We start from the raw sequence: 288,358 nt of genomic DNA on the forward strand, positions 1-288,358 counted from the left end.
AATTTTCTTAGTACTAAAATATTTTATGTTCTGCCACAACACCTTGGGATCTGAGGATCTAAACAGAACCTGTTTCCACATAATCAAGATCATTGATCATGACTAGCACCACTCAGAAATAACTACCTTAAATAAAGTTTTTTGAATGAATTGTTCATGTCTCCTTGTATGTTATATGACTTTATTACAAATCAGAATTTTATAAGCCATCAGGATTTAATATGAACTGCAGTTTCCTTTATAGCTATCTGCTTAAGAGACAATCATTTTGATTGTAGAAGGAAATGTTTTTAATACTAGGTGTAGAAATAATGGGACTTCGGGCAGTTACACTGTAAGGTTCAGTAGTCTCATGTAATCGAAAATCTTTATGATTACTTACATGGCTGTGTGTGAGGGTGCAGCACAGAATTATCTATACAGAAGTTGACACATTATGACCTTTCTCAGTTGGAAGGAGGTCACATTAAAATAACAACCAGGTGGAAGCTACTATTATGGCCCATACTCATTTGTCACACTAAGAAAAAAAATAGTGCTTTCTTTCAAAGTTATTTCCTACTTGTCAGTGAATTCAAGAACTATGTAAAATTTTGAATTTTGGAAGGGAGAGGATGGAGTTTTAATTTTGGGTGCTAAATGGTAGGAAGGGATCTTGAAAAGCTACAAGGATACTGCCATCGCTTTGAGTGCTGATGCCCCTTTTAGACTAGCAGTAACTCAGTTTGTACCTGTTTGATCCCCACCTGCTTATCTTAAATATTTCTAAATTAAAAAAACACACACACACACACACAAAGAAACTGACACTATAATGCCGAACTGTTAGTTGGGTGAAACAGCAAGTGCTTTTTGAATTAAAACATTTATACCTCATGCTTGTTCGCATAGCTTCTTAGGTTGTTTCCAAAAACATTAAAGCCTTACAACAACCAGAATCACAATACATGAGAATAGCAATAAACCACAAACTAGAATTTAAAAAGTAGCACAAGGGGAAGGGAATTGTTGTGGAACATCTTGCCAGCAATATCACATCTCAGCTGTGTTTCTGTCTCCCTTAGGGTTGTGCATATTGATATCTCCAAACCGAAAATAAACCCGAATCCAACCTGGCCATCATCATGCACTGGGTCATAGTTTTTCAAGGCAGTGGCTGCCAGTGGGATGGAAGGAAGGAAACCTGAAGACAGGGGAGCAGATAAAAGCAAGTTGGCCAGTGGGTGGGAAGGAGAGAAGGAAGCAGAAAAAGGGGAGAGGCTGTGGGGTTCATTCAGGAACTGGAAAGAAGAAATAGTGGCAGAGGGGGAAATGAGATCCCCCCACCAAGGCCTTGCGGGTCCTCTGTTCCTGTCTTTAGAATATTCAGTAGAGACAAAAATTCCAAACCGTGATTGCCTCTGCATTTCTGTAGACCATTTCATGTGTTCTATTTCAGTTAGTACCCTGCTCTTGTCAGAAGACACTGCTTCAGTTCATACATTCAGCCAAGGCAGTGCTGAAATAGTTTGTGTAGTTGACGTGTGACAGCTTGTAGTCGCTTCTGCACCTGCAAAGTCAGCAGGCAGAACTTTCCCTATCAGCGATGAAGGTAAATATTCTACAAGGTCATGGCTGGGTGATCAGTTTTCTCACCCAGTTGTGAATCCCCCTTGGGAGAAAGGCAGGACAATTTTTTTAAACATATAAAAAAAAACAGGATGCCCTATTTAAATGATCTACAGTGTATGTGTTGCTTTTAGTACCAGTACAATTGCCTGCCTTTCCCAATAACAAACAGCAAGTCATGCAGGCGTGAGGAGCCAAAAATATAGACCAAATCCAAGCAACTCTGTCCCAAGATGCTTCTTTTGTTATCCATGCAAGTGTGAAACAACAACAACAACAACAATAGTTATGGTGGCATCCTCACAGTCACAATTCTTTAGGTTAGAACAATCAACAGGCGAACAATGTTAAACATCATTCAGGGAACATTTTTTATTACCTCTTCACACTTTTATAATGCATGTTTCTTCTGATTATCATACTTGTTATAGATTAAGGTAGCAGGCTCAAGGTTGACTCAGCTTTCCAACCTTCCGAGGTTGGTAAAATGAGTACCCAGTTTGCTGGGGGCAAAGTGTAGACAACTGGGGAAGGCAATGGCAAACCATCCTGTAAACATAGTCTGCCTAGCAAATGTTGTGATGTCATGTCAACCCCAGGGAACAGTAATGACCCGGTGCTTGCACAGGCGACCACTTTTACCTTTTAAAACCAATGACAATTATATTTTTAAGGTAAGAGGGAAAAAGTACCTCACCTGACTTACAATTTCTAGTCAGAAAATGTCCTCTGCCAGCTCTTTACATCCCACCAGGTCAGCACACCCCTCTGCCTCCCAAAAATATAGTTCAAACCAAAGTCAAGTACTGTAGTAGTCAACACACCAGCAGTACTTCCCTCATACAGCCTGCAATGCTTATGATGATTCAAAACAGATAAAAGGAAGTATTTTTTCACACAACGCATAGTGAAATCGTGGAACTCCCTACCCCAAAATGTGGTGATGACTGCCAACTTGGAAGGCTTGAAGAGGGGAGTGGACATGTTCATGGAGGAGAGGGGTATTCAAGGCTACTAGTTAAAATGGATACTAGTCATGATGCATACCTATTCTCTCCAGGATCAGAGGAGCATGCCTATTATCTTAGGTGCTGTGGAACACAGGCAGGATGGTGCTGCTGCAGTCATCTTGTTTGGGGGCTTCCTAGAGGCACCTGGTTGGCCACTGTGTGAACAGACTGCTGGACTTGATGGGCCTTGGTCTGATCCAGCAGGGCTTTTCTTATGTTCTTATGGTTCATATGACCAGTTCCATCTGGATGGAATCATTCCTTCAGTCAGGTAAGTCTGTCTCTGCAAAGACTCCTTTAAATCATGCAAGTTCAACATCTTTTTTGTCCCCCCCCTCAAAAAAAAAAAACATTTAAGATGCTACAAGTTTCAAGATTAGTCTTTCTGAAATACAGATGCTGCACGCAGTGATGACACAACCCTCTTGAGAACCACCAACTCCTACATTTCCTCACTAATGGACACTCACAAAATCTGAAAGAGGCTCTGGAGTTAATATTTCCTCTTCTATGGCCAATTACTTTCTAATGTATTTCTTTCCTCTGCTTGGTCAAATCAGAAGGAACTTATATCAAAATAAATTAACAGAAAGAGACAAAATATTCTGGGGAGAAGGCTTAAAAAACCTGCTTGATCCTAAAACAACCAGATATTCTAAAGCACACCTTTCTGCAGTTACATGTAAAAACAGCCTATGATAATATCTATACAAGCATCTAACCCCTAACATCATGATCCATAGAAATCCTAGGGGATGCAAATAGCAACTGTGAATATGAGAAGTGGAAACCATCCACAAAGCCTGTTGAAGCATCAGTACAGGAAGCAGGGAAAACGGGATGTCCTTTTTGCTTAGGGTTATAATTTTATACTTCATTTTTAAGAAGAAGGGTTGAAGCCAAACTCCTCATCCTGTGAGGTTTGATAGATCCTAGTTTACAGCCAGTGCTCCGAGACAACAGGAAGAGCCTGCTGGAGAACCAGGTTTGAGTCCCCACTCCTCCACATGAAGCCAACTGGGTGATCTTGGGCTAGTCACAATTCCCTAGCTTTTAAGGAGAGTCAAACCAGTTTACAATCTCCTTCCTTTCCTCTCCCCACAATAGACACCTTGTGAGATAGGTGGGCTGAGTGAGTGCAGAGAACTGTGACTAGCCCAAGGTCACCCAGCTGGCTTCAACCTGGTTCACCGGATTAGAATCTGCTGCTCATGTGGAGGAGTGGGGAATCAAAGCAGGTTCTCCAAATTAGTGTCCACCACTCTTAACTACTACACCAGAATGGCCTATGCACCCAGAGGGTGGGGACCACTGCACTGGCATAGGGCTTAGCTGCCATCCTAAGCTATTCAGAGGCAGTCTTACAATGGTCCCTTTATGCATTAATGTACATTGAGTTAGACTGTAGAAGACAAGTGTCCAGTGCTCATCCAGGCACTATGTTCTAGACTGCTGGCTGACATTCCATTCACAATCGAGAAGCTACATTTGTCTAATGTTTCCCTGACTAAACAATATTTGCACTTTGAAAACAGAAAACCACAACCTCATTAGTGGCAGTAATAATGTTTCATCCATTGACTCGGTAGGTAACTGAATAGCTTCTTAAATAGTTGAAAGAATTGCAATAATGTTGAAGTGCATATGCGTGACCCTCTGTTCCTTCACAAATGGAACATCTAAGAAGAACTTAGGTTTTCAATTGTGGGGGGAGAAAGGGGATGGAATGACTAAAGATCAATTTGAAGCTTACAAGACAATATCATGCAGATATATTTTATTTAATCAATAGTCAAGAGTTCTGTGTGCTATTTTGCAGAGGAAGGCAATGGCAAACCACCTCTGCTTACCAGAAGTATAGTGTCCCGATCACGTGAAGTATAGTGTCCCGATCACGTGAAGTGATGGTATTGCTTTACTCTGCTCTGGTTAGACCTCACCTAGACCTCACCACAATTTAAGAAAGATGTAGATAAGCTGGAACGTGTCCAGAGGAGGGCAACAAAGATGGTGAGAGGTCTGGAGACCAAGTGTTATGAGGAAAGCTTGAAGGAACTGGGTATGTTTAGCCTGAAAAGGAGAAGACTGAGAGGGGATATGATAACCATCTTCAAGTACTTGAAGGGCTGTCATATAGAGGATGGTGCCGAGTTGTTTTCTGTTGCCCCAGAAGGTTGGACCAGAACCAACGGGTTAAAATTAAATCAGAAGAGTTTCCATCTAGACATTAGGAAGTATTTTCTAACAGTTAGAGCAGTTCCTCAGTGGAATAGGCTTCCTCAGGAGGTGGTAAGCTTGAACCCGGCTTTTCCCATTCCTCTTCTGGCCCGAATTAAACTATTGATCCTGGCTCATTCCGGAGTCGCAGAGCATCCATAATCCGTTAAGGGGAAAGACAGAAGAATGGCTTCTCTCACAGCCAATCACAAAGCAGTGTGTAAAGAGGTGGGGATTCAAGTGCTTCCTGCTACCCCGGAGCTCTTTCTGAGCAAAAGAAAGGCTTTTTAAAAACGAGGCTTGGATTTCTCCCCCCCCTTTCAGATTGCTCTGTTTTTTGTTCTTAAAATGCTTTGTTATGCAGCAGTTGGGTTGGGGGGGGGAGTAAATCTTCTCTCATGAGAATTACAGGGCAGCATTTAAAAGGATGGGACTTGATTTGAGCTTGGGAGACTACTTTTCTCTATTCATGGCTCGATTAGCACACAGTTTCGTCCCTGATCATTCAAGCCAATGCATACAGTTTTCCCCAACCTGGGTTACTTTAATGTGCAATGAACCCAGGTCCAAGCAGGGAGATCCAGCCCATGCATAAAAGACCATTGTCCCTGTGTGCCACCTTGTAACTACAGGATTGAATTCAACCATGACTATAGAAATCAAATGATAGAATTCACATAGACTAGGAGTGCCAGCATTGTGTAGTGGTTAAGGTGTCAGGCTAGGACCTGGGAAACCCAGGTTCAAATCCCCACTCGCACCATGGAAGCTTGCTGGATAACCTTGGGCCATTCACGCACTCTCAGCCCTGACCCTGGCTAATATTTGGATGGGAGACCTCCAAGGAATACCAGGGTCATAATGCAGAGGCAGGCAATGGCAAGCCACCTCTGAATATCTCTTGCCTTGAAAATCCTGTGGGGCCACCATAAATCAGCTGTGACTTGATGGCCAAATACAAAATAAAAATAAATAAAAGGGAGCCTTACTGTATAAAAATAAACAGGTCTGCAGAACAGCCATTCTGTGGTATTTACTTCTCATGGACGGGGCAACATAAAGTAGTGTTGGCTTATACGAGCGTTCTGCAAAGAAGCAGAAGAACAAACCACCCTTTAAAGTAAAGCACCAGGATCTGTTTTGTCTCTTTACTACAATGTAATCACATCAACCTCTTGAACTGTTGCAACCTTTTAAACACATGGGTTCCCAGATGAAATTCACCTGTAAAACAGACAATGACCCAAGGCTAAACACAGCTGCGATTTTTCTTTCTTTCCCTCTAAGCTGGTGTAGTAGACATCTTACAGATGAAATGAGAGAAAATAAATCTTATCAGCGTACACCAACCAATCACATTTTTAAACTGCGCTTCCTCTTAGGAGTTCACCTCAATGTACAGAATTTTCCTCTCTTCCAAGTTATCCTAACAGCACTCACGTGAAATAGATTAGGTTAAAGAAGAATGAGTTACTCCAGGTCACTCAGCAGGTGTCATGATTGAGCAGGGATTTGAGCCTGGGTCTTCTAGACCCTACTACAACACTTGGACCAGGACACCATACTTAACAACACGTTGGAGCCCATCAATATTAACTACTGGATTGGGAATTGCTTGCAATAATTTCCCTTTTCACTGAGATACAGGGATTTTATTTTTCCAGACAGAGGAAGATTCAATCTTGTGATTCCCATCTGCCAGTACACTCCACCAACAGCTTTACTTTCCTATGCTAAGAATACTGCTTAGAATCCTAGCTTCCAAATGCTCAGCTCCTTTATTGACAAGTACAATTGCTTTCTTGCTTTCTTGCTTTCTTGCTTTCTTTCTTGTGAGAAAAGACAGGGACATGTGCCTACCAGAAGATTCAATACATAAACATTAGATTTACATACTGCCCTAGCATAACCTCTAGAAAATGTTCATGCATTTGCCAAACCAGACCATGTATAGCTGATATAATGTTGTTAACAGATACTCTTTGTGAAAGTAGTTGCTGCCCTCTGGTGGAAAATCACTTGTAAGGAATGTTTCGTGCCTTTCTCTTTTCTTGCCATATTAAATCTTGAGGCAGGATGTGCACACCAGTGTCATATTAAAAAACACTCTCCTCAAAAACACCCATCATTCAAAATGCCTTCATTTATACATATATAAATGTATACTTTGGCCTTCAGCCAAAGGACAGCATAAAAGCTCTTTCAACATATTTCCGGCCTTTGCAGCATATTCTTCACGGCCTGCTTTATTAAACTCGCCAACTTGGGAAGCGAAATGGAAGACAGCATATTCATCTATCCCTGCCTTTCTCAGATAGGATTACCAAGCTACTGGAAAACTATCAAAGTCAACAGTTTGGGAACATCTGCCATAGAAAACAGAAGGGCACGTCATTCATCCACATGAATCTGGCTTTCCTGTCCTTAAAAAATTAATTTATTGATATTTTAAAATAATTTTCATGACATTTTTGTCAAGGAAAATCCCTGGCCAAATGTTGACAGTATGTGCACTAGTGTTGTGCATATCGATAAACCCAAACTGAAAATAAACCCAAAATCAGCTGTTTCGGCAATATTCAGGTTTCAGTATTACTTAATACCAAAACCTGGGAATAAAGCCCAAGCCAGATAGCCAATCACCAAATCAGCCAAATAGGTATTCAACTTTTTTTGGCTTTGGCTTTCCCCAGGTTTGTCCCTATGGGAATTATTTTATGAGCTCTGGGGGAGGCATTTTTGGAGGTATAGTTCCCAAATTTTCAGGGTAGCTTCAAGGGACTCTCCTTGCATGAACCCCAAAGTTCGGTGAAGATTGGGTCAAGGGGTCAGATTTTATGGGGTCTTGAAGGAGTCACCTCCCCCCTCCTCCCCCCTCCTCCATAGAGAAGTATGGTACTTTAAACAGTCACACGGAGATTAAAACTGCTTTAACTGAATTAAAGCAATTCATTAATCACTAAATCACAGTGCTGCTTGGTAACTGATAGCCCATTTAAAACATTCAATCTTTGCAGGGCACAGCTCTGAATCTTTAAGGCAGGCATTCAGATTTGTTTCAGGTTCAAAGTGAAACCTGAATTTCCCACCCAATAATCAATTTATTAATTTTTTTGGGGGGGAAATAAGCTGACCATTCTACCTCTGATTAAACAAAACATCAGAAAGATCCTGATATTATAGGATGTCCCCATTTTATACAGAATCTGTTACATAGGTAACGCATGACTTTACTAAACCTTTTGATTGGTTTTCTCTAAAGGCATGAGGTAAGACACCTCTGAGCATCCTAAAGAATAATTGCTGCAAACTCTGTTCCACTTGTTCTGGGATTTATTCTGGGCATGAGGCCATTTATTCATAAGTTATCCTGTAAGGCTATAAGTTAGCTAGGACAGTGGGTGGGGGGTAACCTATTTGCAGATTTACACAAGAACCTAAAAGCAAACTCTCATGGTTTCCCCACCACCACCACCCATCAAGTCACATCTGACTTATGGCGATCCCCATGTGGGGGGTAACCTATTTGCAGATTTACACAAGAACCTAAAAGCAAACTCTCATGGTTTCTGCCCCACTACCACCCATCAAGTCACATCTGACTTATGGCGACCCCATAGGGTTTTCAAAGCAAAAGCTTGGTGGCGGTGGTTTGCCATCACCTGTCTCCTATCCCCCTGGTGTACCTTGGAGGTCTCCCATCCAAATACTAGCCAGGGTCTAAATTCCAGCCAGGCTAGCGTGTGACTGTCCCAAGGTCACCCACAGTGTACCCACTGGGGGTAAAGTGTAGATGACTGGGGAAGGCAATGGCAAACCACCCCATAAACAGGTCTGCCTAGTAAACGTCAGGATGTGACGTCACCCCATGGGTCAGTATTGACCCGGTGCTTGCATAAGGGACTACTTTTACCTTCTTTTTTTACAAAGCATAAACTGTAGGAGCAGGGAAAGGGGAGAAAGAAAGACTCATGAATAGCCATCAATAGGGTTGCCAGGTGCCCGGTGATGGCGGGCAAACCCCTGGCAATTTGCCCCTTTGCCCGCTGATCAGCTGACAGTCAGCGGGCAAACATGCATGCGCGTACATGCCTCTGCAGATCATTTGCGGTTTACAACCGGAAGTCCCACCTCGCGAGGGGCCTTATGCCAAGAGTTTGAGTGGCATAAGGCCTCTCGCGAGGCGGGACTTCTGGTTGTAAACCGGAAGTGACGTGCACATGTTGCTGTGCAATCCCGAGCTGTGCCTTAAAAGTCTCCCACCGGATGAGAGATAGGACCTGGCAACCCTAGCCATCAAATAAGCAACAGGCTAAGTAGTAAATAGCAACCAGTTAAAACACACACAGCATCTAACTTGCTAAAGTAACCTTAATGTTTCAGAACTCACTCCTAGGTTGTCCAAAGAAAGAAGGACTTCACCATCCCTTCCATACATTTCTGTGCTCAAAATCAAATGTTAGTTATTGGGAAGGGGAGGAAAGGTACATGCTATACAAGAACAGGAAGGAAAGTGGGACCATCTAAACCAGTTGAGTAGGACCTGGGATGAACGTTTGCTCCCCCTTCTACACATGATTTAAAGCCTAGGCATTACTACTTCACTCTCCTGAAGAAAGGTACCCTGCCACATTTACACAAACTAAAAATCTTCAAACTGGCTGAAGATCAAATGCCAATGCTTCACCAGGTACTTTTCAATAGTTTGTAATCTCTGAATGTTCTTCTTTAATTTTTAAAATTCTGGATTTATGCAATGGCACATACATATTATTCATTTTGGATACTTTCTTCTGCTGGTTTATTTTACAGCAGAGCTATATCTGGTGACTTCACAATGCCATCTCAAGATTTTGAAGGAACCGGGGAGGCACAGGTTTCAACCCAGTGAGACTTTTTATTTTAATTATTTATATCCTGCAACTCTGTTCCAAAGGTGGCTCTCAGTGCAGTTTACAGCAGAACATATAAATGCACCACAAAAACGAACCCTTTTAAAACAGACACAGAATCCTAAAAAAAGACCTGCTGAAATTTTAAAACGATTTTAAGAACAGGAACAGAAAAACAGTAAAGACTTAGAGGGCATCATATCCTAAAATAACTTAGAAAAATCTTCAGAACAAATGGCTCGAGTAGCAAAACTGTGATAAAAGCATGTGCCAAAACTCAGCAGAAAAGTAAAAATGCACAACAGAAAATCAACAGTATGCCAGGTCAACAATTGTGTCTTGATCTGGAGCCAAAGTCTTAAGAGACTTTATACTAGGCAAATAAATGTGATGTAGCTGAGATGGCCCTATCCTTACATACCTAGGGTTGCCATCTCTGTGTTGGAAAATACCTAGGGATTTTGGGGGTGGAGCTTGAGGAGGACAGAGTTTGGAGAGGGGCATCCATACCATCTATACCGAAGCGGCTATTTTCCCCAGGGGAGCTGATCTCTGTCACCCGGAGATCAATTGTAATAGCGGGAGATCTCCAGCCACCACCTGGAGGTTGGCAACCCTATACAAACCTCATTTTGGATAAGTAGGGTGGGTGGAGCAAAATATATCCTAGCTGATCCTCAGGCTCCCACAGAAAGTTAAGTAGAAGGACAACATGGAACAGAAGCAAAATTAATGAAATGAGAGATTTCGTATAGACCCAGTTTGAGTGTGTGGGAGCAGTCCTCAACAAGCCTACTTAGAACTAAATTCCATGTTATTCAATGGGGCTTACTCCCACAAATGTGTCTTTGGGGTTGCAGCTACAGTCACATTCCCTCCAGGAGGATTTTGCCCTGGCTTTCCATTGAATTCCAAAAACATGTTCCTCTCTTTGCCATTAGATGTCTCTGTTATACTTTTGAAAGAAGAACGTTCCCTCTCCACCCCCCCCCCCCGCACAATCCTCTTAAATTATTCCAGCTTGGAGCTATTTTCTTCTGCCTTTTGTTTTATCATATTACTCTCCATAGATCTGGTGAATGAAAACTCACAATCTTAGACAGAGCTTTTGGTTAAATAGAATCTTGGAACACATTGACAAAATAGCTGGAGGGAACACATAATAACTGGTAAAGAAAGGGACACAAAGGCAAGTTTAATCTTTCTTTGGGTTTCAGCTCTCAAAGCTTAGTCTCAGTGGTAGTTTTAAAATACAAACTACTTGACAATGTATGGCTGTCTTATATCTGGCAACTCTGCCAGGCTTCTTGAACTATCTTGGCATCCAGACGCCCACCAATAATATGGTGCATCAGGCAACCAAACTAAACTAATAATCTCCAAGGCATGGCATAGATCCTTTTGGTCATGATGTTGCACACCACAACTTGTTCATAGCACAGCAGTGCCCTCGAATTGTTTTTATTTTCCAATTACATCTTTCTCCATCTTCTAAAAGACAAAAAAATGCAATGTAGCAATCACCAACAGTGTTACCCAACAGTATTCCACGCATAGACAATATGGACAGTCAAAATTCACCAGCATTTTCACCCTCGGTATGAACTATAAGAGCCCCGTGGCACAGAGTTGTAAGCCAGCGGTTGCCAACTCCAGGACTGTATTACATGGCAACCACATAGATGTGAGTTCCTGCCACTCTAGATGGGAGTCAAGCCCAGATGTTATGGACAGAGGCCCCCACACTAGCAAGAAGGAAGAACCAGAGGGAATCCATTTTCTCTCTCTGTGCCCAGATCATGTCTCCAGCAGCTGGCATTTCGCAAGAGACGAGCTGACACGTATGCAGTCATTCCCCACCCCCTCCATCTGCATGATTAACGAACCATCGGAAGCCTCCCTGATATCAGCAGCGAAAGATCGCACCTCAGGCAACCAGGAAGTGATTCACCCCGGACACAGCTGTTCGCGCCTTTGTGTCAAACTCAATAAACCCATCAACGATCGTCTCCCGGGTCTCCTGGAATTGCTCAAAGTCCATAAGTTCAAGTTAGCCCATCTAAATCACCCATCACCCCACCATAGTAGCCGATCATTAACGCTATTATCTGCCTTTGTTTACCATGGGAACCACGAGGGGGTAAGCCCATCATCCCCCACCCCAAAAAGAGTATAACTGGGGTCGCTTTCAGCCATAAGCTCTCTCTCTCTCCCTCCCACACTTGCTGTTACTCTGTTGGTCTGGGTAGCAATGTCAGACCCCACAGCTCTCCAGCCTCGCTGGTTGAGCCACTGGAATCCCTACCCCTTCCCCCGCCTTTAGCCGCATGGAACTTCGGATGTCCCCCCGTACAGGATCAGGTGGTATGGGATGTTATACTTCACATCAGTGACAGCAGTTTACAGAAGAAGAAGAGTTGGTTTGTATACCCCAATTTTCTCTACCTTTAAGAAAACTCAAATCCGCTTACAATCGCCTTCCCTTCCTCTCCCCACAACAGACACCTTGTGAATTAGTTCGGGCTAAGAGAATTCTGAGAGAACTATGACTGGCCCAAGGTCACCCAGAAGGCTTCATGTGGAGGAGTGAGGAAACCAACCTGGTTCTCCAGATTAGAGTCCACCACTCTTATCCACTACACCACGCTGCATTTAAGGTATTGGGTCAATGTTGCTGTGGATCTATGGCTCAGTGCGGTTGTTGCTGTGCCTTATAATGCCTGTTCTATCTGTACATTTGTAGGTGAACTGCTACAGAGGTATAGCTTAAGCCTCTAGTTAGGGTTGCTAATCTCCAGGTACTGGCTGGAGATCTCCTGCTATTACAACTGATCTTCAGCCGGTAGAGATCAGTTCACCTGGAGAAAATGGCCACTTTAAGTAACTCTATGGCATTGAAGTCCCTCCCCTCCCCAAACCCTGCCCTCCTCAGGCTCCACCCCCAAAACCTCCTGCCAGTGGCAAAGAGGGACCTACCTCTAGTGTTCACTCCTCCCCACAAAAAAAAAAAAAAAAAAAGGCCAGAAAAGCTACCTAGAGAATCTGACCAACCTAGAAGCAGGTACTTAGAATGATACATTTTCTTCTGTTTGAATTGTATGTCCTGGTACAGTCTTGACAAATGCAGAGTGAACTGAATTCTCAATAGGCTTTATATCATATCCTATAACCTATTACATAAATCTGGCTGGTCAATCCTATTAAACAACGTGGATATAAAATGTATCTGTAAGCCAACCAAATGGGCTGCAAAAGCTCCACTCCGCCAGGCCCGAACTCCTTGCATGCCTGCCTCCATCGCCTCATCATCATGCCTCTTTAACTTCTACACCAGAAGTGACCCAGGCAGCCAATTGCTTCTGCCCCTTTAGTGGCAATGGGCAGAGTGCAGGGCTGGAGAAGGCACATGGAAGTTCAGTCTCATCGAACACCAGCTGAACTGCAAAGATCGATAGATCGAGCCTCTGCGGGAATGATAAACCCCCTGGCGTGAATTTCACTGCCTGATCCCAGCCTCCCCTCGTTCATTCCATAATTTGTTCAAAGGCTTGCTCTGCAATGGAAATCATTGAAGGACAATTGATCGAGATGAATGAAGCCGTTTTAAAGGCATCACCTTTTGCATCCGAGCTGCACTTGAGTGTGGATGGCTCAGGCTGAAGGGGGTGGGGAAACAGCTGAAGATGCCATCTGCTCCTTTTAATAGCAAAGGAGGTGCGTGAACTGTAATTAATGTTGCTGGTGTAAAAAGGAAGAGGAATGTTATAAAAATGCTTGTTGACAGACATAAACATGCATTAAAAACATGAACGAGCCCAATCAAAACAATATGTATCTTTTACTCACCATCTGTTCTGGGAAGATAAGGCCACAACATGTTAATAAACTACATTCTAGCAAAAGGTTGGCTCAGTGCACAGATCTGATAATATAACGAACTGGTATTAGGTTGGACTAGCATAATTGTTTATTATATTTTTATTCTGCTTTTCAGACAAAATTCGATACAAAGCCATTCACGGGAATCAAGATATAATACAATTAAAGCTGAATATGCAGTAGGGTTGTGCATATCGATAAACCTGACCCAAAATTTGCTGTTTCGGTAATTTTTGGGCTTCAGGTTTACCGAATGCCAAAACCTGGGGGCCTTCCTGAAGTCGAATGTGTGATTCTTGAAAAAGCCAAATAATTATTCAGGCTTGGCTATTTGCCTTTGCTCAGAGGCACAGCTCTGTGCTTTCTCCCCTTTCTTTCTCTTTTTTTTTTTGACTGGTTCCATTAGGTAGGGGTCAGGTAATTGGAGCCAGCTTTGTCTGACCAACTTTCCAAGTATATCACCCAACAGAAGACTAGTTTGCATAGCGGAATAGTCATTTAAAAGATGTGGCTCACCCAGTCCCATCCGGAGAGATATACCCTCCAACTAAAAGCACCAGCTTCAACGGCTGCTGACCACCAGGCTTCCGAAGGAGACTCCCTCACCCATGCGGATGAGCATTCTCCTTTAGACAGCCCCTGTGGTAGAGGCTTTGGCTGGTTCTGATCTCACCATCCCCCCATGAAAACCCTCTCTGAAACTGAAGGTTGCTCCAAGTAGAGGCTTCGTTTCCCCACACCATGACCATCTCTTGGAGTCAGATTTTTGATGACCACAATAAAGGACTATTCACAGGATGTCATTTGCCACCAAAATAAATGTTTTCTATGCCTTATTTCTCTTGCATTTAACTCTTTTTCCTCAGTTTGGAAGATAATTTGCATGGACATCATGCTAGGCACCTCAGATACGAAGGGAGCCCAAGATGCAAGCCTTTTCTTTTACGGGGATATACAGGCCTATCCCAAACAAGCTGACTACACATTCTCTGGTTAGTAGTATTATAAACTAACAACACCTTAATCTAGTCGGGATTAAGCCTCAATTTATTGATTCTCATTGCATCCATTACCAACTACTTCATACTATGTTTCAATAATGAAGAAAGTACAAAGTGGCTGGATTTAATACGGTAGCTTGGAAGTGGGTAATTAGGTTAGACACCAGACGACACCTGTTTGTGATTATAAGTGAAAGTGTAGAATGTAACTCAGAATCACACTGAATTGTATCCCTTGAGGAACCATGAACTTAACTTGAAGTAGTATTGGATTGAAGATAAATGACAAATTACCAGACCTTGGACTTTGCAATGGTATTTGTGAGTATGAAATTTTAAGAATATAGGAATTTTGGTGGTAGGATTTATTGGTAAAATTTATACTGTATGTTTGAATGTAGAATTGAACATGGGGCAGAAGAAAACATCTTGAAACGGACGTCCCCCAGCTCATTCATTTTGGATTATACCATTCATTGGATATCCTACTTGAATTGGACTTTTCAACCTCACTATAAAGAAAAATTTGCATCTATAGCATCGAAAATATATGTACACCTGTGTGGTTGACATAGAGAGAATTTTGTATATATGTATCATAGTAGGATAGCATTTGTGGTTGTTGTATAACCCTTGTTGTAGTCCTAATCACTAATAATACTTTTGTAATTTTGTACTTTGACTGTGCTGATTTCCGAACCTACTAGGTACAGGCATAGTGATGCTCTTATTTGTTTAATCTATTAGTACCTGGAGGTTGGCAACCCTACAGACAAGGAAATCCCCCACACACTCCTGATCTGGGCTGGGGAGCCCAATGCAGGCTCATTAGTCAAGGCAGCCACTCCCCCACTCTTGATCTGGGCTGGCAAGCATGCTGTGGGATCACCAGCTGAGGCAGTTACCCACCCCCCGGTCCCAATCTCAGCAGGGTAGTCTGCTTCCATCTCGACAGCCGAGACAGCCACCCCCCACCCTGGATCTAGGCTGGCAAGCCCACTGGTGGCTAGCCCGCTACTTGTGAGCCCCCACTCCCCCCACTCCCAATCTGGGGTGGCAAGGCATGGTCCAGCTCGACCAAATGACATTTATGTCATATCCGGCCCTCGTAATAAATGAGTTCATCACCCCTGAGTTAAGGAGTCCAGATCAGTTAAGGTGCCAAGTTATGAGATCTCATTGAGGAGATTTTTCTTCTTCCAGTTCTTTCCTCTACCCCATTAAATGTCCCCCCCCCCCCCGCAATCAACTCCTTTTCTTTTTTCTTGGCAATACATGTGGGAGGAATCAGAGGTAGTAACAGAGAACACAAACGGCATCCGAAATTGATGGCACTGACATTTCAATAAGAGATCTGTCAGGGTAAAGCAGGCATTCAGTTGACATCAGAGTTCATTCATTCTATTTAGTGCTTCTTGCATGCTCTGCCTTATGACATTAATCCTGTATTAATTGGATGCTTCAGATGTCTTGACTTATTGACAGGGGTACAGAAGGAGAATAAATTTCAAATATATCTAGTTGTAGATGACTGAGCTGAGTTTTCAGATACAAGTGCCCCAATATAGATTTCTGTGAGTGCTTTGATCCATGTACAGCATTCCTACACAACAGAGGGCAGTGAAGACAGCAGATGTAGTGGCGAAACCGTTCACAACAAGGACACACAATGTGCTCACTGGAGGTCTCTGGAACAGATGCTTTGCATCTCTGGGATGAAACACACCTGTTGCTATATAAAGAGAATCGCTGCATTTATGCCAAATTTTCCCACTAAGATTTCAGTTTTCCTTAGCAATTTTGTGATCAGTCCCATGCATCCCTAAGAAATTTATTTGAAGAAGAAGAAGAGTTGGTTTTTATATGCTGACTTTTCCTATCACTTAAGGAAGAATCAAACTGGCTTATAATCACCTTCCCTTCCCCTCCCCACAACATGCACCCTGTGAGGTAGGTGGGGCTGAGAGACCTCTAAGGGAGCTGTGACTAGCCCAAGGTCACCCAGCTGGCTTCATGTGGAGGAGTGGGGAATCAAACCCAGTTCTCCAGATTAGAGTCCACTGCTCCAAACCACCACTCTTAACCACTACATCACGCTGGCTGAAGAAGGTGCTTTATACTGCATAGGAAAATGATTGTCACACTTCCTTGCCAACTATCACTGGCAACAAATGGAGGCTGTGTTGATGTCTTCTGCACCACCATTGGCAGGGTCCAAGCCAAGTTGCCCTGACTGTGTTGTGAGAAGAGGAGACAAGCAAGCCTATGTCTGTTGACAACACCACCAGCCATCTCCAACAGCACCAATACCGCTTCCAGTAAATGAAAGGGCTAATCTGCCCTTGACACAAGGGAATGGTACAGGTAGAAAGGGAAGATTGGTCATTATGACCACTGGGAAAAGTCCTTTTGGGACAATAGCCTGAGAGGCACCCCTGCTTGGGCCACTTAGGTGTGAATGAGGGGGTGGTCTTTGTGCCTTGTGGAAGAGGTGGCAGCTGCTGCCACCATAAGCCAGTGACCCTTGCTTCAGGCAGGGCAGGGAAGGAGGGGTGCCACCCCGCCAAGCCCCATGTTGGGTGGAGAAGAAAGTGCACGGTCCCACTAAGGACATTACTGTGCATGGAATGGGGCAGGTTTTTTCTCCCTTTGTTTCTCCTTTGGAAGGCAGGGCTGAGGCCAGGGGGCAGGATCCTTTTCCCTGATCATTTTTTCCCTCCCAGTCTGCCCCTGGTTTGTGTGGGGAATCAATTCAATATAGACTTTCTATTTAAGTGAAAGATCTTAATAGGTTGGATCCAATGAAGTGGAAGTGGAAGGCACTCACTGAAACAGATCTTTCACACCTTGCCTCTCTCCCAGAGAGCCAGTGTGGTGTAGTGGTTAAGAGTGGTGGATTCTGATCTGAAGAACCAGGTTTGATTCACTACTCCTCCACATGAGCGGCAGACTCTAATCTGGCAAACTGGGTTGGTTTCCTCACTCCTACACATGAAGCCAGCAGGGTGATCTTGGGCTAGTCTCAGTTCTCTTCGAGCTCCCTCATCCTCACCTACATCACAAGGTGTCTGTTGTGTAGGGTTGCCAACCTCCAGGTACTAGCTGGAAGTCTCTTGCTATTACAACTGATCTCCAGATCATAGAGATCAGTTCACTTGGAGAAAATGGCCACTTTGGCGATTGGACTCTGTGGCATTGAAGTCCCTCCCCTCCCCAAACCCCACCATCCTCAGGCTTTGCCCCAAAAACCTCCCACTGGTTGCGAAGAGGGACCTGGCACCCCTACTATTGTGGGGAGAGGAAGGGAAGGTGATTGTAAGCCAGTTTGTTTCTCCTTAAAAGGTAGAAAAAGTTGGCATATAAAAACCAACTCTTCTTAGTCTTCCTCCCATCAGCCCCCTTTGACCTTGGAGGAGCTGAAAGGGAAAAAAACCCTTGTCCTTGAGGGATGGAGAGGGCTGCATTGAGGAGGCCAATTGTGTGAAATCAACCTACCATTAACAGAGAGGCAAGGAGGGTGATTTTTTCCCCAATTCATGCTCCTTACCACAGCTCTTTTGCCCCATGGGATTTTCTCCACAAGAGCTACTGAAGTCCTTCATCAACTTTTGAGTGGGTCAATATCAGTTGCTTGGAGAAGAGCAGCGTTGAAAAGATCTGCAAGTGTGCACGCTCGTGCTTCATAGGCTCCAACCTAATGCTTTCACTTTTAGCTTTAAAGGACTTCATTGGTTTCAAAGCAGAAAATAGGACAGCTGGACTTTTCAGCCATCATTTTTGTTTGCATTTCTCTTTCTCCTTCCATAAAAACATAAGAAAAGCCACGCTGGATCAGACAGAGACCATCAAGTCCAGCAGACTGTTCACACAGTGGCCAATCAGGTGCCTCTAGGAAGCCCACAAACAAGACGGCTGCAGAAGCAATATCCTGACTGTGTTCCAAAGCATCTAATAAAATAGGCATGCTCCTATGATCTTGGAGAGAATAGGTATGCATCATGAATAGTATTCATTTTGACTAGTGACCATGGATACCCCTCTCCTCCATGAACATGTCCACTCCCCTCTTAAAGCTTTCCAAGTTGGCAGCCATCACCACATCCTGAGGCAAGGAGTTCCACAATTTAACTATGCATTCTGTGAAGAAATACTTCCTTTTATCTGTTTTGAATCTCTCACCCTCCAGCTTCAGCAGTTCTGGTATTTTGAGAGAGGGAGAAAAGCTTCTCCTTGTCCACTCTCTCCATACCATGCATAATTTTATAGACCGCTATAATATCTCCCCTTAACCACCTTCTTTCTAAGCTGAACAGCCCTAAACGTTTCAACTGCTCTTCACAGGGCAGTTGTACTAATCCCCTGATCATTATGGTCACTCTTTTCTGCACCTTCTCAAGCTCTGCGATATCCTTTTTTAGGGGTGGTGACCAGAACTGTACACATTATTCCAAGTGTGGCCGCACCATAGATTTATACAAAGGCATCTCAAGACTGATATCTGTTCCTCTCTGCTACTCACAGAAGGCTCAAAAATGTGCTTCAGACCAACTCCATTGAATCTCACATCTAATCCCAATTCAAGAGAGGTTTGGGAGACAAGCGCATCCACCTACACTGCGTCTCAGACTTCCTCTTTCCTTCCTTATTTGGAAATGTTCCTCCAACTTCTTCTTTTCACCCACAGACAATCAATCTGGATCTCTCCCAGCATGGAATGAAAGGAGGGAGCCAAGTTGTTTGGTTGCAGGTGAAAATGTGTCCTGATACAGCTATGCGACAAAGTAGATGGATCTTCAAGGTCAATGGACCTCCCTGGAATTTTCAGATAACAGCAGGTATAGACACAATATCCCATGTTAAACAGCAGGAGGCATAATTATCAATTGTCTTATTTTGAATTTCATGTTGTCGGATCAACAGAAAAGCAACACTGTTGACAATAGCACCCACAGACAAGAAAATCAGGATGGATCTTTGTCTGAGTTCTGATTGCAGCTAGCTTTCTTTTTGCTATGTGATATGAAATCAAAGAACTTCTTTTTGTGTGAGGCACATGTAAGAGCCATTTAAATGGAAATGAGGCCAGAGGTATTTGTCACTATTGAAAAATGGTCTTGCAGTTACTCCCTTGCTAATTAGAAATCATCTGGTTTCAGAAAAGAAAGAACAAGGAAATTCCAAGGAATCTGCAGGCAAAAAAGGATGCATATTATCTGTTAATACAAACACCTAACAATGTGTTAGTAAAGTAACAATAGGGGACCCGCAAAGACTTGTCAAGGTCATCTCATTTTCCTTTCCCCTACTCTTTCCTCTTTCTCTTCTGATAACCATCTGATTTATCTTCTGATATCCTCATTTTCCTTTGTTTCCTTCTCTCCTAAGGACTTGCAGGGAGCACCTCATTCCCCCCTTATTCCCTTCCCCACACTGTTTTTTTCCCTCCTCTTGTCAGCCTTTCCATGCTTCTACTCTCCTTCCATGGCCCAATGAGTCCTCCCTCGAAGGCCAAAACAGCCCTGCAAAGGTCTCTGACTCCTCCTACTACCTCTTACTGGCAGAAACAAGGGTATCAACAGGGAATACTGTAGTAGTTTACTAGTAACACCCACAGAGGGCATTTGTTTCTTAAAGCTACAGCTGCTGGTTTTATTCTTTTGAGGGTGGGGTTAGCCTAAGGTTGTCAACCTCCAGGTAATTGCTGGAGATCTCCTGCTGTTACAACTGATCTCCAGCCAATAGAGATCAGTTCACCTGGAGAAAATGGCCACTTTGGTAATTTAACTATGTCTTTGAAGTCCCTCCTCTTCCCAACCCCTGCCCTCCTCAGGTTCCACCCCAAAATCTCCAGGTATTTTCCAACCCAGAGCTAGCAACCCCAGCAACAGCACATGGCAAAGGCCTGGGTGGAGAAGGTGGAGACCCACTTTTATGCTCTCTCTAGCCATCTTCCTATAGGCTGAGCAATTAATATTTCCCAACCCGGAGCTGGCAACCCTAATGTTGTACGATCTTAGCTAACCATTGAGACACCACCTGCATTTTTGAGTGGGGATGGGACTAATTCACTTAATTCCTTCAGGCTGTTTCCCTTTTATTATGCTGAAAAATGCCTTTAGGTGGAATGGGATTTGGATTTATTCAGGCTGTTTCCCTATTGTTCTGCTGGGAAATGCCTTCACGTCAACTGGAATGTTGGACTTATTCCAACCACTTTTTTAATGAGTTTCAGTAACATTCTCAATTAATTCTTCATAAAATCTCAGCAGATGTTTAATATCTTGTCAGTTGGCCAAACTTTGATTTCAGAATAGATGTCTTTCTTTGATTCATATCTAATTTTCATTGGAAGACACATCTCTTTCCTCAGTGTTATAGATTATACTATACACTTTAACTGGACTACCTCCTGCTCCGAGGCGTCCCGGTTGCCGTGGAGGTAAAAAAGGTATTAAAAAAAAAAAAAAATAGGAAAAAGGAAAAGACACCCCATTGAATAGCAAGGCTACGACTCCAAAATAGATGTTGTGGCTACGCCGCTGTGTGAGGGGGTGTTCCCGGAGTGAAAGGGGTTAGGAGGCTGACTAACCTCAGCTCTGCGCCTAGGAATGCCTCGAGAATGCCTCCCCCACAATGCCTTGGGTGTTCTCTTCTGGGATTTAGCTCCCAGAGTGGTCACGCAGTTTTGCTGCACCCAGGTGCCTCTGTAAATGCCCTCTGTGATGGTGTAAGGGCCTGTTATCACAGGATAACTGGGCACTTACACTGCCGTGGGGTCACGCCAGCTCCTAAGGAGCTTTGCCCCCCTTCAAGAATGTGCTGTTAGAGGTGATGGATGACTTCAGAGACATGCTCTCAGTGACCTTTTCTCCACCTATGGCTGACTTGTTCAGTTGTGCAGTGCATAGAATTTCCTTCCTTTCTTCTTATGAGGATTTCCCCTCTCTTCTTGGAGTAGTATGCAGTACCCAAGTAAAGTTGGTAAAACTGCTGAGCAGGCTAGACATACATTAAAATAGAAGGCAAACAAATACTTTTTTTGCAAGTTGCATCTTTTTTAAAAAAAAAGTCACAACATTTGCTTATACATGCAGGGGTCCTGAGTCTTGGGAAATGCCCGTGCCTGTTGAAATGAGGCTGGCATTAGGCTCTGCTTGGCTGCTTGTCTATAATTTGTAGACTCAGATAAAAGAGGAATTCCGAGCAAAGGAAAATTAATGTTGATGTTTTCTTTTGATCTTGCATTTGTACAACAGATGCTTTCTGAACAGTACGTCATGGAAACGGGATCTCTTTTCTCTCTGGATAAAATGGGGATGATTGCTTTAGCAAATGGACGGGTGAATCATTTCAAGTCTTGCTCCTTCAAGCAGCCAAATTTTGCCTCCGGGCTAGTGGTAATCGTAAACGGCTAACTGAAAACCTTTCCCCATAGAAGATCTTTCCTCCTCCTCTTCAAATCATCCCTCCCAGAATCATCAACTTTTAAATTTAATGTAATTATTTTAACCTAACTGTGATTTTTATTCAGAGCTGATATTGTATCGAAATAAAGCTTGATTGATTGAAGCCCTGCTCCCTTGTCATGGCACAGGGAATGCAGTTTGTTACACACAGCATGAAATACCTGGGAAGAGATCCGAGCAGCCTCTGTTCCATCTGCTATGGGAAGTAGAATCCTAGTTACCAGGAGCCCTAGCATGGGGACATAGGTGGATGCCAGGGATAAGAATCCTTTATGCTAGGAAAGAAATGCCAATTCAAAAATCACCCAGGTGTTTGCAGTAATGCCGAGATTCCCAAATCTGGGCTTCTAGAACGCAACTCTTGATGGTCCATCAGATTATTTTACTGCATGCATTACAAACATGGCATATAAAAAGATTATGTTAAGCTGCAGGTTTTGGCCAGATGCCATACGGACCGAGGCTGTAAAAAAGAGTTCTAACACATCACTTTGTGACAACAGATCATCCTGCAATCATGGAACAGCATGAGCAGCTATTTTGTTTTTGCCCGACAGTCCCACATTGATCTGGCACTTGACAATAAATCAACTTTTGAACATGTTACCTCAAATCAGGGGTGCCTTCTCACTTTTAATGTATTGGGAGGGTTTCTAGCAGATGCAGGCTTACTGCCTCTTACTGAAAAAGTGTTCGCTGGATGCTACCCTACAGAGCCACACAGCACAGCCAGCAGCGACTGGTGTAGACTCGACCATCATTTAATGACCCAATTTGCCCTGGCATTAATATGGAACTGGATTAATATATAACCTGGTCAAGGTTTGAACTGTCCAACATCCTCATGCCTACACCCTTGCTGGAACCACAATCTCAAGTCAGTTGTAAAAAGTTGGCAATCCCGTTGAAGATTTAGCTTTCAGAACAGAAGGGAAGCCTAACAGCTACACGTCTCACTGCTGTGAGAGTTGTTCTTCACTGTTGGATGCCGCAACAGACACTGTTGTTCATTTCCCTGGAATCCATTATGCCTGCCAATGCCTTTCCAATCGTGCTTTGATGTCTAAATATCAGAGGAATTTACAACACGGTGTGACATATCTTCTGGAACAGAGAGCTGGCTTCCTTGGGTATTACAACTGTTGGATTATGGAGTGAAAAAACTGGGATTACATTGTTGCAATCTGGAATTTTAAATTAGCAGTCATAATTAGGATGTTTCCAAAATTCTTCTCCACTGCATTTCCCCCCTGGGTTTTGAAAATTCCTTTTCTTCTTTGTGCTGTCGAACCGAAGCAGTGGGAATTCTAAATTGTCCTATTCTTAATTTCTGAGTTGCATCAAGAGCCTTTTTGTGCACTGTTTTACCAAACACATACAAAAAGCATGTGTGCACATCTGTCAAACACCACAAAAAGATGTTTGTTTGTTTTTGCACAGTTTTGCGCATGCACATCGTTCACATAGGGGGACGCGCCAATGAACTGCAGGAACTGGAAATGGAGCAAACGGCCCATCTTCTATCTCCTATTAATTTTTGTTTAAGAGAGAATTCTATTGTACCTCCAAAATAAGAGCAAATATAGTTTGCCGCATCTCTTACCTCCTTCTTACTTGTGTTTGATTCTCTGAACTGCAGATGTGCACTTGCATGTTGTCAAAACCCTGCGAAAAGCAATCTTGATTTGACAGTTTATATCAGGGGTGTCAAACTGATTTGTTTGGAGGGCTGGATATGACATGAATGTCACTTGGTCAGGCCATGTGCACATAAATAAATAAATACGAGAGAAAGGAAGGGAGGGAGGGGGAGAGAGAGAGAGTGAGAGGAAGGAAGGAAGGAAGGAAGAGGGGGCAGAAAAAAAGGAAGAAAGAGAGGGAAGGAAAGAAAAAGAGAGAGAGTGACAGAAAAAGAGGAAGAAAAGAGAAAAGCCTCCCACACACACACCTGGCAATGCCAGCAGCTGCACGGCCCAGCGCAGCCACGGCAAAGCAGCCCCCCACCCCCCAGCGGCTCCGCGGCCCAGCACAGTTGCAGCAAAGTGGCCTCCCCACCCACGGCCGCCCTAGCAGCTCCGCGGCCCAGCGTAGCCGTGGCATAGTCCCCACCCCCAGCTGCCCCAGCAGCAACGCTGCACAGCACTGCCGCGGCAAAGTCACCACCCCACCCTCGGCCTCCCCAGCGGCAAAGTGGCCCAGAGCGGCCACGGCAAAATGGGGCCCCCACCCCCAGGCACCCCAGTGGCTCTGTGGCCCAGCACTGTGGCAGCAAATCAGCCCTCCACCCCTGGCCGCCCCAGCGGCTCCGTGGCCCAGCGCGGCAGCAGCAAAGTGGGCCCCCCCCACTCCAGTGGCTCCGCGGGCTGGATAAAAGCCCTCCGGGGCCATATCTGGCCCGTGTGCCGCATATTTGACATCCCTGGTTTATATGGTTGCAGGCTAGCCTGATCTTGTCAGATCTTAGATGCTAAGCAGAGTCAGCCCTGGTTAGTATTTGGATAGGAGACCACCAAGGAAGTCCAGGGTTGCTGTGCAGAGAAAGGCACTGGCAAACCACCTCTGTTAGTCTCTTGCCATGAAAATCCCAAAAGGGGTCGCCATAAGTCGGCTGTGACTTGACGGCACTTTACACACACACACACACACACACACACACACACACACACACACACACACATGGTTGCATCAACATTTTTTGTGTGTGCAGTGATTTATTATGTACACACGTGATTGGACCAATTGACTAAATAGCACACCAAAAGAATCGTGATACAGCTGGCATAGGATTACATCAAGATTTATTTATTTTTTCCGATATTTGATAAATGCATATTGGTAGCAAAGAGAGAGGGAAAAGTCGTAAATTGAGTTTGTACCCAACAAATTTTACAAAATTTGTAAACAAAAAAGAACAATGGATTTGCTGTTGTTGTTTGAAATAAGACCATGTCATTCAGGACTTCAAAATGTAGAGAGAAATTTGGGTAAGGAGAACTTAGGAAGCATACTTAAATCCGATTGGTTGCCAGCCTATAGGGCTGGGCTTCTGCTTTGTGCCAGTCCCAATTTCAAATAAGTACTATTGGCTTTGGGTGAGTTTGCCTTGTGTGGAACAGCCAATTGGAAAGGGGGCTGGATGGGGCTATTTCAGCTCTGTCTCACTCTGAAGCAGGCTGCCCCATCCACCTTCCCTGCTGATAATGTAAGTTTATCTGGTCATCATTCAGTAGGGTTGCCAGATCCAGGCTGGGAAACTCCTCAAGATTTGGGGCCAGTGCCTGGGGAAGACAGGGACCTCTGTGGGGTACAATGCCATAGAGTCAATTCACCAAAGCATCATTTTTCTCCAAGGAAACTGATCTCGGTTGTCTGGAGATGTACTGTAATTCTGGGGGAAACCCAGGTCCCACCCTACCATTCAGGGGCCGAGCAGCATTTTTTATTTTTTTGGCTGTCCTTCAGATTGGACTGGAAAGGGATTTTTTTTCACTTGACAAGCCCTTTGAGGCATCTAAGAATTCTCAGCATCCATCATGATTCACATGATTCTGAGCATGCACCATCAGCCGCTATTAACCATCTGCCTCATCTAAGAATGAATGCTGCTGAATGTATAGACAAGTTGAGAGTATCCCTTATCCAGACATCCAATATCCGGACTGACCCGAAAACCAGACTTTTTGAACCGGCATGCAGGAATTACTCACAGGCCCTCAGCAGCACATCAATTGGCTTTCTGATGGTTCAATGCACATAAAATTATTATTTAAAAAAAAATTGTTTAAGATTACATTCAGGCTATGTGTATAAAGCGTATATAAAACATAAATGAATTTTGTGTTTAGACTTGGATACCATCCCCAAAATATCTCATTATGTTATTTGCAAATATTCCCAAATATGGAAAGATCCGAAATATGAACCACTTCTGGTCCCAAGAAGTCTGGAAAAGGGATACTCAACCTGTATATTGAAGCCACAGCCACAGACTAGTTTACAGTCTAAACCTATCGCTGATTCTCAATTGCCTTGAGAGTGATTTGGCATCATAAACTAGGTTTCCTTTTGACCCTGTTATTTGTGTGGATCAAAGCAAAAGCAGTATCAACATTTGAACTAACAGTAAACCTTAAATTTTATAACCACAAAATCTGAAATCATAGCAAAATTATTACATACATACATACATTTGTTTATTACGGTCAAAGACCAGCTTGCACAAAAAGAAATATCATAAGTAATTAAAAACAAAATGTCTAAAATTTGCTCAATAAAACGTAAATTTAGTTACATCAACTCTTGGTAAAATAGTATGTTTAACATGAAAAGTCATTATAACAGCTTCTTCTGCCTTATAGCGCATGCCCTGGCACAAAATCTTGCAACCTGATAGGTAATATCTTTAACAGAATAATCTAATAATAAAGTAGTATAGCTAACTCTGTCTCTATCTGGGAAGCTAGACAAAATTGGATCAATGAGCGTTTTACGTATGTCTTGATAAAATGGGCAGTGTAACAGAACATGTTCAACTGTTTCCACCATTCCAGATTGACATGGACAGAGGCGGAATTCGTAAGGGAGACGGGCATATCTCCCATCAAGAAGAGCAGATGGAAAACAAAATTATTATTTTTTCCAATTACACTTGTCACTTAACGAAAGAAAAGATTAATGCTTGTTAACACTTTATCCACTGACGTTACAGACAAAGGTCTTTTATGCATGGCTGTCTCCCTCGCTGTCACCCCTCCAACGACTTTGGGTCTTTGTATGTGATTGTGCATGCTATTTCCCACTGTCAGAGGTTGCCTTGCTCTCCCCCTGCATTTCCCCACATTTTGCCCACATTTTCAAATTTGAGATAAAACAGGTGCCTGAAAATGCAGGGGGAGAACGAAGTGAGGATGGTCAGTAACAGCATGCATAATCAAAACAAAGTCCCAAAGTCTTCGGAGGGGTGACGGCGAGGGAAACAGCCATGCATAAAAGACCAAAGTAAAAATGACAACAGGAGCTCCATAAATGAACCCCGGTGGTATTTTTTAGATATCCTTCATCCTTTAGCAGCTCCTTGATCCATTGATCTTGAGCAGCGTAATTTTCAATCTAATGTTTGAGGGATATAAGGACTGAAATAAATCTTGCCACTGACAATGTAGCCTTGGGATCCCTGTCACTTAATAAAAAAGGGCATTATATATATATTAGGTATATCTACAGGGACTCTACCGGGATCCCTCTGTGGTATTTTTAGATATACCAGCAGGCCCCTTAGGAATGTGACCACAGTGCAGGGGGTGAGGATTAGACATGTTCACAATCACAATTTTTGTAATGTCAAACACCGTGACTATTACTATTCACAATGAATGCTGATGCACACATTGTGAAGTCCTTGTGTCCCACATGTCCTTGTGTCCATACAAGCCTGAGATTGGGACCATGGCAGGCAGGCAGAGGGGTTTTCCCAACTTGAACAGAGCTGCTGTTTGCTATGTTGGGGAAATTTATATGTAGCCCATCAGTATACACAATATACAAAATGTCTCCTGAGGCCAGGTAAATAGCACAGGTGGGAGGTTTAAATCCACTTTCGCCACATGCTGCAGTTCCGATCTAAATCAGTCTTGTGCATGCTTCTGTGCATGGAACTTCCAGAGAAAATCTGGTTGACAGGACAAAGCTGGACATGTGACGAAAGAACTTTGTAACATGTGAATTTTCCCTGACAATACAGTAACTGAGTACCTGTGTGTTTACCTCATGGAACAAACAACAGTTTGTGTGGGTGTTAATATTACAAATGATCCTCTTGTATCATGGCCTCTATCCAAGTCATCTTATCCTCTTCATGGCTGCTCTTCATAGTAATAAAAGAAAATCAAAATCTGTTCATGGATTTCCTGCTCCTAAACTATTTTAATGGTATTTTATAGTGTAGACCAAAGGCTTGGCTTCCAATTTAAGGGAGGAGAGATGTGAAGTTGCTAGTTATACTTTTAGATCTAGCATATTGCTTAACAATCTGGACCCATGGTAGAGACAAATTGAAATTTGCCCTCTGCTGTCTTTGACTCCAAGGTAAATGGCTGGCATTTGTATACTTGACACAATTTAAGAGCAAAGACCTCCAACATAGTTTAGTTGAAAATTTTGTACCCTGATAAATGAATAGGTATTATGTATTTAAATTTCAATGAAAAACACTTTGAGAGCACAAAATTCTGAAACATTAAATAAAATATGCACCAGCACAAATGAAACTACTTACCACAATCCATCTTTTTTTTTTCAGGAGATGTCTTCTTTCCTTCATGATCAGTAGGGTATCATCCAGCCAGAGAAAAGCAGAAATGCCTCATCTGATTTTAGTTAAAATGGACAATCCAGCTTTTCTTTTTTTAAAAGCTGTTCATACTATCAAATAGTTCTTCAAGAGTCTTGAATGCTTCCCAAGTGTCTTTGGCCTGTCCAACATTGTTCTCTTGAAAGCGAGGTGTTTGTTCTTGTTTACAGAAATAGCCTGAGCTCATCAAATCAAATATAAGATCCTTTATGCCTTACAGCAATCTCTCATGCAATGTCATGGAATCAAAAAAGTTGGGAACAATGGCAAGTGAAAACATGAAGTTTAAATGTTAAAGGTGTTCAATGTTCATATCATGAAGTTGAGGTAATGAGTTGGATCCTGTTGATGTTGAACTAATGGTGGATCCTACTTTTGAATGCTTCGTCTGGTGCAAGGAGCCTTGCTCTAGTAGAAAAGTTGTGTTCAACCAGAGCAAGGCTCATTATGTTGGAGGAAACTTCCACCATTAGCAGAGCAAACTTTTATACATGGCTGTTTCACTCACCGTCACTTTGACGACTCTGAAAACGCAGACAAAATGCAGGGAAATGCAGGGGGGAGAGCGAGGCGACCTCTAATGGTCAGAAATGGCATGCATAATCAACACAAAGACCCAGAGTCATCAGAGGGGTGACAGTGAGTGAAACAGCCAAGCATAAAAGACCATAGAGTCTAACCCAATATGTGGCATGATCTCTTGCATTATGTGAGGACTTCCTTTTCATTCTTTGAAGACCACACTACCCATTTAGATGTTTCCTCAAATGTGACTGCAATGGTGATTTCAACAGATTTTTGAAATAGCAATTTCAAATCTTTGTATGTGCAACATCTGAACACTGTTTCAGCCAAACCAAATAAAATGTGTAAAGGTAGCCCATTCTTTCAGTTTTATGTTGAGCATCTCGTTAGATTTGTGTAGTGAAAAGAGTAGACAGGAAAGAGAGAAGGGATAGAAATGACAGTGTTCTTGCACAGTTCCCATTTTTTTAAATGAGACTTTGCACAAGAATTTCTGGATCGAGCTGATGGGGAAAGGGAAGGCTGGAGGAAGCAAGTGAGAGATGGAACTTTCTGAACACATAAGTCAGATGGCTTCAAAAGCCTACAAGTTGTTCCTTTCAAATCATTGTGCGGTACAGTATTTCTGAAGTCTTGTTGATGATCTGTTTCGTGTGGGGGAGAGAACAGGGGAGAATACAGAAATGGCTGCCTTAAATATTCTTCCCAACAGCAGATTGGTGGAAGACAGGTTGTTCATGCCACCAAATCCTAAAAAAGTAATCAATCATCTGAAATGGTATAGGTGAAACAACCTCCCTCCCACCATCTCAGGAACTACTTAAAGACCACTCTACCCTGAGGCGAAGGCAAGGGAGGGCAGCCTATTATATTAGGTGCTGTGGAACACAGGCAGGATGCTGCTGCAGTCATCTTGTTTGTGGCTTCCTAGGGGCACCTGGTTGGCCACTGTGTGAACACACTGCTGGACTTGATGGGCCTTGGTCTGATCCACCATGGTTTTTCTTATGTTCTTATGACTTGAGCCTGGGAGCTGTTGTTACCTTAAATTGTAATTTGCCTTGTGCACCTTGGAAGAAAGGCAATATACAAACATAGCAGTTAAGTACAAATTTTAAGAACAGAATGGGATTTAATAATAGTAGTAAGAATCAGTGTGTTTTGTCAAGTCACAACCAACTCATGGCAACCACTGGACCATAGGATTTTCACAGCAAGAGATGATATGCTATTGCCTTCCTCTCTATTGTAACCGCAGACTTTTTTGGTGGTCTCCCATCCAAGTAATAACCATAGATGGCCCTGTTTAGCTTTCAAGTGCTGATGAGATCAGGCTATTCAAGGATTTAATCTCCAGAATTACAGTATAAAGAAGAATTATATCAGAAGGATGACTGTGAAGATGGGCATTATGGAAGGTCCTCTCATAGCTGCATTTCCCAGACTGCATTAGCTGTGGAGAACTTAGAACAATGCAGGCTACAGAAAGCTCAATACCAGAAACCCTCATCATATGTCTGGAGGAGGACAACTCATAGTCTTTATAGTTTAATGTTTAGTACTAGAGTATTTTTGCTGTACTTTTAATAGCAGCCCTGAGCCCAACAGAGACATTTTCCCATCACTTATCTCCTTGCTGCCAGGAAAAATTTCATTTAAGAAGAAGAGTTGGTTTTTATATGCCGACTTTCTCTACCACTTAAGGCAGAATCAAACTGGTTTACAATCACCTTTCCCTTCCCCTCCCCACAACAAACACCCTGTGAAGTAGGTGAGGATGAGAGAGAATGACTTGCCCAAGGTCACCCATCTGGCTTCGTGTGTAGGAGTGGGGAAACAAATCCAGTTTACCAGATTAGCCTCCACCGCTTATGTGGAGGAGTGGGGAATCAAACCTGGTTCTCCAGATCAGACTCCACGGCTCCAAACCGCTGTTCTTAACCACTACACCATACTACAATGTTGTGTGTCAGAGGCAAATGAGCAGGACCAATAAGAATCGGAAAAGAGGAATGATAGAAAGAATAACATTGACACTGTGGTGGCAGCTGTTACCAAAGCAATGTTATTTTAATCTTTGCAGCCAATAAGATCTCCAATGGCCAATCAGAAGCTGTGTCAGGCAAGATTTCCACCTGGCCCCACCCACTCTCTGAAAACAGTTGAAGGGCACCAGGTAAAGTGTTGGCAGGCACCATGACACCAATGAGCGCCACGCTGGGGACCTTTGGTTTAGAAATTAAAAGCCATCCTCTCCTAAAGACAAATGCAACTTATGAAAGGTCCCATTTTACGTGCAAACTCTGGAAAAAAAACTGGAAAAGAAATGGATCTGTCCAGCTAAGAACCATTAAGGGATGTAAGTAGTACTATGGGCTTTAAGAGCTTAGATTAGTGTGTGCAAGCTGTGAATTTTATGCCTTTAAACATCCCCAAAGGGAAATAATCAAAAGGAGCAGTTTTCCTCAATAAACAAAAATAAGTCTAGATTAATTTGTAACAATCCAATCCAGTGAACCAGCTGTAAAAGTATATAATTTCTTAAGATTGCAAATTGAAGGACCTTGTATCCAACCAATTGTTTCCCCCCTAATATTTATATGAAGGACACAAAGTGAGTGAAATGATATCTTTTATTGGATAAACTTAGGAAAGTACAGGGATATATAAGCTTTTGAGTTTCACAGAACTCTTCATAAGGCAGATTTTTTTTCCTGACAAAGGTTTCTGTGAAATACACATGCTTCTACTGTTCCAATAAGAGTTATCATTCTTCTTCTCTGTGTCTTCAGTTATTTAAGGCCAACATGGTAGTCAATTTAACTCAATTTAACTCATTTAACTCAATTGCTTTATTTATTAAGGCATGTTCTCAGAGTGGATAATAAAGAATTCCATTAGAGCTGAAGCAAAGTTGTCCCCAAAGATTCTACTCCAGATTCTCTTCTGAAATGTTGATGTAAGTTCTTCTTTGAATATTCACATATTTGCTGAATATTTCATGAATAGTTGACTTATTGCATCCATTGATATTTGGTTTTAATATCTGATATTTCACATGTTATGGTATTTAGCACAGGATTATATTCAACAATTTGCTAGTAAAGTTATTTAACATTGGACAGCATTGCTAGATAATACACATTTCTATTTAGTACCTGAGAGCTGATAGCTCATAAGGCTTCCTGTGTGAATCCTGGGGTGGAGGGATCAAAACCATCAACAGATGCCAATAAGGTTAAACCACTCAAATTTCAAGTTTTGACATTTTTAAAAAATAACATTCAAAGTTTGAATTGGAATTTTTCAGCACATTTTAGTTTAGCTCTATATGCAGCTGCCGTGATCGAGTTGGGAACCAAACACACATGGAAGATGACTGGCTGGCTGGGGAATCGTATTTGATACCTACCTCTATCCAAAAGTCAGGGCTGCATGTATAAAGTCTTTTGGTTAAAAAAAAAATCTCACTGATCAGCTGTTGGGGAGAGGAGGAGAAGAAGGAGAAGAAGAAGAGGAGGAGTTGGTTTTTATATGCTGACTTTCTCCACCACTTAAGAAAGAATCACCTACCCTTCTCCTCCCCACAACAGACACCCTGTGAGGTAGGTGGGGCTGAGAGTTTGCGACTAGCCCAAGGTCACCCAGCTGGCTTCATGTGTAGGAGCGGGGAAACCAACCCAATTAACCAGATTAGCCTCCACTGCTCATGTGGAGGAGTGGGGAATCAAACCCAGTTCTCCAGATCAGAGTCCACCGCTCCAAACCACTGCTTTTAACCACTTCACCATGCTGGCTCTCTCTAGAGAGAGAGCAGAAGGCTAAATTTTCCCACTCCCTCTGTACTTTCTCTTGCCTTGCTGAACAGCTGATCTGTAGAATCTCACCTTTTTAAGAAAAGCCATTCCATGCACGGTTTGTTGGTGAGAACCAGAATATGTATTCCCATTTTGAATCCTTTGGTGAAGGTATTTGCGGTTGTCAAATAAGAGGACTGCAAAACTCAGTGTAAGAAATTATTATACATTGTTTTATGTTTCTTTATATAAAAAAGTTACAGTTAGCAAGCATATGACACAAAGAAATGAAGAGGAACAGCAGAAGTTATGAATGCATGCTTTTTACAATGTATCTCATCAAAGGGTGTTTTTTTTTTTTTGCCAACTCAAATATTCAGCAACACACATGCAGACCTGTTTCTGAGTGTCAAATTCAATGCTATGATTTGATTTATATCCAACAAAAAATCTCTACCCAAATTATGAATGGTTAAATACCTGATTTAATCATTTAATTCCTGAAACTGGGTAATCTTTCCATTGTAACAAAACAAGACAAATAATAAATATAAAGAAAGAAAGAAAAATACTGATGATAATAATAAATGATAGCAATGATAGTAGTGAGAGTCTTATTGCCATCCACCGATTTTACTCATTACTGATTGATGCCTTTTTTCATGAAATTGGAAAAGTTGGTCAGAGTCCAGAACACCTTTAGCTTGCAGTTCCAAGGCCGACATTTTCACAATTCACTGTAGAATATTCACAATCACCCAGGAGCGCACTATTCTCAAGCAGTCTACATAATGAAAACAAGTTCAATGTAAATAATCTTCTTGCATGGCACATACGATAAAACAGATTACAAGGACATTATTGTGTATGACTTGAATTCAGACATCAAACTCTGTGCCCCCACACAAATTGATCTAAGTATGTCCCACAGAAATCTGCAGTACTTAAGTTGGTTCACAATGGTGCTGGCATGCATTGTAGCTCAGATGCTCCCCTTTTACCAGGCACAAATTGTTTTGCATGACACAATGCCTATGTATCTACATACCATCTAATCAAGCTACCTACTGCAAAAAGAGTGTAGTGACTGTGTGGGAAGATGCATTTGCATGGGAATCATGGTGCCCATATATACCATTGTAGATGCTGGTGGGGAGGGATAGGGTCTGAGGCTTACTGAGGGTTGCCAGCCTCCAGGAGGTGGCTGGAGATCTCCCACTATTACACCTGATCTCCAGGTGACAGAGATCAGTTCACCTGGAGAAAATGGCTGCTTTGGAAGGTGGACTCTACGACATTATACCCCATTGAAATCCCTCCCCAAACCACACCCTCCTCAGGATCCACCCCAAAAATCTCCAGGTATTTCCCAAACCAGAGCTGGATGTAGTAACCGTAGGCTTACTGGACATATATAGGGTTAGATCCAATCAGAAGAAGAGGAAGAAGTATTGGTTTTTATATGCTGACTTTCTGTACCACTTAAGGAAGGATCAAACCGGCTAACAAACAGACACCCTGTAAGGTAGGTGAGGCAGAGAGTGTGACTAGCCCAAGGTCATCCAGCTGGCTTCATGTGTAGGAGGGGGAAAACAAATCCAGTTCATCAGATTAGCCTCCGCCGCTCATGTGGAGGAGTGGGGAATCAAAGTTCTCCAGATCAGAGTCCACCGCTCCATCGCTCTTAACCACTACACCATGCTTGCTCTCTCAGTTGTTCTGTTGGTGAAAAGGGGAAGTTTGGTTTCCCTTTTACCACCCAAAAAGTTGTGCTGGGGATCATGGGATCATAATGAACAACGGCCATGTGAAACAGGCTGTAATAATGAGGGGAGTTAGAAAAGGGTGAGTAAAAAAAAATCTTGCTTGATCCAACCCACAATTTTTCCAAGTAAATATGTTTGGGACTGTGCTGCCCCAAACCTGCTATATAAACCCCTATATATATACCCCATTTATTCCAAAGGAAATTAGAAACATCTAATTGTCCAAGGATTGCAGTGCAAGTGATCTTGTGGTCTCCTTTGCAAGTCAAACAGTCTGGCATCAGGGCAACTAGTGACCTCAATGGTGGAACTACTAGAGAAGGACATCAAGAATACTGCATTGGGTTGACTTTGAGGGAGCTGAAGGCAGTACCTTACATGGTAAAGGTGGATGGAAAAGGAGAACAAAATTGGGGAAGTGGCAACACTTCCTAGCATCCTATTCATATAAAAGGACCGGTGTCCAGTGCAGTGTCACAACCACACAGAGCGAATGATAAAAGTTAAATTGTGGAACTCCCTGCCCCAGGATGTGGTGATGGCTGCCAACTTGGAAGGCTTTAAGAGGAGAGTGGACTTGTTCATGGAGGAGAGGGTATCCATGGCTACTAGTAAAAATAGACACTAGTCATGATGTATACCTATTTTCTCCAGGGTCAGAGGAGCATGCCTATTATATTAGGTGCTTTGGAAGACCGGTGTCACAGTGCAGCTGCAGTTGTCTTGTTTGTGGGCTGCCTAGAGGCACCTGGTTGGCCACTGTGTGAACACACTGCTGGACTTGATGGACCTTGGTCTGATCCAGCATGGCCTTTCTTAAGTCCCAAGTATCAAATCTATAGTCCAAACAGACTATAGGGACAAACTAGGCTCCCTGCTACAAGATGATGAACAAGATACGCCTCTGATATTCTTAAACATATTTAATTCTTCAAGGTTCCAGTCAAAGTATCTTTCAAGTGAAGGAACACTTAATTCCAGTTGAGTCAACGTATTTTAAAAACACATCTGTGGATTTGGAAATATAATGTGAAGAAAGAAATATTTGTAACTGTTACGTGCGAGAAGAAGTGACATGCATTGCAAATTCACTCCTCACCCACCCAGAAAGAAACACCTGAAAATTCTATCAAAAGCTGAAGAATTTGGTTTCACCATGCCAATAGTTGTGAACCTATGCTCTGATTTTACTCACACTGTACCATTTTCCATGGTGTCGGTGGTTTTCCATGCAGAATGTGTTCCTCCTGTGTCAGGAGCTTCCATCTGTGCTAGACAAGTATTTTGCAAGGAGCCAAAAAGCACCTTGCACCAGAGGAAAGCATTGTGCACAGAAGGACCAGTTAGCATCCAAGCCAAATGCGTGCAAATGCTTCTTCTCTGAAGTTACTAGCCAGCTGAATTTACCCCCTCCCCACAAAAGAAAATAAAAAGGCTGATACATATACCTCACTCGATAATAGCAATCGTGTTCAAGCATTTATTTCCTTGAAACTTTATTAGCAATATAGGCATAGTTTTGAAAATACACACCAACCCTAACCCAGTGACTTGGGCACTTTCACACATGCCAAATAATGCACTTTCAATCCACTTTGAAGCTGGAATTTACTGTGTGAAATGGCAAAATCCACTTGCAAATGATCGCTAAAGTGCATTGAAAGTGGATTGAAAGTGCATTATTCGGCATGTGTGAAAGTGCCCTTACAGGGCAATTCTAAGCAGAGTTATACCCTTATAAGTCCATTGACTTTAGTGAACTTAGAAGGATGTGACTCTGCTTAGGTCGGCACTCTTAAAGTGAGGCACTAATACATGCATGAAGCTTCTCCATTCCTTTCTGTATGCTTAGTGTGCTCGATAGGAATGAATGTCTGAACCTTTGCCCAACCCTTAACAGATATTTTAGCAAAGGTCCATGTGTGCCTCAGATGAATGTGGAGCTTTGGATTACAGTAAAAATATTTTTTGCCTTGAAAATTTTACCAGTGCAGAAACAGACTGCAGAGCCATTAGAGCCAAATAAGATTATAGCTGCTCAAACCTTTCAGAACAAAACAGTAATTACAGTGACCAAAATGAAAACACAGAGATTAAATTCTTACAGTCTAAATGGTTAGCCAGCCCTGTTCTTGACACCATCAAAGCTCAATTGCGATAGAGTCAAAGAACAGATGTTCTTACATCTTTATTTGACTAAGCATTTAGGTGGCATAAAACAAACAGCCTGATCCACAGCTGTTGGTAGCAAAGAAAGACCTGGTACCAGTGCGGCTCACACAGCAGGGAGAAGGCATTATGTGTGACCCCCAGCTGAGAATAAAAATTTATCTCCTGGCATTTACTGTACATTTAGTTAGAAACTCTTGGTTAAGTAGAGATTGAGTGCATTGTTTTCTGCATGCTCCATATATCCAGGTTCTGGGAGCCATATTTCTAGCTCTGCCTAATGCAAGGAGGGGAATATCAGATATTAGCAGTACCACAGCAACACCACCACATTAGGGTTGCCAACCTCCAGGTGGCGGCTGGAGATTAATCTAGATATGTATTATGTTTATCTCTGACCTTGTGACCATCAATATTATGCCAATAAAGGTTATCTGATTCTGATTCACTGAAGTCCCTCCCCTCCTCAAACCCTGCCCTCCTCTGGCTCCACCCCCAAAAACTCCTGCCGGTGGCAAAGAGGGACCTGGCAACCCTACACCTCATGGAAATCTGTCACAGTACTGGAAATACTGTAGAGTGCCGAAAATGCTGGGCTGGGACTGTTAACATTGGCCTGTAAGTGTCTCCAAGTTTACTGTTAACGTAGAACAAGTTATTTTCCACCCAGCTCATTCACAGTGAAGCTAAGCTAAGGTAACCCCTCTTGCATCACCTCAGGCTCTCTGAAGGAAGGCCGAGTTGGAAAAGATACAAGTCGGTTGGCAGAGGTTCTCTGTACTTGTGCAATGGATCAGGCTGAGAGTTATCATCTACTAAAGCAACTTTATATATTATGTCCATACATAGAGGTGAATGGGTCATGCCAAGCATCTCTTTCAAACTCAAGCTTAAAAGGTAGATCAACTTTAGTGAGATGTTACAGAGCAACTGAGGATAGTGATTTAAGAGGTTGATGCGTTGCTTTGGTTATTTGCGCCCCTGCCTATAATTTGAATGCCTTTGTTGGCTCAGAGCTCACTCATCCTGCAAAGCGCCAGCTACCTAGCACCATTTAGCTTCACGATAAAGCAAAACACACAGACAGACAAACACACCACAGGTACGCACAAAGCAAATGACGGACAGCTAGACAGTTCCAAAGAAAATGAATGGAATGCAAGAGATGGTGAATCGGGAGCTAGATATTTGTCCACTTACCTTCCGTGTGTCTGTTACACCCTAGTTGTGTTGTACTCTGTTTCGTGTTTGCTTAGAGACCCAATGAGGCAGAACCTGGAATGTTATGGCTATTTCATTCAACATAATAATGTTTGCATAGAAAAAAAAGAAATATACGCATACACATTCTGACTTGTAAGATACCTTAAGAACCTGATCAACTTGTTCCAGACCACTTAAAATCGGCATGCAAGAAGACAGCAGCAAAGTTCTCGTTAAAAGTGATCAACCCTCAAAGTGTCTCACCAACGGATCCCATTCCAAGTGAGCAGCCTGAGGTGTACACACTGCTTTGATGGTCTGGGCTATCAGGTGGCTTATATGTACAAAATGAAACATGTGGGGCACGTGAACAGAACAGTAAAGACATAGAGAAAGAAAGCATGCATATGAAACACAGATCCAGTAAAAAGGTTCTGTCTGCTTCCAAATAAGTTGTACATGATTTGGTTTTCATTTTTGTTTCTATCTGCTTTTTTGCCTTTACTTGAAACTGTTTAATCGTTCTTACTTACAAGCATTCAAGGTGCAATGTACAGTAAAAGAGTCTCAGTGTTTTTCTTTAAAATTGAAATCATGCCAGACTTTGAATGGTCATTGGATTAGAAAGGTTGCTCTCCGCTATATATTTTTTCTTTCATAAGCAAATCTAAAACAATAGCTATCTAAAGCAAACTTTTTTTAAAAAAATTAGGCTCTAAATAGTCAATAAATAAGATAGGCAGTGATGCTATGGTGAGCTGCAAAACCAATATTGCAATAGTTTGAAAATATTGTCATTTGCTAAATAGAAAACAGCATTTTACAAGAAAGGAAAGGATCTTCTTTCATTGAACAGCTCATCTCCAGGCTAGACAGTATGTCTTTGGTTTGGGCTTAGGGCAAAATGCGGGATTACTTTTTGTTATATTGAAATCACATGCATCCTGGTACGTGTTTCAAAGAAAATGCCATTAACCTTTAGCAAAAACATGTCTGGTATGGTTGAATGTAACTGCCCTTTCTTGTATTTTTCTATCTTGATGAGATTAAAACAGTTAAAAAAGATAACAGTGATTTTTATGAGTAATTAAAGGGGAGGGACAGGAATAGAAAGGAAAAAAATAAGTGAAAAGAGAGAGATTAAACTGTCCGTTCACACAACTTGTTTTGACCTTACTTGCAACTCTTCTTGGGAAGGAATTCACTTGTAAAACTGCTGTGGAACTGAGTGAGACCTGGTAGTCAGTGATCCAGGAATATAAATAAGTTTTCCAAAATATGTAGCTGTGAATTCTGAACAAAAATGTTTCAATTCCTTTGCTGTTTCCACATTGTGCTTGCACATGAACCCACTTGCTATGTGTAAGTTTATCATAAGCTGTGTGAAGGGACCCTAAGAAGAGGAGAAAAATATAGTGGCCTGAATGCCAAATGGAGAGAGCAATTAGGTAAAAAAAAGGCATGAGGGAATACTTGGGATGGAACCAAGTCCTCATACAACAGTCTTCATCAAAAATCTATTGATACTGACCGCTGGACAGCTTTATCATGTCTGGAAAGCCTGTGACTCGTGGTTGGTACCTCTTCTATTTCATCTATCTCGCACGCATCTGCAGCATCTTGTGAGTAGCTATGCTTCATGACAAGAATATTTCTCCTGTTCATGGGCTGGATGAGGGGCTTTACAGGCTGGGGTTGAATGTCTGTCAAGATAGGCGTATCTCTTGTGCTGAGGTTACTACGGCTGCCCTTAGTGCTAGATAACTGTGATCCACAGTGGTGGTCATGAATGCATTTGGAAGATGATCTCCGCAGTTTATGATAGTTTTCAAAGTCATCCGCAACGTCGGCAAGGTCCGCTGTAGCCCCCGACCCTCTCAGAGTGCATAACTCGTAGTGGGGAGGCTCAAACACCTCCTGAAAGACTGTTTGATCAAAGTCTGCTTTCCGCTGGACAAATTTTTTACGAGGCTGTTTGATCTGGACTATGACTGAGATAATGATAAGGAGGACCACAATACAAGAAGTGACCCCAATTACAGTTCCACTGGTGTTGGTAAGCTGGTCCAAGATGTTGGCTTTTCTCTTTTCTGTGTGGTGGACAAAAAAAGAAGAACCAAATGAATATCCTTAAAAAAAACCACAAGTAACTGTAATACTGTTATGCTGATCGAACCAGGTATAAGAGAGAGTGAGAAAGGCTACATGAAATACAATGTTTTAATTGCAGTATAATAATTTCTCTAGCCTGTGATTCTGAAGAGATAATGCTGGCTCAGTGTCAGTCTCCTACATAGAGTTACAAAATGGAAATTGCTGCAGGTCTGCTCCTCTATAGTCTGGTTCATATAAATCATTTATACATGAGAGTTTTATCTGAGGTTTGTTGCTTGCTGGACCCACACATTCCTGTTGGGAATCTATGCACCAGCAGTCTCCAAGCTCGAATCAAGTCCCCACTCCTTTAAATGTTGCTTTGTAATTGGCTTACTTTGTGCAGCTTACTGTGAGAGAAAATCCCCCCCAAACCCAAATGCTGCATAAAAAAGCATTTTAAGAACAAAAAAACAAAAAACGGAGCAATTTGAAAGGGGGAGGAAAAATCCAAGCCTCTGTTTTAAAAAGCCTTTCTTCTGCTCAGAAAGAGCTCCCAGGAAGCAGGAAGCATTTGAATCCTCGCCTCTTTACACACTGCTTTGTAATTGGCTGTGAGAGAAAAGTGTCCTCACTTTGCCTTATGCTTGGGGATTTCACCCAGGCTGAGTTCAGGGGAGATGGAAAAATTGGGTTAACAGAGGAAAGGGAAGTCCTGGGATTTGTGAGGGCTGGAATCAAGGTCATCTCTAATGGACGGAAATCTCATGCATAACTCCAAGGAACAACCGAGACAGACCGGAGGCAAATGTGAGTGATAGTACCCATGCATTAACAACCATAATAATATCTACAACCTTGTATTTGAAGGAGCTGATGAAGTGCGGTAAGGAAGAGAATGAGGTGTCATCCTGGCGATTTCTACTTTAAATCTTGCAACATTCTTTACAAGACTTTTTCAGCCTCAACCACCACCATAGAGTATAGAGACAATACTGACATAATTTACAGGGCTATCGTTAGGCTTACAAACAAGATAATGTAAATAAAGCCCTTTGTGCTCTGAAAGTGCTATAGAAAGGATTAAAATTATGATGTTTGGCAGCATCTTCTGGCTTTTACCTACCCTAAAATGATCCACCGTGGGATTTTATCTAGAGACAAAGGCCATTTATGCATGACTGTTTCCTCAAGGTCATCCTGCTGACTACTTTGCTTTGATTATGCTTGCATTTTCTGACCCTTGGAGGTCTCCACCCTCTCCCCATGTGTTTCTGCACACTTTGCTCACCGTTTTCTGGATTTGCATTTAGCCAGCATCCAGAAAATGTGGGGAAAATGCATAGAAAGGTGTGAGGAAAGCTAGGTGACTTCTGATGGTTGGAAAATGCATGCATAATCAAAACAAAACCCCAAAGTAGTCAGTGGGGTAACCACAAGGAAACAGCCATGCATCAATGGCCATAATGACAATAATCCAGGACTGTCCTGATATCCCACCCAGAGATAGCATAGCTACATTGTCATCATGAATCATCTATAGCAATAACCTGGACTCTAAAGGTGGATCCAGCATTTTATCTGTGGAAGACACTGGCAAATTCAGATTTTTGCCATGTTCCCATCCCCCAAGCAGTTCCTTCTGACCCCTGAAACAATAACTTCTGAGATTCTGTCTCCTCCTCACTGCACCCTCTGAATCATACAGTTATGCAGTTATTGCAACCCCAGGAATCAACCCTCTGGAGTCTGGGAAGACTAACAGGAGAAGGGGGATTCAGTAAAATCCAAACGCCTCCTACTGCTGGATGACTGGATCCAACCCATACTTTTAAAGGCCATTTGTTATGAACACAGGTGTGGCTGAACTACAAAAGTCCAAGCACAATTGATATCTGTAACTATCCCAGATTGTTCTGACCTTTCACAAGCCACTTTAGAGACCTACTCATTCCTGCATTGTGTCATCGGATTATAATATGTTGTGCCCAGAAGATACTAACCTTTAGATCATGAGGACAGGGAGGACTGTAAAACATCCACCCAACATCATATGGAAAAGTCCATCTCAAAAGCCTTGGATTGACCTCCAACAGTGTACCCAATGGAATGACTGATAATATTTGACCCTATGGGTTGGATCCAACAGACTTCAAGAGGACCTCTGCTTTCATACCCAGCCTTTCCCAACTCCCCCTTCTAGCTGCATCCCACTACCACTCAAAATGCTTCTCCTGGCAGAAAAACATTGCTTATGGCATGGGGGTGACAAAGAGAAAATGACAAAAATCACCCCCTCCTTCTGTCAAAGTAAGTCCCATGCCATGATTGGAAGACAACTCTGGATCCAGCCCTATATTTCCCTGGCTTCAGTTATTATGACTGACAATTTGAAATAACTGCATCTGGTGGATAATTAACTAGAAATACCTCCTTACCCTTGAAACATTTCACATCCGGGCATTAATGATTTATTTGAAATTGTCGGGGTTAGTTAACATTCAGCTGACTCAGGAGGAAAAGCAAGAATTATTACAAATATGGTTTCCAGGAATAAAAAAAATCCTTCGCTGTGAGCCATTACTTACCTTTTTGAAATGATGTATTCCAAGGTTCATGAACATAAATCTTTAGAGCATCGGTGCCCTGCACCCAAAGGATAATCTTCACAGGCTCCTTGTCACTGCCTGTTCATTGTGGTAGCATAAATTTTAGTTGCTGTGCTCCACTGGCCATGTGATTATCACTATATGCTGAACTGACTCCCAAATACTGCCAAGTTTTATTTTAAAATAGACTTTAGTCATTTATTCATGGCTGTTTGCTGCGGTTTCCATGCTTTGTTGCTCCGGACCTTATTTTTGATTTTTCACAGCTGTTGCAAATTGGCCCATAAAATTTGCAGCATCCCAGCAGCAACTCAAACCTGTGTTACTACGATCTTTCCCTTTGCCCCGCCCTTTCTGCCAGAGGGTCCCATGAAAAACTCCCTGGAGTCGGATTTCTTCTCTCCGCCCATCCCGGCAAATGTCTCCTCCCTCTCCTACGTCTCCCCACCCACAGGGGCGGCTATTAGCCAAGGGTTCTTTTTTTGTTCTGACCAGAAGCCAGCCCCTTTTCATGTGCTTTGCGTGGCCACTAGATCCGCGCTTGAGTGCCGTACCAAATCCAAATCTCTACGGCAAGATTATAAGAGATGTGTGGCCTCCCATGCATAAATGACCCTGGGCACTTTGGCTGCTGCACTAATGAAGAAAGAAAAAATATGGGGGAAACAAAGAGGGGGGGTGAAGAAAAAAAGGTGCTCGAGCGTAAATCACGAGGGGAGAAGTGAAAAGAACTATTCCAAAGGGGGAGGAAGCAACAAGTCAGGACACACCATCAAAAAGGGGGGGGGACTAAAAGAGAAACAAGGAAAGTGGACAGAAGCAGAAAACAGAAGTCAACGGGAAAACAAATCCAAAGCTGAAAGGGAAGGGGGGAAACCGTGCCGAGTCAAAGCAGAAAGGGAGACAAGGGCCGTTTACGCAGGGGAGGTTTTGCCTTGAATTTGCCGCTCTCTCTAGATGCACATTTTCCCCATCCAAATTCTCAAAACTCTGCATTGGGGGCTTATTGTTGAGTTTTGAGAATTCGGATGGGGAAAATGTGCATCCAGAGAGCGGCAAATCCAAGGCAGAACTCCACATGCATTCAGTTGCATGAAAGTGGAGTCGAGCGGTTTGGAGCCCGATAGGACTTCTCCCTCCCCTTCTCCTTCGAATGCCTCCCCTCTATGGAGCTGCGATGGGTGGAGTTGTGATGGAGGTGGGGGTGGGCCTCAACAGTGAGCTTGTCGGCAGGAGGAGGGCTGAAAGGTCAGGGGCAGACACAACCGCTGTCAAATGCTGCAGCCTTTTTCTCATGAGTAATCCAAGCTACATCGAGCTTTATGAATTAGATTTGATTCCATGAATAACCTTTTAAGCTCGGAGTTTTTTTGCTCCGCCTCAAGAGAGCAGCAATTTTTTGAGTGAATAATTGACCTTTGCCCACAAAACTGGGAAGTCGGTGAGGCTGAAGAGCTGCTGCTGTTGCCTAGGCCTCCAGTATGTCCTCTCATTGTCAGAGACATTGAGAAGGAGGCACCAGCTATGATGATGGAAGAGGAGGGAAGCCCCAGCTCTGCATTGGTCTCCCCCCTAGAACTCCTTTTTAAAAAATCCATATATACTATAGTGCAGGGCTTCTTATACTTTTTCAACTCACAACCCCTTTTCGCCTGAGAAAGTTTTACGCGACCCCGGGTATATAGGTATATAAAACAGGAATACAAATCAAACATTTACTGATAATAAATCATAAATAAATCTTTTACTGTTGCCAATTTTTTCATGACCCACACATTCAGTTGTGCAACCCCATATTGGGTTACGATCCACAGTTTAAAAAGCTTTGCTATAGTAGACCCGATTTTTTTCGGAAAGCCCAGAAATAAAGCTGAAATAGCCATTTACCAGTATGGGTATTTGGCTTATTTCAGGTTCTCCCCCACCCCCCCAAAAAATTGGGTCCAATAGACGTGAACCCAAAATTTACCTGGGGGAAATGTTTTTGCACAGCCCTAGTAGTGCATCTTCAGGCTTCCCTCCCAATGAGAGAGGTCACTGAAGCTTCAGAAGTATCCTCTCATTTAGCACAGGTTCTCTAGACTGGGAAGAGTGCTGGACACTCTCAGGCCACTGTGAACTTTATGCCTTGGAGGGTTCCAGCTGCTGATCAGCTTTGCTGCTGAGGATTCTGTTCCCAGTCTGAAGAACGTGGTTATCCATCTGTGGATTAATAGTCTTACTAGAAGAGGTACATGTGACAGGTCCTTTCTGGAAACTGCCTCTCTGATGAATCTGGAGGACCTGCTTGGTTCTGAGATATAAGCCTTCCCCTCAGTTATGAGATGTTCTTAGAATATCAAGTGTAAAGGCTTTGGGTTGCTGCTGTGAAGAAAGGTGTTGTTGTTTTTTTATTGCCTGGAGATTACAGAGATTGTGGAAGAAGTAGGTTTAATAAAACAACAAAGAAGATTTGTTTATATACAGGTTATGTGGTAAATGCTCTTTAAAGCTTGTCAATACCAGGTCTGCTCATAAGCGGAGGCAGGTCTCACAACTCTGTCCTCACCTAGAGGTAGAGTTCATCCACTCTGCCATGCTACCAGGGAGAACCAAACACAAAACTGTCTTCTCTCTTCCGGAGATAATTCCCCTCTTCTGTCTGCACTCTCCCCCAGCACCTAATATAATAGGAGGCCCTGGTGGCATTTTAAAACTGTCCTTTAAATGGTGGCGGCATCCTCATGGTGGCCACGAGGATGCCATGATGCCAAGTTTGGCCCTTATATGCCTCCCTGAAAATTACAACCGTTGCTGCAGAGGGTGGGTAGGTTTTGCCTGATTTCTCTTCATCACTGCAACCCCAAGTGCTATGTGGCACTTGACATTCTCTGATCCACCAAAAGAGAGTTTTCAGGGTAGACAAGGATCTTCTGGTGGAAGTAGAAGGTTAGAGAGGCAAATTTGTACAACCTTCTGCTTGCACAAGCATAGTTTTTTTTGGGGGGGGTTGGACTTTTAATGCTTTGGTGGACTACTAATTTAGAGGATTGATCTATCCAGAGTTTCTTTGTGAACACAAATGATGTTTTAAAGGTGCATTTATTTATTTTTTGTACAAGATACAACTTGATTTATTTCAGATGTTTTTGTAATGTTTAAAAAAGAATCATCATTATAGACATTGTCTATGATGATTCAAGACAAGGAAGAGCCAGGTGATCAATTGACTGCAATTATCAGATGAACAATATAAACAGCAAACCAGTGTGAACCAAGACTTGAATGTATTAATACATGGAGACGTATAATTGGATTAATGTTAAATGTTAGATTTGTACATGGGACTTTTAAAATCATTTCATTATTAATTCCAAAAGGGACTGTTTTGTTATTGGTTGTTTTGTATGGTTCTGTTTCATTATTGTTACATGACTGTTTCATTTTCATAATTCTATTCTGTTATTATTTCCATTTGGTCTCAATGGAAGACCCCCCCAGGTCAGTACCTTCATGGTTTTCTGTACAAATTGGACAACACTCAGAGGTATTGAAGTACTCCCCTAGGGCGTCTATACTACCATGTTTCATATAGATACCAAAAAAATTGTCCCCTTTTCTAAAGAAATGAATGGTGCCCATGTTGGACATTAAAGTCTCTGAGAGAAGTGACAGGAAAGACTCCAAACAGTAACATAGACAGCCTGGCAGCCACTGAACTTGAAGAACAGTAGCATAAGGAAGAGGCACAGTGACAAGGCAAGAGCATTTGCTGGCACAAGGAGGGCAAATAGGATTGTCAGGTCCCTCTTCACTACCGGCGGGAGGATTTTGGGGTGGGACCTGAGGTGGGCAGGGTTTGGGGAGGGGAGGGACCTCAGTGCCATACAGTCCAATTGCCAAAGCAGCCATTTTCTCCAGGTGAACTGATCTCTATCAGCTGGAGATCAGGTGTAATAGCAAGAGATCTCCAGCCAGTACCTGGAGATTGGCAACCCTAAGGGCAAAGCAACAGGGCAGGCAGCACAGGAGGAATGTGCATAATGTTTATTACTGGACAGTATGTTATTTATTTATTTTTAATTTATTTTAAGTGCTGTACTTAGGTTACATTGGAACATTCTTAAAACACAGTGAATCACAGAAGACAAACAACAACAAGTTTTTAAGCAGGTAATAACAATTCAAATAAATCTCAAATTAACTGTAATTCTCAACAGCTCAACCTCAACAATTCTCAACGGCTCAAACTCAACAGCTACTCAGGGTGAGGACAGTTGAAAAGCAAAAGGGTTTTGTGTAAGTACAAGACAAAGACAATTGAAGCAACACCCCATCACAACAAGTCACACTTCAACACTTAATAAAGAAGACTAACCAATAAAGCAAATCAGACTCAGATGGAGTAAAAAATGGGGTTCCAAAGGGTCAGAAGTGGCAGGAGGAAGCAAGAAATGGAAAGAAGCAAGCCACAAATCAAATAATAATTTAAAGCACTGAAGAATTAGCTGGAGGAAAGCAAGCCTCCCCACCCCCCAGAAAACAAAACTGTAAATAGCTTTAGAAAGATTCAGAGAACACAACACAGGGAGAACAGAAACTATATTCAAGAAGAAAGCTAATGGCACTTCAGTATGTGACATCAGCTTATGTTTGATTCAAAGTCTCATATCCATCAGAATTGGAACACCTCACACATGTATGCAATCCTAGAAGCTACCCCTTACAATCCATCAAAACAATCTCAGGGGCTCTCTTCCCATGAGGAGCACAGCTTTTGATGCACTCATCATGAAAATAGAGAGTGCAATAACGAAAGCTACTGAACAAAACTAAATAACACCATTTTTTTTTTCTTTATAGGCCATTTAGACAGGGAATTTGTTTTGTTTTTATATTAATTATGATAATTACTAATAGGGTTGCCAGATACCAGGTAAAGGTGGGCAATTGCCTGCCAATTAAGGGGGTTGCCTGCTGCCCCTCAGCTGGCCGGCGAGTGGAAGCCGGCCAGCTGAAGGGTGTGTGTGATTAATGTCACTTCCAGGGAAAGCTCTAGCACATTCCTCAAAAAAACTCTATGGTTTCCATAGAGTTTTGGGAGGAATGTGCTAGAACATGCCGTCGCTTCCAGGGTTAACCCAGAAGTGATGTTATTGCGCCAATCACCAACTCCCCCCAGCCCCACCACAACAAAGTTCCCACTGGTAGTGAGGGGGGTCCTGGCAACCCTAATTACTAAACACCCTATTTTCATAATTATTGCACTTAATAACTAAAGAAATGTACAGGTTCAGTATTCACTTGGGAAAGTACTACAGGCTGTATATTTTAAAGGATTTCCCTGCAATGGAATATTTTTTTCACCTAAAAGGTGATGGCTTTCAGCACTGCTTAAGATCAAGCCTTTGTGCTGTAAATTGAAACGGAGAGGACTTTTTATTCATTCAGGTTGCCATTGTGCTATAGTATTGTATACCATAAAGATGTTTTCAATTTAAGAAAAGTATCAAGGCTTAAAATTGCTTGCATGCTTTTATGCTTTCTTTTCCCCGTGAGGATACAATCAGCATTTGTTGAACAATGCTATTTGTTTATTGCTAAATATCTAAGAGAGGACTGGTAAGGCAACCTTAAATACTTCGGTCAGAGATAAATCATGTCTCTTGATTTGTTTAGCATATTAGAAAGCAAACTACATAGAAATGTGTGGAATGGGATGGGGAAATTACATTACTCCCTTGGGAATGGTTAGGACACTGAGGGTGAAAACACATGGTCGCTTTAGCTTCCTTTATTCCCTGTTTCAGCCCATATTCAGCCAGGATCGAACGCACGTTCGGCGAAACGCATGTGTTCGATCTAGGGCTGTCGATTTGGTTCATCCCGAACCAAAAAACAGCCAAATTTTCCGCGATTCGGCGGTTTCTAGTTCGGATGGAACCGAATTCAAAAAAGGCGGGAAAACAATGAGCCGAATTCAGTGAGTTTGGGGTGATCACCGAATAAATTCAGCAAATTCGGGGTCTCCGAATCAGCTGCATAACCATAAAGGCATTAAAAACACATTTGTGCCTTTCCGTGGCTCTGGGGGGGCATTTTTGGACGTAGAGGTCCCAAACATTCAGCGTAGCTTCAGGTGACCCTTCTTGCAAGAACCCCCAAGTTTTGTAAATATTGGGTCAGGGAGTCCCGAGATATGGGGCCATTACAGCCTTTAAAAATACATTCAAGTTGGGCCATACCATTACCCCGGCCTGGGGGTCTGGTTGCCTCGGCAGTTGGGCCGTACCATTACCCTGGCCTGGGGGTCTGACTAAAAGGCAATTAATCCCGAGTTTTGGGGTCCCCCCATTCCACCCATTGGAATGAATGGGAGCAGGCAATCCTTAATGTGCTTCTAGAGAGCGGCAAATCCAAGGCAAAACCTCCCGTGCCAGAGAGTATGTGTGTGTGAGTCTGCTAGAATCGTATTGGATAGGATTACTCCTGAGTCCTCCCAGTCCTTGCTCCTGATAGAAGAGAAGAAGACATCCACAGTAAGACCCATTTGGGGGCTTTTCGTTATAATTCTCTATACTTTTTTCCTGTGTGTGTGTATGTGGGGGGGGGAGATTCTGTGTGTGTGTGAGGGGGGAAGCCAAAGGGGGGTGGGTTTACCTGTTCTGCTGGGGGGTGGGCTTGATTGCCTTTGTGTGGGACTGTGCTTTCTACTGTTTTCACTGGTTGCCAACTTCGTGTGGAGTTAACTGTGGGTCAGTGAGTCTCTCTCTGGCTGGTTCCTATTGTTTCCAATGGGCTGTGCAGCCGCTCCTGTTTTTTCGAATGGGCTAGCCTGTCATTCGTTTTAGTACATCCCCTGTAATGTATTTCAGTGGACTCAATGCAAGTCAACCGACATTCCCCACTCCCATTATCTTCAATGGGCTGGGCAACCTCACCCATGGCTTCCAATGGGCTGACTTTTCATTATTATAATACATCCCATTTAATGGCTTTATTCCAATGGGCAGATGGGGGACCCCTTCCGGGCCCCATAACTCAGGGGGCCCTGACCCAATCTTCACAAAACGTGGGGGTTCTTGCAAGAAGGGTCTCCTCAAAGTACACTGAGATTTTGGGAACTCTACCTCCAAACACGCCCCCCCAGAGCCACGGAAAGGCGCAAATGTGTTTTTAATGCCTTTATTCCTGTGGGCGATTTTTGGGGGGACCCCTTCCGTGCCCCATATCTCGGGACTCCCTGACCCAACCTTTACAAAACTTGGGGGTTCTTGCAAGAAGGGTCTCCTCAAGGTATGCTGATATTTTGGGACCTCTACCTCCAAACATGCCCCCCCAGAGCCGTGGAAAGGCACGAATGTGTTTTTAATGCCTTTATTCCTGTGGGCGATTTGGGGGGACCCCTTCTGGGCCACATAACCCGGGACCCTCTGACCCAATCTTTACAAAACTTGGGGGTTCTTGCAAGAAGGGCCCCATCAAGCTACGTTGAAATTTTGGGACCTCTACCTCCAAAAATGTCGCCCCCCGTAACCTCAAAAAGGTGCAAATATGTTTTTAATGGCTTTATTCGGCCGAATTTTTCCCCGAACTCAGAACTTGGTGCCGAATTCCACGGATCCGAATCGGGGGAGTTCGGACTTCAGCATTTCCTGAATCAAAACAGGCCAAATTTTGCCGAATCTGAATTTTACCGATTTTTTTTTTGACAGCCCTAGTTCGATCCTGGCTGAATCGTGGCTGAAACAGTGAATAAAGGAGGCTAAAGTGACCGTGCGTTTTCGCCCTTAGAGTACCTAGACCTTACCTAGAGTACTGTGTTCAGTTTTGGGCACCGCAATTTAAGAAAGATGTAGACAAGCTGGACGGTGTCCAGAGGAGGGCAACAAAGATGGTGAGGGATCTGGAGACCAAGGCCTCTGAGGGAAGCTTGAAGATGCTGGGTATGTTTAGCCTGAAGAGAAGAAGACTGAGAGGGGATATGATAACCATCTTCAAATACTTGAAGGGCTGTCATATAAAGGAGGGTGCTGAGTTGTTTTCTGTTGCCCCAGAAGGTCAGACCAGAACCAGCGGGCTGAAATTAAATCAAAAGTGTTTCCATCTAGACATTAGGACATAAGACATACATAGTTAGGACTATGTATGGAAATGGCAGGGATTTGCCTCGAAGCAGAATTTAAATTCGTTATAAAACAGCATCCTACAACTGCAGGGAAAGAAGGAGTGACTTCTAAAGGTTGGTAAAATCATGAATAATGCAAAGGAAGCCTCGAAGTAGTCCAGCAGGGATTGCAAGCTAAATACCCCTGCATAAATGACCTGTGTTTCATCTTTTTAATTCAGCTTGATATCTCTGAGAAACACAGCTTTAAAAAGACATTTATTTTTCCTTTTAAAATATACTCTGATATATACACTTTAAAATATACTCCCTTTAAAATATACTCTTTAAAATATACACTGCCTTGCTGGCTAGTGCCTTGTGATCAGCACAATATTTGAAAATGCTGTGGGCCATTTCTGATGAGGTTGCAGATTAGCTTCAGTGTTTTCCAACTGATGATTCATGAAGAAATACTATTTGCTTCATGATTCTGTCAGGTGACTGTCAAAGGAATAAGCCTTCGTTCGTTCTTTTTAACATGAAAGAAAGGCTGCTATCCTGAAGGGGGGCACGTAAGTGCCCATTTATCCTGGGATAACGGGCACTTATGCCATTCTGAGGCAAACACACTGGTGCCAGGGAACTGACAAGCCATGCTGGCAGGGAATTCCCAGAATGGAAAGCCCACACCAGCATGGGGGGCATTCCTGGGGGTGGAGCTGCCAATTCACATTGAAAATCCCCCCCCAGTTCTCTATTCAACGTTGTGGTTTTTGAGTTGTGCTGCTCTAGATAGCTTGTGCCATATAAAGTTCAGACGTCAACTCTTTGGTCTTCATCAGTGACTCATTGTATTCCTCAAGTTGACTGAGTTCCCTTTGAAATGTATTCTCTGTGCCTCATGTTCTAAAGGCAGGGAAAGGTAGACAAGCATGCCTTGAGACCATCTGCAGCTACGACTCATAAAAGTTCAAGCAGAGGGATATGTTGCAGAAACATAATCATGCTTTTGTGCCTTCAGTTACCAGCGCTTTTGCATGGAAGGGGTAGTTTTGACATTGATTTTGGATTTGTAATTAACAATTTTTTTTTAATGTGACTCACTCTAAATCTTGAGGACACAGTGAGGTATGCATTGAAATATTGTATCGAAACAGTCAGTGTCAAATCAGATGAAGCTACGACTTCCAATTTGTAAATATTAAGAGCAGATGAGATGAGGCAGGCATGGGATTGCCAGATCCCTCTTCGCCACCGGCGGGAGGTTTTGGGGGCGGAGTCTGAGGAGGGCGGGATTTGGGAGGGGAGGGATTTCAATGCCATAGAGTCCAATGGCCAAAGTGGCAATTTTCTCCAGGTGAACTGATTTCTGTCGGCTGGAGATCAGTTGTAATAGCAGGAGATCTCCTGCCACCACCTGGAGGTTACAACAACCAAAGCTAAATAGTAGTGCTGTAAACGGGGATTGTAGAAACATGACAGCACTACGACTACTTAGAAAGTATTTACAGTGAGCCACTCATAAACAGGCACAGTTTGCAACAGTATATATAATTTTAATTCTATTATGAAACTAAAGCCTGTACTGAACCTAACTAGCTAGCTAATGAAAGTTGCAAATATAAACAATCACAATTGTATACACAGTCTTTAAGGGTCACCTTATAACAAATAGCTGTACAATGTTCGCTTTTGTTAGCTAGCTAGTTAGGTTCAGTACAGGCTTTAGTTTCATTACTGAATTAAAATTATATATGCTGTTGCAAACTGTGCCTGCTTATAAGTGGCTCACTATAAATACTTTCTAAGTGGTCGCAGTGCTGTCATGTTTCTACACCTGGAGGTTGGCAACCCTAGGCAGGCAAGTCCAGCTCTTGGCCTTCCCCCTTTCTCACCCTTTTAGGCCTCTCTTGAAATAATAATATAGCACTGAAATATTGATATAACATTGAAGGGAAATCAAAGGTAAAGAGAACATTTCCAACCAGTTAGAAAATATATAAAAATGAAAATGCATTCTGGTTCTACCTAATTAGTGCTCACTTTATTCTGAAGAAAATAAGGTTTGTATGTTCATGAAGCAGTTGCATGCAATTTCTGTTCTGTATATGCCTTACCTTTGCAGTGGTTTTCATCCCATGGATACACACAGTTCTGGAGTCCATTGCAGACCAATGTATTATTAATACACATATTACTATGGCAAAAGAATGTGTTGGCTTCACAGGGGGCTAAAACAAAGCAAACAAGAACATCCATCAGCAATATTAAGAAGTGATTTTTTTACATTACCGATAGCTAATAACAATAACAACAATAATAATTCAATTCACAGTCATGCAAAGTCAGTTGAATTTTGCAACTTTCATTTCTTCGGTGTTGGTAGACTGTATGAAAACAAGTGTTAAAGTATTTAGATAATACTAGTGAAATCGCAGAAAATAGAAAGGGACTGAAAAGGATTTGTGGCTGAACTCCATGGGGAATACTGTAGTTCTTGCTTCTCCTCATTCCACGAATTAGCGTGAATATATGCAAATATATGCAAGTTTGCTTAATGGACATCAGTGATATACAGGGTTGCCAGGTCCCTCTTTGCCACCAGCGGGAGGTTTTTGGGGCGGAGCCTAAGGAGGGTGGGGTTTAGGGGTTCAATGCCATAGAGTCCAATTGCCAAAGCAGCCATTTTCTCCAGGTGAACTGATCTCTATCAGCTGGTGATCAGTTGTAATAGCAGGAGATCTCCAGCTAGTACCTGGAGGTTGGCAACCCTAGTGATATAAGCTGCAGAATGCAACTTTTCTTTGATTCCATGTTTGGAATCCCTTCATGTAGAACTTTAATTTCTGGGTTTTTTTGGGGGTGGGGGGTTGCATATTATACCAATCATGTCTAAGAGAAGGATACGTTGCTCAAACAAAGCAGGGTCATTATACCAGTACTAAACCATGAACGCTCACAAGCACAGTAACAGAAGCAATTCATCTAATGTCTAGTAGCCAGGCTGTCATAATGGAACTCTAGACCATTGGACTTCAATTGGACTTCAATGCCATAGAGTCCAATTGCCAAAGTGGCCATTTTATCAAGGTGAACTGATCTCTATCGGCTAGAGACCAGTTGTAATAGCAGGAGATCTCCAGTTACTACCTGGAGATTGGCAACCCTATCGCCCCAGCCCAACCTCAAAAACCTCCCGCTGGAGGGGGGAGGACCTGGCAACCGTAGCTCTGTACTCTGTGTAAATAAACCCTGCCTGAGAATGGCAGGTAGGCTCAGAAGCAAGATGGGAGGAGCTTATTGCAGTGTTATATCCAATAGATGGATGACAAGTGAGCTCAGAGATGGACGTGTGAACCCAGTCTTATCTAGCACTGCATCTGTGGAGAGAGGGGCATGAAATCTCATGCCCTACCACAGGTTTTCACCGTGAGAGGCTTGCACAAATTTGTTTTTAGGTGTCAGTGTCATAGATTTTCAATGCAATCCTAAGAATACTTTCCTAGGAGTAAACCCCATTGAATAGGCCTCAGTAGGATTCTGAGCAGATCTGTTTAGGATTTCTCTGTTCTTTAAATTTTTATTCTCTCTAAAGACTAAGGCTGCATAGAGAAAACACTGCACCAAGGGGAAATGACTACCTGAATAGGACTGAATAGGGCTGCCAGGTCCCCTCTCTCCTCCGTCGGGAGGCTCTGGGGCTGCGGTCTGGATTGTGCGCGTGCCTTCCGGAAGTGCCGCCTCGCAAGGAGCCTTTTCCTCTTAGTTTGATTGGTAATGCGGCCCTTTACCACGCAAACTAAGAGGAAAAAGCCCCTTGCGAGGCAGCACTTCCAGTTGTAAACCGGAAGTGATGCGAATGTGCATCGGCACCCATGTGCACTTTTGCCCACCGACCTTCAAGTGGCGAATTGCTGGGGGTTTTCCCGCCACCACCAGGCACCTGGCAACCCTATCCCTGAAACATATTCAGAAAGTGTAAGAGCGTGTGTATGTGGCATACACACAAAGGGGGGGGGAGTATAGCTAATCTTCTCATATTACAACCAACTCTTGTTTTGCCCTCTACTTCAGTAGGATCTGTTGCTTGTAGATAAAAATGGAGACTAATGAGATTAATGTATGAAGCCATTCAGAGGTTAGTTGAAGTGTATATACCACTTTAAAATAAGAATAAAGAACTACAGCTGCAATAAATGTTTGCCCTTTTGATACTGCATTAACAAAGATTTTTCACATTCCCTGCTCAAGAGGCAAGGTATAGCTGCCTAAGGCTCACAAACGGGTAGAATCAAGTGGACTCATATTACTAAAGGCCTGTGATGAAAGTGTTTCTGGAGGCCATGTACTACATTTCAGTCTTCACAGGCCAATTCACAGTCCTCAGTGAGAATTTTATAACCTTATGGAGGTTGTTCATCTACTGAGAGCTCCCAGATCCTAAATTAAGATTACCCTACGACAATGAAGATAATTTCCCCCCTAAATTCGCACCGTTTTACATTGCCATTCATTTAATTAAATTAGCTTTCTTTTCAGAATTTTTACTTGAAAACATGCAAATAACTGGTTTTTAACCACGAGCTTTTTGAACGCATAAACGTAAATTATATATTCATGAATCAATGTATTCAAGACACATAACACTATACTGAATGATGGCCAGAGTGCATAGGGTTGTTCAATTCACCTGGAGAAAATGGCCGCTTTGCCAATTGGACTCTATGGCATTGAAGTCCCTCCCTTCCCCAAACCCCGCCCCCCTCAGGCTCTGCCTCGAAAACCTCCCACCGGTGGCAAAGAGGGACCTGGCAACTCTACTATGGGTAGCCATGTTAGTCTGTCTGTAGCAGTAGAAAAGAGCAAAAGTCCAGTAATAATCTGTTTACAACTAATAAAATTTCTGGCAGGATTTGAGTTTTCGTGAGCCACAGGTCTGAAGAAGTGAGCTGTGGCTCATGAAAGCTCATACCCTGCCAGAAATTTTGTTAGTCTTGAAGGTGCTACTGGCCTCTTGCTCTTTTTTCATTCAAAAGCATATTATAGAGTTTTAAATAAGGGGCTTTGCTGTGAGGAAAGGCTAAAACAAGGGTAAAGGATGTAGCATTTAAGCTCAGGACAGGTTCAGCATTCTTCTCACTGCCAGATGCTTGGGCCAAATCATAGGGGATGAGAGTATCTGGCATGAGCTTCCCATGCCCGTCTTGCTGAACAGCCTTGGATTCATGGATCTGATGAACTCATATAGTGTGATCTAGTAAACAATTCTTAGGTAGTCATGTTTGTTGCAAACATTGGACACAAGGTGGCAAACTAACCCTAAAAGATCTGGAAAATGTAACTTAACCCTCCGGGTAGGAATTAATCTGATCATGCTGCTGAAAGTAAAGCAGCAGTGTTTTCTGTGTGGGCAATGTTACAATTAGGAATATACACACAAAATATAGAAGAATGTATTTGTCCATGAATGAAGGAGGGAGACAGAGGTGGGATGTTACAGGTATTTCCCGCATGATAAGCATTAGAATACTGTTCCTTTATGATACGAATTCAGAAATGTAGGGCTTTAAATTAAGGTAATCTCATGAACACTATGGACATTCCCTGTTCTGAGTTGCAAAAGGCTTCAAAATAATTTATAATTTCAAGTTTTTTTTTAAAAAATGATTGATTTAATTATTACCATTACAGTCATGTTAAAGCTGGCATTGTGAAAGAGTGGTTACATTTTCATTTTCTTTATATGTCAAATGGAACATAATGGGCCACTAATGTTACTTTGGCTACAGCGCACCAGAGATTCATCTATATCCTGCTTCTACATCTTACTTAGCCTTTCAACAACAGACCAGAAGCAGAGAGGAACCGCTTATGGATGCCACGTTGGCCTCTTGAGAACTATAACCCTGCATTTTCTTTTGCTTCTCTGCTGTAGAATTTGCAATAGGGAGATGGAGAATAGGTGGCACAAGTGGGAACCTGCAAGGACTTGCGGGAGGCATCTGCTTTCTTTCTCCTCCATAGGGTCGCCCACCTCCAGGTGGTAGATGGAGATCTCCTGCTATTACAACTGATCTCTAGGCGACAGAGATCAGTTTCCCTGGAGAAAATGGCTGCTTTGGCAATTCAACTCTAGGGCATTGAAGTCCCTCCCCTCTCCAAACCCTGCCCTCCTCAGGCTCCATCCCCTAATCTCCTGTTATTTCCCAACCCAGAGCTGGCAACCCTACTCCCCCACTATTTCCTCTTTCCCTTCACTGAAAGCCCATTTTACTGCTTCCTTCTCTCCTCCCCACCCAGGAGCCAACCACGAGCATGGCAGGGAACCTTCACGGACTAGCAAGGTGGCACCTCACTTTTCCCTTATCCCCCTTTCCACACTATTGCTCCTTTCTCCTGGCAACCCCAATATCCTCTATAGGGTTTCCAGGTCCCTCTTTGCCACCGATGGGAGGTTTGGGGAGGAGAAGGGCTTCAATGCCATAGCGTCCAATTGCCAGAGCTGATCTCTATCAGCTGGAGATCAGTTGTAATAGCAGAAGATCACCAGCTAGTACCTGGAGATTGGCAACCCTAATCCTCTGCCTTTTCCCTGCCTCATTCTCTCCTTCTCAACCATTCACCAATCTAGTTTTTATCTGCCTCCCATCTTCAGCTATATTTATTATTTATTTTCTGTATTTATGATACAACTTTTTCCACAGTGGGGACCAAAGCAGCTTACTTTATGCTCCTCCTTTTAACTTGCACAACAAGTTAAGTTAAGGTAGGTTAGGCCCAAAATTACCCAGTCAGCTGCCACAGCAAGATGAGAATTCAAACCTGGACCTCCCAGACCATACTGTTAAGCTCTAACTGCTACACCATGCTGGCTTTCATAGGGTGGCTGCTGTTGAACAGGAGAAAGCAGCTAGACCTAGTTGAGTTATGCAAATCAGGTGATATCAAGTCACCCAGTGATTACTGTCAGGCCTAGGGTGCCAACCTCCAGATAGAGCCTGGAGATCTCCCAGAATTACAACTGATCTCCAGACGAGATATCTGTGCCCCTGGAAAAAAATGACTGCTTTGAATGGTGGACTTTATGGCATTGCATCCTGCTGAGCTCCCTCTTCTCCCCATATCTTCCCCTCCCCAGACTCCACCAAAAAAACTCCATGAATTTCCCAACCTGGAGCTGGCAACCCTAGTCAGGCCTGCCCCAATGAGTCTTCCCGCAAAGACCAAAACAGCCCTGGAAAGGACTCTTCCTGCCTTTTCACTCATCAAACCCAGCCTGGAAAGCTGGGGTTCCCTAGCAACAGCCACTGAGGGCTTCTGTTTCTTAAAGCTAAAGGAACTCCTTTTATCATTTTTTGGGTTTTTTTAAAGCCCACAATGTATTTTTTTGGTTTTTTAGATTTCATCATTTTCTGTAAACCTGGGGCATTGTTCAGGTTTGTAGAAAGATCTGCCTTGCCTGTTCACAGCTCCAGTCTTTGGATTTAAGTATCCTCAAATTTGGCCTACTTCACTATTTAGAATATTAGATATTTTGATGGACAAAGAACATAAAAGTCAAATATGGAATAAGGGGACAGGTGTCCAATGATTACCACTTATTCATGAACACCATTTAATTTGTTTTTACAGGCTTGGCTATCACATTATCATACCATAGGCTTCCTTTCTGTAAAGTGTATAAACCTGGAGCGTTCTTTCTACCCTTGTTCACCACCCGTACCAATTTCAGCCATTGTACTCTTATCCTTTCCAATTTGCTCTTTCAACTTGATAGCCAATCTGGACACATTACCAGCATCCTAAACAGTACTGGGGAGAGTAGAACAGTTCTTGTTTAAGTCGTACTTTCAGTGATGCTGGAGATTATACATTTATGCATTTTCTTCCTAGTGTGTAGTCATTTATACTTGTCGTCTTTGAATTTTTTTTTCATTTTCAGTCCAGTGCTCTAGTTTATCTAGGTCCCTTTGAATTTTAATCTTGTTCTCTGTGCAGGAGAAACCCTTTCATAGACCTGAGTTATATTATAGGACACAAATTAATACTGTGAAATTCCAAGTTAATAAAAGCATGTTTCCTACCTATGTCGGAACGTATTCAACCCACACAGTGCAATACTACCATTTCTGAACTGAAAGGGCACACATATTTCTGTTTTCAGTATATCAAAGCCTAATCCAAGTCAGTCTCAAAGACTGGATCCTGATGATAATGTCTGCAAATGGAATGCAGTTCCTTATCAGAGGTCTGCAGTGTGATGGGGAAAATTGGAGAAAATTGCCCTCCCCTTCCATTAGAGGAAATCATTATCAGGATCCAAGGCATGTTCCTAAAGCCACTGTTATGCTGAACCAAATAACAAAAAAAAATGTTTTTGTCAACACAGCTTTCAACTCAAGAGCACAATAATTATTAAATATAATTACCAATTCAAGCTTTCTACCAATTGTTTGCAAAAGTATAAGAAATGTAACAAAACCAAAATGATATTTGTAAGATTAATCTACTAATTCACTGAATGCATTCACAAGCAAATACTCCTAAATAGTTGGATGGTTTAAGAGTCACCTGGGTTCCCTTGGTGGGGGGAGGGAGGGGGATTTCAATTCTACCCTGCCACAAGACCTTTCAAGATGCGAATTTTGTAACTTTATCTTACATCTCTGCATAAGGATACAGTAAGGATATAATAGCAAGAGCTGCTTTCTACACAACCCTCCAGCATGATGTAGTGGTTAGGAGCAGTGGACTCTAATCTGGAGAGTCAGGTTTGATTCCCCACTCCTCCACATGAGCAGCAGACTCTAATTGAGTGAACCTGGTTGGTTTCCCCAATCCTACACATGAAGCCTGCTGGGTGACCTTGAGCTAGTCACAGTTCTCTTTCTAAGCATCACAAAGCATCTGTTGTGGGGAGAGGAAGGGAAGGAGATTGTAAGCCAGTTTGATTCTCCTTGAAAGGTAGAGAAAATTGGCATATAAAAACCAACCCTTCTTCTTGTTCCAAGGCATCCTCCTCAGTTTATCTTTGATATTTTATTTAGTACAGGAGCTTATTCCAAAGGGGTGGAGCTAGAACTGAGAAGCCTTGGGAACAAATTCCAGTTCCAGTGCAAAATGAGTACCTGTATGCAAATGAGCATTTAGGCGAAATCGGTGGTTTTAATTCTCCTCTTTTCCACAATGGTAGTTTCATTTTATTGCAAATGCATGTTGTAAATATTTTGTAAGCAATTTGCATGGTATTCATATATAAAATATGCATCATTTATACATATAGGGTTGTACCCTATGATTCCTTTCCACTAAGTTTGTGTTATAGTGGTTACAGTATCAATCTAGGCTTCGGGATGGCCTGGTTGGAATCCCCACTCTGCCACGGAATGTTGCTGGGTTACCTTGGGCCACTCACATATCCTTAGCCTAACCTACCTCACAGGACTGTTGTGAAAATAAAATGGAGGAGAGGAAAACCATGTAAGCCACTCTGGATTCCCTTTCAAGAGAAAGATGGGAGATAGATAGATAGATAGATAGATAGATAGATAGATAGATAGATAGATAGACAGACAGACAGACAGACAGACAGACAGACAGACAGACAGACAGACAGACAGACAATAGTATCCTATGACTCTCACAGTCACTGGTTGTGATTTTTTTTCCCCAACAGAGAAACACTTCCTTCAACAAAAAAACACTTTTCTTCATCAGAGGAAGCTTTTCTCCGTCAGAAAAAGCAATTATCTATTGGAGGAAATCCTTCTCTGTTGAAGGAAGATGGCCACCCATTCCTGAAGGGGGGTAGATCAGGGCCATCTTCATGCATGGGCCCGATGGGCACTTGCCCGGGGGCCCCATGGGCATAGGGGCCCTATGCTAATCTGTGTATGTTAAGTGACTTGCCATAAATAAATACTACTGCACAGTAGTCTATACTAAACTATAAAATAATATTTGCTGCAATGTTATTGTGTTACAAATGGACATTGTGATTTGTCTCTGATTATCGACCATTTACTTTTTATTCCTGTGAGTGGTTGTCGTAGGGGCCCCAGCACACTGGTTTGCCCAGGGGCCCATAATGCTGTTAAGACTGCCCTGGGGTAGATCCACAGTGGCTGGGAGCAGCACAGCTGCACCACCTCCTCAGAGGCTTCCCAGCCACTGAAAATAAATATAAAACAGTCAATGGAACTGCGCCACCAAAAAAGGTGGTGCAGCAATGCCACAGTGCAAGGGGGTGTTTCCAGGGCAAATGGGGTTAGGCAGCTGCCTAAGGCAGCTTCACCCTAGGAACATCCCAGGAACACACACACACACACACACACACCAGTATGGGCTTTTCCTTCCAGGAATTCTCTGCTGGTATGGCTGCATTGGCAGCAGGGGCCAGTGAAGCTCCGCGGCTCCGGCATGTCCCCCCCCCCGGGACTGCGTAAGTGCCCATTATCCCAAGTTAAATGGGCACTTAAGCTGGGGTGAGGTCACGCTGGCTCCTAAGGAGCTTCACCCCCCCTTCAAGATTACAGCCTTAGTGGGAGACAGTAATAGGTTCCAATTCAGCAGAAGGGCATCATAGGATCTAACCCATAATATTCCTATCATGACAACTTTTGACTTTTTGACACAGGAAAGTGAAAAATGGGTACATTTTACAGGACAAATTCATTGCAAGAAAATTTAAAATTGATGCAAAAATAAAGAATTATGGGTTTAATTCACATGAAGGAAGCACAAAATCAAAATAGAGATGAGAAATTCAAAATCATCCCCTTCATTTGAGCTAACCCTTTCTTAGCAATAGCAAACCAGTGAGACCTAAAGAGAATTTCCACTACAAACTTTTCAGAAGTTATTGGGAGATCATCCTGTGAGCTGAAGAAATTATGCTTCCAGATAAAAGAATGTGCTTAAGGCAATTCTCTGACTGGCAAGAAGGTCAAACGCTGCAAGAATTATAGGTATCAAGAGAATGAATACTGTGAACCAGCTGTCAAAGGTGATAGAACGAGTGTCTGTTCTGATGTGCTAATAAAGGGATTTCCTCTGATCCTGAATGCCCTGAATCTAAGACAGTTCTTTTAGGTTAAAAGTGTAGGTGTTTCTGCTCAGAAGCTAAGCTTTTTGGCAGAACAGCGGGTGTAGCACGTCTGTCATTAATCAGGCTGGAGATTACTGTTAGAAACATAGGAAGGTAAGTATAACATTTATGGGAACAGCTTTTTCCCAAGTATTAGTTAAAAGCAGTTTTCCCCCCCTTAGGCCATTTATGCAGGGCTTTCCCCCGCGGTCACCTCAGCCGACTGCCCCACGCTTTGTTTCGATTATACATGCCTTTCCCAGCCGTCAGAGGTCGCCCAGCCCTTCCCTGCGCGTTTTGCCCACATTTTCCGGATTCTAGCTAAAACAGCATCTGGAAAACACAGGCAGGATGTGCAGAAATGTGCGTGGAGAGTGAGGCAACCTCTGGCAGTTGGGAAAGACATGCCTAATCAAAACGAAGCACCGGAGCAGTCAGAGGGGTGACCGCGAGGGAAACAGCCCTGCATAAATGGCCCCAGTCTTTAGCTTCTAATATTCATGTGACCATTCTATATCTGCTAACTCCTGAGGGGGGACCGGTTTGCCTCCACCTTTTAGGAGGAACTCCTTTTTGGGCTAGCCACTGGGAAAGAGAGGTGGATTGGCTATGTGAACAAGGCATACCTTCACCTGTGATTGGCAGCGGCAACCTCCCTTCCACCCAAAGTTAGCAGTGGAGGATTAGCTGGTTGCCTAAGGGAACCAAGTAGGATTTGGGGTGGGGGGGCTCTCAGCCTGGACCGGCAGTTGCCTGGGAGCTTTTCCCACTTATTCTGCAACGCAGCTTTTTGGGCAGTTGAACTGAATGGCAGATAAGGAGAGCAGAACCTTGAGGTTTCAGACTAAGGGCTCTCCTGCGAGAGGCTCTTTGGTGGCAAAGTTTACTGACGTGAGATGTTGCACTTTAGACTTGTAACGAATAAGGTATGGCCCTAACGAAGTTGACCCATTTCCATTGCCACACGTTTTCATTCTGGGGGGTATGGTGGCAATGCGTTTGGAGAGAGGGGGACAGATGACAACCCCTTCAAAATGCATGATAAAGAGGAAGGCGAAGATCTGACACAATCCATGTCAGGCATATGTGAGTGTGTGTTAAGTGCCGTCAAGTCGCTTCCGGCTCATGGCAACCCTATGAATGAAAGTCCTCCAAAATGTTTTATCTTTGACAGCCTTCCTCAGATTTTGCAAATTGAGGGCTGTGGCTTCCTTTATAGAGTCAGTCCATCTCTTGTTGGGTCTTCCTCTTTTCCTGCTGCCTTCAACTTTTCCTATCATGATTGTCTTTTCCAGTGACTCTTGTCTTCTAATAATGTGACCAAAGTACGATAGCCTCAGATTAGACATTTTATCTTCTAGGCTCAGTTCAGACTTGATTTGATCTATAACCCACTGGTTTGTTTTTTTGGCCATCCACGGTATCCGTAATATTCTCCTCCAATACCACATTTCAAAGGAATCTACTTTCTTCCTGTCAGATTTCTTCATTGTCCAGCTTTCCCACCCATAGTAATAGAGAATATGATGGCATGAATTAAATTGATCTTGGTTGCCAGTTACACATCCGTACACTTCAGAATCTTTTCTAGCTCCTTCATGGCTGCCCTTCCCAGTCTCAATCTCCTTCTGATTTTTTGGCTGCCGTCTCCCTTTTGGTTGATGATGGAGCCAAGGAACAGAAAGTCTTGAACCGTTTCAATTTCTTCATTGTCAACCTTAAAGTTGGGTAATTCTCCTCTAGTCATTACTTTTGACTCCTTGATGTTCAGCTGTAGTCCTGCTTTGGCGCTTTCTTCTTTAATTTTCAGTAGTCGTTTCAAGTCTTCGCTATTTTCTGCCAGTAATGTAGTATCATCGGCATATCTCAATTTGTTAACGTTCCATCCCCCAAATTTTCACTCCACCTTCATCTAAATCTAATCCAGAATACAGCTTGATACATTAAAACTGGGAAACTTTCTCCGTTATGCAGGGCTCAAGTCCACAAATCCATGGGGAGCTCATACATTCTACCACAACAAAAGTCCACTGTTTTTTTCTTGCAATTTGGATGTTACACAGGAAATAAAACAGAGTGTGGGGAGGGGGGAATGCTAATAATACACGGGGTGAAAATGCATGGTCACTTTAGCCTCCTTTATTCCCTGTTTCAACCAGGATTCAGCCAGGATTGAACGCACATTCGGCGAAACGCATGCCTTCGATCCTGGCTGAATCCTGGCTGAAACGGAATAAAGGAGGCTAAAGCAACCATGTGTTTTCGCCCATGGACTCTCTGGTGGTGCTTATGTGTGATAATGGAAGGTGCTCTCAATTGCCATTGTGTTTGATAGAGCTGATTATATTTTTCAGAGCTGGACTGAATGAGGTGGAGGCTCAGTGATAACTCAAAGGTAAGGAGACCCACCTATTAACCTACTTTTCTCTTCAACATTTATTTGTAGACACATAGCAAAGCAGCCATTTCTCCATACAAAGACTACTTACTAATCCAAACAGTAGTTCACACGCAGACACATCTATACACACAAGCAGGTACTCTTTAAACACTGGTAATTCCATTACTACACAATAACATTATTACAAGCTGTTGCCAAGATGTAGTCTGAATTTCCAGTTTTTCAGCTCAGTATGTCTCTAGTCCTTTTCGCTATGGAAATGTAAGGGGATGTTCCCCAACTGCCTCTCCCTTTATATCCCCGCAATGAAGAGCTAGATGTACTTTTTTTGAAACAAAAGCTTTGAATTCAGAGGAACTAGCAACTGTGGCGATATATCCTTATGATCTTATTGCACTATAATACAGTGCAATAAAGCCTGTTGATGACATGAGCAGGGAATAGTTGCAGTGAGGGTGGAGGCAAGGAAAGTAGTGCTGATGTGGGCAGGACTTCTAAAATGCACACCTTTTTGTCCAGATGGGTTGCTAACATGCTTTTTTTGGGATAAACGGTGGTACCAAACCAGATTTGAGAAAGAATGTGCAGGACAGGGAAAGCCTGGCAAATGAACATCAATATCGCAGAGAACAACACTATGTGGAGGCTCCAAAAAAGCATTGCAGTGTGGAAACCATGGCCTTATATGCAGGGAAGTTTCCCCGCAGTCACCCCCGCCAACTTCTTTGGAGCTTCCTTTTGATTATGCGTGCCTTTTCCTCCTGTCAGAGGTTGCCTCATTCTCCTCGGGGGTTTCTGTGCGTTTTGCCCGCATGTTCCAGATTCTGGCTAAAACAGCATCCTGAAAACATGACCAAAAAGTGCAGAAATGCACAGGGAGAGCAAGGCAACCTCTGACAGTCGGGAAAGGCATGCATAATCAAAAGGAAGCTCCGAAGAAGTTGGCAGGGGGGAGCGCAAGGGAAACAGCTCTGCATAAAAGGCCCAAAGTGCAGAAATACCTCTGTGTGGAAGTAGGCTATCACTAGGGTTGCCAGGTCTCTCTTCACCACCGGCGGGAGGTTTTTGGGGCAGAGCCTGAGGAGGGCAGGGTTTGGGGAGGGACTTCAATGCCATAGAGTCTAGGTGTGTGCATATCGATAAACCCGAACCGAAAATAAACCCAAAATTAGCCATTTTGGTAAATTTCCAGTTCAGGTTTACCGAATGCACAAACCTGGGGAGAAAGCTGAAGCCGAATAGGCAACTCCGGAAAAAGCCAAAGAATTATTCGTTTTGCAATGGTTTTCTATGGAGGAGGGGGCAGCCCCTTCTGGACCCCATAAAATTGGACCCCTAACCCAATCTTCACCAAAATTCGGAGGTCATGCAAGGAGAGTCCCTTCAAGCTATGCTGTGAATTTGGGGGCTCTACCTCCAAAAATGCCCCCCAGGATAATTTTAAATATACTGACCTTTTTAGAGTCAATTACAATAATGGCTGTCGGTCTGGTTCCTTCCTCCTTCATGGTTGAAGGGATTCTCCTTGCGTGACCCCCAAGGTTTGGTGAAGATTGGGTCAGGGGGTCCATTTTATGGGGTCAGGAAGGGGCTGCCCCCTCCTCCATAGACAAGAGGAGAAGGCGACACTTTTCAAACCCCATTAAATCGGACCTCCTGACCCAATATTCACCAAACTTTGGGATTTGTGCAAGAACAGTCCTTTCAAGCTATGCTGTGAACTTGGGGGCTCTACCTCCAAAAATGACCCCCGAGGCCCGAATTATTTCAGGAAACCTGGAAATAAACTGAATGCCCATATTTACCGGTATGGGTATTTGGCTTATTTCAGGCTCCCCCACAAAAATAAAAAATCGGGCCCAATAAACCCAAACCCGAAATTTAACTTTTTTTTTTTGCACATCCCTAATAGAGTCCAATTGCCAAGGCAGCCATTTTTCTCCAGGTGAACTGATCTCTATCAGCTGGAGATTAGTTGTAATAGCAGAAGATCTCCAGCTATTACCTGGAGGTTGGCAACCCTACCTATCACTTATATTCTACATTCCTCTGTCCTCCTTCCTTCCATATTGCTCTGTGTTTTGTTCTGAATTGTTCTGTGCTTATAAGGGGCTAATGAGGCTCAGAGAGCCTCCTGTAAAAAGCCGGAAAGTTATGTGCTCTTCCACTAGAATATGAAGAATTCTTGCTTCTCTTGGCACTCAGCAGAGAGGCTGAGAGACAGAAAAAGAGTGTGGAGGCTATGTGGTAAAGAAAAGAATGGACTGAAACATGAATTATCACCTTTTACACTTGGTTAGCAGCCCATTTTGAACAATCACTCACTGGATGGTGTTCCACCCACAATCCTTGCGTGACCCTTTTGTCAGTTCCCAGGTGAACAGTCAGGAGTCAGTTCCTCAGGCCATTTGAATACTGATGTTGCACTGAATATTAAAGAGTATTTCAAGCTCATTTCTCAAGATGTGGCATCAGTGCGTTTGCTTCCCTGTGCCTGTATTCTAGCACCATACCTCTGAATGCATGTAACTATATCTGATGATAGAAAAGCTCTAAACTGCAATGATTAATGAAGACAATTTGTAGCGTAGTGAAATACCATCTGTCTTTGCTGTTGAATTCCCATTTTATTTTATGCTTTGCTCTGAATGAACTAAACATCTCCCTTTCTCTCTCTCCCTCCCCCATAGAATACTGACACATATCCTCTGCTCATTGCCCTGTTAAAAGGTGCATACTGAAGGAGGATGAGTAGGTCATATTCTCTGGGTAGCAGAACTCATCACTACCACAAGCTTACAATGCAATCCTAAGCAGAGCTGTACCCTTTGAAGTCAAATCAATGGATTTAGAAAGACCCTACTCTATTTAGAATAGTGCTGTTAGCTCTGTACTTCTCACATTAAATTGTGGAACTCCCTGCCCCAGGATGTGGTGATGGCTGCCAACTTGGAAGGCTTTAAGAGGGTAGCGGACATGTTCATGGAGGAGAGGATATCCATGGCTACTAGTAAAAATGGATCCTAGTCACGATGCATACCTATTCTCTTCAGGATCAGAGAGCATACCTATTAAGTTAGGTGCTTTGGAACACATGCAGGATAATGATGCTGCAATTGTTTTGTTTGTGGGCTTCCTAGAGGCACCTGGTTGGCCACTGTGTGAACAGACTGCTGGACTTGATGGGCCTTGGTCTGATCCAGCATGGCCTTTCTTGTGTTCTTAAGTTTTGCATCTCACAGCTGGCACATCAGATAGTCACTTTGTTTGCACTCGTAAGTTATTTTTTTATTAATGTTCAGTCTACTGTCTCCTATCCAACTGATGTAATATCTCCGGCAAAATCTGCTGGCGCCATTGAATCCTTCTGATCCAAACTGCCCAAATGTACATACAACTTGCGCTGCGATCCAAGGAAACTGAATTCATAATTAGCAGGCAAAAATGAGCTGTAAACAGTATAGCTTTGAAAAGTAGGCTGCTTACCTGTACCTTTTTTTCCTTCAAGTGGTCACCTGTGCCTCAGAATGATGCACAGAGACTACGAAGCAGTAATATAATTGACTGGTAAATGTCTACTGAAGAGGCAATGCACTCTAGGAAGAGCTGCAGCCTGCCTACTTAAGTAACCATCAGGATAATATGTAACATCTAACAACAAATGCTTATGTACAGTCACTGGACCTTAGCTGTTTCACAATGCAGAACTGTAAAAGCAAGCGCTTGGAGAATATCTGTGGTTAAAGTTTTTGTTTTTTGTTTTTACAAAAAAAGATTTCCATGCTTGTGCTTCAATTTGATATCCCTGTAAACAGATCCTGACTTGCATCCCAAGCACAAGTTGGTGACCATATGCCTACTCTTCAGTTCTTGATAAGCCGTGAATCCCCAAATGCCTGCATGGTTGTTTCTAAGGTAACAGAATATGATGCCTTCAATTTAAATGAACCAGACTCTGAATATTCAAGATCGCTTCAGCCGCAGAACAAATCAGAAGTAATAGCATTGGACTAATATGAAGTATTATCTCTGAGACCAGCTTGATTCATGTACAAGAGAAACGTAAATTACCTTTTAAACCACATCACAGATCAATTGGTAGATATGGTTTATTATCAGTAAGATGCAACAGAATATTTTGCAATCAAGCCCACATTTAGGAAGAAGACCGTTATAAATGTCTTCAATTACTTTGTCATCTACAGAGGAGTCCGTGTGTCAGAAGATCATGTACATGTGTCAGGAGACATGGATGGCCTCGTAGGAGGGGCTGTGGCTTAGTGGTAGAGCATATGCTTGGCATGCGGAAGGTCCCAGATTCAATCCCCAGCATCTCCAGTTAAAGGGACTAGGCAAGTAGGTGATGCGAAAGATCTCTGCCTGCGACCCTGGAGAGCCATTGCAGGTCTGAGCAGACAATACTGACTTTGATGGACCAAGGGTCTGATTCAGTATAAGGCAGCTTCATGTGCCTTCTAGCCTGTCACTTAACTGGTTGTTTCAGTCACAATATAACCCCACCTTTCTCCTTCCACCTTCACCCACACCACCTAGTCTCTGCTTTAGTGGATTTTAATTCAGGATGCTCTGTTTAAGATATACTGCTTCAAAGCACTTAGCATGAACGATAATGTGGCAGTAATAGAGATACATGCAGTTTTTCTTTTTTTTAAAAAAAGACACCTCCTCTAAACACTAAACATATGCTTTGTTCACAGCTGTCTTCAATTCATTAATAATCTTTGCTAAATGATTGTTCCCTTTCAGTTTGTATCACCTTGAGTGATTTGTTTCCTTCCAGCCAAGGAAGGGAACTCTTTCCTGGTGCTATTCCACTTTTAAGAATTATGGTTGTTGTTATTTTTACTGCATCGATATACATTTAACGAGCAAACATCATGATGTCAATTTAAGTTATCCTATTTTTCTTATTTTCTGTATGAAGTCTCCTGCCAGAAAAACCAGGTGCCTCCTGCCAGGGCTGTGCATATTGGTAAACCCGAACTGAAAATAAACTCGAAAATAGACATTTTGGCTTTTGGGGGGTTTAATTTTGGCCAAATACTAAAAACCAGAAAGGTAAACAAAGCCGGGTAGGCGATTCCCAAATAGCCGAATAGATATTCAGCTTTTCCGGGTTTGGGCTATTCGCCTTTGCCCAGATGCACGGCTCTGTGCCTTCTCCCATTTTTCTATCTTTGACTAGTTTTGTTAGGACCCCATAGGGACCTTTTGAGGTAAAGGTCATGTAATTGGAGCCAGCTTGGGCTGACCAACTTTCCAGGTACATCACCCAACAGAAGACTAATCTGCATAGTAGAAGGCTCATTTAAAAGATGGTGCTCACCCAGTCCTGTCTGGAGGAATGTACCCTCCAACTAAAAGCACCAGCTTCAACAGCTCCTGATCGGGTTTCTGAAGAAGACTCCCTCACCCGCGCAGATAAGCAAACTACTTCAGAAAAGCTGCCTTGGTCGAGACGTTGGCTGGTTCCATTATTAAACCCTCCCCTTATTAAAACTTGCTCTCAAACAGAAGGTTCCCCTGAGTAGTAGCTTCATTTACCCGCACTGTGACCATCTCTTGAAATCAGATTTTGGATGACTATATTAAAGGACTGTTCACGGGATGACATTTGTCGCCAAAAAAAAAATGTATCCTGTGCCTTGTTTTTCTTGCATTTAAGCCATTTTCCTCAGTTTGGAAGCTAATTTGCATGGACATCATGCAAAGCGACCCAGATACGAATGGAGCCCCCAGACTCAGAGGTGCCAGCCTGCTAGTTGGCTTTTTCCACCACTCCTCGGCAACACTGACATTCTGAACCTGAAAACTGATGGACAGCTTGGATTTCACAAATGCTTGGAGGATGGGGGTAACCCCTGTACCAAACTTCACCGAACTTTGGTGTCCATCTAAGGAAAGTCCCTTGCAGCTATGCTGCAAATTTGGTGACTCTACCTCGGAAAACACATTCCCCCAGAGCAACAAAAATAAATTCCATAGACTATATTGGACCCGATTTTTTGGGGAAACCCAGAAAAAAGCTTATCTTGGTTTACCTGAGGGAAAAAAACAGGGCCAATAAACCTCAAAAGTAATTTTTGCACACCCCTAGCTGCAAAACTTAATTATGTGCTGGGCTGTGGCTAATATGTTCCTTATATAAAGCATTATGTCAATGTAATCCTGTATTTTGCATGTCATAAATGTAGGGAAACATCCTTTTTGAAACTTCAGTTTCTGTTTTATCAAAGTTTTCTGCATAAACTCCTCTCGCTTCACCCTGGCTCCTGCAAAAGTCTCTTTTTCAGTGACTTGTAATGATCAGTGGTGTCGCTGGAAAATTTTAGATTCTGGCCTCAATGGTCTTATGGATATCACAAGATCTATGAGTTACTAACAATTTCATGATTTTTTGCTCTGAATACCTCTCCCTATGGTGCACGCATAGGGTTGCCAGGTCCCTCCTCACCACCGGGGGGGGGGGTTTGGGTGGAGCTTGAGAAGGGCGGGGTTGGAGAAGGGAGGGACTTCAATGTTATAGAGTCCAGTTGCCAAAGTGGCCATTTTCTCCAGCTGAACTAATCTCTATCTGCTGGAGATCAGTTGTAATAGCAGATCTTCAGCCACCACCTGGAGGTTGGCAACCCTATGCATGCAGGAAGACACCATTCATGCCATTATAGGACATGGAAGGGTTGCATTTTCCATATTCTTATTAGGGAATGGCTGCTTAGACCTCTTCTATGGCTTGGGAGTAGCAGGAGTCGGAAGTATATTAATTTTTGAGAGAAAACCCCAGTGTCACCCTTCTCATGATGGTAGCATGTATTGATTTTGGGATTAATTGAGGAGTAGATGCCCATACCACTCTTCCTCCTCACAACACAAAGCACACCTGTAAAAGAGGCCAAAGCAATGTTTTTTTATTGCCATGCAAGTGCTTGGCAGTATTTACTGCTAGCCACCCTAGATGTAAACTGTGATGTTGCTCCTGAGGTATCCTCTCCCCTGCCTTGGCTAAGCCCTATTATAAAAACTTTTCACAGTTAATACCAAGGAGGAGAACATAGATGAAACTCAGCAAGATAAAGGTTTATTTATGGTGTGTGTGTGTGGGGAAGTAAACTGGAGCTGCTCAGGGCCAGAAAGACTATATTTGTGATCCAGATATCAGTGCATGCCACACCAGGCCACCACAATAAACAGTCCATTTTCATCTTAAGGGACTAGATTGAGACTGAAATCCAACTTAGTTTAAAGAACCTCTAAAACTTCCATTAAATTGCTCTTTCCCCCCTCTGTTCCTCCCCTCCCTGCAAGTAGGGTTGCCAGGTCCCTCTTTTTGGGCGGAGCCTGAGGAGGGCGGGATTTGGGGAGGGGAAGGACTTCAATGCCATAGAGTCCAATTGCCAAAACGGCCATTTTCCCCAGGTGAACTGATCTCTATCGGCTGGTGATCAGTTGTAACAGCAGGAGGTCTCCAGCTGGTACCTATAGTGTTATAGTGCTGTTTTGGGTTGCTCCAATTATCCTTACAGCACTGAGCCTTCTTTTCTTGTGGTACCTGGAGGTTGGCAACCCTATCTCCAAGTATTCAGAGATCATTTCTGGCTTTCTCTCCAGACCACCTGGGACCAAAGGGGATTGGCAGCTACTGGAAAAGGGGAAGGACAATTTGTTAAATGTTGAAGTCCTGGATTATATGTTTTTTGAAAAACTAATAAAAATTGTTTTAAAAAAATGGAAAAGGGAAAGGACTTGGCTCTGTTCACCATAGCTTCCCATTGCCTACAATAGCCTGACACATTGAGGATCAACGATGTGAATTGGGGGTGGGGTGGAGGGACCAGGCTGTTATAAGGAAGTTCATGTGGTGAACTGATGGAAGTCTGGACTGATCCCTGTCAGAATTAGGGGGGGACGACCCCAAACCTTGCTATTTCATATATCAGTGCTTACTCTGGATGAAGGAAACACCATTAATGTTTTATGAGACTTGAATCATTTGACATCCTGATAGAGTCTTACGTTCTTGGAAAGATGTGAAGAGCATCTGGAATCGGCTGCTTCGACTGCCTTCATCTGCCCACATGCGGATGACTCCAAGACCTGTGCGCAGCATCACATCGTTAGCAACTGTGCTGCAAAACTTAGCTTTCAAATCCTCCACTGAGCTACTTCCATCATAGACAGCCACAAAATTCCTTTTGCATTCATTAGAATTCTGCATTTCATAGTCCAAGAACCGTAAATATATCTACAAAACAAAAAAACAGTGAATACGACAGCATAAACCAACATTGGAACAAGAGGCAATCAACAGCATTCTTTTCCTTTTTGAAAGGCTACAGATGGAATGGTAAGAAAATAATCCAATTTGCTACTGAACAATGGAATATTGCTCTTGTTGAATGTTCTTGCTTAGTAGCAAGTAGCAAAAGTACTGGAGGCTGAATTGTATTTTTAGCTATTACGGGATAACAATTCCCTACCTCAGTGAGTCTCTTTTTCAGAAAGTCTTTCCCTGAGAAACACAATTTACACATGTATGAAGTTACTTGTATGTTTGAATCAGAGACCAACCACAACGCATCGGTGTTTAATATCCAGTTGGGGGCAGTCAACTAAAAAGCTCTTTCTTATACTTTCGGCGACTGTTATGTTATTTGCATATTCAGAAAAAAAATAAAGCTAAGAATTGTTCTTGGTCCTGTTGGCCAATTTGTGTCATCCTTCTAACAAGTAGAAAATATGCTGCTTGAAAATTTGGGAGTCTCTTGAAATTGAGGCATTAATCTTCTCAAGCAGTTTGAATGCTATATTTTTTAAATAAACCAACTCTTTTTGTTAACATCTTTGTACCGGTAACTGAATACAGAAAAATCAATGCAATCTATAGATGTTCGACATAATGATACATTTTAATCACATTTCTCTTTTCAATAATCCTTAAAGCCAGTCTTTGGAATTTGTTTTAACCATCTTTGTGAAGAAGAACAATTGTACAACTTCAAAATCAAACTTTCTGTTAAGAGGCTATAATGTTGTTATAATCTACAGGAAATGATATTATGAAAACAGATTTAGAAAGTTGAGTGAAAACATACAGTCATACTGTTAGAAGCTTAAGACTCTACTGGACATTTGGGAAAGGCTCCATCCTACCGTCTTGGGTGTGGCTTGGTTCAATCGACCCAACAAAAGGAATACTGGTGCTCAGAATTGTTTCATAGCATATCTGATGCTAGTCATTAGATTAGAAACTTTATCATTCATCTCACTAGCAGATGATTTGTTATAGGCACACTCTGAGCCAGCTTTGGCCGGGGAGGGCGGGTTATAAATCACAAAATAAATAAATACCCAGGTTGCATCCAGAATCACTGGATATTGTTCAACCATGGCATTAAAGCAACCATTCATGTATGCATTGTCTTATCTACAAATAGATTGCTAGGAGTGAAAGACTGCTAGGGGTTCCACAATAGAACAATATGCAGTGAGGTGTGTATGGAGCGGCCATTTATTGGTCCATTGGTTGCAATTAAGTCAAGCACAATGGCTCTGTAAATGGGTCCTTTATCAAAGAAGCAGAAAACAATTTACAATTTTTGAGTTTGTTCTAATTTGGTTGATTTTTGTAATCCGACTTCTACTTAATTAAAAAAAAATTGTTTTCACTAACAATTTAGTTCCTAAGTTGATAACCATTTCTCTATCCCAGATTGGTTTTCCCTGATCAATTCATCTAAAAGCTTTCCCTGTGATGGGCCAGGCTGTCCTGACAATCTGCAAAGAACATTTTTATTTCATCTCACTCTGGAGCCAAACAACCAAACAAAAGATTTTAAATCTCCAAGCTGTATATCAGTGGTTCCCAAAGTGGGCAGTACCACACGCTGGGGGCAGTGGGATTACCTAGGGGGGCACTAAGAGACAAGGGGGCAGCAGGGGGCGCTAGAGGTGGGCCCCTTCAACTGTGTTGTTGGATAGGGTAGGGGGTGCTGGGGTTGAGTTTGTGGAACTAAGGGGGCGGTGGCCCGAAAATTTTGGAAACCACTGCTTTAGATGAAACAAGAGAGGCGCAGGATGTTTTCTAACCTAGAACTACTGACTTGCAACCTTTTGTCTCAATCACTAGACTTATCTTTTACCCCATAGCTTCTGGAGATACACTAGTAAGCATGACAGTGGATTAGGTTGCAAACAAACTGGTGTTAAGGGAATCCTACTCCCATATTATCTAGCAACATAAGCTGATCAAACTCTCACTTGTGATACTATAATGGAACTCTTTTGCTTTCCTCCACAAGTTCCTTAGCCTGAAAAAGGATGGCAATAGATACAGGAGTCTTTATTCTGCATTTCACACACTTCAAGTGTAACTGATTCAAGAATTCTATTACAATTATTTCAGCTTCTGTGGAGTATTTTTCATTCTTCTGGACCCCTTTCTAATGGAGATTTTGCTTTGGAGGCTAAATCTTGACCACCTGTATCATTCATCCCTTTCACATATCAGTAATAAACCCTTGGTATCTACTGCAATTGCTTACTCGTCATGGCAGAACACGCCATTAGGAATAATCAGAAAATTATAAGGCAGAAATAGGGGTTAGACATTATCTAGAGAAAACTCTTTTACGGAGGCAATAATGTACATTTTCAACTCAATTCCATGCAGTAATCACTGATTTTACAATTTCAACCTCACTTTACTTTTGCATTCTATTTAAGAAGAAGATGGCTATGATAACATAACCCCTGTTAATGTTGTAGAACAATAACGGGGGGTCCTTGGAGCATATCCGGAGGACTTAGCATAGCCATTTCTGTAGATAAGAAATTTGTCCTTTGGGAGTGATTGAGCAAGATGTCTAATGACTAAACCTGATTATTTTTGAAACTAAGGAGGAAGGGCAGTCATCATCTTTGCAGAACAAATTTTGAAATGGGAAGGGACTCGGAAACATGATGTCCTCTGCTATCAATCTCCACCCTGGTTCATATTTTTCATCATGGCCTCGATACAACTGTTGGATTTGCTAATAGGTACTTTCATAGTGCCTTGACCTGAATGGCCCAGACCAGCCTGATCTCATCAGATCTCAGAAGCTTAAGCAGGGTTGGATCTGGTTAGTACTTGAATGGGAGACAACTACTGAGGAAGTACATGATTACTACCTCTGTTCATCTCTTGCCTTGAAAATCCTACAGGTCACTGTAAGTCAGCTGTGACTAGACAGCACTGTCTACCATCACTCTCACAGCATGGGCTTTCCAGGATTCACTCTGGATTCAGTACTTAGCCCCAGAATATGTAAAGGATAATACGTAAAATAAAATACTCATACATTTGATTTTTAAAAAATTATTATTACACTCTCTCAGACTCTCCCCCCCCCCGAAAAAAACACAACTACTACTCCTGTTCTGAGAAGTATACTATAGAACATGGTGGAAGCCCATGAAGAATTAGAGGAGGTGGGAATAGGGTTGCCAACTGCCAGGTACTAGCTGGAGATCTCCTGCTATTACAACAGATCTCCAGCTGATAGAGATCAGTTCACCTGGAGAAAATGGCCACTTTGGCCATTGGACTCCATGGCATTGAAGTCCCTCCCCTCCCCAAACCACACCCTCCTCAGGCTCCGCCCCAAAAATCTCCAGGTATTTCCCAACCCAGAGCTGGCAACCCTAGGTGGGAACAATCTGAACATACCACACCTCACAAATTTTCCTGCAGGATTTGCTAAGTTGTCAGGGACTTGAGCAGGCTGATTTCCCTCTTCCACACATACACTTTTTTTGGGGGGGGGGCTGCTCTCAACATAGGTAGGGTCATGCAAGAGAGGATAAGAGCAGAAAAATGCAGATTTTGAAGCGTATGTAGTTCTCACTAGGCCATTCCTAAAGGATCCCCGTTTTGTTTGCTTAATTTGCCAGGCTAATAGCGAGAGACCTGGGGAGAGACCTGGGGGCGGGCATTGGCAATGGTCTAACATCACTTCCACGAAAACCCAGAAGGGACATCATGCCTCTCTAGGAATTGCTGTCAATTGTCTGATTTTCCCTGGAAGTGATGTCAAACGGCCACTAAAAGACTGGCAAGCCTAATTTACAGCCACATCTTTTGGCATACCTGGGAAGTTGCCCAAGTAGGTAGAGACCCCCTATCTTCTTGAGAGTAACCTGTTTCTTCAGCTTTTTGTTATCCACACAAGAGCCCCCAAAGAAAGATCTCATACAGCCAACATTTGTTTTCCCAAACAAAATAAATAGCAGCTCGGTGGGACTATATGAATACAGGAAACTTGTGCAGAAGACACATATCCCATGCCACAGTCCTGATTTAAATCAAGGCCTCATACAGCTGTTATTTACCAAAAAAAAAAATAATAATAATACTAGAGGTACAGTCATGATTCTTTAGTTTGGGACAATCTTTAGTTTGTTTTAACAAAAATAGCAGAATTGTGTGGTATCTGAAAGAAAAAAGATCTAGTGCAGCGTTTGCTTCTTTATTGATTGGTTATTTCAGCTTAGTTCACGAAATATGTCTCTCTCCTCCTGATAACAATACCCATGTCTATTCCTGGACAGAGGTCTGAGCCTTTCTACCAGATGGGAACAAAATGCCTAAAAGTTGGTAACACTGGCTTAAAAATGCTTTGGAGGAGGAAAGGCCAGTGTGATATAATGGTTAATGTGGCAATTTAGAGAGCATCTTCAAATTCCCGCTCAGCCATGAAGATCATTGTGTCATCTTTGGCCTCTTACAATCTTTCAGTCTCACAGCTGTGAAGATAAAATAGAGAAGGGAAAATATGGAAGGGGGGAAAGCACTTATGCTGCCCTGAACTCCTTGTAGGAAGGGTGGGCTAAAAAAAATGTAATACTTAATATGTCTGTCAGGTTCTTTTGATTTTTCCCTCAGCTTTCCTACAATGGGGAAATAAGCCCACACACTACCCTATGTCCTGGCCACATTCATTCTCCCTGGGTCCTTTGCTTGTTTCTCATGAGTATTTTATTGTTTAACATCCACAGTGATAAAGTGAGAACACTGGGCAGAACTAGAGTGAGATTTATACTATTTTGCGGTTGCCTTTTTTGACTACAGTGGGAAATCTGCCTCAGGAGTAAGCAGGGCCATGGAAGAGGGCGCAGGAGCAGAAAAATTAATATCCAGTTTTACTCAGCTTGGAATCTGGTTTTAGTCATTAATCACCAGCCACCTTGCTGTAACTTGCCTGTGTGAAGGAATGGATGCCTCTGAGCAAGCACAGAATGCATTTTACAACCAGTAAATAACCACTGCCAAGTGTCTATCTTGACACACACCCCAAAAAAAAATCTGGGCAAGAGATATAATACTCCAGCAGATTTAAACTCCAGAATCTTTCCCAACACATGAAGGATTATACTGTAGCAACCAGACGACTGAGGAAGCATACTATCCAGACATTTTTAAACCTCACCAAATCTCACTACAACAAAATAAGAAGGATGAGTTATGCGTGGGAGGTTTTGCCTTGGATTTGCCGCTCTCTAGATGCACATTTCCCCCCTACAAATTCTCAAAACTCAACAATAAGCCCCCATGCAGAGTTTTGAGAATTCGGGTGGGGAAAATGTGCATTTGTGTGTGTGTTAAGTGGCGTCAAGTCATTTCTGACCCATGGCAACCCTATGAATTAATGTCCGCCAAAACGTCCTATCCTTAACAGCCTTGCTCAGATCTTGCAAACTGAGGGCCGTGGCTTCCTTTATTGAGTCAATCCATCTCTTGTTGGGTCTTCCTCTTTTCCTGCTGCCTTCAACTCTTCCTAGCATGATTGTCTTTTCCAGTGACTCTTGTCTTCTCATAATATGTCCAAAGTACGACAACCTCAGTTTAGTCATTTTAGCTTCTAGGGTCAGTTCAAGCTTGATTTGATCTAAAACCCACTGTTTTTTTTTTGGTTTTTTTTGGCGGTCCAGGGTATCCATAACACTTTCCTCCAACACCACATTTCAAAAGAATCTACTCTAGAGAGCGGCAAATTCAAGGCAAAACCTCCCATGAATAAATGGCTAGAGCTTGGGGGCGGTTCTAAATAAATCTGAGCCAAGAATAATCCATTCTTGGAATGTCAAGACTTTTTCCTCACTGCACAGTAACCACATACATCTACCTACTTGGCATTCGGGGTTCATTTTTAAGCTGGAGAAATTGATTTCGGGGAGAAATGGATTTCAGGATGTAATTTGGGAATCTCCCCAGGCCCCCAGCTTTCCCAACACAATCTGGAATACTACCCCATACTCTTATGCTCTGCAGAATCTCTTGAGAGAAGAATGCAGGTTTACTAATTAAATGAACCAGCAACACCAAATATGGTCATATGAGTCTCTGTGTTTAGGATGATGGGTAGGGTTGCCAGCATCAAGGTGGAAGCTGCAGATTTCCCACTGTTACGATTGATCTCCAGGTGACAGAGATCAGTTCACCTGGAGAAAATGGCCGCTTTGGAAGGTGGGCTTTATGACACTATACCCCATTGATGTCGTCGTCATCCCCGCTCCAAAAAGTATCCTCCTCAGGCTCCACCCAACCCCCAAATCTCCAGGTATTCCCCATCCCAGAGCCCAGGGGACTGGGCAAACCTGTCTGTGCTCTCACCACATAATTTCTGACTCTGGGCTAGTGTGAAAGTCTCATGTGTACCCAGAAGAAATAAAGAAATGGTGATTCCAGGGCAAAAGTTGAAATCAGTTTTTAGTAACTTCCAGTGCATTCCTAAAGGGGGGCAAATGCTCTTCAGGGCCGGCGTGACCCCTACGCTGGCTTCTGTGCCACTTGCACTGTGAAAACTGGCACGGATGCTGACGTTGGGCCACATGCTGGCCTAGGGTTGCCAACCTTCAAGTACTAACCACAAAAAAGAGCACTCCTGTGCTGTTACCACACGGTTTGAAATTAGCACAGAAATAACTGTACAAAGCGAACACACATGTAACGTGTTTAAACATATATTCAACCAAAGTGCAGTGATACATATAAGACACACATACAACTATGTACACAGATATACAATGTTTTTTCTAATGCAGTCTTTGTGCAAAAAAATATTTCTATTGTAGCAGTAGTAGAAAAATTATTTAAAAGGTCCACAAGGTACTTTGTAATATTCCAATCTTTGGAGAAAAGCATTTTAAAGAATTTTTCTACAACTACTGCTACAATAGAAATATTTTTTTGCACAGACAGCATTAGAAAAAACATTGTATATCTGTGTGCATAGTTGTATGTGTGTCTTATATGTATCACTGCACTTTGGTTGAATATATGTTTAAACACGTTACATGTGTGTTCGCTTTGTACAACCTTCAGGTACTAGCTGGAGATCTCCTGTTATTACAACTGATTTCCAGCTAACAGGGATCAGTTCACCTGGGAAAATGGCCACTTTGGCAATTGGACTCTATGGCATTGAAGTCCCTCCACTCCCTAAGCCCCACCCTCCTCAGGCTCCACCTCAAAAATTTCCCACCGGTGGCGAAGAGGGAACCCTATGCCGGCCTCCCTAGACTGCGGTGGCAGTGTGCGGCTTGTGTGCCAGCAGGGCCTCCCACCAACAATCTCTTGGTGTAAGTCGCTGCGCCAGCGTCCTGGGGGGCGTTCCGGGGGCAGACCTTTCATCAGGCAGCTCCCAAACCCCTTTCACCCTGTGAACACATCCCAGGATGGCGACGGTTCTGGGTCATTTTGTGAGGTGGTGCAGGCAGGGTTGCCAACTGCCAGGTAGTAGCAGGAGATCTCCTGCTAATTCATCGGATCTCCAGCCGATAGATAACAGTTCACCTGGAGAAAATGGCCACTTTGGCAATTGGACTCTATGGCATTGAAGTCCCTCCCCTCCCCAAACCCCGCCCTCCTCAGGCTCCGCCCCTAAAATCTCCCACCAGTGGTGAAGAGGGACCTGACAACCCTAACCCCTACCCCACCCCCACCCCCGTTCAGGAATGCACTGTAAAATACAAAACACACCCCAAGAAACATTTCTCCTAATTTTCCAGTGGTATCGGCGCCATCATCTCCCTTGTTATGAAAATGCAGCTCCCTGGCTCCTTCTCTCAACGCTTTGGCGTCTCATGTTCTTCCTTTAAAAGCAGTCAAATGACACCCTGCTATTTTTTAAGCCGGGCCTGGTATATTTTGCATTACGAGGGCTATCTTGTAATAAACCATGGCAACTCGTGTTTTCCTACCTCAGCTTGAAAATTTCAGCAAGGACCACTTTCAAACCTTCAATTCTATGCTATTTTGACGACAAGAAGTGACAGCTACAGAGCCGAACGCTGGTCGTGCTTGAGCTTTGCAATGTCACTGCAAATGCTGAGGCCATTAGCAACAAAAGTGATAAAAAGTTGGAGCTGTAGCTGTGGCATATATTATTTACGTCCCCGGATCATATTAGGGTTTAAATAATTATCACTTTTAAGGCTTGCATTTTGGTCCTATTAGTAATAAAAAAAAGGCAATGCTGGCTGAATTGTGCTTTTTTATTTTAATTTGAGAAACAGAAAGGCCTGACTGCATTAAGAGAAAACAATTACTGCCAACAGCAAATAACATATAACTCCAGTGGAACAGCTAGATCATAATCTCTTTATAGCGCATCACTTTTGATGAATTCTCTTTCTTCATCAGTCAGCGACAGTTTGCTCTGACAACAAGATTGATTAGGCAGGGCAGGGAATGACTGCAAGATTCAGCCAATATCTCAGAAAACCTCATTGAATTCTCACACTTGTTCATCCCAAGATGAAAACACATTTAGGGAGGAGAAAATATATTCACCGAGAGAGTTATAAATCTGCCCACCAAGATCTCAGAACTATGTGTTTTGAAAAACAAGTAATGTAGATGGTCAGTGGCTAATTTCTAATTCCAATAAATGGTGAGTTTGACCTCGCCGGAAAGAATTAGCTTCTATAGCCTGGGAGTCTTCTCTAATATTCCTCGACTTGTTGGAACTATGGTAGTTCCATGGAAAGGGAAATGCACTTTGCACATGCTCAAATCTACTTTTGCCATCGCTTATTTAATTGAAAGCTCAGCCACAGCTCTGAAAACAGGCTCCTATGGAGTTATATAAAGCACGCCTCTGCTTTGCCCAGCTATGCTTAGAGAAGGTTTTACAAAGCCCCCCCCCCCCGTTAGTCTGAGCACGGATATTATTCGACTAGACAAAGACAGAGAGAGGGAAGAATTAAGACAGGCAAATGCAGAGGGCTCGTTACTTCTGGAGAGACTTTCTGCTAGGGTGGCTGTTAGATTCCTGAGAGTTCATTGCCTCGTCCTCCTGTCCTATTCCTTCCTTGCCTTGTACCTGGGAGGTCCCATAGTGGTAGCAGACAACTTCTCCAGAATCGATCCATTTGGGCCTATTGGTCCAAAGGGATCTGGCAGCAGGGAATATGGAAATACTGAATGGCAATTAACAATGTCATCCTAAACAGAATTACACCCTTCTGAGCCTGTTGATTTCAATGGACTTAGAAGTGTCTAACTCTACTTAAGATGGCACTGCAGGTTTTCAATAAATATGAATATCTTTAACTCCAATTAAATGTCATTTACAGTCTAAAATCTTGCAGATTTTTGCATGTAGCTTGTCCTTGGATCTGTCAGCATAAGTGAAGAGCAGGTCCCTCCATTATCAGAGGAAAGTGACTATTATAATAGGTGCTTTGGAACACAGGCAGGATAACGCTGCTGTTATTGTCTTTTTTGTGGGCTTCCTAGAGGCACCTGGTTGGCCTCTGTGTGAACAGTCTGCTGGATTTGATGGACTTTGGTCTGATCCAGCATGGCCTTTCTTATGTTCTTATGTTTCTGAAGTTGACTGAAGTCAAGCTCAGGGAGGCTAACAACCAAAAATGCTACCTCTCCTGGGGAACCTTCTAAAATAGCATACTTAAACATAACATGATAAGTTATCAATTACAGCCTAACATTAAAGAAAACCAGCCAGAGAATGGAGGACATGGCTTGTGAGGAAAATCTTAAATGACAAGCTGGACAATTTAAGAAAGATGTAGACAAGCTGGAACGTGTCCAGAGGACGGCAACAAAGATGGTGACGGGTCTGGAGACCAAGTCCTATGAGGAAAGGTTGAAGGAGCTGGGTATGTTTAGCCTGAAGAGGAGAAGACTGAGAGGGGCTATGATAACTATCTTCAAATACTTGAAGGGCTATCATATAGAGGATGGTGCCGAGTTGTTTTCTGTTGCCCCAAAATGTCAGACTAGAACCAATGGGTTGAAATTAAATCTAAAGAGTTTCCATCTAGACATTAGGAAGAATTTTCTAACAGTTAGAGCAGTTTCTCAGTGGAACAGGCTTCCTTGGGAGGTGGTAAGCTCTCCTTCCCTGGAGGTTTTAAGAAGAGGTTAGATGGCCATTTGTCAGCAATGCTGATTCTGTGACCTTAGGCAGATGATGATAGGGAAGGCATCTTGGCTATCTTCTGGTCACTAGGGGTGTGTGGGGGAGGTAGTTGTGAATTTCCTGCATTGTGCAGGGGGTTGGACTAGATGACCCTGGTGATCCCTTCCAACTCTATGATTCTATGATTCTAATAGAGTAGAGTGGGGGTCCTTCTGGTACCCCAGCTCTGAGCAATTTGAGGCTTTAAAACTAAGAACCAGCACCTAGACACAGAATGTCTGACAAATTAAATAATCAAAATTAAATGGATATAAAGAATTGCATTACTTGAAAATGCAGGTTACAAACACGTTCACAGAGTATCCTTTAGAACTGGGAGTGCTAGTAAACAACTAACTAGGATGATACAGATGCAGCAGCCCATCAACTAAAAACCCATAAATCATGATTCTCTTAGAGCACCACAAACACAAATGCTTGCCAGAATGTTAGGGATTTGTCTTTTTCAGAGGGGTCAGTCTTCATATTTCTAGTAATTTCCCAACACTGCTAAAGATAGATCACTTTGAGAACTCGGCCTTTTTATCCCTGTGCTCAGCAAGCTGTAGCATTCATTCAGGGAGCTCTTAAACTATACTCAGCAAAGTTTCCTGGGCCAGCATTCAATCCATTTCCTCAGCCATTAGACAGAAGTGTAACACTTTGATCCTTGATGTTTCTTTCCCTGGAGCCAATGTAGGTTTCCACAAAAATCGTAGATCATGGACAGGGTGAGAGGTAGGTAGAAGATAAGCGGAAGGGAATATTTGTGTCTGATCCTGCCGCCCTGAGAGAGCTGCTTGCACAAGGGGCTACTGAAGAAGAGCTGGTTTTTATACCCCACTTTTCTCTACAAAAAGGAGTCTCAAAGAGGCTTACAATCGCCTTCCCTTCTCCCCTCACACAACAGGCACCTTGTGAGGCAAGTGGGGCTGAGCGAGTTCTGAGAGAATTGTGACTAGCCCAAGGTCACCCAGCAGGCTTCATATGGAGGAGTGGGGAAACCAACCCTGTTCACCAGATTAGAATCCGCCACTCTTAACCACGAGTCACGACACCACACTGGCTCTCGCCGCTCTTAACCACTAAACAACGCTGGCAATGGGGGAGAGGGTACTGCAACTTGTTTTGACCTAGCAGCTCTTTGAATTTGTACTAACTCCTTTAGACGTGATTCTCATGGCCAAGCCAGCCCAGTTCCAGTGAAAAGTTCAATACATGTTGAGATTCCAAACCAACCTGTTTTTTGAAAGTAAATGTTAAAAAAAATTCAGGGCTTCCGGTTGGATCTAGATTAAATTTCCCATCAGCAACACGTACTGTCTTGTCTCCCACTGCAGCCCACTGATCTCCACAAAATTCTGCTCTTGGGGGACAACAGGATTGTGCAGCGGGTAGGAGGAATTGGTGAAAACTGCCAATTTAGTTTGGATCCAACCTGCTAAACACTGTTTAGTCCACACACACACACACACACACACACACAGATAAATCTAGTAGAAAAGATTTTGTTAAAGACTAACAAAATTTCTGGTTAGGTATGAGCTTTCTGAAGAAGTATCTGAAGAAGTTTAGCGTGAAGAGGAGAAGACTGAGAGGGGATATGATAACCATGTTCAAGTGTTTGAGGGGCTGTCATATAGAGAATGGTGCTGAGTTGTTTTCTGTTACCCAAGAAGGCCGGACCAGAACCAACAGGTTGAAATTAAATCAAAAGAGTTTCCGTCTAGACATTAGGAATAATTTTCTAACAGTTCGAGCGGTTCCTCAGTGGAACAGGCTTCCTCAGGAGGTGGTAAGCTCTCCTTCTATGGAGGTTTTTAAGAAGAGGTTAGATGGCCATCTGTCAGTAATGCTGATTCTGTGACCTTAGGCAGATGATGAGAGGGAGGGCATCTTGGCCATCTTCTGGTCACTAGGGGTGTGTGGGGGGAGGTAGTTGTGAATGTCCTGCATTGTGCAGGGGGTTGGACTAGATGACCCTGGTGGTCCCTTCCAACTCTATGATTCTATGAAGTGAGCTGCAGTTCACGAAAGCTCATAGCCTGCCGGAAATTTTGCTAGTCTTTAAGGTGCTACTGGACTCTTACTCTTTTCCACCACTATTGACAGATTGACATGGCTACCCATCATGATAAATCTAGGATGCACATAGATATCTGAGGTGAGGCAATAGAAAAGAAATGCTTTTCAAGATAGGGAAAAGGGCTGCAAGAAACTATCCATAATGTCTTATGATCAGCAGCAATCTCTGGCCAGGAAAACCAACAGGGGCTGGGACAATCATCTGAAAATCAATTTGGTGGGCAAGAATTAAAAAAAATGAGGGTTGAAGGAACAGGATGAACAGATTACATATTCACCCATAATCAAATCAGGTGTTCTAATGAATTCTTAGAATATAGTCAAGCAAGAAATCCTCATGTGCATTTAAAAAAAATAGATTTATCCTTAATTTCCCCATGTTATACCTATAATTCTCTCCTTGTTTTGTTGTTCATTTATTTGACAGTTTAGAATGTGGGTTTTGTTCATTTCAGAAAAAGTATTAACTGTGAATAAATGTAGCTATTCATTCCTACGCATATTATTTGTTCAGAAAATGTCTGTTCCACCTCTTCAGAGTCCTGCTTGAGGTGGCTTATAATTTAAAACCATGGTATTAAAAAAAAGAAGAAGAAGAAGTTGGTTGCAGTGTACAGGAAAAAAAGGAAAGTAAGGGTAATAACGGCTGGAAAGAGAATTACATGCTTCAACTACAAAGCGTGTCTTCAGTCCCTGTCATCTTCTTTGCATTGTGGGTTATGTAACCATCATTTCCAGAAAAGTTCTCAATCCTTTCCTTCAAAAATGCACTTTATTATTCCAAAGTTGTGGTGGAATACTCCACAAAGTAAGTCATGGAAATTAATATGGGGAAAAAAAACTGGGAGTGTTGTTTAGAAAATTAACGTGCCACTTTTTCACAGACCTGCTTGGGGCATTTACAAGTCAAACCTTATAATACAATCATTAAAAAAAAAACATAAAGTGGAGGGCATAGACACCACAGGGCAATTGGCCTTATTAAAATTGAGGAATGCATGGAGAACAGAATTTTAGGAGATTGTCAACAAAGTATTTCCCTCCTTCTCTAGATGAGTTTACCCCCACTTTCTGTTAACAACCCTACTAATTTATTGGGGGGAGGGTAAATGTCTAACCTCATTGCACTTTTTTTGACAGAATATATAAGGAGTGTCTCTGGAACTTTTTCTTATGGGACATTGTCACCTGCACATCAGTAAACAGCGCCCCCTCTGAAGTACAGCCACCTACCAGTTTTCTTTGAAGAAGAAGAAGAGTTGGATTTTATATGCCGACTTCCTCTACCACTTAAGGAAGAATTAAATCAGTTTACCATCACCTTCCCTTCCCCTCCCCAACAGACACCCTGTGAGGAAGGTGGGGCTGAGAGAGCTATTACTAGCCCAAGGTCATCCAGCTGGCTTCATGTGTAGGAAACCAACCATGTGTAGGAAACCAACCCAGTTCACCAGATTAGCATCCGCCGCTCATGTGGAGGAGTGGGGAGTCAAACCCGTTTCTCCAGATCAGAGCCCACCGCTCCAAACCACCACTCTTAACCACTATCCCATGATGGCTTTGTGTAACTCCCCCTCCCCAATTATCTGAGAAGAAACAAACTTCAGTAATCTATTTGATTTTGATTTTGTGGTGTTTTGTCACCCCAGCCCAAAGACATTTTGAAATTAAAAAAAATGTGTTAAAACCACTGATCCAGGGAAGCCCTTTTAAGTGCTCTGGAGAGATACAGCGCCTCCTTATAACTTCATGATCCCACCTGATAACCTGCAGAACATACTGTGATAGGACATTGCAGGAAAGGCAATATTGACTAAATGTGTAACTAAGGGAGGAATCCTAAGCAGCTCTTCTCATAAATAAGTCCGGTTTTATTCAATATGGCTAACTCTCCAGAAAGTACAAGAAACTCACTTTCAGACACAGGAACTCAGGAGGGAAACACTAATCAGGACAGGCTGTATAACTAGTGTGGACAGTGCAAGCCACTTGCAATATTTCTTAGTTCACATGAAATAAGCAGAACTACGCTTCTATATGGATATGGTTGCCAGGTCCCTCTTCGCCACCGGCAGGAGGTTTTTGGGGCGGGATCTGAGGAAGACGGAGTTTGGGGAGGGAAAGGACTTCAATGCCATAGGGTCCAATGGCCAAAGCGGCCATTTTCTTCAGGTGAAGTGATCTCTAGTGGCTGGAGATCAGTTGTACTAGTGGGAGATCTCAAGCTGGTACCTGGAGGATAGCAACCCTATGCATGGACATCTGGAGAAAGGGCAAGGTATGCAGATCTCCTTTCGCCTATATTCCAAAGTCAGGGTTCCGATAATGAACTATGCTTGCTTTGGCTGTGTTTTCATCGTTTCCAGATAAAGAAGGTTTGTGGGAAGTCAGGTGTCCTCCCTTAACACCTCTTTATTATGTACTTTTAGGTACTTAAAAAAATCAATCCCTTCAGCAAAATTAAAACACTGTCTATTTAGCTGAGACTTTCCAATTAAGATTCTCAAAACTGTATTAATAGCAATCCCACCACATAGCACAAAACCAGACTAATTATGTGTCCATCTTCTGTATCCTACACTGTTTTGATACTACACAAAATACAAGCAACACAAAAGTGCCCTAGTCTCCTAATTTACCATGCTAATACAAACTACACTTTTGTTTTAGGTATCGACATTATGTTGCTTTTAAATCCTAATTAATATGTCATATTTGCAATGTAGTTACTGCAGCAAAAGCACTCCCCATAATAAAATACAATGTCACATGGGTACTGGAGCCAACTAATTGCCCATTGCCAATAAATGAAGTAGGGTTGCCAGGTCCCTCTTCGCCACCGGCAGAAGGTTTTGAGGTGGAGCCTGAGGAGGGTGGGGTTTGGGGAGGGGAGGGACTTCAATGCCATAGAGTCCAATTGCCAAAGTGGCTATTTTACCAAGGTGAACTGATCTCTATTGGCGGGAGCTCAGTTGTAATAGAAGATCTCCAGCTAGTACCTGGAGGTTGGCAACCCTAAAATGAAGACAGAGGAATGCGAAATCAATTGTGAAAATCCCAGTCATCGTACTGCCTTATATAACAACCCAGAATATATATATATATATATATATTTTACATGAAACTGGGGAAATTGTGCTTTTAAATATATATATATATATCTGTGGTACTAAAGTCCACATAATGAATGAGAGTTAGGGGGAGCAGCATTAGGCTTGCTTCTCAGCTACCCAGATTTTTATATCAACAACTAGTAGCTATACGTCCCTCAATGCTGGGGAACAGAAGTATAACTTCATCAAAGATTTCAAAGACATGGGGCATTTCTGTGAGAAAAGAGAGCACTTGTGTTCCTTACATTGTTTCCTTACTTACTTACATGTTCCTTACTTGAGAGTGGTACTCAAAATGATGAAACATAAAATGTAAAAGTTAACAAAATGATGTGGGTACAGGCTGGTTGTTGCTTATTACTATTCAACACGCAGGGCAGGGGCTGTGGCTCAGTGGTAGGGCATCTGCCTGGTATGCAGAAGGTCCCACATTCAATCCCCGGCATCTCCGGTTAAAGGGATTAGGCAAGTAGGTGATGTGAAAGACCTCTGCCTGAGACCCTGGAGAGCCACTGTCGGTCTGAGTAGACAATACTGACTTTGATGGACCAAGGGCATAAGGCAGTTTCATGTGTTCATGTGTGTGAAACTCTTCATCTGTATTATATAGAGCCCTTACATCAGCAGGTAACTGAGCTATGGACTTGCCTTGAGTCTTACCTCAGCTTTTACTATTCTCTCAGCTCAGCTTACCTCAGACATAACCACCTCCCATCTTCAATACATAGGAGAAAGCCATACTGATCTACCTTATAAGGTTGTTGTAAGGACTACAAAGTGAGGTATACAAAGTGTTTTGCATGCTATATAAATGCTAATGGTAAATCATTTCTCCCCAGTAATAAAATATTGTTCTATGAACACTGGCAAAATGCAAAAGCCCCAGAACAGACCTGAATGAATGATATTTGAATACCGTTCGAGTAATGTGAAAGGACTGTGTACTTCTTGGCTATAAATTGATGCCTAGGGAGGTCCCAAACCTAGAAACTTCCTGTAGCACAAAATGACCTACCTATTTTGCAGCACAAATTATCATTTATAGCAAAGTGAAGGTTACTTTGGGCAGTGACAAATTGCTTTCCCCCACCCCCACCCCCACAAAAGGCAAATAATAGTTTACAGGTTCAGCACTGTTGCGCAAACCTTATTAAGCAAAGCCTGAATGTACAAAGTAATGAATGCTGTATTTAGTCAAGTCACTTTCTTAAATTAAGTCCCAAATCAGAGAATGGAACCGGACTGACCTTGGATCTTGGTGGGGCTCGGATGTACCATTTACAGTCTACCGCCTCCGTTTCAGAAGCTTTCCCTTCCTTTCCAATCTGCACCGACTCCACAATCCCTTCAGATCCTCCCATCTCAAATTCACAAACTGAAAAAAGAAATGAAATATAATAACAAAAAAAAATCAAACCCAAGGAACAGGTAATTTGTTATTATTATCGCAAGACAAAAAATTGAAGACTTCCAAGTGTTATGAAACGTTGAACATACCGACCTGGCAATGGTTTCAAAACACCGAGGTCCTTGAAGTCGGGATCTTAAAATAAAACCGAGGAAAAGAAAAATTAGTCACTTTTCCCCAATAAATTCAGTTACAATGCAGGACTAAAATTTATTCTGGAGGCCTGCAGAGAAGGACTTTCAATGGGTGAAAACGCATGGTCGGTTAGCCTCCTTTATTCCCTGTTTCAGCCAGGATTTAGCCAGGATCGAAGGCACGTTCGGCGAAACACATGCATTCAATCCTGGCTCAATCCTGGCTGAAACAGGGAATAAAGGAGGCTAAAGCGACCATGCGTTTTTGCAATGAGTACTAAATACATGTGACTGATAAGTCACCCACTGAAGGGTAATGAAATGATAGCTATGTATCGGCCCTGGCGGCAGACCATCCAGAGGCAAAATTTTTGCTGACAGGAGATTTCAATGCTCAGTTGGGTCCCGATAATGGGTCACTGGAAGCTAAATTTAAGATAGATCTTACAGACCAGGAAGATGATTTAAGAAATTTCCTCTATAGTCGAGTCTCCAAAGATCAACAGTCAAATTTCACTGGTACGTGCCTGGCAAAATTCGCTTTCAAATCACACTTCTATATTCTAAATGGCTCCTCAGAAGGGGATCACCCTGGGGAATATACTTACATGTTGGGCTCTGGAGCCAGTACCCTTGACTATATGCTGGTGTGCTCTCAACTATTGTTAATGGTAAAACCCTTCCAAATTCTTCCTTATTTAGGGGGATATCATTTCCCTTTATGCTTGCAGGCCACTTTACCTTTAGGGGACGCCCACCTTAGTTTTCTTTATACAATGGCCACCTCAGAATCTAACCCAATGGGCAAACGTATAAGATGGTCGAATGAGCTGCAATCTAAATTGAAAGATCACCTGTCAGCAGAGGAGGTATATTCATACTGTACAGCCTTTTTAAATCCAGCCCCAGATCAAAATCCATTAATACTCTATAGGGATTTTATCCAGAGATTAAGACCCTTGCTTTTTAGCTCTTGTTAGCAACGGAAGAGGCCGATAATTAAATCCAAGCCCTGGTTTGACAAGGACTGCCTTGAAGCAAAAACAGCCCTTAAACAAGCCTATAGTAAGTTCATCAAAGCTCATGGTAGCCAAATCAAGGCAGCCCAGCAATCCCTTCTCCTGCACAAAAAGATGTACAAACTCTTAATCTCTCAAAAGAAAAAGGAGCACCTTAAGGAGTCTTGGAGATTACTGATTAAAGCGGCCAAGGCTAAAAATTCATCCATATTCTGGAGGCTAGTTACTGGTAGCAATTGCAAGGAGAACTCACCTTTAGACTCACATGCGGCCGCGGATAGGTGGGTCATATTTTTTCAGAGCCTTTATGATGACGTGCATCCTTTGGCTCCCTATAGTCCTGACCCATCAAATATTCCCTCCTGGCCACCTGTCTCGTTAAATGAGGCCAAATCCCATATTAACCAACTAATACGAGGTAAAGCTCCTGGATATGACGGTATCCCCCCAGAGTTTATCAAGGAGAACATAGATTGGTGGGCTCCCTTTCTATCCGCACTGTTTACCTATATAGACTCCACTGGTAGAATCCCTAAAGACTGGGGGCTGGCAATAGTTGTCCCCTTTTATAAAAAAGGAAGTAGAAAGGACCCTTCCAACTACAGGCCAATTAGTCTCATAAGTGTCATCAGCAAATTATATGCAAGGCACCTGCTAGATAAATTAACCCTTTGGCTCAATCAAGAGGATATTTTGGCATTAGAGCAGGCAGGTTTTAGGGAAGGGAGAGCAACGATAGAGCACTGCCTTGTCCTGCAAAATCTAGCAGAGAAATATTCTAATAAGGGACAACCCTCTTTATATGCGGCATTTATTGATTTTAGGGCAGCATTTGATTCGATTTCCAGACCTTTACTCTGGGACAAGCTCAAAGCCTCAAATGTAGATAAAAGGCTCCTGTTGCTGCTTCAGGCCCTACATGAACGGACAGCACTGAGAGTCAGGTGCAATAGAAGAGGACATCTTACAGTCCCCATAAACACCTATAGAGGAGTTAGGCAGGGCTGTTTACTCGCCCCCCTGCTATTTGCCTATTATATAAATAACATAGTTCCTTGAACGCACCGGATTTACATCCACCTAAACTAGCGGACAGGCATATTCATATTCTGCTCTATGCCGATGACGCAGTACTTCTTTCAAGAACCCCAGTTGGCCTAAGGAGGGCGCTAGTGAGAGTGGGAACATTCTGTGAGAAGGAACGCCTGAATTTTAATTATGACAAAACAAAAGTAATGGCTTTTGGCAATCGCCCTAATTATAGGAGGTGGAGCATAAATGGCCATAGGTTGGAACAGGTAACCCAATTTAAATATCTTGGAACGACAATCCAGGCATCTGGCTCCAAGCTAGCCCATAATACCTATGTTGCTAATTTAGGGGAAAGATCAGCCTGTTCAATAATAAATTTTCTCCGTACCAAAGGGGCACACTATATTCCATCCGCCCTTAAACTTTTTCAGGTGAAAACCCTAGCACAAATATTATATGGAACACAACTCGACTCGCCACCCTCATGTCTTATTCCCGTGGAACGAGTGCAATCCAAGTTTCTTAGAGCTGCCCTGCAATTGCCAAGATGTGTATCAAATGCTATGATCCATTTAGAAACTGGCATGATGAAGGTGGAGGCAAGGGTTGTCTTGTCCTCGCTTTATCTATGGCTGAAAATTAATTTCAACCCCAAGGGTCTTCTTCCACTGATTCTTTGTGATACCTTTAGGTCTAAGTGGATAATAGCCATTGAAGACAAACTAAATAATCTGGGTTTTATTCCCCTAGCACTACTTCAGTTAGGGTGCAATCAAGCTAAGTCAACTATAAACCAAAGAGTTAAAGATATTGAGCGACAAGTAGATCTAGCAAGAGCACCCCTATTTATGGCTCCCCCCCCCCACTCCAAATTTATCCTTGCACAGACAGCCTATCTCTGTTACCTAGAGATACACAAATATAGGAGGGCTTTTACCTTGGCTAGGTACGCAGCCTTACCCTCTGCTATGTTAGAGGGGAAATTCAAGAAGATACCCAGCGCAGAGAGACTATGCCCCTGCAAATCCGGGGATTTAGAAACCACTGAACATGTTCTCCTGAACTGTAACTATTACACTATACCCCGTTGTAAGTTTATTGAGCCCCTCATACTGAGAATGGGACCCGTCAGGGAAAGAGAAAAGTTAGAAAAGCTCCTACAAGGAGATAATCCCTCAATCACCTCTCAGGTAGCAAAATTTTGTACGGCTGCAATGACAATTCGTTGCCACAGAGTAGTCTCTTAGTCCAAATGGCAGATGTAACTCGGATGTTATTTATTTTATTATTTTTAATTTTTTAAGTGACTTTAAGACTCGGACTGTAAAGCTTTGTCGGTAAGACCATTTTAGTCCATGTATCTTGTTTTATCTGGCCAAGGGCCGCAAATAAAGTATCTGAATCTGGTAATGAAATGCATGTAGCCAATTGAACAAACTGAGATCAGAACTTTCTTTATGGAATAGCTTCCTGAGATCATAATTTCCCCCTTCTCCTTTTATCAAGATAAGAGTCACTAAAGTAGGAGTTAGTAGCAAAAGCTGATTTCATCATAAACAGGCTTGTAAATAAATCATCACTGATAACAACTGAAGTTTGAAACATACATCATGTATAGGGTTGCCAGGTCCCTCTTGGCCACTGGCGGGAGGGTTTGGGGGCAGTGTCTGAGGCGGGTGGGGTTTAGGGAAGGGAGGGACTTCAGTGCCATAGAGTCCAATTGCCAAAGTGGCCCTTTCCTCCAGGTGTACTGACCTCTAGCTGCTGGAGATCAGTTGTAATAGCAGGAGATCTCCAGCTACTACCTGGAGGTTGAAAGACAAATAACAGCATGTAGGCTCACTAATAATCTATCTAGAAGATTAATTTTAATTGTTCCTTTCTTGGTTATCACTTGGGTTTCTGTATACAGGCATGCTATTAATGCCTGAGAACTTGTATATTGAGTAAAAAGATGTATACTCCTTCAGGGATTCATATGAGTATAATTTAAGTTTCTAGACAGATTATTAGTGAACCTACATGCAGTTATTTGTCTTTCAGCTATATTTGTATATGTCAGCATAAGTTATTATTTTTGTGATATAAGCATACTACCCGAAGGTTGGCAACCCTAAACAGGTAGGAAGACCCTTCCTCCCAGTATTATGGGTGTACAATCTACTAGCAATGTGTTTCCTGGGAAGAGGGACTTATATAACAGCCAGTACTTTGTTCTGCAGGGAACTTGGCACTTTTTGAAAAGAGAAGGATTTAGTAGATTAAAAATGCAGAAAAGTCACTGGGGTCCATAAAGTTATTTATCCAGTGCAAATCTACTTCCTTGTATGGGCAACATTTAAAGAGTCTCACTTTTATTCCATAATCATCACAGCTCCTGCCTCAGAAGAAAAGCTTCTGATAGGAACAGGTTTCCTTGCATTACTGCTGGTAATGCAAGGGATGATGTGAAATTGGTGCAGAGGTTCTCTGGCACCAGCGCTGACTTCAGCGGTACCCGTGCCAAGTGGAGAATCCTGCAGCACATTGCTTCAGGAGAGGTTGCACTCCGAGTCAAGGAGTGAGGTAATATCAGCGACTGGCTGCACCCAGAGCCATGAAATACTTTCCAACTCAGAAATTCCCCACAGCCCGAGTATCCTCCTGAAGTGCTATAATGCAATGCACTCGTTTTTAGATGACGTTGGGTGGCCATTAATATAGTAGATAGCAGAGAGAGGTAGGGAGCTAGCTAGAATTTTAAGCTTTGGGGAATCTGCAGGTATTGACTTAGATGCTTTAGCACTCCGAGCTTTTTCTCCTTTTATATTTGAAGCTGCTGCAAACAACTCTCTGCATTCAAAAATAATAATTAAAAAAAAACCTCTCAGATATTTTACAGGTAAGGGTGATTTGCTCTATCATTCTATACGGCGAGCCTATTTGATATTCACCTTCCCAAGCAGCCATTGCTTCCCGCATCACACATACCAAAAAAAAAAATTGCTGACCCAGAAAACTTCTGTTTAAGAATAAATATCTCAACACGCAGCCACTTATAATTATTTTGTTATTTTTATGCTTTTCTCATGCCTTCATTTATAAACAGTACCAGTTAGTAATGTTATCATAACATGGTCTACAAATCATAAGCAATCTTATACAATAAACAAGACAGAACTGAAATACTGTCCACAAGAAATCTCACATGTCCGTTCCACCAAAAGGAATCATGCCGATGCTATGAGCCTCCATGTTGTGTTGCACTGTTTCTACAAGTCAGCTGCTCTCTGCTGACCAATGGGATTCCTCTTTTCCAAGCTGTCTCGCAGTTTCTTCTCAAAGTCACCGCGGTAAAAGTAAAACCGCCCAATGTGATTTTAACAATATATGACAAGCAACCGGTTGTGCCTTGTTTCGCTGGTGCCCGCTTCCTCAGATATATATAACTTCATCCGATCGCAATTTTGTGATTCCAAGTTCCTTGTCTACAAGCATACAAAAAAGCTACAAGTTACAAAAAAGCAAAACCGGTTGCTTTTAATATATTGTTAAAATCACATTGGGCGGTTTTACTTTTACCGCAGTGACTTTGAGAAGAAACTGCGAGACAGCTTGGAAAAGAGGAATCCCATTGGTCAGGAGAGAGCAGCTGACTTGCAGAAACAGTGCAACACGACACAGAGGCTCATAGCATCGGCATGATTCCTTTTGGTGGAACGGACATGTGAGATTTCTTGTGGACAGTATTTCAGTTCTGTCTTGTTTATTGTATAAGATTGTTTATGATTTGTAGACCGTGTTGTGATAACATTACTAACTGGTACTGTTTATAAATGAAGGCATGAGAAAAGCATAAAAATAACAAAAGAATTATAAGTGGCTGCGTGTTGAGATATTTATTCTTGAACAGGAGATTAGCCAGCATTCATATACAACACGCACTTACCTAATAGACCCAGAAAACCTGACAGAAATCTGTTGGGACTCAGCCTACTAGAATTGATGATTAATACTTGTTAATTGGTTCAATGAGTTTATTAACTTTAAATTGTTTTTCACCCAGCTGAATTAGACTGCAACAACTCAGTATGGGGGAAAACACATTAAAAACATGTTTTAAAAGATGCCTTCTAAGTCCAGAACGAGGGAAACAGAAAACATGTGCACACAACATAGTAGAAATTAGCTACTGGATTTCATTGACAGAGAAACTAAGGGTTGAGCTGCGAACTAAAGATTCTTTAAAATTATATTTATATCTTTATTAGGTGTACACAATAAAATGGAGAAAAACACTGGGCCTAGACTGCAGGCCACATATCAAATCACAAGTATAAACCGATACAAAAATAATCATCACCATTGATGGGGGCTGTTAGGCCCCTGTTTGCCACCAGCAGGAGGTTTTTAGAGTGGAGCTAGGGTTGCTGGGGCCCTCTTCGCCTGTGGTGGAAGGTTTTTGGGGTGGAGCCTGAGGAGGGTGGGTTGGAGAAGGGAGGGACTTCAATGCCATAGAGTCCAATTGCCAAAGCGGCCATTTTCTCCAGGTGAACTGATCTCGATCGTCTGGAGATCAGTTGTAATAGCAGGAGACCTCCAGGTACTAGTACTGCCAGGTACTGGCAACCCTAAACGTTGATGATATGTAAAATATAAATGACCAATCAAACATACACATTTCGGCCTCTTGGGCCTTCCTCAGTGAACAAATTATACAAAATGTGATTATTCAAAAACACATCCGGAAATGCACTTCACAAGGTATTTTATCTGAAATTTGTAAATCTTATATCCTGTGTGGCTAGATGTGAATTAATAACACCAATCATAGGTCTTTCAACATGGTAATTTGCTCACACAAGTACCTGGTGCAAAAAATAATAATGTCTATGGACGTGTTGTAACATCCACAAGTGACAAAATCTATGAGCCAACTGTAATACATTGAAACAGAATATAAAATGTGTTCACAGTATTATGGAGTTTGACATGTCACACACTATGCTGTGGTTTTATCCTGACAGTTATTTGTTGGATAGGTTAGACAAAATAAAATAACAGCTGGCTTAAGACTACTGGTAAGTCTCAATGCTGAGCAGAGGTCTGCCCACCTCAGTCCAATCTTCTATATGCTGCACTATCTTTCCATCTCCAAAAGGCAGTTTTGACTAATTATCCATTAATCTCCACATGTCACTCAAGCCATGGCAAAACTTGACAGAGAGGAAGTGGTGTGCTTCTGAACTCTTAATTGTAGTTAAGAAATATGGAGCACTTGCCAGCAGCCAGGTAAGTAGGAGAGGGAGGTTGATGTCAGGAGGATGGGGGGCTCCAAATCACTGTGGCTATTTTTGCATGGTCATTTTTGATGCTTGCTCAAAGCTCTTTTTGAAAATGCGACTTTGAAAATACCTTTTCACAGTCCCCACGCAAAAGGAGAAGTTCCATTTCCCCCACTCGCCTGCTCCTTTGTTCCTGATTGCATAGCCGTTAGCATATGCATAGCTAACGCGCCTCTGTTGTTTGCATTATTCCTTGAAGGCGATTCTTCGCAGCAAACTCCAAAGGTCGTGTTAAGCAGGCTCTTTAGTAATGCGAAGCAGGTATGCCCTGGCTTTGCAGTCACTTCCGAAATGACGGTTCAGCATGCAAAATTCAAAAAAATATGCAGGGCAGTTCAGCTAGACTCTGTAACTCTGGTCATTACCATGCAGAAATGGCCTTTGACACTTTGAGCACATTCCTGGGTGTGTGTGTGAAAGTCATTTGGAGGCAGTGTGACCCCACACCAGAGTAAGTGCCCACTTCTCATGGTATAAGGGGCACTTATACCAACTCACATGACAGAGAGGGGAAAGTACACAGTCTCACTGCCCATTTTCTATTTCCCACAAGAGACAGAATCAGAATTGAAAAGGGCCATACAGGCCATCTAGTCCAACCCCCAGCTCAATGCAGGATCAGCCTGAGGCTTCCCTGACAAGTGTTCTTCCAGCTGCTGCTTGAAGACTGCCAGTGAGGGGGAGCTCACCACCTCCCTAGGTAGATGATTCCACTGCTGAACTACTCTTCCTTCAGCTGCATTACATCTGCACTTCTGTTTCTGATTGTCTTATGCCTTCTCTCCACTCCTGAAATGTTTTGAAAAGGAGTCAAGTTAGAAGTAGTAGTAGTAGTAGTAGTAGAAGAAGAAGAAGAAGAAGAAGAAGAAGAAGAAGAAGAAGAAGAAGAAGAAGAAAAAGAAGAGTTGATTTTTATATGCCGACTTTCTCTACTACTTAAAGAAGAATCAAACCGGCTTACAATCACCTTCCCTTCCCCTCCCCACATCAGACACCCTGTGAAATAGGTGAGGCTGAGAGAGTGTGACTAGCCCAAGGTCACCCAGATGGCTTCATGTGTAGGAGTGGGGAAACCAATCCGGTTCATCAGATTATTGTCTACCGCTCATGTGGAGGAGTGGGGAATCAAACCCGGTTCTCCAGATCAGACTCCACCGCTGCAAACCACTGCTCTTAACCACTACACCACGCTGGCTGGTCTTAACCACTACACCACACTGGCTGGTCTTAACCACTACACCATGCTGATACAGTCTGCATGTGGAAATGATCAGTACAAACCACATCTAAGCATGTACAAACAACATCAAAACCTGCCAGAGTACATGCTAAGATTATTTCTAGGATTGAATACTCTTGGAGGTGTGTCGAAAGAAATTTGGGAGGGGGGGATAGAGAGACAGAATGGGACATCTACACTAATTCCTAATTTAAGATTAAAAATCAAGCCTTTTCCTTCTTTTCCCCATTCTATATGCCCATATGTGTTTCTTTTTTTTAATCACCATGTCAATAATTGTCAGGAGTAGATTCAGTTTCCTATAAACCTGGGAATGTATTTTTGTTCATTTAGCCCTTTGTAAAAGCTTGCCCCATTTATCAGTAGCAAACAAGCCCCCAGTCAATGATGAAACTTTTTAGAAGATTAGCATTTTAATTTTTTTTATTCCAGAAACATATGTTTTCTAAATTGCTTATAATTAATGATGCTACAATTTCCCATGTTTGAAAATCAATCTTATTCTGCTTGCTCTCTCAAGCTGAATACCTCTGTGCTTGAATGGATAATGGTTCACAGTCTAAATACAGTGGTACTTTGAGAATATTTGCATCTGTGCAATTGATGGCATTCATTGTCACATGGACAGCTGGACAGTAGCCACTGTCAATGCAGGCTCAGAACTTTTGAGTTTTCTGGAGTATACATAAACTGTCTGGTGCAATTCTGAAGGACCCAAAAACTATGCTTCCTATCACCTCCATGCTGTGGGAAGAATATTTTATAGGAAAAATAGGTCCTGTTCAATGCTTAAGAACACAGGAACATAAGAAAAGCCATCTCTGGATCAGACCAAGGCCCATCGAGTCCAGCAGTCTGTTCACACAGTGGCCAACCAGGTGCCTCTAGGAAGCCCACAAACAAGACCACTGCAGCATTATCCTGCTTGTGTTCCACAGCACTTAATATAATAGGCATGCTCCTGAGCACATGAACAATGAAGCTGCCTTATACTGAATCAGACCCTTGGTCCATCAGAGTCAGTATTGTCAACTCAGACTGGCAGTGGCTCTCCAGGTTCTCAGGATGAGGTCTTTCACATCACCTACTTGCTTAGTCCCTTTAACTGGAGATGCCAGGGATTAAACTTGGGACCTTATGCGGGCCAAGCAGATGCTCTACCACTGAGACACAGCCCCTCCCTCTCCTCTGATACTAGAGAGAATAGCTTAAACAGCTAGGAGAGAGGAAGAGAGGCAGCTCCATGTGAAATCTGCAACTTTTGCAAACATCCTAATAACTGCTCGCAAATGTCCATTAAATGTTTTAGAGCAGTTTTGGGTCAAGCATTAGGGTGTTTTCACATCAGCACTTTCAAGCAACAGATCTTTAGTTCTACACATTCTTTCTCCAGACCATTAAAGGACAACTGAGCTTCTGCCAGTGATAAAATAAGCATAAGCCAAAGTTCTTCCCTTCCGTAAAGGCCAGGGTTTTCAGCACTGACCGTGACTCAAGAATGAAGTATATATAAACTTACATAGTCTGGCCACAATATTTCAAATTTCTATATCCAGCAACAATACATATATTTCCAATTTCTACATCCAGCAACAATACATATATTTCAAATTTCTATATTCAGCAACAATACATACATTATATATATGTAACCTGATACCATCTAATGGCAATCTTTGTATATCTATTAATGGTGTTATGCCTATACTTATTAATAACGCCATTAGTAGATATACAAAGATTGTCATTAGATGGTATCAGGTTACATAGTCAATTGTTCAAATATACTGTATATAGGTTATTGTTTGTATGCACTAAGGGAATCACACAGATGTCTGAAGATGTTTTAATATATGTATTGTTGCTGGATATAGAAATCTGAAATATTGTGGCCAGACTATGGGCGAAAACGCATGGTCGCTTTAGCCTCCTTTATTCCCTGTTTCAGCTGGATTCAGCCAGGATTGAATGCTGTTCAGCAAAAACGCATGCCCCATGGTGCAGAGTGGTAAGCTGCAGTACTGCAGTCCAAGCTCTGCTCACGACCTGAATTCGATCCCGATGGAAATGGGTTTCAGGTAGCCGGCTCAAGGTTGACTCAGCCTTCCATCCTTCCAAGGTCGGTAAAATGAGTACCCAGTTTGCTGGGGGTAAAGGGAAGATGACTGGGGAAGGCACTGGCAAACCACCCCACAAACAAAGTTTCCTAGTAAACGTTGGGATGTGACTTCACCCCATGGGTCAGGAATGACCAGGTGCTTGCACAGGGGACCTTTACCTTATAGCGACCATGTGTTTTCGCCCTATGTAAGTTTATATATAGTTGATAGAACTTAGATAGGTGTAATTTTTGTCTGCATCAAGAATGAAGTAGCCAAAGGTCCAGTTCTCACATTATCTCTGCAGTCTGGCTTCTAGCATAACAAAGATCTATAATTTGGTAACTACATTGCTCAAGACAGTCACATTTCATACCCGAACAGGCAGCTGCATACTTTCTCTGGGGTGAGGTGGGGGAGGGGGACTGTTAATGGTTCACTGAATACATTCCACAAGAAATGTAAGGCCTTAGCATGCTAGAGCTTTTTTTTTTTTTTTTTTTTTTGGTAACAACGATTCCATGGGAATATTATGGGAGACAGACTTCTGCCACCAGCTGGGTCACTCTGCTGCAGTATTCATTTCTTGGACAGTTTCTTTGAGAAGAGCTGCGAAGGAGCACAGGACTACCTGTTTGCCAAGTTAACAAACTGGAGGACGCTCTTCAAGCATCTCATGGCAATCAAGGTGGATGGATGGGGTTGCCAACCTCCAGGTAGTAGCTGGAGATCTCCTGCTATTACAACTGATCTCCAGCTCATAGAGATTAGATCATAGGGTTGCCAGGTCCCTCTTTACTACCGGTGGGAGGTTTTTTTCTCTAGGGGAATGGATCTCTGTCGTCTGGAGATCAGTTGTAATAGCAGGAGATTTCCAGCTTTCACCTGGCAGTAGGCAACCCTACAAATCCAGAATACGAGGCAGTGCCATTCCAACGCACACTACTCATACACACACAGCCCCACTCTGCCTAGATGAGGTTTTGCCTCTAGTGTAATGAGGTCACCAAACAAGCTTCCATGGCAAAGCAGGGATTCAAACCTAGTTCTCCCAGATCTTAGTACTACACTTTAACCACTACACTAAGCTGCAGTGCAGGACAGTTAGGAAGAATTGCAGGTCTGACTCTGCAGCACAGACAAGATCACAAGCCATGCAGATCCTATTCGGATGCACTACAGACTTCCTCTATCCGCGTCCCTTTTGTCTACCTGTGACCTAATGTGAAGCAACATTTGGTTCGTGCCAAAGACTGACCATTATTATTACTTTATCTGACTTTCTGCATGATAACATGCTTGAGAAATTCACCCAGTCACTCCAACATCAACCTTAACCAAAGGCAGCGCAAAGGCTCATTTGTCCCAGCAGGGTTTAATTAAACCTTTCATCTAAAAGCAAGAACACTGCTTGGCCTGATTTGCAGAGGCATTACTCACAACATTTTCATATTAAGCGTAAGCCTGCTTCCATACTGAGGTTTTGCTCCTGTTTGGCATGTGTGCGTGTGTTTGGAACATCCAGATGACATCTCCTTTGTTACCACATAATCATCCACTCTACATTTCACCACCACCACCACCACCACTACTTTACTGCAATCTTTTCCAAACCTGGTTTGGTTTGATCTTTTTGGAAAGATGACTCGAAGTGTGTTTGTATACTACACGGATGGGAAGGTACATGTGTGTGTAGATCTCACCTCCACTGACAGCATGTTTCTTCTTCAGCCCCCACCAGCCATTTCTCCTTGCCACATAGGGTTGCCAACCTCCAGGTACTAGCTGGAGATCTCCCGCTATTACAACTGATCTCCAGCCGATAGAGATCAGTTCACCTGGAGAAAATGGCTGCTTTGGCAATTTCACTCTATGACATTGAAGTCCCTCCCCTCCCCAAACCCTACCCCCTCAGGCTCCGCCCCCAAAACCTCCCGCCAGTTGCGAAGAGGGAACAGGCAACCCTATTGCTACTGGAGGGCTTTTACAGGCTTAAAAAAAAACAGCAATGTATATATTCCTTTAGCATTATAACATTATAACGATCGATCTAATTTGCTGTTATTTATTTGTTTACTTCATTTTACTCCAGCTTTCTCCCCACTAGAGATCCAAAGTGGTTTACATTCATTCTCTCCTCCATTTTATCCTTACAATGACCCTGTGAGGTAGGTTAGACCAAGAGAGTGTGACTGGCCCAAGGTCACCCAACAAGCTTCCATAACAAAGGAGGGATTCAAACTGGGTCTCCCAGATCTTAGTCCGACCACTACACCACATTGGCTCTCCTAATAATTCCTCTGAATCTTTATCTTTTTTTTAAATTGTGTATATATGTCTTTACTCTCATCTCGGCAATAAAAAGGATTAGAAATTTCCTTTTTGAAAATGGACCTAATAGATGGCTTGCTGTAATGTTATAATGCCACAGCAATATTTCAACAGTTAATTTTTAAAAGCTCCAAAAAGCCCTCTGGTGGTAGAGGGAATGGAAGCCATGGGGGTGGATTATGGGAAGAACTGCCATGTGGATGCTCCATTACCACTACAAACATCTCTGCATTCACAGTGGCAATGAGAGATGCACAGAGAATCACTGCTGTGTAGAAGCAGCCTAAAGAACTCTTTCCCTACTTTTTATGGCATTAACAGACATGTAGTTCAAAACAGTTAGTTTCAAGCAGTAAACATTATATTTGTTTCAAGGTTTAAACAGGGGCACACTAAAAACGTAATGGATTGGAACCCCCTATGAAGAACAATTGTGTTAACTCTGAATGGAGCAGAGCTTATATTGGGATAATGTCATTTATGTAGTGATAGCTAGCCTGCATACTGTCAAAGAATGAGCAAAAACAAAGCTCTCCGTGGCTCAAGGCAAAAGAAAGCAACCCGTATCGCTACTGACATGATTCGTTGTTTTGCACATACACTATTCCCATGATTCCCAGAGCTGTTTGAAATGATCTGTTATTTGAATCCAGGCTCTTCCTTCCAGCAAGTTTCCCATCCTCCTTCCCATCTTCAAGAGGCAGTTAACGGTGGAGCTGATTTGGATAAATGGAGCATCCATCTCCTCATCTGTATCAGTTAAGGATGTCTGATGATCCTTAATTTAAAGGAGTGCTTCATGTCCCATAACATGAGAGCCAGAGCATAATAGATGCCCTTTACTTCCAAGCTCTATAGTTAAATGCAATAATACACTCCACTGCAAGTCTACCCTAATCCTTAAAGGTGGTGGCTCAGCAAGGAGTGCCCCTTAAGGCTGCCATATGCAACATCAGTCTCCCACCTCCACTGTTTCTCCCCACCTCCGCTAGGCGGCCCATGCCTAAAGAAGTTAAAACTCCTCCCCTTAGGGTTGCCAACCTCCAGGTACTGAAGGAGAAAAAAGACACCTCTGTACTATTATCAGGAGGATGAGAAAAACAGTACAGGAGCAATGCTGCTAACAATGCCAATATATTATAGCTACATATACACTTTACAGTATGTGGTAATGAAACCACCACCAACACTGTTGTACTGAATGTATGTGTTGTTGGTGGTTTCATTACTACATACTGTAAAGTGTATATGTAGCTATAATATATTGGCATTGTTAGCAGCATTGCTCCTGTACTGGTTTTATCAACCTCCAGGTACTAGCTGGAGATCTCCTACTATTACAACCGATCTCCAGCCGATAGAGATCAGTTCACCTGGAGAAAATGGCCGCTTTGGCAATTGGACTCTATGGCATTGAAGTCCCACAAACCCCGCCTTCCTCAGGCTCCACCCCAAAAATATCCCACCGGTGGTGATGAGGGACCTGGCAACTCTACCTCTCATTCTCTTTTCCCTAGAATACTACACTTGATCTTAGCCAAAAGGCCAAGGAGTGATCTCCCCAAGAACAGTCAACTACACATGACCAATAAGGTTTCCCACTCTCACAAACTTATCACAAGAGTTGGAGAATGCCTATCAGGGCATGCAGGTCATGCTACAGTGGACTTGCTGCATTGCATTTAAAGATGCTCAGAAGAGTGTGAAGGGAAAGCATGCTAAATGCTGCGGCTCCTTTGCTGGGGGCCGCACGATGCAGAGGAAAAAGCAGCAGTACTGATGGAGTGGGACAGAGCCTGCCAACCTCCAAAGTCTGCTGCACAAGGCCACTGACTTACGTTGCTTGTCCTTAAGTTATTTCTTGAATCATATTACCAATACGCTTCCTGTATAATGAATAGGGTTGCCCACCTTCAGGTACAGGACAGTGTACATTGTCCCGTGCATTGTCCTGGAGTTGCAAAGAAATTTACTTGTCAATTTCTTTGCAACTCCATCTGTAGGCAAACCCCAATGTATCATTTTCTGGTGTAAGAAATATGGCTGGGAATTAGAGTTGCCAACCTCCAGGTAGTAGCTGGAAATCTCATGCTATTACAACTGATCTCCTGCCAATAGAGATCATCTGGAGAAAATGGCCGCTTTGGCAATTGACCTCTATGGCATTGAAGTCCCTCCTCTCCCTAAACCCCACCCTCCTCAGGCTCTGCCCCAAAAACCTCCCGCTGGTGGACAAGAGGGACTTGGCAACCCTTCCTCTGTCTTTATAACACAGAGTTCCTGCCACTCTCTCTCTATTCTCTGACATGTCATGTGTAATATAAGTAATGCATATTATGAGGTCTTTGTCCTGTGCATCGCCCAGTCCCCACTATATTACTAAACAAAGGGCAGCAGTGTGCACACCATGATGCTAACACATCTCACATTGTTTATGTGAGAAACATCGCATGAAAAATAAAGCAATAAAAATGAAGAAGTGGAAGTTTCCTTTTCCTTACAACTTTTTTCCCTATTGGGGGGGAATCACGATAGTCCCTTTCACGAAGAAGAAGAAGAAGAAGAAGAAGAAGAAGAAGAAGAAGAAGAAGAAGAAGAAGAAGAAGAAGAAGAAGAAGAAGAAGAAGAATTGTTTTTTATACCCTGCCTTTCTCTACCTTTAAGGAGTCTCAAAGTGGCTTACAATCGCCTTCCCTTCCTCTCCCCACAACAGACACCTTGTGAGGTAGGTGGGGCTGAGAAAGTTCAGAAAGAACAGGGCCGTCTTAACGCATGGGCACACTGGGCAGTTGCTCGGGGGCCCCATGAGCATAGGGGTCCCATTCTAATCTATGTATGTTGTGTGACTTGCTGTCAATGAATAAATACTATACTAAACTATAAATATTTCATTGGAAAATGCATATTTAGCATGTGTTTTACTAAAGATAATGAACAATATTAATGTTAATTTGGGTTTGGATAAAGAATAAATACTGAAGTGTAATGTAAGAAAGGACTTGTTCATTATGGAAGCACCAATAAATATATCTTTAATTTTATCAGCAATTTACATTTTTATTCCTGTGAGTGGTTGTTTAGGTAAGGGCCCCAGAGCACTGCTTTGCCCAGGGGCCTATAATGCTGTTAAGACAGCCCTGTGAAAGAACTGTGACGAGCCCAAGGTCACCCAGAAGGCTTCACGAGTAGGGGCAGGGAAACCAACCCAGTTCAACAGATTAGAGTCCGCCACTCTTAACCAGTACACCATGCTGCTAGATCATATATAGTTTGCTAAGAGATGAAGGAGTTTACATTTGCTAATTGGGAAATTTACAGGATCACAGTGCAGATCAACTGAGAAGAAAATGTTAAAATAGTTTTAGTGGCATAAGATCTTCTCACTGAAAGTGTCTTATTCTAGTCTTTGATGAGTTTGATCCAAGGCCTAATTTCAGAAGCTTGAAATCTGTTCAAAATGAGGAAGATGAACCCAGGTGACTGAACATTTGTCCCATGCTCACAACTGAACTCTTCCCTCCCTTCAAATTCAGACATCAGGCGTGGAGGGTTATTTTTAAAAATACCCTAATCGGAAAAAACGAGGTTTTGCCATAGGGAAAATAGCCGGACCAACAGAGGTCAGAAAAAGGATGAAGGGTCAAACAAGGGGTCCCCTTTGCTTACCAAAAAAAAGCTCTGCTGGGGGTCATAGAACCTGTGTGGATAAAAAGCCTTTGTGGAAAGGAGGCTATAATAGGTAGGGAAATTAGCTGAGACTGAGTGAATAAGCTGTCTGGATCCAAACCAGAGCTTATTTATCATTTCAGATCAGAAAAAGTTTGTTATATGACATTAAAAAGTGTATGAAGTTCTTACCATTGCTTATTTATGTGTAAACCTAACTTCACACCATTCATTGGTGGTGGATGGATTCATTTCCTAGCCAACTGCTGTCTATACAGGCTTCAACATGCAATTAAATGGAGCTTTTTGAAGTAATAATGGAATGATGAGAAATTGGGGGGAAGTAAGACTAGGATTATGTTAGGGTTTGGGGGGTATGTGTCAATGTCACCCATGGCCTCTGACTGGGTACCTGGCTGCTAGCCCGCAGCAAGGTCACTTGTGGATCTTCCTTGGCCTCTTGATGTGCTGATTGCATAGGGTTGCCAACCTCCAGGTGGCGGCAGGAGATCTCCCGCTATTACAACTAATCTCCAGCTGATAGAGTTCAGTTCACCAGGATAAAATGGCCACTTTGGCCATTGGACTCTTTGGCATTGAGGTCCCTCCCCTCCCCAAACCCCACCCTCCTCAGGCTCCACCCAAAAAATCTCCAGGTATTTCCCAACTTGGAGCGGGCAACCCTATGATTGCACGTACTGCTATTGTGTGCCCCCCAAACTGACTCTACCCATACATGACTCTACCCATTCACATCTAAAGTAGGGGGAATCTGTTTCTGAACAAAAATAGAATATGTGAGTGAAAGGAATTCTGTCCTTTTCTCAGTTATACCTTGCTACCGTCTATTTCCAAAGATCACACTAAAGGGCTGGAGATAGTTGCCCTCATTCATGCTTTCTATGTAAAAACAGAGACCTATTCCCCTTCATCCACACAGTGGGTATTTATTTATTTATATATTCAATTTTGAATCTACACTTATTTCCTTGAGCTCAAGGCCTCCTCCCAACAATCCTGTAAGTAGGGTTTCCAACCTCCAAGTGGTGGCTGAAGTTCTCCCACTATTACGACTGATCTCCAGGTGACAGAGATCAGTTCCCCTGGAGAAAATGGCCATTTTGGCCATTGGATTCTATGGCATTGAAATCCCTTCCCTCTCCAAACCCTGCCCTCCTCAGGCTCCACCCCTAAAATCTCCAGGTAATTCCCAACCCGGAACTGGCAACCTTACCTGTAAGCTAAGTGAGGCAGAGAGAGAGAATGATTGGCCCAGATCATTCCAATGAGCTCCATGGCAAACTGGCAATAACCAAGCCTCCCTGATTATAGTCCAACGCTCTAACCACTACAACACAGTGGCAAGAAAGGGTGGACTCTTACATGAATGAATGAGGATAACCCCCTGGAAAGCCTCATACAGCAATGCCACAGTACAGTATGAGAGGTTATTAGTAGTCTGCAAGATATTCTCCACTCGCATCCAATTCTTGCATCCCAAATGTAAAGATAGTCTAACACTTCCGGTAAACATGATGTATAAGGAAATATCCAGTCTGCGAGCAAGAATTTTTTTTGCTTATAACATAGGGGTGGTCTCTTCCCCCCCACAACTATCTGGAATTTGATAGGCAAAATCCTTTGAGTAAGAAGTACAAACCCTGAGAATTTCATCCCGATTCGATGGGGAAACAATTATCGTTAGAAATATATTTCGCACTGAAACCGATGGAAATGAAAAGCAGATTGAATAACTTCAGCTAATAGCTTTAATGAAAGATTTAATGAACCCCAATCAAATTTGTTGTTTTATGGAAAATGAACTGAAAATGAAAACAAACAAATAAAAAACCTGGGTAATCCCTTCTGGCTAATAATAAAAGCTTGATGTGTTACGGTACATTGGCTAGATAATAAGAATAGCCAGTTCGTAATTTCTGATATATGATTTTAAAAAATCAATTTTTAGTCGGATTGACTGAAACACAATGTGAGTTAGAATTCTAACACACCAATCCCTAGCCCAGTTAAGTTGAAGTATGTTCAACAATTTAGTCTCTACAAATTCCATTTAAATCCACATTCCTTAAGTGAACAGGTTGGCTAAGAATGTTACTATAATCTAATCAGTACTTCCAAAGGAGTATTACCAAAAATTAAGTCAGGATACATTTCTTCAAGAATAGTTCACTCGGAAACATTGTATTGATATTCCTTTTTCAGCAGACAAGGAAACCGTTGCTATCAAATATATAATTACCACAGAAATTATGAGCCAGATCCCCTTTCAGATTGCTCTGAGGCTTCTGCCAGCTTTAAGTTCTTGCTATTTATAGGATGTTAATCTATTACAATTAAAAAACCTGAGAGACTGAGGCTCACAAAAAACATGCTTTGCATGAGGTAGTCTGAAGATCAATCCCTGGCAGTTAAATTGTTTTAAATAGAAATTTGTCTTCTGGAAACCTTTGAAAGACCCTGGCGGTCAAATGTAGGGTTGCCAGGTCCCTCTTCACCACCAGCAGGAAGTTTTGGGGGTAGAGCCTAAGAAGAGTGGTGTTTGGGGAGGGGATGGACTTCAAAGCCATAGAGTCCAATTGCCAAAGCAGCCATTTTTTCCAACTGAACTGTTCTATATCAGCTGGAGATCAGTTGTAATAGCAGCAGATCTCCAGCTAGTACCTGGAGGTTGGCAACCCTCATCAAATGGGATGATACTGAGCTAGATGGACCAAGGGTGTGACTTGTTAGAAGGCTGTTTTACATGTTTAAGACACAGTAACTTCTTAATAAATTCATGTAGTACTAACATCAGTAACCATACATAAGCAGTAATCTTGAGTTAACAAAAAAATAGGACTTCTGTGACTTTTTGGATATGTTTTTAAATAAAAAAATGTTTTTTGGCATGTACAGTTGGCGGTCAGAAGCTTGTTGTGTTAAAAAAATTTTTTTTCAGCGAACCAGATTCAGAAATGAAAAATTATTTGTACCTCCACATAAGAAACTTGTGCTTAACCCCCTTCCTTTGTTTTTAAATGTTGGATATTTTTCTGATCCTGACCTCAACTTGAGGCATACTGGAACAGAAAACTACCTGGAATTAAAAGAGGAAAACATTCTTTTGAAAGGCATCTTGGAGGGCCTGCCCTCTTTCTTCATTTCACCTGTGATAAGTTTATCAAAAACGACATGTGTTTCACTTCCCAGTGTTTCATTTAAGCCCTCTGGATTTACTTAACTTCCTCCGAATACTTTGTTATCCCAGGAATGAAAGCATCTAGAAACCAATTCAGCTATGATGTAATATTCTAGGCAAAGAAATAAAGAGGAGAAAAGGGCTTGTAAACACATGTTGTATGCCTTCAAATGATAAATCATTGCCATACCAACTGTCAGAACAGTCTAGCCTTGCTATCGAAGTCTTACTTGAACAAGGAATGCACCCTTTTCTTGAAGCAGAAGAAACCATCCGGAGACAGCTGGTTATCTAATCAACAGCCGGTGTGCTTGTCACAGATAACATGAGACGAAGTTACAGCAAAGGCAGGCATGACAAGATCCACCAGGGAGCAATATTTGAAAGTAGCACGCTGTCTCTAGGCCCTTAACCCTTGCATCAAACATGGTAGAGACCAGAGGTTCCCAAAGTGGGCTGTACCAACCCCTGAGGGGTGGGATTACCTAGGGGGTACTAAGAGGCAAGAGGGCAGCAGGGGGGCGCTAGAGGTGGGGCCCTTCAACTGTGTTGTTCACTAATTTACAATAGCTCAAGCTATGGCACCCTGCTGGCAAATTTGGTGGAAACTATCCAAATTTTCTTCCAGACTTTGAAGAGCTGGTACCACTGGGTCTCGTTCATCAGTTTTGTTAAATAAATGTCAACTAAAAAGTTAAAAAGTTTTAATTTGATTTTGAATAGATGTGTAATTAATTGTTACTGTTTTGAAATTTTATTGTTATTATCTTCTTTAGTGAATCATGCAAACCCCTATTTCGAATAATGCTTTTTATAGGATGAGGTAGGGGACGCTGGGGTTGAGTTTGTGGAACCAAGGGGGCGGTGGCCCAAAAGGTTTGGGAACCACTGGTATAGACCAAGACTCAGTGAAAGTTCTAATGAGAAGTAAGATTCTCCACAGAAAGATGGCTTATCAAAATATTGGTATAGTACTCCATTTGTTACTGGAAGACCTAAAGAGGAACAAAGTCTTGTGACTGAATGAAATGTTTCCCCCTAGCAATATTTTTCTGGATATGGGGTTGGATCCAGACTAAAGTGGCAATTTCCACCAATTCCCCCATCCTGCTAAAGACTCCCTCTCCATTTCATTCCTCAGGGTTCATTGTCATCCTGGAGTAGCATTTTGTGGACTTCAGTGGGCTGCATTTGGGGAAGGGAGCCAAGATGGTTCCATTCTGCTGACAAATTTAGATCTAACCCATGTTGTTGCATCTAGGAACCAAATGAAAGTATCAATATGATTTCCCAAAAAAAGAAATCACACTTTATGAGAGGCTAATTTTTTTAATTTTAAATTGTTCCTGGATAAACTGGTACCCTACAAATTTATTAATAAAAGTACATATGTGGGACCTGCAAGGCCTGGTGGGGGGTATTTCAGTCTCCCCTCCCCAATATTTCCATTCTGCCCATAGTCTCTCCCTTTTTTCTGCTTCCTTCACACACACCCGACCAACTACCTTTATCTGTCCTCCTGTCTTCAGCTTTCCCTCCTTCCCTTCCCCTTGTAACCTGCACCAGGGAAAACTATGTCTGAGTTGTGCAATGTCAGGCATTGCCATCCTCTGGGCCCAGTTGTACAGTGGGGAACCTGCAATGAAATGTGGAGGCACCCCACTTTCTCCTGTATCCCCTCACATTATTTCTTCTTTCCCAGCTTCATTCACTCCATCCCACCCACCAGTGAAGCTCCCTATTATCTGCTACCCATGTTCAGCTATTTTTTAAATTTATTTACATCATTTATACCCCAGCTTTCTCTTCAATGGGGACCCAAAGCAGCTCACATCATTCTTCTTCCCTCCATTTTATCCTTACAACCCTGTGAAGTAGGTTAGGTTGAAAATGTGTAACTGGCCCAAGGGCTAACCAACCCTGGAAAGGGTCTTGACCTAGCCTAGCCTATGTCTTTTACTAACAGAAACCAAGGCTTGAAGGCTGGCAATACTGTTGTAGTTGCCTACAACAGCCACTGTGGTAATTTGTTTCTTAAAGGTACAGTCTCTGCTTTTATCATTTTGGAGAGTTTTAACCCCCAATGGTGGTGTTTTTTTTTGTTGTTGTTTTTTAAGATTTCAGATTTTTTTCTGCAAACCTGGACATCTGTTTCTAGAAATATCGGACTTCTCTTTTCATGGCCCGAGTCTCTGGTTTTAAGCATCCACAGATTTGATCATGGTAAGAACTAGATATACTGATGCGTCATGTAGCTCTGCATCCATGAGTTGTACAGCTTGCAAAACAATGAACATGAAAATGTTTCCAAGTCTCACTCAGTTAAAACACACATACAGAGGAAGGTCTAGTCTAGAAAACCTCTGAACAATGTTTTCCTTTCCCTCCTCTCCATAGGCCTTATAGTTATTATCCTGGGGCTCTGTAAGACCCTGTTAGCATTTGCCACTGCAGAGAGATTTGTCTGTCCTTTTCTGTTACCATCTTCTGTCAGCAGGTGAAGACTTGTTTGTTTCATTTGGCATTCCTTCAGTAATCCCTCCTTCCTAACCAATGTTTTAATTGCTGTTTTTATGTTTTGTACATATTTTAATGCTGTTTTTAATTGTTTAAATGTGTATTTTGAAGGGAGGTTGATTTTAATGGTTTTAAAATGGGATTTTATCATGCATGTTTTAAATTGTGAGCAGTCTTGGTGGCCCTTGTGAGGACAGAAGGGAAGATATACATTTTGTAATTAAATAATAAAACTACTCTCTTTAAAGATTCCGCTTATCTCAGATCTGCCTCCAAGAAGGCTTCATAATATCAGCTTTGCAACTATAGTTTTAGAAAAGAGTTGAAAAGAGCATGCAGCTTTTTACTTGTCAATTTCTTTGCAACGCCATCTGAAGGCAAACCCCAGGTGTCATTTTCTGGAGTCACAAATATGGCTCGGAATATATAGGAGAGCAGCTGCCGGTCTTAACTAAAAAGATCATGGAAGGTGCTTCTGCAGGCCAGAATCAGGGCTGGCCCAGTCTGTTAGCTACTCATTGGGATGTGCCAGGTAAGGACTTAAGAAACCCAGAGGGTCAAAGAACATTGTTTCTGATATTGTTTGTTTTGATTAAAAGTAGAAAGTGTGTACTTTTATACTTTAGATTTTAGAGGGCATGTAAGTATTGATAACATTGTATGGTGTTTGGAGTTAAAAAGAATTAACAAAGTATCTGAGTCCTAACAAGCTAACAACAGTTGGCAATTGTTAGTGGTTATTCGGAAAACCTATAAAAATGGGAGTCTGCACTGATTGTCAGATTCTTCTTGGAGGAAACTCCTTGCCTTGTGAATCTGCTTAATTTTGTGTAAGACATTTAATTTTTTTTTTTTGCCACTAAGCCAAAGCCAGTTTATGGCCACCCCTTAGGGTTTTCAAGGCAAGACACTAACAGAGGTGGTTTGCCATTGACTGCTTCCGCATAGTGACCCAGGTATTCCTTGGTGATCTCCCATCCAAATACTAACCTGTGTCAGTTCTGCTTAGCTTCCAAGATCAGGTGAGGTTGAACTAGCCCGGGTCAGGGCAAGACATTTAAGAGACTCATGTAATTGCTCTCCTATAAATACTTATGTAGAATTAACAGATGATATCCTTATATTCTTTTAAATTAGACAAAATAGCAGATGTTAATAGTGAAGAAGAAGAAGAGGAAGAAAAGGAAAAGGAGGAGGAGTTGGTTTTTATATGCCGACTTTCTCTACCACTTAAGGCAGAATCAAACCTGCTTACAATCACCTTGCCACCCTCCCCTCCCCACAACAGACACCCTGTGAGGTAGGTGGGGCTGAGAGCTCTAAGAGAGCTGTGACTAGCCCAAGGTCACCCAGCAGGCTTCATGTACAGGAGTGGGGAAACCTATCCGGATCACCAGATTAGTGTCTGCATTTATGTGGAGGAGTGGGGAATCAAACCCAGTTCTCCAGATTAGAGTCCACCGCTCCAAACCACTGCTCTTAACCACTACACCACACTGGGAGGAAACACTCCTTCGAGCCACGACATTGCCTCACCACCTTTTTTGGTGGCATAGCCTCACTGTTTGCTGTGGGGGCATTTTCCCTTTTTTCTACTTTAAATTGCTTTTATTTTTGGCGGCTGGAAATCCTCTGTGGAGATAGTGTAGCTGTGTCACTCCTGGCCATCACGGATCTAGCCCCCCCCCTTAGGAATGGGCTGCCTGGCTTCTTAGGAGTGCACTTATACCGAAATCAGGCCTGACAAGAGTCAACCAGAACATCAGTTTGTTTTCACGTCTCCGAATCATAGAGTTGGAAGGGACCACCAAGGTCATCTAGTCCAACCCCCTGCACAATGCAGGACATTCACAACTACCTCCCCCGCACATCCCCAGTGACTCCTACTCCATGCCCAGAAGATGGCCAAGATGCCCTCCCTCTCATGAACTGCCTAAGGTCACAGAATCAGCATTGCTGACAGATGGCCATCTAACCTCTTCTTAAAAACCTCCAGAGAAGGGACACTCATCACCTCCCGAGGAACTGCTCTAACAGTTAGAAAATTCTTCCTAATGTCTAGATGGAAACTCTTTTGATTTAATTTTAACCCGTTGGTTCTGGTCTGACCATCTGAGGCATTTTGTATGGCATTTCTGACAAATTTTCTCATGGGAAGCTGAGAGAGCTGTACACTTGAGAGAGCAAGCCAGGCAGTTGCACAAACATCTAAAGTTGTATACACATCTTTAACGGACCTGGGGACATGGATCAGGCTGCTTTCTCTGACTGGCATCAGCCCTCCTGGGTTTATGGTAGGAGTCTTCCCCACCTACTTCCTAATCCCTTTAACTGAAGTTGCCCCGGGACCTTCTGCACCCATGACATGAGATACTCCACTGAGCCAAGGAGAGCTTCCACCCCTAAAATTTCCTGTCAGAGTTTTCCGTTCTGCGATACAAGCTTCTATCACAGGGATTTCTCGAAATTCAAAAAAAGTCACATCTGGAGCATTCATATGGGGATTTTGTTTACAGAAGACTTCAGCGAGACACACAGAGAGAGAGTTGGGGTTAGCATGTTATCGTAGAAGGAACCAACAGCTGCTCCAGCAAAAGCAAAACAGAGCAGCGAAGCAGTTCAGATTTTTCCAGTTTTAAAATTACAAGGAAGCAAAGGGAAGGCAGTTTTTCATTTTCAGCATCAGGTCAAGCACACTGGTCAGCCCCATGCCTCCAGGATTTTGAAGTGTAGGTCAGTAGCTTATCCAGCAGGCAGGCAATAATTAAATTTCACTAGACTGAATAAGGTTTTTGACTGCCAAATGAGAGGATTTCTTCGAGCCTGATTGACAGGACTTGTTTAAAGCTACAGCAGGAATGGCTCCCATCTGAACCGAATATTTCCTTGTGAAGTGTGAACTGTGGACTTACACAGAGTCATACCTGCGCCAACCTTTGAACAAATGGCAGGTTTTATCAGTCTTAGAGCACATTCCTGAGGTAGGGGGCCAAATCGCCTTAGGAGGCGACGGGACCCCAACGTCGGCTTAGTGCCACTTGTGCCGGCCCTTTAGGACAGCCATGGCAGCACGGCCCTCAGATGCCGGCTTGGCCTCCTGGCTCACAACGGTGTCCTGGGCGGTGTTCCAGGGGTGTTCGGGGGGGGCACAGCTGCCAGTAGGCAGCTTCCTAACCCCTTTCAGCCCAGGACTGCCCCCTTTTGTAACAGTGGTGCTGTGACAGCTTTTTGTTGGTGCAGCATCGCTCTTCTCTATGGCTCTGGTAGAAGTCCCTTACATCATGCTACTACCTTTTAACTGGAGGTTCCAGGGATTGAACCTGGGACCTTCTGCATGCCACACCAATGCTTTGTCACTGAGACACGTTCCATTCTCTAAAGTTAAGCATTTTTTGGTTCTGTTAGCTTTAATGGGTGAGTCACGTGTATGTGCCTCTTTCCCTCACTGACTCAAAAGAACTTATGCACAGTTACTGCAATCTGGCTTTGGGGGTGGAACCTGAGAAGGGCAGGGTTTGGGGAGGAGAGTTACTTCAATGCCATAGAGTCCAATTGCCAAAGCGGCCTTTTTCTCCAGGGGACCTGATCTCTGTTGGCTGGAGATCAGTCTTGATAGCAGGAGATCTCCAGCCACTTTCTGCAAGATGGCAACCCTACCTATGAGGCATTCAGCGGAGGAGCTGTGACTCAGTGGGAGAGCATCTGCTCTGCATGCAGAAGGCCCCAGGTTTAATCCCTGCCATCTCTAGTCAAAAGGCAGAAGGTGTTATGAAAGACCTCTGCTTGAGAATCTAGAGAGCTGCTGCCAGAACCGCTGCTGTTTTGTCTGAATCTTGTTTTCATCCCTGCTCTGAAATATAATGAAATGAACCTTGCCCTGGGAAACTGGCCCTTCTTACCTTTCTTTGTAGTGCCTCCTCTTCCCCACGATTCTATTGTTTGTATCCATGGGTATAAATATATCTGCCAACTGAACGTAACGCTTCATGCATACGAAGGAGCGTGCTCTGGCTCATGGATGTTTATGGCATAACTTATTTGTGCACCTTTAATGTGCCACAGGCCTTTTGAGTTATTTTCAGTGTCTTCTGTTTTTATACGGGGAGGGATTTAAATGACACCTACCACCTGCACTCTGAAGAGGTGCAGTCTCCTCTGCCACTCAGGACTTTATGGCCACATTCAGCGGCATGTATAGCCCAGGCCAAAGATTGCAGAGATTGTGCAATTATCTCTTCAAGCATGTAAATCAGTTTCAGCATGCAATCAGTCTGGATACAATCTTATTGAAATGAATGATAGATGGCAAAAGTCTTGCATTGCCTTATGCATTTTTTATTCAGATCAGCTGAGGCGTGTGGAGGAAACAGCTCCTGATACTTTATGACACATTGCCTCAATATAAACCGAAGGACCGTATTAAGGGTTGCCAGCTCTGGGTCAGGAAATACCAGGAGATTTTGGGGGTGGAGCCTGGGGAGGGCGGGGTTTGGAGAGGGGAGGGACTTCAATGCCAAAGAGTCCAATTGCCAAAGTGGCCATTTCCTCCAGGGGAACGCCTCTCTATCGCCTGGAGATCAGTTGGCAACCTAGGATTGCCAGGCCCCTCTTCACCACCGGCGGGAGGTTTTTTGGGGCAGAGCCTGAGTAGGGCGGGGTTTGGGGAGGGGAGGGACTTCAATGCCAGAGAGTCGAATTGCCAAAGCGGCCATTTTCTCCAGGTAAAGTGATCTCTATTGGCTGGAGATCAGTTGTATTAGAAGGAGATCATCTCATGCCATCACCTGGCAGTTGGCAACCCTATGGCAACCCTAACCATATTGCTCCATGCATATCTGAACACAAGGGGCGAAAACGCACGGTCGCTTTAGCCTCTTTTATTCCCTGTTTCAGCCAGGATTCAGCCAGGATCGAATGCATGAGTTTTGCCAAATGTGCTTTCGATCCTGGCTGAATCCTGGCTGAAACAGAGAATAAAGGAGGCTAAAGCGACCATGCGTTTTCGCCCAAGGACAAACAGTTGCTAAGAGTCTTAAGCAGTTTCTGTGTAGTTCTACCCCCTAAGAGTAGAACTATCATGGTTCTGGACTTTCAGGGTTGCAGCTCAAACCTTGTAGAATGGCCTGCCTGAGGAGGAATCATCCATTTACTTCCTGTCAATCTATATGGGCTCCATGTATTGATTACTGAACAATTATTTGCAGTGAGTCAAATATATTTAGTATTCTTAATAGATGCTATTTGATGAATTTCAGTGCTGTTGAGCTTTTAATGGCATTCATATGCCTCTTTGCATTTTTCCGGAATCTGCCTGGGGCCTATAGAATAAAAGAAATGTTTGAAAGCAACTAATGGGCGATTTCAACAAGCTCTAGGAAGAAACGTTGACGGATGGCAACAATTACAACCGGCTTCCTAATCCCTCTAATAAAATCTGACAAAACTAAATGAACAAACCCTTTGCAACTGAATCTTCATTCCAGCCATCAGAGGAAAAAAACCCAGCAGTTAAAAAAAAGTGAAATAAACAAGAGAAAACGCTACGTGCTTTAAAAAAAAAAAACCCTTACATTCTGAAACAAACATATTTGATAATATTGTCCCTTGAGCCTTGGAAGCCAGATACCATCTGGCAGACGATGTCTTGTAAGCCCTGTTACACAACAACTACAGGCTTCTCTGTACCGTCAAGAGGACTGATATGTGACAAGAATGCAAAACTTTATGCTGCTACATTCACTTTCCTCCTCCTAATGCTATAAATCACAAGTGCCGGCTGTGATCAACTTCTTCAATTCTCGTTCTTCCCCAAATGATTTATCATTACTATTCTCATCATCATCATCATCACTGAATGCAATCTAATTATCATCAGCAGCAATCAGCGAGACTCAGGCTTTGCGCTTTCTTGTCCCAATAAACTCCACGAGATTCACTCGCAAGTCAACAGGCAAATCAGGTTACTGTTAAACGTATTGATAAGCATTCATGATGACCAAGGGTGGTAAATAAACTAAATTAACAGTTAAATATTTATGTCCATTGATTTCTATTGAGTGTGTGTGTGTGTGTGTGTGTGTGTGTGTGTGTGTGTAAAGTGCCGTCAAGTCTGGCCTCCCTGTACCACTTCTACCATCTATGTTCCATTTTTGATTTACTTTTACCGATATCTATCCGCTTCCTACCTGAAGACTCCACCACTACTAAGATAGAAGATGTTCTGGAGCCACCTGGATTTAAATTGTTAGATTATATTTAGGTTTTAATTGTTTATTATATTGTATGGTGTTAATTCATTGAATACTGTAGATGTTCAGAGCTGGATGTGAGTCACCCTGAGCCCTACCCTGGTAGGGAAAGGGCAGGATAAAAATCTAATAAAATCTAATAAGATCAAAAAATCAAAAAGTTACTTCTGACTCATGGCAACCCTATGAATCAATGTCCTCCAAAATGTCCTATTCCTCAGCTCTTGCAAATTTAGGACTGTGGCTTCCTTTAGAGAGTCAATCCATCTCATGTTGGGTCTTCCACTTTTCCTGCTGCCTTCAACTTTTCCGAGCATTATTGTCTTTTTCCAGTGACTCTACTGAACTTACAGGTACCTAAATTCATCCAGATTTCACACATTGGTTCACTGCTATCATTATATGGAGTGCAGTTGGCATTTGCAGAGCAGGTTAAGAACTTGGAAGTACTCATGGACCTGACCTTGTTGTTTGAAAAGTATGCTGCTGTAGTATTTTAGAGTGACATATATGGTCTGTATCTGGCTTGCCAAGTCCCACCCTTTTTAGACAGCTGATCTGTCCAGGCTAATCTATGCTTTGTAACCTCACAGTTGGACTACAGTAATGTGTTCTGTGTCGGGTTGCCCTTGAAGACAGTCCAGAAACTTCAGCTGGTTCAGAATGCAGCAGCCCAATTGTTGTGAGGGACTAGCTGACAGAAACATATTTTACCTATCATATAACCTATGTTGCCTACCTTAAACAATTGGCTGCCAGTCCAGTTCAAGGTGCTGGTTCTGACTTTTAAAGCCCTTTGTGGCCAAGGGCTCACACATCTAAAGGACCATCTCCTTCCATATATTGTAATGCACCAGTTGTGGTCCTCAGGATGCCTCCTACTGATGGTTCTCCAGCCAGGCATCAACTAGAACCTGTACTTTCTCCACTGACACTTCTGCTCTGTGGAATGGGCTCCCTGAGATGATGAGGTGGCGGTTCTGCCTTCAGGAAATTTTAGGAGGTTCTGCAAGACCATATTATTTGTCAGGGCTTTTAATGGGATATAAACTGCAGGAGTATCTTGGTGGAGATATTCCACCATGTTTTTAATTATGATTTGTAAGCCACTTTGACCCATAAGGACAGAAGGGATGTAAATATTTTAATGAGAGGAGGGGAAAACAAGGCAATTTAAAGCCTTCATACTTGTCCAGGCCACTCAACCTATATTCCTTCACACAGCAGTGTCAGATTAGCTGGTCTTTTTGGGACAAGTGGAATTTTGGGGACTTTGTTTAAATTGGCCGAGGAGGGATCCTTTCTTATCTGCTGATGTTAGACAAATAAATAGGTCTGGTTTTAAGGGAGACTATTTAAGCTCTAACTAAGGAGTTGGCAATATTAATATAAGTTTGTTGCTCATTTCAATTAGATCAGCAGCACCCTGAAATATCATCTAATTATGAGAACAGGAACCAAAAAGGGAACTTTGGGCAAACTGGACCAAGGGCCTGAAGAGAGACTTCGCTTATGCTAGGCATCATTATTACCGGACCCAACATACTAACTGACATAGGGGAATGGCATCAATGGCTAACATTTCTAGATCCAGCTTGGTTTACAGACAAGCAAAAGTGAAGAGTGATGACTATACCATTCTGAGCTTAGATCCAGGGTGGGACTACCTAGACAAAGGCAAATGCCTTGAGTAGTCTCTTGGACAGCTCCCAAGGAGTGGGGGAGGGGAGAAAGACTAAATAAATTGAAATCCAGCTGCTAACATCTTATTTATTCCAATGCTGATATCTGTGTTTCTGTTTGTGGGAGTGTGGGACCTAATATCCAACTAAAAGTTTGCCTGTACTTATCTAGTCACCAACAGACTGTTTAAATATGAGCGTCACCCTAACAATTGCTAGGTACACATGCAATTAGAATGTAGCAGATTCATTAATGCAGTTTCTAAAATTGATTTACGATTATAAATCCAAGAAGGACAGTGGAAGGTATTTTTGGAACCTTACTAATGAATGGAACCTTACTAGGAATGAGCCAATATAGTCCATTTCATTTCTTTTTGAAGTTATTGTAATTGGTTTCAGTCAACCTCAATTTAGTTGCTGTCTAGATGGTTCCATTGTTTCTTTTATATCACGCTTATGTCATTTTTACACCATTTATATATTTAATGCAATGTATATATGGTCGATGCAAAAGGAATATTGAACAATGCCTTAATTTTAATAGGAAAAAAATAGGCGTGAGGCAAGAGATATGAGTGTGAAAATAGGCACAGGTTCATTTCTCTCAGGGAGAAAGCAACTGAAATCAAACCAAACAGCCTTTGAAATGCCATCTCATCTCTACACTTTACCTATCTAGAGGGACTACCTCACTAGCAGAGGTGCTGTACATGGCTACAGATAGCAGGGCCTTTTCAGCAGTGGCATCTAATTATGCCCACCTACTTTGCTAATGTCTTTCTCCACCACCCTAACCTGCAAGGCTCCAATGTGCCCACTGTACTCTTCAAAAAACAGATCTGTGTGTACAAATGGGACACACATTATTGGGACAGCGAGAAACATTTAAGGAAATGGAGCACACAGAGCTCTGTGTGAACATCAGAATTGCTAGATTGGGTAATCGTGTGCATCAGAATTGCTAGATTGGGTAATCGTGTGCAGTATAGTCAGATGCACAAAAATAAATATTGGCCTTTGACCTGTTATAAGAAGCTACTAAATCACTGTGTTAATTCCAGATTGTCAGAATACTTGGAACAGCTCTGGTAGTAGCAGTGCAATTTTCATCTATCCATTCTGAGCTATCAAAATATTCTAGAAACTCTGGAATGAGAATTTTTTTAAAATCTCAAATTCTTAACTTGATTCCCCCAAGAGTCCAGTATATTCTGTGATTGACTGTAGCTTTTGAAAACATTAACAACATCACTTGTGAAACCAGCATAATATATGCCTATGTAATCATTACATGTGCCAATCTACATATGGCTTTCGGATGTTCCCTTACATCCAAGTGCTTTCTGTGTTCTGCAAGTGTAAAGTTTGAAACAGCCCTAAATATGCAGGTTGTCAGCAATTTGGATAGTAGCAGGAAGATACTTTCAAAAGGGAGATACACTGATCACTCAAGCAGTAAAGGTATAGATAACAGCAGTTACATGATCACAAACTAAGCAGTCTACCTGTAGAGTGACCGGCTGGTTGCTCTGATCTAAAGATAACTTCTGTCAACTGACTACAACTCTTTCTAGGAAAACGATGGCATCCTGCAACAAAAGATACAGTTCCAACCGCTGCTGAAAATCTTTCTTAATCCAAGGATTAATCAGATGTACAAAGGCAAAATTTCCAAGCCTTGCTGTCACCTGCATGGTTTAGCTGGCTGGAGGTGTTATAAACATGTCATAAATTGGGGGCAGGTTTAGGGTTGTGCAAAAAAAAAAAAAATCAGTAAATTTCAGGTTTGGGTTTATTTGGCCCAATTTCTTTTTTTTGGGGGGGGGGGTAAACCCAGAAAAAGCCAAATACCCATACCGGCAAAGGGATGTTCGGCTTTATTTCCAGGTTTACTGAAAAAATTCAGGTCCATTTTAATCTATGGGGATTTTATTCGAAGCTCCTATGAGGGCATTTTTGGAGGTAGAGTTCCCAAATTTTCAGGGTAGCTTCAAGGGACTCTCCTTGCATGAACTTTGTTATCCTCTTCTATGCAGGAGGGATGACCTTTTTAAGACCCTATAAAAATGGACCCCCTGACCCAATCTTCACCAAACTTCAGAGTTCATGCAAGGAGAGTCCCTTGAAGCAACCCTGAAAATTTGGGAACTCTACCTCCAAACGTTTCTCCCACAGAGCTCATTAAAAAAAAATACCCATATGGAAAAGCCTGGGGAAAGCCGATGCCGAAAAAAGCCGAATACCTATGCAGCTGATCCGGACATTGGCTATCCGGCTTCGGCTTTATTCCCACTTTTAATATTCGGGTTAAATTAAACCCAAAAGAAGCCAAAAAGCCTTTTTTGGGGCTTATTTTTGGTTTGGGTTTATCCATATGCACAGCCCTGGGCAAGATACATCACCACGTCCCATGTTGAGACTTGTTTGGATTAGGCATGTGCCAAGTAGTAGCTTCATCTCTCTTACATTACTCACATCCTTGAGTGAGTCAGGGAAGGCTAAGCATCTTTATGTGTATAGGTTGGCACACTCTAGCACAGTGGTTCTCAACCTGGGGCCTCAGGATATTCCAAGGGGGCCACAGGTAAAAATTGTGTAAATGGGGGGGCCCACGGCACGAGACTAGGGGGCCACAGAGGGAAGTGAGAAGTGAAGAAAACAGAAACACGTGAAAACCTAACACATGACTTTCTTCATTGCACTTCTACGCATCGTTTGCAACTGTGGATTTTTGTATCGCTGTAATCTTGTGCAACGGTGGGAGAGGTTTTGTTCTCCCTTGTATGTGAACATTGTTTATTAGAGTGTTGTCTTCCCTTTTGGTGAGGTATTTTTTGAAAATTTCAGTTTCCCAATAAGAATTGCATGTGTGCATTTTGTGTGGCTATTTATGCTTCTTTGTTCCATGGCTACAAACAAAACATTTAAATAGCTACCTTTTTACCGGTAGGACAGGGGGGCCACAGGAAGGAAACAAGGTCAGAAGGGGGCCACGGTCGGAAAAAGGTTGAGAACCACTGCTCTAGCATATGCTTCTTGTCCAGTTTAACCCTTCCTGCAAAACAGTTGCAAGAGCTAATGAAGTATTTAATAATTTCCATGTGCTGACATCATGTCAGCAATTCTACTTTGGATGTATTAGACTTCAGCCGTGGATAATCTGAGTAAGCCAGAACTCCAAGCAAGAGCAAATATGTATTGGCCTGATGTCGGGAAGAATTTAATAGCACCACAAAAAACTGCTGCCTTTGCTTTCAAAGGGCATGAATAGCTCTGCTGACAGTAATATTACCAGGTTTGTTTGTATGTGCCTGTAATATTTTGAGTGAAGCAATGTGGATCGTACTGTACTCTACAGATTGTCAGCCCACAGAACAGTATCTCTGACAGGCAGGGATGGATGAGCATTTAACACATGAATGGGTTTGCAGATAAAGTCAGAAAAAGAAACTGTGGTCAGGTTTTTTTTTTCATTCATCCTTCTCCTCTTTGTATGCTTTTTTTTTTTTTTTTGGTCTCAAATGAAAATAATAATAATAATATATCTGAGCCAAATTCATTACTGGAAAGCACTCTACAGCAATGATACATTTCCCAGGAGAATTTAACTTACAGATGCTAACAGAGAATTTGCCCGTGTTAGTTTCAATTGTGTGCGTGTGCCGCAACGATTCATGAACCAGTTATAAAATTAAGGACTTAACTTATGTTAACAGCCAATATTATCCAAGCACCTCTGGGGAAAGCTAGGAAATAACCCTTGGAGTCAGGGAAGTAGTGAGCAATGTACTGCTCAATATACATCATTTACTGAAGTAATCTGGACTAGTCACACTGCATTATTTCAGCATGATTCGCCAGTGAGTGTAGAAATGTTTATTTATCAAGGCCAATGTGTAATTATAAAGAAAGAAAGCATCAGAAAGCACTGCCTGCCTGCACAAATCTGTATTCGTTCTTTCTTGAAGGGTGTAATTGAGCTACAACGGTAGGGTTGCCAACCTCCAGGTAGTAGCTGGAGATCTCCTGCTATTACAACTGAACTCCAGCCGATAGAGATCGGTTCACCTGGAGAAAATGGCCGCTATGGCAATTGGACTCTATGGCATTGAAGTCCCTCCCTTCCCCAAACCCCATCCTCCTCAGGCTCCGCCCCAAAAACCTCCCGCCGGTGGTGAAGAGGGGCCTGGCAACCCTATAAAATGGTGATCTTCCTGATATCCAGGCCTGAAAGACCCAGGCCTTAAATAAAGATTGAGACCCTCATACTGGAGGAAGTTTTCATTAGGCTCAAACATGCATAGCTAAAGGTTTGACAGAGGCAAAATTTAGATGTGTCTAGCATTCACAGCTTTGGAAGGGAATAACAGATAACAAGGAACAGCTGGAGTTTCATAATCACTGCTAAAAACCCAAGCAGCTCAGGTCAACGTTGTATAAAGTGACTAGGAGTTACTAAGTGGTGTAAAGTTGGTCAGAACACACCTCTTGCTAGAAAGTGGTCCTCCTCCAAGGATGGCTGCACAATCGCAGTGGGAGTTTAATCATATAAGATAATAAGTTGTACGCATGCTTGAATAATTATGGGTGAAAACGCATGGTCGCTTTAGCCTCCTTTATTCCCTGTTTCAGCCAGGATTCAGCCAGGATCGAAGGCACGTTCGGCGAAACTCACGCATTTGATCCTGGCTGAATCCTGGCTGAAACAGGGAATAAAGGAGGCTAAAGTGACCATGCGCTTTCACCCAATGAGTAGATGTGCCAATTAGTAACGTGCTTTCCAAATATGTATAACAGAAGGAGGAAATGAGATGCTATATATTGTTTGTGATTGGGAGTGATGGTGTGCTCCTCTCTTCAACAGCCCCTTGAGCTGAGGGGGGGGGGCACCTTATTTGTGTGCACAGAAATAAACTTTTTCCCCCTTTCACCCCCTTGGTGTGGTTATTGGCTCAACAGCACCAGGGTCAAACCTGTTTATGGTAACATTCCCATTATGTTTTCCAGTTGGGTCATCTGGACATGATTTGCCTTCACAATAGGTGAGCTTGCTGGTGGCTATTTACAGGCAAAAGAGTTAAGAAAATAGCTGTTACTACATTTCCATTTTTTTAAAAAAAAACTTGTCCCTGACTGGGATGAACATAGGGATCTAATTTGGGTTCAGCTTGATTTGTTCATTAAGAATTTAGTTTGGGTTCCTTAATATCCTTATGTCATGAGTTTGGAGTCACTAATCAGTTTTGTAGTCATTCCATTGGTTGTAAACGGAACACATCCTTACCTATACATTTCTTCTCCCCAATTTGGATGAAATTCTTAGAGATTGTACACTTCTCCCAAGGAATCCTTTCTTCCACAATTCAGCCAGATAGATTGTTTTTTAATACATTCGTATTAATATATATATATATATAAATAGCATACAAATGCCTGTACAGACGCCACATAATAAACACAATAAACAAATTGGGAACAACAGCAATTAAAATGTATGAAATGAAAAGGTTCAACATAACCCTTTTGCTTGCATGTCAAGGAAAGGGGCATATTTCTACATCTCTGAGATGAAATTCTTAAATAGTAGCCCTTGGCCAAGGTATCTGCCGTAGGGTTGCTAGGCCCCTGCCAGGGGCAGGAATCCCTCAGCACACACCAAAAGTGACATCATCATGTTACTGGCAACACATGGATGCTTTGGTATTTGGGCAAAAACTCTATGGTTAAAAATGACTTCTACTATAGAGTATTTGCCCAAGTACCAGAGTGTCCCCATATCTATCTACCCATGTCATGCTGTAATTGAGGTAGTGGATTATTCCTGATGTCATTTACCCCCCCCCCCTTTTTATTTCCTTTAAAAAAGAAGAATAGAAAACCAAAGGAAAAAAAACTTAAGAATATACATAAAAACAAAAATATAACAACAGTGGTGGCAGATCCAGACATACATTTCTATAATTGGTTTCCAAAAATCTAAAAACAAGTCCATGTGCAATTGCCTTCTATATGCCATGTGTTCAAATATTGACAGAGCTCTAAGGTCCTCAATCCACTGATTTATCAGAGGTGGGCATTTATCTTTCCAGTGTTGTAATATGTCTTTTAGCTGTAGTAAGGGCACTGAGGGTCCATTTTAGTTGACCATCAGTTAGCCTCCAAGAGACAGGCGAATAGTTTACAAGCACACAGATATCCTCAAACATCTATAAATGTTCTAATACAAAATTTATACAAGTAATAACTTCTCCCCTGAAAAGCTGAATGTCTGGATACACCCAAAAACATAGGTTTAATGGATGTGTCTAGTGAGTTACAACAATAACAATTGGGCACTTTACTCATTTCTTTGCTAAAGAGTTGCTGGGGCGTCCAGTACAGCATTACATTTCTGCTGAGCTCCTTCCTCCATAGCCAAGCATTGGAAAGTAAGAGTCAGATTCTCTGTTCCTTCGCGAGTCAGCTAATGCTTGTCAATGGAGAAGGGAAGCCCATAACTCTGGACTCCCTGACCCAATTTCCACCAAACTTTGGGGTTCATGTAAGGAGAGTCCCTGAAAGCTACCCTGAAAATTTGGGACCTCTACCCCCAAAAATGCCCCCACAGCAGCTTCTCAAAAAATCCCCATTGGTTTCTATTATGACTTTTCAATCAGCCGACTTTCGCTACAAAGATACAATCCAATGGAAGATGTAATAGCAGGAGATCTCCAGCTAGTACCTGGAGGTTGGCAACCCTACTCTGCTCCCACCGGCTCACCCAAAGCCGATCTGGGTGGGTGAGTGAGCAGGCAAGCGTGGTCTTCCCCCTCTCTCGCCAGCTCACCTGAAGCCACTCTGGGCGGGCAAGCAGGCAAGCTAGTTAAGGAGGCCTCTCCCCCTGCTCTCACCGGCATGCTTGAAGCCAGTCCGCATGGGCGAGGCCAGACCCCAGTCCTGCTCTAAGTGAGGGGATGGGATTTCCCCCCCCCATATGAGTTTCATGTGCCCCCACTTGTTTTATATATAAAACAAATTTAACAAGATTACAAGCATAGTGTGTGGATCCAGGGCATATAGAGGGTTGCCATGTCCCTCTTCACCACCAGCGGAAGGCTTTTGGGATAGAGCCTGAGGAGGGTGGGATTTGGGGAGGGGAGGGACTTCAATCCTAAAGAGTCCAATTGCCATAGCAGCCATTTTCTCCAGGTGAACTGATCTCTATCGGCTGGAGATCAGTTATAATAGCAGGAGATCTCCAGCTTGTACCTGGAGGTTGGCAATGGTAGGGTTATAGGAGACCCAGTTACCATATAAGGAAGAAATACAAAACATTTTCAGAAAAATTAGTTTTATGTTAAGGACACAACACTACACCAGAAAGGCAAACTAATGACTGAAACCATTTGTAACAATTACTAACACTTTTTGAACAGATAAATGCAAATGTTTAAGTTTTATACGAGTCTCAAGTATGTCATGTCCAACTTGATCTTACTAATGAGTGCCATTAAGTTCAATGGGATTTGCCACCCAATAATTATGCTAAGAATGGATTTTTCTGAAGAAAATTAAGCACAAGCATTAAATGCTTTCTGTGGCAAGAGTCAGTGTCTAGTTTCCTTTAAGAGGTGATTTTTATATTACACCCTGAACAAGATAAGGATTGGTGTTTTCATACAGAGAGATTGTTATAATTTACTTTGGGTGAAATCTGTGTCAACAAAGGGCATTTCAATGTTTTTTTTATTATTATATTGCTTGCATTCATTGTGAGCATAAGAGATCTGCAGTGCAATCCCAAAAAAGAGTTATAACCTTATCAATTTTCACACATTTGTTTGTATGTTTTTGTCTAAATGAAATGCAAACAAAAAGTGTTTTTGTTTTTTTTTTTGAAAAGGATTGCACTGCAACTAGTCTTTCCAAAATTATTTTTGGACAAATAAGTATCAAATTCCCTGCCCATGAGGTTTGTTGTTGTTCTAATAGTTCTCATTCTTATCTTTGCTTACATAGAGAACAGCATATTTCTGTATGTCTAAGGCTGCAGTCCTGAAGGGGGGCGATTTAAGTGCCCATTTAACCCTGGATAATGCGCATTTATGCCATCCAGGGGGCGAACACGCCGGCTCCGGGGAGCCACAGAGCTGTGCTGGCCTCTGCTGCCAACACAGCCATGCCAGCAGAGAATTTCTGGAAGAGAAAGCCTGTGCTGCATGGGGGTGGGGGCATTCCCAGGGGTGAAGCTACCTTTAGGCAGCTTCCTAACCCTTTTCACCCTGGGAACGCCCCCTCTCGCAGCAGTGGTGTAGCTCCACTGTTTGCAATGGGGGATTTCCCCTGTTTTTAATATTTTAAATGGTTTGATTTTCTTTTCCGCAGCCGGGAAGCCTCTGAGGATCTACCCCCACCCTCAGGAATGGGCTGCCCATTGCAGAAAGATGGAAACAAATCCACTTTCTGGGACTCTATCATCACCTGCTGCGGTAGGATACTCTTTTTTCACTATCTATTAGGAATGTGTTAATTTGCTAATCAAGATATAAACCACACTCATTTGTAAATATAGTAAATGGTCCCAATCTAAACAGAATTATTTCTACCATTTGGTAGCAATGGGCAACTTTTTGATATGGCAGTTCTAGGGCCTCTCTTCCGATTTCATCGCCCCAAGCAGCAGGTGGCAGAAGTGGCAATAAAGGGAAACAAAGACTCAACAGATAAATGCCTGACAAGGTCATCATCCTGCCAGAATAGATAACCTATCTTCCTGCCAAACGGCATTTATGTGCAAGATATTTCTGTGCTCATCATTTCCAGTTTCTGCCTACCACTACACTGTTTCATTGGCTTTTGGGTGCCTAATTCTACATTTAAGCAAATATCTTTTTTCTATGAGATGTTTCATTCTATGGGCAAGCAGAGATGCCAGCCCTCAGGAAGGACCTCAGGATCGCCCAGAATTCCAGCTCAAGATCCCCCAGAATTCCATACAAAGATCAGTTCCCCTGGAGAAAATGGGTGCTTTGGAGGGTGGACTCTATGGCATTGTACCCCACTGTGGTCCCTGTCCTCTCTAAGCTCTGTTCCCAAATCTCCATGAGTTTCCCAACCTGGAGCTAGCAACCCTACCTCCCATCCCCCATTGGTGGCCATGGGACACCTGGCAACCATAACTGCAATGCTAAGATAAAGGCTTCAGTTGTACCTGCTATAAGTTATGGGGGGCAAGACAGAAGCCTGATATCAGACTATATCAGTGGTGACGAACCTATGGCACGCGTGCTAGAGGGGGCACTCAGAGCCTTCTCTGTGGGCACGCGCACCGTCGCCCCAGCACAGAGTTTGCCTGAGTTCATTACTAGAAAGCCAGAGGGACGTGGGGCCAGGCTGCTCCCCTTCCCCTCTCCACGCACGCCTGAGGCCATTGCCTCACATCACCTGCCCCTCTGCCCAGCAGCCCAATGGGAGCACTCCCCCCTCCCCTTCTGTTCTCCCTCCTCCTTTTTAGCAAAAAGAGCCAAATTAGAAGAGTCTGACCAGAAAGAACAGCAAAATTGCCACAGCCCGTACACAGAAAACCTCAGTAAGTAGAGTAGCAAGACACCAAGATATCCACCCTTCTGTTTTCACCTTAGTCCTGCATACTGCACAAACTTTGCTTTGGATGATTTGCTTTGAGTCAAAGGTTAGACAAATTATCAGCATGCATACAGCAGCAAAAATCACATTAATTGTTCAAAAGCATGCCAAATGCAAAGTTTTACCTTTCAATAAAAAGTTGTTTGTATCATTGAAAGCTCTGTTATTGTGTTTTTCTTTTAAGACAAAAGATGTTAATGTATGGGTGGTTTTTCTAAACTAAAACCTCAGTATTCAGGTTAAATTGCCATATTGGCATTTTGCGATAAATAAGTGGGTTTTGGGTTGCAGTTTGGGCACTCGGTCTCTAAAAGGTTCGCCATCACTGGACTATATGCTTCACAAATTATAAGAACCCTGAATTTGGCAAGGGAAAGAGGGAGGGGCTATGGCTCAGTGGTAGAGCCTCTGCTTGGCATGCAGAAGATCCCAGGTTCAATCTCTGACATCACCAGTTAAAGGAACCAGGCAAGTAGGTGATGTGAAAGACCTCTGCCTGAGACCCTGGAGAGTAGGCTTACCAGGTCCCTCTTCTTCTTTGGGGGAAGGTTTTTGGAGTGGAGGTGGGGGGGTTGCGCGCTCCTGAAAGTGCTTCAGCACTTCCAGTTTACACCCAGAAGTGCCGCATTGCAAAGGGCCGTTTGAGTGATAAAGGCCTTTTGGGAGTTTGAGTGGTAAAGGCCTTTTGCAATGCGGCACTTCCGGGTGTAAAATGCACCACAGGGGGCTGTTTTCCATTCAAATGGCCCCTTGTGATGCGTTTTACACCCAGAAGTGCCGCATCGCAACGGGCCTTTACCATTCACACTGGGAGTTTGAGTGGAAACCAGCCCTTTGCAATGCAGCACTTCCAGATGTGAACTGGAAGTGACCTGTCCCTGCTTGCACAGATTGCCCGCCGACCCTCAGCTGATCAGCGGGCGACCAGGTGAATTGGCGGGGGTTTGCCCGCCACCAGCTGGCACTTGGCAACCCTACTGGAGAGCCACTGCTATTGTCTGAGTAGGTACAATGCTGACTTTGATGGACCAAGGGTCTGATTCAGTAAAAGGCAGCTTCATCTGTATTATAAGCAGTCTTTGTTTACACATGCTGTCAGGTGGGCAAGGCTACAGAGATAGACAGAAATTAATGTCAGAGACCTAGATCTGGGCTCTACAATGATAATCAGTTGCCTGTCATAACCAATGAACAGGGGACAGAGGAAGAGAGTTCACTCGTATCAGCAATTCTGAGCAGCCACTATACGTAGACTGCATTCCAGGGAAGATATTACAGATGTTCATGGGAAGAGCTTGAAACATTAGATCATATGATTTTGGATTGTGCATGGTATGAGCTATATATGAGCAAAATGGTTGGAGTTAACCCTGAGGAATTTCGTGTCTGATGATAGAACTTGGATTGTACCATTTCTATTAAAGAATGAAGATCTGAAGATTACTTTGTGTGTGTGTAAAGTGCTGTCAAGTCGCAGCTGACTTATGGCGACCCCTTTTGGGGGGTTTTCATGACAAGAGACTAACAGAGGTGGTTTGCCAGTGCCTTCCTCTGCACAGCAACCCTGGTATTCCTTGGTGGTCTCCCATCCAAATACTAACCAGGGCTGACCCTGTTTAGCTTCTGAGATCTGAAGGGACCAGGCTAGCCTGGGCCATCCAGGTTAGGGTGAAGATTGCTTTAGCCATGGCAAAATTCTTCTCAGTGGTGATTATGTAAAAGATGATTTTTTAATTGATAGGTTTAAGAAAAATTTTGAAGGGTTAATTCCAAATTTAGAACTACAACTACTACAACAGAACTTGAGGCCATAGGTCAAACGAGTTGACCTTTAAAAGATAGGAAAAGAAAGGAGTAAGAGGATTAAGACTCTCCCGCCCATGGTATGAAAGAGAATATACACACAACATGCAAAGGATCTGATAATCTCTCTATGCAAAGAAAAATTGCTGTTTCAGAATGTGAGAAGTCACAGATGACCTTATTGTATTTAAAAGCACTTCCTCTGGTTTGTGTGTATGTTGTTGTTGTTGTTGTTGTTGTTGTTTGCCATGGGGGAAAGAAGCAACATGTTTAAATCCACCAGTTCACATACGATAAGGAAAGTCTGTTTATGAACAAAACCAGATGGGAAGCCAACCTGTTTCACCCACCCTAGCGGGGTAATTTATCATCATGGTCATGAAATCGGTACCAAATAAATTACCAATTTGCTAAAACACAGAACAAACACAGAAGGACAAATGTTATCTTTGAATGTACTGTTCTGAAGATAATATCAATAAATTATCTGGTATCTCTAATAATTTCTGGTACAATATACCAACTTAATCATTGATACATAGCTCAAGTTTTTAAAGCCTAACCACCATTTTAAGTATATCATTTCTCCCCAGGCTCTGATACTGGAAGAATTCAGCCAGCTGGGAGAAAATGCAGAAAGAAATGGCGCACCACTTGATAAGGGGAAAGGCTTTGGGTTCCCTTGTCTACATATTCTGTACAAACACAGATTCACCTCTCAGGCCAACTTCAGTGTTCTGAGGACGACGGGGGGGGAATCATTCACATTCCAGTTCACCCCCCCCCCCCGCATGTCCATGCTGTGAGAAGTTTAATTCCTCTAAAATTGGAAGGTTGAAAATTGAAAGGGACATCCCTTGGGAGAGTACAGTGCCTGGATATTGCATCCCAGTTGGGGGTGGGTTATACCTAGGCTTGCCAGGTCCCTCTTCGCCACCGGTGGGAGGTTTTGGGGATGGAGCCTGAGGAGGGCAGGGTTTAGGGAGCGGAGGGACTTTAATGCTAAAGAGTCCAGTTGCCAAAGCGGCCATTTTCTCCAGGTGAACTGATCTCCATTGGCTGGAGATCAGTTGTAATAGCAGGAGATCTCCAGCTAGTACCTGGAGGTTGGCAACCCTAGTTACACCAGGCACTGTAGCTCCCACTGAACTTATGAAAACCACTACTGAAACTTTTCATACCTCTAATGTTCCATTACACATCTGGGATATCAGGTAAAGTAAACCAGCAGTTGCTAGGACACACGTGGTGTGAGCTCACCATAAAAGACATCAGTTAAACATTTAAGAAAGCTTTGATCAGACTGTGCAACACTAGAGCTAGAAGAAACCTGATGATCTCTGCAGTATATTCTGCTTTGCTTCTACACATTATTGGCTAGCCATGCCATGGAGCATTCCATCAGTTGTTTCTTTTCAAATTACTACTGTTTTTCAAATGACTGTAAAAAGGTGGTGGTGTCCTCATGTTGGTGTAGGGTTGCCAGGTCCGACCTGGCCTCCAGTGGAAGCCTCATGCATGTGACGATGAGACTCAGGTTTACCCCGGAAGTGCCACCTGCACGTGTGGGGCGCTCTAGCAATTCCCATCTGAAAACTCTATGGAACCATAGAGTTTTGGGGGTGATTGCTAGAGCCTCACTGACCCTTCCAAGGTAACTGCCCCGCTCCCTGTTGGCCTACCTCCGTCTGCCAGCCAGCAGAGGGTTGGCGGGCCATCCGGTGAGTTGGCAGGCAGTTGCCTGCCCTCAGAGAGCAATTGGAAACCCTATGTTGGTGTGATGATGACATCACATCTGGTTTGGCCCTGAGGCCCACTAACCCACAGGAACAACATTTCACTGGGCTCAGTAGGCTGCAGCAGAAGAGGTGAATCACTGCTGAACTCTCCTATGAAAAGGTTACTTAATTTTCCTTAATGGTGTGTTCGGATACAGGACATTAGCTGGCAATTGTTACCATGACCCTGCAAAATAGATCAGTATTGTTATCTCCAGGGTATAAACAGCAGTCTGAAACTGAGAAGCTGTGGCTTGCCTAACGTGAGGCTACCAGTTAGTTCAAAGCAGTGGTGAAAGTGGATCTGGGGACATTCTGATTTTATTTCTTTTCACCTTTCCAAATGTTCACTAAACTCTTCTATTGTTTATTCTATTGCCTCCCCACAAGATGCCAGTGAGTGTGTGTGTGTGTGTTGTCCTGTCAAGTCACTTCTGAGTCATGGTGACCATATGAATCAGTGCCCTCCAAAATGTCCTGTTGTTAACAGCCTTGCTGCCAAACTCCAGGTACTAGCTGGAAATCTCCCTCTATTACAACTGATCTCCAGCCAATAGAGATCAGTTCACCTGGATAAAATGGCTGCTTTGGCAATTGGACTCCATGCCATTGAAGTCCCTCCTCTCCCCAAACCTCACCCTCCTCAGGTTCCACACCCAAAACCTCCCACCAGTGTCAAAGAGGGACCGGGCAACCCTATTTATAGAGTCATAGACTCATAGAGCTGGAAAGGACCACCAGGTCATCTAGTCCAACCCCCTGCACAATGTTGGAAATTCACAACAACCTCCCCCCCCACTTCCCCAGTGACCCCTACTCCATGCTCAGAAGATGGCCAAGATGCCCTCCCTCTCATGATCTGCCTAAGGTCATAGAATCAGCATTGCTTACAGATGGCCATCTAGCCTCTGCTTAAAAACCTCCAGGGAAGGAGAGCTTACCACCTCCCGAGGAAGCCTGTTCCACTGAGGAACCGCTTTAACTGTTAGGAAATTCTTCCTAATATCTAGCTGGAAACTCTTTTGATTTAATTTCAATCCACCTCATACTGGGTCTTCCTCTTTTCCTCCTGCCTTCAACTTTTCCTAGAATAATTGTCTTTTTCCAGTGACTCCTGTCTTCCCATAATGTGACCAAAGTATGATAGCCTCCATTTTAGCTTCTACGGACAATTCAGGCTTGACTTGTTCTAGAACTCATTTATTTTTCTTTTTGGCTGTCCACGGTATCTGTAAAACTCTCCTCCAATACCACATTTCAAAAGAATCTACTTTCTTCCTGTCAGCTTTCTTCATTGTTCAACTTTCACATCCATTCACAGCAATAGGGATTGAATACTATGTCATGAATTAGTTTGATCTTGGTTGCCAGTGTCACATTTGCCGGTGAGTACAACCACAAAAGAAAGACCCAAGCATATTTGTAGGGAAGTTTCCTTCAGACTTCAATAGTGAAGTTACACCAGAAGAATTATAAAGGACACAAAGGGGCAACAGCTAGCTTGTAGATTACATTTCGTTCCATCCATGATTAGAGATGGGAAGGCCTGGAAAAAACCCGGACAAATTGGGGGGAAAACAGGTTTTTCCCCGTTGTTGTTTTTTTTTTCCAAAGGCCGTTTTTTCCGCGGAAAAACGGCTTTGAAAAAAAAACGGGGGGGGGGAGGAAAAAAACGGAAAAAACTGTTCCCCCCCCCCATTTTTCCGGGTTTTTTCCAGGCCTTCCCATCTCTAGCCATGATTTTTTCCAGCTCTCCAACCTGGATGGAAATGGTTGTGTTCTCAGCCTGGCAGGCACTCCTTCTAGAACAGCAGAACTTTGGTTCATCTTCTCATTTCACAGCCAAAAGGATCAGCTTTGTCTACACCCAAAATACTGTTCAACAGACTAACAGTACAAAACTTGATGAATGTGCTACTATGTCCAAGCTGACCAATTTGCTTCACACAAAAAAACACAACTCAATAGAAGAGTACAAATCGAAATGGCAACCATTCTTTGGCAGATACACTTAAAGTAATGATGTTGCACACAGAGGGTCTAAACTAATGTAAATAAACATGAACGTAACTGTAGAAAATTTAATATTGTTTCTGTTTAATAGGTATATTGTTTAGGATGTATAGAATTTAGTGCAGTTTCTATTAGAGGATGTTAGTAAAAATAATTTTCTCGGCAAACTTTGATAAAGTATAGAAGAGTAAGACATACCAACTAGTTAACGTCTGCTGAACATTGGGGCGATGATATGTAGAAGGCTCACGCCGGGAAGAGACACAAAATGATATGTAAAAATTCCTTTACCCTAACCTTTCCCTCCCCACCCCCTGTATCCTATATAAAAATAAAACTTTTTTTTTAAAAAAGAGAGACTAACAGTACAATCCTAAGGAGACTTACTCGAGTCTAAGACCATTGAAATGAATGGACTTAGACTGGAGGAACTCTCCATAGGATTGCACTGTTAGACATCCTTTCTGAGCCAGCCTTGAAAACCTCCCAGTATGCAACAAAATAGATGTCTCAGAGCCCTTTGTTAACATTTTCTTCCAGGCTGAAAAAGCTGGGCATCACATGCTGATTTGGGAAAACATTTCTGTTTATTGAGACTTATGGTATTAAGTGGAGAATACTCAAAACATTAGATGCAAATCTTCTCAAGGGAAATCACTGGGCACAGGAAACCAGATGTAAAAAAAAAAAAATCCTCTGCTCTCAGTTGTGGTTTCTGAAATGTTCTGTGTTACAAAAGCAAAAACAGATATTTTTCTCTAACAGAAGGCCCACAGAGTAATAGTTAAGAGAACTAACCAGAGCACGACAATTGTGTTAAACAAATCACGTCTCAATTAGGACGACAGAAACATATCAATAATTGAAATAGATTCCCCAGAACAAATGTAAAATGGAAACACAAGTAAGTTTATATCCCTCGAATCCTTAATCCCTCAGTCCTAAACAAATGTCAGATTTAGAAATGCAAATGGAAACAAAAAAACACAGACATTTCCATTGTGGCAAATGTACTGCAGCTAGTCTAATTGCATGGGAGAATAAAAGGGCTAGGTGCAAACAGGCACAATGGGGTATGTGATCACAATACTCAGGGATATTGGCAATTTTAATTACAATTTCCAAACAGTCATACTGAACATGGACTGACCCAAACAGGACACCGGGTCTTATTCCAAGACACTGAAATACTGGACAATTCTACCAACTATTTTGTCAAATTGCATAGAGAAGCCATTGAAATTCATAAACATCAGCACAACTTTAACAGAAGAGAGTTTAAGAATGAATAAGGCTTGGCTTCCTGTCCTGAAAACCTCCAGACTAACAAAGACTACAGTCCACAATAGCCATGCAGATTAGCTTTGGATTTCACATGTTAACAGATCACTTCAGGATACAATGGTTCCATATTAACATATCACACCCTCATTAGCACATTATCTTGATACTTACAGGACAATGATTAGCACATTACCTTTGATACTTTTTGCAGGACAATGATTCAGCTCAAACCCAACCCCTTTCTGACTATATATTACTCTTCCTACACACTTGACACTGAGAGACGCTGTCCTTCAGTGTTACTCCTCTGAAGATGCCTGCCACAGCTGCTGGCGAAACGTCAGGAAAGAAAATACCAAGACCACGGTCACACAGCCCGGATAACCTACAAGAACCAGTCATACTAGTCTTACTACCAAGAACAGGTACACTTTTCCTTCTAATTTACTAAATTGTTCAGCTTTTTGATTCGACCAGTGTCAACGTTTCTTGAAGATTTGCATGTCTCTCTGTTTCCACAATTAGCACTATTAGACTCAAGAAAGTACTTGAAGAAGAATTGGTTTTTATATGCCAACTTTCTCTGCCACTTAAGGGAGAATCAAACTGGCTTACAATCACCTTCCCCTCCCCACAACAGACACCCTGTGAGGTAGGTGAGGCTGAGAGAGAATGACTTGCCCAAGGTCACCCAGCTGGCTTCATGTGTAGGAGTGGGGAAACAAATCCAGTTCACCAGATTAGCCTCCACCGCTCATGTGGAGGAGTGGGGAATCAAACCCGGTTCTCCAAATCAGACTCCACCACTCCAAACCATGGTTTTTAACCTCTACACCACACTTGGCATTCTTGTTATAGCTAAGGGACAAGTAATATCCAAATGGATTCTCTGCAGTCATGTGAACAGTATTGTCCCAGGTATATTCAGTATTCCACACCACTGGGATGTCTGGGTTTGCTAGATAACCTCACAATGCAACATGTTTTGGTTTGTCAACTCCAGCTGGAGAAATTCCTGGAGATTTGTGGACATTGCCTGTACCACAGAGTTTACCCTCTGAAGTTTCCATTTTCTCCAGTGGAAATCCCCATGCCCCACCAGGAGGTTGCAACCAAAAACAGGGACTATATATTTTGCCAGTTTTCCTATGAAAGTATACTGATGTTTATAGATGAAATGTTTTGCTAGAACTCTATGAAAATGTGATGTTATTCTGTGCTGGTAGTTTCTTGCCATATTCTCAGTGTATTCATGTTCCTGCCATGTTGCCTACACTCTTCATCATGCAATCTTTTGGTGGTGCCCTCGCCCTTGAGTGGCTCTCCTCTCCTCTCCTATGGCTAGGGCCTTCTCTGTGTTGGCCCCATCCTGATGGAATGCTTTATCAGAGGTCCCTGCAGGACCTCTTTAGCTTCTGCAGTGCTTCTAAGACACAGCTCTTCCAACAGGGTTTTAATTAGTCAGTGTGTATGTCTTGTGATTCTTGTATTGTTTCCACTGGATCATTTTCTGCTGGGTTGTTGGATGCAGCCACGTTCAATAGGACATTTATAAACTGTGTTATATATTCATTGTTATTATTGCTTTTGAGACTGTTTATTGAATTGCATTTTACTCAGCTGTAAACTACCATGAGCCTTGGGGGAGTGTGTGTGTGATAAGTGCCATCAAGTCGCTTCCGACTCATGGCGACCCTATGAATGAAAGTCCTCTAAAATGTCCTATCTTTGACAGCCTTGCTCAGATCTTGCAAATTGAGGGCTGTGGCTTCCTTTATTGAGTCAGTCCATCTCTTGTTGGGTCTTCTACTTTTCCTGCTGCCCTCATCTTTTCCTATCATGACGGTCTTTTCCAGTGACTCTTGTCGTCTCATGATGGGACCAAAATACAACAGCCTCAGTTTAGTCATTTTAGCTTCTAGGGTCAGTTCAGGCTTGATTTGATCTATAACCCGCTGATTTGTTTTTTTGGCAGTCCACGGTATCCGTAACGCTCTCCTCCAACACCACATTTCAAAGGAATCTATTTTCTTCCTATCAGCTTTCTTCACTGTCCAGCTTTCACACCCATACATAGTAATAGGAAATACAATGGGGGAGTGGTGGGGTATAAACTCAATAAATAAACAGTTGGTGTGCTATTTGGTATTATATCTGGTATTGACAGATGACACACTAGCTACCAAACAATCAGCATTAAAAAAGTGCAAAGCTAATGACTGACATGAGGATGTTTAACATTCAGAGTCATCTTGACAATAGTGTGAATGCCTAAAGATGTCACAACTTTAAGTTGACTTTTGTTTCCGTGGCAATTCAGATCTCCCAGCAGAATTGCCTTGTAGCAGTAAGGAACATTTTCAAGTGAGTCTGAAACAGTTCTGTTTAGTATCTCAATTATTATATCCAGTAAGCAATGTCAGATGAGGTATGTCTTTTGAATTCATTCTAGGAGGCAAAATAATTGCACAATTTTCTCTACAGTAACTTGCACTATGCCCTAAACCCATTTTCTTGAAGTGGTCCTATTAATCCCAGTAGAATTTGGTTACGGTTAACTATGCATAGGATTATAAACCAAATGCAGGATTGTCAAAATGTAGGACTAAATCCAAATATCTAGAAGCAGAGCGCTGTTCATGGAATGGACCTTTCCTGCCTTGCCCTTGGCACTTCCCTCTCCAGAATATACAACAGGCTGCTCCTGAGGAGACCCTCAGATACACCATGGGATGCAGCACAGAGGGCCGCAATTTGATGGGAAAACCACAGAAATCACTGATCACTCCTTGGGTAAGGAGAAAGGTCATGTGAGAGACCTTGCCTATAAACACTAGCATTACCAGGAGTCACATTTACTACAATTGGTATAATGTATGTTTGTCTTAGAAAAGCTGACTGCAAAAAAAAGGAAATGAAAGGAATTGTCCCTACTGATTATTATACTAATTCTTAATAAGAGGCAGCATTGTGTAGTGGTTAAAAGTGCTGGTTTGGAGCAGTGGACTCTAATCCGGAGAACCGGGTTTGATTCCCCACTCCTCCACATGAGTGGTGGATGCTAAACTGGGGAACCAGGTTGGTTTCCCCACTCCTACACATGAAGCCAGCTGGGCGACCTTGGGCTAATCACAGCTCTCTTAGAGCTCTCTCAGCCTCACCTACCTCACAGGGAGTCTGTTGTGGAGAGAGGAAGAGAAGGTGATTGTAAGCCAGTTTGATTCTCCCTTGAGTGGTAGAGAAAATCGGCATATAAAAACCAACTCTTCTTCTTGTATTAATACTTTAGATTCTGGTTGGGCATGGGGTAGAACTCTCTGAAGCCAAGACAGTAGCAGCTTCAAAAGGGGTACTGCTGGAGACATTGCTGCCAGCACCTCTCACCATCTGGAACACTGAGAGCTCAGTGGCAAACACGTTTGGCAGGCAAACAACCACGACTACTCATGAATGTAGCCTTGGAACGCCTCATCTCATAGCCATCCAACTTAATGCTTATTTTGTATGTGGCTAATTATTTCTGCTTTTTCTACATTTAAATAGAGCATGATAAGGCAGCCGCAAAAGGTGGTGGTGGGGTTAATATGCACACAGGGGGGTTAATGTGTGTATGGAAACTAACCCAGTGAACAGTTACATGGCTTGTGAGCAACCCAAACTTCTCACAAAACAATCAGCTCCCAGCTCGCAATAGATGAGCAGGATGAAAACCCAATGGATAGGTTTTTGAGCATCCCTACCCAAGAGGAGCTTCTCACCCATCGTGAACAAAGAGCGGATTGTCAGGGGATAGTCTGAGTTGCCTACAAACATCTTGAGCTTATTTGTTGGTTGTGAAGACAGCAGAACCATTTTGTTCATGACATCAGTTTATTCTCCATTTTGTATGCTTAAGTTTTGCTTTTGCTGTTCCCAGAGGCCTAGCAGCATTCTTGGCTAACCAGCAACACCTGCAGCTTGTTACCCCCAGCAGGTGGCATCTTCAAGGACAGCAGTGCATACCAGCTTAAGTGGGAGATCTAGCTCATCTGTGGGGAGATGGGAGGGGGGATGAGAGCCAGCGTGGTGTAGTGGTTAAGAGTGTTGGTTTGGAGCGATGGACTCTGATCTGGGGAACCGGGTTTGATTCCTCGCTCCTCCCCATGAGCGGCAGGGGCTAATCTGGTGAACTGGATTTGTTTCCCCACTCCTACACATGAAGCCAGCAGGGTGACCTTGGACTAGTCACAGCTTTCTTAGAGCTTTCTCAGCCCCACCTACCTGACAGGGTGTCTGTTGTGGGGAGGGGAAGGGAAGGTGATTGTAAGCCGGTTTAAGTCTTCCTTAAGTGGTAAAGAAATCTGGCATACAAAAACCAACTCTTCTTCTTCTTTCTTCCTGGGAACACTATCCCAGTCTAAACCAGTTTGAACCATCCAGAGACTTCTCCCTGGTAACTACTTTGGGAGTCATGGGTCATCTGACCTAAGTTCAATTGGCCATAAATCAAGCTAAGCCTCATGGTGGACATCTATCTACACTTTCCTCTATTCTTTTGCTATTCCTCACCTCAGCACCTCCTGTTACGCTTTTACCTCTGCAATGCTTCAGCTCCAGCAAGTCGTATTGCGGCCTGAACGAGTATAAGTGATTTTAGCAATACCAGCAGCTATGTAGCAGTTCGTAAGTATTCAAGTCAGCTAAGATTTTATTATTTTCAAGCCAGTGTGCCTTAAGACTGTGTAACTTGTATTTTAATCTAATTTGAACTTCTCTTAATAAAGCCTTTTTAGCTTTTTAAAAGGCTGTGTTGAGTTTACTGACCTGGACTTGGCTACTCTACAAATGTGGGCTGGAGCTCAGCCGTGACCCTGGGTTACATTCCATGCACACAAAGTGTACGCGAATCCTCCAATGTGTCTCCACAGCCTTACTGTGTCCCGACAACTGTTTAAATGAACAGTGAACAAAAACAGTCAGTCATGTACTAATAAATGCTGTAGAAGAAAAAAGAGGGGAATAGAACCCAACCTGGAAAACAGAAGTTGGATACCCAAAGTTGGGTGGGATGGAAAATATATATTATATATATAAATAAAAATAATGAAACTATATAATTTATTAGAAGCGCTAAATAAGTATATGTTTGAATAGGTTGATACTTGCACACAATTTATGCGGGAGACATATACAGCCCAGCATAAAAACGTAAGACAATACCACCAGATGTTGGTGTATTTGGTAACATTTACAACCTATTACATGCCTGGTCAGTTGTATATAGCCTGTGCACGTAAAATATATTTGTAATGTGTGTGCATGTTTTTATATGATTTAAATAGACCACTGAGGAAGGCCATATAGTCTGAAATGCATTTGGTTTGTGGTGACAGACATCAGCCTTAAGAAATGCCATTGTGCTATTTTAACGGTTTTTAAATAATTTTAATTCTTATATTGCGCTTCTAATAAATTATATAGTTTCATTATAAATTATATATATTCATCCCACCCAACCTTGGGTACCCAACTAATAAATGCTATGTCATTTAAAAAGATATGGCTGTTACTCTATCCATTGTTTATTATTTAACGGCAGCTTTGAAGACACACCGAATGTTATAATCAAGTGACGCCTAAATACGCTTTTGCGTACAGGTGCCCCTTTTGCACTGGAACTGGAACATTAAAAAAAATGTTTTACCATTTGGTGTTTCTATCTAATCTGATGAATGTTAACACTTCCAAAACAAACGCCCAAACAATACAAACATCTTTGATCTCAAAGACTGATACACAACCCAAAATACCTGCCTAAAATAAACACTGTACAAAACATGTTGGAAAAATGCAGCAGGCAGTGGGGTGGAATGCCCAGGGACTTCAAGTGTGGGAAATAATCAAGTTGCAACAGAAAGACATGCACAAGTTTATACATTAAATATACCTGTTCTTGGACAGTATGACCTGAGACAGCTAGGACTGCTCACAATGACTCTAGAACTACAGTGAAATCCATGTCCTGTTGGCAACCCTGTGAAACAATTATAGATTCTACACCAATACAGCAGATAGAGGTCTGCTGTGCAAATAGGGTTGCCAGGGGGTTGGACTAGATGACCCTGGTGGTCCATTCTAAGTCTATGATTCTATGACTCTATAAATAGGGCTACTAGGTCCCTCTTCTCTACTGGCAGGAGTTTTTGGGGTGGAACCTGAGGAGGGCGGGATTTGGGGAGGGACTTCAATGCCATAGAGTCCAATTGCCAATGCGGCTATTTTCTCCAGGGCAACTCATCTCTGTTGGCTGGAGATCAGTTGTAATAGTGGGAGATCGCCAGCTAGTACATGGAGGTTGGCAACCCTATGCACAAATGATTGCCTGTTGCTTTGGTAGTAGCATAGTGATGCTCCTTCATGAAACATCCTACATCCCTTGACATTAGGCCAGGCTAATGTTTTTCCTTGTAATAAATGCAGAGGGAGGAGCCTGGCCTAGTAAATATTTGTCAGCCGTTGCCTTACTACATCACATCCCATATACCATGGGAGATACAGCTTCCTGAAGCTACATGGACAAATAGAAATAATGCTTTGACCCTTTGAAAATAGAAATAGAATTATAGAGTTGGAGGTACCAGTAGGGTCAGCTAGTCCAACCCCCTACACAATGCAGGAGATTCACAACTAACTCCCCCCCAAACCCCCAGTGACCTCTACTCCATGCCCAGAAGATGGGGTGGGGGGAAATCCTCCAGGATCCCTGGCCAATCTGGCCTGGAGGAAAATTGCTTCCTGACCCCAAAGTGGTGATCAAGCATTATGTTCAAGGGTCATCTTCGGGATATCATCCCTCAGACTAAGGCAGATGCAACAACAGTTAGCTGATATTTCAGGCTAAGTATTGGTAATAAAGACTTAAGTAATGTTTCAGCATTACCTTTATTACTCAGACAAACTTGGCCATGAACTAGAGATGAGCCGAACATGCCACTTCGAAGTATATTGGCTGAATGTGTGGGTGGATTTGTTCCCAATCTCCCAAATTAGTGTTACTAGCCTCCAGGTGGGGGCTTGAGTTCTTCCAGAATTATGACTGATCTCCAGGCTACAGAATCAGTTCCCCTGGAGAAAATGGCAGCTTTGGAGGATGGACTGTATGGCATCACATCCCTGCTGACCTCCCTCTCCGAACTTTGCCTTTCACAGGCTTCACTCCCAAATCTCCATAAATGTCCCAGCTCTGACATGGCAACCTTAAGTCAGAGTCCAAAATGAAGAAATATGGATCAGTGAATGAACAGAAATATTGTTGACATTACTACATCTCTCCACTAGGGATGCCACCCTCCTAGGGTTGCCAGGTCCCTCTTCGCCACCGGTGGGAGGTTTTTGGGGCAGAGCCTGAGGAGGGTGGGGTTTGGGGAGGGGAGGGACTTCAATGCCATAGAGTCCAATTGCCAAAGCGGCCATTTTCTCCAGGTAAACTGAACTCTATTGGCTGGAGATCAGTTGCAATAGCAGGAGATCTCTAGCTAGTACCTGGAGGTTTGCAACCCTATGTGCAGATACGGTAATTATCTCCAGCAGTCTATGGTTTCTCTCTTCCTTTAGTTCTACTCAGCTTCACAGTTTTGTCTGCACAGCCAGATCTTGCAATAGGGCAGCCCTGTTAGTGAGTGGCAGTATTTAAAAAGAAAAGAAAAAACTTTAGTTGTCTTGTCCTTAATTTCTTTAACTTTTCCCTACTACTTTCTCCCCCTTGTTTTGCTCTCTTCCTTTCATTATACACCATTCCTCTATCCCCACTTCTACCCGCCCGCCCCCCTAATTTTTTAGTCTTGGCCTCAACTCCTTTTCATCCATCCTGGTTGGCAACTTCGAACATATTGAAAAAGAAGTATAGTAGGAAACTTTTGTTAATATAATGAACGAAGAGGAGAGTTAATATTTCCCCATAATTTTTCAAAGCTGTAAAGGATGCCCCCTTTACATGCATGAAAATAGAATGTTAATCTGCCTTAGTGGCAAAAAATGAGGAACAGAACTTAGAACTTCGCTCAGCTTCCATTGCAAATAGCATGGGGGGCATCTGGCAATAAGCTGGGCCAGGATACTCCAATTCCTTTCATTTTGGGTCCTGGAATTCCCACAATCACCCTGGAGTTGGTAGCCAATTTTGCAATTTCTAGTTTTATTTTCTGATGATTTATGTTTCCCACAAATGGACAGCAAATTGACATAAGGATTCTTTTATTATTGAAGATGCATGGTAACCACTAGCCAAGTGATTTGTTTTAGTAGGATATTTGGTTTGGATCAGGGTCGCATGGGGGAGGGAGATGGCATCTTTGCCTGGGGGGCCATGGTGGCTGTCAGCAGCCCCAGATCAGACTAACAGCCCAGTACAGTCATATTTGTTCCAATCTCACAATATTAAAATGTTCACTCTTTATTGGTTGCACCAACATTCTAAAACTGAGTTTTGAGCTAAGATGCACATGTATGAAAACACAGACATCATTTCTGTAAGCGGTATGGTTGCCAACTACCAGGTAATAGCTGGCGATTTCCTGCTATTATAACTGATCTCCAGCTGATAGAGATCAGTTCACCTGGAGAAAATGGCTGCTTTGGCCATTGCACGCTATGGCATTAAAGTCCCTCCCCTCCTCAAACCCTGCCCTCTTCAGGCTCCACCCCAAAATCCTCCCGCCAGTTGTGAAAAGGGACCTGGCAACCCTAGTAAGCAGCAGAGTTTGGGAATCTTAAGCGCAAAAGCAATAGAATTTCTCAATCGCCCTGCAACATCTTTGGAAGCGTTCCCATTTATGTATGCTACACGTCTTTCTATCCTCCGGCTGCTCCTGTGTTGCAATCCATCTACATATTTTTTCCATCTGAAGACAGACAATACCGTTGACTATGCGAAGCACTGCTGACTGACATTTACATCAATGGAGCCAAATACAAACACAGATGGTTTCCACCACCTGATGAAATTGAACATAATAATGTGCCATCTGAGTCCACGGCGCGGCCGATTCCAAGAGGGAGAAACCAAGATAAAAAAGAAATCTGATTATTCCAGATGAATACGAGTGATCAGCTTAGAGCTCAGCCTCTCTGTCTGGATCGCTCTGTCTGCTGCACAACAAAATTGACTCACTGCAGAAAATGACTCTGAGCAACAGATGCCCTCCAACCATCTGTCTGTGCAGACAAGAGAAAACCGAATTCCATGCCATTAGGGAGAAACTTGTTGAAACAAGACTTTTCTAAGTGCCCTTGCCAATGGGCCACTTTCCCAGACCAGAGGTCATTTTAAGACATAATCCAACACGTTTTCTTCTAGTGTTGACATGAAGGGAATTGCAGACTGCAAAGGATAACGCCAGCGTTAGAAACAAACTCGCACTGTGCAATTGTCTGATATTCAGCTCAAACACAGTCCAAAAATGTAACCTTAATCTTCTTGGCCATAAATCAAAAGGAAAAATAATCATCAGTTTTGTCAATGAATAAATGGCACGGACACACCTTCACAAACTCACCAGACCTAAATGCCAGTTCTCCGTGTCATACCCTGCCTCCCCTCCAAATTACAAACAACATAAAAAGGCAGGGGGAAGTTGCCCAAATTAGTTAACACTAGGGTTACCAGCTCTGCGTTGAGAAATAACTGGAGATTGGGGGGGTGGAGCCTGAGGAGGTGGGGTTTGGAGAGGGGAGGGACCTCAATGCCATTGAGTCCAATTGCCAAAGTGGCCATTTTCTCCAGAGGTACTGATCCCTGTCGCCATTGTAACACATGAAACCACATGCCTCTTTCTGTTCCACTCCAACCTGGGTTCCATTGGCATGGCTATACTAGGAAGCCTGGCTACTTAAATCACACCAACATTGCTGTGCAGATCCCCACAATGCATCCTAAGAAATATGGCTGCATCCTCAAAAACAATTTAAATCCCCTGCTCTTGTTGCTTGTCGGGTGACATTCTTCACACCGAGGTTCTTCACTTCCTTATCCAATTCATTGCAGAGAAAGAAAGGACTTGGTCCAACCCAGCTTCAAGGGGATATGGTTTCTCCTTTGCACCTACTGGCTTGGTACCTGGGGATGTCAAGCACCTGTACCACATCATCTATGGAATCCAGCAACTAATTTGCTGCAGTGTTTTCCATGTGGTGAGACAAGAGCTAGGAATGCACCCTCAACCATGGTATTCACAGGATGAAACAAGTTGCTCCTGCCTTGTGCAGGCTTTGGTATCTCCCACTGACTACTGCAGACATGCTCATTAAGGTTCCTTAGCCATTACTGGTGTTAACTAGCTTAGCAATACGAGGGTGATTGCCAATTACGGCTATTGTGAATGGTCTCTGTTCTTTTCTTGATTACATTTGAATGTTATGCAATTGCATTTCAACCTGTAATCCCTGCATTTCATGGCCCATTGATCTGCCGTTTGATTTCTTTTTCATACCTCACTAGGGTTGCCAGTTCAGGTTGGGAAATACCTGGAGATTTTTGGGGCAGAGCCTGAGGAGGAGGGGGGATTGGGAAGGTGAGGGACTTCAATGGGGTATAATGCCATAGAAAAAACCTTCCAAAGCAGCCATTTTCTCCAGGTGAACTGATCTCTATTGGCTGGAGATCAGTTGTAATAGCAAAAGATCTCCAACTGGAACCTGGAGGTTGGCAACCCTATACATCATATATAAACTGTCTGCCTACATTGCATATGATGAAGTGGGCTCTAATCCCCAAACGTTTGTGCTAGAATGAAAATTTGCATGTTTTTGGCCTGTCTTTCCAAAATGTTTTCCCCAATAACATAATGGGAACTAGGGTTGCCAGGTCACTCTTTGCCACCGGCAGGAGGTTTTCTTGGTGGAGCCTGAGAAGGGTGGGGTTTGAGGAGGGGAGGGGCTTCAATGCCATAGAGTCCAGTTGCCAAAGCGGCCACTTTCTCCAGGTGAACTGATTTCTATTGGCCGGAGATCAGTTGTAATAGCAGGAGATCTCCAGCTAGTACCGCTCGGGAAGGGTTTTGAATTTCGTTAAACAATGACTGCTGTTTGCTTGAGTATTCCAGGGGCAGCTGTGTTTCCTTCATTCCATGAGGGAGACAGAGGTAAACAAAGGTGTCCACGGAAATAATTTGAGGGGGGAAGCTATCTTAATTGTAACTGCAGAGTTTGCAATTGACTGCTTGCAGTCTTTATAGCATTGGCAACCTGCCTCACCCATTGTACACAATTACACAATGCTGAAGAGAAGAGGCAATAAACCTTTTCCATGCGATCGCCCAAAGACAATGTCTAAAACACAGCTCACCAATACTATGTGAAACATGGCATACTTCCCAAAATGGGACAGTGTCATGTGTTTAGTGAAAAGTATCCCCATCTGATAATTGCTTTTGAGCTATAGATCCCTGTATACAATTGTTTCAGTGGTTCAGGTTGTAGAGTACTAGTATGTGTCTCAGTATTTTCAGTTGGGACATTCTCATGCTCTGCTTGACCTGCCAGCTTTTCCTGCTTTTGTTCAGTGATGTCTGGATTTGTGCAAGAATCCTAAAAAAACACATTTAAACATTGCAGTGCAGCTCCTTAACGGTTAATTGATCTCTGAGCAGGTGCCAACCTAATGCAACTTTTCTTTTTTGCTCCCATGTTTGCGACAACAGTAGAAATACCCAGTGCAAGGAAGACATCCTGCTAGGGTTGCCGGGCCCCCCTGACTATTGGCGGGGGATAAGGTTGCCAGGTCCCCACTTACCTTCGGCGGGAGGTTTGTGTTGTGTGTGCGAGCATGCGCCGATGCAGCACTTCCAGTTGGAAACCGGAAGTGCGCCTGGCGCGCAGGCTGCAGCGGGTGGCCTGCTCACCCCAGAGAGAGCGAACGAAGGTTCCCGGCTGCGGTGTGGGTGGGCAGCGGGCAACCCGCTCGCCCCAGGGAGGTAGAGGAGAGGAGAGGCTTCCCGGCTGGTGCGTGGGTGTGCGCATGCCCGATTGCCCGCCGACCCTCAGCTGGTCGGCGGGCAGAGGGGCACTTTACCAGGGGTTTGCCCACCACCAGCGGGCACCTGGCAACCCTAGCGGGGGATGGAGGACAGGGTTGCCAGATCCAGGTTGGGAAACTTCTAGAGATTTGGGGGTGGAGCCTGGGGAGGACAGGACCTCAGTGGGGTACAATGCCATAGAGCCACCCTCCAAAGCATCCATTTTCTCCAGAGGAACTGATCTCTGTAGTCTGGAGATGAGCTGCAATTCCAGGAGCTCCTCAGGTCCCACCTGGAGACAGGCATCCCTGCATCCTTCCATAACAGGAAGCCTTACACTTCTTTCTTTCACCTCCTCTGTCTTTCATATCTTCTTCCAATTTCTCCCGGTTTTGGCTGGACACTTTTCTACCCAGACCACAGAGAGCTCAACATTGTACACAGAGAGATTTATAAGGTGCCCACATCTTGTTAAAGTAGGGTTGCCAGCCTCTAGGTACTATAGTTGGCTCTGCAAACTGTGATATATTGTAATAAAACATCAAACAATCATTTAAACAATGTAACAGAACACAGGGAAACAACAGTGAAAAAGTGACTGACGATGACAATGTTGTATACAAAAATGGGCCAAAACAAGCAACAAGTACAAGACAAGTGAAGATGGCGCAAGCAAACAAATGAGGTTTTTTTATATGGAAAACAGAACCTTTATTGGCATTTACAGTAACAAAACAAACAGGTAAAGCAGCTAAACAAATGAGTTAGCAGCCCTGTTTGGGAGCAGAGAAATTTGAAGCTGTAAGCTACATTGCATATTCAAAGGCTGAAGAAGTCACCTTTGGTGACGAAAGCGCTGCTGTAAATCAGGAAAGGCGTTTTCTCCGAGTTGCCTGACAGCGCAAGCACCCAGCCAAGAGCCAAGCTGACTTTATTGGACATTGTTCCTTATCATGAGCATTTTAAAATTATTGTGACTCTTCGCTGTTGCGTTTGTTTGCTTGCGCCATCTTCACTTGTACTTGTTGCTTGTTTTGGCCCATTTTTGTATACAACATTGTCATCGTCAGTCACTTTTTCACTGTTTCCCTGTGTTCTGTTACATTGTTTAAAGGATTGTTTGATGTTTTATTACAATATATCACAGTTTGCAGAGCCAACTACTGTTTATTTTTGCAGCTTAACTGTACAGTTTGAGTGAGTAGTTCATACCACAGCCTCTAGGTACTAGCAGAAGATCTCCTGCTGTTACAACTGATCTCCAGCCGATAGAGATCAGTTCACCTGCTTTGGCAATTGGACTCTATGGCACTGAAGTCCCTCCCCTCCCCAAACCCTGCCCTACTCAGGATCCATCCAAAAAACCTCCCACCTGTGGTAAAAAGGGACCTGGCAACCCTATGTTAAAGTTGCACAAGCGGCATCATTAGAACAGAACAAGCAGCATTCATCTGAGCTGCCTGCTGGCCCAGGAAGATGTCCTCAGGAACAGGGCAGGTCTGGCAGCCAGACCCAGCCATTCTCTTGTTAGGGCTGATCTACCAAGGGAGGCCATTTTCCCAGAAACTGTGGATAAATTCTCACCCCTTGGCTCCAAGCCCTACTGGAGCTGTTCGCTCCGGTGAGAGCAAAGATTGTGGCTGAGGAGCATCGTTGTGATGTTGTATTTCTGGTACAACCAGAACTGATGTTTGTTTATTTATCTATTTATTACTTTAAATTTCTATCCCGTCCTCCCCAGCCAAAGAAGGGCTCAGGGTGGGTGCCTACATTAAAACCATTTTACAACAAGCCATAATAAATATACATTAAAACCAGTAAATTTCAACCACAAATAAACCATAAAAAAAAACAATTAGTGAGTAGTAGTGGCTGATAAGCATTGCAGTCAGCCATTCCCCTCATAGATCATAAATGAACAGGGGGGTAGGGAGGCTAGTGCCCTGACCTGGATAGCCCAGGCTAGCATGATCTCATCAGATCTCAGAAGCTAAGCACGGTCAGCCCTGGTTAGTATTTGGATGGGAGACCACCAAGGAATACCAGGGTTGCTGTGCAGAGGAAGGCACTGGCAAACCACCTGGTAGTCTCTTGCCATGAAAACCCCAAAAAAGGGGTCGCCATAAGTCGGCTGTGACTTGATGGCACTTTATACACACACACACACACAGGGAAGCTAGTACAGATGACACCCATAGCGGCCCTCAGTGATAAGCCTGATGGAATATCACCACCTCAAAGGCCCTGATGTTACTGGGAAGGGATGTTACTGGGAACTCTTTAAGGTCCTGCAGGGCCCTGATGTTACGGGGAAGGGAGTTCCACCAGGCTGAGAAAGCTCTGGCTCTCATCGAAGACAGCCGCACACTCCTAGGGCCAAGGAGCACCAGCATGTTGCAATATCACACAGTGTTGCTCTACCTTCCCACCAGGGTTGCCATTCCAGGTTGGGAAATATCTGGAGATTTTGGGGGTGGAGTCAGAGGAGGGTGAGGTTTGGGGAGGGGAGGGACTTCAATGCCATAGAGTCCAATTGCCAAACCAACCATTTTCCCCAGGGGAACTGATCTCTGTTGCCTGGAGATCAGTTGTAATAGTGGGAGATCTCCAGCCACCACCTGGAGGTTGGCAACTCTACCCCCCATTTTTCTCCTGTTGGAGCAAAGACACTGCCCAGCAACCCCAGCTTTACCAACTCAGGGATCGCTCTAGACCGCTTGCTGACTAGTTGGAAATTAGGGTTGCCAACTTCCAGGTACTAATGAAATAAATACTTATGCTGAACAAAACACTGGTTTAAGATAACAACAGCACAGGGGCTCAATATCTAACACTTATTTTACTGAAATAGTAATTGCATCTCCAAACATAACTACATGGAAAATAATACAAATTAATACAAATCACCAATAATAGAATGTCTTCACAAATCAGACAACAAAGTAAGTAGAAAAATGTAACGTTCTCCCCTTTTGTTTTCCAGAAGACTAACGCCAGGTTACTTCACCAATAAGGCATAGTTCCACGAAGAATTCCATGTGTATATGCAATAGTCCAGTATTCAACAAAAACAAAATGACACTTCCAGATCAGTGCATGTTTCTCAATAAACTTGCTTCATCAGTTGTTCTTCTGTATTATTTCATGCGTATTGCATAGAAAATTTGTAGTAAAGAGTACAAAGACCTCATCCAATGACTAGCGGACCCTCAGGGTGCTTCTATCTTTCAGAAAATGTTAAAAAGTCTGACAATCTGAGGCAGTGTCCTAGTGCCATCCCTGCTGAATTGTGTGGAGATTGGATGAATTCATAAAAACGGGTCTTGGATATTCTTAACAGGCTATGTTCACAGTGGGTAGCCGTGATAGTCTGTCTGCAGTAGTAGAAAAGGGCAAGAGTCCAGTAGCACCTTAAAGACTAACAAAAATATTTTCTATGTTCAGAATCACTAAATAACAGTAGCCAATCAGAATCATGATCTCAACTTAACATGAGATAGTCACCCCTTTAACTCCTATGCAGTCATAGCCAAGGGTAGAACCAGTGCCGGATTTACGTATAAGCTAAACAAGTTATAGCTTAGGGTCCCACTCTCTTGGGGCCCCCCAAAAAATTTAAAGGGAAAAAAACTGGATGTACATTTCCAAAAAATAAGATAAAAAACAAATAAAATAAAACCTACATACAGCAACAGTGTTTTGTGTTGTGTAGGCTCCTATGATGTAAGTAATGGGCCCCGCCTGCTAGCCTGCTCCCTAAAATATCACTGGTTTGCTCATTTCTATATATAAATTACCATATAGCATATATTCAACACAAAAAAAACAGCGACAATTTGTTGTTGACAAAGGACAGCTGGACATATAAAGGGCCCACTACCTTCAATAGCTTAGGGCCTCATCAAACCTAATGGATAACATCTCTCTCTAATTTTTATTCCTATATTATCCGAGGAGCTCAGTGCAGCATACAGAGGTCTCCCTTCCTCTATCCCCCGTGAAGAAGAGGTCTCCCTTCCTCTATGACCCCGTGAAGAAGATTACACTCAGATAAACTGGGCTGTATTCTGAGCATCTGTTCCATTAGCCTTCTTCCATCCCAAGGTTACTACACCTAACATGAGATACTCTTTCACCTACCAGAAGAGCCTCTTGCATCAGGGGAAGGCTCCCTAGGTTGGAGGAAAGTAGTACCACCACTGGGAGATCCACGTTCCTCAAATGAGCTTTCAGTTTGGGCAAATGAGGATTCGAACCCCGGTTCCCCACTCCAAGTCCAACATTCACCGCACTAGTACTCAAGGATCTCTGAGTACAGAACTTACATACAGTAGATATTAGTCGAGATGAAAGAACACGAATCACATGACTAAAAGTGTTTTATTGTCCCACGGATACTTCATGGGAAACAATTGCCAGGGAATTGACAAGAGGGCATAAATTATCTCAGCAACACTTCTCAAATCAAATGATCATAGAGGTTAGTTTTTCTTCCATACATCCCACAAACTGACTGAACTCCATCAAAGCATTTGGTGGCTGCTGCACTGCCGTTTGACTGCAGCCACAAATTAACATGCAGCCACAAATTAACATGCACAAAGACATGCTTTTTTCCTCCTAAAATTGTAATCAGATGGGAAACATTTCATTACAAAAGTGGCCGTAGATCCCCATTTTACCTTAAACCAGACAATTTGACAAATTATTTAATTAGACCGCTGCAATTAAGATTAAGGAAACCTTTTATGGAAAAGCTTAATTGAATGCATGCTAGTCACTAGATCTCAGAATCTTTTACAAAACAGCTATCATTTTGTTCTGACAGAGAGAAGAAGGGGAAAAACTGTTTCTTTCTGTGGATTCTGCCCTTTACAAAGGATAGTGTTCAAAAGCAAGAGAGATGGCTAAGGAAAAATCAAAAACATTTTATTGATAGTATATAAGAGTTAGTATATATATATCACTTAAAAAATCATAATGTCTTTCCACTTTTCCTTTATCAGATGTACCAATGCACTTACTAACTCTTATATACTATACAGTATATGTACTAACTCTTATACTAACATCAATAAAATGTTTTTGATTTTTGATAAGAGATCAACTCCATGAAACAATTAGGTGAATTCCAATGACCCACTGATAGGGTTGCCAGCTCTGGATTGGGAAAAACCTGGAGATTTTGGGGCAGAGCCTCAGGAGAGCAGGATTTGGAGAGGAAAGGGACTTCAATGCCATAGAGTCCAATTGCCAAAACGACCATTTTCTCCAGGGGAACTGATCTCTGCCGCCTGGAGATCAGTTGTAATAGTGAAAGATCTCCAGCCACCACCTGGAGGCTGACAACCCTACCCACTGATGATAACCCACTCACTAGGGTTGCCAACCTCCAGGTACTGACTGGAGATCTCCTGCTATTACAACTGATCTCCAGCCGATAGAGATCAGTTAATCTGGAGAAAATGGCTGCTTTGGCAATTGGACTGTATGGCATTGAAGCCCCTCCCCTCCCCAAATGCCACCCTCCTCAGGCTCTGCCCCAAAAACCTTCTGCTGGTGGCGAAGAAGGACCTGGCAATCCTACCACTCATATAGTGGCTAAGCTTATCATATACAACTTTATTCACACTGACAGGTGCTACTTGCAGACAATGAATATGCTATTATAGAGAGAATCAACATGTGATAGAAGCTGCAAACACCTGGGCTATTCTGTGATAATAATGTTCACTGCATGGAAAATAAGGCTACATTATCCAACCCATTCATCACTACCCAAGGCAAATGATTACAGTGTTTTAAAAACCATTAGAAGCCACCCTCTGAAGCAATAAACACAGATGGTAGATGGAGAAATGTGCTATAGAAAACAGCACATATTAAATTTTGTGAGAAAGGACTGATGCATTCTTAAAATAAAATAAAAATAAAGAAATCAAGCTCACATCTTACTATTTCTATGGGCTCCCTCTCTTTTAAGTTGCAGAGTATACACTTAAAACATTTTTCCCATGTCAGTATTATATAATGTCACCAAATCCAAACTCCAAGTTAGAACAGCTCATACTCACCAGGCGTGAAATTGTAACGTGCAGAAAATCCCAGAGATTCCAGTTCACCATCAGCAAAAAATTTAATCCACAGGAATCTGCCACTGGATTTTATTTTCGGTGGATTTTGCTCTCCACAGAAACGACCAATGATTGGGGAAAAGCCAAAGGGTCCATCCCGCACTTCAATGTGATCGAATTTACACTCCCAAGAAGGTTCTATCGAATATTTTTCATCAAAATGTAACTCAATACATTGTCTCGGGGCAGCTGGAGATTAAAATAAGACCATTAGTCAGTTTTCAGCTCTCAATTTATTTCCTTTCAAATGCAGTGCTCATTCCCCCAATTATCCTATACAACATTTTGGATTTTCTAGAAGCGGTTGTCTCAGCAGTAGTCAAAAGACATTTCACATTATTTATTTTCCTACCTATTGCTTTTCCGAGGAAAAAGTCTTTTGGTTTCTAATATCCGATATCTTATTTTAGGGTAGATAGTTGTAACTAGGGTTGCCAGGTCCCTCTTCACTACTGGAGGAAGGTTTTTTTTTTTGGGGGGGGAGCCTGAAGAGGGCGGGGTTTGAGGAGGGGAAGGACTTCAATGTTATAAAGTCCAATAGCCAAAGCAGCCATTTTCACCAGGTGAACTGATCTCTATCGGCTGGAGATCAGTAGTAATAGCAGGAGATCTCCAGCTAGTACCTGGAGGTTGGCAACCCTAATTATAACAACTGAGTCTCTAGAAGCTAGTCTATAGCTAGGAGACAACAAACTTACAGTGCATTCCTGAGAGGAATGTCTGTGCCAGGCTTAGGAGGCAACGTGACTGCGCTGCATCCAAAGAAGGTTTTGGCCCCACCAAAACCATCTTCCCGGCGCCAAAAATCTCCCCTGGAGAGAATGGCAGCTTTGGCAATTGGATTCTATGGCATTAAAGTCCCTCCCCAAACCCCACTCTCCTCAGGCTCCGCCCCAAAAACCTCCTGCCGATGGTGAAGAGGGACCTAGCTACCCTACTTCTGACTGGCAATTGGCAATATGATTGACTGTACAGATCTCTTTTTTTTCTTTCTTTAAAGAAAGAAAACTTATTTAAAGAACAAGGGAAAAAATGTAAAATCCAGAAACAAACAAAATAAAGAAACAAGTTATACATAAAGACAAAAATATAACAATAGTGGTGATGGATGTACACATAAGTTTCTATAAGAGGATTCCAAATCTCTAACAGTTAAGTCCACATGCAATTGTCACCTATATGTCATGCATTCAAATACTGATAGAGTTCTAAGGTCCTCAATCCATTGATTTACCAGAGGTGAGCATTTATCTTTCCAGTGTTGTAATATGAGTCTTTTAGCTATAATAAGGAAACGAAGGGACCATGTTAATGGACCATCAGTTAGCCTCCAAGAGACAGGCAGATAGTTTAAAATTGGCTGTGTACATCTAAAATCATTGCTTTGACAGCAACTGCCACCATGACACAAGGATCTTCACTGTGTGACTGAAAGCAAGCTGTGTGTATCTAAGAACATATTTTAAAACAATATTTTCATTTTAAAAGGCATTCTGTTAAGTAGAGCTTCAGCCTGAAATGCTGAAGAGTTACTATTAGAATTATGCAGAACCTCACTCCTTGACATTTTGTGGTTAGCTCTGCCTCCTGTGGCAGCCATTTGGGGTTGTGCTCACCACTCTGTGTCAGAATTTCAAAGGTGCCCACAGGATCAAAAAGGTGGGGTGACGTCACATCCCGACTACAGAATTCAAATGACTTGATGTATTCATGAATTGCCCTGACCTGGATGGCCCAGGCTAGCCTGATCTTGTCAGATCTCAGAAGCTAAGCAGGGTTAGCCCTGGTTAGTGTTTGGATTAGGGCTGTTGAAAAAAAAATTCGGTAAAATTCGGATTTGGCAAAATTCGGCCCGTTTTGATTCGGGCCATGCCGAAGTCCGAACTCACCCTCTTCGGATCCCCGAAATTTGGGCGAGATCCAGAGTTCGGGGGATAATTCACCCCCCATGTGCCTTCAGGGGGCTTCCCCGAAGGCATGCGGGGGGCACTTTAAACAGATCTGCGCCTCCCAGCTGGGAGGCGCAGATCTGTTTAAAGAACCCCCTGAAGGCGTGCGGGGGGGGGGCGTGGAACAGATCTGTGCCTCCCGGCCGGGAGACACAGATCTGTTTAAAGGGTCCCCCTGCGCGTTCAGGGGAGCCCCAGCCGGGAGGCACAGATCTGTTTAAAGCCCCCCCCCGCGCCTTCATGGAAGCCCCGTGAAGGCGCGGGGGGACCCTGAATCTGCCGAATTTATTTGCTGAACCCCTGAAGTCGACGAATATGGCTCCCCCATTTCCCGCCTTTTTTGAGTTCGGTTCATCCCGAACCGAAAAACAGCCGAATCGGGGGAAATTCGGCTGTTTTTTAGTTCGAGACAAACCGAATCAACAGCCCTAGTTTGGATGGGAGACCACCAAGGAACACCAGGGTTGCTGTGCAGAGGAAGGCACTGGCAAACCACTTCTGTTAGTCTCTTGCCATGAAAACCCCAAAAAGGGGTCGCCATAAGTCGGCTGTGACTTGAAGGTACTTTACATACACACATTCATGAATTAAAAGCTGGCTCAGCTCTATGTTTTGTCTCTACTTTGCATGTGTGATGGATGCACAGCCTGCCTTAAAAAAAATCAAGCACCATATGAACATTCATGCATTTATCTGTTCATCAGTTGGTTTCTGAATGTAAAAAGGAAACGTTTTTTCCCGAAGTACAAAGTACAGCTCCAAAGACTGGGTGGATCGAGTACCAACCCCATGGGCACCATCCACAATTACTTTTGTGGCAACTGTGCAGATTCCCCCACCTGCCCAACAACAAATTCAAATGGAAAGGAACTGTATGTGGTTGAGCGACTTCTGGCCTTGAACCAGTATCTACACATGACGTTTGTCAGTTATTTAATTCTTCCTTGAAGCCTAGAATAAAAGCTCACTATGCATCACAAGAAGGGTTGCCAGGTTCCCCCTGGCCACTGATGGGGAATGGGGGGTATGGTTGCCAGATCCAGGCAAAGAAGAAAAGTTGGTTTTTATATGCCAACTTTCTCTACCACTTAAGAAAGAATTAAACCAGCCTAGAATCACCTTCCCTTCCCCTCCCCACAACAGACACCCTGTGAGGTGGGCGGGACTGAGAGAGCTGTGACTAGCCCAAAGTCACCCAGCTGGCTTCATGTGTAGGAGTGGGGAACCAAATCCAGTTCACCAGATTAGCCTCCGCCGCTCATGTGGAGGAGTGAGGAATCAAACCCAGTTCTCCAGAGTCCACTACTCCAAACCACTGATCTTAACCACTACACCAGGTGGGGAAACTCCTGGAGATTTGGGAATCGGGCCTGGGGAGAACAGGGACCTCATTGGAGTACAATGTTACAGAGTTCACCCTCCAAAGCATCCATTTTTCTCCAGGGGCACTGATCTCTGTAGTCTGGAGATAAACTGTAAATCTGGAGAAATCCCCAGATCCCACCTGGAGGCTGGCATCCCTAATCATGATACCCAAATGTTTACAAACTCCAGTGGATGATAATGAAGCATATTGCACATGTGTTGGTAACACTGCTGCGGAACTAACTGTGCTCATTAAATAATTTTTTTTTTACTTTAACACCTGTAGCTGTTCAGACTCCAATTGCTTACTAGATTAACAGTGCAATCCTATGCAGAATTATTCCAGAAACGGGAGGGTTTTAGACTGGAGTAACTGCACAGTACTGCACAGTTGATTTCTTATATTCTACATCTCCCCATGTTGGAATGTTTACAATATTTGTTTATATTCTTTACAAAATTTATATCCCACCTCTCTGCTCTTTAGAACGATGAACCCATTAAACTATGCGACCATTCACTTCACATTCCATCTTTTGGATTAACAAAATAGATTGAGCTGCAGCAAAGCATTCTGCTATGGTTCAAAGGATTATTGAAGAGCTTTCTATGCCATTAGCCAGGGAATGGGGTCACATGACAAATTAGAAGCAAGAAACAGTGAGAATTAAACCCCCCATTTTAGAAGATGTGATCTCTTCATTGCCCGAATCCATAATAAAGTATATCTTGCCAGGAAAAAATTCCAAGTGCCAAAAAAAGATGGAGCCCAAATGTATTTCTTTTCAAGATCTTTTTGAGCTAAGTATTATTTTATTTCCCAATGTAAAGTGTGAGACTGAACTTTCTAGTCAAAAAATAAGTGTTCAGATTCATTGGGAGATGTAAATAAATAGAGAATGCAAAGTTTGCTTGATTTTGTTCATGTTTCCACTGTAGATCCAAATTAAATACACTTCTGTAAAGAACTTCTTTCAAATGCGTGGAATTTCTTTTTCATTATATGTAATCTCCTTATCCACAACACACAATTGGTGGGGTAAGGGATTCAGTTCAAGGCTAGAAGCATTTTAATTTCAGGTCACAGACCAAACTAACATACTATTGATTTTGTACATGTTCACTCATGGTCATTAACACCAGGGATGTTGTGACCCTAGCTCCTTCTCAAACCATATAAGGCATAAAGCAAAGACTACTTGGAGGCATTCATTGCCCAGCCTATAGGAAGATGGCTAGAGAGAGCATCAAAGTGGCTCTCCAGCATGGTGTAGTGGTTAAGAGAGGTGGTTTGGAGCAGTGGACTCTGGAGAACTGGGTTTGATTCCCCACTCCTACACATGAAGCCAGCTGAGTGACCTTGGGCTAGTCACACTCTCTCAGTCTCACTTACCTCACAAGGTGTTTGTTGTTGCTTAACTTTCCTAGGGGCTGCATGGGATTATGTGGCCAAGGAGGATTTTTTTGAGGTTCCCTATGATGTACACTTTGGAGGCCCTTTTTTTGCCTGCTCCATGCTCCCTCAGGGGGGACTTGAATAATTAAGTCTAGTTTTAAGGCTGCTTAAGCCATAAATTGGTTGGCAGGAATGGGGCAGGTTGTTCATTAGAGGTGGGGAGAATTGGCCAGCATGCTGCATTACCCAAATCAGCCCCTGCCCTTTCCACACATGTATAAAAAAAGGTAAAGGTCCCCTGTGCAAGCACCGGGTCATTCCTGACCCATGGGGTGACGTCACATCCAGACGTTTCCAAGGCAGACTTTGTTTTGCAGGGTGGTTTACCAGTGCCTTCCCCAGTCATCTTCCCTTTACCCCCAGCAAGCTGGGTACTCATTTCACCGACCTCAGAAGGTTGGAAGGCTGAGTCAACCTTGAGCCGGTTACCTGAAACCGACTTCTGTCGGGACCGAACTCAAGTCGTGAGCAGAGCTTGGGACTGCAGTACTGCAGCTTAACACTCTGTGCCATGGGGCTCTTATACACATGTATAGATTAAGCAAAAAGATATTGGAGTAAATTACGACATCTTTTGGTCTGTGTCTACATAGCTGTCGGTTCTGATGCAACAAACCTCTGGGACAGGGAGAGAAAGATGGAGGAGAGACGTAATAAGAAAGTAATTTTATTAATCTGACTAATCCGTGGGAAATCAGTATTAAAAAGGCATGAAAACCAAATCTTATCAATAGGAGTGATTTATATACATAATTGAAATTAAGGTGATTTAACAAATGGAAGAGGCACTATGGCTGCAATCCTGAAGGGGGGAGCCAATCGGCTTAGGAGCTGGCATGACTCCGCACTGACATAAGTGCCCAGTTATCCCGAGATAAGGGGTGTTTACCCTGGCACGAGGGGCCTTTACGCCAGCGCTGGAAAGCCATGCCACTGTGTGGGTATCTGCTGCCGGTGCTGGTATGCAAGTAACAAAATCCCGAAAGTGGAAGCCTGCGCTGGCATGCAGGAGCATTCCTGGGGCTTTCCAAGGGGTGGAGCTGACAGCTTCCTAACCCCTTTTACCCTGGGAACACCCCCTCGAGCAGCGGCACTTTTGGTGGCATAGCCTCGCTCTTTTCAATGGGGGCATTTTCTCTCTTAACATTTTAAAAAGTGTTGTTTTATTTTATTTTTGGGTTCTGGGAAGCCTTTGAGGAGGCAGCATGGCTGAGCTGCTCCCAGCGGATGCCTAAATGCCCCCCCTTCAGGAATGGACTACCCGAGATATACAACGAGCTTTGTCAAGACTGAGAAAGGGACGCCATAGTTAGGGTGGCCAGGTCCCTCTTCACCACTGACGGGAGGTTTTGGGGCCGGAGCCTGAGAAGGGTGGGGTTTGGGTAGGGGAGGGACTTCAATGCCATAGAGTCCAATTGTCAAAGCGCCCATTTTCTCCAGGTGAACTGATCTCTATCAGCTGGAGATCAGTTATAATAGCAGATCTCCAGCTACTACCTGAAAGTTGGCAACCCTATATATTGGCCTTGAATACACTAGCAGGTTTTTCATTGAATAAAGCATGTATTTGAGCAAGGAGGAACTCCAGATTTCTTTTGGATGTCCCCACATATTCTGAACCATTGGATTTGTCCCCCTGGACCACTAAAGTTTGCTAGGCCTGTCCCTCTTGCCAAGTCTAGATACTGTGTTTAAGCTCGCTCCAACCACAGGCTGGGTATTTTTACAGTCTCATGTCAGTAGGGTTGCCAGGTCCCTCATCTCAACCGGCAGGAGATTTTGGGTGTGGAGCCTGAAGAGGGCAGGGTTTGGGGAGGGGAGGGACTTCAATGCCATAGAGTTCAATTGCCAAAGAGGACATTTTTCTCCAGGTGATCTGATCTCTATTGGCTGGAGATCAGTTGAATTAGCAGGAAATCTCCTGCTACTACCTGGCAGTTGGCTACCCTACATGTCAGCAACTGTGACTGAAAGCTGAAGCAAGTGGGAGTCCCCCCCCCCCACTCTTGCAATAAAAGACTCAATGTCCAGCTCTTCCCGGCTTGTCTGTCATCAAATGCTGCAAATAATTCACAGTGGGTAGCCGTGTTAGTCTGTCTGCAGTAGTAGAAAAGGGCAAGAGTCCAGTAGCACCTTAAAGACAAACAAAAACATTTTCTGGTAGGGTATGAGCTTTCGTGAGCTGTGGCTCATACCCTACCAGAAAATATTTTTTGTTAGTCTTTAAGGTGCTACTGGACTCTTGCCCTTTTCTATCAAATGCTGCAGTTGGCCATCACAACCTGTATCCCTTCTTTTAATATAATCCTGCCCATGTGCTAACAACTCCAGAGGCCCCATAACATCCCATTATTATTGCACCCTGTGGGCCTGCTCCCATATCCCCACTGTAATTTGTTATCATTTCTTCCACCTTTTCGGAGTGAGCAAAGGCAGGAGATAAGATTCACAAGTGGCTGGGCCTGGGAGAAGTCATCATCTTGGCAGATTACTGGCACAGAGCAGAGTTGATGGGTCGGAAGAAGTCTGATTAGAGTCCAAGGGCTTTTTACCCCACCCATAGCAAAAAATCAACACAAAAGTTGCTGTACAATTCAAATGCAGCTGTCCTGCACCGAGCTTCTCCTCCCTGAAATCCTAACCCATCTTTTTAATTTAGATTCTAATTACCTTTCTTCAAAGACTCCTGATAACATGGGAAAGACTGCTTAATGCTTGCATGTCTTGTCATCTTTTTTCATCTAATTATCCTACACAAGGGCCATCTTGAGGTTTTGCATCTACTTAAAAAGGGGGCCCTGGGTTCTAACTAGAAGCAGAGCAACAGTTGCGGTGAAATAACTCCCACAATTAAGGCTTTAATTCTTACCAGCCTGTAATTTCACGTAGCTGACAGCTGAAGCTAAGGAGGAAAAAACAACAACACCCTGTTTCCGTTTTAAAAGCGTGTCTGGAAATGAGAGATTGATCTAAACATCTCCCCTTCATAAATATGAGCAGCTTCCCTGCTAATGGCTTGCAAGAAGCTTCAATACCTCCAGTTGCTCAGCAATTGAACAGGGGAAGCCAGGGTCATTTTTCTTTTTAAAAAAGAGATGCGATGCTGGCTTTGAAGGATGCCTTCTGAATACAAGGGATGTGAATAGAATTAGCGAATATTATTACTCAAGCAGATAATTATATAGATGTGCTGGGGAACAACAAAATACCAGTGCTGTTCGATACAGATATAGTTATGAAGGGAGAAGAAGAATGCCATTTGCCTTATACAAAGGAAGACGGCCTTCAAAAGAATTGCCCCTGCTAATTTGGCACTGCTTATTATAAATTCATATCTATGTTGCAGGGAATTTTCCGCAATATCTTTTTTATGTTTAACAAATAAGAATGTTACTGTAACATTCACCAACTATTAAAAAAAAAATAATGAGACCTGCAATTTGCACCAAAAAGAAACACTGCCCCTGTTACATGTTTAACTCTTCAACTAGGAGTAAAACCATTGATCAGGAAAATACAGTTGAGTCTGCACTTAGTAACAAACCTGGGTTTCCAGCCACATAATATGCAAAATAACCCCAGTTCTAAAAAGAATACACATCGTTTAGTTCAGCCTATTACAGAGAACATCAGGTTAGTGCCATGTTCTTATATAAAGAAGGAAAAGGAGTAAAATTCAGCATCCATTATGGACTTTTGGCATAGCTTTGATGCCAAAAAGTGGAGGGTATCGCTTGCAAGCTCTGTTCTGTAGTACGTGTATGCGCCAATTTGGGATAATTATTAGGGTTGCCAACTTCCAGGTACTAGCTGGAGATCTCCTGCTATTAGAACTGAGCTCCAGCTGGTAGAGATCAGTTCACCTGGAGAAAATAGCCCCTTTGGCAATTGGACTCTATGGCATTAAAGTCTCTCCCCTCCCCAAACCCTGCCTTCCTCAGGCTCCACCCCAAAAACCTCCTGCCAGTGGCAAAGAGGGACCTGGCAACCCTAATAATTATCCACACAATCTAACCATTTGTATAGCATTGGCATGGTTCAAGGTAGCGTTTTTATATCACATCATACAAGATTCATATGTAGGGTTGCCAACCTCCAGCAACTAGCTGGAGATCTCCTGCTATTACAATTGCTCTCCAGCCTAGAGAAAATGCCCTCTTTGGCAATTGGACTCTATGGCATTGAAGTCCCTCCTCTCCCCAAACCTGCCCTCCTCAGGTTCCACCCCCAAAATCTCCCAGCGGTGGTGAAGAGGGACCTGGAAACCCTATTGATATGTATATTTCAGATCTTAATTTATCCTGAGAAATGATTAAGATATCTTCATAGAACTTTGTATCAAAAGGGGTACAAATCTACAGACTGCTTAGTGATCAAGTGTTCCCTTGCCATCTTCACTTTCTTCCTATCTCAGGCCCTAACCATAGTCTAAGGTAAGGTAAAGGTCCCCTGTGCATGCATCTATATTACTCTTACACAATATTTTTTAACCAAAAATTACTGTAGCATTTTTATCCTGCCTTCATGTGAGAGATGATATTGCTTCCTGGTTTAATGACTTGGGTCAACATACATAACAAGGCAGTCTCCTATGCTCTGTCTCATTGCAGATCCTTCATTCTACTGAGACCCAACTTAGGGGGGTTACCGCACTTGTATTCCCAGCAATGTATTAAGAGTTTGAAAATGTTATAAAAAATACTGTTTGCACTTTGTTTGGCCCCTTTAGCTGTGAAGACGTCTTCCAACCATTTATAAGTCGTGGTATCCAAAAACCCTTTTAAAGCGATGTTTTTTATAACGTTTTCAAACTCTTAATACATCGCTGGGAATACAAAGTGTGGTAACGCCCTTAGCAATACCAGTTGTGATCTAAGAAAGCACATCTCATCTAGTGCATGTATTGAGATGGTCATACTGCTGTGGAACTCCTTCCCCTAGAGATCTGCCAAAGTCTGAGCCATATATCTATTTTGGTGTGAAAGGGCCACCGCACAGTATCTTTGCACAATGAATAGCTATATGATGGCCTTGTGAAAGCACTACTCAGGAAATATAAGTCCCCTCATTTAGAAATGAATGTGTTTTTGAGCATTTTTCAGGATGTTGTCACTAACAATTTTAAAATGTGAGTGAGAAAAAAATATTAAATTGTATTATAATGCATACATTGTATTATTGTACATACACAGGGCATACCTGACCGGAATGCCTGCGCCGGACTTAGGAGGCAACGCAGCGATGCTGCCTCCTAAGGAGGTTTCGGCCCAGCCCGGAGGTTGCACTCACATTTTAAAATTGCTAGTGATCACATCCTGAAAAATGCTAAAAAAACACATTCAACCCTATGTGGGTTGCACGGGAGATACCCCACCTTAAAGGTGGTGTATCTCGGGGGGAAAGGGGGCGTTCCCAAGCCAAAATGGCTCAGGAAACAGCCTAATGGTGGCCCTGCCCCCCGGCTGGCACCGTGATACCCAGGGAATGCCTCCCAAGACAATGATGTGGCCTTTGCTGGCGTCCATACGCCAGAGGCAGGCTCCAGTGGCTTCTGGGCCTGGTGCTGCCACGCCAGCAGCCAAAGACCAAAGTCTGGCCCTGCACGCTGGTGCTGGGGCCACGAACACTAGCATGCGCCACCTGGACTCCTGCGCTGTGGGCCCTTCAGCAAGCGTAGGCCGTCGCCCGCCTCCACAGGCCTTTGGGCGCAGCAGCCAGAGCTTCTCAGGAATGTGCTGTAAGTCTATAGCATACATTGGCACAGAATGTTGCAATAGCTAAAGTCTGAAATAGCACTAAGGACATCCATGGAAGACAATGCTGTCAGTGGCTAAAGACATCATAGTTAAAACCACAACCTCCAGTTTTAGAAAGACAACATACCGCTGGCTATTAGTTATTGGAGATGAACATTAGCATATAGATATCACAACGGAGTTCTGCTTTTGACCGTCTTTGAAACAGCTTTCCTACCCTTGCTGGTAGGCCAAGTGAGGAGCAAAATGAAACATTGAGTTGGATCCAGCCAGCCTTAGTCTCAACCAATTCCCCACCTTACTACTGTTCTCATCCTGCATGGCTTTTGGCCCTGCAGGTCCCATGATCCCCAGCATAGTCTTTTGGGTGGTCAAAGGGAGACTCTCCGTCATTTCTTAGCAACAGAAAAACTGGCTAGATCTAACCCATTAGTTAGATTCACTACAATTCTTTTGTAAAATTACTTGTATTGAGATTTGTACATTTCCAAGTTTTACAAAAGTGTCATTGCAGAAGAAAAGCAGAATTCATTATTTGGCATTTGCTGGATCTAATTATAAGACTACATTTCACATATATTTGTTCTGGATATAAATAATCTGGGAATCCATATTATCTTAATCTCCATTTTAGCAGACTAAAACCCTTCCAATTTTTCTTTTAGAAGACTTCGGATGGCTTATTAATCTGTTGCATCTCTTTTTATAGATCAAAACCTGGCAGGACCTTATGCCATGCCTCAACATTCTTAAAGACAAGAAAGCATGTGAATCCTATCTCCATGTCATTGTTACCAGATGTTTAAATTATTATTATGCGGATATTAGATGGTTTTCCATTAAAACACTCTCACTGTCCTGGAATATATTAGAGAACAGATTTACAGTTGTGTCTAACTCAGGATCTGGACTCCAAGAAAAGCCACATCCAGTTATTTAGAGTGGTTTACAACAGCACTAGGAAAGTGTACCCCAATGATTCATTCACTTGTTCAGAAATAGATGCAGGCTCAGATCCTTCTCACTAGGAAGGCTCCATGTTATCATAATTAAGTCGACTGGTTTCTGATGTCCCTGCTTTCCAAGATATTGCCTAACCTTGCTAGCCAGAACTCCTTGTACATAGGTATAGTTTGGAATTTCCATATTAGAGGAGGAGGAGAAGAAGAAGAGCTGGTTTTTATATGTCGACTTTCTCTACCACTTAAGGGAGAATCAAACCGGCTTACAATCACCTTCCCTTCCCCTCCCCACAACAGACACCCTGTGAGGTAAGTGGGGCTGAAAGAGTGTGACTAGCACAAGGTAACTCAGCTGGCTTCAAGTGTAGGAGTGGGGAAACAAATCCAGTTCACCAGATTAGCGTCTGCCACTCATGTGGAGGAGTGGGGAATCAAACCCGGTTCTCCAGATTAGAGTCCACCGCTCCAAACCACTGCTCTTAACCACTACACCACACTGGCTACAACAGAAAAAGAGCTGCAACAAAAATATGTAATGTGATACCTAGAAAGTTGATAAAATAAACTTTCAGTTGCAGAAAATGTTCTACTGATCAGTAAGAACATGGTACAGTAAAAGTACAGGCAAGAAGAGAGAGATGAGAGTCTAGTAATTTGCCTAGCACTAGGCAGTATTTCCCTGACTGGTAAAGTTATGGCACCTGCTTCTTTAACAGCTCCATTTCAGTTTTCTGGCCTGAGTTCACTAAGCCAAAAGAGAAAAAGAGAGGAGCTGCCATGGCAAAAACACTGAAATTCCTTGACTGTGTAAGTGAACTGCAGTAAGATACAGCTTAGGGCTCTTGCTTTCTCCAGGAAGTAAAAAGAGAAGAGATGAGATAAGACCAGAAGCTGCCACAATGCAGCCTGGCTTATTATTGGGACTGTTGACATAGAGCACTGTGCTGTGGTAGAGGGAGGGAAGGGAAGAGCAGCAGAAGGGTATCTCAGACTTGGTCACACAGTATTATATATCTTTAAATACATGTTTTCACTTTTAATATGTATATTCTGGATTTTATCAAGTTATGTTACTGGAAATTGTTATACAGGCCAGAGACTATGTTACTGGAAATTGTTATACAGGCCAGAGACTAGTTGTTAGGAACAAACTGGTACAGGAAAGGTTAAACAGGCAGCCCAGCAAGCAGGTAGGAAGACCCCTTTTAGTATTGGAGAGAAGGAAAAGTTAAAGAATGGCAGATAATCAGTTTAGAAATGTCAGTTGGGCATATGACAGAATGACAGTGTACTGAGTGATGCTGAAGCGTATACAGTTTTGAAGACTAGGGAATTAGATAGAGAAAGGTTTTTAAGGTGAAGATATAGTTGTTGATATTCTAACATATCCTGAACTGTTACCTGTGTTACTAAGTATTACCTTCTCAACCAATCCTCTCACTCAGGTTCCTAAAACAGATTTTACTAGTAATATAGGTCTGAATATTCAACATGTTTTTCCTTTAAAGTACATTTTATTTTGAAAGGACTTGTTAAGAGCATCTTGTTAACCTCTCGCAACTATTACCATCTTCCTGGGGATAAGTGTGGAAATGATTTGTCCTGAAACCAGGACTTCACAGCAAGGTTAAGTAAAAACAAACATGGAATACTTCAAAGGCGCAGTTCAAAGAAAAGTTAGGACATAAGAACATAAGAAAAGCCATGCTGGATCAGACCAAGGCCCATCAGTCTGTTCACACAGTCTGTTCACACAGTGGCCAACCAGGTGCCTCTAGGAAGCCCACAAACAAGATGACTGCAGCAGCATTGTCCTGCCTGTGTTCCACAGCACCTAATATAATAGGCATGATCCTCTGATACTGGAGAGAATAGATATGCATCTTGACTAGTATTCATTTTGACTAGTAGCTACGAATAGCCCTATCCTCCATGAACATGTCCACTCCCCTCTTAAAGCCTTCCAAGTTGGCAAGCATCACCACATCCTGGGGCAGGGAGTTCCACAATTTAACTATGCATTGTGTGAAGAAATACTTTCTTTTATCTGTTTTGAATCCCTCACTCTCCATCTTCGGCAGATGACCCCATGTTCTGGTATTATGAGAGAGGAAGAAAAACTTCTCTCTGTCCACTCTCTCCATACCATGCATAATGTTATAGACCACTATCATATCTCCCCTTAACCACCTTCTTTCCAAGCTAAACAGCCCTAAGTATTTCAACCGCTCCTCATAGGGCAGTTGCTCTAGCCCCCTGATCATTTTGGTTGCTCTATTTTGCACCTTCTCAAGCTCTGCAATATCCTTTTTTAGGTGTGAGGACCAGAACTGCACACAGTATTCCAAGTGCGGTATAACTTCTTGGTGGGGGCATCAGAAATGGAAGGAGAGATAGGCATGAGCACGGGGTCAGTGAACTGCTTTACTGGGAACCACTACATCAGTAAGACAGGCAGTGGCAAAAGACATTGTTGCTGGCCTGTTTCGCTACATGTGGTGGCTGAGCTGGGATGAGGCCATTTCACCATGGCAATTTCCCTCCCCTAAAACATAATTGATACACTAAACAGCTTTTCCCCTCAAAGCGAGAATGTTCTATGGCAAGAGAAGCAGATTTACCATCTAACAGAAATATCAAAAAGACTTCGGAGTGGTTAACTATAAGATCAACAACATCAGGAGCAGCACGTACCTTCTATGATGTAGACACACTCTCTGTCAGGAGGATACTTGTTGGGATAATTGGGAGAAGTGAAGATGCCTCCTTCTTGGTATTTTGTCCACATTCCACACTGCACTGTCTTTTGTCCTTCCGAAGTGGCTTGCTTTTCTGGGGTGGGGGGAGGTGACACAGGTACAAACACACATTAGGACATCTTTATTTGACTTTGATCTGTTCATATGACCACGACTGGAAATGTGGCTTGTGATTCAACCCATGTCTGTCTTCTACTCATGGTAGACAAACCAGTTCACTTTGAGCAGCAACCCTTCACCTTGTATCCCCCCTTTGCCAGGCATAAATAGTGAGGTTGGACAGGCATCACCCCAGATCCTCTCTAGAGAGGATTTAAGAAGGAACAATATATTGGGGGGAAATGTGCCACGGTAGCATCATTTTTTTCCCTCATATCTACATTCCTCTTCCCTTATCTCACAAAATATACATCTTTAGGAAGCTATGCTCTAGACTTGCTTCCTACACTGATGAAGAAGATGGAATCAATTAGGCATGCTAGGGAATGACCATGCAACCTTTAGAGATACCCATGGATGCAGAAACTACTTGGTACTTTTCTAGAAAACCATTCATCCCTGTCGTTCCTTGACTGCTTGGTCGTCCTGACCCAATTCTGTGGGTCAGAATTGTGAAACACACCAGCTCTCAAATCTTATATCTGGATGGATGCATTTACAAAAGATATTTTGCCATTTCTGTTCAGCTGTTCAGGTGCCTCCATTGGTTTTAGGAAGGCTTCTTCTCCTCCAACCCCCTCTCCTCTTGTTCTGTTTCTTTCCTTTCCTCTGCAGCCACAGAGACATAGGATGTCAGGAGTGAGGCAGCACTGCACCTGGTAATGTATTCTTTGGGAATGCTGTGTGTTACCATAATCCTGCAGTTCTTCCCCATTTTATATTAACTAGAAATGCTGGTTTTATTTTATGTTATTTAACCCTCCATGATGTGTGGTTTTGAAACACGAATTATTTGCTCTACAGGTACATTTCTGCATAGCACCTGCTCACAGCCTTTCTTTTCTTGATTTAGGTTGCAGATTCATTGCGGTGTATTTGGGGAATGGTTCTGCTCTGCAGCTGGGGAGTGAACGAGGCTACTTTCTCCACTTTCAAACTCTGTGATTTACTAACCGATTCTATAAATTTAACTGCCACAATCTGGCCTTGCCCAAATGTGAAATGTGCAGTGTGGAAGAGAACATATTCTTGTTCCATCTTCCTTTCCTGACTTCTTAACACTTCACTCTAGTTGATATTAATTAGCTACAGTATATACCTCTGTAACCTTTGCCATTTTTAACCTTTTTGATTGCAAGAGTATTTTGTACATGTTTTACCTCATACTATTTACTTATGTAAATTCTCTCTATTTGATGGTCTATGACTGCAAATAAATTGATTGATTTATTGACTTAACACAAGCAACCGCACACCACACTCTGATCTGCATGGGTCTGCCCTGAAATGCAATGCTATTATTGGACCATTTGTTGGTGTCTTTTTTAAAAAAGTCAATACATGTTACACACAGTGGCAGATCTACATTTTTGGGGCCCTGAAGCTTGAACTGTTATGGGGGCCCTTTCACAACCAGCAACAATAGGGCAACATCCAACAAGGCCCTGGCCCCAGCCTGATGGAATGTTCTTCCAAGTAACATCAGGGCCCTATGTAGGGATGCCAGCCTCCAGGTAATAGAAGATCTCCTGCTATTACAACTGATCTCCAGCCAAGTTAAATCAGTTCACCTGGAGAAAATGGCTGCTTTGGCAATTGGTCTCTATGGCACTGAAGTCCCTCCCCTCCCCAAACCCCACCCTCCTTAGGCTCCACCCCAAAAACATCCCGCTGATAGCAAAGTGGGACCTGGCAACCCTAGCCCTATGGGACCTTCAGAAGTTCTGCAGGGCCTGTAAAACAGATTTATTCCACCAGGCCTACAATTGAGGGCAACCACAGGTTGTCATCGTTACTAGCCTCCCTCTCCTCTCCCTCAGGGCTTCTGATGAGGATTTGGCTGTTTGGTCAGGCCTCCAATGGCCCTGTAATTATATGAGTACTATCTTGTTAACGGTATTGAATGGTTTTATGAATTATATTGATTACTTATGAATTTTAGATATATATGATTTTATTATGATTGTTGTTACCTTTTGTCAGGTAAGAGAGAGGAATGGGGATCTTCAGTAGCTGCCACCACTCTGGTGTGAGCCTAACTCAAGAAGGCCCAGAGCACTCTGCTTGCCCCTGGCTGCTGCTTCTCCCAACAGGGTATACTTTCTAAGTGACCAAATGAGGAGAGGACCCAGGGCAGAGTAACAAACAGTTTATTAAAAAGGTGTAATAATAATGATCTCAAGCCACAATAGGACAACAAAACCAGTAAAGGCAGGCAATCAAACAAATAAAAACTCTAATACATCTATCTTTACTGTCCCTAGCCCTCTCCTAGCACCTGATCTCAGGCTAACTCACCCCTTCCTGGAGGAGGGATCCCTCCATCTGCAACAGCCTCTCCCCAGCCCTGCTTTCTAGGAGTGAACCCCCTCCCTTTTCAGGCAAGGCCTTTTATTCTTTCTCCCCAGGCACCACTCCCTTACCCTAATTGGCCCTAGCCTTCCATCCAAATGCTCTTCCACCAATCACAAGGGCCAGAGGGTACCTGGGAGATGTAGGCCTGGAAACTACTTTAATATAGGCCTCCCTAGGGCCTGTAGGCTGCACTTGAGGCCTAGGATCATGACACCCACCCTGAGCCCGGCTTTGACCGGGAATGAGGGTGGCCTACAAATTTAACTAATAAATAATAATAATAGGGAGGGGGTCATCAGAGGGATAAAGAGGTGAAAATCTGATCTTTTGGTGTTGAAATGCACAAGCAAGACGAATGCAGCCTGAATTGAGAATTCAGATGTCTTTTTATAGTTCTGATTGGCTCAAGCCTAAGGACTGAGCTATAGAATTATTAAGCTGTGCACCAAAGAAGGATTTGAGGATCCAGCAGCCAAAATGTAGACTATGAATAGATTCTGGTGAGCTCAGTGAGCCCTCAGGGAGTTCAAGCACTGCAAGCCCCCAAGAAAATTTTGAAATTTGACAAATTACAGGGACATTTTGAGGCCATGTGAAATGGGTACTATTAAAGCATGTTCTAAAGTCAATATTAAGTACTTCAACCCATTGGCTTATGATTCTATCACTAAAAAACTACATTGATTTAGTAGATAAATTCACTCATTAAAAAAAGTTGCTTTGGGTGCCCCTCCAGGATTGGGGGCCCTGAAGCTTAAGCTTCATTAGTTTCACAGTATATCTGCCTCTGGTTACACATTCAATAATATTTAAAAGATTCCAAAGATTAAGAATATTTCTTGTAAAAAAGACATACCTGCTCCTTTTTTTGTTGCCCCAGCCCAATGTAGGATGATAAAACTTGCTACAACTGAAAAAAGAAAGAACCATCTATTACTTACAGGTAGTTACAACAGCACAAATATAACATACCATTACTAAGGTAAAAATGCACTAAAGAAGAAGAGTTGTTTTTTTATATGCCGATTTTCTCTACCTTTTAAGGAGAATCAAACCGGCTTACAGTCTCCTTCCCTTCTTCTCCCCACAACAGACACCTTGTGAGGTAGGTGAGGCTGAGAGAACTCGAAGAGAACTGTGACCAGCCCAAGGTCACCCAGCTGGCTTTATGTGTAGGAGTGGGGAACTGACCCGGTTCACCAGATTAGAGTCCGCTGCTCATGTGGAGGAGGGGGAAATCAAACCCGGTTCTCCAAATTAGAGTCCACCACTCCTAACTACTACACCACGCTGGCTCCCAGCAAGCAAGGAACTATGTGTCACACTTTGTGGTTGCCTTTAGAAATATGTGATCTCTTAATGTTGATCAGGATCAGCTCCATAGTGTGTGGCAATCTCTGCCTGTGCCTCTCTCTCACACGCACAGCACATTCTGCCCACCCTTGTCCCCTCCACTGTTCAGTCTTCTTTGCTAGAAATTATGTTAGGGCCTTCTTTATGGAGAATTTCAAGCTACAACCAATATTCAGTCCATTCTCTTGTAGAGAGCTGAAGACAGTGAATTTGCTACTACCATCATTATTTGTGTTATTACTCTTTGACATTCAGCCTACACAAAGACATTTGATCATAACCTGTGCTGGCTGATTTAACTTATTTGATCCATTCAAGCCAAATCACAATGGTATCATCTGCAGAAATGAAAACTACATATTTCCATACAATGAATATCCAATGTCCCAGTTTTTCAATACAGCCTTCTAAACCAGTTGACTTGAATAGGTATAGAAGAGTATAACTCTGCTTAGGAGGGCACTGTAAATAACTCGAGCAGTATTTTTAATGCAGATCTTTTCTCCTGTTGAACCATATTAGCTGTTGAGAGGAAAAGTCCGGTGTCAGTCTAAATTGCAATCTAAGTCTCCTGTTTATACCTGTAAGTTATCACCTGGCACTAGGCCCATAATCACTGTGCCACCAGAGTACATCATAAGCATAAAGAACTGCTGCCCTGATCTTTGGCTGAAAAGTATACTACAACTCATATGTCCAGCCAGATCTGAGCTAATGGCAGCCTTCTGATATTATATAACCGCTGCTTCATGCCGGGCTCCCCCCAGTAAAAGTCAATACCAATTAACATAATTGTCCTACGGACTCCTGAAGCTCTGCACCTCAATCTGTCTTGCTTGATGGTGCTGAAAACATCTGCTGAACCATTCCCCTAATTTAATCTTGCTGGAAATCTTGCCCAAATGGCCACTGAGCTCCTGGCTCAACTGTCAGCAACTCACCAATGCAACAACACACTAGACAATAAGCTAGTTTTGATGCACTACCATTTTATGGCCTTGATCCACTTCACTGATGCATTGACCTATTTTACCTGAACAGAACGTGCATAGCCATCTGTATCAGACATCTCCATCAAGTTAAAGGATGCTGGTCGAACATTAAGATGCATATCCACAACATCTGAATGTCCAGATTTCCCCTGCTACATTAGAATGCAAAAGTTTTGAAATGGCTCTTTGTGGAACGGTTTCCTTCCTTGTATATCATATCAGTGTGTACTTGCTGTTATTTCCAACAGCTCCCTTCTCTTAAAAAAGGGTACAGTTTCCTCTCTTTTTATAAATAGTTGCAAAAATGTATGGAGAAACTGCAGTCTTTCAATATCCCCAAAGATATCTGCCTTTTGGTATCATTTATTATATATAGCTTAGGATTGTCCAGCTAGTGCCTTTTACAGTCTTCCTAGTTAGCACACTATATGTTGCAGTCAATATAAAACAAATCTGTTATCAAAGCAGGATGGGATTGCGTCTCTGCCAACAAGATTGGAATAGCTATTCCTTAGAACCCTTTCGTCTCCTTCTCCTTCAATGATTCAGTTGCTTCATGTTAACCAAGTACCATAATAATTACAGTAAAGTATGACTGACTTATCCAGTTCCAGTGCAAAAAGAGCGCCTGTGTGCAAAAAAGCATTTAGTTGTAACTTGCTCATAACTTTCGGTGTCTCTTCAAAGCGGCCATTAAATAATTAAATACTGATAGAGTACCAGCCTTATCTTTACCAGACAGCAGATAGATTAAATGATAGTCATGAGAACAAACAGGAAAGTGTGAAATCAATGGAGTAATAAGATCTTATAGAAAAGTATAAATCACAACTGAATAAAAAATGGGTAAGTGTTTCTGTCTTTGCCTTTCCACATCAGAGGAGCATGCCTATTATATTAGGTGCTGTGGAACACAGGCAGGATAATGTTGCTGCAGCCATCTTGTTTGTGAGCTTCCTAGAGGCACCAGGTTGGCCACTGTGCGAACAGACTGCTGGAGGTGATGGGCCTTGGTCTGATCCAGCATGGCTTTTCTTATGCTATTATGTTCACATGGGCAGACTCTCTGTCCAATTGGGCTATCTAGGAATCCGCCAAATAACTCGTTGAGGGGGAAGGCATTGTGTCTGGCTGAGAAGAAAAGTCTTTGAAAGGTTAAGAATGTTAAATAGTCAAATAACATTAAGAATGTTAAATAGTCTGGTAGCACTGGAAAAGATGGGGTACTCTGTCCCCAGAAAGAGGGTGCACATTTTCCTTTTGGCATCACCACGCAGTTCAAGATGGTCCCTACAGACAGACTTATCATGGGGTTAGTAGTTGATTTGCAGCCTGGCCCACTAAACGCTTCTCAAGTGGACAGGGATGCCGAAAGGGAGGAGGGTTATGAGATCAACATTCTGGGAACCCATGAAACCAGGCTAATCATGCAGTTTGTTTTTATATGCTGTTTGGGTTGGCTCCGGAGAATGTGATGAGGAGGCACAGATGGAATCTTTCTCTGAGGCTCTGTTGTGCGTTTCAGTAGCCCTGCCAGCAGAAGCTCTTTTTAGGAGGGTTTGTACTGGCAAAGTACTGGGTGTGTTTTTTTTGGGGGGGGGGAGGGAGAGCTGAAGGAAATACTGGGACATCAATGGGAATATAATTTCTGTTTCTGTAAACTGCAATGTCTGTTTGTTTAACATCCATATCGTCATTAGTACTTAAGAATGCATTTAGTGAATACCATTTGCAAGGGAAATTTGCAAATGTTATTTGCAGTTTTTGTTTCCTCTATGAATCTTGCCTGATTTCCAACCCTGGCCTTTTTTCCTTTTCAAAGATAGATGGTTGCAATACACAAGATTCTGTAAATGTTCAGAGCCCATTTCGGTTTGAAACAGGAGCATAGTGTAGTTACCGATTTACTAATGGGCATTTTATGTGGAACAAAATACAAAAAGGCTCTGAGCTTATTGGGGGTACTAACAGCACACACGTTTTTAGATAATATAAAGGTTTGCTGTTTATGAATCAATGGAATCTACAGATTGAGAGCTTTAAAAAACTGGCTGTTTTTGTAGCAAATTGAATGCATGCAACTTTGCAACCTTGTAATCACCAAGGTTGGAATAACCCTGTGAAGAAATTAATTATGTTTCTTGTTTACATTTAGGGATGAAAATCTTTACAGGTTATTAGTTGTCAAATAAGAAAATGTGAACTAAATTTCAGTGGCCTACACCCATTCTATTACCTTCTGATTTGCGGGTAAAATGAGACTAAACTGCTTACTGGATATTCCTAGTGAGCATCACACTGCACTCTGTCCCTCTTTGTGGGTACCAGGAACCTTGATTAATCATGCTTTAGGGTCCAGAATGAACTTTGGGCATTTAGACAACCTAAATGAAAGATTAAAGTGGACCAATATATTGCTTCCTAGACTCGGCATGCTGCTAACATGTCTTAGTATGTCCTGAACGTTGATGGGACATTTTTCACCCCTTTCTTCCATTGCTACAAGTGTGCTACGTGTGTGTGTGTGTGTGTGTGTGTGTGTGTGTGTTAAGTGCCATCAAGTTGCTTCTGACTCATGGCAACCCTATGAATCAATGTCCTCCAAAACGTCCCATCCTTAACAGCCTTGCTCAGATCTTGCAAATTGAGGGTCGTGGCTTCCTTTATAGAGTCAATCCATCTCTTGTTGGGTCTTCCTCTTTTCCTGCTGCCTTCAACTATTCCTATCATGATTGTATTTTCCAGTGACTCTTGTCTTCTCATAAAGTGACCAAAGTACGGTAGCCTCAGTTTAGTCATTTTAGCTTCTAGGATCAGTTCAGGCTTTGATTTGATCTATAACCTACTGATTTGTTGTTGTTTTTTGGCGGTCCAGGGTATCCGTAACACTCTCCTCCAACACCACATTTCAAAGGAATCTACTTTCTTCCTATCAGCTTTTTTATACATGCCCCTAAATGTAAAAGTCCTAAATGTATCCCTTCCACTCAATACATCATAGGGCCTAAACACACTTAACATTAGCCATAGAGATACCAGTGAAATTGATATCCCCTTAACCCATCTCCCTTGTCATAACCTTCACAAGTACTTATCTCCAGAGCCCTGCCATCACACTGGAAGACTATGGTCTCCCAATCAGTAGCTACTAGGGATGCAGAAATCTTCAGCAGTATGGTACCATCCCATGCAACAACTCACATGGAAATACATACGTGGTGTCACCCTTATTGCAAATGTAATGCATATTTTGGCCCATAGTGGGTTCTTCTGGCATGGAAATCCTCACGGGCCATTGCTGGTCATCCGATTGTATCTCAGATCTCAAAGGAATGCTTGCACATACCTTGAAGCTGCAACCACGGTTCATTGCCTAGGTATCCCTTGCTTTCTTACATCATTCAGCTGCCCATCCAACACCAGCTGCTTCAGATCAGCAGATACCTAGCCAATTTGTTCTCAATATTTATCTCCACCTCACTGTACCCTTTCTGGAATTACCCTACAGAGCCTAAATTGAAGGATGAACAGTTATCTGTACATAATAAAATCAGTGAACAGCCTTGCTCAGGGAAGTGGGATAGCCACATTGCTTCCCCCTTGATCTTTCTTTTGGGACTTGATGAATTGTGCATAAAAGTTAGAGCATGCAGTCTACAGAGAGGAGGCTGTCACGTAGAAGGAAACTATCTAGTCTACAGCTATGTGGAGAAGCAATATGTCCGTTTCACATAATACCACCACCCTCACCAAAAGATTCTGGGTTATGCTTTGAAATCCCAGCCTGAATGGCTGCTGAGCTAATACTTCACTCCAGCCACCAATCCAAAATCATGGCTGCCCTACAAGGTAGGCCTGCTAACAACTAGCAACAGCATTTATCAGTTCTCTGAAATAATGTGATATCCTCCATTCTCCTTAGATAATACATCTCATGCAACAATTTATATCAACTGGTCAGAAGTCTAGCACTATATTGCAGTTAGACCAATCCCATCCAGGACTTTGTATTTATCAAGAAATGGGGAGAAAACACTGTTTTTAGCTTATGTATAATTGAAAGTTTACATATATATTTCATCTTCAATCTTTACACTACTTTTCAGAATTTTTTTGATATATGCATTTTCATTGTAGAAATGAAAGTACCAGGACTCATAAAATATGTGTCACCTAGCTGAGGCTACTAGAGGGGGGGTGATGGGAGTTCAGTACTGATGCCTTGTTTCTTGTTGTTGTTTTTCTAATAAATATCTTCCAGTATGGTTGACACATTGCTCCAAAGTGGCTAGTTGTGCCCGGTTCGGCTGGAAGAGAATGTTTGTGCCAAGAGCTACAGAATATGTCCTACAAAGTTTAAAAAAAAGAAGGCATACAGACAGACACACTGAAATTCACTGAATACTACTCCAAAACCATGCCTGAAACATATTTATTTCCTTAAAAATATATGACATAGTCACATAGCCATTGTGAATGTGCAAGTGATGCATCGAGCATTCAAAAAATGGAGAGAAGGAACACCTTTCTCTGTATTGTTCTTGGAGGAGGTAGAACCTCAAAAAAGATCTTGATCTGAAGAAGGGTATACTGTGAACCACTGACTTTAACAACTAACATTATCAAAATATTTATATTAGTTTATAACATGATCTCTATTATTAAGACTGAAAGATTCTGTTCAACCATACATGCTTAGCTCCAATTCCTTGACATCCCAGTCCTAAAGGCTGTAGCTCAAGAGAAGGTCTAACTTTAATGGCACTTACTTCCAAGTACAAGGCTAATGAGTGGGCTGTATGTATAAGTATGTACAAGACTGCAGTCTTGTACACATAACTGGTAGTGATTACAATTGGTTTGCCCTGACCTGGATGGTCCAGGCTAGCCTGATCTCATCAGATCTCAGAAGCTAAGCAGGGTCGGCCCTGGTTAGTATTTGGATGACCACCAAGGAATACCAGGGTTGCTGTGCAGAAGAAGGCACTGGCAAACCACCTCTGTTAGTCTCTTGCCATGAAAACCCCAAAATGGGTAGCCATAAGTCGGCTGCAACTTGACGGCACTTTACACACACACAATTGGTTTGGGCAGACTTTGCTTTCAAACTGCATTGATGATCACAGCCCTAATGAATCCTGGATATATAACCCTTATTCATTACTCAGTCATTTCCATCTGCAAATGGGAATAACATCATTCTACTGCTGGCCATTTTGATCACAAGCAAGGTAAACGGTACAACTCACATCAAATTATGTTACTAGCCAAAGTCCCTTTGATTCTAACAATGGAACAGACATTGTGAAGCCGTTTGCACTTTAAAAAGTGGGATAAAAATTATGCATGCTTTTTAGCTGCAAAGCACCTGCATACTAACAGCTTGGCACTGCTTACACATAACTTTTAAAATTTAATTGTGTTCACATGATTGGAAATGTACTAATGCAAAACAATCAGCTTTCCTTTCATCTGATGTCTTCATGTGGCCTCCATCAAAGAAGGCTGTACATGGGGTGGGGGGAGGCTGAAGACTTCATGAAGGTTCAAAATAGGTAAACTGACAAGAGTAGCTATCCTGAAATCCTCCTTCTTTCTTTTCCATTATTCACTGTGCAAGATGGAGATATAAAGACTATCTGGTGACTTCAATTCAGATGCCTTACTGCTCATTATATTATTAAGACAACTTCAGGCAAGGCAAGAAAGAACAGGATAAATCAATAGATGTCTATAGATATTAAAGTTATCGCTGTTCAGATTGGTGTCTCGGCATAGCTTTGTCGGTGGCCAATGGGGACCCCTCCCCCGTCTCCAGCAGAAAAGCTGGTTGTTTCACCCACAGCCTCCGAGGCAATGTTGCACATGTTTCGAGGGCATGCTCAAATGGGATTAAATTGGCTTCAGTCCAAGTATTTCGCCCTGTATTGTGGGACGGAATGTCCTCTGGCTTTAGTGCATCTCTATCCAGGGTCCGGCGTTAGGGAAACCGCTGGTACATGCTAAGCTCGCAGTCACATTCAGCACCATGGCCAGCATCCTTCCGATATCTGGTGCGACGCAGACCCCCTCGCTCACAAGTTTCGGGCTATTTACGCAGGGGAGGTTTTGCCTTGGGTTTGCCTCTCTCTAGACGCACGTTTTCCCCATCTGAGTTCTCAAAACTCCGCATGGGGGCTTATTGTCGAGTTTGGGGAATTTGGATGGGGAAAGTGTGCATCTAGAGAGTGGCAAATCCAAACCAAAACCTCCCATGCGCAAATGGCCTCGCTGAATTGTTTAACATAGAAAACAGCCCTGTCCTAAAGCACTTTTATTAAAAAAAATGTCGAAGACCGAATCATAACCTTTTTTTTTTTTTTTTTGCATTTCTTGTTGGCGATGACCGCCGCTGTCCAAATTCAGTAGCAACGGTGTTAATCCTGAGTAATGACAGCCATCGTTGAGTTTTCTGCACCAGATTAATGTCGATGTCGTGTGGGATTGGCACCAGGGACGAATGTCTGTCATTTGAGTCGTTCAGATCTGGCGTAGGAACCCAAACTCTGGTGACATGACTCCGTGCAAGATCATGGGATTTAGAAGAACAGACAAGAACATGGGATTTGCACCGAGGAAGTATATAAAGGCAAAGCCATCTGCTGTATTGAACAGACTGGCCGGGAAGTAAGTCCTATTAAAATATAGGAGCCTGACTTCCAGATCGTAATTGAGGATCGCCGCCACCCTGGTGGAGTCTGCCTAATCTCTGCTCCTGGACTCATTACGCGGTTCAATCCCCTTGCTACTAGGGCAGCTGACACCTTTTTTTGTAAAGTGTGCTCCTCGAGGCCTAAAGATATCACCGGCTTAACTGCAGGCAAAAAAAAAAAGTATCGAGAGTTTTGCAGGTCGCTCCCCTCGCCCCCTCCCTTTATGCACGACTTTGAAAGCGACCAGCTCTCGGACTGGAGCCCTTCACCCTCGCCAAAACAACCCCAAGGAAGCGATCCACCGGCCCAACTGTCCAGCTAGCTTTCTGGCGGCCTGAGACATAGAGGAAGGGGAGGGGGGAGTCGAGTGTCCAGAGGAGGGCAACAAAGATGGTGAGGGGTCTGGAGACCAAGCCCTATGAGGAAAGGTTGAAGGAGCTGGGTATGCTTAGCCTGAAGAGGAGGCGGCTCAGAGGGGATCTGATAACCATCTTCAAGTGCTTGAAGAGCACCCTATAGAGGAGGGTGCCGAGTTTTTTTTCTGTTGCCCCAGAAGGTCGGACCAGAACCAACGGGTTAAAGTTAAATCAAAAGAGTTTCCCTCTAGACATTAGGAAGAATTTTCTAACAGTTAGAGCGGTTCCTCAGTGGAACAGGCTTCCTCGAGAGGTGGTAGGCTCTCCTTCCCTGGAGGTTTTTAAGCAAAGGCTAGATGGCCATCTGTCAGCAGTGCTGATTCTATGACCTTAGGCAGATGATGAGAGGGAGGGCCTCTTGGGCCTCTTCTGGACATGGAGTGGGGGGGTCAATGGGGGTGTAGGGGGGGAGGTGGTTGTGGGTTTCCTGCATTGTGCAGCGGGTAGGACTAGATGACCCTGGTGGTCCCTTCCAACTCTATGATTCTGTGAGTGGGGAGATTTACACCTGCGCCACCGAGCTGCTCGCCTAGGCTTCCTCGACCCGCGGGGTCCCAACCCTGCTCTGAAGGAGACGGCGGCGAGGAGCGTCTGCCCCGGGCACGGGAAGGCAAGGGGTACTCACTGTGAAACAAGCTGCGCCCATGGATCATGTCTGTTCCTTACACAAGGGGCTTCGCTCTCCACTAATTCCATTTAGAGACGGGGGGGCTTCCAGCGCTGGGAAGAGGATGGAGCCGGGCCGCCGGGAGCCCGCCGCACGCCGCACCCGAGGGGAGCCGCCTCGCCCTCTGCCTTCCCTCCTCTCGCCGTCTCCCCGGGATCAGCCGCCCATCTCGGTCGCTGAGCGCCGGAGCTGCCAGCATCGGATCCTAGCCGCGGCGGCGGCGGCGGCGGCAGCAGCAACTTAGAGCACAACCGAGAGTCTGCATAACTGGCCGCGAAGGACAAGCGGGGGGGAAAGAAGAGAGAGAGGCAGAGAGAGACCTGGACGCCCCACCTCGCCTCCGAGAGCTGGCAGTCCACCACCGGGAGCCACTGGGGCTGGAGCAAGGGGGTGAGGAGGAGGAGGAGGAGGAGGAGGAGGGGAAGGAGGGCTCGTCTCGCTCTCAGCCAGAGGCTACCCTCCCCTAATCGCCAGTTTCGTACAACACCAGAAGCAGACCCAGGTCTTTCCCAGAGAAGGTCGAGGCCAGCCTTTCCCAGTCCTTTGGGTTCTGGCGCTGCATGGAAGGCAGGATTAAGGGGTCCGGCATCCGTTCCCGCGGCTTGCTGCTTCTGCCTGGCGGGAGGGGAGGGGGGAAGATCCCAGCAGGGGAAAGGGAGTTGAAAGGGAGAGGGGGGGGGAGGAGAGAGAGATCTACCCGAGGGGGGATGGGGTCATATCGTCGCCCCCAGCGGTCCTTAGGTGAGGCGGAAGCCTTTCAAGGCGACCCCGAGCATGATGACTAAGCCTCAGCCAAGACCCCGACCATGTTGGCGAAGCCTGGAGAGCAGAGAGGTTTGGAAGCGCGGCGCCCCCGACTCAGGTCTTCGGCTGGCAGTCTAGGGTAGGAGTGGAGCAATCCCCCTGACTCCTCCGGACCAGCAGCCCACAAGCTTGGGGGAGGGGGAACCGAGAAGGGGAGGGGGCTCTCCTGCCTCGACCTCCTAAAATCCGTTTTCCCCCGAAGCAACGCTTGGGATCTTTCCCTCCCTTCTTCCTCTTCTCCTTTGCCAAACTGCCTTCTTCTTTTTTTTCTCTGGCAGGAGGGACTCTTCGCCCCGCGAGCTGCAGTCTTCCAGTTTCCAACCGGGGGGTGGGGGGGTGGAGGAAGCGGCAATAAAAGTTTCGCCCTTAATCCTCTGGCCGCGGAGCGCAAGAGGATTGCCTCTTCCGATCAATGCGGAGGGAGGGGGGCGAGGAAACGGCTCCCACCCGCTCTCCTCGCCTCGGCTGATCCGCTTTCCTCCGCCCCGTCAAGACACCATCCCAAAGAGATGTGGAGCAAGGAGGAGATCGACGGCGAGGAAGGAGACCTGGGCGGAGGGAGGGGAGATCTCCAGCTCTATATCCAAAGGGGGAGGAGCGGGGAAACTGCGTCGGATCCCTGCCTGGGGCCGCCGCTGCCAAGGGCAAAGTCTGCAGTCCCCGCTCCTTTTACGCGCAGGGCTTTCCCAGCCTGCAGCCGCGGCCGCCCCCTCCCCTCTCTCGCTCCCCACCCCCCCACCCCCAAGCTGGCAGAAAACATCCACCCAGGGGGAAGAGGAGGGGATGGAGACGCGGGGAGTTGGAGAGGAGCAAGCGAGCCTAAGCGGTTGACTGTTGAGGAATGGGATGGGTGGACGGGGGGGGGAGGGAGGACCTCCGCGCCCCCCTCTGCCGGCTGCTGCCTGCTTCCCCTCCCACCACACCTGCTGCTTCCAGAGCGGAGGCTCGCAGAGAGAGAGAGAGAGAGAGAGAGACGCGGCTGGGAGCTAGGAAGGGAAAGTGGGGTCCCGAACCTGCTTTCCCACGCCTCAAAGGAAACTCTGCGCATGGACTACAAACCCAAGGCCATATTGGCATGGTAAATTTTGCTCGCTCAAAGCTCTTTTTTAAATCGCGACTTTCAAAATGCCTTTTCACGGTCCAGACGCAAAAGGAGAAGTTCCACTCCCCCCCATTCACCTGCTCCTTTGTTCCTGTTTGCATAGCCGTTAGCATATGCATAGCTAACGCGCCTCTGTTGTTTTGCATTGTTCCTTGAGAGGGATTCTTCGCGGCAAAAATGGCCAAACAGACGGAGGCTAGGAAAACCGCTGGGATCCTCCCCCCCCCCCATGTAAAAACATGCGCTTGCTGGTCCCCTTGTTGGTCTGGGACTTACTCCCAAGGAAGTGCCTAAGCGGTCCGGCTTGTTGGAGAGGAACTGAGCAGGCTGCTTTAGCCCAAAAGGACTGGGGAAGGACGGTGAGCTGAGCGCTCCGAGGACTGCGTTCTTGTGTCTGATTCGCCGTCTCCCTTGACGCCTGGACTGGTCCTTGCTCAGCCTTGGGACGCTAGTTCTCCTGCTGCTTCCTAAAAGAAAGTGGATTCCTTGCTGGAGACCCTTTCCCCAGAAAACAAGGTGGTGGAGGGGTCTCTTTCAGAAGCAGGGAGACACTTTCAAAGAATGGGACCTGAGCCAGGGACCAATGGCAGAGAAGTCCTGGGGCACCCCCCTGGAGAATAGAGCAGGGTGAGCTGTCTTGTCCAGGAACTGGGCATGGTTTCCTACAGTACCAGAGGTGTTATCAGGAGGCTTCCCTTCTTCAATGAGAAGATGTCTCAGCATTCACCTTTCAGGCACTTTGGAATTAAACTCAGACAAGGCTCCCCCTTGGCTCGAGAGTGTTACATTTACACCCATGAAGTCCCAATCGCTTTCAGAGTCGGATCCTCACTGCTGAAGCTGCTGTGGCACCTTGGGGACTGGCCGTGGCATGCATTTGGTGAACCAGAGCGTGCTTCAGATACATTATTCATTTGCCACTCATCAGGTTCTTCTCTGACAAAGTGGGCTTATAGCCCAAGAAAGCTTCTGGCAAAATAGCAATGCAATTCTAAACAGAGATACAGATTTCTAAGGAATACGGAGAGGGGCTGTGGCTCCATAGTAGAGCATCTGCTTGGCATGCAGAAGGTCCCAGGTTCAATCCCCGGCATCTCCAGTTAAAGGGACTAGGCAAGTAGATCACGTGGAAGACCTCTGCCTGAGACCCTGGAGAACCGCTGCCAGCCTGAGCAGACAATACTGACTTTGATGGACCAAGGGTCTGATTCAGTATAAGGCAGCTTCATGTGTTCAATAACACTGGCTTCGATAGATTTAGAAGGGGATCATTATGCTTAGGATTGTGCTGTACATATGTGTCAAGGGGCCACAAGACTCTTGTTTTGCTGCAACAAACACACATACAATGACCTTGCTGATAGCTGATGCTTGGAAGTTTCTAGTACTGGCAGACTCCTAGAGGGTGCTTTTCACACATGCCAAATAATGCACTTTCAATCCATTTTCAATGCACTTTGCCGCTGGATTTTGCTGTGTAAGATGGCAAAATCCACTTGCAAACCCTTGTTAAAATGCGTTGGAGGTGGATGGAAAGTGCATTATTCGGCACGTGCGAACGTGCCCAATGACTTGGAAGTAATCCCTCACATGCAAACCCCCACACAACTATGTGGGTTATTTCAACCTAGGCCATATTTCACTTCACTTGGGTGGTGAGTTGTGTGGAAGGCTGAATTCCAGAGAGACCAGCCCACTCGTGTGAAAGCTGTTCGCACTACATTTGCCACACGGATGAATTTCTTCTCCTGAGTTCCAGGTGGCAGCTGGGAATTATCCCCTAGGTAATGTAAAGCTAGCCCTGACCTGGATGGCCCAGGCTAGCCTGATCTCGTCAGATCTCAGAAGCTAAGCAGGGTCAGCCCTGGTTAGTATTTGGATGGGAGACCACCAAGGAATACCAGGGTTGCTGTGCAGAGGAAGGCACTGGCAAACCACCTCTGTTAGTCTCTTGCCATGAAAACCGCAAAAGGGGTCGCCATAAATTGGCTGTGACTTGAAGGCACTTTACGCACACACAATGCAAAGCTACACATTAAACCAGCTGGAGATAACACAGATGTGCTGTCACTGATAAAATTCCAGGTACAGGAGGAGTGTGAACTCATCTTGGCAGACGGTTTTCTTCTTCCCTCCCTTTTTGCCTGAGTTGTATTACATTCCTGCTGAATCCTCCAGGCTCTGCAATAAAATCCTCCTTCCCCCCAGATTTTTTTTTTTAAAGAGCCTTCACTTTTTTGTCTGGAACTTGTCTTATTCATCTTCCTGCTCCCAATTAAATTAAGGCAGCAGTTTTGTACATAATCTCCCCATCACCACCACCTCGGATCAGGCTGGGGTGCATGTGAATGACAGCTGACTCACCCCTTCGAGATCAACTTTCCTCAAAGCATCAAGCAGCATCTGCCCTCCCCCATGTACACAAACAATACATCTAGAACAAAACAGAGAAGCGCAGGTCGTGGCAAACAATGCAGGGGGGTGGGAGGGAGAGGAAGAGACTGAAAGCCTCCTGCAGGGCAATGCAGGCATCAGTATGGCTAAGTTTCAAGTTATGGTTTGCTTACAAAAGATTACAGTACAAAAAAAAAAAAAAAAAAAAAAACATACCAGGAGGAAAACAGCTGAATTGGCTGTTCTGAAGGGAAATGTGCTGTGTTGCCTTTTCTCACAGGAAGAATCCATAGTCTCCCTCTTGCCAGATGGATGCTGGATGCTGTTGAGGAAGGGAGGCACACTCTAGAGCGTAATTTTCGGCACCAGTTAGCCTGGGTTGCTGGCTGTGGGTAGTGTGCCATCTGGTGAGTCAAAAGAGTAAAAGAGAACCAGTGTGTCCCGCAGCTGCAGTGTTGGACTTGGAAGACAGGGGTTCGAATCCCTGTTTAGCCACTGAATGCCCTAGAGAAGATCCTTCTTTCCCCCTTCCTCAGTATCCCAGGGTTGGGGGGGGTCACTCATTTGATTGCACATATATGGCTATCATTAATGGGTAATGCATGCATTTGACTGGCCAAAAAGTTCTATTAAAATTTCAGGTTTCACACAAATGCATGTTTTTTTAAATGTGTGCTTGGATCTCAACTATTGACCAGAACGAGGTTTACTTAACTATGGCTAGCTTGTGAACATTATATTTATGTACATGCCAGGCTGTCATAAACCTTGACTGGGTCCACACATAATTAGACACTATGTTCTTATAATCATTCACTTGATTTGAGGAGATAACAAAGAAAAATTCAGGAAGTCAACACATACTTTAGGAAGCTAACACAGGCTCTTCTTTGGGGCAACTTCAATGCACAGCAGAAGTAGGCTAACTGGCACTTGACTCAAAGTAGTTGTCACTAGTTTATTTTAGTTAGTTGGCTCATTTAGTTATAGGCTACCATTCGCTTAAAATGTCCACAAGGTGCCACAAGGGGGTGGGAGAGCCAGAGTGGTGTAGTGGTTAAGAGAGGTGGTTTGGAGTGGTGGACTCTGATCTGAAGAACTGGGTTTGATTCCCCACTCCTCCACATGAGCAGTGGAGACTAATCTGGTGAACTGGATTAGTTTCCCCACTCCTACACAGTGAATCCAGCTGGGTGACCTTGGGCAAGTCACACTCTCTCAACCTCACCTACCTCACAGGGTGTCTGTTGTGGGGAGTGGAAGGGAAGGTGATTGCAAGCCAGTTTGATTCTTTCTTAAGTGGTAGAGAAAGTCGACATATAAAAACTTTCTTCTTCTTCTTCCAAGAAAAGACAACAAAAATCAATTAAAATACTATAAAAACCAATAAAATACCATTTTTTTTAATGTTGCAATTCCCTTATCATCCCTTTCCTTATTCATCTAACTTGCTACTGGTTAACTAAATTGACAACTAGACTAATGTAGCCCTTTCTTATTAAACAGAGAAGGGTTCAGGCTTCCCCATCCACCTCCTAAAGAATGTTATCCAAATAACACAGCAAAAGGGTGAGTAATCTCAGAGGAGAAAAGCCCACAGATCTGTCAGTGTGAGAAAGGAAGAGGATGGTTGTCCTATAAGGGAGACAGAAGATCTCTACCTAATAGTAGCAAAGCATAGATATGTTAAATATGTGATCCATGCAGATAGCCAGACCCAGCAAACTAAGATTTTGGCTATAGCTTGAATGATATTGCAAAAAGAATTGTGTGGTAACGTCAATAGTAATAGACAAGATAGCATCTGCCATGCACCATTGGGGAAAGTTCTTGTATTTGAAAAAGCATACCGTGCAAGTTAGCTTCTTATGGCTTATCTCATATCACTGCTGTGGAGGCAAACATAATAAAGATGGTAAAATATTTAGTAATTTAAAAGCCCTTTGTAAGTGATAGGAAGCAACCGGTCAACAGTGATGGAGGCCTGTATGGAGGAAGGAATGGCAAGGGTGTGGCAGCAATATCATAGGAAAAAGAAGTGAAGACTATTGACAACAATTCATAAAAAGCCAAAGGATATGCTTCATCTCTAACTTTTTTTAAAATTCCAAATCAGGAATTTTATGACCATTGTGAAGCAATACATTTCACACTATTTTCTTATGAAACACATCTGACAGCCAAACTTCAAAGAATTAGCTACAGCAAGAGTGTATTTCATAGAATCATAGAGTTGGAAGGGATCACCCGGGTCATCTAGTCCAACCCCCTGCACAATGCAGGAAACGCACAACTACCTCCCACACACACCCAGTGCCCAGAAGATGGCCAAGATGTCCTCCCTCTCATCATCTGCCAAAGGTCATAGAATCAGCACTGCTGACAGATGGCCATCTAGCCTCTGTTAAAAACCTCCAGGGAAGGAGAGCTTACCACCTCCCGAGGAAGCCTGTTCCACTGAGGAACCGCTCTAACTGTTAGAAAATTCTTCCTAATGTCTAGATGGAAATTCTTCTGATTTAATTTTAACCCATTGGTTCTGGTCCGACCTTCTGGGGTAACAGAATGCTGTCGACCAAGGGCATTTTTATGAAGGGAACAGGGTTGTAGTTTTAGTGTCTGTGTAAATAAAAAATGCATTTTTATTTTATTACATTGCTTTATTGTATTCTGTATTGTGTTTATTTGACCATTCATTGCATGGGTTTGGGTTTTGTAGTTCACCTTGAGTCTCAGTGCGGAAGTCAAACCATAAATGAAGTAAGCAGGTGTGCCGCTTGTTTCTTTTGGCTGAAGTGTCCTTAACACATCCAAACCAAGTGAGGTGCCAGAGAAGATGGCCCCTTTTAAAAATTCAGCCTCGTTTTCTTCATACAGGAAATTATGTGGGGTTCTATGATGAAATGGTTCCATGCGCCAAGTCTAAATTTGTCATTTTCCCTTTGAAGTATGCTGGAAGAAATATGACCATGTGAGCAAGGGTGGTTGTATTTTTGAAGAACAGGGCATGCCCCATTTCACAACAACAACAACAACAATAGTGCAGTATAATAGCCTCAATTGTACAGAAACACACAAGTGTGGACACCACATAATAGCTGAAAGCAAATCTTTTTACTGGCCCTTCTTTAACAGCAGTCCAAAATACTAATATTTGGGATATGGGAAGTTTTACTTGTCCCCTTGTACCCATGCTAAGAGACACTGAATTTGCTTAAAGTCTGGGTACCAGACTGCTAAAAAAGATGGTAACCCTTTTGCTAAGACATTGGATACTGACCCATCCATCTTCTTTGGTGGTGGCACCACGTGTCAATGGTGGAAGTTCTGCTTGGCATGCAGAAGATCCCATCTTCAATCTTTAACACCTCTAGTGGAAAGGATCAGGTAGTAGGTGATCTGATCTCTGTACCTGAGAAGGTAACTTCCTATATTCTATGTCATATGTTCTACTGTGTACCTCTCTGTTAAGTAGAGAAGACCACATATAATCATACTGGCCCAAGATGCATATACAAAATTCCCATAAATATGAACCATGACTGTCTTTAGAAAGTCCATTAAAGAAACAAAGGCAAGCATGTATCAAATGCAGGGATGAGCAGGGAAAAGCAGAAGAAACAGGCAGCTCATTATGGAGTTCTGGGGGGGAAATGACACTTTCAATCAACATTCATCAGTAATCTCGAAACACTAGTATGTCAGAAGTGGGTGGTCCAAAGGACATTCAATCCTGAATCACCCTAAAAAGTTTTGAGGGATGAGATTCGGCAGACGCAACAGTGGCAGAAAAGAGTCTTCTTTGCTACCTTAACTTTGCCACATAGACATTCCGCACGTCAAGCAAGGGGCCATACAGGCTATCTAGTCCAATCCCCTGCTCAATGCAGGATAAGCCAGAGCATCCCTGACAAGTGTTTGTCTAGTAGCTGCTTAAAGAACACCAGTGAGGAGGAGCTCACCACCTTCCTCGGGAGATGATTTCATTGTCAAACAATTCTTACTGTAAATAAATAAATAAATTGTAATATCCAGCCAGTACCTTTTCACCTGTAATTTAAACCTATTCTTGTGAATCATATCCTCTGCTGGCAGCAGGAACAGACCCCTGTCCTCCTCTAAGTGACAGTCCTTCAAATACTTAAAGAGAGCAATCATGTCCCCCCTCAACCTCCTTTTCTCCAGACTAAACATTCCCAATTCATCCCCCTCATTCTTTCCTCGTAGGGCTTGGTCTCCAGACCCCTGATCATCCTCCTCGCTCTTCTCTGTACCCGCTCCATTCTGTCCACATCCTTTTCGAAGTGAGGCCTCCAGAACTGCACACAATGCTCCAGGTGTGGCCTGACCAATGCAGTGTACAGAGGGACTATGACATCTTGTGATTTGGATGTTATGCCTCTGTTGATACACCCCAAGATCACATTACCCTTTTTTCTCACTGCATCACACTGGCTGCTCATATTTAACTAAGGGTCCACCCATATCCCAAGATCTTGTTCACACACACTGTTACCCAGATGTGTATCCCCCATCCAGTATGAGTGTTCCTCATTTTTGTTAATCAGATGTAGAATTTGTCACTTATCCTTGATGAATTGCATCTTGTTCAAATCCTCCCACTTTCCCAGTGTGTTCAGATCTTGCTGAATTCTACCGCTATCTTCTGGTATGTTTGCTGCTCCTCCCAATTTGGTGTCATCTGCAAATTTAATGAGTAGTCCCTCCACACTCTCATCCAGATCATTTATCAAAATACTGGAAAGTACCAGGCCCAGAACCAAGCCCAATGGCACCCTACTGGACACCTCCCTCCATTCATATGAAATTCCATTAGCAACTACTCTTTGAGTGCAGTTCTCCAACCAGTTCCCTATCAGCCTATCCTAGAGTCCAGTCCATAGTTCTCTAGTTTACCCATCAGAACATCATGGGGAACCCTGTCAAAAGCCTTACTGAAATCTAGGTATACAACATCGACAGCATCCCCTCGATCCGCTAAGCTCGTCACTAGATCAAAGAAGGAAACAAGGTTTGTCTGGCAGGACCTGTTGGGGACAAATCCATGCTGACCTCTCTGGATCACCAAGTTGTCCTTCAGATGCTCACAGACTTTAAAGTCTGTCCCAGTATCTTCCCTGGGACAGAGGTCAGCTGGCCTGTAGTTTCCTGGATCATCCCTCCTCCCTTTTTTGAAAATTGGGATAACATTTGCCCTCCTCCAGTCTTGTGCCATGTCTCCCTTCCTCCTAGAGGTCTGGAAGATGATGGACAAAAGCCCCCTCGAGTCTCTCTCTCCCTGGTTTGAGGGGGGGCTTCAGTGTGTCCTCACGTTTTCCCTCATTCATAAGATCGGTTAGGTCTATTTTGATGCTTGCTCAAAACTGGTTTTCAAATGGTGACTTAAAGAATGCATTTGCCTGGTTGCGAGTCCGATGCAAAAGGGGAAATTCCACCCCCTCCTGCTCATTATGCATAGCTAGCTGCCTCTGTCCCTTTCCATGGTTTGCAAACTCCCAGGTGTCAGGTGTTGCTTTGCATGTTTGCAAAGGTGTTGCTTTGCAGTGTTGCTTTGCAGTTGTGTTGCTTTGCAAACTTCTTAGCACCTGCCCTGCCCTTTGCATGTTTGCAAAGGTGTTGCTTTGCAGTTGTGTTGCTTTGCAGTGTTGCTTTGCAGTTGTGTTGCTTTGCAAACTTCTTAGCACCTTCCCCGTCCTTTGCATGTTTGCAAAGCTGTTGCTTTGCAGTTGTGTTGATTTGCAGTGTTGCTTTGCAGTTGTGTTGATTTGCAAACATCTTCCCACCTGCCCCGCCCTTGCTCTCATCAGCTGTTTGTCGGGGCTGGGAGCTTTGTGCTGGGCAGCAAGCTCTGCTCAGAGATGCACATTAAGGGTGGGGGGACCCCTTTCGGGGCCCATATCTCAGCCCCCCCCGACTCAATCTTTACAAAACTTGGGGGGTCTTTCAAGAAACGTCCTTTGAAGCTCCGCTGAAAGTTTGGGACCTCTACCCCCAAAAATGCCCCCCCAGAGCCGCGGAAAGGCGTGGTTGTGTTTTTAATGGCTTTATTCGGCCTAATTTTTTTCCACGAACTTTGAATTCCAGCCGAATTGCATGGACCCGAAGTGGGGGAGTTCGGACTTCGGCATATCCTGAATCTAAACGGGCTGAATTCAGCCGAATCTGAACTATACTGAATTTTGTTTAATTCAACAGCCCTAATTAAAATTTCTTCCACCAGTCTAACAAATTTGGTACAGAAAACTAGCTGGATCGCTGTGTGATCTGGCCAGATTTCAGAAAAATCCAATGTAAAATGGGTAAATCCTAGAATTTTAAAACATTTGCTTAACCTCTGAAAGTTGGTAGAGAAAGTCCTTTGAGTATAGAGAACACTGTCTGAAAATGTCACCCAAATTGGATGGAAAACAACTTCTAGGCCGGCAGACGTGTTTTCCATTGAAATCAATTAAAATATATGGGATTAGTCTGTTCATTTTGATGATCATTCATTTTCAATTCAAAAACAAGTGGAACAGATAGAACTTTTCCAGTTCAGTTTCTCATAGATTTTCAAATGAATACTTCTCTGTATATATTAAGTAAGATCTTAGGAAATGATTACTACAGGCACTTACCAGCTGGTTGAGGAGGCAGACATGCTGTATAAAAACAGAGTATTATCTTCTAATGATAGGAATACATTTGGTCTCCTCTCTCAAAACATGAACATAAAGGTCTTGTGCATCTCAGTGGTTATGTTTCTCAAACAATAAGGACATTCTAAAATTTAAAAAAATGGTTTAAGAAAAATGTAAGGTACTTTACGTTTTCACTCCTTTTGACATTTTGAACTTGCATATAATTGAGGCTCCTTGTAGTTATATCTTCTTTAAGGTTGCAAGGCACAGCAACTGGTAGAAAATGAGGGAGACCAGGATTTACTGGGGGTGGGGGGAGCCACCAGTATCCATGGTGGGATGACCTTCCTTATGGCATGACCATGAAGTGATGTCATCATGCCAGGGGGGATGGTGTAGTGTTGCCCCCAAACTCTATAGTTTAAATATAGAGTCAAAGTATTGGGCCCAGAACCGAGGCCAATGGCATCCCATGGGACACCTCCCTCCAGTCATACGGAAATCCATTGACAACTACTTTTTGAGTGCAGTTCTCCAACCTAGTTCTGGCCAAATGCAAGAGCATCACCCCATATGATGACATCATTTCTAGTTTACAATGGAAGTGGCATCATTGTGCTGGATGATACTGATTGCCCCCCATTTCACCTGCCATTTTCCTCCAGCATCCCAGTTGAGTGGCGGAGGGCAGAGCCAGCAGGGCTCAGGAGGTCCCCTGCCACTAGTGAAAACCTGGCAACTCTAACCTTGCTATCTTAGATTTTTCTCCTTCAAAAGAGCATTGCTTTTTAAACCCAGTCCGCCTCCTCTGCAGGCTGAGAGGACAACAAGGTATATAAATATTTTATATACATTTTTCCCATGACAAATGGCCATGCTTCATATAAACCAGTTCTTATCAAACATTTCTATTACTGTAGCGCCCCCCTCCCCCCATGTTTAATTTTGTGGTTCCCAGAGAAAGAGGTGGAATAAAAGATCAAGGGACTGTAGCTATGTGAGGCCCAAGTTATAAGTGATGATGCAGCATCAAACTGCTGCAGTTGGCTGGATCCTAATTTACCGATTGGGTCTTTCTTCCCTTCCTCCTTTCATAAGAACATAAAACAGGTCATGCTGGATCAGACCAAGGCCCATCAAGTCCAGCAGTCTGTTCACACAGTGGCCAACCAGGTGCCTCTAGGAAGCCCACAAACAAGACAACTGCAGCAGCACCATCCTGCCTGTGTTCCAAAGCACCTAAGATAATAGGCCTGCTCCTCTGATCCTGGAGAGAATAAGAATGCATCATGACTAGTATCCATTTTTACTAGTAGCCTGAATAGCCCTCTCCTCCATTGAACATGTCCACTCCCCTCTTCCAAGTTGCCATCCATCACCACATCCTGGGGCAGGGAGTTCCGCAATTTAACTATGTGTTACCATGGGGCAGAGAGCTCCACAATTTAACTATGTGTTGCAATGGGGCAGAGAGTTCCACAATTTAATTTCAGCTTTTGAGAGTCTCCCCCCCCCCAATTCTGCTCCAAGGGATAGGGGAATGGTATGGGGGTCTGCAGTGGGAAGGGAAAGTTGGCAAGAATCATAACCGCTCCTCACGGCTTAATTAAGGCATGCTGAGGCTACAAGTTATGTCGATGTCAAAAGGCCTCCACTGATATTTTTATTTTTGAAGCTCCTCATGATCCAGGATCCTAAACACTAATTGTTTTAGCTTGTGTGTGAATCTAGCCCTGCTGCTCCTCCACCAAAGCATAAGTGTTGTTCCGTTTTGGATCCAATCCAGCATCTACATTGTTTGTGTGGCGCATAAGATTATCAGGAAGTCTTTAGCTTAAACCGTCGAGCATGACTGTACTTATAAGATCCTTAACTCTTATTTGAAATGGTTTGTATTTTCAAATTCAGTGTCCCTGACTACCATGGTGACATCTATTGTTATTGATTACATTCAACACACAACATGAAATACACATTTCATGACAAGTCTACTGCACTCTGTTGAATACAAAGTGACAAGCAATGTTATAGTGGATCAAATAGGACTTGCAATGACTTCAAAATAACGTTAAACGTATTTTGGTTCACACCTTTTATTGTGCACTTATTTCAGTAACTTTACATTATCTTCCTCAAGTCAACCCTAGAAGCTCGATTCAAAGATTCTATTTTTCCTTGGGTTTGGTGCCAGTCTTTAGGTGAAAGACATTTCAATGTAAGATATATGTCTGTGATGTTATGGTATTCTCTGCCTTTTTATAGAGAGCCAGCGTGGTGTAGTGGTTAAGAGCTGTGGACTCTAATCTGAAGAACCAGGTTCGATTCTCTACTCCTCTACAGGAAGCCTGTTGGGTGATCTTGGGCCAGTCACAGTTCTCTCAGAACTCTCTCAGTCGTCGTAGAGTCAGGCAATGGTAAACCATCAACAAAACCTCTCTTGCTTTGAAAACCCTGTGGGGTCACCACAAGTCAGCTCAGCTATGACTCAATGGCAAAATCATACACATTCATTTTTCATCAGAAGCAACTTATGCTGAGTTCAATGGATCTTATTTAGATATGCATAGGAATGCAGATTTAGAATTCCATTTTTGTATTGGCTGTTGAAGTATTGGTTGAAATACTGAAAGGCCAAAACAGCCCTGGAACTTGCCATGCCCCCTTTCCCTTCCAGCATGGTGTAGTAGTTAAGAGCAATGGTTTGGAGTGGTGGAGTCTGATCTGGAGAACCGAGTTTGATTCCCCACTCCTCCGCAATGAGTGGCGGAGGCTAATCTGGTGAACTAGATTTGTTTCCCCACTCCTACACATGAAGCCAGCTGGGTGACCTTGGGCAAGTTACAGCTCTGTTAGAGCTCTCTCAGCCTCACCTACCTCACAGGGTGTCTGTTGTGAGGAGGGGAAGGGAAGGTGATTGTAAGCTGGTTTGAGTCTCCCTTAAGTGTTAGAGGAAGTCGGCATATAAAAAGCAATTCTTCTTCTTTTACTGACAGAAACCAAGGCTTGAAAGCTGGCAATGATTTAGTGCCTGGCAATGGCCACTGAGGGCATTTGTGTCATAAAGCTACAGGTGCCACTTCTATTGGGTGTGGGGGGGTAACCTGCAATGATTTTTTTAAAAAAAAAACTTCAGATTTTTCTGCAAATTCATTAGTAAACACGTTAGTAAAAAGAGCTGTCTTCTCTATCCATGGCTGCATTTAAGTATCCACAGATTTGGCCATGTTGCGAATTAGATGCATTGATATTTTAAAGGCAGTCTCTGTAGTTTCTCTATACTACATATCATCAGAAGGCCCAGCCCACATAAAGCTGCAGATTAATCCCACCATTATTTCAATTACATATTAGTCCTATACATTAAACAATATTTTATATATATATATATATATTGGTTAAAATTTAGGATGACCTTCTAGGAGGTGGTTTAAATATTTTTTTCTTCTTAATGAACATACAGAAAGTTATTACCCCTACTGATCATGTAAGGCATGCAACGGTGCAACATTATACTGAATACATAATCTAAATATATTAATTATATTATCCTTGCATCCTTTTATATAATTTAATGCCATGGATGTGCAACTGGCACAAAAACAGGATTAAATTTTAATAACAACATTTTAATGACATCTTTCAACTTGGTTTATGTGGTTGTGAATGAGGGCGGCCGCAGTTTCATTCCATGTTTGAAGAAACCATACAAGAAATTAGAATGTATGCATCCAACCATAGGATTTGGCAATGTTAACCATTAGGCTTCTCCAGGAAATAAGATTTTCAGGCAATTTTGGCAGGGTTAGAATTCTTAGGAAGGAAGAAAAAGGGGACACTAGGGGCAGAGCTTTTTCAGCAGTGATGCCTCACCTTTGGAATGCCCTGTGTGTGTAAAGTGCCATCAAGTCGCAGCCGACTTATGGCGACCCCTTTTGCGGTTTTCATGGCAAGAGACTAACAGAGGTGGTTTGCCAGTGCCTTCCTCTGCACAGCAACCCTGGTATTCCTTGGTGGTCTCCCATCCAAATACTAACCAGGGCTGACCCTGCTTAGCTTCTGAGATCTGACAAGATCAGGCTAGCCTGGGCCATCCAGGTTATGGAATGCCCTACCCTGTAAATATCTCCTTAATCTGTGGTCCATGGTCTCAGTGTGGTTCATCTAATGACAATGCTTCCTTTGCACTGACTCAATGCCTGTGACTTGCCAAGAGCTACCTTAACAGTGGCATTTAGGAACCCCTCAGTGTTTTAAGAAGAGAAAAGGCAGATCTCTACATTTCTCTATAGGCATCTCAATTTGGCTATAAACCACATACTACATATTAGCAGGAGAGAGCTTACATGATATCTTGGAGGATCTGAGGCTAAGAATTCAACAAGCACCAGTATCTAGAAAGCTTCCCATTAACTTAGATCTGGAGTATGCACCTTTTCAACTCTATTGGTTTAAATGTGTTGGTTCAGTTAATAGCAACCTCAACAAAAGAAACGCAAGTCATTTAGTAGGCAAGCCTGGATGCTTTTCAGCATTCAAGCCTCAGCCAGTGATGTCTTCCTGATGTGTCAGGTTAATGCAGAAGTGGTACTTCGACAAACAATCCAACCTGGGCAAAGACATGATTACGAACAAATGAACAGTAAATTAATTGGGTAGCCCAGTTAATTTGGAGTTCTGGTAAAGAATACTGATCCTGCTTAAGGCTTATTGTTGTTCCTACATATAAATCTGTGTTTAGCACTAGGTAGCCCAATAGTTGCTAGGAGCTAGAAAAGCATTCTCAAAAGATGGAGGAATACAGTATTATATTTAATGAAGATATTACTAAAAGTTATGAACTTTTCCCCTCAAATATTCAAAAACTCATTGAACAAGGTGTAAATATTATGATTTGTCATGGCTCATGTTAGCACATTTCCTACCTGAGCTGATTGGGGGAGCATTTTTTCCTTTGCCTCTTTTAGGGGTGAAGCACATCACCTTTGGGTGTTACACAGTGTAATAATATATTACATAGACGGAAAGCATAGAGTAAATAATTTGGAATTGGCCATGGGGTGTTAATGGAGGGGAGTTGAGAAAGTGCTGCTGCAGATCAGCCATGAAAAGTTGGCGCATTGTAGTGCCATGTAAGGTTGTGCAAAAAAAAAAAAAAACAACAGTAAATTTTGGGTTTGGGTTTATTGGGCCTGATTTTTCAGTAAACCAGAATACGCCGAATACCCATACTGGTAAATTTTGGCATTTGGCTTATTATTGTGTTTGCTGAACAATTTGGGCCCATTATAGTCTATGGGGATTTTTCAAAGCTCTTGTGGGGGCATTTTTGAAGGTAGAGTCCCCAAATTTGCAGCGTAGCTACAAGGGACTCTCCTGAGACAGTCAGTAAAGTTTGGTGAAGTTTGGGACAGGGGGTCCAATTTTAAGGGCCTGCAAAAGGGTCACCCCCATCCTCCAGGCCTTTGTGAGCTAAGCTGTCCATCGGTTTTCAGGTTCAGAAGTTCAGCGTTGCTGAGGACTGACGGAAAAAGCTGATTGACAGGCTGGTGCCTCAAAGTCTGGAGGGCTCCCTTCATATCTGGGGCACATAGCATGATGCCCATGCAAATTAGCTTCCAAACTGAGGGAAAAGGCTTAAATGCAAGACAAATAACGCACGGAAAACATTTATTTTGGTGGCAAATGACATCCTGTGAACAGTCCTTTATTATGGTCATCAAAAATCTGATTTCAAGAGATGGTCACAGTGCAAGGAAACAAAGCCTCTCTGTGGGGCAACCTTCAGTTTCAGAGCAGGTTTTCAGGGGGCCAGCCAAACTCTCGACCGTGGGGGCTGTCTGAAGGAGATTGCTCATCCATGCGCGTGAGGGAGTCTCCTTCAGAAGCCTGCTGGTCAGCAGCTGTTGAAGCCAGTTCTTTTTAGTTGTAGGGTATATCCCTCCGGACAGAACTTGGTGAACCCCATCTTTTAAAAAACCCTTATGCTTGATCCAGATCAACCCACTGAAAGGTTGGTCAGACCAAGTTGGCTCTGACTACATGACCCTGACCTCAAAGGTGCCCCAACTATGTGGCCCTAACAAAACCAGTGAAAAAAAGAAAGACAAATGGGAGAAAGCACAGAGGCACGTAAAAGGTAAATAGACGACCCCCAAAAAGGCCTAATTTGTATTCAGCTTTTTTGGGAATCGCCTATTTGGCTTCCTGCAGACCCCCAGGTTTTGGTGTTCAGTAAACCCAAAGCTCGAAAATTACCGAAACAGCTGATTTCAGGTTTATTTTTGGTTCAGGTTTATCGATATGCTCAGCCCTAGTGCCATGCCATGCCAGAATCTGAGGGAATAAATCATCACCAAATGTACAAATACCAAAGCACTTCCTAAAATAGACCCAGTGCCCTTCCACTCCCTACATCAGACAACCTGGTCAGTTACTATGCAAAAGAATAAATAGGCATAAAACTGACATTCAAAGTCACAATAGCCAAAAACCAGTGGGAGAACTTTTTAATATTCTAGGACATTCCATTGCTGGAAGAGTGGCAGTTCTCAAATATGGAAGCTTCAAAGAAAGATTACAGTGTAGGATTGCTGAATTTGAGTTCATTCACAAATTCAAAACAATGCCCTCCCCCAGGGCTGAATAGAGACATAGGATTCTTATCTCACTACCAATGCTAATTGTCTGCCCCTAAGCATTTCTCTCCTGCTGTAATAAAGCTGGTTACATTTTGCATTGTACCTCTGCATCCTCATTCTTTTCTTCGCAACACCCCTCCCAGACTGGGATATAAGGGCTCAGAGATATAAGGGCTCATTTGTACTTTTATCTGATGAAGGGAGATTTGACCCTTGGAAGCTCTTACCCCCCAAATCTCGAAGGTGCTAATGGACTTGAATCTAGCTGTTCTACTGCAGACCAACATGGCTATCCTCTGAAGCTGTTTAATTCAGCTATGTGACAAAATGTTTTTTTTAATTCAGCCCCTCTGCTGATTAAAGGAGAGTAAGATAAAAACGTGATAAATAGGTAAATGGAGATAGCGTGGTTGGTCCTTTGGGATGTTGGGATGCAAGACTGTGGAAGCAATCCTAAGCAGGTTTGCTCAAAATTAAGTCTAATCTTATTCAATGGGGTGTACACCCAGGAAAGTACCCTTACAGCCCATTCCTGATCTCTGAGGACGAAAGTCCTCAGGAGGCCAGGAAGGGGCTGTGCTGGCATTGGGGCCCCCTGAGCAGGCTCCCTGGCTACTTATACCACCGTGAGTGGCCCCAATGCCGGCGGGGAGGCCCAGACGCCAGTCTCTTGGTGCTGCTGTGGAAGCACCACCCAGGGATGCCAGATGGGCCTTCTGCCAGCATCCCACCAGCACAAATCCCCACACGGGCATTCTGGGGGGTGTCTTGGCATCCCGAGGGTGTTCCTGGGGCATGCCGGGGGCAGAGCTTCCTGTAGGCAGTTTCCTGTCCTTGTTTGGTCCAGAACACTGGGGTTGAGAACAGTGTTGCTGCGACTGCTTTTTAGCAGGTGTAGCATCCCTGTTCTCTATGGGGCAAAAAGGCCCATTTTTTTAAAAAAAAAAAGCCTTTTAAAGGCTTTTTAAAAGCTTTTGATTAGGGTTGTCAATTTGGTTCATCCCAAATCGAAAAACAGCCGAATTTCCCCTGATTCCGCGGTTTTTAGTTTGGATGGAACCGAACTCAAAAAAGGCGGTGAAACGGGGAGCCGAATTCAGCAAGTTTGGGGTGTTCGGTGAATAAATTTGGCAAATTCGGAGTTCGGTGCAGCAGCATAACTGTCGGTTAGTAAGCAGCATTCTCCTGCGGCCAATTGGTGGCCAAGCTGGGTCTTCTTCCCCACCCTTAATGTGCATCTCTGACAATGGGGGTTTGCAGTTAGCAGAGCTTGCTGCCCACGCCCAAAGCTCCCAGCCCCGACAAACAGCTGAGCTGCGGGGAGCAACGGCGGGGCAGGTGCAAAGAAGATGGAACAGAAGACATCCACAGTAAGACCCATTTTGGGGCTTTCCTCTATAATTTTTCTCCTGTGTGTGTGGGGGGGGGAAGCAGAGTCTCTGTGTGTGTGGGGAGGGAGCAGTTTCTGTGGGTGGGTGGGGGAAGCCAAAGGGGGCTTTCACCTGTTCTGCGGGGGGGGGTGCCCCCTGATGGAACAGAAGTCATCCACAGTAAGACACATTTTGGGGCTTTTCTCTATAGTTTTTCTCCTGTGTGTGTGTGGGGGGGGGAAGCAGAGTCTGTGTGTGTGTGGGGAGGGAGCAGTTTCTGTGGGTGGGGGGGAGCCAAAGGGGGCTTTCGCCTGTTCTGCGGGAGGGTGCCCCCTGAGTCTCTCTCTCCCTGGTTTGAGGGGGGGGGCTTCAGTTGTGTGTCCTCAGGTTTTCCCTCATTCATAAGATCGGTTAGGTCTATTTTGATGCTTGCTCAAAACTGGTTTTCAAATTGTGACTTAAAGAATGCATTTTCCTGGTCCTGAGTCCGATGCAAAAGGGGAAATTCCACCCCTCCTGCTCCTTATGCATGGTTGCAAACGTGTTGCTTTGCATGGTTTGCATGGTTGCAAACACATTGCTTTGCATGGTTTGTATGGTTGCAAATGTGTTGCTTTGCATGGTTTGCATGGCTTCAAATGTGTTGCTTTGTATGGTTTGCAAACTTCTTCGCACCTGCCCCGCCCTTGCTCCCCGCAGCTCAGCTGTTTGTCGGGGCTGGGAGCTTTGGGCGTGGGTGGCAAGCTCTGCTAATTGCAAACCCCCATTGTCAGAGATGCACATTAAGGAGGGAGGACCCCTTTCGGGGCCCATATCTCAGCCCCCCGACCTAATCTTTACAAAACTTGGGGGTTCTTGCAAGAAGGGTCCCCTCAAGCTATGCTGAAAGTTTGGGACCTCTACCCCCAAAAATGCCCCCCTCGGAGCCACGGAAAGGCGCAATTGTGTTTTTAATGGCTTTATTTGGCCGAATTTTCCCCTGAACTTCGGATCTCATGCCGAATTGCACGGACCCGAAGCGGGGGAGTTCGGACTTCGGCATTTCCTGAATAAAAACGGGCCAAATTTTGCCGAATTCGAATTTTACCTATTATTTTTTCAACAGCCCTACTTTTGATGGCCATGAAATGACTTCGGAGACTCTGCGGCAGCACCTCAGCCATGTCGTCCCTGGCTGCCAAAATCTCAGGAATGGGTTGTTAGGATCATAGCCTTAGAAAGGAATATCTTTGCTGGGAGAAATTAGAACACTTGAAATCGCAGCCAGATTTCCTATGGAAATCACTGCTAAAGCTTGAGGAAATAATTGCAAAATGAAATTTCTCCAGCAGGTTTTCCATATGCCTAATTAAAGGAAAGTCTTGTCCAAGATTGAAACAGATATTTGCTGTAAATCTTCTTTAGATTCTGTCCTTGAAAGTCAATGAAGTGAAAAGAACAAGGGACATTAACGTCACATAGCAATAACTAATTATTCAAGACAATGTGGGTGGCAAAACCTGCAAAATATGAATAAATAATGAACCTAATCAACATTTTATTACATTACAAGCATTTGTCTGTCCAACCTGTTTAAAATTGCACAAGGGAGTGGGGAATCTTCATTTAGAAATTAGCAAAATTAAGAAAAGCCAGAAACATCCTGCCAAAGTTCTTCTGGAAGCTGGTATGAGAAATGGGCAAGAGGAAATCAAGATTGCATTGCTTAAGTTGCAATTCATTCAACATGCACTTTTATATAGCTTCTCTTCTATCTGAAAAAGTGGCAGCTGTGACTCATGAAGCCTCTGAAAGATTCCACCTGGAGGCTGGAACCAGGATATACATTGCGGCTTAATCTCTTCCAACACCCTTCGAGCATTCCGTTTCCTTTCCCTTCCAGCTGGCACAAACATGGAAGAACACATTAGCAGAGTAGTAAGACTCCATTCCGTGAATTCACTAGTGCATTGAGCCCTGTGGGGCAAAAACTCAACTGTGTGGAGGTACAGAACAGCATTTTTTATTGTCCAACACATGGGCAGCCCATTCCTGAAGAGGGGGCAGTTAGTTGATGGTTAATTTGGTTGCCATAGGTTGGATCACAACAATCATGAATGGGAGTCACATATTTTAGTGGAACTGAAATTCCTTCCTTCCTCCCTCCTGCTGCAGCCCATTGATCTTCCTGGAATGCTGCTCCTCTGCTAGGGTTGCCAGGTCCCTCTTCACCACCGGTGGGAGGTTTTGGAGGTGGAGCCTGAGGAGGGCGGGGTTTGCCATAGAGTCCAATGTGGCCAAAGCGGCCATTTCTCCAGGTGAACTGATCTCTACGGCTGGCGATCAGTTGTAATAGCAGGAGATCTCCAGCTAGTACCTGGAGGTTGGCAACCCTATCCTCTACTAATTTCATGAGTAGAAATTATTGTTGGGATCAACCACCTTGAACATTACAAAAAAAGTCAATTTTTACAATATTCTAAAATGAATTGCAGATGTTTTACATACCAGCATCTAGGTACTACTTTCCTGCAGCTATCTTTGCCTCTTACGGTATATCCACCCAACAGAAAAAAAAAATAAGGAGTTATTTTCCTTCACACTCCCGGTCTTTTTGGGGAGGCACACCGAAAGTAATGTGGCTGGTCTGTTATTCAAGCCCTGTCATTTTTGTCTATCTGACTCTTAAAGACAAGAGTGTTTCTGTTCCTCAACACTTACAGCCCATTCCTGAGCCTCAAGGATGAAAGTCTTTTGGAGGCCAGGAAGGGGCTGCGCCAGCATTCATGCCCCCTGTGCCGGTGCCCATGCCACTTACTCTGTGCAGGGTGGCACAGACACCAGCAGGGGGACCCAGACGCCATTCACACAGGGACGCCGGCTGGGCCTTCTGCCAGCATCCCACTGGAGCAAAGTTCCACGCTGGTGTCCTCTGAAGCATTCCCGTGGCATGCTGGGGGTCTGAGCTGCAAGAAGGCAGCTTCCTGACCCCTTTTGGCCCAGTATGTCATCACTGAGAGCAGCACTGCTGGTGAAGCCTCGCTGTTTTCAATGAAAAAACAAAAAGCCAACAAAAGGCTTTTTAAAGCCTTTCGGCAGCCAGGGAACAGCTTTGTAGATGTCATGGCGGTGTTGTGGCCACACCATCCCCGGCCGCTGAAGGCTCAGTAATGGGCTGTCCACTGGATTACAAATGCAGCATATATAACCCCTCCCCACAGTATCCACTGTTCTAGACAAAAAGTTCCATGCATGTGCCAACTTAGTGAGTGCTTCCAACTGATGAATCATGTTAGCTGTAAAGGCACAAAAGCAGCATAAACACTTGACATTTAACTGATTTTAAATGATGCATGCCTTGACTATCATGACCTTGGGCATATTAATCCAAGCAAGCCAGTGAATTGTGAGCCTGCACCAACAGCAGCTACCTGGCCAGCCACCATGCTGGGTGCTTCCAACTGCATAGATACAAAACTACTCAAAATAAGCAATCAGGGCCATTGTCTGCAGTGTCAGCTTGAGAGAAAATAGTGGTGGCAAAAAAAAATTTTTTAGACATTTTCTTTGTGAAAACGGAACCATCAGGAAACTGTTTCTTCACACGAAATTGTTTTGAGCTCTTTTTAATTCATACAGGCCTTTATATCTTCATTTACAAAAATACAATCTCCTTGTTTTCACCTCCTTTTTGTTAGGCATACATCTAGATGTTCTACCTTAAAGTCGTCATAAGGTTTTGTGATACATAGACTACAGCGATTAATAACTATTAAAGGGTGTTTCTCTTTGATTTGTGATTTAACACTTTATTGGCATGTATTTATGGAGTATAATTCTAAAATGAGAGAGAAAGAGAGTTGTATGTGTATGTCCTATGATTTGCGTTAGCCAAAATACTTCTGTTATCTCTTCTCCACTAGTAGCCGTTTCCTTCCATGAACATTTTCACAAGTGACAGAGCCCCTTTTAGTCTGGGATACATGACCCACAAACATTGTTATCACAAGACAGAAATGGAATGTAAATTCTAAGCCATGTTGATTATTCAAATTGCAGACATGGAGCATGCAAAAATGTTTGTTAGATCATGGGGGTGGGGTGGGGACAGAAGAAAAACATTGAAATGTTGTTAACTGAAAAGGATAGCTAGGAAAACATGGGATCAAAATGTAGAAATGGAAGAGCTTCCCCCTCCCCCTCAAATTCAGGCACAGCACATTTTTTCTTTAATTATCACCACACATTAATTGCATTCACTAAATTTTTAATAGTCCACAACAGCTTGGGAAAGTAATGCAGAGAGCAAGCCATGCTTATGTTCATATATTACTATGACTGATGCTATTTATTCACAGTTTAAGGAGATAGTCAAAGAGCTGATCTGCCAATAAATGTCAGTCTAGCCCAGAGGGACATCATCTTGCAGGATTTAATTCTTGCTCTTCGTGCTAGATTAAGTCTGGTGTTTGCTAGAAGGCATGTTCCAATTGGGGGCGAATCTCACACATTTCTCGGTGGAGATTACTAAACATGCAAGGATGTTTTTTTCGTGCTAGACTAACCCTTTTACAGAGAACTTTAGAGCAAAGAATGTGTTATGCTAAGGAGATTAATTTTAGTGCATTGAGAAGGACGGGTTTCCCATTCTTATGTTCTCCTTTCAAATCTGTATGCACGTTCATGTCTCGAGATCCTGAGTAAGGATGGATAAAAGTGTACTTAGTAAAGATGTTACCAAATTTCATAGCAACTCAGGTTAATTTAAGAGTCCACGATGCTTTATGGCTTTCCCAAACTTAGGAGGAAACAGTAGTCAACCTTTCCCCCCAGCCAGCGTGGTGTAGTGGTTAAGAGCTGGGTTTGATTCCTTACTTCTCCACATGAGTGGCGGACTCTAATCTGGAGAACCAGGTTTGATTCTCCACTCCTACACATAAAGCCAGCTAGGTGACCTTGGGCTAGTCACAGTTCTCTTACAGCGCATTCCTGAGAATCGGCATAGGGGAACGGCGGGGAGAGGGCGCAGTCAAGCTGCCTCCTAAAGCCGTTCCACCCACGCCCATAAACAAACAAAAAAAAGCCTTTTTGCTGTTTTTTTGTTTGTTAAACGGGGCCTTTTGCTTCATAGAGAACAGCAAGGCTGCGCCTGCTAAAAATCAGGTGCAGCAACGCTGTTCTCGGTGCCAGCATAATGGGGCGAAAGGGGACAGGAAGCTGCCTACTGGCAGTTTCTCCCCCCAGCCTGCCCCTGGAATGCCCTGGGAATGCCCCCCCCCATGCTGGCACTGCAAGTCTCCACCGTGGTCTGCGCCACAGGGAGAATGCGCCGGTGGAGGAGTGGCACGCAGCGGCGCTCAGTCACCAACGGAACTGCCCTCGCCGCCAGCATAAGTGCATCTTGTGCTGTGATTAGATGCACTTACGCTGGCGGCAAGGTCACACCTCCTCCTAAGGGGAATTGCCAAAATTCTCAGGAATGCATGGTTAGAGCTCTCTTAGCCCCACCTACCTCACAAGGTGTCTGTTGTGGGGAGAGGAAAGGAAGGCAGTTGTAAGCCAGTCTGAGACTCCTTAAAGATAGAGTAAATCGAGATATAAAAACTAACTCTTCTTCTTCTTGATCTTCTTCTTCTTCTTCTTGTTGTTGTTCTTCTTCTTCTTCTTCTGTGTTTTAGTCAAGATAGACAGAGCTTTTTTAAAAAAAACTGACCACCAATAACTATGGCCAGCACATTGTTCAAATTCCATATTATTCAAGAGCTTTTAACACACTGAATGCTACCTAAATATCCACACCTAAATAAATGCACAACATAGTTGGCTTCTTTGGGACAAAAGTGTGTCAAATAGCTGGAATTATCTTGTTGCTGTGTCTGTAACTCATCTTATGTAACCTGCATTTGACTTGTGAGTTTAGAAGGCTTCACTGGAAGATTGCCAATCTCAGGAATTCACTGGTATTTTAAAACTCATAATGATCTTTACTGAGGATGGTGAGGATTTCTTTTTTTCTACAAGGGACCTTATTATACTGATTCTACCAGTTAGGAAACAAGTACAAAAAGTGCTATGCATATGCAAGGAAGTCCAACACAGGCAACTGGGGTTCTCTGTGACATTTTCAGTGCCATAGCTCTACTTGAAAAGTAAAGCCAGCTTGCAGCTGCTTTTTGCCCAGTCCAGAATTCTATCATCTCATGTACCAGAGAAAGCCCCTGGGGTCATAATTATTTGACTTATCAAATTGATCAAACATAATTTTTTACCATTCATTCCTTCTTTGTACCTGCAAAGTTGGATGCATCCTTTAAATGTCAGGCATCAAATAAATTGCATAGCTTGTTTTTTGCATCTGTTTAGTCAGAGGTATCTGTTTTATAGCTGATAACAAAATTAATCTCAAGATTACCTGAGCTCATGGACTAACACTAAAGGCACAATAAGACACCTAAGCAGTAAGTCTCAGCCCAAAATCTCATAGTTTTTGTTTTTACTATATTCCTTTTGAAATGGAAGCAACAGAGGAGTGGAGATATGACTGGTGTAAGAAAGCCATTTAATCATAGAAATCAGTGTAATCATAGAGAGCCAGCGTGGTGTAGTGGTTAGGAGTGGTGGACTCTAATCTGGACTCTAATCTGGAGAACTGGGTTTGATTCCCCACTCCTCCACATGAGCAGCAGACACTAATCTGGTGAACCAGGTTGGTTTCCCCACTCCTACACATGAAGCCTGCTGGGTGACCTGGGGCTAGTCACAGTTCTCTTGGATCATTCTCAGCCCCACCTACCTCACAAGGTGTCTGTTGTGGGGAGAGGGAGGTGATTGTAAACCAGTTTGATTCTTCCTTTAGCGGTAAAGAAAGTTGGCATATAAAAACCAATTCTTCTTCTTCTTCATCATCATCATATAAATGGATATATAGCCAATCATTCAAACAGATCCAAACAGCTGTTTGCTGAGCAATTGGCTCCCTGGTTCTGATGGGAGAAGGTAACACACATTGAACTAGTGGTGTGCACACAGAACTGGTTAAGCATGTAAAGAAGTAAATTATAGTATATTTGAAAATTATTGTATTCTTTTGTTTCAAAGCCTAGTGATTTTAGGCATTCAGTAGATATCAATATAATATTATTTTTTTGTTTCCTCTTACTGATGAGTCTGTCAGCAAGATGAGTGACGGATTCAGTCTGTGATGGGCAGGAGGCTCTCCAGCCCCAGTTATCAAACAATCCCAGGTGATGGCCAGAGCAGAGTTGAAGGCTGCAGGTGCATCCAATCCAATGTATATCTGGAGAGCCAAACCAGACAGAGATTAGTGCAGGCCAATGGATGGCTTGCAGAGTTATGGTTAGGGAGGGGAGCTTCAGAGGGCTTACTAACATACCACAGCAGAGACCGATGGTTGCCCTCTCTTCCTCTGGATGGTGGCTGTGGATGGTGGCTGAGCCTCTCTAGAATGGCTGAACACCCTCTTCCCTCCCTTGTTGCCCCTGCTGCCAACACTGGTAGGAATGGGGGCTAGGGTTTCCAGGTCCCTCTTTGCCACCAGCGGGAGGTTTTTGGGGCAGAGCCTGAGGAGGGTGGGGGTTGGGGAGGAGAGGGACTCCAAGTGGCCATTTTCTCCAGGGGAACTGATCCCTATCCACTGGAGCTCAGTGATAATAGCAGGAGATCTCCAGCTAGTACCTGGAGATTGGCAACCCTAATGGTGGCTCTCCCTCCCTTCCTCTGCCACAGAGTCAGCTGCATGCCCTGCCCCACTGTTCGCTCATCTATCTGAGCAGGCTGCTAGGAGCGCCAGAGGCGTCTGCCAACCAGAGAAAGGGCAGACAAGCAATCCAGGCTGCTTCTCCTAGCAACAGCAGCTGCTTGATCACTCCAACAGGTAAGCAAGCATCAGACAATTAGAAGCATCAACGGCGACTGTTTGCCTGCAGTCCTTATCTATGTCACAGCCATGCCTGGGAAGGGGATCGCTGGAAAGCAATTTGCGAATGGCCCCCAAACCTGGAACCAGCCCTGTCGGGGGTCACTATTTTCTTCGAAAGCCCCCCTTTCATCATCGGCCTATCTCGTGCTAATAACTGGAGCTGAACAATGCAGTCAGAGAGTTCCGGTTTGAACACCAAATAGTTTCAAGGCAAGTTGTTGCAACATTTTTTTTTAATGTCAGGTTTGTTCAAAATAAACGTCTCTTCTTTTCAGGTGTGAGAATACTGAAGTTAATGGCTTCCCGGAAAACTGTTACAGGCACTGGAGAAAGAAGAGAGAGAGTAAACTCACAGACTCATAAAGTCAACATTGACCCGGCATTCCCAACAGAAAGACTTTCTAGAGTCTTTTGTTCGTCATTCGTTTTTAGTAATTCTACAGGACATCTCTTAAAGTTGAAGCCATTGGAGGAAAGACTGTCCAGTTCTAGCTGCCTTCTTTTTCATAGAATCATAGAGTTGGAAGGGACAACCAGGGTCATCTAGTCCAACCTCCTGCACTATGCAGGAATTTCCCAACTACCTCCCCCACACACACCCCTGCGACACCTACTGTATGCCCAGAAGATGGCCAAGATGCCCTCCCTCTCATGAACTGCCTAAGGTCATAGAATCAGCACTGCTGACAGAGGGCCCTCTAGGCTCTGCTTAAAAACCTCCAGGGAAGGAGCACTTACCACCTCCAGAGGAAGCCTGTTCCACTGAAGAAAAGGAATTTGTTTAGCGATAAAAGGCCAAATGGGCTTAACAACTTGAACTAATTAATCCTTCTATTAACAATTACTTTACAGCCCAGTTGTGTTTGTGTTTACTAAAATCAGCATGACTTACTTCTATGAAGGTGTACATAAGATTGCACTTATAGTATGTTCTGCCTTAGAGATAAACATTTGAATTCTAAACAGGCAAAATCTGAGCCAAACACACCCTACCAGTTAGACTTGGAAGGGTCACTGTGACATACCCTCAGCCTTTCAGATTCAAGCTGGCCATTTTTCTGGCATTGCCACAATGACTGCAGCTATATTCTCTTTTCAGTCTTCAGTTCCTCCCTGTCCTTAAGTTTACATTTCTCGGATGTAGCCAAAGGTAGGAGAGGGGCAGCAAGGAGAAGAAGAGTTGGTTTTTATACCCTGCTTTTCTCTACCTTTAAGGAGTCTCAAAGAAGTTTACAATCACCTTCCTCCCTCCCCCAAAAAAAGCACCTTGTGAGGTAGGTGAGGCTGAGAGAATTCGAAGAAAACTGTGACTAGCCCAAGGTCACCCAGCTGGCTTCATGTGTAGGAGTGGGGAAACTAGCCCGGTTCACCAAATTAGAGTCTGCTGCTCTTAACCACTATACAAGAGTGCCTTGGTGGATATTGGCATGTCGTCCAACCATGTTTGCACCATACAGCTTGGGACCTGGTTGGTTTTTCTTTGTAGAACCTTTCCCCTAAGCACATTGCTGGAAGCCTTTCCTTATATATAAGTGGGGACACTCCTTGTTTGAACCATTCTTCCTAGATTATAGCAGAAAATGGTTAGGTCGCCTTCTCTGAGGGAGGGCAGTGAAAGAAGGCATAGTGGCAGAGGTTTCCGTGACCTAGCCTACTCTCCTCTTTCAAACCTACAACCTTCAGACACAGGCAAAGATTTCACTTCCACGCTCTGTAAGGCATAAGGGCTGACCCACCATTCAGGAACAACCAAAGAGTCAGAAGCTCTCCTTCTTTTGCTCCATTGTTTCCCCACAATAGACAGACTGCCAGCCTACTTAGCAGAGTAAAATAGAAATCAAGTGGATCCTTTCAGACTAACCAAGTGGTTTTTTTCCTACATAAACTTTCATGACTCAGACCTAACTTCTTTAGATGCATATAAAATTGAAATTTTACATAAACATTTATAACAAAATCAGCGCAGTGGGGGAAAGGGGAGGGGAAAGGAAGAACAGTGACAGAAGCTAAGGCCTTTTATGCATGGCTGTTTCCCTTGTTGTCACCCCTCTGATGACTTCAAATTTGAGATAAAACAAGTCTCTGAAAACGCGGGCAAAATGTGGGGAAATGAAGGGGGAGAGGGGGTTGAACTCTGATGGTCGGAAATGGCATGCATAATCAAAACAAAGACCCAAAGTTGTTGGAGGGGTGATGGCGAGGGAAACAGCCATGCATAAATGACCTAAGACTTACCCTCTCTAACAGTAAAACACAAATACACAGCTGGCTCAGTGTGAAGCAGCATGAGAACTGGATCTCTCCATAGGAGACGACCTCTTTCCTTGTCTAAAGGCAGCCATGGGTAAAACTGGACAGACATGTGCTACTCATGTTTATTTGTTTATTTGTGTTTATTTGTGTGTGTTTGTTTTTGCAATTGTGTGGCTGGTTGTTACAAAAGCAAAAGGTGTTTGTGGGGGGTGTTAGGGTTAGCCTTAACTTTTTGTTCTGAACGCTTAGGTGTTAGAAGCATTTTTTTGCTCCCAGCCTGGTCCACTAATCAGAATTATTATCATTTCTAGAACAGGGAGGTTGTTCTTTTACTTTCTGAACATTGGAAGGGAGCATCCCTTCAATAAGAAACAGAATCCCTGAGAATTTCATTCCAATTCAGAATGTGTTTCCCATTAGGACCAAGGGCTTAGACCCACCAGTTTTCCACCAGAAAAAGGATTTCCACAGGCAGAATATGACTTGTCTCCCCATTTCCACAGCAGTCCAAAATGCCTCCTGAAACCCTGATCGTGGAGGTTCCCTCTGTCACAGGAACTGGATTTCAGGGGTCATTTGGGGTTGCCACAGGAAAAAGAAGGTAAAAAATGTCATGCTCTGCATTCTGTCTACAGAAAAACTCCTGCAGATCTAGGTCAAGGTGAAAATGGTAATGATGTCAAATACATGACATAATTGGTTCTTGTAGGTTATCCGGGCTGTGTAACCGTGGTCTTGGAATTTTCTTTCCTGACGTTTCGCCAGCAACTGTGGCAGGCATCTTCAGAGTAGTAACACTGAAGGACAGTGTCTCTCAGTGTCAAGGGTGTAGGAAGAGTAATATATAGTCAGAAAGGGGTTGGGTTTGAGCTGAGTATTGTCCTGCAAAAGTATTGTCCTGTAAGTATCAAGATAATGTGCTAATGAGGGTATGGTATGTTAATATGGAACCATTGTATCCTGAAGTGATCTGTTAATGTGTGTAATCCAAAGCTAATCTGTATGGCTATTGTTGAATGTTGTCTTTGTCTGGAGGTTTTTCAGGGCAGGAAGCCAAGCCTTATTCATTCTTAAACTCTCCTCTTTTCTGTTAAAGTTGTGCTGATGTTTATGAATTTCAATGGCTTCTCTGTGCAATCTGACAAAATAGTTGGTAGAATTGTCCAGTCTTTCAGTGTCTTGGAATAAGACCCTGTGTCCTGTTTGTGTCAGTCCATGTTCAGCCACTGCTGATTTCTCAGGTTGGCCAAGTCTGCAGTATCTTTCATGTTCTTTTATCCTTGTTTGTATGCTGCGTTTTGTGGTCCCGATGTAAACTTCTCCACAGCTGCAAGGTATACGATATACTCCTGCAGAGGTGAGGGGGTCTCTTTTGTCTTTTGCTGATCGTAGCATTTGTTGTATTTTCTTGGTGGGTTTAAACACTGTTTGTAGGTTATGTTTTTTCAAAAGTTTCTCCATCCTATCAGTGACTCCTTTAATAAATGGCAAGAATACCTTTCCTATGGGAGACTGTTTTTCTTGAGTTTTCTGATTTTTGTTTGGTTTAATGGCCCTTCTGATTTCATTCTTGGAGTAGCCGTTTGCTAGCAGTGCGTGATTTAGATGATTAGTTTCTTCCTTGAGAAACTGTGGTTCACAGATCCGTCTTGCACGGTCCATTAATGTTTTGATTATTCCTCTTTTCTGTCGGGGGTGGTGGTTGGAGTTTTTGTGTAAGTAGCGATCTGTGTGAGTTGGTTTCCGGTAGACCTTGTGACCTAACTGAAGGTTTGATTTACGGATGACAAGGGTATCGAGAAATGGGAGTTTACCCTCAATTTCCTTTTCCATGGTAAACTGAATGTTTGGATGGATATTATTAAGATGGTTTAGAAAGTCCATTAATTTTTCTTCACCATGGCTCCAAATGGTAAATGTATCATCTACGAACCTGAACCAGACTGTAGGTTTGTAAGGTGCTGATTCTAATGCTGTCTTTTCAAAATATTCCATGTAAAAGTTTGCTATTACTGGACTGAGTGGACTTCCCATTATGACCATCTAGAACGGGCTCTCTTACGAGAGAGAATTATGACCATCTAGAACGGGCTCTCTTACGAGAGAGAATTCACACTACCCGCAGAGAACTTGCTGCCACAGACAAGGAGTTGTTTTCCTTACATATCAATACTAGCCACAAAATGAGAAACCATGATTGGGACAAGATTGATAATCTCACCTACAGAAAAATGGAACAGGGGTTAACCAGCCATACTTCCAGACAGAAGCAAAAGTTTAACAAATTACAGGAAAGAAGACAGAACAGTCCAAAACTTGACAACAAACGGATTATCTTCAATCTGACAGACCGACAACTCTCACCTGAAGAAACTTCCATTTTAGCTAAGGGAGGAAACTTTGCAGTCACTCCCACCCAAATTCCAGTGGAAGACATCATTGCAAATGTAGAATCTGCCATTCGTAATCTACCTGAAGAAGATGCTGAGGAAATAAGAGGAGAGACAGCAAGAATTCTACGAAAAGCAAAGCCCCCTGCTAGCAATATAACACGCAAGGAGAGAAACGCCATCAAGACCCTCAATGCAGATCCAGAAATCATTATTCTATCAGCTGACAAAGGCAATGCCACAGTGATCATGAAAACAGAAGAATACAAAAAGAAGATTGAGGAACTTCTGGACCTTGCCACATACAAAAAACTAAAACGAGATCCAACTTGCAAAATTACCAGGAAAACTAGCATTCTGATCAAGAATTCCACTCTTCATCCCGACACACACAGAAAACTATGCAAGACTGAAGCACAACCACCACGATTATATGGACTACCTAAAATTCATAAGGATTCCGTTCCACTCCGACCCATCGTGAGTGCCATTGGTTCCCCAACATATGAATTAGCTAAATATTTGACCACCCTCCTACAGGACCACATTGGAAAAACCACTTCTTACATCAAAGATTCAACTCACTTCATCAACAAAATCAGTCCGTTAAGACTCAATCCAAAGGATATATTAATCAGTTTTGATGTTGTATCCCTCTTTACCAAGGTTCCAGTAAAAGACACAATCTCATTGATTAACCAGATTTTTCCAGAAGATATAACAGCCTTATTTCACCATTGTTTGACAACAAGTTATTTCCTATGGGATCAAGAATTTTATGAACAGATTGATGGAGTAGCTATGGGAAGTCCACTCAGTCCAGTAATAGCAAACTTTTACATGGAATATTTTGAAAAGACAGCATTAGAATCAGCACCTTACAAACCTACAGTCTGGTTCAGGTTCGTAGATGATACATTTACCATTTGGAGCCATGGTGAAGAAAAATTAATGGACTTTCTAAACCATCTTAATAATATCCATCCAAACATTCAGTTTACCATGGAAAAGGAAATTGAGGGTAAACTCCCATTTCTCGATACCCTTGTCATCCGTAAATCAAACCTTCAGTTAGGTCACAAGGTCTACCGGAAACCAACTCACACAGATCGCTACTTACACAAAAACTCCAACCACCACCCCCGACAGAAAAGAGGAATAATCAAAACATTAATGGACCGTGCAAGACGGATCTGTGAACCACAGTTTCTCAAGGAAGAAACTAATCATCTAAATCACGCACTGCTAGCAAACGGCTACTCCAAGAATGAAATCAGAAGGGCCATTAAACCAAACAAAAATCAGAAAACTCAAGAAAAACAGTCTCCCATAGGAAAGGTATTCTTGCCATTTATTAAAGGAGTCACTGATAGGATGGAGAAACTTTTGAAAAAACATAACCTACAAACAGTGTTTAAACCCACCAAGAAAATACAACAAATGCTACGATCAGCAAAAGACAAAAGAGACCCCCTCACCTCTGCAGGAGTATATCGTATACCTTGCAGCTGTGGAGAAGTTTACATCGGGACCACAAAACGCAGCATACAAACAAGGATAAAAGAACATGAAAGATACTGCAGACTTGGCCAACCTGAGAAATCAGCAGTGGCTGAACATGGACTGACACAAACAGGACACAGGGTCTTATTCCAAGACACTGAAAGACTGGACAATTCTACCAACTATTTTGTCAGATTGCACAGAGAAGCCATTGAAATTCATAAACATCAGCACAACTTTAACAGAAAAGAGGAGAGTTTAAGAATGAATAAGGCTTGGCTTCCTGCCCTGAAAAACCTCCAGACAAAGACAACATTCAACAATAGCCATACAGATTAGCTTTGGATTACACACATTAACAGATCACTTCAGGATACAATGGTTCCATATTAACATACCATACCCTCATTAGCACATTATCTTGATACTTACAGGACAATACTTTTGCAGGACAATACTCAGCTCAAACCCAACCCCTTTCTGACTATATATTACTCTTCCTACACCCTTGACACTGAGAGACACTGTCCTTCAGTGTTACTACTCTGAAGATGCCTGCCACAGTTGCTGGCGAAACGTCAGGAAAGAAAATTCCAAGACCACGGTTACACAGCCCGGATAACCTACAAGAACCAATGAACTCTGACCGTGAAAGCCTTCGACAATATTTTGAACGCCTCTACGGGGAGGAAATATTTCAACAGACCCGGAGATTGGAAACACTTCGGAACAAGAAAGCACATCTACTTTGTTCTTTAACTTTTCTACTGCGATGCAGAGACACTGGAACCATTCCATCTTTTCTCACAAGTAAAAGAATCTTTAAAACTTCACGAGCTAACCGCATTTATGACCATCTAGAACGGGCTCTCTTACGAGAGAGAATTCACACTACCCGCAGAGAACTTGCTGCCACAGACAAGGAGTTGTTTTCCTTACATATCAATACTAGCCACAAAATGAGAAACCATGATTGGGACAAGATTGATAATCTCACCTACAGAAAAATGGAACAGGGGTTAACCAGCCATACTTCCAGACAGAAGCAAAAGTTTAACAAATTACAGGAAAGAAGACAGAACAGTCCAAAACTTGACAACAAACGGATTATCTTCAATCTGACAGACCGACAACTCTCACCTGAAGAAACTTCCATCTTAGCTAAGGGAGGAAACTTTGCAGTCACTCCCACCCAAATTCCAGTGGAAGACATCATTGCAAATGTAGAATCTGCCATTCGTAATCTACCTGAAGAAGATGCTGAGGAAATAAGAGGAGAGACAGCAAGAATTCTACGAAAAGCAAAGCCCCCTGCTAGCAATATAACACGCAAGGAGAGAAACGCCATCAAGACCCTCAATGCAGATCCAGAAATCATTATTCTATCAGCTGACAAAGGCAATGCCACAGTGATCATGAAAACAGAAGAATACAAAAAGAAGATTGAGGAACTTCTGGACCTTGCCACATACAAAAAACTAAAACGAGATCCAACTTGCAAAATTACCAGGAAAACTAGCATTCTGATCAAGAATTCCACTCTTCATCCCGACACACACAGAAAACTATGCAAGACTGAAGCACAACCACCACGATTATATGGACTACCTAAAATTCATAAGGATTCCGTTCCACTCCGACCCATCGTGAGTGCCATTGGTTCCCCAACATATGAATTAGCTAAATATTTGACCACCCTCCTACAGGACCACATTGGAAAAACCACTTCTTACATCAAAGATTCAACTCACTTCATCAACAAAATCAGTCCGTTAAGACTCAATCCAAAGGATATATTAATCAGTTTTGATGTTGTATCCCTCTTTACCAAGGTTCCAGTAAAAGACACAATCTCATTGATTAACCAGATTTTTCCAGAAGATATAACAGCCTTATTTCACCATTGTTTGACAACAAGTTATTTCCTATGGGATCAAGAATTTTATGAACAGATTGATGGAGTAGCTATGGGAAGTCCACTCAGTCCAGTAATAGCAAACTTTTACATGGAATATTTTGAAAAGACAGCATTAGAATCAGCACCTTACAAACCTACAGTCTGGTTCAGGTTCGTAGATGATACATTTACCATTTGGAGCCATGGTGAAGAAAAATTAATGGACTTTCTAAACCATCTTAATAATATCCATCCAAACATTCAGTTTACCATGGAAAAGGAAATTGAGGGTAAACTCCCATTTCTCGATACCCTTGTCATCCGTAAATCAAACCTTCAGTTAGGTCACAAGGTCTACCGGAAACCAACTCACACAGATCGCTACTTACACAAAAACTCCAACCACCACCCCCGACAGAAAAGAGGAATAATCAAAACATTAATGGACCGTGCAAGACGGATCTGTGAACCACAGTTTCTCAAGGAAGAAACTAATCATCTAAATCACGCACTGCTAGCAAACGGCTACTCCAAGAATGAAATCAGAAGGGCCATTAAACCAAACAAAAATCAGAAAACTCAAGAAAAACAGTCTCCCATAGGAAAGGTATTCTTGCCATTTATTAAAGGAGTCACTGATAGGATGGAGAAACTTTTGAAAAAACATAACCTACAAACAGTGTTTAAACCCACCAAGAAAATACAACAAATGCTACGATCAGCAAAAGACAAAAGAGACCCCCTCACCTCTGCAGGAGTATATCGTATACCTTGCAGCTGTGGAGAAGTTTACATCGGGACCACAAAACGCAGCATACAAACAAGGATAAAAGAACATGAAAGATACTGCAGACTTGGCCAACCTGAGAAATCAGCAGTGGCTGAACATGGACTGACACAAACAGGACACAGGGTCTTATTCCAAGACACTGAAAGACTGGACAATTCTACCAACTATTTTGTCAGATTGCACAGAGAAGCCATTGAAATTCATAAACATCAGCACAACTTTAACAGAAAAGAGGAGAGTTTAAGAATGAATAAGGCTTGGCTTCCTGCCCTGAAAAACCTCCAGACAAAGACAACATTCAACAATAGCCATACAGATTAGCTTTGGATTACACACATTAACAGATCACTTCAGGATACAATGGTTCCATATTAACATACCATACCCTCATTAGCACATTATCTTGATACTTACAGGACAATACTTTTGCAGGACAATACTCAGCTCAAACCCAACCCCTTTCTGACTATATATTACTCTTCCTACACCCTTGACACTGAGAGACACTGTCCTTCAGTGTTACTACTCTGAAGATGCCTGCCACAGTTGCTGGCGAAACGTCAGGAAAGAAAATTCCAAGACCACGGTTACACAGCCCGGATAACCTACAAGAACCAATGAACTCTGACCGTGAAAGCCTTCGACAATAACATGACATAATGATATCAAAGTGGTAATGATGTCAAATACATGACATAATGGTAATGATGTCAAATACATGACATAATGATATGAACACATATTTTAATGATCAAATGTAATAAATTGTGAATGTTCTTATTTCATGTTGGGATGCCACAAATTTCCCGTTGACATCTCTGACAGTCAAACTTACCTTGTTTGGCCATGATGATCAGATGTAAGCCAATTGTCAGGGCTGTTCCTTTTGCACCCAATTACTCAAGTACGTACTGAACAGGTTTGTGTTGCAGTTTATCAAAACTGTGCATGTGCTCAAATACTGCCAATCAAAAAAATTGACAGCCATTCATATTGCTACGGGCTACTTAGACAAACTCCAAACAACAGATTTTTAAAAATATATATATTGTGCTTATTTAGGATTTATATGATTGGTGATGGTTTGAAGTGTTTGTGGCTAAGCAGCCACAAACACTTCAAACCATCACCAATCATAAGGCTTTTTCATGCTTTTCTTAAATGGTGATTGCTATTGTTGCAAAGGTGGGGGAAAAACACTCTAACAATCTATTGCCATGGTTCTTTGAATTCACCGCTTCTTTCCTTCCTTTCTTTTTAAAAAGAACAAGTTTGACTGTTAGACTTAAATACTGGAAAGTAAAACCCAAAGAATCTTCCCTCCTTCCTCTTATTTGGCACAATGACTGGGGGGGGGGGGAAGAATAATTAATAGCAAAGAAGTTTTCATTCCTTGAATCGTTTACTTAAGAGATTAAAGTACCACACAAGATCAGAAATGAGAACAGAAATTTGGAAGGGGGAACCTTGCCTTAAGACTTTTTGACAGCTTGATTTACCTGCTTCTTTATTGGCCATTACTTGACAAAGCATTGAATAGGATATTGTCCCTTCTGTTTTTAGCATCTGAACAAAAAAGTCAGTTTGGGGCAGGAAAATCTTGGATCTTATTACCAGTTAATTTCTGATCTCAAAGTGTCCTTGAAGGTTTTGGCTTAATTACAAATTTAGTCTATGAATATTTCCAATCTGTTGTGTTCATTCTCAAGTCTCTTTTGGTCTTTTATCCATCTGTTAAGGCACTCTTTAGACAAGAGATGATTTCGGTCTTTAGGAGAAGAGTAGCAGGGAGTTTCCTGTTTGTATAATTAAAAGTATTTACTCATCCATAATTTGCTGCCTGTTCATATTACGTATCCCATGTAAAAGATTTTCATTTCACAGTGAAGGACTTTCAAATGTGAGGTATCCCAAGTAGCCTAACTCCGTATTTGTTAATAAGAAAGGGGGGGGGGATTGTCTGGATCAGGAAGGATATGGACATATACATTCCTGTAATGCTTTGTCATAGCTGTCTGCTCTTCAAAACCTTTTTTTTTTTTTGCCCAAAGATATAAAACCCATCTTACAAAACAGGTTGTCTCTCCATAGCCTTTGTTGTTCAGTTTTCAGAAGGTATGCACCTAAAGTGCGCAGCTTGGTCACTTTTGTTCAGCTCCCAGGCTTAAGACTGAACCTCTTCTAACTGTAACATTGACAGGGCAATCCTAACCAGCGTCACACCATTCTATGTCCATTAAAGTCAATGGAATCAGTAGGGTGTAACTGCTCAGGATGGCTTTGTAGGAGTATTCATTCAGTGTATGAAAATGAAATTGACCAAGACTTTTGGGGGCTAAGAAAGCCTTGGTCAATTTCATCTCCAATACAGTGGGCATTACAATGAATTAATTTGAAGGGCCTTAGCCTAGGTATTTCAAATAGAATTGGCAAAGGCTTTTTTCACTGCAAAGGTTGCGTCTTTGAGATATAAAAACAAAAAAAGAAAAGAAAGGATAGGGAAGGGCTTTCCCAGTGAAAAGCAAGAGAAGACAAAGACAGAGAGGAATGCTGTCAAATGTACAGGCTCAAAAACAGCACATACAACTATGAAGAAGACAGAGACCCTGTCTTGGTACTGGTAGTGTGACTGCACAGCTCTGGGTTAGGCCAGTGAACTCAAACAATGTAGTTTAAAAAGCTTCATTGTCAGAAACGTTCAAGAAAGGGATAAATATACAAGTCACATAGTCAATAGGCAACAGCAATAATAAAATATTCATAGAGGAGAGGGGTATTCATGGCTAATAGTCAAAATTGATACTACTCATGATGCATAACTATTCTCTCCAGGGTCAGATGAGCATGCCTATTATATTAGGTGCTGTGGAACACAGGCAGGATGCTGCTGCAGTTGTCTTGTTTGTTGTCTTCCTAAAGGCACCTCGTTGGCCACTATGTGAACAGACTGCTGGACTTGATGGACCTTGGTCTGATCCAGAATGGCCTTTCTTACTTTCTTAAAATAATAAATCTAGCTGGCTACATAATATTTACTAAGTTGATACACACAGAATGCCACAGAATGACATGCTGAAATCAAGGTAAGAAGGAAACATAGCTATTACTAGGCCTAGTCAAACATATGGGAAAGTAAACCTGGGACAGGTGACTCTAAACTCCCAATCAAGATGGACATTCAGGAGAAGTCTCTCGATAGTATAAACCAGTCTAAACCAGAATAAGGCTCTCGGAGGAGATGAGAGATCTCACCCCTCCCATCTTCACACAGATGTTCTCACTCAGTTGATGAAGAGTGGTACGAGCTGATGACCTTGATAGCCAGGCCCAGGCCTGTTGATGGTACAAGCTGCAGCTGGTGCTATGGGAACGAAATGAGCAGGGCCTGTGTGGAAAAATACAAAATGCTGATTCCCGGGAACATACAATGGAGAACATAGAGGTAGCAAAAATCAAAATGGTTCTTCTGTCTTGACAGCAACCTAACTGTGTTTAGGTTTCCATGATGATCCACTTTGTGTTCAGCAAAGTCAGCCACTGCACAGAGACAAAACTGCATGGAATACTGTTGCGTGATCAGATCTTCAAGATGATGAAAAAAGTGGGTGACTTGACTAAAAATCAAGCACAATAGCAGCAGGCTCCATCGGTGTTTGGGCCTGGCACTGCCGCAGCAGCGGTCGGCAACCAGCGGCCAGGGTCCAACCCTGCACGCTGGCACTGGGGCCACAAACACTATTGTGCGCCACCCGGACGCCAGCTCTGTGGGCCCTTGTGCCGGTGCAGGCCTTCGCCGGCCTCCAAAGGCCCTTGGTCCTGGCTGCCGGCACATCTCAGGAATGTGCTGTAAGTCAACTATTCCATGGCACTCTCTTAGGGCGCAAGTGAGCACTCCATTTCTTCATAGCATCATAATTCTGTGTATCCTACATCAGATCTTAAGAACATAAGAAAGGCCCTGCTGGATCAGACCAAGGCCCATCAAGTCCAGCAGTCTGTTCACACAGTGGCCAACCAGGTGCCTCCAGGAAGCCACCAACAAGACTGGCTACAATGGTTTTTATGGCATCCTTCTTTGACAGTAATTCTGACAGTGCACATGATTTAAGTTAATCTATATAGGGCTCACAGAAGGTTGCTACTAAAGTTTAGCATGTATCGTAGATTTAAATTACAGCAGTCCAAATTTGAGGGGACTATTAAAAAATATCTCAGATGGGTACAGTTCCAAATCCCTTGTTTTATTCAGGACTTCCAGACTACTTAAGGATCATGTTTTGAAAATACACATGCTATAATCCAACACATACATATCTAACCTATTGATATTGCTGAATTTAAGCTCACCTAATTCCACACGTGATTGTGAAGCCAGAGTAAAACAAGGTGAAAGTCTTGGAAAGTGTCCAGAATCACTGAATTTGAATTAAAGCTGTTATTATCTCTGAAACCTTGTGACTAGAGTCCCGGTACATAATGATGATTTAAGGAAAATACTTTTCAGCAGATGGTGTCATTTAATGAAAAAGTAAATTGTCATAAAGCTACTAATGAAGCCTGACATCCTCCTACAAGGTTAAACAATGTTACATTGCTGATTAGCCACTTCCGTGAAGGTAAACTATTAATTTTTTTTTTTGCTGAACAGTAGAAGCCATTTAGCTGTGATGGTTCAGAGACTGACCTGTGATCTTGATAGCCTCTTAAGGGCTCCTAAACAATTTAAAGACTGTTCTGATAAGATTACAAAACCTGTACTCCTTCCAAACTGAAATGCTTGCCCTTGCGGATCAGATGACACCTAAGTCCACTCCACCATCCTTAATGATTTCTCATTATCTTCCACACTCAATTCAAGCTACTTTTTATCAGTCTAGTGTACACATTTCTAAATGGCATAGGCCCCATTTAAAAAAAAAAAAAGACATATAGGCCTTTTACGCAAGGCTGTTTCCCTCGTGGTCATCCCTCTGACTGTTTCGAGACTTCACTTTGATTATGCATGCCTTTTCTGTTCACCTCACTCTCCCCATGTGTTTCCATGTGTTTTGCCCATGTTTTCTGGATGCTGTTTCAGCCAACATCCAGAAAACACAGGCAAAACACACGGAAATGCGTGGGGAGAGCAAGGTAACCTCTGACAGTCAGAAAAGGCATGCATAATCAAAGCAAAGACCTGAAGCAGTGTGTGTGTGTGTGTGGGGGGGGTGACCACAAGGAATAGGGTTGCCAACCTCCAGGTAGTACAGGAGCGAAAAATAATTGTACAGATGTGCAAAAAAAGTGATTTATAAACTACATATGAACAAACACTCACATATACATACATATACAAGACCTACAAACAGACAATTATCCAAAGTGACTAGTGCAGTGCAAACAGTATTTTTAACAAGTCTCTTAAAAGAGTACAAAAAATATTCTTGAGATGCAATATGATGTAATCTTTTAAAGTCCAGAAATATGATGAGGATACGGCCGTTTCAAATTCATAGTTCTTCATCAGTCCTTCAGTCAATATTCTTATGACACTTTTACATATGCATGAATAGGTTGCAAGTTGCAACCAGATCTGCTACACTATGTATCCTTACCCTGTTGGGGACATTTGAATCAACCTACAACTACTTGATGTATGCTGCAATGCAACTTTTTTGCACATTTGTACAATTATTTCTTGCTCCTGTACTAATTTCCTAATCCATTGATATCAGTACAGAGGTGCCTATTTTCTCTCCAACCTCCAGGTAGTAGCTGGAGATCTCCGGCTATTACAACTGATTGCCGTTTTGGCAATTGGACTCTACGGTATTGAAGTCCTTCCCCTCCCCAAACCCCACCCTCCTCAGGCTCCTCCCCAAAAACTTCCCACTGGTGGCAAAGAGGGACCTGGCAACCCTAGCAAGGAAACAACCTTGCACAAACGGTCATAGACCCTTGTAGCAACCTTTCAAATCAACAAGGAACATCTCACTAATAATACCATTTATGTGTCATATGAAACTGAAGAGCATTTTGTCACCTGTACCTGAACTGTGGAAAAGGACATATATATGATGATCACACATAAAAATCCAAGCACACTTTTCAAATTTATCTGAACACAGAAGTACTTTCATTGTGGGAAATTCATAATTTTTTTTTACCTACCCTAAGAATTTCACTAGAAGTGCAACCTTCTGTTTTATATGTCTGTTGTCCATGCTAACAGAATTCCTTTTTAGCTTTCACGTTGGCTGGTCTATAGAAATACATTATTAAGCACTACCTGCATACATGCAGATTTAAATTCATTCTCTTAGCGGGACATGAAAAGAATTTGAAAAATATATTTTATAGTTCCCAATGGTTTTTTATATTAATAACTCAAGCCCCTTTTCTTCACATGCCAAGATAATTGAAGTTTGCACTGAAACAGTTTAAAAATCCCATTACAAGAGAATTAAAGTAGCACTGCAAGGAAGAATCTCTCTCAAATCTTAATTACTTCTGAATACATTGTTTTAAGCACAATCAGGTCCATATTTCACTACAAAGAAGCTGTGAAATACATCACACAATGGGATTTCTTTCTTTTACAATACATCAATGCACTGCAGTGGGAAACAGAATAAAATGCTTTACAAGAATACTTGAGTTGGTTGGAAGTGGGCACATGGAGGGAAAAGATGTGTGATAGCTGCTCTCATGTTCACCCCAGCCTCTGGAAAAGTGGTAGAGACCAAGTAGAAGGCATGAAAGAGGATGTACAAGGAGTTGCAACCTTTAAGCTCCAATATCTTCCATTCCCAGCTGTATTAAACTTGCAATGCAACTGAGCTCCATAACCCACAGCTTTACTTCTTGGCCAAGCAGAATCAGCAGTAGCAGAATGAGGATCAGCAGCAACCTCAGCAACTCTTGTTCCAGGAACTGTAGACTATTTGTCAGCTGGAAGCTTTTAGCAAAGCATATGTACATCTAACCCACCCTTTTCCTGCTACATAGGTGAACTGTGTATACCTGATGGAAAATCATCAACGCTCCCTGCTGAAGAAGTGAAATTGTCATGTCTGCCACAGTTTTTTAGAAGTGGCATTCCTCAGTTGCATAGAATAATACTTTTATATATATACAAACTTCAATCAGCTAAACTAAAAACTGTCTGGAAAACCAAATAAATAGCTGAGTCATTCATTAACAGGCCAGCCTGTGCATAGTGACACTTGCTCAGAAATCTAATAATATATGAAATCCTGCTGTCCTAAAATTAAGTCCCATTTTGCCATTTTCTAAGATAGTAGCCATTTAGGAATGCCTTAACCACAATATTTGATGCCAAAATATACGCAGTATAATACAATATTACAGAATCCTATTTAAAATCTAATTAGTCGAGCAGTAAGAAGCAACGATTAAGGATCTCATTCCAAATTCCCCCCTCCCCCGGGCTAAAGATAAATGCTTGGTGTACTGTTTTCTAGATCATTCTGTCCATGCGATGGCTTCTCCTGCCATGCAGTCTAATTTTAACCACCTTGACTCTGAAACACCAGTCTTGCTAACTGAGCAAAGAGAGGAGGAGGAGAAGGAGGAGGAGGAGGAGGAGGAGAAGAAGAAGAAGAAGAAGAAGAAGAAGAAGAAGAAGAGGAGGAGGAGGAGGAGGAGGAGGAGGAGGAGGAGGAGGAGGAGGAGTTGGTTTTTATATGCCAACTTTCTCTACCTCTTAAGGAAGAATCAAACTGGCTTACAATCACCTTCCCTTCCCATCCCCACAACAGACACCCTGTGAGGTAGGTGGGGCTGAGAGAGTGTGACTAGCCCAAGGTCACCCAGTTGGCTTTCATGTGGAGGAGTGGGGAAACCAACCTGGTTCACCAGATTAGAGTCCACCATTCATGTGGAGGAGTGGGGAATCAAGCCCGGTTCTCCAGATCAGAGTCTACTGCTCCAAACTACCGCTCTGAACCACTACATCACGCTGGCTCTCGTGACATTCAGATACTGGCTGAATTACGATCTTTCAAACAAGCCCACTCAGACATAGCCAGGGTTCAATATCTAGGATAGAAACAGTGGGCCCGTCATCATTGGGGCTTGTATACATTGGTGAAACCCCTGTTGGCTATTCATCTCACCTCACCTTTGGACTTATGGTGACAAATATAGAAAGAGTGACACTGGGCACCTCAAGCTCTTTCCAAGGGCTGCCCTGGTATCTCACCACGTTGAACCACCATTGAGTTGCTATTGCAAATGTAGATGCTGAGGTTGATACTTCTGCTGGCTCCGTCTCATCTTATTCTCTTTTCACTGCTTCCGAAAGAGATATCAGAATCAAGCACCAGCACAGAACAGGCTGATATCATTGTGCAATGGTGACTAGCAATGGTAGGCACATCATCCGAATCTAGGGTAGCCAGGTCCCTCTTCATCACCGGTGGGAGGTTTTTGGGGTGGAGCCTGAAGAGGGTGGGGTTTGGGGAGGGAAGGGAAGGGACTTCAATGCTATAGAGTCCAATTGCCAAACTGACCATTTTCTCCAGGCTGGAGATCAGTTGTAATAGCAGGAGATCTCCAGCTAGTACCTGGAGGTTGGCAACCCTATCTGAATCCGATCATGATGGGTAGCTGTGTTAGTTAGTTCTGATATCTGAAGAAGTGAGCTGTGGCTCACAAAAGCTCATAACCCTCCAGAAATTTTTGTTAGTATTTAAGCTGACACTGGACTCTTGCTCTTTTCCACTGAATCCAAAACTGGTGATTGCTAGAGATGGGCTAACTCTACCTGAATGATTCAAAACTGAGCTTGACAAATTGGGCTGATTTAGAGGGGGGGAATCAAATATAGATCTCTTTTTTTCTGAGCCCAGTTGCAAAATGTGGAGTCCTTTATGCTCCCAGCGACAACACTTGGAACTTGATGACATTCAAACACCTATTCCCTGCACACCAGTACTTCAAACATAGTCCAACCATAGGACCTGTCTTTCCCTTCCCATTTACCTGACCTGACTAGACACATAATACCCTTCTGGAAGTCTTTCTCAGAGAACTCCATTTCTCCCTCCTGAGAATGGGATACTGAATAGGGCAGTCGATTCGGTTCCATCCGAACTGAAAAACAGCCAGATTTCCCCCGATTCGACGGTTTCTAGTTCAGATAGAACCAGTCAAAAAAGGCGGGGAAATGACGAGCCGAACTTGGCGAGTTCAGGCGGACGCCGGATAAATTCGTACTAATTCGGTGACCCCAAATCAGCATTCTCCCATGGCCAATAGGTGGCCAAGCTGGGTCTTTTTCTGGCCAATCAGTCGTGGGTGAGTGTGTGAGCCTGGCCGCTGTGCAGCCCGGGGAGAGAAAGAGTGTGTCTGTTTGAGAGAGAGAGAGAGAGAGAGAGAGAGAGAGAGAGTTCCCCGTGGGGGGAGTGCGTGTGTATGGTCCCGGGTTGCTGTGCGGCCCGGGGGGGGGGGAGAGAGGCCATTTTTGCATGGGAGCTTTTGCTTTGGATTTGCCGCTCTCTAGATGCACATTTTCCCCATCCAAATTCTCAAAACTCAACAATAAGCTCCCATGCAGAGTTTTGAGAATCTGGACGGGGAAAATGTGCATCTAGAGAGCAGCAAATCCAAGGCAAAACATCCTGTGCATAAATGGCCAGAGAGTCTCTGTGTGTGAGTCGGTATTCTTTCCATTGCTGCTGCTCCTGTGCTGCTCCTGTGCTGATCGTGATAGATCCTGAGCTGAGCTGACCTGCTGCTGCTTGCTGGAATCAGATTGGATTACTCCTCCTGACCCCTGCTTCTGCTGGAAGAGAAGACATCCACAGTTTGACCCATTTTGGGGCTTTTCTCTATAACTTTTTCCTGTGTGTGTGAGTGTGTGTGTGTGGGGGGGGGGGAGAGTCTGTGTGTGTGTGTGGGAAGCCAAGGGGGGCTGTTCTGCTTGGGGGGTTGATTGCCTCTGTGCTAGTGTTTTTTTTGCTGTTTTCACTGGTTGCCACCTTTGCCTGGAGGTCAGTGTGGGTTGGTGAGTCTCTCTCTCTCTCTGGCTGCCCTGTTCTCCTTCATTTGGAATTTGTGTCTTCTTGTCGTGGGGGGGGGCTGTTCTGCTTGGGGGTGTTGATTGTCTCTGTGGGCCATGTCCATAGAATCTGAGCTTTTGCCTTCTTTTGCGCGATGGGGAGGAGGGAATGGCGTATAGCGGGAGTGCATGTGTGTATGCGCCAGTGGTGTTGTGTGCCATACAATGCAGCATCCTGCTTATCCCCCCCTCCCCAGCCCCCCACGGGTGTCCCTGCTCAGGATTTCTCCTTTACCCTGACAGTGACAGCTCAGCCACATTGTCTCCTCCCTCAACCCCCCCCCCGGTCTTTGTTGTTTTTGGGTGCCCCCGGAGCTGAGGAAGCGGTGACAGGAGGAAGCAAAATGTATAGGAAAGGGCGGGCAGTCCTGATCCTCCGGCATGCTTACTCGGAAGTAAGAGCCGCGGTGGGGCTTTGCTCCCAAGGTAAAGGGGAGCGAATTGTAAACAACAACACCTTTTATCAGTCCGCAACAATGGGAGGTTTTGCGTTGGATTTGCCGCTCTCTAGGTGCACATTTTCCCCATCCAAATTCTCAAATCTCAACAATAAGCCCCCTGCAGAGTTTTGATAATTTGGCTGGGGGGAATGTGCATCTAGAAAGCAGAAAATCCAAAGCAAAACCTCCCATGCATAAATAGTCAACGAGAAACAATGGGAAGTTTTGCCTTGGATTTGCAGCTCTCTAGATGCACATTTCCCCCATCCAAATTTCCAAATCTCAACAATAAGCCCCCTGCAGAGTTTTGAGAATTCAGATGGGGGAAATGTGCATCTAGAGAGCAGCAAATCGAAAGCAAAACCTCCCATGCATAAATCGCCAACAAGAAACAATGGGAGGTTTTGCCTTGGATTTGCCGCTCTCTAGATGCACATTAAGGATTGCCTGCTCCCATTCATTCCAATGGGAGGATGGGGGGACCCTTTCCAGACCCCATAACTCAAGACCCCCTGATCCAATCTTCACCACACTTGGGGGTTCTTGCAAGTAGGGTCCCTCCAAGCTACCCTGAATGTTTGGGACCTCTGCCTCCAAAAATCCCCCCCCCCCGGAGCTGCAGAAAACAGCGAATGTGCTTTAAATGGCTTTATTCGGCCGAATTTATTCGGGAACTCCGAAGTTCATGCCGAATTCCACGAATCCGAATAGGGGGAGTTTGGACTTTGGCATATCCTGAATAAAAACAGGCCAAATTTTGCCGAATCCAAATTTTAACGAATTTTTTTTCAACCACCCTAATACTGAAACTGACGAGTCCTAGTCACCAGTCATCCTGGAAACTACATGACCCAGTCTGCCTTCTTCTGTTATAAGAAGAAGAAGAGTTGGTTTTTATATGCCGACTTTCTCTACCATTTAAGGGAGACTCAAACCGGCTTACAATCACTTTCCCCTCCCCTCCCCACAACAGACACCCTGTGAGGTAGGTGAAGCTAAGAGAATGTGACTTGCCCAAGGTCACCCAGCTGGCTTCGTGGGTAGGAGTAGGGAAACAAATCTAATTCACAAGATTAGCCTCCTCCACCACTCATGTGGAGGAGTGGGGAATCAAACCTGGTTCTCCAGATCAGACTCCACCGCTCCAAACCACTGCTCTTATCCACTACACCACGCTGGCTCCCCAACCCCTGCCCTCCCCAAACCACACCTTCCTCAGGCTCCACCCCAAAAACCTCCCACCGGTGATGAAGAGGGACCTGGCTACCCTACTGAACACCCAACCCACAGTGTGGACACCCTACTTGTTTCTAGTGTGCCATGGGGTCCAGCTATTTAAAGAGGGAAAGGGAAGGGGAATCCGTCTTTCAAAAAGACCAAGTACTTAAAGTCTTGGAAGGGCACTAAAAATTGTACTGGCAATCGGCAACACATTCAAGAACTTTAATGGTGCAAGAGATATATTGTGGACAAATGAAAAATTAGAGAACTGTACATTACAAGCTCTACAGGGCAAATTTATTTTCTGCTGTAGAAGTTAAAAGAAGAATTAATGAATAAAAATGCATAGAGTACCATTTTGCAGAATAATTCATGAGTATTAATCATATTAAAAATCAGTTAACAATTCTGAAGTCCAAATTTGCCTGTGAAATAGACAGAAAGTCATTGTTTAATCACGTAACTAAGGGAAGAATGATAGCAATTCGCCTAATGCTGAGGCAGCTGGACCTTATCCAACAAAGGTCTTAGGAGGGTAGTTATAGACACAACTGTATGAAATTTCCTTTTGTGAAATGGTGAATGGGAATGCCCATAGCAAAATTCACCTTCAGATTCCATGTTATTCCACTGCAGCAACAAAATTGGTCACATTTCTCTGGAGTTTGTACACAACTGATGGCCAGCCCTTAATCTGAAACAGCAGCTTTTGTTGTTTGTACTGCAGCAACAAAATGTTGCAACTTACTGCATTTTAGCGAGAGATGGTTTAAAGAACAAACCAACTCACTGCATCATAGCAGCCAAGTATATCGTTAGTTATTTGATTACCGGAAACTATTGCATTCGGCATAAAGATGCCCAATAGCCCCATGTATCCAATTACAAAGAATGAGTAATTACCTCCTAAACACATTTTTACAGCTACATTAAACAAAATCCTTTAAAAAAGGATGCTTCAATGAAATGCCTGAGTAGGAATAACAGTAAGATCCTGTTAACTTATCTCTTTGTAGCCACAAATTCTAACTCATCAAATCGTTCTCTTTTTGATGATATAGATTGTATTTTCAGTGTTGAAAAGTTCTAATATTTTCCCTAAATGCTGAAGAAGGAAAGCAGGTAGCCCTCATGCCCTGAATTGAAGGAGGAAGAGGAAGAAGAAGAGTCGGTTTTTATATGCCGACTTTGTCTACCACTTAAGGAAGAATTAAACTGGCTTACAATCACCTTCCCTTCCCCTCCCCATAACAAACACCCTGTGAGGAAGGTGGGGCTGAGAGAGTGTGACTAGCTCAAGATCACCCAGCTGGCTTTGTGTTTAGGAGTGGGGAAACAAGTCCAGTTCACCAGATTAGCCTCCGCAGCTCATGTGGAGGAGTGGGGAATCAAACCCGGTTCTCCAGATCACAGTCCACTGCTCCAAACCACCGTTCTTAACCACCATGAACACAGATTAAATTAGTGTTCATTGAACTCTGAACTGTGCAACTTTGACTTTGGTCAATCCTACTTTGGTAAACCATGACATGCTGTTTATCCAACCAATCTAAATTAGCATTTACAGATGTTACTGCTTGATACTTGATTTCATTGTTCAATAGTGCTTTTAGTGAAGCTCACCCGTTTCTTTATTGGGGGAATGGAAACTGCCGAAGTTGTCTCGGAAGGTGAAGGGCTAAGAGATGGAACAGCTGGACAACTTTGTCTATTTGGGCCTTTTGTTTATTGCCAGATTGAACTGAAACTACCATATAAAAATGGCTAAAAGTAAAGTAGATGGGGTAATTAATGCAATTGTAAAGTTTTATTTCAGACGAGGAAGGCAGTTCATACCAGCAGGTATAAAAATATTTGAGGCTAAGGTAGTCCCTCAACTACTATATAGGGTCTCAGTTTAGATTAATAGAATAAATGGTTCCATTAAAATGCCTCTGTATAAATTCTTAAAATGGGTCATGGGTTTACCCAAATGTGTTGCCAATTAAAAATACAAACTGAATTGGCAATGAATTCTCTTGAATTGAGAGTCTGGCTCTCTACTTTTAAGTGTTGGGTAAGGTTGGTGCTAAATAGACGTCCCAACTTCTATGTGCAGTGTCTTGGGAATGGTAAGTATAAGTCACCGTGGAAACAAGTGGTAGATAAAAGGGCTGATCAACTAGGATTCTTGATAGATACTATAAAACAACTTGGGGAAAGGAGGGCGGTGACTCAGATTTTTAAAAGCTTGATGTTATTAGATCTCAATAGTGTGCACAATAGAGCACGAGAGTTTGCTCCATTTTCTTTTGGGGTATTTTTTTACAAAGTATGCCGGAGTACTTAAATCTGTTAACCTTTCCCAAGTGTAGGAGATCCTACATGATGGCCCGGTTGAATGCTTTGCCATCACCTGAGCTGAAGGGTCAATTTAGTAAAGTTCTATAGGATCTGCCCTTGTGGGTCTGGAAGTATAGGTACAATAAATCATTTTTTTTCATTGCCCGTTGTTTGAGGGAGATAGACAGAGACTGGTTGAGTCATTTGATAATGGAAAGAAGGCATTCACTCTTCCTGATTTGTTTTTAAATAAGAAACAAATAGGAGATGGTAAAGATTGCAGAATTTATATACATATTGACTGCCTATTTTAAAGGATAAGGGAAATATCTTAAATATTTTGGCCATTGTGCTTTAGTGTGGTCCTGCTTAAGACCTATTGGTCATTCAAGCAGAATCATTAAAGCAAAAGTTTCTGTGCAAGAAAGGGAGACAAGGAGTCCATACAGATGATCACTCTATCACACACATGGGAGCTGACGTGAGATAGTCTTCCTTTCCACGGGGCATAACAAAAAACCAAACTTCCCCAAATTTGGTTTGATAATGCTGACTTTCAGTTGCACAGTGATTAGGGTTGCCAACCTCCAAGTACTATATCACATATAACATATTGTATGAAAACAAAACAATTTCTGCTATATGCACATTATTAATCACATAATGAAGCATAAGTACAAGGTGTCAACAAAAATAAAATACAAATATGCCTATTTGTATTTTATTTTTGTTGACACCTTGTACTTATGCTACATTATGTGATTAATGAGCATATAGCAGAAATTGTTTTGTTTCCATACCATTATATTATATCACATATAATATAACATAAAATTGGTTTATTTGTATTCTTATAGCCTTCAACTGTGTCCTTGAATACTGCCACATTATACAGTTGATATTACGTGTTTGAAAACCTCCAAGTACTAGCTGGAGATCTCCTGCTATTACAACTGATATCCAGCCGACAGAGATCAGTTCACCTAGAAAAAATGGCTGCGTTGGCAATTGGACTTTATGGCATTGAAGTCCCTCTCCTCCCCAAACCCCTGGTGGCAAAGAGGTACCTGTCAACCCTAACAGTGAGGAGTGACAGATAATACCAAACCAAGATCTGCAGGCCTAGCCTCGAGCACCTTAAGTGCTCAAGTTTCTATGTGGCAGAGGAATTAAGTCTGAGAGTAAAATGTTTGGCACGACAAAATTAATCTGCTATGACTCAGTAGTTTTGTTGTGCATGGAGACTTTTCTGACACTAAAGTCATCCGAGCACTGCTGAACTGTGGATTGCAGCCACAGAATACTAAAGATTTGCTCTGGGGCAAATCCTGGAAGTCTGTAACCCAGTCTTTAGAGGGAACATGGTTTACAATCACTTTAAGCTAAAATACTCAAAATGTACAAAATGACTTATTGTCAGGGTTGGTTTCTTGCATATTTTCTATTTAAAAATGGTAAAGGTCCCCTGTCATTCCTGACCCATGGGGTGACGTCACATCCCGATGTTTTCTAGGCAGACTTTGTTTATGGGGTGGTTTGCCAGTGCCTTCCCCAGTCATCTTCCCTTTACCCCCAGCAAGCTGGGTACTCATTTTACCCACCTTGGAAGGATGGAAGGCTGAGTCAACCGTGAGCTGGCTACCTGAAATCAACTTCCGTTGGGATCGAACTCAGGTCGTGAGCAGAGCTGGGACTGCAGCTGCAGTACTGCAGTCCAAGCTTTGCTCACGACCTGGGTTCGATCCCAACGGAAGTTGGTTTCAGGTAGCCGGCTCAAGGTTGACTCAGCCTTCCATCCTTCTGAGGTGGGTAAAATGAGTACCCAGCTTGCTGGGGGTAAAAGGGAAGATGACTGGGGAAGGCACTGGCAAACCACCCCATAAACAAAGTCTGCCTAGTAAAACAGCGGTATGTGACATCACCCCATGGGTCAGGAATGACCCGGTGCTTGCACAGGGGGGACCTTTACCTATTTTCTATTTACCTGTAAATAAATGAAAGATGCATCCATATTTGAACTCATACTGTGATGAATAAGATGTGAGTGGGTTGGAAATCAAACAGCTAAAATAGTCATTCTAAAAGCCACCCTAAACTATAATACATATGCTTCTGAATTCTCCCCCTTTCGCTGCCATTAATTTCTTGGCCAGCTATGTAACTATGCCATTATAGAAGCAACCTGACCAACTTGCTGTGAAATCGTATTTATCTGCCAACGGGAGATTTTCTTTTGGAACTGTCAGCGCTATTTGCTGTATAAAAGCAGAACTGGAGCTTAGGATAAAAGAGTAAACAATGGAATTTGTTTTTTCCCCTTTTTAGTAATATGAACAAATACTGGAACATGACTTAGGCAAATGCTGCACTGACCTCAAAAGCACCAATTAATTGAATTGCAACTAAAGTTATCATGACTTCCAAAGCATTAACGTAGTATAAGAGAATATCATTCCAGCTTATAAATTCCACTGCCAGTTCCCAGATCATGTAAACTATGGGACACAATATAGGGAAAGAGCACAATTACTGCTAAACTAGAGAGACATGGCCAAAGGAAATGTGTTGTTGCCATGGACAGCAGCAGTATGCAGTACGAGTGAAGAGATGCCCAAGGCCTAAGGCAGGTTGGAAGGCCTGCCAGATACCAGATTTGCAATATACCTAATCCACTCTCCTTCAGGCTGTCCTGGTATTCAACAGACCAGTGGAGAATGTGGAATGGCAATCATGAAATAAAACTGAATAGCATCCCATTGTGGAAGTGGGCCCTTCCCTTGCAGCGATATGCCTTTTTCCTCATATCTCGGTGACCGAAGGGGCTAGAAACATTTTTTTAAAACAAACAAAAACTGGGGATTCAGAGAACCTGCTTAAACTTAAACTGTCTCTGGAACACTGCAGCGTTATATCACCATTTTAGGGCCTTTTTTAAAAAATGAAATCCCTTGTCTGGGGGGAGAAAGGGAGTGGTTTAGCAAATAAGACAGTCCAATCATTGAACAGTGAGCTGGAAGTGGGTGAGCTTTTTTAAGTTCAGATTTACCAAATGTACACACCTATTGCCAGTAGGGTTGCCAACCTCCAGGTACTAAACACTTAAAACGTGTGCTGTAACAACGTTAGTTATAAAGAATCAACAGCACCCAAGCTCAAAAATATATATGTATATTCACAATTCATACACACAATGCAGAAACATCAATCAATCCAAGGTGTTAAATCATAGGTCGGTTATTTCACCATACATTTCACAGAATGCAGACAAAATAAAGTCCAAATAATATATACAGGTATAGAATAGTCCAACGAAGGTTGGTTACTTCACCATGTACTGTTCTTGGTAAAAAAAGCAAAAAACGTCCAAAACATGAGACGGTTACTCCACCATCTGTGCCGAAAATAATTCAGGGAAACAGCAAAGGTGGAAAGCGGAACAAAACGACACTTCCGGATTCGGTGTTCGTTTCGCGAATGCTTCTTCAGTTGTGAATTGGAATACTTTTATACTTAGAAGTGACAATTGGGTGCACCGCACCTCTAAAAGGCAAAACAACAAGCCCAATAGTCAAAAACATGTAATACAAACCAAAGGTAATGACAAATCATAATAAATCACAATAAATCATAATAAATCACAATAAATCACAATGCTTACCCTAAATGACCAGCGTCCCCATGGGTTTCTTTCTATCTTTGATAGCTGGTAACTAACTTTTCCCAAGCATACAATTAGGAAGCAAAAAGGTCCTGCCCACACAGGTGTGTGAGATTCCAATTAGGGAATATCTTAAAGGAAACTGGACAAGTCAAACTCACTGTTCAATCCTGCAGGAGATAGCGTTTTGAACAAATAGATATACTTGGATTCTTGCTGGTGTAATATTTTGATGATGTTCTCTTGTTGGTATGGGCGTGCTCTGTACTGCCATATTGCAAAGAATAAAATATCATTTTCTGAATGTCCCTGTTGTAAATAGTGTTCTGTGAGTGGAGCTTCCAAAATTTTTGAACGGATCCTGGTTCTATGCTCACTAATCCGAATCTTTAATTGGCGTGATGTTGAGCCAATATAAAGTTTTAAACATGGACAGAGAATCGCGTAAATGACATTTTTGGAGGCACAATTAGTAAAATTTTGAAGAGTGTATTTGAAATTGGAGCTAGATGCACTGACTTCCTTAATAGGAAGGCAAAAATGGCACATCACGCATGCGCCACATTTATAATGTCCCCGGATATTAACTCCCTGCCTGCCAGTAAGTCTATCTGTCTTGATTAGAAAATTCTTCAATGATTTAGTTTTTCTCAAGTTTTCAAGCCTTGGTTTCTGCTAGTAAAAGATACTGGGCAGGGTCCTTTGAAGGCTCTTTTGGGCTTTGTTGGAGGATTCATCTGGGCCAAACCCCACAGCAACCAGCAGGTAACTTGCCTGCTGTCATCTGATTTGTATGACTCACCCAGAAGTGGCTGCTTGCTACTGTTCAACAACAGCCACCTAACAAAAGCCAGTGTGGTATAATGGATATAGTTTCGGACTAGGATCTGGGACACCCAGGTTCCAATCACCCCGCTGCCATGGAAGCTCACTGGGAGGCAATGTGCTAGTCACACATTCTCCGCTTAACTTCTCACACTGGATTGTTGTGAGGATGAAACTGAGGAGGGGAGAGTGATGTAAACTGCTTTGAGTCCTCATTGTGGAGAAAGGTGGGGTATAAATTAATAATAAATATAGCTGAAGATGGAGGCAGATAAAAGATAGGTTAGTGAATGGGTGTGAAGGAGAGAAGGAAGGAAGGAAAGGTGAGGATATGAAGGTTACCAGGAGGAGGGAAAGAGGAATAGTATGGAAAAGGGGATACAGGGGGAAATAATGTGCCCCCTGCAAGTCCATGTGGATTCCCCATAATGCAACTGGACCCTGCCTGGTGACGGGATGGCACAACTGGGCCATACTTTTCCCAGATAGAGGCTGACAGGAGGAGGGAAGGAGGGAGAGCTGAATAGAAGAGGACAGATAAATGTAGGTTGGCTAGGGTTGCCAGGTTCATCTTCGCCACCAGCGGGAGGTTTTGGGGGCAGAGCCTGAGGAGGTTTGGGAAAGGGAGGGTCTTCAAAGCCATAGAGTCCAATTGCCCAAGCAGCCATTTTCTCCAGGTGAACTGATCTCTGTTGGCTGGAGATTAGTTGCAATAGCAGGAAATCTCCAGCTACTACCTGGAGGTTGGTGAGCCTACTGGCAATAGGTGTGTACATTTGGTAAAGCTGAACCGAAAAAAGCCCACCCTACCGTTGACTATTGGGTGGGAAGGAGGGAAGGAAGCAAGAAAAGGGAAGAGGCTATGGGGGGCTTTCAGGGAAAGAAATAGTGGGGAAGGGGGAAATGAAACCCCCATGTCCTTATGGGTACCCCATTTGTTTGTTCTAAACACAAAAAGTGCTATGTTTTCACTCATTCAAGTCCCTGAAACTCCAGGCTACATCAGCTGCACAGACAGAGAAGCTGAAATAAAGGCTAAGATAAAGTAGGAGTTGAGAGAAAAGGGTGCTGCTTTACTCCTTTAACTAACCATTTGGTTTACCCAAACCTTTGTGGAAATTATAGAAATGTTTTGGATGTGTAAATGTTACCAGTGTGGCATTAGCTTTTCTTTTCTTGCTTGCTTTCTTTTTACACTTCTTCTCTTCATCGTCTGCTGATTCACCACAATGGACAGTTATCAGAATTAGACGGGGGCTGGAAGATTGCAGATAGTTCTACAGTCCGGCTCCTTCGACTGAAATGGAATCTCTGATGCTGAACACCTCAATTAAACTCAAATGGAAAGAAGGCCCTCGTCTACTTGACCCAGACTAGGATGAAAGCTGCCCTCAAAACAGATTAGAAACACCAGAAAAACTGCTGCATCGCTAACGCTGTCTGCAAATGTAGCTGATTTCCTTATGCTGGCAAAATGCAATGGTTATTAGTATGGGGTCTGGCCCATTCAGAGGTAAGCACTGTAAGGGTGATAGACTTCAACGGGAAACTTTAAACAAGGCACAAGGTCTCTGCAGCTGAAAATTTCAAGCCCATTTGCCAAGAACAATCTTTTCTGTGGGGTAGGGTTGCCAGGTCCCTCTTCACAGGAGGGTTTTGTGGCAGAGCCTGAGGAGGGCAGGGTTTGGGGAGGGGAGGGACTTCAATGCCATAGAGTCCAATTGCCAAAGCGGCCATTTGCTCCAAGTGAACTGATCTCTATCAGCTGGAGATCAGTTGTAATAGCAGGAACTCACCAGCTAATACCTGGAGGTTGGCAATCCCACTGTGGCGAGGAGGGAGGGAAGCTGCCCCTGGTTGCCAAGAACAATGTTTCCTGCTTGCTTTTTCCTCCTGCTGCTATCCTACAAAATATCACTTTCGTTGGACCATATCTCTATAGACACCACTGCGATGAACAGAGCTATCTTTGTGGCTTTATGTCTTACTATAATATTTTATTGACAAACAAGACAAAGAGAGGGACAATATGGCAACACAGATTATTTTTCAGGATGCAGAAAGGGTTGTCTGTCTGCTTGTGCAGTTCCCATGTCACTTTACTGACTTTGGCTCTTCTCTTGGAGTTCACAGAACGTAGTCACTGTAAGTGGGGTTATTCCTTTCTAAATGCTTTCTACAGTTGTCTTATGTTACTGTCTTTTGTTTGATTCCCCAGTAATATTTGTGTGACAGATGTCTGGAAACTTCTTTAATGCTGATGTATAAATGTAACACAATACCGCTGACATTTTTAGATTTCTCCACTTGCCAGCAAATTATGTTAAGAATAGTGTCTGAAAGAAAAATTTGTTCTGGCCAGACTTCTGCCTTTTTGCAAACAAAGAATGGCTGCAACATTTTAAAATCTGACTTTGCACAGTTTCACTTGCAATTTAACAATAACCTTTGGTTTTAGGTATCCTAGACATTTGGAATCCCTTTTTACTGTATAGGGTTTTAGATAACGTGTTCTTTGCAATGAAACAATACAGAGCATCTGAGAAATCAGTACAGCTTTCCCACCCTTTCGAGAATTTTTGCTAGGAGAGAAATTTCAGTTATTAAAAGAGCAATGATGGAATGCCCTAAAATGGCTAAAATGACCCGCATGATGAATCCAACTGATGAGGAGACCCTCGATCAGTTTAATGAAAAATGGAAATTGTTTTATAGATATCTAGAAACTGGCAGTTGAAACTCTATAATGATAGTAGTAGATTAAATGTTATAAACATAGGTCAATTTATAGTGAAGTTAACTGCTAGTAGAAAAGTCAAGAAGAAAATGTTAAGAGATAGTCTGCTTGATTAATTGGAAAATCAGATGCTGTAACTATGTTATAACTTCTATATATATATATATATATATATATATATATATATATATATATATATATATATATATATATATATATATATATATATATTCTATCCGCAGATGGATCCCCTACCCTCTTTTTTCCTTCTGTATCCCTTATTCAAAATAAACAAATAAATAAAATTAAAACGAGAGCCATTCTAAGCAGGCCTACTCAGAAGTAAGTGCCATTTTATTCAATGGTGCTTACTCCCAGGAGAGTTTTCTTAGGATTATAGTCTGGCAGCCCATTCTTGAAGAGGGGGTAAGATAGGTGGTGGCCAGTAGAGGCACAACTCCATCACATCCACAGAGGCTTCCCAGCCCCAAAATAAATGTTTAAAATGCATTATTTAAAGAAACCCATGAAACTCCTCCACGGAGTTACATGGGGTGACACCAGCTATTTTGCTGGCATAGCAATGCTGCAGCATAGAGGGGCATTCCCAGTCCAAAAGGGGTTAGGAAGCTGACTGATGTCAGCTCTGCTCCTGGGAACACCCTGGGAACACCCACCCTGACACCCTGACACTTGCTTCCGTGTTTTTGTTGCCCACACAGCAGTGCCAGCAGCCAAGGCCCGCACTGCTGTGTTGCTCTGCGGCACCAGCATATGTGCCCCTGGGCCGGCGTCCATGCCACTTTATCACACCGCAAAGCAGCACGGACACCAGTGCGGGGTTACGTCAGCTCCTATGGTGCTTCGCCCCCCCCATTCTGGATTGCATGGTTAGTCTAAGAAAGCTAGATGTTAAAAGTTGTCCAGAATAGTTTAATATCTCGAGTAACTCCAACTTTCACAAAAATATGTCATATTTGCTATGCTGCTGTTATTACTGATTTTGATCAAGAACAAAGCATACTGGAAAATGCAGAGGAAAAATTGATAACATATCACTATAACTAAATGAATATTGTCCTTGTACTATTTTTCACAAACACCAAATCCTAGAGAAGGTCTTATACTCTATTCTCAGTCCTGCAGCATAAAGAAAAGGAAACAGGAAATTTATATCATGTGAGTTCTACAATATAAAGTGTCCAATGTTTACATCTATATATGTTTTCATCACATGGCACTTTTGCTATCTTGGAAAGAATACTTACAGTCATCCAGTTAATGAATAAAAGCGGAAGGCTTTGCCATAAATGTGCACCTGCAGCAAAATCCCCATAGTTTAAGTCTCCACACAAAGAAAATATAATTTTATAGTAGCTCTTACAGAGTATCCATCAGATTTTGAGCAACCTTTATCATCCACTGCCTAGTGCTATGGAACAACGTGAAGGTTGTCCATAACAAGGTGAGAGCGGCTACTTTGTGCATCCCATTATCAGATGCATTATTTATTTTCCATATGCTTCTTCAGGAGGTTGGCAAGCCGAAAATGGACCTAAAGAATTCATACAGCCCACGGGTACCTGATCATGGGATAGCTAAGCAAAGTGGGCTGTGAAGGAGTCTGACATGTTTTCTGTCAAGTCTAAACTCAGCCTTGGTTCTCAGAGAAGAGACATTGCTCTTACTGTGACAAATGACAATAATCAAGCTCCTTATTAGCATAAAATTTCAACTTCTCTTCAGAACAATTGCATTTAATAGGCAATTAATTCTCAAGCGATGCCATCCCTATTAATAGCTATTGAAGCAGGGATAACCGCAGTGTCACTAGAGCCATTTGGCTGATTGTGTAAACATCTCTAAGTAGTGTACATGTAGCAACTGGATTTATGATTGTTTATATAGCATTAAATTTGTACCAGTCAGGTTCTGCTCGAAAAAGAGAGAAGCCTATGGGAAAAGTGCGAAAATATTGGCTCTGAGGCAAAAACGCTGACAGAAAATGCCCATGTAATAGAGACTCCAACATGATTACTTTCTGCAGAGGAGCATTATATCAAACTAGGATTAAAGACCCATATTTTCAACCAATGTCCTTATCTTGAGTTACATTAGCACTCCATCTCCTCCCTATAAACAACGACAGCCACTGCTATCGGTCTGAGTTCACTTTCCCACTAAAGGAGCCTGTTTTCTTTCATGGTGTTTCTTATGCATAAAACCATTCCAAAAAGTCATTTCAAATGCAATTTGTTCATTTTGTCTATGATGCTCCTCGATGTTCTGCTACAGTTGTGACTGAAGTACGACATTTTCAAACATCCCCTGTTAGCCGAAATGCACTTTGATTGGGGAATTAGCGCGCATACAGTAACTATAATATTTATATAGCGGGATACAACCAATATATACCAGAGACAGAATCTGTGACCTTAGAATAATGACAGAGGCAAGGGATTCCAAATTAAGAGAGTTTATGTAATTCAAGCATTCAAAGTAGCAATACAAACATACAAAGAGTCTAGGAGCCAAAGGTGGTAGAGAGAGACGTTTGCCAATGTGGCAGGCTTATGATGATGGGAAATACTGTACCTATCTTGGAGCGGAGTTGTCCTGATTTCCATAGGCTAGGAGGAATAAAAAGGGGGCGGGGGTCCCCTGCGTGATCGAGCATGGCTGCCCACTCTGACAGAGTGACAGTCAGTATGAAAGGGGAAGACCTAAGGTAAGGTATGGATAGTATGGATCCCAGATATACTGTTCTCTGGGGGCAGGGTGATTGGATTACCCCTTCGTGGTTCCCATGTGAAACAAAAGGTGGCAAAAACACTAACGATCGGCTGCCAGGGTGGGGTGAGGCGAGGGCAATTGGAGTAAACTATCCTACTTCCATTGATTTGCACAATTCCAGGAGAGTCAGGAGTTTCTCGCAGATTGGCTTAATGATCTAATACAAAGGCGCGCCATCCCTATGTCCAGGGCTCGTCACTTTGCATAGCCGGAGGAACAATTCATCGTTGGTATCAGGATGTCTTCTGATGGGCTATCAATCATGCTGATGAGGCTGGGGAGGGGGTGTTGGTGCAGACTACGTGCTTGTCAGCTCTCTGCGAAATGGCTTCTACTGGAATGGAGGCATACAGGAAAATGGAGTACCTCTGGTTCGCTGGAGGGTTGACCTGGCCTCGGTTTCTCAGCTGCCGGCTTCACGGGATGCATGGGAACCTTTGTGTCAGTTTCACTGTCAAGCGCGGGAGCCTTCCCCATAGCGTTTGGGGCTTAGTGCGTGCCAGGAGCAGCATGTGCATGTATATACTGGGGTTGCCATTACCAGTCCAGGAGATTGGCAACCCGTTAGGCAGCACCCCATGCAGCAGGGATGAAGTGAACCTTGGCCTCCTGCTATTACAACTGATCTCCAGCCGGTAGAGATCAGTGCACCTGGAGAAAATGGCTGCTTTGGCAAGTGGACTCTATGGCATTGAAGTCCCTCCCCTCCCCGAACCCTGCCCTCCTCAGGCTCTGCCCCAAAAACCTCACGCCAATGCCAAAGAGGGATCTGGCAACCCTAAACATGCACCAACATGGTCAATGTTGCTGACTACATATGTGCAGATGCTACACAAATGCCAGAACAATGACTCTGAAAATACTAAAGTGAGAAAGTGTATTCTGTGCAAGCCGCTTATACATTACACATAGCATATTTACATACATGGAAAGACAAGTGAAATTATATACTGAACGCAAACTATTACAATAAGGGATTCATATATACATAGAAATCAAGAAAATCAACCAATGATGTGACAAAAAGTGAAAAACACATGTTATTATAGCCCATTGGTGAAATTGCTGCTCAGAAGGAAAACTCCAAAGTAGCAGTAGTTGTAATATTTCCAAACAGATAAACCTCTGAGTAGTTAATATGCAGGACCCCTCTATGGATTTTGAATATACCATACCCAGACAGGACCTGCCCTTGCTCTTCTGGCTCTATTGATTCATTAGCCCATGCTAGGGCTGTCGATTCAGTTCGTCCGAACCAAAAAAACAGCTGAATTTTCCACAATTCGGGGGTTTTCAGTTCAGATGGAACCAAACTGAAAAAAGGCGGGAAAACGACGCCCCGAATTCAGCAAATTCGGGGCGATCACTGAATAAATTCGGCAGGTTCGGCATTCCTGAACCTGCCTTTTCCTGCCTTTAAAGACCCACTGCCCACTTTCCCAGGACTCCCGGGAAACCGGGCAGGGGGGTTTTAAACTCCCCACTTAGGCTCCAGAAACTCTTGCCTTCCAGCAAGGCGCTTTAAACAGATCTGCACCTTCCAGCTGGGAGGCGCAGATCTGTTTTCCCCCCCATGCGCCTTCACAGGGCTTCCCTGAAGACGCGTGGGGGGCACTTTAAACAGATCTGCACCTTCCAGCTGGGAGGCGCAGATCTGTTTCCCCCCCCATGCGCCTTCACAGGGCTTCCCTGAAGACGCGTGGGGGGCACTTTAAACAGATCTGCACCTTACAGCTGGGAGGCGCAGATCTGTTTAAAGAGCCCCCCGCGCGCCTTCATGGAAGCCCCGTGAAGGCCCGTGGGGGGGCTCTTTAAAGACCCCCACCCCCTTCCCGACTCTCAGTTTGAAGTGGTGGGTGCCGCCTGCCCAGGCGGCACCCAGCACTTCAAAGACCCGGCTGTATTTTTCCCCGAACTCCGGATCTCGCGCCAAATTTCGCGGATCCGAAGCGGAGGAGTTCGGAATTTGGCACGTCCCGAATTAAAAAGGGCTGAATTTTGCCAAAGCTGAACTTTACCGAATTTTTTTTCAACAGCCCTAGCCCATGCCCTCTTGGAATGCCGCTTTTCTGAGGAACTTCGATCACGTTATATCTCTCCCCTTTTAACATATAAATCTAATGCCTCTGTATCTGACATAATGCCTTTTTTGTTGGGTGATAGGGATCCCAATGCTACATTGTCAGTGGCAAGATTTATTTCAGTCCTTATATCCCTCAAACATTAGATTTATGCTGCTCAAGATCAATGGATCAAGGTACTTCTAAGGGATAAAGGAAAGGAAAGGTTAATATGCAGGAGACCTTGCTGAGAAGTGGGAAGAATCGCAGAAGCAGCACATACATTCCAGCACAGTTGATTGCAAATAATGTATGAGATGCCCAATAATAATTCTAGGGCATACAAATTCAAGCTGGCCCATAAACTGTGAATCTGGTGCAACAACAGGTTTTCAACCAGTTGCCATGCTGGATGCCACTGATATGCAGATACAGAAGTACTGGAAATCCTGCTTGTTTTGAATTGCAATTCATTGAGGATTATATGACATGCTTGACTTGACCAATGGGCATTACAAACAGGGTAAGTTCAAGTTGCAAACACCTGCTTTGCAAACATCAAAGCACCCCTGTGTGTACATAGATCTACAGAGCAACAGATGCCGGAAATACTGGGCACTAAAATCTGCCAGTAAAAAAGGCATCTGCCAGTGTTTTCAAAAGAAAAGGTACTATGTTACTGCTTCATTGTGTTGAAATAGGGCAAATCCTTGATATCTAATGGAGTCATGCAGTTCAGAAATAAACAGTTTTCTTATAAAATGATGGAATCCTTTAAAAAATAAGTTAGCGGAAAGCCCCAGAATGAAATAATTGTTTATAGATGCAGGTGTTCATACAGTTAACCTAATGTGAAGAGTTCAAATGTGAAGAGTTCACATTTGAAACAGCATTTGTAGAGTCATTACATGTTGAAAGTGAAGGGGGAAAACATCTGTGTTGATGCCATAAATTTAAACCAGTTTGACAATTGTTTTAACCTAATTAAACAGTAATAGCATACCACAAGTGTTGCTGGGAAGTGTAGTATTTTGAGAGTGCTGAGTAAGTGGTGTATCAGATTCCCACATGGAGGCAGGCATCGGCAAACCACCTCTGAACATCTCTTGCCTTGAAAACCATATGGGGTCGCCATAAGTCAGCTATGACTTGATGACACTTTTCACCACAAAATCGTTCTGAGATACCATTATTCTCATTTTAAATGGAGGTTCCCATGGTTCTTGTGACTTCACACGTTGAAACAAAAAGGACAAACCACTATAAATGTACACCTGGATATTTTCAGGATGAATATCATCTATATTTTTCAGGAATATCCGAATCAGCTGAAACTGTATTCTAGATTCTAGAATACCAGATACCAATTCCTAAATATTCAAGGCCTCCATTTTGAGGATCCCAGGCCCATTTTTACATTAATTTCTCAGTGTTCCCTGGCAACAGGAGGGAACAGGAGGATGAGGAGAGAGAGGCAACCACCCCAGGTTTTCATTAATTTCTCAATGTTCCCTAGCAATGGGAGGGTGGAGGAACAGAGGGAACTGTCCCAGGCACTAGCATCAGATGACAGAGGGAGCACTTGAACTTTCTGCCCAATCATAATGCTTGTCACATCAATGGTCTATGATTATGATTATTATTGTTCATTGTATTACTGTCCGGCTGGATAGGCAAATAATTTTAACTTTTGTTTAATTTCTATAATGTGGTATATTTTATATATTCTATATTTATTTGTATTTTATATACTTTGTATATTTCTGAGCCTGACAGGGGCCCTGGCTGCTTATCTTGGGTTGGTGTGATTTGATTTTAATCATGAGAATCTGTATGAGATGTCTTTTGAACTATGCCTATTATGAATGAATGAGTGGATTTTCACATCCCCCCCCCCAGAAATGCAGGAAGATATTGAACTGGATTCTAGGATACTACACGGTGTGTACTCCACCTTAAATCAGCAGGAACCAAGCACTTCAAAATCTCTAGCCCATGAGCTTCTGCTGGCTTCCACTCTGGTGCCCAGTCCCCTACCAACACATGGCACACACACAAATCCACAGTTGGCAGTGCCGCAACGTGAGTCCCCTGATGCCCTTAGGCTGCCTCAAATGCTAACTCAAAACATACAGGCATCAGAACCTGGTTCGCCTGAATTTGTATCTCCTCATAAGCAGGGATCACAATCTGATCCAAAATCATCTGAATGACTAGCCTTGGACGGCACTGGTCCGCCACTGCGACTACTTTCATGTCTGTGTCTTGCCAAGTCTGGATGGCTTCCTTGGCACTGGCTTGTCAGATGGGTTTGGTTTGGATTATCTGGTTTGATGGCTCTGTTGGGTTTGTTGGTCCTGTTGCATTGGGAAGCTTTTGGCGGGTGTTTGCATGCCCATGTGTTTGGATATTATCTTTGCCCTGGATAAAGCATGGGTTCCCCCCCCCCTGAGGAAGCAATGGAGCCAAGTAGGGCGGCTGCAGGCAACTTGTTCAGGGATCCATAGAACTGGATCACTTGGTTCAAGTCACTTGAAACTTGGGGGCCTTTAGTGGACAGACAGCACTACGCCTTCTGCAATTTTAGTGTCATTTGGTTGAAAAACAGAGATTTCTGCTTCCCTGAAATAATTTCACCATAGGGCATAGTGGAACTCAAATAATTCCACAACCCCCCCCCCCAAAAAAAAAACACCTGAACCTGAATCCAAAAATAGTATCAGGAGCCCCAAATGTTGCTAAATAGTGATATTTATGCCCTTCCCAAAATCCAGATCTAAAAAAAAATGAGGGGTTTCACCTCACCACAAACCACAAATTAAAAGATACTCTTGGTTGGTATTTCAGATTTCAGACCACGTTACAGAACTGCTTTGTGAATTTGCTAAAACTGTTCAAAATGTACACATCAAGGTGTTCTTTTTTTACATCCTTTGAACACCACAGAAATGGGTTGCATGGAGTCAAAACAGAAACTGTCTCCTTGTCACATGTTTCTGTAGATTTCAATATTATAATAGAAATAAGTTACAGTATTGTCTGATAATATATACCCATGAAGATAGTTTCCTGTAAGACTAGTTTGCTTAATTGGTAGCACTATACATTAATACCAGTAAAAGAGATTGTCCTACTCATTCCTAACCTCTCATTTTCTGGAACAGGCACAAGTCATACACACATCCTTTTGCAGCAGCTCCTAGTGTTTTTTGTAACTGACGTGATAATCCTTGAAATTGTTGACATCTACATATTCTTACAATTCTGTACGCCTTATTCTCTCCACCCCATTATAAAATTTGCATGAGTTTGATTGGCTTTAATTAAAGATGATGTTGATTAGGAATTCAGCAGCACAGAATATCTGTACGGCCGCACAGACTTAGCATTTTGAGAAATAGTATGGCTTGGATTGCTGCACTAATAACATCTAGAAACCCAAACCGAAATAAACCCGAAAAAGGCCTTTCGGCTTTTGGGGGGTGTTAATTTAACCCAAATACTAAAACTGGGAATAAAGCCGAAGCCAGATAGCTTTCTCATTGTCATACTCTAAAACAGACCAAGAAACAACACTTAGAGATAGGCTATTAAGATGAACAAATGGGGCTAAGAAGATAGCTTAATTGTTAGCACCTCACACTGTCCCTGCCTACCCCAAAAGGGTGTGTACAAGGTGTTTGTACCCATCTATCAGGTGGAAAAGCAGTTGCTCATTCGAAGTGCGCAATCAGGCACCACAGTGATCCCCTTGATGCCTTGTGTTGCCTAACGATCTTCCTGCTCTGTCCGTCATTTAGCATACAATTTGGGATTAGCTGGTCACTTTAGCCAAGCAGGAGGGTTTTTTTTGGGGGGGGGGCAAATTGGCTCTTCAAAAAGACCTTAATTTGGCCTGATCCATTGCTGCACTTGAACAGTTAAAGAGGTGTGGTCCTGAGGACTCCTGAGGCTTTTGATAATGTTAGCAGGATTAATGTGGGGTGGCTTGCACATTTTAGAGTAGACCAGTGAGCACTCTAAGGCATCTGAAGATGGAGGAGGTACCCAAAGCAGGCATTCTTGGATGGCTGGGCCCAGAGTGCTAGGGATGACAATCCCTTGGTCACCAGACTTCAGCACAGATTTTATGGGCAAGCAAAAATAAGCAACACGTGGGTGTTGTCCAGTTCAGTGCAGTTTATTTCGGTACAAGATCCACTCAAAAAGTATTAATAAAACCAATAAAAAGCTGCCACATAGAATACCAAACCAACGAGAAAGATTTATATGGGCATGTATAAACCAATATTTCAAAATTCTCGCACACATTTCACAATAGAGAGTCAGTTCTGTGAAGACTCAACCATCTGCTTTCATATTGCGCATGCCATTATACCAAATTTTGTTACATTACGAGTAATTTCTTTAGAGGAGTCTGTGATGAGGAGAGAAGTGCATGATTGCTCTGATCTTCCTGGGAAATTTATTAAAATTGGTGTAATATATTTGAAAGGTATAACATTATAGTAGGGACAGGGTAATCATACGTGATCAACTGTCTCAGCCTTTCCCATTTGACAAGGGCAAACCTGTTGGGAATAAGGAATATGAAGATCTCTGCCTTCCAGAAAAGATGAGGGCAAGATACTGAAACATGCCAAAGTGAAGATTCTCTGGCAGAGTGTGTCTGTATCAAGCTTTGGATCAGGGTGGGATTATTCAAAAGATCACAATACCTTGGGGCAGCCTTTCAAGGATCTGCATTGGGAAGGGGTGAAAGATACACATTTCAGCCTTAAATAAATTTTAATCTACTCCTGTGTCTGGTATCTTTATTTTCAGTACAAGGGCAATAAGTGCTATCAAACACAGAAGCAAGGGGCAAAGACTGGAGAGGAACTGCTGTCTATAAGAAATGGGATTGAGAAGGGAGCAGTCTTAATGGCATTGTAGAATGTGCTCCTTTATATTTCCCCACTCCTCCACATGAAAGCCAACTGGGTGACCTTGGGCTAGTCACACTCTCTCAGTCCCACCTACCTCACAGGGTGTCTGTTGTGGGGAGGGGAAGGGAAGGTGATTGTAAGCCGGTTTGATTCTTCCTTAAGTGGCAGAGAAAGTCGGCATAAAAAAACCAACTCTACTTCTTCATCATCATCATCTTAAATACAGGTTATCAGGTACTATGAAGAAAAGTTATGTTGGTTTTTTTATGCTGACTTTCTCTGAATTTTGAGATGTTTTGTTGCAAACTCTACTAACACATGGAATTGCTTTCTAAGTAATTTCTCATGCATAATTATATACTTTAGCATTTTTCTGGAGGGGCTTTTTCAGTAATTCTTTGCTAGGAAAAGATTATCAGCGGCAGAAGAAAGAAATGGTATTTTTATGTTTTTATTTTCATTCAGATTTCTCTCTCTGCTTTCAAGCCCAAATGTCCTCAGGTCATCTTACATACAGATGAAAATCAAACTTTGAAATAACCAAGATAATACACCAACATATTAAAACAAGGTATGACCCAGTGTTTGCAAATAAGGCCTTTGACATTTGTAACGGCCTTCTTTCCAAGGTCAACTGAGTTGAGTCCCTAATACAGGGGTGAGGAACCTTTTTTCCTCCAAGGGCCATTTGGATATTTATAACATCTTTTACTGACCATACAAAATTATTAACTTAAAAATTAGCCGACCAAGCCCCAACCAGGCAGCTGCCCCAGATGACCCCCCCGGCGGGGGCAAGCAGGCAGTCATCCAACCGGTGGTGCACTCGCCCACCTGGTGGCACAGGATGGTCTGTTGCACCAGTCGGGCATAGCCGTCGAGCCGCATGCTGGAGTTGCTCCTGCTCTGCATGGTCAGGGCCGGATTCTACAGCCGGCTCCTGCTACCTCTGCCTGCAGGGATGAAATGAGGACACACTGGCTAAGAACTCAAGCCCCCCCCCCCGCACGCATTCTGCCCCTGCCCCTTTTAACTCCTCCATTGCCACCACTTCCGCCCCCACTTCCGCTTGTAGTACAGAGGGAACACGTTTCTCCATGGCCCGGGTGGGAAAGGGTTAACACAGTTTCTTGGGCGGTCCTAGCAGCTCTATAGCTAATGACTCTTCTGCAAGGGGGGAAAAGGGTTCCTTTTCTTGGCAAAACAAACTCACATCCGCCTTGAATAGAGGCTATTCCTGTCCGCAGGAGGGGGTGGATCGCCAGTCTTAGATCCTTCTGAGCTAGAGATCTGCCAGAACCCACAAAGGGCCAGACCAAATGATGTTGCCGGCCTTAAATGGCCCCCGGGCCTGACGTTCCCCACCCCGCCCTAATATGACCACCTCATTGATTTGCTTGTGATTTGCACTCATATGATAGAGCCATTTAGCGTGGTGGCTAACAGAGTATCTGCTGCTGATGGAGGCTCCCAATTTACTGACTGGATTCAATTAGTCTCAGGGCTCAACTAGACATGACAGAACCCACGGTTCAGACTGGAGGGGGATACTGCTCCCATTTTGAAGCTCCTGCACCTTTTCAAGTGCCAAAATGGCCACCCCCCACAGCTGTTTTGTCACTTGAAAAGACACTGGGGCAGGGGGAGAGTGCCTGGTCCTGCTGTGCTGCAGGCCTGATCAAGATAGGGCCCTTGCAGCATTTTTAAATCTCCCCCAACAGGATCTAAAATGGTGGCTTATAGATAGAACATAGGAAAAGCTTTGATGGATCAGACCAAGGCCCATCATGTCCAAGAGTCTATTCACACAGTGGCCAACCAAGAACAAACACGGTGACTTGACTCTGCACATTCTTGAAGAGCTAAGCCAGGCCAACAAAACTGGGGCCAGGTTACAGCACTATAAGAACATAAGAAAAGCCCTGCTGGAGCAGACCAAGGCCCATCAAGTCCAGCCATCTGTTCACACAGTGGCCAACCAGGTGCCTCTAGGGAGCCCCCAAATAAGACGGCTGCAGCAGCATTATCCTGCCTGTGTTCCACAGCACCTAAGATAATGGGCATGCTCCTCTGATCCTGGAGAGAATAGGTATGCATCATGACTAGTATTCATTTTGACTAGAAGCCATGGGTAGCTCTATCCATAGGGTTGCTAGCTCCAGGTTGGGAGATATTGGCAGATGTTTGGGGCAGAGCCTGAGGAGGGTGGGTGGGTTTGGAAGGGGGGACTTCAATGCTATAAAGTCCAATTGCCAAAGCTGCCATTTTCTCCACGTGAACTGATCTCTATCGGCTGGGATCAATTATAATAGCAGGAGATCTCCAGCTAGTACCTGCAGGTTGGCAATCCTACCTATCCTCCATTAACATGTGCACTCCCCTCTTGTATGTGTATTAAGTGCCGTCAAGTCGCTTCCGACTCACGGCGACCCTATGAATGAAAGTCCTCCAAAATGTCCTATCTTTGACAGCCTTGCTCAGATCTTGCAAATTGAAGGCTGTTGCTTCCTTTATTGAGTCAATCCATCTCTTGTTGGGTCTTCCTCTTTTCCTGCTGTCCTCAACTTTTCCTAGCATGACTGTCTTTTCCAGTGACTCTTGTTGTCCCATGATGTGACCAAAATACGATAGCCTCAGTTTAGTCATTTTAGCTTCTAGGGTCAGTTCAGGCTTGATTTGATTTATAACCCACTGATTTATTTTTTTTGGGCAGTCCATGGAATCCATAACACTCTCCTCAAACACCACATTTCAAAGGAATCTATTTTCTTCCTATCAGCTTTCTTCACTGTCCAGCTTTCACACCCATACATAGTAATAGGGAATATGATGGCATGAATTAACTCCCCTCTTAAGCCCATCCAAATTGGCAGCCATCACCACATCCTGAGGCAGGGAGTTCCTCAATTTAGCTATGCTAACTAGTTGTGTCCTCATGATCATCATGGATGGTTTTAAAATTATTAGAGAGTATGTGCTGCTTTTGCACCTGCATGGTTGGCAGCATTAATCATTTTGGCACATGATCAGAACTTACTGGATCCAACGATGGTTCCCAGGTATGAGAACATGTAAAGTATTTAAAATCAGCTCAATGCGAGTGAGTGTGCTGTTTTTATGACTGTGTAGTCAGCAGCCACTGTGCTGGAACGTGCTTGGGACCTACTGGACTGAATCATAGATCACAGGCAGCAGTACAAGAATACTTATATCCAGTTTATTCAAATGGATGATTTCTATCTGCTGGAGATCAGTTATAATAGCAAGAGATCTCCAGCCAGTACCTGGAAGTTGGCAACCTTATTTAAACCAGTTTTTTTTTTCCAAATGAGATTCCCCATACTTACTTGAGTTACAATATGAATGGTATATCATACAAACCGGACTCCAGTTTATGACTTGGCAGCAGATTACTATAACTTCTCTACTAAAGGACTTAAACTGGGGGTGGGGGCTTTGTTCTCAAATTGCATCTTAGCAATAAATAAAGATTACATGACAGTTTAAAAGAAGAACAATTGGTGGTGGGCAAAGATTATGTGAATTTGCATCAAAGGAGTTTGCGGAGTTATTGAATTTTCATTTAAAGACGGAGCTTGACAACATAGCATCTCTGGATGTGAAGCAACAGTAAGTTAAATCTAGACACTAAATTGAAAAATATTCAATGTCCCAACATCAAAGGCACTAACTCACCAGGTAGTTAGATGAAAGCTGCTCAAAAATAGCCCATAGGTACATACTGGAGATTACATGGTCCTGACTAATATATGTGTGTGTGTGTGTGTGTGTATGTCTGAGTATTAAGGTTGCCAGGTCCCTCTTCACCACCGGGGGGGGGGGATTTCGGGGGCAGACCAGAGGAGGGTGGGGTTTGGAGAGGGATTTCAATGCCATAGAGTTCAATTGCCAAAGTGGCCATTTTGTCCAGGTGAACTGATGTCTACCAGCGAGAGATCAGTTGTAATAGCGGGAGATCTCCAGCTAGTACCTGGAGGTTGGCAACCATACTGGGTATGCATTTGGTGTTTGGCTATATTGACATTTTCCTGTGAGTGGATATAAAAACGAATAGCCCGGCAAGGTCAAATGTTCTGAATGAGACAATCAGAAGGCAGTAAATTGAAGACAGGGTGACCTTTTGGGAAAATTCATCAATGATTTACATACAGTAATTTGCACTCTTTGCAGCCTCGCTCTTCATCAGGCTGGTAGAACTGTTCAGCAATGCTGTCCCCAGTACACTTAAGGAAGAAACTGGCCTGTTTCAGCCTGTGCTGCTGAAATAGCAGGAGATCCAAAACATTCCTTTCCTGCAGAGTAAGCAATAACCCAGTGGATGTTTCTGAGCCAGCTGCATTTAGCAATACATAACATTGCCAAGAACATACACGGTGACTTGACTCTGCACATTCTTGAAGAGATAAGCCAGGCCAACAAAACTGGTTCCAGGTTACAGCACTATAAAAACATAAGAAAAGCCATGTTGAATCAGACTAATTCCAGCAGTCTGTTCCCACTGTTGCCAGCCAGCTGCCTCTAGGAAGCCCACAATCAAGACGACTGCAGCAGCATCCTGCCTGTGTTTCACAGCACCTAATATAATGGGCGTGCTCCTCTGATACTGTAGAGAATAGGAATGCATTATGACTAGGGTTGCTAGGTCCTTCTTCATCACCGGCAGGAGGTTTTGGGGGCGGAGCCTGAGGAGGAAGGGGTTTGGGGCGGGGAAGGACTTCAGTGCCATAGAGTCTAATTGCCAAAGCTACCATTTTCTCCAGGTGAACTGACCTCTATCGGCTGGAGATCAGTTGTAATAGCAGGAGATCTCCAGCTAGTACCTGGAGGTTGGCAACCCTACCAATAGCACAAAGCTACAGCAGAGCGTGCAAGCAACCAGAACCCCCCCCCCCACACACACACACACGTGATTCCCAGTTAGAAAAATAGAAGGGGGAAGAGGTAGGGAGGCCAGCATTAGATGAAAACCTGTAGCTGGCTTCAACCATAGATCTAGTGGAATAGGTATGTCTTACAGGCCCTGTGGAACTCCTTAAGGTCCCGCAGGGCCCTGGTCTCATTAGAGAGGCTATTCCACCAGGCAGGAGCCAAGGTGGGAAAAGCCCTGGCTGTGGTCAAAGCCAGCCAGACACTCTTTGATCCAGGGACCACCTGCAGTTTATTGTATGACAAACGTAATGTTCTCTGGGTACTAGCTGGAGATCTCCTGCTATCACAACTGTTCTCCAACCGATAGAGATCAGTTCCCCTGGTGAAAATGGCCACTTGGGAAACTGGACTCTATGCCATTGAAGACCCTCCCCTCCCCAAACCCCACCCTCCTCAGGCTCCACCCCAAAAACCGGTGGCGAAGAGGGACCTAGGAGACCTAGCCTACCAGGAGAGGCAGTCCCACAGATACAAAGGTCCCAGGCCGTATAAGGCTTTAAAGCTCAAAACCAGCACCTTGAATCTGATCTGAAAGGAAAGCAAGCATTCACAGGGAAATTGCCCACCATAGGCTAGCACATGTGAAGGAGAGGTGCCTGAACAAAGCACATGGGTAGGAAAGCACATGGGTGCGTGGAAATCCCCTCAGCAACAGCTTTTCCCTGAAGGTTATATAGATAAGCATCCAAGGATCTGCCCTTGGCCACATGCAAAAACTCTATTACAGTTGCTGTCAGCATTGGATCCTATCAGCCTTTCCGCAGATGGATGGCAGTGACCAGTGAAAAGACTATGCCAGGGATATTGGGTGCCACATGATAAAATCCATGTGGAGCAGGGATGGTAGAGAGAAGGAGAATTAGACAAGATGAAGGAGAAAAGTTGGTTAAAATGCAATCTAATTTTTTTGTTGCATTACGTTTTTGTTTTTTTAATAATTATCCAGTGCTATTTCCAATGATAGTATGCAAGCAAGGCTATGCCTGTAATTTCTGGAAGGCAATTCCCCCATAGCTATGTACTTTCATTTTAGTACTTGTAAAACATGCAGACTGGGATTTTAATTGTTGGGGTTGATCCCATGGACACATGGCAAAAGAAGCCCTCTAGTTCTCACTTTAGCGATTTAAAGCACTTTAAAAATAGGAGTAGCTAAGTTATAAAGCTCTATAAATTAGAACACACATTATGCAAAGAATGTCAAGGTGATGTTGGATTGTTTCCGCTTTTCTTTTTCCTTACCCCTTTTTTTTTTTTTTTTTGAGTTTCAGCATCTTTTACCTCAATGTTCTCATGTATTACATCTCATGCTACAGAAAAATGTAGCACATTTATGGTTTTGGTATCAGGAACAGTCGTTCAGTACCATGGACATGCTGTTCAGCTATGCAGTACATTAATCCTTAGTAGATGCAGTGTTTTATGTGATGCACTAATTCTTATGTGGTTGGTCTTAAAATGTGCATCTTTGTGAGATATAAAAGATATGTCCCACCTTCATTCTTTACAATCTGCAGGAAACCTGCCAGCCTAATACACATTATTTTTCAGGGGCCATAAAATGCATCCCCTACTGGTTCGCAGTAGTCAGCGCATGGTCTTATAAAAGCTGAATCAAAGGATTATGCCAATTTTGGGTGCAATCCATAACAACGAAAACAAATGAACGTTTTGCTTTCAAAGTCAGCAGTGCATGGATTGCAACTACCCAGCTTCAGTTTTCTTTCGAAGAAGAAGAGTTGGTTTTTATATGCTGACTTTCTCTACCACTGAAGGAAGAATCAAACCAGTTTACAAATCTTCCCTTCCCCTCCCCACAACAGATACCCTGAGACGTAGGTGGGGCTGAGAGAGTGTGACTAGCCCAAGGTCACCCAGCTGGCTTCATGTGTAGGAGTGGGGAGACAAATCCAGTTCACCAGATTAGCCTCCACCGCTCATGTGGAGGAATGGGAAATCAAACCCGGTTCTCCAGATCTGAGTCTATTGCTTCAAACCACCACTCCTAACGACTACACCACGCTGGCTGTCTAAATACAAATTTCCCCCCAACAATCTTGATTGGATGTGGGAAGGGGAGCTGAGAATGCACAATTGTTTGGCCTTGGAAACCTTCCCCCCACCCCCAATCATGACACAAGACAACAAAATTTGGGGTTCATCTAGTTTATTTAAATTTATTCAAATACTTTAAATGGCAGATCTGCATCACTGCTTATTTCAGCAAGCTGATGATTTCGAGGGCGGGCTATACAGGGTATTTGCCTGATCTGCTTTTTGACAGATTCACCCGGGCTCCAAACTCAGCCAGTGTTTCCAGCTGCCTTGCTTATCCTCATCGGCCTGTATGTGCAGAGAGGTGCCAGGCTTCACCCCTCTTCTCTGATGTGTCATAAGGCTCCTACCAGGTTCAAAGGATGCCATTCAACATCAAAGGCGCTCCTTCACAGTTCACCGTGCCACAATGCATTTGATGACCTATTCTTAGGGTTGCCAACCTCCAGGTACTACCTGCTATTACAACTGATCTCCAGCCGATAGAGATAAGTTCACCTGGAGAAAATGGCCACTTTGGCAATTGGACTCTGACATTGAAGTCCCTCCCTTCCCCAAACCCACCATCCACAGGCTCCACCCAAAAAAAACTCCCACCGGTGGCGAAGAGGGATCTGACAACTTACTAATTCTAGATATGCCCCCATCACCAGATGTCTCAGGGTTCTGGCCAATTACTAGAGTTGCCAACCTCCAGGTGGTGGCTGGAGATCTCCAGCTATTACAACTGATCTCCAGGAGGCAGGGATCAGTTTACCTGGAGAAAATGGCCACTTTGGAAGGTGGACTCTATGGCATTATACCCCAGTGAAGTTCCTCCCCTTCCCAAACCCTGCCCTCCTCAGACTGCAACCCCAAAATCTCCAGGTATTTCCCAACCCAGAGCTGACAACACTACAATTATCCTTACTCATCCAGAGCGACCTGCCCTATTTCTGTTAAACTAGTTGTGGCCTAACCAGTTATTATAACCAGGCCTATTTAATGGGGGGAAACCCAACGCTCAGAAAGATGAAAAAGAAGAGTAGGTTTTTATATCCCGCTTTTATCTACCTTAAGGAGTCTCAAAGCAGTTTACAATCACATTCCCTTCCTCTCCCCACAACTGGCACCTTGTGAGGTAGGTGTAGGGTTGCCAACTTCCAGGTACTAGCTAGAGATTTCTTGCTAGTAAAACTCATCTCCAGCTGATGGAGATCAGTTCACCTGGAGAAAATGGCCGCTTTGGCAACAGGACTCTATGCCATTGAAGTCCCTCCCCTTCCCAAAACCCACCCTCCTCAGGCTCCACCCCAAAAACCTCCTGCCAGTGGTGGAGATGGACCTGCCAACCCTATGGGGCAGGGCAATTCAATCCACAGCATGATCGGTTGTGAATATCCCTATTCAATTGTTGAGCAGAATCCAAGGAAGTATATCTGTGGTGGAGAAATGACATTTTTTAAAACCTTCACATAGTTGACAGACAACTAACTATGTAAGTGCAGTACAATGGGGTCTGAAACATAACCTGTTCTACTGCCATAAATTGCTCCAGTCCCTGTTCCCAAAATAGGATGAACAGCAACAAAGGAGGTACTAGGTCCCTTACTAAATGTGTAGAAGATAATTAAGCAGGTGAGTTTTCCCTTGTCCTCTTTTACATCTAGTGGCCTGATTCCCAAGAATTCATCTGTGTAAACAACTGCAGTATTTGAGTTTCTGAGGGTGAAATGAGACAAACTGGAAGAAAGTAATGACTGAATCACATGTTGACTGTTCAAAGTTTACTCTGGGAACAAGAAAATGAGCAAACACCTGGGGTCCATTTAGAGAGAATAGAGGAGATGCCTCACCTCCCACTCTGATTGATCTATCAATTTTTAAAACTGAACCAACAGGTTGAGTTTTATATATATAAATTGGAGCCAGTTCCAAATGGACAGTCATTAAGGCTAGATCGTTTGTGGGATTTCCACATCAACACTAACAGAGAAGTAGAAGATAGTGAATATTCAACAGGAGGATTAAAAATGCAGGTTCCTTTGCTTGGACATCATCCTAAATTGGAAGTGTTCTCAAGGTGGGAAGGTTAATGAGTGTTATTTACAGAAACCAATTTGAGAGCCTATTTAACTTCAACATCATGCAGAGAGGAGCCCTGACCTAGTAAGTTAATAAATAGGGGTTTCCACATACACAAGTCAAAAGCCAAGCACATAATTAGCATCCCTTTACATTTGAGTGAGCTGGTACATTCTGCAAACATTTTATTCCATAAAACTGAATATAAAGAAGATAGCCCAAAGACATGGACATCAAATTTGGGTAGATTCTTAGGTCTTCTTCCTGTGATTTTTAGGACTGTTTACACAAATCAAGATGTAGGGGACTGTATTCCATTTGATTATGCCAGGGGGAGGCAAGGCAGCATGGTATAGCCCAATCTCATCAGATCTTAGAAGCTAAACAGGGTCAATATTCGTAATGGAGACCACCAAGGAAAGCTCTGAAGAAGAAGGCAATGGCAAACCACCTCTGCTTCTCATTTGCCTTGCCAGGGTTGCCATAAGCTGGCTGCGTCTTGACAGCACTTTACACACACACACACACACAATTCTTGCCAGCACATAAACAATGAATTCTGGCCATATCAGATGATGTTGGTCAACCCAAAGCTACCGTAGCCATTTTCAGATTTGAAGGGAAGTTAGCAAACATGCATACAAAGAAGGGAGAGCAGAACTGCAGCAGGAAACTTCATCCCAGCCTAGATGCGTTCATCAGAATGCCTGTGTAGGACTTACATGTACATGGTAATGGACTTGCAGCAGGGACTCCCCTAGCACCCCCAGGCCCCAGTAAAATTGACTTGGTCCCAACATACGTGGGCCCCGAACAGAACTAGGAGTTTGCTTTGATAAGCTGGGAAGGAGAACAAAGTAACGAACTCCTGAAGCACCATGGCAGGACCACAAAAGTAATCATATCTGATGCATGACCAATTGCCCTGGAGCTCTTGCCAGACCAAAAGCAGGCTGCAGTTCAGGATTGGGCAACCCTGTGTTTACCTTGCAGAACCTAAGCCCGGGTGTGCTTAGGAGGCATGTGGTGTAGTTACCTTGGTGAAACTAAGTAGATAGGGTTGCCAACCTCCAGATAATAGCTGGAGATCTCCTGCTATTACAACTGATCTCCAGCTGATAGAGATCAGTTCACCTGGAGAAAATGGCCGCTTTAGCAATTGGACTGTCATTGAAGTCCCTCCTCTACCCAAATCCTGCCCTTCTCAGGCTCTGCCCCAAAAACCTCCCACTGGTGGTGAAGAGGGACCTGGCAACCCTAAATTCCTGAATGGAAAATCTCCCTGGAATCCTATGTAGGCCACTTTCTGTTTCTTGGTAGAAGAAAAATGTAACAAGTGTGTAATAAATAATACATTTAAGATGTTTGTAAGACTTTGATTAATCATGCAGATTAGAAACTTGCTTTGTGGGGAAAGAATCAAAGTATCTACTACAGATTTTGCATTCACCTTTATCACCTGGCTTCCACCATTCAAATTACACCTTTGCCATAGGTGACATTTTGCAAGACCATTATTCTGAGCCTCAGCCCCACATCCATATGCAATACACAGATAAACTGACCTACCTTACTGAATTGGAGTGAGGATAATGAAGACAAAATACATGCCATACTTTGATGCTTGCAAGTACTATATAAATGACCACTGTTACCAGTGCTGCAATCCTATACAAACTTACCTGGAAGTAAGCCTCATTGAACAAAGTAGTGCTTACGTCTGAGTAAATGCATAGGAAAGAAAAGAGGACAGGTTGCCACTGTTGAATGTATCTCATAGCACACTCTCTTGCCTCGTCTTTTTCCCCAGCTAACTCTGGAAGAATCACCTTGATATAATGATTTTCCTCTATGCCACCGTTCACATATCCGGGTCTTTCTTCTCTCCCCATCATCCTGCATGTGATTTCTCGAGCAAGATTCATCCCGCTGTAGCACTGACCTTCAGTGGTGGTACTACACTGCATTCCTTGTTCGGTCTACAAGGAAGGGAGTAATTCAGTTTGCATCTGCAATCATCTTAAGGGAAGGAGAAATATTTCTGGAGACAGCTCTTACATCTAATTACATCTTTAAAAAAAAAATTGCTAGGCCATCCCAAATTAAATATTAGTGCTCCCTTTATCACAAGAACAATCGCAGTTATTTCAACTGGGCTTGCACACAACTGTTCAGAAGAGGATATGATCTCTTATTATTCTAAATGAAGATGAACATTATACAGTGCCACATGGACATCACCAATCCGGAAATGCTGTTGGGCTACAGTGAGACACTGATTAGATTGTGTCATGAAAGAAGGCACACACGTCTGAAAGAAACATAGATTAGCCAGGGCAGCGGGTCAGCAAGTGAAAGAGGAAAGGAGCAGAGAAGCAGAGCAAATATACCAACTCTGGAAATCAAGAAATTCAAACCTTGTGAGTTGCAACGGAAACAAAATGTTGGGTTATCATCAGCCAGTCTGGCTAAACGTACTCCTAATACAGACTGGGTATCCCTTATCCAGACTGCTTGGGACCAGAAGTGGTCCGTATTTTGGATCTTTCTGTATTTTGGAATATTTTGGCATTTTTGCATATACATAATGAGATTTCTTGGGGATAAGAACAAAAGAAAAGCCCTGCTGGATCAGACCAAGGCCCATCAAGTCCAGCAGTCTGTTCACACAGTGGCCAACCAGGTGCCTCCAGGAAGCCCTTAAAGAAGATGGAACCCAAGTCTAAACACGACATTCATGTATGTTTTATATATGTTTTATATACACACAGCCTGAATGTAATTTTAAACAATATTTTTTAATAATTTTGTGTACATCGAACCATCAGTGGCACTGCTGAGGGCATGTGAGTAATGCCTGCATGCCGTCTCAAAAGGTCCGGTTTTCGGATCAGTCCAGATATCGGTTGTCCAGATAAGGGATACTCAACCTGTAAAGGAAGAAAGTGTGGCTTTGTTTCTGTGTGTTTGGAACATGAAACAAGCATCAACCATGCCAAGCATTAAATGAATATGTGCTATAATTCAAAACAACAATAATATTAAAGTAAACAAACATCCAAAATGTACATCAATACCTATCAGTTTATACATGTGACTACGAATTCAATTGTTCAATAATTATAAAAGAGACAATGCTGCAAATGTCCACATAGCATATCTCACAGTGTTCAGACCCAAGAAGGTTGTGGCAAAGAAGAGGTGTAGCAATTTTTCTTCTGCATATCTCCCTCATGTGTTGCAACAATATGTTCAATCCAACGATCCTTCAAGGTGATTTCCTGAGGTTGAGTAATCTGCACAAACCCTGCTTGCTGCCTGTAACCGGGACGCAGACTACAGGGGTCCAGGTAACTCCCTGTTTCGACCAAAGCCTTCCTCAGATGCCAACAATGGCTGCTAGCCTGCTCCTATGTTGGAGGGGAAACAAAGTCCTGCTAACTAGTGTTTTTCTCTTTGTTTCTGTGTGTGGCAAACTCCTCGCTACCCCTGACCCTTGGCAACACATAGGATTCTGTCTGTGACCAATGCAAAGAGGATACGCTCTAAAAAATAAAATAATCACATCTGTTTCATGCATTTGTCAGGCTCTTCCTCTCTGGGCCAAGAGTAGCAAACCGTGTTCTAAGATACAACAAAAGCACTATTTATACAAAGGTGTCATTGCATAAGTGAAGCATAGCAAGTATGAATTCTATTATCCTGCACTCCAACCTTTAAACTTATTTAGAGATAAGCAATTTCCATTTATTTCAGTGAATCCACTTCAGGTGAGTCTGCGCAAGACTGCATAAGAGGTCTGTAAGGACTTTTATACAGCATAGTCAGAATAAACGATGCTTCTGAAGTTCGGAATGTCAAGGCTTGGAATGAAAAAACCTCACCAGCCCTTAATGTTTGTCTTTAATGTGAGCCAGAGAAATCCTCCTCCTTCTCTGCCTCTCTCGTTCAACATGTCTCCAACCTAGAGTTGCCAGGTCCCTCTTCGCTATCGGCGGGAGGTTTTTGGGGCAGAGCCTGAGGAGGACAGGGTTTGGGGAGGGGAGGGACTTCAATGCCATAGAGTCTAATTGCCAAGGTGGCCATTTTCTCCAGGTGAACTGATCTCTATCAGCTGGAGATTAGTTGTAATAGCAGGAGATCTGCTTTTACCTGGAGGTTGGCAACCCTACTCCATCCTCAATCCCACTTACCTGGTGGTGGCTGCTGCTGTGGCAGCCAGTGGCAAAAGGGTTGGTGGGAAAAGGGAACAGTCTCTCTCTCTCTCTCTTCACTTCTTCCTTACTAAGAGTGCAATCCTAAAGGGGGGGTAGAACCATGGCGGCTGGGAGCAGCAGAGCCTCGCCTCCTCCTCAGAGGCTTTCCAGCTGCCGCGGAGACAAATAAGACCTTTTAAAAAATAAAAATAAAGAAAAATGGGGAAAATGCCTCATTGAAAATAGCGAGGCTGTGCCACCAAAAAAGGTGGTGCAGCCCCGGCACCACTCAAGGGGGTGTTCCTGGGAAGAGAGGGCTGTGGAAGCTGCCTAAATACCTTCTGGGAAAGCCCTGCAGGTATGGCTGCCATATGTGCCACCATGAGAGCCAGCATGGTGTAGTGGTTAAAAGTGGTGGTTTAGAGTGGTGGACTCCGATCTGGAGAACCGGGTTTGATTCCCCCCTCCTCCACATGAGTGGTGGAGGCTAATCTGGTGAACTGGATTTGTTTCCCAATGCCTACACATGAAGTCAGCTGGGTGACCTTGGGCAAGTCACGCTCTCTCAGCCAACTCTTCTTCTTCTCTTCTTCTTCATTGGCTCTCTTTCTGCACTGCCCTGTTACTCCATTTAATGTCTTCAGTGATTCCCAAGAAGGAAAGATAATATTTTGGTGTGAGTGAAATATAAGGATGTGTACCATCAGTTACCTCACCTGGATGGTCCAGGCTAGCCCTGTCTTGTCAGTTCTTGGAAGCTAAGCAGCAGCATCCCTGGTTAATATTGGGATGGGAAACCACCAAACTAATCCAGAGTCATGATGCAGAGGCAGGCAATGGCAAACCACCTCCGTTAGTCTCTTGCCTTGAAAACCCTATGGGGCCGCCATAAGTCAACTGCAACTTGATGGCACTCTCCACCATTTTTTTAATTAGTTATAGATATTTCATTCTTGAATTAGTTATTCTGGTCTTTACTTAGGATGTCTGTGCACATTTATCTGGGAATAAGTCTTGCACTCTTCCCATTGGTTTCAGTAGGAACCACATTTCTGTTGGTAATGTTGGTTTCTGCTCAGAAAGAGCTCTGAGGAATCAGGAAGTATTTCAATCTCTGTCTCTGGACATGCTGCTTTGTAATTGGCTGTGAGCGAAACCAGGCTTGCATGCCCCGCACTTTGCCTTCTGCAGGGAGATTTCACCCGGGCTTTGCTCAGAGAAGATGAAAGAGTTGGGTTAATAGAGGAATGGGAAGACCTGGACACTGTGAGGGCTGGCAGCAAGGTCATCTCTAATGGACAGAAAACTCATACATAATTCCAAAGAACAACCGAGACAGACCGGGGGCGAACTTGAGTGAAAGTACCTATTATGTATGCATAGGTTACACACAAGGCCGGAGACAGAATTCCAACAGCAACTACTTTATTCAGTTAACAGGGAAGAGAGAACTAACTTAACAGCAAAACACCCCAACTTATATACAGTTCCCAACCACCCAGAGCCACCCCCCCCAGTCCGCGGTTGGACGGCCAAAGTCCACCGTCCAATAGGAGAAACAGACGACGGAGCCTGGAGCAGAGCCTCAAACTCAACACAGTTCAACACAGTTTAGTTCAACAGTTCAGCAGTTCAATAGTTCAGCATAGTCCTTGCACCAACTAAATACATTACAGTACCCATGCATAAATGATAGTTCTCTATTTTCTGTTAACAGCTGATGTTCCAACCATGGCCACAGTAGCCTTTTGCCTTCAGTTGTGACAATAAAGAATCTGACTGAATTAAATCTTCAAAAGAGGCAACTCTAAGCTTGCAAGGACTTTCTGACCCCTGCTTCCCACATCACTGCGAGTTGTCTTTGTTTAAAATTAAGCATCAGAAATTACATCTGGGGATTTTTCAGCTGGCATTCTTCCTCCTTTGGGTTAAAACACAATGTTTGATAAAAGTTTTATTTTGTCCATAACATGCATTCTTGTTTTAAGATTCTTCCTACGCACTATAACAATAATCAACATTTCTGTTTGAATAGATTGCTTTTTCCTCCAATTGTTTTTGGCCTTCATGTGTCAGGATTTGCTTATTTTATCTCCATGACTACTTTACAAGGAAATTAAAAATATCTACTGAGATGTAGCGTTTCTTGACGGAAGTGTACAAAACCATTTTGATGTGTATTATAAATATGCCTTGCCTTGGCAAATTGTTAATAAGCACTTGTAATTAAATTAGATCTCGGCTTGTTAAATGTTACAGAAATGGTAAGCAGTTCATCCGCCCTCCTGCCTTTCAATGCAACCCAGGCTGGCACAATAACTGTCCAGCTCTGCATACCCCAGCGTGTTTTATTATTTAAGCAAATTAATTTAGATTACTTATGGGAATCCATAAGATTTTTAAAAAGCACTAAAGTGAAAGCCATGCCTGATTTCAGGGATTTTTAAGCTGCATTCTTCCGATCTCTATAGCCGCATGTTAATTGGCTGACTGAGTCACGGAACAATGATGCCTATATGTGTGAGACAGGCTGCTTTTTGAACATTGATTGGAAACTCTGTCTTGCCTTCTGAGAACACCTGCAAGTCTCTTTTCAGCACTGCGTTGAGCTCTTCACTTCCTTTGCATTAATTTTTCATTTTGCTCGTTGACACATGGGGTTGTGCTCAACCGCTCTGGTAAGCTAACATTGGCTCTTTCTTCCGGATCCAGGAATCTTCCTCTGCTGCAAAAGGCTGCAGTGTGTCTTTCTGGGCTCATGACCTGAGAACTACAGATCTGAAGGACTGCCTCTCCTGATGTTAACCTATGGCCATTTATGCATGGGAGGGTTTGCCTTGGATTTGCCGCTCACTAGACGCACCTTTTCCCCCATCCAAATTCTCCAAGTTCAAAAATAAGCCCCCATGCAGAGTTTTGAGAATTCAGATGGGGGAAATGTGCATCTAGAGAGTGGCAAATCCAAAGCAAAACCACTACACTAGCCTGTTTCTCCTTTTGCAGCATTTAGAAAATGCTACAAAGCAGCCCTACGGTAACATAACATAACTCAAAACAATTTAGAAAGGTTTTGGTGAGCTGTATTATCTGTTTTATATGTGGAACTTCTCTCTGTCTTGCCTTTTTATCCAACTTATTAGAAACTTGTTCAACTTATTAAAAACATTCTATCCCACTTGCTGGGGCCACACAGCAGCTTTGCCAAAATTGGTAGCTCACCCAAGCCTAAGAGCATGATATGAAAGTACCATGCACAAAGGCATGCTTCCCTTTAGCAGGGGCTCAACATTTAAATTAAATGGATGTCATCTTTATTGTGCTTCCCAGTGGACAAAATATGTTACTTTCCCCTAAATAATAACAACAAAGACTCTTCCCAGAGAGCTTCCATAGGTTTTTTGGGGGGAGTAGGCCACGGGGTGGGGGGGTCTTGCTTGTCTAGTATCATCCGATCTGAATACTGATCTCTGTTATCTGTGGGTAGCAGACAGTATGATTATTGCTTGCTTGCTAAAGTGGGGTGACTTGACTGTTATTTTTCCTTCTGTTTATATTTCCCCATCCACACCTACTACTATAGCTCAAAGATGGGCCAATATGGGGGAAAATAGTTGACGATTTACATGCTCAACACCCAGGAATCCCTTTAGTGGGTGCCCAATGGAGAAGGGGTTGAGAGTGTGGCACCTTGGGGTGCTCCTCCACCTCTTCCTCTTGCACCACCTCTGACCTTCCCTCCTGTCTCTCCTTGGAAGGCTTTCTGGACTTTGGAGGGACCAGTGAAGGGGCACCCAGCCTCTCCTCTTGCTCCTCATTCAGCCTCTGGGTCCCTGGGGTGAGCTCCAGAGCCACTCTTATCCCCCAAGCTCCAGAGCCACTCTTATCCCCCAAGCTCACCCAAGAAGACAGCTCAGGCTGCCACTGCTTCTCCTGCTGAGTCTCAACAACATCTGGAAGAGGGGCAGCCTGAGTGGCAGACTCCTGCCCAGTGCCAGCACCTGCAGGTGCCTCTGCCAGCGGTGCTCCATCGGCAGCCTCAATGAAGAGGGTCTTGCAAGACTTCTTCATTGAACCACCCCAGACAGAGGTCAGGCTGGTGGAAGGCAGCTGTGGAGCAGGCATCTGCACAGGTGGGGGGGGCAGCTGCAAAACTCCCCCTCCTCTCCACCCCTCTAGTCTTCTCCTTTGCCTTTCCCCTAGGGCCCCACTGCAATTTCTTCCTGCCACTCATTTTGACCCTGGGCCAAACTCTAACTAGTAGAGGGAAGTTAGGTACCTAGCTACCTGCACTACAACCTACCAGGCTCAGAGCACAATCCTGAAGGGGATCCTGAAGGGGGGGTGTAGATCCACAGAAAAGGGGGGGAACGCCCCATTGAAAAATGTGAGGCTGTAGGGCTGCCAGGTCCCCCCTCTCCTCCAGCAGGAGACTTTTGAGGTGGAGCTGGGGGAATCTTGCGCGAGGGGCCTTATACTCCCAGTTTGAGTGGTAAAGGGCCACTTGCGAGGTGGCACTTCTGGTTGTAAATGCTTTGCAAGTTTGAGTGGTATAAGGCCCCTCGCGAGGCAGGCAAACGTGCACCCGCATACACATCGCTGCACGGCACTTCCGGTTTACAACCGGAAGTGACGTGCCACGATGTGTATGTGGGTGCACGTTTGCCCGCCAACCCTCAGCTGGTCGGCGGGCAGAGGGGTGAATTGCTGAAGGTTTGCCTGCCACCACTGGGCATCTGGCAACCCTATGAGGCTGTGCCACCAAAAAAGGTGGCGCAGCCACACCGCTGCTCAAGAGGGCATTCCCGGGGTGAAAGGACTGTGGAAGCAACCTAAAGGCAGCTCCACCCCCGGGACCCCCACACACACACACTGGCACAGGCTTTCCCTGTATGGCTGCATCTGTGGCGGGGGCTGGCAGGGGCCAGCGGGGCCCAGGAGCCAACGTGTTTGCCCCCATGCCGGCATAGGTGTCACCTTACTCCATGGTACCTATGCCAATGCGGGGTCATGCTGGCTCCAAAAGAGTTTTGCTCCCCCTTCAGGAATGGGCTATCTGAAAGCTTTGTATCCACCCTCCCCCCAAAAAACGAAGTTTTTGTTATGTTAAACTTTATCTTACCTAACCTAACTAGTGACTTTCTGCTCCAAAACCTGACTAAGGTTTAACTGAAACTAACCTTGAGATGGAATTTGAAAATTTTAAAAAGTTTAAAGAAACTGTGTTGAACCTTTTCTGAAAAGAGCAGCTGATTCTTTTTCAAGAATTCAGGAACTCCCTTCTGAAAAAATGAAATTATTGGACAGCCTGAAGCACTATTTTCCTAATATCACCTGGCTTCAATAGTTTTGAAGCTCTGAGCAGACATTCAAAAGTTTTTTTTACTTTTTTTTTTTTGCAGTTAAACAGACTCAAAAAAGGAATGGAAGAAAACCAGCAAAGGATAGAAATAGTAAGGGGAGGGGCGCAAAGTTAACTTACTTTTTAAAAAGCAAACAAACAGAGTCTTTCCCTAAAAGCCCAAAAAAGTACAAAAAACAAGTTCAACCACAACAAAATGAAAGCAACTCAAAAGCAAAACAAAGAACAGCCTTTTAGGCCTTAGGGGGTTTCCCCCCCACCCCCCACAACTCACCACCAGGCCCAAAAGACAAATATAAAAAACTAAGAAAACTAAATAATTTTAAAATAAACCAATGTTTTCAAACCAGTTGATGGTTTGCCAGTTCCAAGATGGCAGTCATCACCACATCCTGGGGCAGGGAGTTCCACAATTTAACTATGCCACCAAAAAAGTGGCATGGCCTCTCTAATGTGTGTTTGGCTGAAAAAATACCAAGGGTGGGTTTTTTTTGGCTCGGATATACCCAAATGCACACCCTTATTGTCAATGTTCTTAAAACATTGAAATCAAGAGCTAATGTTTGTTATTTATGTTTTTAAAATGGTGGCCATAACCAATGGAAATTAATTCTCAGGTCTCTCCAGTCTGAATGCAAACATAGTCGAGCTATTTCCAGTTTATTCAGCCTAAGAGCTTTCACCATTTAACTTCACACCACCTATGATTTTGTCCATATTAAGAAAAAGACCAGAAAATGGGCTATGAATTCAAAGCAGTACATTTTCAGACAGCAAATAGGCATATTGAAACTGTATTGACGGTGTTTTGCTAATGGCAAATAAATAGTAGCCTAAATGAAAGCTAATCTAGGACGAATATATCTCATTCTCATAGCAAATATAAGCTACAATAAGTTATTTGAAGAGCAGATTTATTAACATTTCACTTATTAAAATTCCATTTGAAGCTGGAGATAAAAATTGACATTTTTAATCATGAAAACATACACTGTCTGGATGTTTGCATAGAAGAGACTGCTTGCAAAGGAATATGAATTAGCTGAGTGCCTGAAAACCTTCAAGTCAATAATCCATTATACTTGAGGAACAAACAGTGGAAGCCCACTGATGACACCGGAATGTTCTTGAATTAATCAATGGTTTGTCCGTCTATCTACTGATCTAGCCCCAGAGCGAATTCATGGCAACAGTGAATATGTCAGGTTTTATATTAATGGTGGACAGGAGTAGGTATATTTAACTTTCTAAAAATGAAGGTCTAAGGAGGACATATCCAATAAGGATGATTAAAGTTGATGCTTCCTCTGGACAATGTCATAACGAGACCTCTCTCCCACTAGGTGATCTTTTTATATTTATATATATATATATAATTTTTGAAAATAATATATTTCAATAATTTCAATAATTACTATACATCTCATTTGACAATACATCCTATATACCAACCTTTGACTCAGTAAAAAAAATTAAAAAAATTATTAGGTGCATGTCTTCAGTATTAAATATAATTAATTATAATTGACTTCCCCACCGACTTCCTCCCTCCCTACAAATATCTGGTATCTCCTTTGTATTAAGATTTTCTAATCCTTATAAGTCATTATTTTGATGTTATACTTCCCCTTATTTAATATATTTCGATAAGCAATAATAATATAATATTAATAATAAAGAGAGAATAAAAAGAAAAAAATCATTTAAAAAATAAAAACAGACATAACAAAACACATTTACATAATTTTCTCCAGTCACTCCTCTCTGTCATAGAAAATGGATTAGATCTTAAAAAACATTATATACCCCCAAGTAAAAAATTAAGTTGATATTATTTTTCTTCTACCCCCCCCTTTCCTATATTAAGGGGCAAATTAGTATTCTTCCGGCTTTCTTAACCCTTCTTTTAAAACTTTTTCTTCTGTCTGGAATTTCTGTTGCCATCTACATGCTTTCTTGAAGTGGTCTCCTGTCTGTGACAATCTTTACCAATTGCTCCTTGGGCTGTTGAGTCTTCTTCCTGCATTCCTGTAGTTTGGTCTGACAGCTCATTATTTCTTGTCAAAAAGTTTTTAATATCTTCCGAATTGACGGCATATTTAACTTGTTTATAGGTGAAGTTAAGTCCTTGTGGTAGCAACCAGCTATATTTTATTCCCTTGTTTCACAGTGTCTCAGCAAAGTTTTTATAGATGGCTCTCTTTTGAATCAGGTGACGAGGAATGTCTTTGAGGATTATTAGCGGTGTATCATCTACACTTAGATGATTCTCCAAATGAAGTTTCATAATGATATTTTTCATCCTGATGTCAAAGAAAGAGACCAAAATCTCTCTAGCTTTTGTTTTCTGCACTCGAGTTGACAAGGGGATTCTGTATATCTTGTTTATTGCATAATTTAATTCTTGTTCATTTAAATGAAATATATCAGCAAGCGATCTTATGATGGTCTCTCTGGTGCCCCCTAGTCTTTCAGGCAAATTACGTATGCACAGGTTAGATTCTCTCTGTTGCAAGTCCAAAACAGCAAGTTGATCCTTCACTCGCTCTTCCTGGAGTCGTATTGCTTCAATTTGTTGTGCTTGAGATTTCATGTCCATTTTAACTCCTTTCAGTTCTTCAGTGTTGTTTTTAACTGAAAGTTCCATCTTATTCATGTCATTTTTCATTACTGTAATTTGATCCTTTATTTCCTTGATTTCATTTATTAAGCCATCACATTTTTTAGTAATAATTAAAGTCATTTGTGTAGCTGATTGTTCTTGTTGCATGGAAACCTGTTCAAACTTCTTCTTTATTAATTCAGTTTGCATGGTCAACATTTCCTGAATCTTTTGATGATTACTTTCCATGATTGTCTGTGGCTTTTGTATTTTCCAGACTGGTGAGTTAAATATAAGCAGGCAGCTCAATGCAAAAAAACTACTAAGTTGTTAAAAGGCTCTGGCTTGGCTTTGGAGCTTGTTCCAGAAAGTATACAGAGAATTATGAGGCAGTGGGCTTTCCATCGCTCCCACTCTATGGTTACAGAGGGTAGGATTTATTTTGCTGCTACACTGAATGAGGCACATCCAGCCCAACAGCCCACTATGGTTTCCTGTCTCCCTAGAGAAGCCACTTCCTGAATGAAAATGTGGCTGGAGGACTCTCCTAAGGTAAAGGAATGGAGAATCGAAGGTGAAGGATTTCTCCTTCCCTCTTCTACGCCACAGCCACCGATTGGTAGCTATTTATGCCACTCAATTCGTTCCAATTGTTTTGTTTGCCTGCTAGTTCCGTTTTTAGTTTAATTAAATAGTCTTTTTAGTCGGAACGTCACTTAAAATCCTGGGTGATGGGGTGCAGAATCTTTAACCGATTTTGAAAAGTTCCAGTCATTCAGAATCAGATTAGTAGACAAAAGGAGTTCATGTAACTTACTCAGATGTTGGATATCGGGGTTCTCTGTTATTAGCTTGTTCAATATTCGGTAAAAGATAGAGGAGATCGCAGCCTATATCCATGAGATGTTCCTGGCGATGGAATTCCTCCTCGGCTGGTGGGACTTCGACCGACCCTCCTCCTCATCAAGTAACTCTTGTGGGAGGGGGTGGGAGTCAAACTGCTCTTCTTCAGCAGCAGGGGGTTGACTGCATTCCGATCCACTATTTAGTATCGGAGTCGGGGCTTTTGATGAGGGCCCCGGTTCAGAACGCCTCTAGGTTCCCTTGAGCGATCTCGGGGGACATATTGCTGGGATCAGCTCTCTACCGGAAGTCTCCCACTAGGTGATCTTAGGCATTAATTAGATGGAATGTACTCTCCATCTTCCCATATCCTTGAAGCTGTTAGGCGTACTCGTGCAATCTGCACCTGGATTCCTCCTGTCTCCCTTATCTAAGTCTCTGTTGTCACAGGTTGCTGAATTTTCGTTAAAGAGAGATTTCATCTTTTATGTAGGCCTCAGCCTAGGGTTGCCAGGTCCCTCTTCGCCACCAGCGGGAATTTTTTGTGGCGGAGCCTGAGGAGGGCGGGGATTGGGGAGGGGAGGGACTTCAATGACATAGAGTCCAATTGCCAAAGCAGACTACGAGCCAATTCCTTTCCGAGGAATATACTTCTATCCACTTCTTCTTCCACTGGCAATGATCAGACCAGACCCAAGACTTTGAACTATGCCCAGAAACATGCCTGTAATTCAAGCAGAGAAGTAGGTGGAATATGATCAATGCTGTGGGTCTCTGTTAGTAATCCCACTTTGATATTCTGGATGATCAAACAAACATTGTTAACTCTCTTCAAAACCAGTCCCACAAATAAACCAACCATGACCTTACAAAAAAAAAAAAAATCATATGTCCAAGATAGGGTGCAAATGGTGCACCAACCAATATTGATGACAGGTGCTATTGATGGGTTTGAGCAACCAGCATTGGATGTACAATATTAAATCATGGTCTGCCTACAATCAAAAATATTGACCAGAAAATTGTGAACAAACTTCCCTCCCCCACAAAGTGTGTTTTCATGCTTCTCCCCTTCCCCCTAAGAAATACTGAGGAACTAAAGCCCAGTCCTAAGGGAGAGGGTGGATATGTGGCAACTGGGAGTGGCACAGCCATGCCGACTCATGAGGCTTTCTGACCACAAAAGAAATAAATTTAATGAAAGAAAAAAGAAAAAAATGGCAAAAATCCCCCATTGGATTTAGTGAGGCTACACCACCCTTTTTGTTGACGTAGCCATGCTGCAGCACGAAGGGGTGCTCCAGGACAAAAGAGGCATGGAAGCTGACTAATGTCAGCTCTGCCCCTGGGAACACCCCCCATGCTGGCACGGGCTTTCCCTTCTGGGATTTCCCTGCCAGTATGGCAGCTCCAGCGGCGGAGGCTGATGCAGCTCTGTGGCTCCCTGGTGTTAGGGTTGCCAGGTCCCTCTTCGCCATCGGCGGGAGGTTTTTGGGGCAAAGCCTGAGGAGAGCTGGGTTTGGGGAAGGCAGGGACTTCAATGCCATAGAGTCCAATGGCCAAAGCGGCCATTTTCTCCATTGATATCTATTGGCAGAAGATCAGTTGTAATAGCAGGAGATCTCCAGCTAGTACCTGCAGGTTGGCAACCCTAGCCAGTACGTTTGCCCCCACACTGGTGTCGGTGCCACTTTGCACCATGGTAAAGTGGCACGGATGCCGGTGCAGGGTCATGCCGGCTCCTATGGAGCTTCCCCCTCCCTTAGAATTGCAACCTTAGTAGCCCATTATTACCCCGTTTCTCTGATTTCACAATACAGTTTTTGAAACAAACTGGAATGTCCTCTTCTTCTGAACATTCCAGATTAGCACTATACATATAAATAGGATCATACTGTAGATCACCCAGAATGGGCCTCACTCTAGGATGTCCCATATGTTTGCATTTTTTTTTAATCTGGTACATTCTGTTCCTCTATCCTCCCTCAGTAACATGGAAGCTCAGGAATTCTAAGAAAGGCCAAAAATCATTTGAAAAGTAATGAACATCAGATTCATTATGAATATGGGGAGCCGGATCGAGTGAAAAAGGGGTATAAACATGTTGTTTTAATAAATAATAATATAGTAACCAGTTGATTTCTGTGTAATTCCAGATTAAATCAAACTAACATAACTGGCTTGTGGGACAAGGAGGCTGTTCATCTGGGTAGTGGAATGAGAATTCAAACCAGAATTGATAAAGCACCCAAATTGTCCCTGAGTCAAATTCCATACAATATCATTTAATTTTTTTAAGCTTGTGCTTTTTCCCCCTTGGTCCATCTTTATTTATTTTTGACATATACAGCTCTGATCTTGTTCAAGAGTATTAAAGCAAATTTTAGGCTCAGCAGCAGTCGTCGTGAATGCTTCTATAGGGTGAGCAAGAAATTTTAATTTCATGCATCATTTGCAGCTTGTTCCACTAATCCCACTAACACAGAAGGTGTTCATAAAAGCTAATGAGGAAATAAATAATTGTATTTTGTTGTTCTTAGGTACTATATGAATTACCACCCTGTTTAGCTTTTCTTTCTTGTGTTTGTTTAATGCCCACACTTTGTAGCTCCCCTAAAGCATTGAGAACTGGTTTTATATTCTGACTTTACCACTTAAGGAAGAATCAAACTGGCTTACAATCATCATCCCTTCCCCTCCCCACAACAGACACCCTGTGAAGTAGGTGGGGCTGAAAGAGCTGTGAATAGCCCAGGGTCACCCAGCTGACTTCATGTGTAGGAGTGGGGAAACAAATCCAGTTCACCAGATTAGCCTCTGCCGCCTATGTGTAGGAGTGGGAAATCAAACCCGGTTCTCCAGATCAGAGTCCACCACTCCAAACCACCGCTCTTAACCACTACACCATGCTGGCTCTTTGCATACTTGGAACTGCCTTCTCTGCTGAAGAAAAGGAGGTAGCTCTTAAAAATGAGGGCCACAAGGGGTTATTGGATTGTAATGCCTGCCTTTGAAAGGAAACTTTGTAGTTTGGCAGGCTATAGGCCAGTAGTCTTCTCTGTAATATGGCTTATATTATCTGGTCAGCAACTAATGTTGGTCATAATCATTCCAAGTTCCCCATTACACATGTGATTGCTCATAGTGCCACAGATTGGAGGCTACTAGTGATTTCTCCACTGGTGCTAGCCTATGGTGTGAGATCAGTCATTTGTTGGTGATGGTTTGCAATCTTCTAGTAAAATTCAAAAGAAGTTTAACCAGTGGCGGAGGGGGAAAATGAGGCACTTAGCTGTCAAAGCAGATGAATGCTATTTGAATATCCTCCCACCCAAGGCACTAGGAGAAGGAATTTCTGTGAAAAAGGAGACGCTGACAGCCAAACACTGCTGAGAAGCAAGCTGCAATGCTGAAATTAATAGCATACTAAAATTTAATGATTCCTAGAAACTAGGAGGATTTCAAATGCATATATTATCTATATGACAGGGTCTGGGACTTCTCCGATGACACTGAGGCAAGGATACAGAGAGGCAACAGGGTAAAGTTGCTAAACATATGAAGGTTTATTTATTTACTTCATTTGTACCCCACATTTTCCTCCATGTTTTTCCTCCTCCATTTAACAAATGTGTTTCCTCCTCCATTTTACCCTCACAACAGCCCTGTGAGGTAGGTTTGGCACAGTGTGTGTGACTGACCCAAGGTCACCTAGCAAGCTTCCATGAAAGAGTGGGAGTTTGAACCCAGGTCTCCTAGTTCCTAGCTTGACACTTTAACCATTACACTATGCTAGCTCACTTCATCTTGCTGAAGCACTTTTTACCAAGTCATATCTTCCAGCCCAGATCTGTTCCAGCTGGGATCAGCTCAGCTATGCAGGGTCTGCAGAGAGAAAGGTCTTTCTCAATACCAACGGCGTAAATTCTGTATGCAGAATTCTGTATGCAGGGGCTGTATGCAAAATGTGTGCTGTGGGACTGAACCATAATGACCAATCATATGGCAATGAAAGAATTAGCATAACTGGTTAGCAGGAAGAAGGACTACCCTCCTGCGAATTAATCACAGAGTATTAACTGACTTCATTGTGGGTCTTTAGCCCTTTCTAGTCGCTATGTTTCCAGTGCTCACGCTCTGCTAACAAGGACAGTATGCTTCATGCAGTCATGTCAGTATACGCAATCACCATTTTGTCTGAATAAGGCAACGCCAGTATATACTGGATTCAGTATGCTTCACCAAACTTGGGGGTTCTTGTAAGGAGAATTACCTGCAGCTATGTTGCAAATTTGGTGCCTCTATCTTGAAAAACAGCCCCCCTCCAGAGCCTCGCAAAAAATCCCCATAGAATTTAATGGAGCCAAAACATTTTGGGAAACCTCCCCCACAAAAGCCGAAAATACCCATTTGCCAATATTGGTATTTGGCTTTTTTTTTTTTTTTTTTTTGGTTTATCTGAAAATTTTCAGGTCCAATGAACCTGAATCCAAAAAATACCCCCCAAAATTTCTTCATACCCCTAATTTTGGGGCTTTGATGATAGGTAGGAGGTACATTTGAAGATGCCTCCTTCTGTGTCCAAACTACTGACGACTGTACCCATACCTTATGACCCAACAGCAGTTTTTAACTTATATCTATTATTATAAAGATTTTTTTCCTTCTACAAAAACCCAAAATTTGTTTCCTTGGCCAGATCATAGCCTGATCTACAGACTGTGACTTGAAACACATGGCTTGGTTTCACTGAGGTCTGAATGAAGCCAGCTCTTTCACTATGTTATTGAAGTTCTTAGATCAGCAGCTGTGGAATGACATTAAGAGTTGGAAGATCAATAGCAGGTGGAACCACATCTGCCACCTCTCTCTGTTCCAGTTGCAAGCTATCTGCCAGACAATTATGGGAAAGGTCAGTGAATCTTGGAGTACCCCAAACATCTACCAGAACCAATAGCTATGCATCCTCCTCAACATATTTGTGCAAAAAATAACTGGAAATGTGAAGAAGGACTTGGAAATCAGCAACAGAAAGCCCTATTAGATAGTCCTTTGAGCACACACCATGTCACCCATGAAAATCAGTCCCTTGATTAAGAACATGTAATAAATAAGTCACCTTATTTGAAAAGAAAGGGAATAAATTTTACTGTGCCAACTGTTAGAGATCAAAATTTGCTCCAGTTCAGAATGGATAAACTCCTATTGAAGTCGATGAATGGGCTTAGAAGGATGTAATTTCTTAGGATCACATTGTCAGCGTACAAACGTTCCCAATTCAAAATATAAAGTTCTCCAATTTGAAACTAATTGCAAGCCAAGCCTGGCTCTCTGTGAAATTTGTGTTCAGGTTATAATTTACTGAGCCTGACTCCAGAACCAGTACTCCCACCATCACCATTCGTCATTGCTTTTTCCCTCCAAAACCTACAATTGTGTTTTTTCCCCCATGCAAATTAACAGACTCCGGGCAGAAAAGAGTACATATGAGTCCTCTCTTACTGCACTATGCACGAGAAGACATTTGAAACCATGGGGGTGGGGTGGGGAATGCAACATAAAACGAAACGTGAGCAGTCGTTAAGGATATTCAATACTAAGAGCTGCTTGTCAGACTTCAACACCGTCCCCATCAATAAAGTGTCACAATCAGAACTACCACAGGATGTTCCCTCACTGTATCAGCCACTGCAAAGCGGAGGAAAATTTAAAAAACCTAATTATTTTTAATCAAAAGCTCATATGCCATAATAGCTGTAGTCAATGCAATCAGCCATGTTTCTAAAATCACATTCCTTTCCAAGTCTACTTTGTAGCTAGAATGCTGCATTCGGATTAACTATTTTTATCCTTGTTCCCCTTAATGTCGGGAGTGTCATCCTCAGTAGCTGCAAGAATAACACCTCTCCAAATGAGTGAAATAAACCTCCAGCTGTTCTGAATCATAAGCAGGACTGTTTATATGCTAAACTAATACGACATAAATTATTTTCTTAGGATCTTTCATTATTATTTTTTCCAGTTCCCATGGGCCATTTTTGCACGGTAATTAGCACGTTCCAGGCTGAATTGCCCTGCATATTTTTTAAAAATTTTGCACACTAAACTGTCGTTCCAGAAGTGACTGCGAAGCAGGCGCTTACCTGTTTCGCATTACTAAAGAGGCCATTTAACGCGACCTTTGGTGTTTGCTGCGAAGAATCTCCCTCAAGAAACAATGCAAAACAACAGAGGCATGTTAGCTATGCATATGCTAATGGATATGCAAACAGGAACAAAGGAGCAGGCAAGTGGGGGGCGTGGAACTTCTCCTTTTGTGTTGGGACAGTGAAAAGGCATTTTTAAAGTCACGTTTTAAAAAAGAGCTTTGAGTGAGCATCAAAATTGACCTTGCAAAAATGGCCATGCTTTACTGGGGGTGGGGGTGGTTCTTGTAGCATATGTGGGGTGAGAGGTAAGAACATAAAATCCATACTGGATCATACCAAGGGCCATCATGTCCAGCAGTCTGTTCACACAGTGACCAACCAGGTGCCTCTAGGAAGCCCACAAACAAGATGACTGCAGCAGCATAGTCCTGCCTGTGTTCCACAGCACCTAATATAATAGGCATGCTCCTCTGATATTGTAGTGAATAGGTATGCATCATGAGTAGTATTCATTTTGACTAGTAGCCATGGATAGCTCTAACCTCCATGAACATGTTCACTCCCCTCTTAAAGCCTTCTAAGTTGGCAGCCATCACCACATCCTGGGACAGGGAGTTCCACAATTCAATGGGGCTCATCTTGGCTTCTGAGGGCAGTGCATGTTTTAGAGGAGATGATGGGCATGGGCTATGTCTGTTACCTCCTACCATACCCTGGCAGCTGGGAGCAAGCTGAAACCTGGTTGTGCTACCTCAGGACCTCACTTTGGATCTAGGCAGTATTGACAAAGGTCTGGTGGGTGATGATAGGCATAAGCCATACAAATCGCCCTGTCCCACACCGCCAGCAGCTTGAATTAAGCCAATCAAGCCAATTCCTGGTGGTGCTGCCAGCATTGCAGGGACCTGGATGGCAGCAGTGTAAGTTTGGGAGGCAATAGTGGGCATAAGCCATTCCTGTTGTCTTCCTGTGCCACCAATGGCCAGGAGCAGGCCAAGACAATGCAGTGCTGGCATTGCTTCAGGGGTTCATCATTGACCTGGCCCCTAGCAGCATAGGACTGTGTAGCAACTACAGGCATTAGCCTCGGCCATCACTTCTTCCCCCACTGCTGATGGCTTGGAGAAAACTGAGCTCCAATGGGCTCTGTAATATTCACAAATACAAATGAATGGCTGTAAACATGGGTTGACAGCATTGTGCTGGATTCCGCATGACACAAGAAGACAAAGATTTCCATTCTAATATTTAATTAGAAGTATATTTGTCAACAATTTATCTTAGTAACAGATGTTCTCAGAACATCACCGATGCCTAAAGCTAACACTAAAGTTGCCCATGAAATGATGCACAAAGATGGTAATTGTCAACATCAAACTGTATTAGATCGTTTTTCTTGCATTTCTGGTTGCTTCAGATGGGTGGCTCATGGGAATACACCTGGAGCAAAACCCCATTCATCACCGATCTGCTACCACAGGCAAAGAAAAGGATTTTAAAAGGGGCCTGCCTAATATCCATTCTCACTTCTAAGCAGGGTTCTCCTTTATGACTTTCTCAGAGCCCTCTGTCCTCCTGACTGCTGCACAATAAAACTGCTTAGCAAAAAGAAACCCCAACCCTTCAAAATTAGCAAGCGCAACATTACAGGAGGACAGGGAGGCAAGGATTTTGTGGCCAAGCTGACATCATATCAAAGTCTTGAGGGTCAAAAGGTAGGATGCTGCCTGCATAAGCAAGAGGTTAGCTTTCAAAGGTTCCCCCCCCCCAAGGTCTTCTTGTCTTGCAAATTTTACTCCTTAGATAGGAACAAGGAATTCTGCCTGTCCCCACTGCTTTAGAAAACATTACTTTAAATATATCTGTCCATTTCCTATCCAGTGGTGGCAGCTGATTTGCACTGTGAAGAGTCTCACAAAAACACTTTTAAAAATACTGTTTGCGGTCTCAGAGGTTATAAGTTTTTGTTCTAATAAGAACCACCAGACCTATTCAAGACTCCAAGACTAAAGCTGCTTCCACATGGAAGTTTTTCTGTTCTTCAGCTTACAAACTGGAGTGCTTTTAAAAAAAAACATATCCACACAACATTTATGCTGTAGCCATGCTCTAGTTGTCAGTTCCCCTTCCTCAGTTCACTCTTTCCTAAACCTAACTTTCTGGGTTAAAAAAAAAGAAAAGAACACAGTCTATGGGTACTTTCGCACATGTAGAATAATGCACTTTCGATCCACTTTCAATGCACTTTAATGATCATTTGCCATTAGATTTTGCAGTTTCACACAGTAAAATCCAGCTGCGAAGTGCATTGAAAATGGATTGAAAATGCATTATTCAAGATGTGTGAAAGCGTGCTATGTATGTTATCATACCATCTGGATGGGAAGGGAGACATCTTTAGATGCACTGTCTCACTGGCACCATTTTCTTTCCATCAGCCCCTCACAGCTGCCATTTTCCTCGTTGTACCACCAGAGAGCTTTAAAAAAGTGGTATAGCACCATGATGCTATAGTGCTATATCAATTACCTTTTTCTTACACCAGCATCGTGTAGTGGTTAAGAGTGGTGGTTTGGAGTAGTGGACTCTGATCTGGAGAACCAGGATTGATTCCCCACTCATCCACATGAGCAGCAGAGGCTAATCTGGTGACCTGGATTTGTTTCCCCGCTCCTGCACATGAAGCCAGCTGAGTGACACAAACTCTCAGCCCCACCTACCTCACAGGGTGTCTGTTGTGGGGAGAGGAAGGGAAGGTGATTTCCTTAAGTGGTAGAGAAAGTCGGCATATAAAAACCAATTCTTTTTTTCTTTAAAAAATGTTCTCCAATGATAGTGGCAGAGAATGCATGGGAAATGGCAGCTGATGGAGGACTGCTCTATGGCCAGTGCTCATGCCTCTGAATTCACAGCAACAGTTACTGAAAAGTGAAGAATCCTCACCATGTGGATGCCCTCTAAGAGAAAAACTCTGAAGATAGCCTTCTGAAATCATGCTGGCAATCATGGAGAAAAAGGAGGACAAGAAATAAGATAAATTAATTATGCTTGTGATTATCTTAGCATGGCCGGTGGGTGAGGAGAAGGACCAACTGGCCAAAACGCACGGGAGGTTTTGCCTTGGATTTGCAACTCTCTAGATGTGCTGGGGTGATGGAGCGTGTGCCCACAGAGAGGGCTCTGCGTGCCCACTCTGGCACGCGTGCCATAGGTTCGCCACCACTGACTTAGGGCATTGTGAAAATGGTGTTGGTCAATGTCATATTGCATACGCAACCGCCCATTCATTATCCATGCAGCTTAATGCTGTTGTCCTGCGGTAAGATAAACAATCAAGAATCAGAACTTTTATTTCTAGGACTGTTGGCTTCCATTAATAAACCCTATCTATATGCATAAGGAATTTCATACTATTTGTTCCACTCTTGTTAACTATCTCTGGTCATTTACAGTCTACTTGTGCAACTTTCCTTATGAAACTTGAACTCCGCCTACCAGAGATAACTATGCTGACGTTTACATCAGCACTTATCTGCAGGTGAAAAAGATGTCAAGAGAATTCGATCTTACCAGGTATGGTCCTATTGTTCAGCCAATAAGCTTTTGATATGTTCCATGTATAGTCATGCAGAATCAGAGGTTGCGCTGGGATCAGTGCTTGTTATTGCAAACAAACACATCCTCCCCAGTGATTTTTTTCCCTTGCATGATACTTGCTTCCAGAGTTTTATAATGTATCTGCCCTTCAGGTGGCTTTTATTATTTAGATAGCTATGTTTATTTATTTAGTTACTTCATTTATATCCTGTTTTTCCCCCAATGAGATCTCAATCTGGTTAACACCATTCTCCTTTCCTCCATTTTATCATCACAACAAGCTTGTGAGTTGCCACCAGTGGGAGGCTTTTGGGGTGGAGCCTGAGGAGGGTGGGGTTTGGGGAGGGGAGGGGATTCAATGCCATAGAGTCCAATTGCCAAAGTAGCCATTTTCTCCAGGTGAACTGATCTCTATCGGCTGGAGATCAGTTTTAATAGCAGGAGATTTCCAGCTAGTACCTGGAGGTTGGCAACCCTACAGGTGGGACCTGGAGTTCTTCTGGAATTACACCTACACTGGATCAGTTCCTCCTGGAGGAAATGGCAGCTTCGGAGAGAGAATACAAACTTTCTGAGCTTCCTCCCTTCCCCAAACTCTACCTTCCCCAAGATCCATCCCCAAATCTCCGGGAATTTCCCAACATGCAATTGGCCACTCTACTCAAAAAGGAAGTGTGTGTGTGTATTACCAAAAACAGAGCATTTGTGGAGCTTACTCTGCCTTACCTCACTGTGCTTGCTTGACTTCACCATTTTTCTTCTGCCTGGCTTCCACTATCAGAGCCACGCTGGGAGAAATATGTTGCAAAGAATAGAGGGAGAACAGAAAAGTAAAGCATAAGATTTGTTGCCTTGTCAATGCCAGGAAAGTGTTCCAAAGCTGTGTTCTCCCAAACTTTTATCTGATGCTTTTTGTGTAGGGAGGATTTCCCTTCTACAGTATGACTTTTGTTTTTAAGTTTCCAGTTTTTATGGTTGCCATTGCACTGCCAATTACGTCTCTTGTTGTGCATATCTGCCTGCTATTTTAATTACTTGAAGTGCATATTTTATTATTGGGATTTTAAGTTTACTCAAGATGATGTGAGCTGACATACTCCAAGGTCGTACTCCTCACCTAAGGGATCCTGCTCCCAGGCAGACAGGAAAACATATTCCCATTTTATAGGTAATTTTAAGAACTGGTCTATATAAGCAGTTACACTCACAAGTATATGAAGGGAAAGATCCTGCCACTTACTAAGAATGAGGTGGTAGGCAAGAATCTGTCTTTTAGTTGAGAGGCAGGTGATCAAATGCATAAATTAATCACCACCACCCATTCCCCCTCTTTGAGGATCATCCAGTTTGGCAATGAAATAAAACAATTACCCATCCCCCAGTTGTTTTAAAATGCAATTAGTTGGGTCACTGTTTGAATAGGATGATACTTGCACACAACTTATGTGGGAGACATATACAGCCCAGCATAAAAACCTAAGACAATACCAGCAGATGTTGGTGTAATTGGTAATATATACAACCTATTACATGCCTGGTCTGTTGTATATTGCCTGTACATGTAAATATATTTGCAACGTGTGTGCATGTTTTTATATGATTTAAATAGACCACTGAGGAAGGCCATATCGGCTGAAATGCGTTTGGCTTGTGGTGACAGACATCAACCTTAAGAAATGCCATTGTGCTATTTTAACGGTTTTTAAATAATTTTAATTCTTACATAGTACTTCTAATAAATTATATAGTTTCATTTTATAGTTTCATTTCTGTTTTCCAGGTTGGGTTCTATTCCCCTCTTTTTTCTTCTATTAAAATGCAATTAACCAGTAAATACAAATGGTGATCTCAGATCCTCAATCTGCAGATCTCTTTCATAAAGTAAAAGTGTGTCCTTCCTTTCACTGATTCTTGCCTCCTCTGCTTTGTTCTAATAAAAGATGTGTATGGTAGCTTAGGCTATAGCTGAATCATTTGTTACAGATCACATGAGTAGGGTATGGAGTTCCCAACCTGTGTAACAATCAGTCATGGGTAGCAGATTCTCCTCAGTTCCCATACAGGGGTGTCTGATTCATGGAGAAGGGGCTTCAGCTTTAGGGTTGGGAAACTGCTGGAAGGAATGGGGGTGGTTCCTGTGTAGCACAGAGTCTGGGAAGGGACGGATCTCAGTTGGGATGTAAAACCATAGAATCTGCTCTCTGAATATGCCATTTCTGCCAGGTGAACTGATCTGTATATTCTGGAGATCAGCTGTAATTCTTAGAGAACCCCAGGTGTCAGGTCCCACCTCGAGGTTGGCAAACCCTGTTCAGCCTCCCCCCCCCAATTGATTTCCCTCGCTTGAAATAGTCCTGGGAGTGGCCTTCCCCCAACAGGCCAAATAGGACCCCAGGACCACTTCTGGTTGGGAAGTGGGGATAGGGTAGGAGCCCCTTTTTTCATGTGTGCAATGGTTCCAATCCAAAACAGACAGTCCATACCAGGAACCAGTATAGGGTCTCCAGCTCCAGGTTAGGAAATACCTGGAGATTTTTGGGGTGGAGCCTGAGGTGGGCAGGGTTTGTGGAGGGGAGGGACATCAATGCCATAGAGTCCAATTGCCAAAGTGACCATTTTCTCCAGGTGAACTGATCTCTATCAGCTGGAGGTCAGTGGCAATCCCAGGAGATCTCCAGCTAGTACCTGGAGGTTGACAACCCTAAACCAGGGAGAACCTCCAACTCATGTCTGACTTTTACACATGGTTTGGAGTCTGCCCAGTAATAGTCTGGCACTCTTCATATCACCCAAAAGTGAGATGTCTATGTGATATGTCTACCTCTGACAGGTAGAAGCACAATTACATGTATGGGTTGTATTATCGGCCTGGATGGTGTGGCATGATGTAAAGTTATTTGCAACCAGATTAATAAACTGAGCAGCATGCACACCAGAGCACTTCCAAAAGAGCTCACCCATGACCCTGAATTTCTCCCCTGGTGGCTATAAAAGAAGGGTCAAGATGCCTGGCTCTTTTTTATACATTGAATTGAAGTGAGGGAGACAAAGAACACACAGGAGAGCAGCAGGGATTCCACCACAAGGGATAAGCCACTGCCACACTCTTCATCCATTCGTTCTATACTAAAATATACAATTGGGGAGGGGCTGTGGCTCAGTGGTAGAGCATCTGCTTGGCATGCAAAAGGACCCAGCATCTCCAGTTCTTCAATACCTAGCATCTCCAGGTTAAGGGGCTAGGCAAGTAGGTGATGTGAAAGAACTCTACCTGAGACCCTGGAGAGCCACTGGGGGTCTGAGTAGACAATTCTGACTTTGATGGACCAAGGGTCTGATACAGTATAAGGAAGTATTGTCGAAGGCTTTCACGGAGAGACACTGTCCTTCAGTGTTACTACTCTGAAGATGCCTGCCACAGTTGCTGGCGAAACGTCAGGAAAGAAAATTCCAAGACCACGGTTACACAGCCCGGATAACCTACAAGAACCAGTATAAGGAAGCTTCATATGTTCATGTGTACAATGAAAGATGAGTTAAAATGATACTAAACCACTCTGGCAACTCTTCAGTCATATTTACTTCAGCCTCATCTCTCTCAGATGCTTTTAGAGCTGTTGTTATGTTCCCCGATTGAGTGATACAGTGCATTTTGGAATGTGGGAGATAGCTATGTATCAAAGTAACCTTCAGAGTGTGCATAGAGCATATGGCAGGCTAACATAGCTATGTTGGTTTGTAGAAAACATTAGGGTCTTTTCCTTATAACCTATTATAAATTATTATTCTTACAACAGAGTATACAAAGAGATTGAGACATTTCTTTTCCATCTGCATTCTGTGCAACGTCAGTCTTGGGAATGAATGGTCTCTTTGTAATTAATGTTTTAATGATTGTTTTCCGTTGTATCAAGTGCATATGGGCAAACAGATTAAAAAAAATTAACACATTTTACAAATTCAATAACGATTTTTCTATTTTTGTCTCACATGTTATTTCTTTTATCTCTAGTTCTAAAGAAGAAATCTTTCTACAATGAATGGATACTTAAAAATTTGTACAAGCTAGAACAAATTCCTGATGTTTCTCAAAAAAAAAAAAACCTCTTCATTTTGCAAACTGTCAGAATGGTTATTTCAGTTCTTCATATCTGGAAGATACCTTGCCTTATATTACCTAGAGACTAAATGTGGTGTAGTGATTACATTTCAGACTAGGATTACCAGGTCTTCTGTTACACCTCCCAGCTAACCTTGGCATCACCCACTGGCACCTGAAATGCTGGGGGGAAAGAAAATGAAGCAAAATGGGGTGTGTGTGCCAGCATTGAACCAGCATACAAATGTCACTTCCAACAAAAAACGTAAGTGACATCATGCCATTGGAAACACTCTAGGATTTGCCAACTCTATTGGTTAACCATAGAGTTTTGTGAATCCTAGAGTATACCCCCTGATATCATGACATCACTTCTGGCATCAGCGTGCCAGTGTGATGCTAGAGTCCCTGTCCCCACTCTGCAAATACTCCCAGGAGTCACAGGCTACGGACTAGCAACCCTATTGGCAACTCACATAAAACATAGTTAACTTTAGGCACCACAACCAATTTAACATTTTTTTTCATTTTACCAAGAGAATGAAAATGTATACCACCCTTCATAATCTGATTGTATCTCTTTCCTCATTAGAACAAGATAGATAGATATAGATAGTCTATTAAAATCTATTGTCACAAATATGCCTAAATTTCTTATATGTATTTTAGGAAGTTGAAAAACTGCCCCTGGCTGATATACACATTCTTCTATACATCCCTCATAATTTCGGATTTATTTCAGTTTACCTGGCAGCCCAATAAAGAAGAAAATACTACTAATAATAATGAAATCCCATGCACTTGGGGGAGAGAAAAACACCAATGAATTAATTTATTTTTGACTAAAGGTTCTTATGATGGTGCTATATAAACTTAGTACTTTTAATATATTGCTTGAGTATAATTGCAGTTTATATAATTTTCTAACACACACACACACCAGTTTTATGCAAATAGTAGTATGCAAGTAGTAAGGGATTCATCTACAAGACTGAAAAGTCTTGTAAAGTAAAGCCGACATTCCTGATTTGGACGCTCCCTGTAAATGCTAATTTTCCAGTGTCATACCAGTGATAGTGACCTGCAGTTAAAGGTTACTGTGCAATATCTTGGCCCATTTGATGTATGGCAAATTAATCTGCAGCAAAACATGAAATAAAATATTACAAGTTAAGCAGATTAAAGGCCTTACAGGCATCCAATAATAACAATACAGGTCTAAGTTTGCAACGCTGAGAACAAAATGTCAATTCACTTCTCAAGTTATCTCACCCTTTATGTCTGGAGATAAATCTCAGTGTGAAAGATTTCTGGGATGCTCATTCAAAATGCCAAGAATGCATGAAGCTGCCTTCGACTGGTTCCTTTCACAGAAATCAGCAGAATCCATGCCCTGAAGCCTATTCAGCAGTCTGTATCAAGCATGAATTTTGCTGCTTCAGTGGGCCAGCACTTCTACCATGAAGTGAATCCATCTATGTCCTCCAAACACAGGCTGAGAAGAGCATGGTATAATGCCTGTTGGGAGCATGGTGTATAGAGTATTAGACTGACTTAAGTTGTCTTAAGGGCATTTTGTGGGGAGTAAGCCCAATTGAATAGACTTGAGTAGCATTCTAAGTAGTCCTGCTCAGGAGTATTGTATTTGACTAGGGAAATCTGGGTTCAAATCTTGATCCAGACTTACTGGACTATGGCCATGCACTGTCGCTCAGTGTAACGTACCTTACATGCATATTATGAAGATAAAACAGGGAGGCTACAGGTTGGATCTGTTCACTAACAGTGACACTTTTCTCTGGTACAAGGAGCTTTCCTCTGATACAAGAGGATTTATGCTGGCAGAATTCTGATTCCATCCCCCTGCTGGCTCTCTCCCTACTGTTCAACCAGTCTGGTTCACTTCCTTTATAGCAGCCTGTCTGGTAGAAAAATGCTTTGGGGAGGGAGGAATGATGGCTCCTCTCCCTCACACACTGCAGATTTGTGTAAAAATAGACCCTTCAACTTCCCACCTTCCTTCTGCAGCAGCAAAACTTTGCTTTCCTTTTTCCCCTCTGGATGCTATAACAACTGGGAGGGCAAATTGTATCAGGGAAAAGGTGTGGCTCCTTTCATATGAGTGTAACAATATCAAGGGATATTTCAGATTATATGTCAGTGGAGATCATCATGCCCTGGAGATTACGAAGAAGAAGAGTTGGTTTTCATATGCCGACTTTCTCTATGACTCAAGGAAGACTCAAACTGGCTTACAATTACCTTCCCTTCCCCTCTTCACAACAGACATCCTGTAAGGTAAGTGGGGCTGAGAGAGGTCACCCAGCTGGCTTCATGTGTAAGAGTGGGGAAACAAATCCAGTTCACCAGATTAGCCTCCACTGCCGCTCATGTGGAGGAATGGGGAATGAAACCTGGTTCTCCAGACCAGACTCCACTGCTCCAAACCACCACTCTTGACCACTGCACCACCCTGGTGTTTTGAAGTGCACCAGGGAGTTCCTGGGATCTTGACAGCCATTTGTTTTCCCATGGAAGAGAGCCATAAAATACATCAAGAGGTCAGGGAGAACAGAGATGCATTTCTGCGAAGAGATAACCTTTTGCTGTACCTGCCAGGAAGGACCTATATGATCTGGATATTGAGATGTTGATTGGGAGCTTAGGGTTCGCCTTCCCACATGGGGGAGAGTTCCTTAAGTGTGGATTGGGTTCTCACCAACAAAGGCAGAAAGGGTTAAAAGAGTGGTGGCATGAAGAAGAGGAACATGCTTTACCTGTGTACTGACACACAACACACATGTAAGCACACATAGGCCCAGAGGAGGTTCATGACAGAGAGGTCCTTTCTCATCATTGATCTTTCATATCTCATCTGGCATGTGTGGATGCATGCTTATCTATGTATGTAAGTGTGCTGTTGGAGGAATGAAGATTCTGTCCCCAAGGTCATTTATGCATGGGAGTTTTACCTGATCTTTGTTGCTCCCTGGACCCACACCTGTTGGGAGTCTATGCACCAGCAAGCTCAAATCAGGAAGTATTTGAATCCCCACCCCTTGAAATGCTGCTTTGTAATTGGCTATGACTTTGTAAGTCGCCATGAGTTGGAAGCGACTTGACGGCACTTAACACACACACAATTGGCTATAGTGAGATAATACTTCCCTCCCCCCAAACCCAATTGCCGCATAAAAAAGCATTTTAAGAACATAAAACAAAAAACGGAGCAATCTGAAAAGAAGGGGGGAAATCCCATCCTCAGTTTTAAAAAGGCTTTCTTCTGCTCAGAAACAGCTCCCAGGGAGCAGGCAGTATTTGAATCTCCACCTCTGGACATGCTGCTTTGTAATTGGCTGTGAGCAAAACTAAGCTTGTGTGTCTTGTACTTTTCCTAATGCACAGAGATTTCACCCAGGCTGAGCTCAGGAGAGAGGGAAGAATCAGGCTAACGGAGGAACAGGAAGGTCCGTGATTTGTGAGGGTGGGCAGTGAGGTCATCTCTAATGGAGGGAAAACTCATGCATAACTCCAAGGAACAACCAAGACAGATGGGGGGTAGATGGGGGGTGAACGTGAGTAAAAGTACCCATGCATAAACAATCCAAGTTACCCTCCCCAGTATGCAAGCTGGACACGCTGCCTTTCATGTAGGGGATGTAGGGGATGAAAAGGTCTTGGCGTCTGCCCTCCACCTATGCATCCCTTCTTAGTGACCACCAGCTAGAATGAGTAAGATATTTGCTCCTTTCAAACCCCACAGCTTGAACACACTGTGTCAGGGAAAGCTTGATCTCTGCCTCTACCCCCGCCCCAGTCTGTGCAGATCTGCCTGGCTATCAGTAGGTATAAGGAAACTTTGGTTCTACAGATGCCACTTACACAAATTGGACTTGGGCACAGAAATGGTTAAATGGCTAGTGGAAAGTGGAAATACTGTTCACAGGTCCTGTTCAGTGGGAATCCCAGCAGAGTCTTCTGATGAAACAACATGGGAGAGTCCGTGGCTCAGTGGCAGGACATCTGCTTGGCATGCAGAAGGTCCCAGGTTCAATCCCCAGCATCTCCAGTTAAAGGGACTAGGCAAGTAGGTGAAAGACCTCTGCCTGAGACCCTGGAGAGCCACTGCTGGTCTGAGTAGACAATACTGATTTGATGGACCAAGGGTCTGATTCAGTAAAAGGCAGCTTCATTTGTTCAACATACCTGCCAGGTATATGTGTGCTGAGCAACTTTGCCCTTTTGCTTTCCTTCTCACTTTCCAGGAAACTGACAACCAGACAACAAGACAGCAGACTCATGGACAGATCTGAATGCTTTTGTTACCAACAGTCAATAGATTTAGGGGGATACAACTCTGTTTAGGATTGCACTGCAAATGTTACGAAATATTGTAGATGATTTACTTACGTTAACTGTATTGAAGACAGGTTGCAATTCAGTC

At 43.1% G+C, this 288,358-nt stretch overlaps 1 protein-coding gene across 4 annotated transcripts; it reads right to left on the reverse strand.

The window, feature by feature from the left end:
• Positions 1-32,956: 32,956 nt before the first annotated feature.
• Positions 32,957-181,324, reverse strand: NETO1 (neuropilin and tolloid like 1). 4 transcript variants are annotated; one of them, XR_008933481.1, is made up of 11 exons: positions 181,212-181,318; positions 171,990-172,043; positions 168,555-168,692; positions 154,313-154,561; positions 89,346-89,387; positions 89,092-89,219; positions 72,196-72,424; positions 52,792-52,905; positions 39,414-39,972; positions 37,880-37,968; positions 32,957-33,528 (listed from the first exon to the last, which is right to left on the reverse strand). XR_008933481.1 is itself a non-coding variant. In XM_056854217.1 (11 exons), exons 1-10 carry the CDS (start codon positions 181,237-181,239, stop codon positions 37,894-37,896), a joined length of 1,602 nt encoding a protein of 533 aa, XP_056710195.1. In that variant the 5' UTR covers positions 181,240-181,318; the 3' UTR covers positions 32,957-33,528; positions 37,880-37,893. The 4 variants fall into 4 exon arrangements, 3 of the variants coding, with proteins under 3 accessions (XP_056710195.1, XP_056710196.1, XP_056710197.1); XM_056854217.1 differs by having other exon boundaries at positions 37,880-37,954; XM_056854218.1 differs by lacking the exons at positions 168,555-168,692; positions 171,990-172,043 and having other exon boundaries at positions 37,880-37,954; positions 181,212-181,324.
• Between the last annotated feature and the right edge of the window lie 107,034 nt (positions 181,325-288,358).

The sequence above is a fragment of the Euleptes europaea genome, chromosome 8 (genome assembly GCF_029931775.1).
Source record: "Euleptes europaea isolate rEulEur1 chromosome 8, rEulEur1.hap1, whole genome shotgun sequence".
Lineage (NCBI taxonomy): Eukaryota > Metazoa > Chordata > Lepidosauria > Squamata > Sphaerodactylidae > Euleptes > Euleptes europaea.

Excerpts from the sequence above, each read along its gene's own strand:
- NETO1 (XM_056854217.1), bottom strand. The coding sequence starts at position 181,239 with ATGATCCATGGGCGCAGCTTGTTTCACA. Across the intron at positions 172,044-181,211 it reads TGGGCGCAGCTTGTTTCACA|TTGTAGCAAGTTTTATCATC; the intron begins GTGAGTACCCCT and ends TTCTTTTTTCAG. Across the intron at positions 72,425-89,091 it reads GAGCCCCACCAAGATCCAAG|ATATATTTACGGTTCTTGGA; the intron begins GTCAGTCCGGTT and ends TTTGTTTTGTAG.